This window comes from Mauremys reevesii, linkage group 16 (assembly GCF_016161935.1).
Source record: "Mauremys reevesii isolate NIE-2019 linkage group 16, ASM1616193v1, whole genome shotgun sequence".
NCBI lineage: Eukaryota > Metazoa > Chordata > Testudines > Geoemydidae > Mauremys > Mauremys reevesii.
In genome coordinates, this window is record NC_052638.1 from 7,031,778 (window position 1) to 7,246,875 (window position 215,098).

The window sequence follows — 215,098 nt, forward strand, 5'->3', positions numbered from 1 at the left end:
TATCCAGGCACCATTCCCAGTCTAGTCTACAGCACTCATTATGGTTGTATCTAAGTGCCAGGAATTCCAGCCCTAATTGTTCACTAAATGAAGCAACAGCTTTCCTGTCACCGAATGCCCATTCCCCCTGCCCACTGTATCATAGCTGTGGGCTAAAGTGGACACTTGGTGCTGCTCGCCTTCTCCTGCCTCTTTCGTCATTCGACTCCAGCTGCAGCAAAGTGACTCAGCCACTGTCATGTGACCCACTTGATAAGGGAGCTGCTTCTCTACATCCAGGAAAAAGCAATATTTTCTGATGGCCAGTGAGGTGCTGTGCACAGGCTCTCATTCTGACAGGGGACAGGTTAGCCGTATGAGGACTAGCTGGGACAGCTGAGATAGGTGAAGCTGCCTCTACACCTCTTAATACCCTGGGCACCAACAAATGGCCAGGGACAGGGGAACAAACAGCTATTGCAACAAAGAATGGGAAACGATTAGCAAAGGTCATAGAAAATTTTATTGTGGACAGAGCTGATTATGGAGCTCCACACAACAAGACTCAGAATATTGCTGCATGAGGAGAGAACATAAAGGAATACGTTGTGATTCAGTGGCTACTGTCTGAGAGAATTTTCCAGCCCTTTCCAGGCCAATGGGAGTAATCAGCCTTCTGATCATTTCAAGCACAGAGTTTGCACAAGGTGAATTTCACCTAGATGACAGATACAGACAATAACAGATGAGAGAAGTGGAAAGAACACTACAAGGGCATTACCCAGCAGTGATACACCAGTGGTATGATGGCTCTATCCCTGCTTTCAGGCTGAGTGCCCTACACGTATTGCTCACACGCGAACACATGTGCTGCTCATCATGCTCAAAGACCCATGCTACTAATGGGCAGTATAAAAGAGGGAAACTGCATTCTGGACTGAGACCATAGGAATCACCTCTTGGAGATTTAAGCATGTTAATTTCGGTGGCTAGCACATATGGGTCACTCAACCCTCTGAGGGGTCAAACCATCTCAGTCCAGGTTCTTTGCAAGATAAGCCAATGCACAGAGATGGTGAGAAAGCAATCCTCAGATATCTGGGCTCAATGCACCTCTCTTTCACACATACTCCATCTAACAACATTAACGGAGAACAACTTTCCAGAAGGCCAGGATGTTGGAGTCAGCACAAGTTTCAGTTGGAGAGGTAGTGTCCCTCTGCCTAGGGGAAGCAGATTTCCATAGTACCCCATAGTAATGTGCCAAGGTAAGCAGAATTCTCTGACCGTCACCATGGTAGCTCTTGCCCCGGTAGGGCAGCAATAAATGTCTCATTGCAGTCTGGTGGTGACCACAGTTTGGGTGTGGGCTCTCCAGTACATGGGGCAACACCTGAAGTCCCCATATTACAGTCTATGCCCCAACGACACCCACTGCTTCCCCAGGGTAATGGGAAGGAAGCTGAGTTGCTAACATCTCACCCTGCTCTGATGTACATGCTGCTGATCTTGAAGTAGGCAGCAGTCAGGAAGGTGGCATAACAGGTCTCCTTCTGCTCTGCAGCTTGGTCTGCTGGAAAGAAGAATCTTTCCATCAAAGAATCTGAACTCAGTTGACTCCATGGAATAAGATGAGTCACTGGAATCAACATCTTTGGACACCAACATATTTGTAGAGTAAGCAACCGCCTTTCCCTTCCGTTGAAGACAAAATCCTGGAAAGTAAGCTTTGGAAGGCGGATACCTAAGCTGCTCTTGTGTTTGTCCTCATGTCCCACAAGTGTGGGTCCTGCTCATCCGCATGCTGTTTGCTAGTGCACTTCCTGTGATGGGGCTTGGATACTATCTCACCAGGTCGGACTGGAGGCTCACCACTGCTCTCGCTCACAAACACAGCAGGTATCTTAGAGAGCAGTTCCAGCTCTTGTTCCCCATCACTGGCTCTCGGGCAGCTTTTCCTTTTTACCAGGTGCCCAGGATATAGATTCTTCTCCCCATCACCTCTGGCATGGGCTGTGGACAAGGAATGATGGTGAAAGTTGTTAAGGCTTTTGTTGGAAGCCCCCGTAGGGGCAGTGCTCCCCAGGCGGGTCTGAGCCACAGGGATCTCATCCATGGACTCTGCAGACTCTGAGTGGTATTCAACAGGAGGTCCAGCTGCCTGGACCTGGCCAATGCTGCTTGCAGACATGGCAGCTCTGTGAGGGAAAGCTGGCATAGGGAGATGAAGGCTGTGGGAGGATGATGAGATGGCAGCAGTGGCTGAAAATTCTGAAGGTGGAAAGAAAGGAAAATGGAAGCATCAAAGGAGACTGTGGTTTCCCTCATCCCCAGACACGTCCCCAGTCCCAGGGGCAATTAAGATAAAAAAGGGCCTGATCCACCAAAATTAAAGGAGCCCATACATGCTCAAGCAAAACCAGATGTAAAAAGGCCCACAAGTCAATTCTCAATAATGGAAGAATACATGCACAAAACATTTTACAGTATTTCCAACACCACATGACCAATTCATTTCCCCTTCTAAGGCAGGCTATGTTCTCCCCAATGCTGGGTTCATATACCCCCTTTATCTTCCTTTCCACATACAGGTCCCACAAGCCCCCTGACCCTACCGTTACATTCCCTCATGTATCCTGACATGAAATCACACGTGCAATCCATGGCACCTAATGATAAAGTGAAGTCAAAATCCCAAATTTCATGAGTGCATTTCAAAGGACTTGCCCTCACCTTCTAGTGAAGCCTCATTTTCCTGGTGGGCCAAACCCTGCCCCACTGAGCTCTGTAGTGCAGAGCTGGTTGGAACCCACTGTGGTACTACAGCTCTGCCTGACTCCATAGCTGTTAAGTGCCGTCAGAGTCCTGAAAAGGCAATGGCAGCTAAATCCTGCCTGGTTTTCTGCTCCTTCAGAAAAACCATTCCCCCAAGCAAGAAGAGCCTTAGAAGCTGAATAGATTCTACCCCCCAGGTTTGAGAGGAGGACGGGTAGTGTCTGAAACAGCAGCAGCTCCTCAGCTTAACTTCAGAAGTTCACCCATCTGTCAAGTGACAGAGTGGGGAGCAGTGGGGGTCCCATGTGTCACTGCTATTATTAGGAGTCTCCCCCTGGCTCTACAAACAGTGAAGTCATCCTTCCTGCTGCTGGACGCCCAAGGTCCACATTGCTCCAGCCAGCCCTCCATCCCAGGCTGGAGAGTAAAGCTCAATGGACACTCCCACCCTCATATTAGAGAAGGTCCGGGGGCATGGGATAGTGAATTGCTCTCAGTCTGGAAGTACCTTCTCCTCATTCTCGCCTTTTAAGGGCAGCCATGTGGGAAGGGGCACAGGCAACGCTGCTCCAAGATGTGATCACTACAACTGTCGTTCGTGTGAAAAGTGTTTGGTCCTTTCCAAAGTTCATCACACACTCTGCTTTGGCTCTTCACTGCATCTCCCTCTTCCCTTGCTCCTTTCTTTGTTATGTGGTCTCCTCCCGTCCCCTGCATGTGCTTCCCTGCCACACAGTCCTTTGCTTCCCCTACTTGCACATACTACTTGGCCACCTCATTCCCTTCCCCCTAAACATCCCTTTCTCATTGGCAGCTCCAGTCCCTTCCTCTTTTGAAGCTGTAGTTCCTAAAAGTTGGGCTGGCTCTTCCTAGTTGTTCCCAGCTCCTCCAGCCTTGTTTCCACTGACGAGCCTTGATATCTGAGGAAGGAGCTACAAGCAAGGGCGAAGTGGCATCACGTGACAAGCCAGCTCTCCCGAGAGCTCAGTGTGGAACCAGTTTACCCCCCAGGGATTTGCAGTCTTCACTTTGGCTTTCCTCTCTCTTCTGTTTTTCTAACGTTTCCCTACTAATTCCCTTACATTTCTCCTAATTGTGGGGCTCCCTGTGGCTCACTTACCTGGTTAGGGTGCTGGGAGAGGAGCTCTCTGTGGCACATTCGCCTGCCTGACTGTCATGTAAACACAGCTGGAACAGAGGGGCTTACTGAAGCACACTCACCTGGTTGGGTAGCTGGGAGAGGGCGCCTGGGCTGACTGCTTGTCCTGGACCTTTCATCCATGACTGAGGATGGAACCTTACGCACCTTTTTCTTCTTCTGCTTCTGCTGCTGCTATGAAAACAAGAAGCTCAGATGAAGGAAGATCCACTCATTAGTTCAAAGATGCTGCACTGGCAGCTTTTATAACTCCTGTCTCTGTTTAACTTCCTTCATTTTTTAAATCAGTTTTATAAATGATTTCATTTTAGAGTTTGGGAGGAAAGGAATTGAGGGGATGGGGAGAGCGATGCAAGGAGCCCCTACTGAGTGCACTCAGTTTGGCCGACACAAGCTACAAAGTGTGCAACTGCCTAGTAAGGCCTTCTGTTAAAAGCAATGAGAAACAATTGAGCATAAGCCCTGAGAAAGGAGAGAGCATCACACTACATAGCAACTTGCCACCAGATCAGGAATGAAGAGCAGTGGCATAGTGGCACGGGTGACTGAATTCTAAGCACACTGGGAAGCCACAAACACACAGTCTTTCCCTGGGCAGAGGCTCCAAGGGAAGCCACGGTTCCTGCCTTTTTCACTCTGGAAATAAAGCGTTCTGTATTGTGAGATGGTGAGAGAGTGCACATGCGGCATGCACTGCCGCCGGGATACGTCTGTGAGGTCACAGTGCGGTGTACGTGTTGGGTTACTGTGGGCAGGGTATGTTCTTTGTGAAAGAAAAGAGAAGATATGCATATGTGGGTGTTCGCATGCATGAAGTGAGGGGATAGGAGAGCCTATCCATGTGTGTGAAGTGAGGGGATAGGACTATTTGTCTCTGTGGGCTGATCTACACTAGAAAGTTAGGTCAATCTAGCTATGTTGCTCTGGGGGTGAGAACGCTCTGTTTCTGTAGTAAGTGTCTACACTACAGCTACAGCGGGGCAGACATACCCTGTGTGTGAGCACAAGATGAGAAGCCAGGAGGAGACATGTGTCTGAATGAAGTGACAGTAGGGTGCACTGTATGTGTCTGTGCCTGAGAGAGACATGACAACACTGTACAAGCACAGCAGCTCACATGCTATAGCAGGTCTCCCACTTACCTGGGGGTGGACTATGGACTGAAGAGCTGGGAGCTCAGGAGAAGAGTTGAGCTCAGGGTCTGCTCCATTGTTGTGGACACAGAACTTTGAAAGGCTAAAACACATGAAGAATACACAAGATATTGCAGCTTTCTTAAGGAACAGTTAACTCTTTGATGCCCAAGTGCCTTGAAACAGCTGGGCTGGGCTCCTTCCTTGCAGGGTGTTCCAAGAGAGTGCTGTGGGGCAATTGCTCCTCCCCTCCCCAAGGGCACTGTTCTGTGGAACTCCCCGGAGTTCCATCTTGTTTCCCCTCCTGTTCAACATGCACATGGGATTGATAACTAGGAGGGTATAGAAAAGGGCAACAAAATGATGAGGGGTATGGAACGGTTTCCATATGAGGAGAGATTAATAAGATTGGGACTTTTCAGCTTGGAAATGAGAAGACTAAGGGGGGATATGATAGAGGTCTATAAAATCATGACTGGTGTGGAGAAAGTAAATAAGGAAGTGTTATTTACTCCTTCTCATAACACAAAAACTAGGGGTCGCCCAATTAAATTAATAGGCAGCAGGTTTAAAACAAACAAAAGAAAGTATTTCTTCACACAACCTGTGGAACTCTTTGCCAGAAGATGTTATGAAGGCCAAGACTATACCAGGGTTCAAAAAGGAACTAGATAAATTCATGAAGGATAGGTCCATCAATGGCTATTAGCCAGGATGCGGTCCCTAGCCTCTGTTTGCCAGAAGCTGGGAATGGGTGACTTGGGATAGATCATTTGATGACTACCTGTTCTGTTCATTCCCTCTGAAGCACCTGGCATTGGCCACTCTTGGAAAACAGGATACCGGGCTAGAGGGACCTTTGGTCTGATCCAGTATGGCCGTTCTTATGTTCTTATGCATCCTCCCCCGAGGCCCTGCCCGCCCTCAGCTCACTCCTCTCTGCCCCCTCCCCCGAGGTCCCCACCTCTCTAAGGCCTTCCCACCTGCCACTCCCTCCTCTCTGCCCCCTTCCCGGAACGGGGGGGGGCCACCAGGAGGCCACAGGGCTGTGGCCCCATCACTTTTTCCTGTCTTAGGCAAGCGATGGGAGGGCACCACGGCCAAATATCTGGACAAGTAATGCTCTTGTGTGAGACCACAGGTCCTCGCAGCATGTCAACGTTGTGTTTAAAAGTAAGGTGAACAGAAGAATCTGGCTGGTGAAGCCTGTCTGCTACCATCCAACTCCAAGGAAGTAATGCAGATCTCCACAGCAAATGGTGGAGCAGCTCCATTTGAAGTTAAAGATGATCTCAGTACTGGCTATGCAGGTCCCTACGTTGGTGGTACCGATGTCTGCATTGATGGCAATCCTGATGAAACTGTTGAGGTAGCTGACTAGGGTGAAATGCTGATTGTACTGTCATTTGTACCAACATCACCATTATTAATGTCCTGCCAGAGGTCAGTACTGGAAGATGTAATAGAGGTAAATGCAGTATCAATAGACATAACAAGTCTTTTGCAGCCAAAAAAGCTGTTGGCATCCAGGGGACCAAAATAAGAGGCATAGCCTCAGCAGGTAGGGCAGGCAGTACTGGTCCCAGTGGTATGGGTATAAAAGTAGCTGAACGGACTTGCGTACAGAGAGTACATGAAGGTGGTACCAGAGTTGGAATGACCTTGAATGCTGAAGGCACCTGTCTTGATGGCCCTGTGCTAGAGGTGACGGTGTGTTGCCTCTGCAGGTTGGTACCAGAGAGGACTGTTACTTGTGTTCTGACTTCAGCCCAGTACCAGAGGATTTGTGTCTTTTACTTGATTCATCACTCCTGGGAGTTGTGGGTGAAGACTTTTTCAATCTGGCCTCAGCCTCCAACAGAAAACTGGACTTCTTTGGCTTTGATGAAGCCACAGAGGCAGAAGAACTCCTCTTTTCCCCAGGTTTCACCTTAAGCACCAGGCAGCTGGAAGAGCACTTTGGTAGATGAGCTTTCAGCCTTCTCATGAGCAGGGCCATTGGGGTCTGCAGAGGGATGTGTTGTCTTCCTGAAAATCTCCACTTGTCCCTCACATGTCCTCTCCCAAACAAAAGAGACTGTTAATCATTTCCTGGCATTACGGCCTTGCAAGTTGAACACAGCTTAAATCCCGGAGATCTCTGCATTGTGACTGAAACACCAGAAGGTTGCAATAGTCAAGGTGAGAGTTAACCAATTTAGCAGTTGGTCTAAAAAAGAGAGGATGGACTTTTGGGTATGGTAAAGGAATAACCCTGTATGGTTTGGTGTGTGGATCCTTTCTGATACCCAGGGACTAGTGGTGTGCGTATGTGGGAAGGAGAGAAGAAAGAGTGTGAAGTATTTAAAGAGTCTCACACTTCACAGTCGTGATGGCCTGGGAGTTTTGTGTCCAGCATGAGGGAGGAAGAAAACAAGGGGCCGGATTTTGAACACATCCCAACCAGGACCCCAACAGTGTGTTCCGAGTACTGAACTTCATAGTAGCATGTGCCATGGAATGTGACAGGGCTGTACGTGAAGGTTAGCCATGCAGTCAAACTTAGTAATTTTCCCCTTATCAGTGTGGTGAGAGCAGGGGATCTCAAAGTGAAGTCAAACTGGGCAGAAGAACCACTTCTACAGGAAGTTATTTATGTTGTAAGGCACAGGGTTCCCAATCAGAGAGAAGGGGAGTCCTGGAAGTGCAAGGAAAGTGGGAACTCTCTCTCATATCCCTACTGCAGCCCTAAGGGAGCAGATGCCAGGGGCATGTGGCCTGGTGCATATCCCTCTCACAGAGGAACAGTTGGTTCACGCTGGTGTTTCAGAGGAGGGTTATAGAATCATAGAATATCAGGGTTGGAAGGGACCTCAGGAGGTCATCTGGTCCAACCCCCTGCTCAAAGCAGGACCAATTCCCAACTAAATCATCCCAGCCAGGGCTTTGTCAAGCCTGACCTTAAAATACACTACGGGGGTGGCGAACTAAGGTACGCGACTTCAGCTACGCGAATAGTGTAGCTGAAGTCGAACTACCTTAGTTCGAATTTCCTACCTGGCCAGACGCCGCGGGATCGAACTCCGCGGCTCCCCCATCGACTCTGCCACCGCCGTTTGCGGTGGTGGAGTTCCGGAGTCGAAGGGAGCGCGTTCGGAGTTTGAACTATCGCGTCTAGATTAGACGCGATAGTTCGAACTCCGAGAAGTCGAACTCTCCGTGTCGACCCGGCGGGTAAGTATGGACCTACCCCAAGGAAGGAGATTCCACCACCTCCCTAGGTAACCCATTCCAGTGCTTCACCACTCTCTGAGTGAAAAAGTTTTTCCTAATACTCAATCTAAACCTCCCCCACTGCAACTTGAGACCATTACTCCTTGTTCTGTCATCAGGTACCACTGAGAACAGTCTAAATCCATCCTCTTTGGAACCCCCTTTCAGGTAGTTGAAAGCAGCTATCAAATTCCCCCTCATTCTTCTCTTCTGCAGACTAAACAATCCCAGTTCCCTCAGCAACTCCTCATAAGTCATGTGATCCAGCCCCCTAATCATTTTTGTTGCCCTCCGCTGGACTCTTTCAAAGTTTTCCACATCCTTCTTGTAGTGTGTGGCCCAAAACTGGACACAGTACTCCAGATGAGGCCTCACCAATGTCGAATAGAGGGGAATGATCACATCCCTCGATCTGCTGGCAATGCCCCTACCTATACAGCCCAAAATGCTGTTAGCCTTCTTGGCAACAAGGGCACACTGTTGACTCATATCCAGCTTCTCGTCCACTGTAACCCCTACGTCCTTTTCTGCAGAACTGCTGCTTAGCCATTCGGTCCCTAGTCTGTAGCAGTGCATGGGATTCTTCCGTCCTAAGTGCAGGATTCTGCACTTGTCCTTGTTGAACCTCATCAGGTTTCTTTTGGCCCAGTCCTCTAATTTGTCTAGGTCCCTCTGTATCCTATCCCTACCCTCCAGTGTATCTACCACTCCTCCCAGTTTAGTGTCATCTGCAAACTTGCTGAGAGTGCAGTCCACACCATCCTCCAGATCATTAATGAAGATATTGAACAAAACCAGCCCCAGGACCAACCCTTGAGGCACTCCACTTTATATACCTGGGATGGAGTGTATCCAGTTGTCCAAGTCTGGCTTTTCCTACTGTCCTAACTGCATAAAAGTAGTGGCATACATTCCTCTCTGTCCTTTTTCTCCTCTCCATCCCTTCCCTGGATGGCCTGGCCTGATGTTGTAGTCCTGGGTGCAGAGAGAGGTTGGAGGGGGAGCATAACGAAGCAGGTTTCCTAGACACACATACCTCCTTCCACTTACATTAACAACATGCTCTCACTGCTCCCTCACCCACACAAACCCCTTCCCTAGGTAAACACATTCAGGCTTGAATTAAAGTCTGTTTTATTAAACATTTATTGATCCTGAGATACCTGCAGGAGCTGTGGGGGAACTTGTTAGGCACACAGAATCAAAAGCACCTCAGATATAGAAATCAGGGTTCAGCCCCACCATATAGAATAAGAGTACCTAGCACTCTTCTGCCTTCAAAGCACTATACAAACACTAACTCAGTAATCATCATGGCACCCCTGTGAGCTAGGTGACTATTATCCCCAATTTACAGGTAGGGAGACTGATGTACAAAGGTTAAGTCACTTGTCCAAGGCCACAGTGAATCAGCATCAGAGCCAAGATTAGAATGCAGGAGATCCTGGCTCCCAGGCCCAAGCTCAGGCTACTAGGTCATGCCTGTCTCTTCCGGAGGTAGATGTTGGATGGCATTGCCATCATTCAGAGAGAACAGTTGGAAGGCATGGAGGGAGGTGCAACCTCTTCACGGTGCATGATAGAAGGATAAAATCCCCTACAGTTTCACTAAAAGGTACTTGGATAAGAAGAAGTCATCTCTGTCAGTTGACCCCTAGGGCAAGAATAAAGAGTATTTTCCTCATGCGTTTATATTAACCAGCCAGGCAGTAAAGTTCACTGCTTCTTACCCAGGGTAGTTTTCTGTCAACATGCTGTACTGCAGGCATTTCATGAAATGGTGCCCAAGGACAGGTAAAAATCTAATGCGAGTAGGGTGGCAAACTCTCAGAACAGCAGAGCCCTTTTCATGGTAAGGCAGTCTCAGATACCCAGTTGCTTCCTGCTTCTATCTGAAAGCTCTTCGATCCCAGTCATGTTCTCAGACACGCCTGTGGAGCTCCCATGTACTCCAAAGGCAAGCGCACACCCCTAGTGGAGGACAAAGCTTAGTGTTCTGGTTTTCAGTCATAGTGCACAGAATTTTTCAAGACCACAAGCAGAATTTTCAACAGCAAAGATCCCATAAGAAATTTTAATGTAAGTCAGTCCTGCTAGAGCAGGGGTGGGCAAACTTTTTGGGCCGAGGGCCACATCTGGGTGGGGAAATTGTATGCAGGGCCGGGGCAGGTGGTTGGGGTGCGGGAAGAAGTGTGTGGTGTGGGAGGGGGTGCGGTGTGCAGGAAGGGGCTCAGGGCAAGGGACTGGGGCAGAGGAGGGGTGCGGCAGAGGGCTCAGGGCAGGGGGTTGGGGTGCAGAGTGTGGCAGTGGGCTCAGGGCAGGGGGTTGGGGTGCAGGAGGGATGTGGGGTGCAGCAGGGAAGCTCAGGGCAGGGAACTGGGGTGCACAGAGATGCGGGGTGCGGCAGGGGGCTCAGGGCAGGGAATTGGGGTGCACAGAGGTGCAGGGTGCGGCAGGAGGCTCAGGGCAGGGAATTGGGGTGCACCGAGGTGTGGGGTGCAGCAGGGGGCTCAGGGCAGGGAGTTGGTGCAGGAGGGGTGCGAGGTGCAGACAAGGGGCTTAGGGCAGGGAGTTGGGGGGCAGGGTGCAGTAAGGGTTTGGGCTCCGGCCTGGCGCCGCTTACCTAAAGTGGCTCCGGGGTGGCAGTGGCGCGCACCGAGGCCAGGGCAGGCTCCCTGCATGCCTGCCCTGTCCCCGGCCCCACGCTGCTCCAGGAAGCGCTGCGGCCCCTGGGGGAGGGGGGACAGAGGGCTCCGCATGTGCTGCCCTTGCTGCGCCTCCAGGTACCTCCCCCAAAGCTCCCACTGGCCGCGGTTTCCCATTCCCAGCCAATGGGAGCTGCAGGGGCCGGTGCCTGGAGGCAACGCACAGAGCCCTCTGCCCCCCTCCCGGGGGCCACAGGGACGTGGTGCTGGCTGCTTCTGAGAGCGGCGTGGGGCCCACAGTGCAACAGGGGGCAATCCCATCGGCCAGATCCAAAGCCCTGAGGAGCTGGATCCGGATCACAGGCTGTAGTTTTCCCACCCCTGCACTAGAGAGTTCTAGAAAAGATGTTTTCCTGGTAGGTTAAAGAACCTCTGGAGGTGTTTACACACTCTTAGGCACCAAGGTTAAAGCATGGCATGCTCGAACACACAAATGCATTGCCTCAGGCCTGGTCTACACCAAGGTGGGGGGGTCGAACTAAGGTACGTGACTTGCGTAGCTGAAGTCGAAGTACCTTAGTTCAGGCTACTCACCAGTCCAGACGCCACGGGAACGAAGTCCGTGGCTCCAAGGTCGACTCCGCCACCGCCGTTCGCGGTGGTGGAGTTCCGGAGTCGACCGGAGCGCGTGGGGAGTTCGAACTATCGCGTCTTGATTAGACGCGATAGTTCGAACTCTGAGAAGTCGAACTCTCCGCGTCAACCCGCGTGGTAAGTATAGACCTACCCTCAGTCTCCTTAGCACTTTTATCCCCACTGGGGTCACAGGGGGTGACTTTGGTGTCAATTTCATACACAGCACACACCATGCCAGGAAACCTCTGCTAGCGTTAGTTGTACTCACTCTCTGCCTGATGTTACTGTTGACGAGTCTTCCACCTGTATTTCAGGGTTGGTGTAGCCAAGGTTTCCTGCATAAAAATCCACTTCCTGAAAAGAACAAGAATAAACATTAATAAAACTATATGGGCACCTGAATGAAGGACACAGATCAGCAGGGTTAAGCAGCGGGTTTTTCTCCTTAATCACAAGTCGAAAGGAAGGCTTTCTACTCAGCCAGCCAGCAAATGAGACATATCAGTGGGGTCTATTGTTTAATGAGACCCACTGTATGAAATACTGACCAGATCAAACAACTGAGACTAGATCTGCAGTCCAAGCAGAATGGAGAAATGAACACCAACCTCAGTTTCTTTGGACCTTAAAAAAAGTCCCTCAGAAAAATTTTCACCGACCCAAACAGCTGGATTAAAGAAAAAGTTATTAGAATATGAAATGCAAAAATTCCTGTTAATTCAACATTGAGGTTTCAAAGGGAAGCGTGCAAAGGCCAGGAACCACAAGAGTGAAGGTTAATGCTACTCCTTTGGATAAATGTTTGTGTAGACGTACATATATCAAAGATAACATACGATCTGGAATTTACATATTACATTATGATGTCAATATACAAGAGGGCTGAGTTAATAAATCTTTTAAATCACAATAACTGGATTAAGGGGAAGGCCCCCCAACATACCCCCCCACCCCAATAAAGAAATAAATAAACCTGACCATGCAATGGAGATGGCCAGAATACAAAAGCATTGATAGGCAGCCATCAGAGAAGACAGACTTGGTTCAGGAGAGCCAGGGCTGAGACACCTCTGTTCAGTTCACTTTTTCCAACTCATTTGAAACCTGAACAACCACCAAGCCAGTCTTCTCCAAAACTGATTTAGCTTGTAGGTTTCATGGAGACTTTACAGACAAGCTTAATGAAAATCACTACAGTCGATTTAAAGTTATGATGGCAAGACTGTTAAAAGTGATAGTGACTTCAGGTGCTCACTGTGACATACCAAGATGCAATTCAGACCAATCAGGGGCTATGTCACCGCTGCCCTGCAACCTTGGGTGCTTTACAATGCCTTGCTGCAGTAGGTCCAACTGGGGCCACTTACAAACTGCCTTCCAGCATACAAGTCACACCCTGAGCGTCTGTGTGAAACTGCAACTTGCCAGCCACACTACACTCCGGCTCACTCCAGCCTTGGTTACTTCTCCAGGGCAACCCCAACACGCTGCCAGACCTGGATTATCCCCCAGAAATGAATGTCTTGCACTGCCAAGCCCTCTCCAGACAGTCCAAATATATTAAGTCTATTATTGCTTTACACAAATCATATACACCAGCTTATTACTTTTAACTAGAGATACCCAGACACTTTAATTTAAATACACTGGATTAGGTAAAACAATAAAGAAAGTTTATTAACTATAAAGGGAGAGATTCTAAGTGAGTACAAGCAATGAGGCATAAGAGTCAGAAATGGTTACATGAAAAATAAAAGATAAAGCTGCTTAACTTAACAAACTACTTTAGATTTAAAGCAAAGTTCCTCACCACATGCTTCCAATAGCCATACTGACCAAACCTCTAAGTAGGATCCCTCCCCCAAAGTTCAACGGCTGCTTCTTTTATCTTCTCAGGTGCAAAGAGTGAAACGGATAGGGAGGGAGAGGAGAAGTGACATGGGCTGTTTGCCTTTCCTTTTATAAGTGTCAGTCCCCCTCTTGAAAAGCATTTTCAGCTGAGACCCAGAAGACAAAGAGTCCGTGTGGAAGGATGTTCCCTGCTGAGTTTTTTCACCAGCGTATGCTCACATGAGCGTTTCCTTTTGTTTCCTCCATTCCCCTTTCTACCTGATGATTCTGTTTACTGCTTAAATGCAAATTAAGGCAAGCCCACATTCCCTTGTTTAGGATAGACCTGTTTGCCAACTTCTGCCTGGGCAGGGATGTGGGGTTTGGAACATGTGCTAATAACATCAGACGGGGAATCTTATAACTTCACATACAATGTTGCTACATATATTTCACCATGACAATACTGACCAGCAAGTTATGGGTTTTTAAATAATACCTCACAAGGCATAAAGGTATAAAGATTATTACAATAGTGTGTAAGGTGTGAATACAGGGGTGCATTCTGTCACACCCACTTTGGGAAATCTTGAAGGGGCTTTCTCTTCAGAAAATTCTGAGCACCCAGCCTCTGAAAATCAGTCTCAAGTCGGGCACCCAAAACTGTAGGCACCAAAAATCTTGGTCTGAATGTTTGAAGTCCTGGTACCATCTTACCTCATGATTAAAGGAAAGCAAAACGGAATACTTCAGAGCTGCCAAATTTTCAAAAATGCTCTTGTCTTAAATTGTAAAATGTTCATAACTTTAGAACTACTGAACCCTTTTTTTAAATATCAAGACAAGTTTGAAAATAATTGGTTTAGTAGATTTAAAGATATGAACTTCCTCAAGTCAACAAACCACTCTGGGAGTGGGCAATTACCTAGCTGTTCACATTATATGAGCAGGGTATATATGTCAAATGAGGCAACAGGGAGGCCACAGTAAGAGACAATCTCACACCAAGGCAGACATGTGGCAGGAGAGATTTAGATCTTTTCAGAGAAAACCACCTTGTGGCTGAAAAGAGCTTCTCTTGGAGAGATCCAAGCAAGACTGTGACTATTACAGGGCACAGCTATTAGGAGTGATTAGGGCTTAGTAAGAAGGGGTTTCTCAATGCTGAGTTCAACCCTACAATCTGCTATCCAAACAGTTATTGCTCAGTAACAAAGTGTGACATCTTCTCCCTTAACAGAGTTGTGTTAGTGACAAGGCTCTCTCAGTTTTCCTCTCATGTTGATCTGTATAATCTTTCATCACTAGACAAAGTATTCTGTTGTCCTACAGACAAAGAAGCTACCCATTAAGACAAGAGGAACATTGATCATCTGTTGCATCACACATTCTTGAAAAACATTCTCTGCTATGTCCACAGAATGCAAACACGTGAGTGAACAGTAACGCAGGCCTGGCAACACCAGTAAGGTTAACAAAGGACAAATCTCAGGAATTTTCTGAGCAACACTCTCCTGGAGGAAAAAAAGCTTTCTAAAATCCACTTCATTCATTTTAGTCTTGTAAGTCACATATAACCATAATGGTCACATGACACCCGAACAGAGTAAGGCAGGGGCGGCCAACCTGTGGCTCTTCAGAAGTTAATATGCGGCTCCTTGTATAGGCATCGATTCTGAGGCTGGAGCTACAGGCGCCAACTTTCCAACGTGCCAGGGGGTTCTCATTGCTCAACCCATGGCTCTGCCACAGGCCCATCCCCCACTCCACCCCTTCCCGCCCCCTCCCCTGAGCCTGCAGTGCCCTCGCTCCTCCTTCACGCCACAAAACAGCTGATCGGGAGGTGCAGGGAGGGAGGGGGAGGCACTGATCAGTGGGGCTGCCAGTGGGTGGGAGGAGCTAGGAGCGGGGTAGGGGAGCTGATGAGGGACTGCTGACGTATTACTGTGGCTCTTTGGCAATGTATACTGTTAAATTCTGGCTCCTTCTCAGGCTCAGGGTGGCCACCCCTGGAGTAAGGCATAAGGGCTGACCAGCAAAAACAAATGGAGGCAGACCTGACGGCTAGTAAATGTGATGAACTCTCACAAGAGGAATACTGCACAACACAGCCATAATCCCCTCTTTGGCTCAGAGCATCATGTAATAGGACACAGTTCTTTAGTCTCCTCCATCTAGGAGGGCAGAAGAATCTATGCCTTAGATTATCCAAAACCACCTCCCAGCAACATAGTGGTCAGAAAACTTAGCCTCCATCTCTGCAGCAACATAAAATAAATATTACTGCCATGACTGCGTAGTGCTTCAAATTAATCAGATATCCCGAACCTACCATACATGAATAATGCCAGGGTACTCTTCACAGCTTCCACAGCCTTCGCTGCACATTTCAAGGTCAAGGCCATACCTACACTACAAACTTTTGTCATCGCAAGTTACACTGGCATAAAGCCACTGCACATAGTATAATTGCTTGTGTGCATACATACTTGACTCCTTGCACTGGTGCTGTGCGTACTCACCAGGAGTGCTTGTGTCAATGCAGTGCGGTGCACCATGGGTAGCAACGCACCACCATCCAGGAAAGTTTTGGCAATGCATTGTGGGCCCAAATGGGGTGACAGAGAGCAAGGGATCAACTTACCAGCATGCAACTGTCTCCATTCCATAGTCAGCTATATCCCATAATTTTCACACCAGTTTTCAAAATTCCATGAACCCATGCAGCCTTCCTTGCTACCCACCCACCTCTGACAGAAGCACGGGACATGTACGGCTCTGCACTACTGTCATGAGCATTGCAAGCACAGGACGCACAATCCTCTGGAATTTGAAGAACCACAACAATAACCAAATCAGCAGGGGAACATGACGATTCCTTGGAGGACAGACTGCTGTGTGACATAGCGAGACTCAGTTAAAGGTTGATGGTGGCACTCATGGAGCAGCTGCAGATGGCGGAGCACTGCTTCTGGGCCCAAGAAATGAGCACGGACTGTTGGGGTTGCACTGTAATGCAGGCTTGGGATCATGAGCAGAACTTTTGGATGTGCAAGGCCACATTCCTGGATCTGTGCGCCAAGCTCTCCCCAGCCCTCCAGCACAGACACAGCAGAATTTCAGAGCTGTCCTGACAGTAGAGAAGCAAGTGGTGATTGAACTGTGGAAACTTGCAACGTCGGATTGCTACCAGTCAGTGGGAAATCATCCTGGAATTGGAAAATCCACTGCAGAGACCGGCATCATGCAAGTGTGCAGTGTCATTAATTGCCTCCTGCTATGCAGGACTGGGACTCTCAGCAACATGCAGGACATAGTGGATGGATTTGCAGCAATGGGGTCCCTGAGCTATGGTGGAGCAATAGATTCCACGCATATCCCTATTTTGGCATCAGAACACCATGCCACAGAGTACATCAACAGAAAGGGCTACTTTTTTATGGTTGTGCAACCACTGGTGGATCACCAGGGATGCTTCACCGATATCAGTGTGAGCTGGTCAGGGAAGATGCACAAAGCTTGCATCTTTAAAAACACAGGGCTGTTCATAAAGCTGCAAGCAGGGACTTTCTTTCCCAACCAGCAGATTGCCACTGGCAACGTTGAAATGCCAATAGTGATCCTTGGTGACCAAGTTTACCCCTTGCTCCCCCAGCTCACCATCAAGGAATGCTTTAACTACCACCTCACCAGATGCAGAATGACAGCTGAATGTGCCTTTGGTCGCTTGAAGGGACTCTGTCACTGTCACAAGATTTGACCTCAGTGACAAAAATATCCCAATGGGTATAGATGCCTGCTGTGTCCTGCATAATATCTGTGAGGCAAAGGGGGGGAAGCTGCAACGGGGGTGGAGGGTGAGCAGGCATATAGCAGCTGCCTGCTGAATTTGAACAGCCAAACTCAAAGGTATCAGAAGAGCTCAACAGACCTATACGGCTCAGGAAGGTTTTGAATAAACACTTGAACAGTGAGCCACAGTGGTCTATGGTTCTCTATCTAAGCCTGCTGTTTTGGGGCCTGTTAGGGATGGTGTGGTCCTTGGTGGACATGTATGACTATAACATTGTCCATGCGGCTATTAATTTGGCAGCGCTTGTTGTACATTTATGATTATTACACTGTGTTTGTCACTGATCCTATGAGTTGTGTCACACTGCACAGTAACCAGTAGGGAGGTGCTTTCAGAACTGCTAGGCATTCTGCAGCATATGTTGTGAACTAATAAAGATGAATTATTTTCCAAATAATATAACTTTATTGAGTAACAAAATCAGTGCAAAGAAAAATCTGTGCAATTTAAAAGCAAATACATTAAAAACTTAATAAATTAATAGAACAGAAGTTAACAATGGGAAAGAACGTTCATATCCATTTTAGCTACACATACAGCTACCATGTCTTTCACAGGTCAGCCTATGTGAAGCTGTGGTTGTCCTTAATGTCCTCCTGCATGGAGAGGTAGAGATAGGGCTGAGGGCCCTGATGCCATGTGGAATGTTCACTGGTAAGGCAGAGAGATGCAGCAGTGGCGTTCTCCATGGACTGCAAAGGGAGGTGAGCCTGGGATTGTTGAACCTGTAGGTTCCACAAGAGTCTGCAGCAGCTGTGTTTCCTGGTGGAGAAGGCCCATTATGTCCTGGTGCATCTTCCTCTCCTTTTCCTGATGGGACACCTGGGCCTTTCTCCGCTCCACTCTTTCCTTCTCCAGGCTCTCTGCAGTGTTCATCCTCCAGGCCCTGTGCTCATGGTCTGAAGCAGCACTGACTTGCAGGATCTCACTGAACATGTCATCCTGAGTCTCCATCTTTCTCCTCCTTCTTTGGTTCATGTATTCTATGGGTGTGGAGGGGAACCTCTCCAGGCCGCAACAGCAGCAGCTACACATAAAACACAAAGAGGTACAATTGTCAGTATAGTCAAAACAGAAAGTGAAAGTTAATATTCAGAACTCCCTGGCTCCCCTAAAGTTTTAAGCAAGACCTGCTTATTGATACTTCTGCTTCGGAGCACTTGTCTAAAGTGCCACTCACAGCACCAGCCATGGTGACTATGGCCCTCCAGGCGTGAGGGAAATGAGAAGGGAATTGCTTGGTTGCATGAAACTATGAGTATAGGGCAATGACACTGAATACTGGCACCATTTTGCACAGGTGGTGGTGGTGATTTTAGCTGATACCTCAGGCCTGAGGGTAACAAACACACAGAGAGCACAGCTGCTGCTGGCATCCCAAAGCCACCTGGGCTCTTATGCTGCTAGTCTGTGTGCTGCAATTGTGCCTGCTGAAGTTATCACTGACTGGCCTGGGAAAGTGTCCTACCGCGGAGAAAGAAGTAAGGCTGCCGTCCCTAGAAACCTTCGGGAGAGGATTGCAGAGTACATCCATGAAAGTTTCATCGAGACATCCTTGGGATGGGATATTCTTACATATCCAGACAAACTGTTCCATAAGGCTCTCCTTGCCTAGGGGAATGAAAAGCAGAGAACACTACCTCTCTTTGTTGTACCGCTACCTCTTTTGGTATGAGTACATTAATGCCAAGTCGATAGATGTGTCCTGTTAAGTTGGGGACCCCCATCACTGTAATGGGAAATAAATGTACACACTTACCGGAGGATCATTCTCCTGCATTGGGCTGGCCTGTGCTCGTCTGCTGGGACTGACTAGACTGCAGTGGAGTCTCAAACAGGTCCTGGCTCATGGCACAGCTGGACTCCCAGGTCACAACCCCCATCCTCCTCTTCTCCTCCTCGTCCTCATCCTCAGGGGCCTGTGGCGTGGACTCCTTGGAAGTATCCACGGTGGTGTGCAGGATGGCAGTGATGTCTCTGCCAAGTATGGCATGCAGCTCCTCGTAAAAGCATCAGGTCTGCGGCTTGGCATTGGATCTTGGTCTCTTGGTCATGCCTGCCACTCTTGGTCATGCCTGCCACAATTCCTTTGCTTTCACACTGTACTGCTGCTGATCCCTGTCATACCCCTTGCAATCTGCTCCTAGATGTTGATGTTTCTATGGCTGGTCTGTAGCTGTGTCTGCACAGACCCCAGCAATCCAATACCTCCTCTCTACTCCAAGTCAGAGCCTGAATGGAGTGTGCAGCCATCATGGTCAGCTGCACACAAGAAGGGTGAGCTGTTAGGTGTGTTTGCCAAGCTGAGCAATCAGGATAAGGTGTTTCAAAAATCCGCAGGGCTTTAAAGGGGCAGGGGGCCTTCTGGTCTCTCTGTCCGCTGGACAGTGGAGCTCCCAATTATGCCTAAAGCAGTCAGTGTCTGGCATTGTGGGAAAGCTGCTGGAAAACGTTAGGGTTGACACAGGTAACACAGTGTTTACATTCGTGCTGCACCAACGTCAATACGTCAGCCATGGCTCAATGCTGCTTGGGGAGGTGGTGTTGCTTTGGCAGGTCGCACTTAAAAAGCTGCAACAGCACAGCTGCACTGCTGTAGCGCATCAGAGAAGATGCCACCTACGCCAACAGGAGGGCTTCTCTCATTGGTGTAGGTGCTCCACCTCCTCGTGAGGCGGTAGCTATGTTGACGAGAGAAGCTCTCCTGTTGACATAGCGCTGTCTGCAACCAGGGGTTAGGTCAGCATAGCTGCATGCTCAGCGTGTGGTTTTTTTAATTTCCTAGTGTCTCCTCCCCCTTCCTTTCAGTTTAGCTGATCTCCTCACAAAGCTACCCTCTTCCCCACAGATATCATGGCACTAACCTGATCCCATGCTTCACACTGTGTGCACTGCTTGTATCTAATATCCCTTTCCACTCATCCCTTGTCTTGTCTCGTCTATTTAGATTGGAAGCTCTTTGAGGCAGAATCGGTCTCTTCTTACACTGTTTATACAGTGTGTAGCACAAATGGGGCTCAGATTTCAGTTATGGCCTCGAGACACAACCAAATAATAAACAACAACAAATGCAATGTGAAGTTAAACGTTCAAACGTCTGGAAGTGTGCGCCGGATGCTACAATTGTAGCTTTACCTTGTGTTCAAATGCATTAAAATACCATCTTTATTTACATTACCGTGTACTATTTTTCATGTCTCCAGATGGATTAAGGCTGGAGAGAAGTCAAATAATTCATTTCTTACAGAACATCAAAGCAGTTCTAGTAACAGGTAATTTAGCTGTAAGGGACTAGGTAAGAGACACAAGGAATTGCCTTCCTGCAGAAGAAAAGACGAGAAACCTCCCAATTTATAACAGAACCCAAAAGGATTTGTAAAATATGGAGACGTTTTAGTAACAGAGTATAACACACCAGTGCACAGGTTTTGATAAGATCCCTGAAACTCACCTTTGACTCTGGGGTTAAATTTAAGACTATGGGGAATGGCTGGCTACTCTCCAAACATGATTTACACTCCTTTTCTTTCCTAGATGGTACAACTTGCTACTTGGTATTCCCAAAACGATGCTCTCTCTGCGCTAGAGAGTCCTGGAGCCTTGTATACCTCTGTCAATCCACCTCCATTATAAACTGCTACTCCTGTTTGGAGCCCCACACAACTCCACCAAAGTACCTCAAAAATCCTGCCTTCAGCACCTGCCTAACATCCTGAGCAGAGATTCTGGATGAATCTGGATTTCCCACTGAAATGCACCAAAACATTCCGCAGCAAACAAAAGGTTTTTTTGAAAAAAGGCTGAAAGCATAATCAATACCTGAGTGGGCCTCACCGGGGGAGGACAAGACTCCAGCTGTTTGTTGACCTCTTTCATCTCTTGTCGGGGACGCTGCTGCACAATGTACTCATAGGTGGTCAATTTGTTCCACACTGGGAGGAAACAAATAGACATTTCAGCATGTGGAACTCTGTCTGCTTTCTCATTAGGAGCTTTAGAATTACCAGGCTGCTCAGTTAAATGTGGATGCACACACAGCAAAGTCTACTTTCCCTCTGAATGGCAGCAGGAGCTGGTAAAAATACTACAATCATTGTGAAAACTGTACTTCATTTGCACAAAGAAAGACTTTTTAAATCCTCCTGACCCAGCCAAATCTAAACCAACTTTCACTGTGACACTGAAAGGTGGCAACTCTCAGATAGGGAATACTCCTTGCTATACTTCAGCTGTTGCTAGAGCTGGCCATAAACAGGTCACAAGAATAATTTTTTTAATATCTGGGAAATTGTATTTCCCCTGACCCTTAACATCATGTCCCAAAATGCTACACAGTTTTTGAAGTCTCTCTAGGTATTAATGTAAAACAATAAGGATAATAAATAAAAATCTCTTTCAAACTTATGGATCACAAATGTTTTTAAAACAAAACTCAACTTGGCTCAACATTCCTCTAAAAAAAGCAGAGTAAAATTGATTCAGCAGGTGAGAATCCTCCTTCATACAAAGGAAAGCCCATCTTTTGTACCAACAATCCGCCAAGAATGACCTTGAGCAGATCACTGCAGACTATGTGACTCTAGGAAGGATAAAAGAGTTTGGGGCGCAAGTGGTTGTCTTGTCCATCCTCCCTGTTGAAGAAAAAAGGCCCAGGCAGGGACCGTTGAATCGTGGAAGTAAATGCATGGCTATGCAGGTGGTGTTGGTGAGAGGGCTTTGGCTTCTTTGACAATGAGCTGATGTCCAGGAAAGAGGATTTCTATGCTGGAATGGGCTCCATCTATCAAATACTGGGAAGAGCATCTTTGGAAATCATCTGGCTAACCTAATAAGAAGAGCTTTAAACTAGGTCCTATGGGGGATGCTGACAAAAATCTGGGCAACAGTATTGAGGGGAAGGGGCTAATTTCTAGAGAAGAGACTTGAAATCACAATTGCATTAAAAAGGCAAGAAGAAATGCAACACAGCAGTCTTCAAAATATCTTCAATGTCTGTATACAAATGCAAGGAGTATGAGGAACAAGCAGGATGAACTGGAAATCATGGTATATGAAGAAAATTATGACCTAAGTGGCATTACAGAGACTTGGTGGGACAACTCCCATGATTGGAATACCAGCATTGAGGGATATAGCTTGTTCTGAAAAGACAGATACGGGGGTAAAAGGAGGAGGTGTTGCATTGTATGTCAAGAATGTATACACTTCCCAGAGGAAGTGAGCAACGGACCTGCTGGAAGTCTCTGGGTGAGGGAAAAAAGGGAAAAGAATAGTAGTAATGTTATGGTGGGGATCTAGTATAGACCACCAAATCAGAAAGAGGAAGTGGATGAGTCATTCTACAGCAGGTAACAATATTTTAGCTAACATACTTGAGCTAGTTTTAATGGGGGATTTTAACTTCCCTGATATCTGTTGGAAGACTATTACAGCAAAACATGATATGTCCGGCAAATTCTTAGCTTGTGTAGGGGACAACTTCCTGATTCAGCAAACTGAGGAAACAACTACTGGGGGCCATCCATTTTGAATCTGGTTTTGACCAAAAAGGAGGAATTAGTTGCGAATGTGAAGGTGGTCGGGAACTTGGGAGGAAGTGACCATGATCTGAAAGAATTCAAGATCCTATGGAAAGCAGGACATGAGAACAGCAAAACAAGGACACTGGACTTCAGAAAGGCAGATTTCAACCAACTCAGAGAAATAGCAGGCAAGGTTCCATGGAAAGACCAGTTAGGAAGAAAAGGAGTCAAAGGATGCTGGCAGTTCTGAAAAGATGTAATACTAGAGGCTCAACATCAAGCTATTCTGATGCAGAGGAAAGATAAGACGAGCCACAGGAGGCCAATGCTACCTAAAAACCAAAAAGGATACATACAGGGAATGGAAGGAGGGGCATGTCACCAAGGAAGTATACATGGGAATAGTGAGTGTGCAGGGACAAAACCAGGAAAGCCAAGGTAAAGAATGAGTTACAGCTGGCAAGGAATGTTAGCGACAACAAGAAGGAGTTCTTCAAATATGTTAGACAAAAAAGAAAGATTAAAGACAGTGTAGCTCTGCTGCTCACTGGAGAAGATCTGCTGGTAATGGAAAATGCTAGGAAAGCAGAGCTGCTCAGTGCCTACTTTGCTTCAGTCTTCTCACAAAAAACAACATGTGATTGGATGACTAGTAAAGTTACCACAGACAATACAGGGAAAGGGATGCCAATTGGGATAAGCAAAGACTATATCACAGATCTTCTGACCAATTTGAACGAATTCAGGTCAGTGGGGCCTGATGCTATTCACCCACAGAAGGCAGGACAAGAGGCAATGAGTTCAAACTACAGCACAGCAAATTTAGATTAAATCTCAGGAAAAAAATCCTAACTGGAAGAACAGTAGGACAATGGCACAGACTTCCTAGGTTGTGGAAGCTCCTTCACTGGAGATTTTCAAAAGGCAGCTGGAGTCATCTGTCTTGGATGGTTTAGAGATAACAAATCCTGCATCTTGGCAGGGGGTTAGACTAGATGACGCTTGTGGTCCCTTCTAACCCCATGAATCTCTGATTCCATGAGCCTAAACCCAATAAATCAGCACCATCTTGTGGAAACTGTGTATCAATACAGTAACCACATAGCTTGCATTAGATCTGCACTTAACTAAATAGATTCTAGCCATAGGAAACTTTTTCTGATACAGCCACATCATTTATTTTGTTTTTAGTCTTTTCTATATTACTAAAATGGCCCTTTCATTTTCCAGCTGTTATCATTATTCCAGTACTGGTACACTCAACTTCCCTTCCACTCTGCTACCACTGACAACTGCAGCTTGCAAGATAGATCTTTCTGCTTATGACTGGTGAAAACCAGTTAGGAGTTGTCAGCTTCATTGTTGCTGGAGACTGATCAAAGGGTACTCGGAGAGGTTCTCAATGCCATCTATACTTTTAAATGGGAAAGCGCCTCCTGGATGAGGCAGAAGGTGGGAGAGACTGCAAGTAGCCCCTCCACTGTGCGTCCATCTACATCCTCCTCCAAATCTCACTTTGGGCAAATGCAGGGCAATTTTCACAATGATTATCAGGGGACCGCAATCAAGAAGTTGATATTCCTAATGGAAAAGGAGTTATAAGTTCTTTTTATTTAAATAAAAAGCCTGTGTTATTATATTAACCAAGGGACTCCAATGTGTTAACAGTTTAGTTAGACAGTTTATTGTCTCCTTTCAGCCTTAAATTCAAGAAGCCGTCACTTGAATTAAGGACTTAGCGGCTACTGCCCAGTCTTAAACCTTTTTCATAGGGTGGTTCTGGAGAAGGTTATTGAAATGGTTGCAGAAGGGTAACTCTGAATTCAAGCCTGGGTAGAGCAATGAGAGAGCATCAGTATCCTTGGTCAGTGATGTCCTTGTGATAGACAAGTCAGGTGTCCATGCTGATTTTATTAGATCTATCAACAGCCTCTAATACCATTAACCGCAAGTGCTGCTCACCCACCAGGGGGGAACCTGGCAGAGGTGGCACTTTATTCATTAGTGGCTTCATTCCCTCCTTTTGGAGAGGTACAATGGGCAGCTACCCATCCACTCCAAGAAAGATGGACCAGTGATGATTCCTAGAGAGAATTTAGGCACAGCTGAGGCTTAGCATACCTCAGCCAAAGGCTCTGAGGTGTAAAGAGTTGTTCTACAACTGAAGAACTCCAAAGCTAATTTGAGTCTTAGAGACATCATGAAATATTAGTTTACAGACCTGCAGGCCGGATGGACCAATAGATACTGTGTTGTGCTGTCTCATCACAAACCAAGCATTTGCAGGGCCTTTTCTCCCTGCTAGATTCTGAACTGTACCAAAAGAATCTTACTTAAGTTAGAGAACATTTCAGGAAAAATGAGCAAGAGACAAGGATTTCTTCTATTCATCCTACAGAAGGCAGAGCAAAAGCACAAGCTCAGGAGAGAGGCAGGAATGCCAAGGTGTGGGCCAAAACCTCTGTGCTTTCATTGGTGCTCTTGCACAATTTGTGTGTGTGATACGGGTGAAAGGCCAATGAGTGTATGGCATAAAGTGAAGAGAGAATCAAGTGGACAGTGCAGTGCAACCGGACTTCAATACCTACTAAGATAGATGTGAAAGATCAGCAGGTGGCCTAACAGGATCACAGTTAACAGGCCCAGAAGAATGAGAATCCCAGCTAAGACCAAAATGGCAGGAGCTTGGGTCTCGATGGGAGCTGCAGGTAGAAACACAAACCAGATGTCCGTGTCGTTCTTGAATACTGAAAGAGAGAAACACAACAGTGGAATGAAAGCAAAGCAATAGCACACATCAGGAAGGGAGAGTGAGCAAGTTACAGTGGTGGGGACAGATGTGGGGCGGAGAAGTGGTGAGGCCAGAAAGTAAGGAGCTAAGAGGTGGAGGGAGAAGGTGACTGGGCCAGAGAACTAAGAGGGGGAGCAGAAGGTAAAGGAATGAAAACAAAGGAACTGGGGAGGAAACAGATTGACCAGACATTAAACACCTCTCACTAATAAAACTTCATAGCTGGAAATATTGTAATTTTGATAAAAAGCTAGCTATAGGCCTGATCTGCTGTCCTGAAGCCCCAGAGTGCCTCTGGATCTTGCAGGCTGTCTAAGAACCCCCTTGGAGAGCAAAGTCATTGGGCTCAGGAGGGAATTATTGGGGTCACGGAGATGGTTGCAGTCACATAATAGTTTGAGGCAGGGTAGAGAGCTGGAGGCTACTCTTGCACGTAAGGGCCCAAAGGAGTCCAAGCCCAGTGAACAGCTGAAGCCCAGGCATTTCGGCTGATGCATGGATCAGAAGCAGCTCTCACTCAGAGTGCGGCCAGATACCTTCAAAGTGCTGGTTGGTGCGCAGCATCATGGGGTTAACGAAGAACTCCACAAGGACATAGAACGCAATGAGCAATAGGAGGACGAGGCCCAGGATGGCAGATACCACGCTGTTCAAAAAGAGCCTGCCAAGGAAGCATAACAGACCTCAGCATCTTCAGAGCAAAATGCAAAACCTACTCCTTCAATAATACCACATACATACAAATAAACCACCCATCCTCTACTGACTGGAACGAAAAGACAAAGGCAGTAAAACAGCTTTGTATACATGCCATAATTTTAATTTCAGAGTTGTAGCCGTGTTAGTCTGTATCAGCAAAAACAACGAGGAGTCCTTTTGTCACCTTTAGAGACTAACAAATTTATTTGGGCATAAGCTTTTGTGGGCTAGAACCCACTTCCATCAGCCCACAAAAGGTTATGCCCAAATAAATTTGTTAGTCTCTAAGGTGACACAAGGACTCCTCGTTATTTTTTTATAATTTTAGTGGTGCTCAGATACTTCAGTGATGGCTACTAGATCGGACCCTACCAATTTCACGGCCATGAAAAACGTGCCATGGACTGTGAAATTAGCCCTTCCCCATGAAATCTGATCTCCCCCTTGCTGCTGGGAGTGCCCCAGCCAGGGGGGTCCTAGCTGCACGGTAGCTCTTGGGGGGAGATCAGATCCACCTCCCAGTGCCTCCTCCTGCTGCAAGCAGCTCCAGTGCTGGGCAGCAGCCCCAGGGGTTCCTGCAGCTGGAGGCGGCTTGTGGAGATGGGTCCGATCTCCCCCTGCTGCTGGGAGTGCCCCAGCGGGGGGGCTCCTAGCTGCAAGTCCCCATCAGGCTGGGGAGGGACAGGATTTGTCTTTCCCCTGCAGGGCTGTTAGGGAATTGGGAGGGGGGGAGATCAGACCTACCTCCAGGTACCTTTTGGGTTGGAACCCCCATGGTTACAACACCCTGAAATTTCAGATGAAAACATCTGAAAACATGAAATTGACCAATTTTAAAGCCCTCTCACCATGAAATTGATCAAAATGGACCGTGAATTTGGTAGGGCCCTATAGATAACCATCTAGACCAGTGTCCAATATGTTGTCCTGGAGTCTCAAAACTGTGGCCTTTAGAGTAGGTGTGGTAAGAAAAACAGTGTGTATTTGATGACGAGTGGAAAATGAACTCCCTGCACAAGAACTCGTGTGGCTGAGAGGAGACAGTAGGGGACAACGCTTGCCCCTACTCTCCTTGTGGTCCCAGGAGCAGCTCTGAGCATCTGCTCTCCTTTCCCTGGGCACCTACTACTCCCTAGCTACTGCTTCACAAGCGAGGAAGGAGAATAGCTCTGGCTGTTCCATTTCCTGCATGTAGCACAGGATGGCCACCCTCCTCCACACAACCACCCAGGGCAACCCAGGAGTGAAGGAAAGAAGCCGAGCAACAATCTCCAGTTACGGCTCCCTGATTCTATGCTTTGACCCTAGCACAGGAATCCCAGTGCTCTGGCTGAAAAATGTGGATACCACTTCCCTTATTGCTGGAAGGAGTAACACTCCTTTTCCTTTCCCCTCCCCAGCACACACTTACACTGGCTGCTCCTGTAGTCCCTGGCCTTCACTGACCTCACAGTAGACAAACAACACATGTTTTTTCTGCTTTCCCTGCTGCTGCCCCTTCCAGAGCATCACACATTGAAACTGGTGCCTGGAGACAAGAGTGAGAAGGCAGAATGCTTTAACCGCCTGATCAAGCTAGGTGTATCTGCCCAAGCTGACTGTGATTGTCTAACCACTCTATGCCTCAGAACTGTTAGGGATACCTGTACAACTTCCAATAAGTATTTCTGAACATTGCTTCAGAAGCAATTATGAAAATATTTATTATTTAGCTTTTGGTCTGAAAGATGCGTCACATGAAACACCCCCAGGGTAAAGCACCCTAGACGTACATTTAAAATTACAAGAGTGCAAAAGATACAAACCACAAATCATACAAAACAGGAATTCTTTTCCCCCCATCCCTATCACACATCATCTGATCACCACCCTTGTGACTCTACCACTTGAGAGGGAGATTTTTAAAGACACAAAGAGCAGATAGGTACCCACCTCCCACTGAAAGTCGATTAGAGTTGGGCACTTAACGCCCCTCTGTGCTCTGGAAAAGTCTCCCACTAAATCTCCACTGCACTTTCCCACCAGACACGTGCCAACTGCCTCAGTCCTGGAACAACGTTCACTCAATCAGATGGGCTTTGCAGCACACCTGGCTATTTTGGATCTTGGGGAAAGGGTAAGACCATGCCAGCAGCTCCTTCCCTCTAACAAAGAGGTGATCACGCTCAAGGACCTCTGCTGATCCCAGCTGTGGCACTATTGCATCGGGATCAGTTATTTACAAAAGGTTTAAGCATGGAGCAGAGGTCTTGGCAGATGTACTAATGAAGCCCTTTTACAACCCTCTAGCCCAAGTCTAGGGCATCAGCAGCAATTCTCAGCCTGAACATCACAACCCACTCCAGTTGTCTGGGTGTCACAAGCCTGATCTCATTTTTAATTTCTCTGGTTTCTGCACGAATCGAATGTATTTGGCTCCTTGCCAGCAGTAATCTATAAACCGTTGCACCAATTCTTGCGGTCCTCCAATATGCAATGAGAATCATAGATTCATAGATTGTAGGGCTGGAAGGGACCTCGAGAGGTCATCGAGTCCAGTCCCCTGCCCTCATGGCAGGACCAAATACTGTTTAGACCATCCCTGATAGACATTTATCTAACCTACTCTTAAATATCTCCAGAGATGGAGATTCCACAACCTCCCTAAACAGTTTATTCCAGTGTTTAACCACCCTGACAGTTAGGAACTTTTTCCTAATGTCCAACCTAAACCTCCCTTGCTGCAGTTTAAGCTTCTTGTTCTATCCTTAGAGGCTAAGATGAACACGTTTTCTCCCTCCTCCTTATGACACCCTTTTAGATACCTGAAAACTGCTATCATGTCCCCTCTCAGTCTTCTCTTTTCCAAACTAAACAAACCAATTCTTTCAGCCTTCCTTCATAGGTCATGTTCTCTAGACCTTTAATCATTCTTGTAGCTCTTCTCTGGACCCTCTCCAATTTCTCCACAGCTTTCTTGAAATGCAGTGCCCAGAACTGGACACAATATTCTGGTTGAGGCCTAACCAGTGCAGAGTAGAGAAGAAGAAGAATGACTTCTCGTGTCTTGCTCACAACACAACTGTTAATGCATCCCAGAATCAAGTTTGCTTTTTTTGCAACAGCATCACACTGTTGGCTCATATTTAGCTTGTGGTCCACTATAACCCCTAGATCCCTTTCTGCCGTAGTCCTTCATAGACAGTCTCTTCCCATTCTGTATGTGTGAAATTGATTGTTCCTTCCTAAGTGGAGCACTTTGCATTTGTCTTTATTAAACTTCATCCTGTTTACCTCAGACCATTTCTCCAATTTGTCCAGATCATTTTGAATTATGACCCTGTCCTCCAAAGCAGTTGCAATCCCTCCCAGTTTGGTATCATCTGCAAACTTAATAGGTGTACTTTCTATGCCAATATCTAAATCGTTGACGAAGATACTGATATCAGTTCAAAGGAACCTGCCATCGCAGCATAGGGTGGTTTTGAGGAGCTGAATATAAATTGGGCCAAGATATGAGAAAGGCTGAGAAGTCCTGTACTAGCATTTCCTGGATGGCTTTGCCCTGGAGTCAGAGGGCCAGACCCTTACCAGTAGTTCCTCTCCCCCACGCAGTTATTAAGCCATTTGCAATGATGATCAAAGCCACATACACACTTGTTGCAGGTTCCACAGTGTTTCGACTTGGAGCTTCTGCCAAAGAAAGGATCATGTTAATGCAGATAAAACCAGAACAACAACAGTAACTCATCTTCGTCTGGCTAGAGACCTTTCTTGTGAAACAAATGTTCAGAGAAGGGCTGGGCCTCAATGAAAAAACTAACTAGGATCAGAAACACTTGAACACCCTTTATTCACTTTTCTCTTACTGAATAAATGAGCTTTTCAAACAATGCACCTGTTAGAGCCTCTTAGAGTCCACTGGACATGCTCTATTCCCCTTCGCAATTCCTATTACTTGCAGTCTGCTCTGTCTGCTGGCCCTTCAGCTTTTTCACTTACTTTGCTCTACGCTGCACCTTGGGGCTCACTGCAGCTCCTTCTTTCAGTTGGACCGTTCTGGCCTCTATCCTTTGTCACCAGCCAACATATACAGCACGGAATTAGTATTGCTCTTGGCGTGAGCAAATACAATAAAGCAAAGCAAACACCCCTCTTTGATTCATTCTCCATCCCGATATGCCAATCTTTTCCTTCACCATCTGCCATCACCCGAAGTTCTCCACACAAACATAGCGACAGATACAATGAACTAATTAAGCAAAAACTTCTGGAGCCTTGATAAACTACAGCCTGGATAAACTATGCCCACTGGTCACAATATTTACAAAAGAAAAGCCTACCATATTTTTCTCCTTCAAATCCCTCCATAAAATTCAGTTTTACCACAATTCCTATCTAGTGTTGCCAGTAGATAGCACATATGCAAGTAACAAGCTACACTGTGCACACTGCTAATCTACATGAAAATGTGCTCCTACTGTTGCTACCACATCCTTCCTCTCCCCCATCCCTACCTGCTTGTTTGTTTTCTCCACCTCTTGCATCATCATGAATCAAGACTGCAAGCTGTTTAAGGCAGGTAACTCTTTATTGTGTGTTGGTAAGGTATCTAGCACAATGGGGCCCTGAACCCCGGGGGACCTCTTGGCACACTATAGTAATGATAAGAATCATAACCTCCAAGACACAGCCATCTTTACAAATATGATAGATTCAGTACCAAACTGATAATACAGTGGTCTGACAGCTCTTCTCCCATAGCCCAGTGAAGTCAAGAAGACTTCAGTTGACATCAATGCCGCATTGCATCAGACACATAATCCCAAGGGGACTAGCCTCACCCGAGCCATAATGCTAAATATTCCAAAATCTGCCTTTTCTGAGTTTCTGAGGCCTTTTCCCCAAGTTTAGAGATTTCTAATCTGGAAATGACCACTAAAATGCTTTCAATCTGTGAATCTCTTTACAAATTCTGCTACCACATGTTAAGCTTAATGTCTCCCAAGCTAAATATATCCAGCTTCAAACTGGTATCTGCCCAGAATCCAAGCACAAAGAAATTCATCGAATCATAGATTCCAAGGCCAGAAGAGACAACATCTAATTTGACCTCCTATATAACAGGCCAGGGAATTACATGTTGCTCTCTGGGATTCAAGTAACACAGAACTAAACCCAACACAATCTCTCCCCCGAAACAGGAGCTCAATTGAAAATACAGCAGAGACACAAATACACATGGTGGAGAGCTCAGAAGTCTTTATGGTCATGAGTTTGGAGATGAGCACATTATGCTCAGTTTGCTATCCCAAAGTCACATCCCTAAAGACTTTAGGGTACCCATCCCACCTTCTAACTGTGATGAAGAAGAAAGAAAAACAGAAGGGGAAGGTCCTGGGTGGTACTTACACATCCACATCACAGACATGGCAGTGACGGTTTTCAATGACATGAGCATGTTGGTCACGGCTGAAAGTGGCCAGCTGCCCTAGGTACTTGTTCTCTCGCACATTGGCATCAGCTGGATCAATGGAGACTGCAGTGAAATGAACCACTAGGTGGCAGATAAAAAACACTCCTGGACACTGAAACACATAGTTAAGGAATGGCTCAGAAGATTAACGCTCATGCTTATCATCAACAAACTAAATCCAAACAAGCAAGAAATTTATGGTCTGCAATTAGAAAGTCTTACGCAGCTGATCACAGTATCACTCAAAAATCTGCTCCCCATTAGGACAGAGAGATGCACATCTCACCCCCAATAAGTCTTTCTCCAGGCAAACTTAGCTAGGTTTGAAGGAACAATAGGTAATAGGTAATAATTGGAGATATACCAATCTCCTAGAACTGGAAGGGACCTTGAAAGGTCATCGAGTCCAGCCCCCTGCCTTCACTAGCAGGGCCAATTTTTGCCCCAGATCCCTAAGTGGCCTCCTCAAGGATTGAACTCACAACCCTGGGTTTAGCAGGCCAATGCTCAAATCACTGAGCTATCCCTCCCGCCAATGCTTCCTGTGATCTTGTGAGGGAGTACCATTACCTTTCTGTTACAAAGATTTCACAAAACTTAACTTTACTTTCCAGTAGCTGTCCTTCTTTGAGTAGATTTTTGACAGGTTCCCCCCGGGGTGCCATCTGGAACTGGGGTACCACTGAGCCCTCTGACCCACGAGCATGGGCTCCCTCTCACACAGTACTGCTGTGACAAGCTGCAAAGCCCTCCAGCCTGCACTTTCACCAGCATTCACACAGCTAGGGACATGCCCAGCTGCAGTTACACGCAGGCTCCCTAGCCACCAGCTTCCCAGCCTGGGACCTCAGAGCAGTACCATCCTGCCCTGGTCAAATCTGGCCAGGATGTGTGTTTAATACCTGGTCCACCTCTCCCTCAATGTGAAGAGAACAATGCACTCTTGTGGTAACCAAGCAGAGATTTCCCCCAAGCACTCCAGTCAAAGCTCATTGGTTTAGATTAAAACAAAAACAAGTTTATTAACTACAAAAGATGGCTTTTAAGTGATTAGAAGTGATAGCAAACAGATCAAAGCAGATTACCTAGCAAATAAACAAAACACACAACCTAAGCTTAATATATGAAATAGATTGGATCTGAATTAGCAGATTCTCACCCTGAGAAATGATAGAAGCAGGCTGCAGATTCTTAAGGGGCAAGCTGCACTTGCTTTACACCTTGGACTCCGCAGGTCTTTCATACATAGGCTAGAAATCCCTTCAGCCTGGATCCAGCCCTTCCCCCAGTTCAGTCTTTGTTCCTCAGGTGTTTGCAGAAGTCTTCTTGGGTGGGGAGTGAAGAACCCCAGATGATGTCATCCCCTGCCTTATACAGCTTTAGCATATGGCGGGAACTCTTTGTTTCAAAGTTTGGTTCCCAAACCAGTTTGTGGAAAAATACTGACATCCCAAGATGGAGTCCAGAATCATGTGGCCTGGTCACATGTCCTTGTAGAGTCATGGCAGCCATTACTGTGGCTTGTAGAGTCATGGCTGTCTGAAGTGTTCTCAGGAAGGCTCACTAGGTGGGGGATAAGCTTCTCCCAAGGCCTATTGTTTTTCCTAATGGCCCATTATCCTGAATAGGCCCTTCCCCACCCACAATCTAGACTGAAAGCATCTTGTCTAATGCTGGCCTAATGGGTGTAACTACCATTTGAAGTACAGATACATAGTCAGTATTTATAACTTCAGATACAGAAATGATACATGCATACAAATAGGATAATCGTATTCAACAAATCCTAACTTTTCCAATGACACCTCACATGATTTATACAGAAGGAGACTAGTCTGTAAAAGGAAGCTTATTGGAACACCACGGAGGGTGAGATTTTGTCTGTATTCAGTTTTCTTACTGTATTACACTCAGACTTGCGTGTTTTATTTTATTTTACTTAGTAATTCACTTTGTTCTGTCTGTTACTACTTGGAACCACTTAAATCCTACTTTCTGTATTTAATAAAATCACTTTTTACTTATTAATTAACCCAGAGTATGCATTAATACCTGGGGGGACGAGGGGGAAAAAGCTGTGCATAGCTCTCTGTCAGTGCTATAGAGGATGAACAATTTATGAGTTTACCCTGTATAAGATTTATTTGGGATTTGGACCCCATTGGGAATTGAGCATCTGAGTGTTAAAGACAGGAACACTTCTTAAGTTGCTTTCAGTTAAGTCTGCAGCTTTGGGGCACATGGTTCAGACCCTGGGTCGGTGTTGGAGCAGATGGGCGTGTCTGGCTCAACAAGACAGGGTGCTGAAGTCCCAAACTGGCAGGGAAAGCAGGGGCAGAAGTAGTCTTGGCACATCAGATGGCAGCCCCAAGGGGGTTTCTGTGATCCAACCTGCCACAAGGGCCACATATATGTTCCCTCACAGAGCCAAACTTTCAGAATGAAGTTAAATAAAAGAACTGTGACTCTGATGCCACCAGTTCCTTTTGCTTTTTCAGAATTACTACAAAAGATTGAGGAAGTCTGGATGTATACAGATAATCTACTCGAAGAGTCACAGTTCCTAGAAAGTAACTTTCCTTTCTGCAGCTATTGTCTATACAGATCTCCACTACAGTACTGGCTGTACCAATTCTCAAAGGAGATGGGTCTTATTATGGAGAGGGAGTTATTGTGAGTGCTGATTAAGTAAATACTGCTCTTCTTCATTAGCTCTAGAATGTGTGCAAATTATTTTATGCAGTATTGTTGAAGCCATGTTGGTCCCAGGATATTAGAGAGACAAGGTGGGTGAGGTAATATCTTATTTGACCAACTTCTGATGGGTCTGGGAAAGATATTCCGACATCACAACTAAATACAAGGTGGAACAGATTGTTTAGCATAAGTAGTTAGCACATATTCTAAGGGACTATTCAAGGTGGATTGGTGCATTAACACACAGACTCATCATATCTGGCCACGGTACTCTTAATGAAGGAGTATCAGGATTCAGAAACCATCCTCAAACCACTCACCACACTCACCAAGAGGCAGCTTTCTCTAGGACACAAATGACTTCCTCCACAACATTTACAGCCTCCCTTAGAACACCAATCCTTGCCACCATGGATGCTACTTCCCTAAACGCCAACATCACTATGACAGCATAGCCGCCTGCCTCAAATACTTTACAAGACAGTGGACAACCCTCAGATAGCACCCCAGATACATGTCCAAACTCATCCATTTCATCCTCACCCACAACAATTTTACAAAGCCCTGGCTGGGATGATTTAGTTGGGGATTGGTCCTGCTTTGAGCAGGGGGTTGGACTAGATGACCTCCTGAGGTCCCTTCCAACCCTGATATTCTAGGATACATTCAGTAAACACTTTGTCCAAACCATGGGAACAGACATGGTTACTAGGATGGCTCCCCAATATGCCAACTTCTTCATGGGATGCCCTGAAGAAGAATTTCTGGACAAATGCACCACAAAACCAATGATATAGCTGAGATACATCAATGATATTTTAATCCTCTGGACAGATGACTTCAACTCCCTCATTGATTTCCACCATAACCCCAACAACCACTATGAGTCCATTAAGCTCTCCCTGGAACACTCCCATACCAGCAGCAACTTCCTGGACACCACCATCAGCTTCAGACAATCATATACAAGAAACTCACAGATCACTACACCTACCTTCATAGTTCCCTACCCCAAACAGCCACCCCAAACAAACCAAGGGAATCTCTTATCTACGGCCAGGCACTCAGATACCACAGAAAATGCTCTGAGGAGAAAGTCTGAGATATATGTCTTAATACACCTTCACCAAACAAGGACACTCCACCAGAGAAGTAGATCACATCATGGACAGGCCACCCAAATACCCAAGAAAATCTACTTCAATAAAGAAATAGAATCTCTTTCGACTGCACAGCCTCAGTTATCACCTACCACCCCTCAACAGAACCCATACAAGGTATCATCAAACCACTATAACTCATACTCGATGGGGACCCAATCCTGAAATAAATCTTTCCTGATCCCCCACTTCTAGCCTTCAAACAACCCCAGACCCTTCAAGCTCATTGTCAGAAGCAAACTCCCCACAGACCAGAACATACCCACTCAAAGAGGCACCAGACCCTACCAGAACAAAAGATGCAAAATCTGAAGACATATCACCACTGCTGCAATGATCTATACGCCCCACAAGGCACCTTTCAAGATCCATGGATTCTACATGTGCCTCTATCACAACATATGGTATATCTCACCCAGTGCACTAAATGCCCCAACAACAACTACAATATGTGGGGGAAACCAATCACTATTCTCTCAAATGAACTCACACAGGAAAATGATAAAAGACAAAAACACCCTATCACCTGTGGGTGAACAGTTTTTCACAAAGTGATTACTCTATATCTGTCTTTTCACTCCTCATCCTCAAAGGATGCAAAAAAACGAGGGTGGGATTTTAAATTCATAATTCTGCTAGACACTAAAAATCATTGACTCAACAGAAATACTGGGTTTAATACAATCTATAACACACTTAACCCCCCCACTTTTATCCTATGACTGTAGAGCCACTCTACCTTGAATAGTCCTTTAGAATATGTGCTAACTACTTATGCCAAACAATCTGTTCCACCTTGTATTTAGCTGTGACGCTCAGCATGCCTTTCCCAGACCTGAAGACGAGCTCTTTGTAGCTTGAAAGGTCTCTGTACTGTATATCAAACCCCAAACCTTGTTTAAAACAGTGTGACCCATAAACCCTTTAATGCCATCTGGTAAGGGGGTTACAAGAATATCATGATTCTGGAATATACATTCTGGTTCACCAAAGAATGTCATGTGAGGTCTTACATGACAGCCAGGGTCACACTGGTACATAAGAACAGCCGTACTGGGTCAGACCAAAGGTCCATCTAGCCCAATATCCTGTCTACCGACAGTGGCCAATGCCTAACAGGTAATGATCAAGTGATCGCTCTCCTGCCATCCATCTCCATCCTCTGACAAACAGAGGCTAGGGACACCATTCCTTACCTATCCTGGCTAATAGCCATTAACGGACTTAACCTCCATGAATTTATCCAGTTTTAATTGGTAATTAATGTTCTTGTGAGATGTACATACAGACACTATGTAAGGAGTTATGTATGTACACTGAAAATATGTTTCTGAAGTCTGTATCAAGGCAGAGGTGAAGAAACAGGTTTTCCGTCACACACAAGATTCACCTGTTTCTCTGTCGGGGTGGACTTTAATAACAGCAATAACAAGAGCTCCAGCCCATCTCAGCTAACCTCTTCTCTTTTCTCCCCAAACAAAAGTCAGACAAGAGAGGGATTCCTTCTAAAAACTTTCTCTAGCTAAAGAGGAAGGGAACACGATGTTGTTAAAAGCATTGTAAGTTAGCACAATGGGTAACTATTTACATATGAAGTTATCAAAGAGATGGGAAGTCAATAGGGAAGAGCACACAGGAAAGAGAAGCCACTGGAGTTTATACTGTGTCTGAGTACAGACAATGAACTTTGGCAATATAAGAAGGCGGCAAAGAACAAATCCCCTTATCCTTCAGGAAGTAAAATGGCAGCGTGTTTACATTTGCAAAAACAGAATCTCAGCCAATCTTGGCTGAAGACGCTGAATAAAAGAATTTGAATGAGGTAAGTTTCTTTAGACAAGAGAGTTACTTGTTAGTTAAGTTTAGTCTCTAGAAAGCATGTTATGATTTTGTTTTATATATAACCATTTGTTTCCAATTTCATTAGTTACTCTCACTTGACTCTTTGATAATAAACTTGCAGTTTTCACTATAAATATACCTCAGTGCTGTGATATTAAGCAAGGTGCTGATCCTGAGTTGAATCATACAAGCTGGTGCATACACTGTCCCTTTGGGGAGAGCAGACCTGGTACTTCTGTGAATGTTCAGTCAATAAGGGGCTGAACATTACAGGGGGAACACTTCACAGGGTCTTGGGCACTGGGGTGCACTTATTGTTAACCTGCAAGGCAAAGTAAGGGCTGGCATAGCCCAGATCACAGTGCTTGGGTAGTATGATGGAATGCACCCCTGTATTCACACCCAACACACTATTGTAATAATCTTTGTTTTAAAATGACTTGTAAGGCATCATTTGAAAACTATTAACTTGCTGGTCAATATTATCATGGTGAAATGCATGTAGCAACATTATATGTAAAGTTATGAACATAAGCTGAAACCATGACTGAAGTGTGTTTATCAGGCAAGTCTGGGAAGTGAGTAAACCTGTTTCTCAAAGATAAAGGACAAGCTGACGCCCCCAGGAAGGTGTCAAAGCTAATGGGCCATCACCTATCCAGTGGCCATTCTTTGGCATGGAAGGGGGGGGAGACAAGAGACAAACAGATTTGCATTATAGCATACATAGGTGAAAAGAAACAGCATAACGCTTCTTCCGCACCAGACTCCATGTCTCCTTGCTCTCCACTGGATAGAACTTTATCTAAGGGTCACTTAGGAACATGCATTTCAAAAGGACTAAACTATAAAAGTGAGGGGCAAAAGCACCCCAATTTATGTCTCTCTGTCCATCTCTCTCTTTTCACCTATGAAGACAAAAGAAACAGCCACTGGACCTGGGGAGCAGATCCTGGACTGAGAGTTTGGTCAGCAATGTACTGAATATCTGTGGTAGGAACATCACCTGCAACCAAGTCTGGTATCTTTATTTTTCTAGTAACCATTTCTGACTTTAATGCCCTAATACTTGAACTCACTTAAAAACTAAAATCTTTGTAGTTAAATAAACTTGTTTTATTCTTTAATCAAAACTAATCTAGTGTTGTGAACTGTGTGGGTAACTCCATTTGAGATGGGAAGCTGTTGTATCTTGATCCTCAGACTGTCCAAGAGAGAGCTGGACAGTGCTAAACACATGTTTTTGGGGAAAATCCAGAACTGGGAGTGTGTTGGGGTCACTGTACATGTGGTAACAAAGGCTGATGGAAGCCAAAGTACAGCTGGCAGGCTGCAGTTACCCACAGGCACTCAGGGTGTTACTTGAATCTTGAAAGGCTGGTTTGTGAACAGCCCAGATGGGAGATACAACAGCAAAGCATTGTGAGGCACCCAAGTTTGCAGGGTGAAGAATTGTGTGCAGTTCGCTGCCTATTCCATGCTGGAAAAAAGCCAGATGAGCTAATAGGCTGGTGGTGTCAAAGCAAGACTCCCACATGCTGAAGGCAAGGAGGTAACAAGGTGACTCACAGTCCTGGGTACTCCAAGAACCATCACAGACTGTGACTGGGTTATGTTAACACCTTTGATTCTTTGGGCCCATATATTCCATCTAAATTAATACAACAGAGCCCATTGTGCTGGGAGCTGTACAAACACAAAACAAAAAGACTATCCCTGACCCAAAGAACTTGCAAGAAAAGACCTCAAGGTAGCAACCTTATATGTCTCTGCAGCATAGACATTTCTCATACGTAATGTGGAATCTGCTTTGAACCTTGTGGGTGGAATGTGTTCCAAGATTCTCAGGTAATTTTAACACATACATTTGTATGCAAAATTTTATCTGCGTAGAGAATCTCTGAGCAAAGAGTCCTGGAATCTTCTTCTAGGTTTTCTGTCGCATACAAAGATGTGAATAGGATTTTAGTCCTACAGAAGGCCATTTGTACATTAGGACTATGTAGGCTCCACTGGTAAAGTATGCTGTTTATGGAAAAATACAAGTTCAGATGAAAAACAGAAACAACTTAAGCACAAACTGAAGATGTGGGCATAAGACTACCTTCTTTAAAAAACGTTTTATAAGCAAGTTCAGGTATTATAACGTGGATCGCACTGATCCACTGGCTGATTTTATTGTTACTAGGAACGCTATTCTCAGGGACAGATGATATACAGAACATTTACCCAAATGTTCAGAGAATTGGCAAGACCTAGATTCAAGTCTCAACAAGGAGGTGATTCACAAATAGAAGAGAAAGTAGAAACTAGTTCTTATCCAAATCTTTTGACTGTAGAATGTCTGAACACAAAAGATCCTTGAATAGTGACTAGATAAGTTGATGATATGGACACCACATAAACGTCTACAGTTTAGTTTTGGCTTAAGCAGGCAGAGTTAATAAATATTTCAGGATAGCAGAGATGGGGCAGATGATGGAAGTTGAATGCAAGGACACATGCTTACCTAGAGATATTGATCTATCTGGTGCAACCTTAAATATGGGCTCACGTCTGCTCCATCATAAAACAGAAAATATTCAAATAACTTCCTTAACACTCTAATTATGGAAAACAAGAAAGGTTATTAATCTAGCAGAACCTGCCCTGTCATAGTTACTGTTACTGCATCTGTTCCATGGATAAATATTTATAGCAGGGATTCCCAAACTTTTTCCACAGTGTGGGCCAAATTTAGAGAGACTGTCTCCTAACAGATTGTTCCTCCAACACCATATGCAGTGTAGAGGTAGCTGTGTCGGTCCCAGGATATTAGAGAGACAAGGGTGAGGTAATATCTTTTATTGGACCAACTTCTCTTGGCTTGAGAGACAAGCTGTCGAACCACACAGAGCTCTTGAACAGCTGAAGAAGAGCTCTGTATGGCTCAAAAGCTTGTCTCTCTCACCAACAGATAGTGGTCCAATAAAAAATATTACCTCATCCACCTGGTCTTTCTGCTCCCCGAACATTCACATTTGAATAGACTAACTCGCCTCCCAATAATAATCATATAACATCCTTTGGGCAACTATAGCAATTATTGTATGGAAAAGTAATATTAGGAAATTAATGCATTTGTAGCAATTGGAAACAAGAAAAGCCAACACCATATAACTAGCCATCTTTCTGCAGCTCACCAATAAATGCTCCTTATGCCAGAGTTTGAAACTCTCTGATTTTATAGAATTCCACAAATTTATGTGGCACTATTCAGAATACAAGAGGGATGAGGTTTGTCTCTGATGTGCTTGCAATCCAATGCAAACAAATATCAATACAAACATGGGACAGCAGTTCATAGCATGAGAAATGTGCAGATATCCCTGGAAGAAAGATCAGCACAGGAAGGTTTTATGAAATAAATTAATTTTAAAGAGGGATTTGCAGAAGGAAACAGAAGCTATTCCAAGCACAGGAGGCAGCATGAGTGAAGTCAAGAAGACGAGATTAGGAGAAGAGACAAAAGGAAGCAGAGGAATATAGGCAGTGCAGGATGAAATGAGAGAGACATAGGCAAAGAGCCTTGGAGGTAAGGACCAATAGCTTCAATGTAAAAAGTACAGAGATAGGAAGGATAGAGCAGAATGGTAATAACACAATTAAAGTATCAGAGGAGTAGCCGTGTTAGTCTGGATCTGTAAAAGCAGCAACATGCATCCGACGAAGTGGGTATTCACCCACAAAAGCTCATGCTCCAATACGTCTGTTAGTCTATAAGGTGCCACAGGACTCTTTGCTGCTTTTACATTTAAAGTAGTGGAAGAGAAAGAATCTCAAAAGAAGTGTTTTATGTAGACTAGAGGAGAGCAAGCTGGTAGTTATCTCAAGGCAGGAGATGACATACAGATGATTTCAATCTACAGTACCTAGATAAACTTAAAAATACCATCATTGTCCCATTACAGTTGAAGTTGTGTTTGTGATATAACATTAATTGTCAGTTGAAAGGATACAATGTATCCAGCAGGCACCCAGTGGTGAGGTAAGAGAGGCACAAGGATTCCAAAACCAATCAGAGCAAAGAAGAGATATAACAGCCAGGCAATAATCTGGAAGGGATGTAGAGGCCAGCTCCAGCCATTCCTTCGGGCGTGCTGAGATTGGACTTCAGCAGTTGTTTCACCCTCCTTTTCTGGAGCTGTCTTATTAGGAGGTTTGTTGCAGATGTTCATCTACAGAGAGCAGGAAAAAACAACAAAAAGGTAATCCTTAGGAAAACCCCTTTCCGTTACACTTGGCATTCTCAGAAGGTATGTCCAGAGATTCCAAGCCAGAAGGGATCTATTGTGATCATCTAGTCTGACATCCTGAATAACACAGGCCATTGAACTTCCCCCCCAAAAATTTGTAGAGCAGACCCTTTAGAAAAATATCCAATCTTGTTTTAAGAATTGTCAGTAATAGAGAATCAACCACAATCCTTGGTGGATTGTTCCAATGGTTAACTACAAATTCCACCTTATTTCCAGTCTGAATTTGTGTAACTTCAGCTTCTAGCCATTGGATCGTGTTATACCCTTCTCTACTAGATTGAAGAGCATATTATTAAATATTTGTTCCCCATGTAGATACTAATAGATTGTAATCAAGTTATCCCTTAACCTTCTCTTTGTTCAGCTAAATAGCTTGAGCAACTTGGATCTATCACTATAAGGCATGTTTTCTAATCCTTTAATCATTCTCATGACTCTTCTCTGAACCCTTTACAAGTTACCACCACCCTTCTTGAATTGTGGACACCAGAACTGGACACAGGATTCCAGCAGTGGTCTCACCATTGCCAAATCCAAAGGTAAAATAATCTCTCTACTCCTACTCAAGATGCCCCTCTTTATGTATCCAAAAATTGCATTAGATCTTTTGGCCACAGCACTCGTAGCTCATTATCCACCACCTCTCCAAATCCTTTTCAGAGTCTCTGCTTCCCAGGATCAAGTCTCCCCACTCTGTAAACATGGCCAACATTGTATGTCTCCAGATGTATAAATTTACATTTAGCTGCATTAAAACGCAAACTGTTTGCTTGCACCCAGCTTACCAAGCAATCCACATCGCTTTGAATCAGTGACCTGTCCTCTTCATTATTTTCCACTCCCCCAATTTTTGTGTCATCTGCAAACGTTATCAGTGTATTGGAAAATGTTACTGTAATGGAGCCCTGATCTTGGGTCCATTCTCTTTGTAGCTGGAGCTCTCAAACCTAGAGATTTCTGTGAGGATGAGACCTTCTCCCCACCAATCAAAGATGGCTTTGTTAGACTTTATAGTTGTTTATTAGTTTTTACTAATATTATTTTAATAAGTTTTCAAACATCACACTTTTGTATATAAAATAATTATGTTATCAAACACCTCTCCCTTCATTCTGATTTATTTCCCTGCCCTACTGGTGAATGAACTGAATATGAATCAAACGCTGATCAGATTCTTAGCTTGTATGGGAGACAGGCCAACCAGTCAGTTTAGAGAAAACAAGAATCCGCTTTCCTCCCTCACCATTCACTCAAACCAAATAATCAAACTGTTCAAAGATTTAATTTTTTCCTCTTGGTCATTTCTGCTTCCTTTGCCCCAATCCATAGTGGTTGCCACAATTCCACAATGTGAGCAGAGATCAGCCACTCCACGTCTGAGCCTGATCAGAGTCCTCTAAATTAACACTGTGTTTCCCAAAGGGGAGCAATGGAGGGGGCATCTATCTTAGCTCCAGCTGTGGCCGGGTGGGGAGGGAGAGCTCAGACCATCACAAGGGAAAATAATAATAATACCTCCTGCAACAAAGTGAAATCTGTCTTTGTCTTCAATCAAACAGCTTGTTATAGGTTTCTAAAGCTATTACAGGAAAGTTAGGCCTGGTCTACAATACAGAGTTAGGTCGACATAAGCCGCCTTGCACTGACCTAGCTGTGCCTGTGTCTACATTTACATTTGTCTCCCACCGATGCAAATGCCCTGTTACAGCAACGCAATAACACCACCTCCCCAAGCGGCACTGAGTCACGGTTGATATACTGAGGCCGATGCAGTGTGAGTGTAGACCAGGGGTGGGCAAACTACGGCCCGTAGGCCGGATCTGGCCCCTCAAGGCTTTGGATCTGGCCCACGGGATTGCCTGCCACGGGATTGCCCACCATGGGCCCCGCGCCCCTCTCAGAAGCAGCCAGCACCACGTCCCTGTGGCCCCCGGGCAGGGGGGCAGAAGGCTCTGTGCATTGCCCTTGCCTCCAGGCACTGCCCCACGCAGCTCCCATTGGCCGGGAAGGGGGAACCGCGGCCAATGGGAGCTTCGGGGGAGGTACCTGGAGGTGTGGCAAGGGCAGCGCAGGCAGAGCCCTCCCCCCCTCCTCCCCCAGGTGTCGCAGTGCTTCCTGGAGCGGCATGGCATGCAGGGAGACTGCCCTGGCCCAGGTGCACGCTGCTGCCACCCCGGAGCTGCTTTAGGTAAGAGACGCTGGGCCAGAGCCCAAACCCCTCCTGCACCCTGCCCCCCCCAACTCCCTACCCCCTGCCTGCACCTCACACCCCTCCTGCACCCCAACTCCCTGCCCTGAGCCCTCTGCCACACCCCGCAACCGTGTACCCCAACCCCCTGCCCTGAACTCCGTCACACCCTGCACCTCTTCTGTACCCCTGCCCTGAGCCCCCTTATACACCCTACACCCCTTCTGCCCTGAGCCCCCTCATGCACCCTACACCCCTCCTCTACCCCACTTCTTACCCTGAGCCCCTTCCTGCACACCACATCCCCTCCCACACCCCAACCCCCTGCTCTGCATACAATTTCCCCACCCAAATATGGCCCTCGGCCCAAAAAGTTTGCCCACCCCTGGTGTAGACAATGCATTACCCATGTTGACCCTAACAGTCCTCCAGCAGGTGTCCCACAATGCCCAACTGACTGTTCTGGTCACAACTGTGAACTCCACTGCACAGGGGTCACAGAGACTGGAATGCCCCCCACTCCCTTTAAAGACCTGCATATTTTTTAAATGCCTTTTTCCTGATTGCCCAGCTTGGCGAGCACACCTAGCCGTTCTCCATTGTTGTATGCAACTGCCCAGCTGACCATGATGGCTACACGCTCCAGACACTCTGGCTTGAAGTAGACCAGAGATATTGGATCTCCTGGGCCTGTGGGGAGAAGAGGCTGTGCAGGCAGAGCTACTGACCAACCACAGAAACAAGGATATCTATGAGCAGATTGCATGGGGGAATGCAGATGCAGGGATATGACAGGGATCAGCAGCAGTGCTGTGAGAAAGCACAGGAACTTTGGCTGGCATATCAGAAAGTCCGTGAGGCCAACAGTCGATCCAGTGCCAATCCACAGACCTGCCCCTTTTACAAGAGCTGCATGCCATACTTGGTGGGATCTCTGCCACTACCACACACACCTCTGGGGATACCTGAGATGTTTGAGCCACAAGCCCCTGGCGTGAACTGCAAGAATGAGGAGATGGAGGAGGAGGAGGAGGAGGATCGGGGACATGCGGCTGGGGGAGTCCAGCTATGCTGTGAGCCAGGACCTGTCTGAGACTCCACTGCAGTCAAGCATGGGTGAGCCTGATGCAAGGGAAGGAACCCCAGGTAAGTGTTTAATTGTTTTCTCCATTATAACGATGTACTGATGGTGCCCCCAATTTAACAGGACACAGTAATCGAGCTTTCATTAATTTCCTCGTACTAGAAGAGGTAGTGGTACAACAAAAAGAGGTAGAGTTATCTGCTTTTCATTCCCCTGTTGAGTTAGGCAAGGAGGACCATGCAGCATAGTTTGTTTATGTACATAGTGTGACAGGGTCAGGCCAGATGGCTACAGAAGAGTGTTAGAAGGCAGATATGTTAGTCCCAGATTAAGTAGATCCCTTTTCCCTGGGTAAGGTAACAGGGGCGGTTCCAGAACAAGCAGGAACTTGCTGGAACCAACTACGGCAAGCAGGCTAATTAGGACACCTGGGGCCAATTAAGAAGAAACTGCTAGAATCCATTAGGACAGGCTGGCTAATCAGGGCACCTGAGTTAAAAAGGACCTCACTTCAGTTTGTAGTGTGCATGCAAGGAGCTGGGAGCAAGAGGCGTGCAAGAAGCTGAGAGTGAGAAGACATATTGCTGGAAGATTAAAGAGTACAAGCGTTATCAGACACCAGGAGAAAGGTCCTGTGGTGAGGACAAAGAAGGTGTTGGGAGGAGGCCATGGGGAAGTAGCCCAGGGAGTTGTAGCTGTCGCACAGCTGTTCCAGGAGGCACTCTAGACAGCTGCAGTCCACAGGGCCCTGGGCTGGAACCCGGAGTAGAGGGCAGGCCCGGGTTCCCCCCAAACCTCTCAACTCCTGATCAGACACAGGAGGAATTGACCTGGACTGTGGCTTCTACCAGAGGGGAAGGTCTCTGGGCTGTTTCCTGACCCACATGGTGAATCTCTGAGGTAAGCAAATCTGCTAATAAGCGCAGGACCCACCAAGGTAGAGGAGGAACTTTGTCACAATAGGGATGTCCCTTGAATCCTCCAGAGAGATCTCAATGAAACTTCCATTGAGATTCTCTGCAATCCTTTCCTGACAGTTTCTAGGGATGGCAGCCTTATTTCTTCCTCAACAGTAGGACACTTTCCCATATCAGTCATCAATAACTGCAGGCACCATTGCAGTACACAGGATAGCAGCCTACGGGCCCAGACTGCTTTGTGACAGCAGCAGCAGCTGTGCGCACTCTCTCTCTCTCTCTGTTACCCTCAGGCATGAGATATCAGCTAAAATCACCAACACCTGTGGAAAATAGTGCAAGTATTCAGTACCATCGCCTTATACTCATAGTTTCATGCAGCCAAGCAATTCCCTTCTCATTTCCCTCACACTTGGAGGGCCAGAGTCACCATGGCTGGTGCTGTGAGTGGTGCTGCACAGAAGCGCTCTGGAGCAGAAGTGTCAATAAGTATGTCTTGTTTAAAACTTTAGGGGAGCCAAGGAAGGGAGTTCTGAATATTAACTTTCATTTTCTGTATTGACTCTATTGACAATGATACCTCTGTGTGTTGCGGCCTTGAGGCATTCCCCCTCCACACCTGTGAAACACCTGCATCAGATAAAGAGGAGAAAGAAAATGACTCAGGATGACATGTTCAGTGAGACCCTGCAAGCCAGTGCTGCATCAGACTAAACAGAGAGCCTGGAGGATGAATACTGCAGCAGACTGTATGGAGAAAGAAAGAGCAGACAAAAGACAGACCCAGGAGCCAGAGAGGAAAATGCACCAGGACATAATAGGGTACTTCCACCAGCAAACACAGATGCTGCAGACTCTTGTGCACCTACAGGTTCATCAATCACTAGCTCGCCTCCCTTTGCAATCCATCAAGAACTCCATTGCAGCACCTTCATTTCCTCCCCCACCACGTCACATGGCATCAGGGGCTGCAGACCTACACCTACCACTCACCGCAGGACAACTACAGCTTGACATATGGTGATTTGTGAAAGCCACAGTAGTTGTATGTGTAGCTAGTATGGACAGAATGTTCTTTCCCCTTGTTAAATTCTGTTCCAGTAATCTATAAAGTTTTTAATGTCTCTGATTTTCAGTTGCATGGATTTTTCTTTGCATTGGTTTTGGTACTGAGTAACATTCCATTATTTGGAAAATAATTCATCTTTATTAGTTCACAACATATGGTGTGGAGTGCTTAGCAGTTCTGACTGCTCCTGCTTGCTTGGTACTGCACAGTGTGACCACTCATTGGCTCAGTGAGAAACACAGTGTAATAATCCTAAATGTACAGCAAGCACCACCAAATTACTAGGTGCACTGACACTGTTATAGTCACAGATGTACACCAAGCACCACACAATTTGTAACAGGCCAGTGAGAGAACACTACACAACAATGCATTACTATGACTCACTGTTAAAGTGCACTTACAAAGTCTCCCTGAGCAGTAGAGCTATCAGAAGTAAGGCCCCCAGTTGTACCTGCTCAGTACTTCTGAAGCCCTAACGAGACATCCAGATTGGTTGATGGTCCACCCTGCCAGATTGGCTGAGGAAGCCAGCAGACTGACAGCTCATTGGCTGCTCAAAGCACATGTCCACGGACTCTCTGCTTTCCTGTGCTCGTCTCTCCAAGCGTTGCTCCGGCTTCGCTCATCCACACTCCAACCCACATCCTGCCCTGCACCCAGTCTTGTTCCCATATTGTTCCAACCTTGCTCCTGCCTTCCCTGATTCCTGGTAATCCAGTTCTGACTCTCTGCTTTGACTCCAGACTCAGACTGTCTCTCAACCCTTAGCTCTGGCATTTGGGCTCTGATCAGTAGACCAGACTCCCATGCTGACCACCAGGCCTGACCTGCCTGCGTACAATCAGGTCTACGGGTTGTATTGCTGTTCAAACTCAGACACGCCACGTCTGCCCTCCACCACTGCAGCAACTTTTCTTATTTGTACTCAAATAAGTCATATCTTTAATTATCTTCAAATAAGTCAAAGGCAACCACTGAACTCCATGTACTACTTGAATGCTGCAGTGTTCTCCAATGAAAGTAACTTAAAGTGACTGCTGTTTTAAAACAGTATGTCTGAAGGACAACAATGGAAGACAAGTCACAATTTAATGACATTTCATCCAGAAGGTGAGGTAACTTACACAAATTACATTAATAGATTCACCCTTTAGCACACAGGAGGTTGTTACAGTTATTGAATAAAGTCATGGAAAAGAAGTTCAAAAGCTGAATAATCTTGAACTGCTTTAAAAAATTGTGATGGCTTTTTAAAAAGTTCCAATAAGCAACACTTGTATCAAATCAAGATGGACTGGCTTCTCTGTTAGGGGAGCTGGGGCTGTTCCAGGCTCCTTGGACCACCAATACAAAAAGGTGGTGGATTTTCATCTCCCACCAGTCCATTACAGGCTCTGATTTATTAAAATGTTCTTGGATTTATTAAAGACCGGAATGGGAGGCAAAGGCTGCAGACTGTCAGTCGTAGTGGATGGCAGTGTAAAAGATTATCCAAACAAACAATCAAAAACAGTGCAAACGATGTCATGAATCCTTCTTTCGTTAGCTTCCATGTGCCTCCATACTCCTCATAGGTATTACGCAGGATATAGCAGGCAGCTATAACCATTGGGATGTTTCTTTCACTGAAATCCAGTCTTGTAAGTAAATAATGCAAATGTCCCTTCAATCTACCAAAAGCTCATTCAACTGTCATTCTGCCCCTGCTGAGCCAGTAGTAGAATCTTTCCTTGGTGTGATCAAGATGGCCAGCATATGGCTTCAGAAGCCAGAGGAGCAAGGGGTAGGCTGGATCATCCAGGAACACTATTGGCATTTTATCATTACCAGTGGTAATGTGAAGGTTGGGAAAAACTGTCCCTGCTTGCAGCTTTCTGAACAGTACTGTGTTCTTGAACATGAGAGCATCATGCACCTTCCCTGACCAGCCCACACTGATATCGGTGAAGCATCCCTGGTGATCCACCAACATTTGCATAACCATAGAAAAGAAGCCGTTTCTGTTGATGTATTTTGTGGCAATGTGGTCTGGTGCCAAAATGGGGATATGCATGCAATCTATTGCCCCACCACAGTTTGGGAACCTCATTACTGGAAATCTGTCCACTATGTCCTGCACATTACTTAGATTCTGGTGTCCCTGTGCTGGAGGGCAGGGACAAGCTCAGAACACAGATCCAGGAACGTGACTTTGTGCAGCCAAAATTTCTGCAGCTACTGCTCATCATCCCAAGCCTGCATTATGATGCGATCCCACCAATCAATGCTCATTTTTCAGGCCCTGAAGTAGTGCTCCACCATCTGCAGCTGCTCTGTGAATGCCATCAACAGCCTTGAATTGGTTCTTGCTACGTCACACAGCAATCTACCCTCCATGTTGTCATGTTCCCTGCTGATTCAGTTCTTCTTGAGGTTCAGCAAGATTATACGTCCTCTATTTCAACATTCATGACAATGGTGCAGAGCTGGGCAGGCTCCATCCTTCTGTCAGACCCTGTACACCCACTTGGCCCTTTGTAACAAGGCCCACAGCCTGGGGTTTTCCTTGGCTAGAGCTCCCCAGCATCTTCTAGCTTTCCCCAGCAGTGCTCTATCCAAAGTACTGGTCTCCTACTCCAGAGACAGACCTTCCCCCATGAAGGTCTGGAACAGACTGCCTGCTCCTCTCCTAGGCAGCCTTTATATAGGGCCTAGCCTGGCCCTGATTGGCTGGTTCTAATCTTGGTCCTGATTGGCTCTCAGTAGGCCCTTCTCTAATTGGCTGTTCCCTGCGCAGCCACTCTGGCCTACTCTAGCCCTCTCTCTCATGGGGGTGGGGCAGCCACCCCACCATATAAGGTAACATTAATTGTTTAGAAAAAAGTTAATAACATTGATTAGGCAATTTTTTTAAAATCAACAAAACTTGCAATAGTTCTGAAAGCCACGTGAATGCACTTGTGAGGGAAATGTGAGCTGCATTTCCTGCAATGGACAAAATTTCCTGCTGGAAAGCTTCAGGACAATAACAGCTCTTATTGAGAGAGACATCAGCACCATCCTGAGCTCAGGAAATACCAAAAAAGGGCAAGACGGGGATTGCTAAAAACTGTTACTAAGGCCGGGTATACACTACAAACTTACATTGGTATAACTACGCCGCTCAGGGGGGTGAAATATCCACACCAGTGAGCAATCCCCCGGTGTAGACAGCACTATGTCAACAGGACGGCTTCTCCTGTCGACATAGCTACCGCCCCCTGCCAAGGTGGATTAACTACACCAGGGGTTCTCAAACTGTGGGTCGGGACCGCATTTTAATGGGGTCGCCAAGGCTGGTGTTGGCCCTGGGCCCCAGCAAGTCTGAAGCCCAAGCCCCACCGCCCAGGGCTAAGGTTACATGCCCTCTACCCCTTGGGCTTCAGCTTTGACCCCCCTCGTCCCCCGCCCAGGCGGTGGGGCTTGGGCAGGCTCGGTCTTCGGTCCCCCCTCCTGGGGCCACGTAGTAATTTTTGTTGTCAGAAGGGGGTGACAATGCAACGAAGTTTGAGAACCACTGAACTACACTGATGAGAGGAGCTCTCCTGTCAACATAGTAGCATCTTCACTGAAGCACTAAAGTGGCACAGCTGCGCTGGTGCAGCTTTTTAAGTGTACAGAGTCTTATTTAACCACCTGTACTTATAGAAGTAAACCCTGCCGTTTTCCTTTAACAACAGGATTTAACAGCAACATGCAGTGCCCACATGCTGTTTTTTAGTTCCCATAGATAAGCACAAGACAGGGCACCACCAGTCCAGCCCAACTTTCACAGGACACTTATATAGCCCCAAAAGCGCTCAGTGGTTGACACTGGCACCCAATTTGGTCCAGAAGGGCAGGAACTGATAAGTAGCAAATCAAATGAGCTGCATGTTTAACTTATTTATTTACTCACTGAACTTACTTGGTTTAGGATTTTCACAGGGCTGCCTGGGGGGAGGGGAGGGTGGCAAGTGGGGCAATTTGCCCCAGGCCCTGCAGGGCCACCCCCACGCGAATATAGTATTCTATAGTATTGCAACTTTTTTTATGGAAGGGGCCCCTGAAATTGCTTTGCCCCAGGCCCCCTGAATCCTCTGGGCAGCCCTGGATTTTCAAGTGATATTTCTCCCTAGCATCCCAACTAAACTGTGAGGGTGGAATGCGGTACAAGAGGTCAATGAACATTACAGAGCACAGACTAGGAATGTCTCTTAGCTGGGCAATCCCAATCCAAGCTTTATTCCTGATGAGGACAAGGTGCACTAGAAATATTTTGAGAACTGTTCTAACATCTAATACTAGCAGAACAGGGTGTGTGCAAAAGCATGTACACAAGTGGAACGGGGAATAAGCTTTACCCAGTAATTAAGGAGACCTGCAGTAATTAAGGAATTCTGCAGAACTCAAACTTCAATTAAAAAATAATTTCTAGCCCTTATGATTGTGGGGGAAAAAACCCCTACCAAATGTGAACCATGCAGCTCCAGTGCCTACGCTTCTGCTCATAATTTTACTATTGCTACAAAGGCCATGTCTACATTATACACTTACATCAACTCAAATTACGTCAGCATATAGCCACCATAGTTAATACATCACTTGTGCGCATGCATATTTGACTCATGTCAGCAGTGCATGTATTCACCAGGAGTTCTTGTACTGATGCAGAGTGCAGTGCACGATGGGTAGGTATCCCATTGTGCAGCTCACCCATGTCCAGCACACCCTCTTTTGGGAAGTTTTGGCAATGAGTGAGTCACACTTGAAAAGGGAAATTGAGCCTCCTACATCACTAGCAGCTTGGCACTGCTGCCTCGTCTGTTTCTCCTTATACCTAGAAGCAGCGTTTGACTTGGTGCCACATGACATTTTGATTAAAAAGTTAGAATGATATAAAATTAACATGGTATACATTAAATGGAATAAAAACTGGCAGGTCTCAAAATATAATTGTAAACTAGGACTTGTCATCAAGTGAATCTGTATCCAATGGGGTCCAGCAGGGATTGGTTCTTGGCCCTACGCTATTTAACATTTTAATCAATGACCTGGAAGAAAACATAGAATCATCACTGATAGAGTCTTCAGATGACACAAAAATTGGGGGAGCAGTAAATAAAGAAGAGAAGAGGTCACTGATTCAGAGGGATCTGCATCGCTTGCAAAACAGGGCGCAAGCAAACAATATGCGGTTTATACATTTTGCCATATTAAATCTAGCAACAAAAAATGTAGGCCATATTTACAAGATGGGAGACTCTATCCTTGGAAACAGTAATTTTGAAAAAGATTTGGAGCTCATGGCGGATAATCTGCTCAACATAAGTTCCCAATGTGACACAATGGCCTGAAGAGCTAATGCTATCCTGGAATGCACAGAGAGAAGAATCTCAAGGAGAAGACAGGTTATTTTACTTCTGTATTTAGCACTGGTGTAAGCACTGCTGGAGTATTGTGTCCAGTTCTAGTGTGCACAATGCAAGAACAATGTTAATAAATTGGAGAGTGTTCAGAGCCATGAGAATGATTAAAGGATTAGAAAACATGCTTTATAGTGAGACTCAAGGAGCTCAATCTATGTAGCTTAACAAAGAGAAGGTTAAGGGATAACTTGATCACAGTCTACAAGTACCTATATAGGGAACAAATATTTAACAATGGGCTCTTCAATCTAGCAGAGAAAGGTCTAATACAATCTAATGGCTGGAAGTTTAAGATAGGCAAATTCAGACTGGAAATAAGATGTAAATGTTTGATAGTAAGGGAAATTAACCATTGGAACAATTTACCAGAGGTTGTAGTGGATTCTCCATCACTGAAAATGTATACATCAAAATTGGATGTTTTCTAAAAGATACGCTCTAGGGATTTTAGGAAGAAGTTCTGTGTGTTATATGGATCAGAGCAGAGAGAAGATTATCACTATGGCCCCTTCTGGCCTTGTAATCTACAAATCTATGAAATTCTATGGTCTGTGAGACAGGTTTGACTAGATTACCTATTGGTTCCTGCTGTCCTTAAATTCCATGAATCATGAAAACCTTTCACCAATCCTTCTACACAAACACTTTTACCAAAGTTTTTCCCTCCCTGTGGATGTTTGGTGTAGGACTTGGTAACATCCGTATTACAGATCATAAAAGCTTCCTTTTGGAAAGGCAGACAGCAGCAAATTATGCAGGAATTCATGAAGAAATGTTCCTTCCATGTAAAAAAGGGTCTTAATACAAATAATTAGGAATGCTTATAGTTGCATGCATGCACGCACACACACAGGCACATACACATTCTTACCAGTGATTAGCACTAACAATAACAGCAACAATTGCTCAAACACACAGTTATAACAAAAACTGCAACTTTTTTCTTATTTTACAATTTCAGAGTCAAAGTGAACAAGTAGAATGAGTTGTGTCAATTGAGTAATTATGATTTAATTAACAGTGAACCATGCATCTCACTTACTACACTTGCAGTTGTCTGACTTCAGAAAAATTCAAAAAGCTGACCCTCGATTATTTTCATGAGAGATTTCTGTGCATGACAGCGTGTAAGTTGAAAGAAAACAAGATACACTTTGGTTGTTATATCAAAATACTGAATCGCATCTTTTCAAATGCTATTCACTGAATACTAAGACAATGAAATGCCCATATTCCAGAAAAACCCTTTATCTGTCACTCTTTCCTATGTAATTTGAATGCAGCATTATTGTTTCAAATACTGATTAGTTCAACAGAGGACAAGGTTATCTGCATAAACATTAAAGCAAAGGGGCTACCATTTTATATGTTTCCACAAACTTGGAACACAGTTGGCAAATCTGTGATGGAATTTTGGAATTAAAAACAGGAAAGAAAGTGAAGATATTCCAGCCACAGATGAAATGTTCTCCAAATTCCTTGAAAAGGCCAGTCACTCTGCTGCTGTATGAATCTCACAACAACTCTAAAGACTGGTTCAACTAATTGTATAACAGGGTCATATCCTTTAAATAGTTTGTGAGCCCTTCAGTGACATTCACACTGTTCTATATTTTAGAAACCATCAAAGACCAGTCAGAGCAGTATTAAGGTAGGTCTTGTATGTTTTATATAATTAATAAACTTGATTATTTGGGAACCAACTGTGCCCATGTGGTTTGTTCATATTTTAGATGGGAAACAAACAAGAGACATCAAAATAAATATTTTTATATTTATTACACAATTAAATGAATTTTGATAAATGTAGCCATTTTCCCTGTTCTTGATTTGTCTAACAAATGGGATTCGTATAGACTTTGTAATTTTTAACTGTTCATATAATTCCTATGAAAACATTCCAGCCAGATTTGCAACAAATTGGTTGATTATTGCTTTTTTTTTTGGGGGGGGGGGGGGAATTGTTTGTTTTTATATGCATATTGTATGTTTACTAACAAAGAAAATGGGAATACACTATTTGGCAGAAACATTTTGGCCAAGAAATGAAGCTTTGGCTCCGGGCGTGGCATATCCTCATCTATTCATAATGGTCACAAGGATGTGTCCCTTGAGGTGACCCAAAAGTATTTTGTCATATAGCGCTAGTCATAACTCAATTCCTCTACAAATCGGAAGTGGACCAGTGTGTGAAACAAAACATTAGTACTTCTTCAAACAAAGCACAGTAAACCTGTAGAACTCTTGCCAGGGGATGTTGTGAAGGCCAAAACGAACTGGGTTCAAATAAGAATTAGATAAGTTCATGGAAGATAGGTCTATCAATGGCAATTGGTCAGAAATACAACTCTGTGCTCTGGGTGTCCCTAAGCCTGCCAGATGCTGGGACTGGATGACAGGTGTGGAAGAGAAACAGGCCTTCACGCTTTGGTTGGGTGCAGCAAGTCAGAGACCAAGCAATTGCAAAGAGGAGAAAACACTCTGGCAGGGATTCACCCTGTCCAGGCAGGTCTCTGTTACGTAAACAATGAAAGCAAGCTTTTATACCTTTGTGTTACATATAATGAGCAACAGCTGCATTTTGTTATACATTTTTCTTCCTGATATCTCACTTTTCTCATTCATTTCTGCTACAGTCTACATTCCAGTCTTATCTAACAGAAGGTCAAAACAGTATCTCCTACTGTCAGTTCCCATTCACTTTCTCACTTTCTACCCACCTAGGCCTTCAGGTCTTGCGTTATTAGAGTCAGTGTTGCCTGACTTTGTTAGCCTGACTCTTGCTCAGAGACAAACTAAGATCTCTATGTTCAATTCCCTTTATCTCTTTCTCCACTTCCACACAGGAGATAAATCACTTTGATAATTGTTTCAGAGGTGTTTCCCTCTGAAACACCTGGCATTGGCCACTGTCAGAAGACAGGATACTGGGCTTGACGGACCTTTGGTCTGACCCCAGACGGCCATTCTTATGTTCTTATATGTCAGCATATTTGCTCAAGTATAAAGGGTCAGGCTGGAGGAGTGACATGTTCCAGCTACTTCACAACAGTCCAAGTCACCAGGATGTGTCCTTTGGGGGACCTGAGAAGTATTTTATACACAGCCACTGAAAGCCGCTTTCTTTATTTGAATAATAAATAATTAAACCCTACTATAAGTTGTTATACAAATCAGTCACATTTACTGTGGTAACATTTCTAATAATGCATCATACATTGATGATTTAAAAAACCCATATGGTGTAGAAAGGAGGACGTGGGCTACAGTCATAGGCGGCAGGTTATATACATTTGTGGTGCTCGAGCACCAGGAATATTCAGGGCTGGGGGCCCTGCTCCAGCAATATTTGGAGCTGGGTCTCTCCCCCGGCCCTGCCTGGATCAGGCCACAGGCCTCCCCCCGCATTCCTGCCTAGAGCAGGTCCCAGCCCCCGCCTGCCACCCTTCCCCCTGCGTTCCCACCCCCGCCCCCCCACCTGACAGAAAGCAGCGCAGCGCCTCTCCCCTGCCTGCTTGTGCTGCTGGAGTAGAAGGGCTACTGGCAGAACTGCTGTCTGCTGCCCCAGGGCCCTAGCGCCCGCCAGTCACTAATGGCAAGGCAGGCTGCCCTTACCCTGCCCTTCCGCCCTAGCCCTGATCCTCTCCAACGCCCCAAACCCCTCAGCCCCAGCCAGAGACCTCATCCCCCCGTGCCCTAATCCTCTGCCCCAGCCCTGAGCCCCCTCCTGCATCATGAATCCCTCATCCCCAGCCCCACAGCCCTCACCCCTGCACTCCCTCCTATCCCCAAACTCCCTCCCAGAGCGTGCACCCCCTCCCCCTTCCCACACACCCCTTCCCACCCCCAAACTCCCTCCCAGAGCCTGCACCCCTCACCTCTTCCTACGCCCCCACCCCCAGCCTGCACCCAAACTCCATCCCAAAGCCTGTACCCCTCACCCCTGCCTGCACACCCACCCCCTGCCCCAGCCCAGAGCCTGCACCCAAACTCCATCCCAAAGCCTGCACCCTGCACCCCTCCTGCACCCTAATCCCCAGCCCAGGACCTGCACCCCAGACCCCTCCTAGAGCCTTAGGCTGGTGGGGCCGGAGTTTGGGGGGGCGGAATTGGGGGGCGGGTTCTGGGCGCCACCAAAATTTCTACAAACTTGCCACCCATGGCTAACGTTGCCAACCCTCCAGGATTGGCCTGGAGTCGCCAGGAATTGAAGATCAATGTGTAATGAAAGATGACGTCATGTGACGAACTCTCCACGAACACATCCCACCAACACTGACAACCCTACGGGGGGCACCGCAAATACAGGGCGGCGGGAGTCAGGAATCCCCTGCAGCCTGGCGGGGGGACTCGCAGTGAGAAGCTGCTCGCCGGACAAAGGGCAGGCCAGGGCGCTGCACCCCGAGTACCGAGACCCTCAGCAGGGCTCTCGGGCCGCGGCTCCTCGCCCAGCCGGGTCCCATCGCCCAGCCCCCGCAAGCGGAGCTTCCCTCTGGGCCGGGCTGTCCCTGCCTAACGGCTCCGCCCTCCGCAGCCGGACGAACCGCTCGGGAGACCCCGCTCCCCAGGCTGCGGCCGCTCCTCACCTTCTCCCCGCAGTGAGAGGCGGCTCTGGGCACCCCGCTCCTGCCTCATCCCGCGGGGCGCGCTCAGGGCCAGGCCGGCGGCTCCAGGCGCCTCCCGTGCGCGGGCCTGGGTCTGGCCGCTAGGCCCGTCTCCATGGCGACGGCTACGGGGCGGTGCAAGAACCAAACCGCGCAGTCAACGTTCACACGGCTCGGTCCGGGCGCTCGCGGGCAGGGAGCAGCTGCTAGGCCTTGCACCAGGCGGGGCAGCGCCACTCACCCTCCCCCCGACCCAGACCCACCACCCCAACACCCTCCGAGACCCCATCCACCCTGCCCCCCGAGGCCCCACCCAGCGCCCCACCCCCCGCGAGCCCCTGAGACCCCACCCACGGCCCCAACACCCCCCGAGACCCCCCCACCCACGGCCCCAACACCCCCCGAGACCCCCCCACCCACCGCCCCAACACCCGCGAGAGCCCCCGAGACCCCACCCACGGCCCCAACACCCTCCCGAGACCCCACCCACCGCCCCAACACCTGCAAGAGCCCCTCAACCTGCTCCCTGAGACCCCACCCACTGCCCCAACATCCCCCGAGACCCCATCCACCACCCCAACACCCGCGAGAGCCCCTCAACCTGCCCCCGAGACCCCACCCACCGCCCCAACACCCTCCCGAGACCCCACCCACTGCCCCCTGAGACCCCACCCACGACCCCAACACCATCCTGAGACCCCACCCACTGCCCTACCACCCACGAGCCCCCCTCACCCTGCCCCGAGACCCCACCCACTGCCCCAACACCCGAGAGCCCCACCCTGCCCCCGACACCCCCAACCACTGCCCCAACACCCTTCCCCCTGACTCCTCACCCCATATTTAAATATTTCACTTGGTCTGAAAAATAACAAGCCCCCCTCCCCCATATGCCTCACAGATCAGCCTCTAGGCGAGGTGTTTGCCAGTAAGGAGCTACCCTAATTAGTCTCTTCCACCTCTGAAGAACCTGATCCTATGAATACAAAGCCCCAGCAAACAACTGTGTGGCAAGATCTGAAACCTGTTTTGCTGTGGGGTCTTGTTTATTGCCCTGGCTGGAGGAAGCTAGCTTGGTAAGGTGGAAAACTTTGTACAATTGTGCTGACCTGGTGGGAACCCTCGGGGCCGTGAAATGGAGAAGGGAAACCTAGATCTTGCTGAGTGTTAATGCTGGGTTAGGAAACAGGAAATTACTCATAGAGGGAGCAAGCAGGCAGCTCGGCAGCGGAGACTCAGCTGTGGCTGGGAGAGAACTACAGTTCCCAGCCTGCTGTGCGCCGGGTGACGCCAGCTGGGTTGCACGTGGTGCTTAATCAGCTGCCTAAGGAGCTCGGAGCCGGTGCTCAGGGGCAGGAGTGGGACCCTGGGAGGCTTTTTGTTCCCGTTCCGCAGGTATGAGTAAGGGGCGGGGGCTGTGCGATTCCGGAGGGGCTTTGTGGCTGGGCTTGGGGGGGCTGGTGGATTAATGAGCACAGGAGTCCCCCAACGGCCAGCAGAGAGGGGTTTGGTGCCCGTATGCACCAACTCCCCTGTATCAAAACAGGATCCCTAGCCCACCCCTTCTTCCCATCCCCTTGTAGGCATCAGTACTGGAGCCCTCAGGTAGTGGCCTCCTCCCCATCTGGGATGACTAAACAGGCTCCCTAGCAGCTATATGATCGTCAGTTCCCTTTCAGTGCTGAAATAGAGCCGTGGAAACCCACCATCACCCACACACCTACATGCTTCTGTGGATGCACCCAAGTGACCCATCTGCTGTTGCAGGGCCCATGGTGGAGCTGCCTGCTGTGGACATTGGATCTTAACCATCCTGGCACCCGCCATAAAATGAGGATTACTGTTCCCTGTGAGGTGCTTGGTGCAGGCTCTGTGCTTGCCCTTCCCCATTCTTTTGTCTCCATTTCCTATGCTAGTGGGTCTGCTCTTTTTTCAGGCAGGTGTGTGAAAGGTAGTTTGTTTTTTGCCTGGCTGGAGTTTTCCTACTGCAGGCTGCATGTGGCCTGGCTGTGCTGTGACTGAGGGTCAGCAGTGGCAGAGGGTAGGGCATGGAGCTAAGAGTCTTTCTCCTGGTTATAGTGTCCCTGCTGTCAGCAGATTTCAGGGTTAGACTCCTCACAAGGAAGCTCTGCAGTGGAAGCAAGGGTTTAAAAGTTTCTGCAGGCAGTGTAGTTCTTCCAGATGGATTCATAGGAATCATTCATTGAACTTGGCTAGTTGCAGAAGTTTGAGCCTCCTGGCTGTAAGCAGACACAGATGTCACCTGCTTCATAGGAAGGGCTGATACCCTCTACTACACCTGATGGACTGTGCCATGCTATTTGAGGGTTTAGTGTGAAATAAGCCGGGAATGGAGAACATTTATTCCTGACGTTATGAAGTTTGCTGCCAGCATGGATATTGCAGTATGCAAGCCAAGGGAATCTGTTCTGCTAGTTCAGCTCACTGGATGACTATTGCAATAACTGGAACCTGGCCCTGGGGGGAAATTTCATCCAGACCCTAGATGGCAATCTGTTTTGTACCCATAAACGTTGACTGATCACCCTTATTTCTACTTCCTAGTTACCCTACAAGTGTGGTTCTTGTCTAGGTATGTATTTAGTTTAATAAGCTTCTGAAGAAAAATATCTCAGTACTGTCCTGTACATGTGAGTTCCCCTAGTTAACTACGTAGTGGGTTAGAAGTTATGAATTTGGATATGTATGCCGTCAGCTGGCTTTCAGCCTGGAAGGGTGACTTGCTCAGTAATCATACAGATGTGTTTGAAGTCAATCTCAGGGCTGTGTGAAGAGATGCTGTTCTCAACCTGCTGCTCAAAAGTGCTCCACACTGTATGTAGTGTTTGAAGACATCCACTTTCCTTGTTAACCAAGAAAACAATGTGGGAGGTCATAAAGATCAACTCATACCTTCCCCTAGGTGTGGCTGCTCCTCATGCTCCTCCCACAAGAATGCTCAGCCCACACCCAGGATCCTCTTTCCCCACAGAGCCCTTCCCAACTCACTTTTGTGGGTCTAACAAGGCACCTGACTCAGTATTTAACTGCCTCCCCCGGGGGATCAGGAGCTGCTAACAGGTTTGAGGCAAATACTGCTGGCCTGTTAATTTTATGGTTTAGGTTTGTTTTCTCTAATCCCATACTATAATGCTGATGCTGCATGGCTGAGTTACACTTAGAGTAAGACCCTGGGTAACAAAGCTGATAGCTTATTTTACTAATGCTTGGGTCTTAGCTGATGATCCCATGATAGGGCAAACTCCAGTCTGCTCCTCATTCCTGTCTGCATGTTCCCTGCTTCCTGATCAGCACTAAAATGAGCTGAATAAATATACTGAGGAGCTCTGAATTGCACCAATTGGTGTCATTACTGTTTTGTGGTACTATTGGGTTATCCGGGAGAGGGGACGGGCGGAAGCCCGCCCCATGCTAACGGATCCCCCCCCCCAGCCTAAGGGGAGGATCCACAGGGCCACGGAAACCCACTAAGTGCGGGGGACAACTAATAAAAGAACAGGGACAGGAGTGAGGTCAAAGGGTCATAAGGAGGGAGTCTGATGGGGACACCGAGCAGAGAACCCCGGACAGCGCCCACTGCTCCTCGAAGGCGTCAAGGGAGCCAGCGGACGCCGCCCAGAGGAACTCCGCCCGGAGACGTGAGCGGACGAGGGATCGGAAACAAGCCCCACAGTCGCAGGAGTCTCCGTCGGCCAACCTCCTCTCCCTGGTCGCGTGGATGGCCTTTTTAGCCAGGGCGAGGAGGAGGTTGACCAGGAGGTCCCGCGACTTTGTGGGGCCACGGATGGGGAGTGCATGGATAAGGAGGTGAGGAGAAAAGTGCAGCCAGAAACGTAACAGAATGTCGGTGAGGAGCCGGTATAGGGGCTCCAACCTGGCGCACTCTAGGTAAACATGCGCCAGGGTCTCCCTCACGCCGCAGAAGGGGCAGGTGTCCGGGACAGGGGTGAACCGCGCCAAGTACACGCCCGTGCTCACGGCCCCGTGAAGGAGCCGCCAGCTGATAGGGAAGTATCTCTCGCCTCATACTATAAGGGTTAGTCCAGTAACTGCATAGTGGGGCCGATGAAGGACAATATAAAGGCCCTCATTGCCGGGGGAGGGAGGAAAAATGCAGTCCAACTAATAATTCAAGCTGCTCCTCTGCATCATGACCAGTTTGTAATTAGTGTAGCTCAGTTGTAAACAGAGTTTTGGGGACAAAGCAACCAGTGCAGACATGTGAGTAATACTTCTGTGATTAAAAGTAACCTGGATTTGTGCCCTTTTAGGGCGGGTGGAAAGGGAGCCTTTTCCCCTCTTTGATTTTTTTTCTGTCTTTCCTGCTTTTTAACCCTTGGAGTTTTAATTTTTGTTTTCCTTGTTTTTGCTGGAGAGATCCTTGGAGGACCTACAGCAACAGAGTGGCAGCTTTCTTAACCCATGATTCAGGGTTTCCTCCCAACTGTGTGTCGGGTATTTGACTTAGCCGTATTAGTGAAACCCAAAAGATTTTAAACAGTCTAATGAAAATCACTTCCTCTTTCAATGAATCTAGTTTTACTTCCTTGGTACTTGGAGAGGACAAGTTCATAGAATCTTCCAAGAGAAATGGAAAACAAGATCTGCATGTCTAATGGAAAAATAGACTTTTTAGGCCTCCTGTCCTCAGCACACTGAAGCAAACAAGGGCATAACCTCTATTATTATTTTATTGTGAACTGTAGCACCTAGGAGCCGTAGACGTGAACTCAGGCCCCTTTGTGCTGGGTGCTGAACAAACACAGAATGAAGAGATGCTCCCTGCCCCAGAGAGCTTACAGTCTCATCTCTTGCCACTACCTTCTGCATGTCCCCTTTAAGCACTGGCAATAGCTCTTAGTGTAAGGGGAGGATTTCATAGACTTGTGCATCTCTGAGCTCCAGAGCTGTGGATCTTACACAAAAGTTGGGATCCCCAACCTAGTAATGATTTTCTGGTGTCCTCTCGTGATGAGTGTGAAAAGCCATAGACCAGTGGTCCCCAGTGTGGTGCCCATGGGTGCCATGGCGCTCACCAGGGCATTTATGTGCACCTGCCTAGTGCCCAGCATGGGAGAGAAGCCGGGGCCCTGCACCTGCCGGGAACAGAGAACTCCAGGGCTGTGGGCGCCTGGGTTCTCTGTCCCTGGCAGGCGTGGGACTGCGACTTCTCTCCGGCTTCTCCGGGGCTGCAGGTTGCAAGCACCGGTGTTCTCTGTCCTTGGCAGGCGCCGGGCCGCAGCTTCTCTCCGGCTTCAAAGCCGGAGAGAAGCCACGGCCCTGCCCCTGCCGGGGACAGATAACTCTGGGGCTGCAGGCTTCATTCTATGTTAAAGTAAGAATAATAAATATATTTGGACCAGCAGTTCAACAATGTTTTACTTTTTTAAAATAAATAAGGTGAAAACTGTTTGATATTTATTTTGTAAAAACTCCTTAATTTTTCTTACAGGTAGATAAAAAAGAGCAAATTCACATGGTAAGGTGAAAGAGTAATTGCCGAATAATTTAATTAATACCTTTTACATGTAAAATTACCCTTTTTATCTTATGGATTCATATATTATGTCATAAAATATGATTTTTTGTATTTATTTAATGTACAAATACAAAATAAGCCTTGAAAAATTGTTGGCGCCCGCCACACTCCTCTGAAAACATGAATGTGCTACTGGCCACAAAAAGGTTGGGGACCACTGCCATAGACGATGCTTGGGGGAGGGGGGGATTGTGGAGTGAAGTGCCCCCTCCAGATTTCTGCTTGGCCTGCCAGGGGTGAGGGAGAGGGGCATCCGGGGCTAGGCACTTTTCATGCTGGCTGCTCTGGATCACGGCTCTCTGCCAGGGGCGGCTCTAGGAAAACCGCCGCCCCAAGCACGGCGGCACGCCGCGGGGGGCGCGCTGGCGGTCGCCGGTCCCGCGGGTCCAGGGGACCTCTTGCAGACATGCCTGCGGAGGGTCCGCTGGTCCCGCGGCTCCGGTGGAGCATCCGCAGTCACGCCTGCAGGAGGTCCACTGGAGCCGCCTGCCGCCCTCCCAGCAAAATGCTGCCCCAAGCACGCGCTTGGCGCGCTGGGGTCTGGAGCCGGCCCTGCTCTCTGCAGCCTGGTGGCTGCCTGAAAGGCTGGGGTGGGAGGGGAAGGGGGTGGCCTGCCCTGCCCCTTCTGCTTCCCACCCCGGCCGGACAGGGTCCGACTGAGCAGGAAATGTGCCGGGGGAAGGGGGAAACTTCAGCTCGCTCCATCCCTGTACCCAGCAGCCAGGCTCGGGCGGGCCAGGCCACTGCCCCAGCCAGGTGCTCTCTCAGGCCACTGCAGTGCATGGAGTCAGCAATCCAGAGTGGCCAGCGTCAGCCGGTGTGAAAAGTGGCTTCCTCCTGCTCCCTGCCTGGGCCTCGTTGCCAGGGAGAGCAGCCGAATATGCTGTGGGAAAAAGGCTCAGTGGGAGATGGACAGACCTCACCCCATCTGCCCCCCCCCCCCGCCCCCACAGGTAATTCTGGTGGGGCGGGGAGAGCGCAGCAGCCCTGGGAGGTTGCTGAGCAGAGGAGACACGTGGGGCGTTCTGAGGTGCTCCCGTCATTCCAACTGGCAGCTCTTCAAGTCTTGCCCTGAACTTTGTCCCAAAGGAGGACAAGGGCTTTTGCTGTGTTTGCAGAAACATGGGTTGGAAATAAGGAAGTTGGCTTTGAGATACAGGAGGGGTGTGTGTGTGTGTGTGTTTTAGTGACTAGGCACCGGTTTCACACCCATGCGGCATGAAGTTCTCTCGAGCCACAGGATGGGTGCAGCATAGACCACACGAGCAGTGCAAACAGCTCACCGCTGTGCCTCAGCTCTGACCTGGAGGGGCCAGTTGTTCGGAGACAGGAGCTCTCTTTCTGTCTGTCCAGCCCCTGGGTCTGTCAGCTAAGACAGAGATGACCAGTTGTGGTGATGGCGCGCACAAATCCTTATCCCAGGTGACAACGGAGCTGGGCCGTCTAGCTCAGGCAGCAGATGCTCAAGCTATAAGAACCAAAGGTCCCAGATTGGGTTCCCACTGCTTACGACCTGCCCAGGATGCAGTGTCATATTTAAATGGGAGATTAAGTTGTGTGACAGCTGGTAGAGTACAAGAGGAGTGTTGGTCCAGCAAGCCAGCTGTGTCTAGCCTGATTTTCATATACACTTGATGGCAGGGTGGATTTGATTTAGATCATGATTTAAATAACTAATCAGGAAGACTCGATTTAATCATGGATTTCTACATAAAAGTGCATTCTTGTTGGTTGTTATAACCTTAATACATATTCTTCACAACTCAGAGGTAGATGTAGGTTTCATTTTTAGAATGTACTTGCTATACATTTTTAAGTGATTTATTCTGAAAACTTTTCAGATTAATTTTACAGTTATATCAGAGATTGAATGATTGATTATTTCATTTACCAAAAATAATTGAAGCAGATATTTATGAAGTCACTGGGAGGTGAACTATCTCCAATTCAGGAGGTTAATCATTAATATTTGGAGGATTTTCTTGCCATGGTGTATTAGGAGGAGAACATCACCAGACAGACATTTTAACTGTTTTATTTAACTAAAACAACAACTTTATGTATTCTGGATTTTTTTCTTCAACAGCAAACATGCTTGTTTTGTTAAAATACTATATGAATTTTTGAATTTAGTTAAACATTCAAGTTTTTTTAAATCAGGTTTGTTTATGTTAAAATTGTTCTTAACTAAAATAGTTAAATGAAATATTAAAACTTTTTTTTTTTTAAGAAAACACCAGCCATTTTTTGCTGTTAACAAGCATGTTGTCTCTGGAGACACAAATCCACAGTTTGAGAACTGCAAAACTAAGCATCTCTGATGGTATCTTCTACACTGAGCACTGAGTCCCATTGGGCAGATAGAAAGATTAACCTAAATAATCTATACAGAAGCCCCGGAACCCCATAAGATTGGATCCTTAATCCATGAACTGTTGGAACTCGTATACAAAACTTTTCTTAAACATGACATGAATATATTGTCTCATACTATAGAATTAGAATTTATAATCCCTATTCCAGGATGAGATACATTATAACTCAAAGCTATCTTAATTAAAACTATCTTTAGATAGGTTTTTTCCTCAAAAAGCATTTTATCAAAAATCTGATTTATTTATTTTAATAATTGATTTTTATCCACCCTGCTTGATGGTGATGCTGCTCCTCTGCTCCTCTTCTAGGTGCAGTAAAGTAGCCTGAACTCTGTGCCTGGGGACCCCTGGACAAGGCCACTTGTGCCTGTAGCAGGAAAATGAGGCTGCCTGCTTTGTGACCCCTTGGAGGCTGGGGCCGGATGGAGTCGACGTTGTCTGGTGTTTCCTTTGCCTGAGGTCTTGGCCTGGTGATGAGGCACTAGGGAGAGGCAGAGAGCGGTTAGCGCACTGCCGGACGGGGAAATGGCCCAGCACAATGTGGGGATCAACAGGGAGTACGGAGACTGGGACTGGAGCGCCGACGCCGGGGAGCGGGCAAGGCTACTGCAGAGCCCCAGTGTGGAGACTGGGCCGAAGAGCGACGAGGGGCAGAGACCCGGAGCGGGGACCACCTCCACCCTCGGGGCCGTCTTCATTGTGGTGAACGCTGCCCTCGGGGCTGGGCTGCTCAACTTCCCTGCAGCCTTCAGCACTGCGGGCGGCGTGGCCGCAGGGATCGCGCTGCAGATGGTGAGCCGGGCAGGCCTGGGGGAGGGGCCGTGGGGGCCTGGGGTTCCCTGCAGGAGAAGACAGAGGATCATGCAGGAGACATCCTAGCAAATGATCCCACTCACTGCTCCAGGGCCAGGTGGTAGGCCCCGGGCTCGGCATATCTGTCTGGGTGGGATGGGCCATTGGCTTGAGGCGCCAGAGCTCTGACTGCCCTGCTCTGCCCACAGTCCCTGCTGGTGTTCATTATCGGAGGGCTGGTGATCCTGGCTTACTGCTCGCGGGCCAGCAACGAACGCACCTACCAGGAAGTGGTGTGGGCTGTGTGCGGCAAGGTCCCTGGCGTGCTCTGTGAGGTCGCCATTGCCATCTACACCTTTGGCACCTGCATCGCCTTCCTAATCATCATCGGGGACCAGCAGGACAAGAGTGAGTGCTCAGGGCTGCTCCGGCCCTGGGCCAGCCCCCTGAGAGGGACGGGAGGGTGTTACACCTGTGGGAGGGCGTGGAGCAGGGGGGAGCCTGCTTCTCTGCAGGTGATGGGCATTTTCCGTGCCCCATCCTGGCAGCCTGTGCTGGGCCCGGCAGCCCTCAGGAGGCAGGTTGAGGGGATGCCCTGAATGACGGCCACACAGACCTGCAGTCTGTCGGGTTCCTTTCGCCAGACCCTCCAGTGTCCCAGGGCTGAACTGCCAGGGCTGGGGCCTCTGAGCTCCCTGACTCTGATACAGAGCAGCTTCTATTCCTCTTCCTCCTTCCCATGTTCCCTGGCCCAGGTTCAAGATCTGCCCTCTAGCGAGAAGTTGGCACTGGGCTTGGTTGTGTCCTGACCATACTGTTCTACCCTTGTCTCCTCACCAGTCATCGCTGCGCTGGTGAAGGATCCCCAGGGGGCAGATGGCAGCCACTGGTACACGGACCGCAAGTTCACCATCAGCATCACGGCCTTCCTCCTAATCCTGCCCCTCTCCATCCCAAAGGAGATTGGCTTCCAGAAATACGCCAGGTGGGTGGCTGGGAACTGTGGGTGGGAGGATGCCAAAGGGACAGGCAGGCAATTGGGCCTGACCAGAGTGTTCAGTTGTGTTCTAAGATGGCAGCAGGGATCAAGGAGACCAGGGTTCTAGTCCCAGCTCTGGCCATAAACTCTGTGACGTTCAGCAAGTCCTTTCACTGCTCTTTGCCTCAGTTTCCCCACCTGTAACATGGGGTGTAAAGTGCTTTCAGGGCCTCGTATGAAAAGCATTGTATAACTACTTCTCTGAGGCAATATATCACAAGCCTCCCTTTCTCCAGCTCTACCGTACCAAGCCGGAGTAGGAGACTGGGGTGGCGGGAGTGGGTTCCCTGTGTCTCTGGTTTCTCCCTGGGGACAATGAAGATGGTCCCATAGGTAAGCCCGTGTCATATGTCTCTGCTAACACTTTCCTTTGCATGTCACACTGTCCCCAGAGCGAGCAGTGGGAGCACAGGCGTATACAGGCGTCTGCTGCTTTAACCACCAGGTCCTCTAATGGCTTGGAGCAGGGCTAGACAACAGGAGATGTTCTAGTTAGAAAATCAGTGGCCATTGGTGGCTGGCTTATCCTAAGGCTACCACTGAAGGAGCTGGATTGATGGTAGCTGTTGTGGGAGATTGGAAGGAGCCAGGGTCCTGGAGGGAGAATTGGGTGGGGTGTAGTGGGATATCACAGCTGGGTCCCCTGGGAGAACTGTGGGAATGTACCAGGGAAAGGGAGATGCGGTTGGAAGATGTCCCTGTCCAGGCTCACCAGATTCTCCCCAGGGAGGCTCTGAACAAGGAGTCAGAGGGAGGGAGCAGCACTGTCATCTGTCCAGTCTCTTCTTTCTTGCAGCTCCCTGAGCGTGATTGGCACCTGGTATGTCACCACTGTCGTCGTCATCAAATACATCTGGCCTGACAAGGAGATCACCCCAGGGCACATCCCCACGCGGTACGCGAAAGCGGCACCCATGCTTCAAAACCAGGCTGTACCGAGTCCCAAGTTAGATCAGGGAGATAAAGGGGTGGCCCTATACCGGAAATCCCCGCCCCTCCCGTCCCAGAGCATCTGTCTGATTCTGATCAGCAGTGAAAGAGCTAATGATGCTGAAATGCGAACGGTCCTACATTCCCGCTCTGAATGAGTTCAGTCTACACGTCTCCAAGAGCTGCTCTTTTGGTTTGGCTGCAGGCTCAGGCAGACAGCCCACCATTGGGGTTGCTTCTGGGGGGTTTGCTTTGCAACCAGGTGGCTAAGAACTCTTTGAATTAAAACTTTTAAATGAATATATATTTTAATTGAAGCTTCTTACTCCAATCCCCACATGGAAATTAAATCCACTTTCATAATGTGTGTAAACGCTGACTCATGCCAGCCAGGTGCCTTCTCTGTCCCGCTGTTATACAGGATGGGAGAGAGCACTGGATTACTTCCCTGTGGGTCTCCCAGTGCATTTTGTCCTGGAGAATTGTAAGATCCTTGGGGCAGGGACTGTGTCCATCTCTGATTTGTACAGCACAGAGCGTGTTATTGGTTCTTAAATGACACAGTCTGCAGAAACGTCTGGTACATCAGACAAGCACTGGCCTTGGGTGCCACCAAGCATCTATCCCCGTTATCACTGTGGCTTGCTTGTATTTCCCCACTTGAAATCCAGCACAATCTTTAACAGTCACTATTCTAGCTGGGTGATGAATATTTAAACTGGGAAGACGGGCTCTTAGCTGTTATAACTGGTTCTTGCTCTGAGAGCTTTTAAGGCAAGAGGCTAATGAGAATAATGTGGTTTTTGTTTTGTTTTTTAAAGTCTGGTATCTTATGAGCCATCAGGGCTAGAAAGAGCTGCTATATATGTTATGGGGAAGCTGGGATTTCCGAATGGTTAGAGAGGAAACCTTAAAATACTCACTCAGAACAGGCAAAAATATAGTGTGTTTTCCAGGCAGGTCAGCTTTGAATATCCTGATAATGGACAAAATACCCAACAGGTCTCTTCTGTAGTTATTAATCTTAAACAAATAACATCAAATATCAATAATAAAGGAAAACAATGGAAGTATAATCTATTTGGCTAAAATGAAACGTAATGGATTATATTGTGCTGTACGGGGAAGCAAAGGCTGTTGGCCTTTGTTAAATTTATCTGTAGATACAAAGTGGTGTATTTTATGGCACATTCCTGGGCGAACAAGAGATTTGGTTCACTGGTCTCCAGTAGTGTTTCAGATTAGGTCCTCTTCTCTGCTAATGGGTCACTAGATGGCACTCTGCTCTTTTGAGTCAACGTCCCGGCATTGTGTGTGTGTTAGAGCACTGTGCCATCTTATGGATGAGCCGTAAAACCGAGGCCTTGATCGCTTGTTGCCATTTTAAAAATTCCCTCTCTTTGCAAGTGTCCGGGCCAATTGCATCTTGGGTGATTAAATTCTGTCCACCTCACCCTTTGTACGTGAAGAAGGCCTCGCTATCATTTTTACGTTGGTCAAATAATATGATGATTTTCTTATGTAGCATTGCACCCACCCTCCATACTGTGGTCAAACAGATTTTAGATCCAGCCTGATGATCTAATCTAACCTCCCTTCTATTTGCTTAGTACCTTGTAGAGAATTTTCAGAACAAACTAAACAGGGATAAGAGGGAAACACAGGCCAAGATTTTCAACAGTGGCTGGTGACTTTCCAAGTACCTCTGTTTGGGGGTACCTGACTTGAGATGACTCTTAGAGGGGCCTGATTTTTGAGAGGGTGGATGCTCAGCACTTTGTGAAAATCCGGGCCCTTTAAGGTGCCCAGTGGGGCACCCCAAAAATCACTAGTGCCCTTTTGAAAACATTGACCACTGCATGTGTGGGAAGCCTCCAGTCACGGTGCAGAACTGCAGTGAAATGAGCATGCCCTGGTGCACCCCGCAAATGCCCTCTGGAGGGTGACTGTACATGTGCTGTTGAGATCTGCTATTTAACCTAAGTGTCTGCACTGGCAGCTAGATCTGAACTGGCTGTGATTTCCCTCTCCACAGCCCCTCCTCCTGGATGGCCGTGTTCAACGCCATGCCCACCATCTGCTTCGGATTCCAGGTACAGCTGCTCCCAGGAAGACCTGGGCCGATGGAGATCTAAGACAAGTTAGGAGCAGGAAATGTCCGTCTGTCTCATTTGCTGACCCTCTCCTTTGCTTTAATACCAAGGCTCCTACTGCCCCTGCTGGGGCCTCAGACTGATATGAGATAAAGCCCTAAAGTGAAGGGTGCCAGTAAAACAACAGTGTCTTAAAATGACCATTGAAGCTGAGGACAGAGATGACCTGTTGTGCTCCACTTGGTCCCTTTTTTGAGGCCAGAACTGGCTTGTTCCCTGCAAGACCTTGTCAAGTGTTGTGTCCAGTTTAGTTCTAACTGGCCCAAGTAACAGGATTTCCACTGGTTCCTTGGGAGATTGTTCCCGAGAGAGAGATCTGCTCGCTTGAGCTCGGGGTGTTTCCCTGGGAGTTCAGCCTAGGAGTCCCTTTAATTTCACTTCAGTACTCCAAATTATGCCCCTACCTCAGGCTGAATAACACTCCTGAGCGTTCACACCCTTCCAGTGTTTGCAGATTGTTATTCTGTTGCTTAGCCCCGCCATCTATATTAGCTGTTCTCCTTTCCTCCTCCTCCCGCCCCCTGGCCTGTTTTCCTTGCCCTTCCCTGAACTCCCTGGGGCTGGGCAGTGGCATCCATCAGGCTGAGCAGGGAGAGGGATGCTTTCGCCATCCGTGACATTTCCCATCATGTCAGTTTCACAGCCAAGTGTTTCCCTGCCAGCACACAGCCTGGCTTTGTGCTGGACGGATCCGGGGTGGGTAAATTAGACTGAACCCAAGGAACAGCTGGGAGGTGGGCTCCTCTTGTCCAGAAACAAATCCAGGTGTCTCTTAACTTCAGTTACGGTCTCTGCTTCGGTCGCCTTCCCTGGTAACGTGTTCCAGTGTGTGGAGGGGCTGCCTGCCTTTGTGTCCCCTTCCTCTCCCAGTGTAAGGCTGGTGTCGATGGATCCTCCTGGAGCACAGAACGCCTGGCCCAGCAGCCCTTTGCATGCTCTCTTTCTATCTCTGGCAGTGCCACGTGAGCAGCGTGCCCGTCTTCAACAGTATGAAGCGGCCCGAGGTGAAGCCGTGGGGAGTGGTGGTGACGGCAGCCATGGTTATCGCTCTCTTTGTCTACGCAGGGACAGGTAGGAGCAAGGCCCTTGTCTCTGGCCTGCCCACGGGGCCCAGCCACTGCTGCTGCAGCACGTTCTCTTGAAAGACTTCGGTTGGGGGAGCTGCAAGCTTCCCCTCGGGCAGAGCTGCTGAGAGAGAGACCCCGGGGCTGGAGTCGCTGTAAACTGTCCCGCAGCCACCGCGGCTGAAGAGCTGCTGTCATCGGGGTGCATTTGGCACTCTGACCCCAGATCCAGCTAAAGCCTGGGCCCCAGGGACAAACCCAGCCACCTCCTTCAGCCAAATCCCTGTGCCCCATCTTTCCCCTAGCCCCTGCTGGCATCCTCCCCTGGCTTTCTCTTCCCCTCCAGGGATCTGCGGGTTCCTGACGTTTGGTGTGAGCGTGGACCAGGATGTGCTGCTGTCCTACCCCTCCAACGATGTCCCCGTTGCCATTGCACGGGCCTTCATCATCCTCTGCGTGCTGACGTCCTATCCCATCCTGCACTTCTGCGGCAGGTGAGAGGTGTGGGAGGTGGCCAGGAGTGGCGGAAGTGCCCCCAAAAGTTTGTGTTTGGGGGGGGGGGGACACATAGGCACTCAAACCGTGGCCCCCTGCTTGCTCCCCACCGCTTGCTCGCCCTTACTATTGGGATAGTTCCAGTGCCCCTGGAGGTGGCTCGTGGGGCGCTCCAGACTAAATGGATTGTGCTGCCATGGTGTCTTCGAGGGGCAGGCCGGGCTGTGCCCAGGCTACTAGAGATCCTGCTGTTCTGAACGTACATACGTCCCTGGTAACCAATCAGTGGTGGGGGAATCCTGAAGCTGGGATCTGATACATGAGGTCTGGGATCACAGTCGGCAGCCCCCCGATTCTCCCGTCTCTCTGCCTCCTGCGCAGGGCCGTGCTCGAGGGGCTCTGGCTACGCTACAAGGGGGAAACGGTGGAGGAAGATGTGGTCCGCGAGAGGCGCCGGCGTGTGTTCCAGACAGTCTGCTGGTTTCTCCTGACTCTCCTCCTCGCCTTGTTCATCCCAGATATCGGCAAAGTCATCTCTCTCATCGGGGGCCTGGCTGCCTGCTTCATCTTCGTCTTCCCGGGTACGGCCCCAGCGTTCCGTAGCTTGGAATGACGCGGCAGCCTGTTGAACAGTCAGCACTGTGTTTCACTGGGTTGCTGAAGAAGGCCCTGGGGTCGCGCTTCACAGGCAATGCTGGAGGTTTATGTGCCAGGAGTCAGTTCCCCTCCAGTTCAGTACAGGCTGTCTGGCTCCATATCCCATCCGGCTCCATGGCGTGGGCATGTATCAGAGGCAAGGGGAGGCCAAACAGGATGCAGCGCACCTCCCTTTGGAGACCCGCTGGCCCACCGCCTTTGGGACACCGCCACCGAAAGGGCTCTTGGGACATGGCTCCGCCCCGAGGCCCTGCTCCCGCTCGTCTTTTTCCCTCGAGGCCCCGCTCTCGCTCCGCCCCCTCCAAGGCTCCCCTGCCCTGTGCCTCGCTCCTTCCGCCCCTCGGGGGAGAGGCGAGGGGCTTAGGTGGGTGGGGAGTGAGGGCAGGCCTTGGGGCAGAGCAGGGGGCAGGGCACAGTCCAGGTGCCAATGCACTTCTAGGGAGCTTCAGGCGTTCACATCCAGCCTCCCCAAATCTGAGCGCCAGACAGCCCCTTTGAGCCAAGCTTCCAGGAAAAGATCACAAAAGGACAGGACGGGAACACACCCACCAATAAAACCAACGTCTGGTGGTCCTGAGTGAAAACAAAACATCCCCCTCCCCCCCCAGGACAGGATGACATCAAGGGCTGAATTCTCAGCAAAGGAGGCCCAAAGTCCATGCCCACACTTGCACTGGCTTCCCCCTCTGTCCCCCCACCTCAAAAAAATGTGGCCCCAAATCATGAGAAGTAGCATAGAGGAAAGGACTGGTCCTGTGCCCATGTGACGTTCAGTGTACCACACACTGGTGAGTTGCTGTGGAGCCAGAGTTGTGACTGTGGGATCTAAATGGGGGGTGAGAGAGAGTTTGGCTGGCTGTGTCCTGAACTTAATACGCTTGCTGGGTGAGAGGGGTGTAGGAGGGGTACTGAGTGCCCCCCCTCCCCCAGCCTGGTTAGCAGGGCACTTATCACACATTTCTAGAGGGGGTGGAACTCTTCCCTTCCTAGGTCCCCTTTGAGAAGGCAATAAAATGCAACGTATTGGGACAGAGGGCATGGCCTGGTGGTCCTGATTGCCTGTGCTGTCTCCTGCCATGCAAGGGAATCCAGTTCTTTCTTATTCTGGACTCTTTCTTCTTGTGTCATCCATGCTCCCGGACAGGAGAGGCTGCATGCTGAAGGGGGGTGCAGAGGGAACTCCTTGATCCCTTTAATTGATTAGCAGCATTGATAAGACAGCTCTTCACAGTCAGGCTGGGAGGGTGATGGTGATGGGTGTCTTATCTTCCCTCTGTCTCACTAGAACAAGTCAAGAAAAAACAAAGAGGGCTTGTCTCTCTCTCTCTCTCTCTCTCAAATTCCTGACTCCTCTGCCTTCTGGGTGTGGCTGTTTAATTCTCCACTCAGGAATCTGACTGCTGATCACTATGATTATTCTGATGTTCAATGTTGTTTGCATTCCCTCCCTGCTAGGACTATGCCTGATTCAAGCCAAACTTTCTGAAATCCAGGAAAGCAGGTCAGCCAGGTAAAAAGCAAATTTGCCATCCATTTCTCCCTCCCTTTTCACAAGATGATTCAGACGTTGGTTCCCATTGGCGGGGTTCAGCCAGACGCTGTATCAAGGTGGGTTCCCTTGCCTGACATTGCACACTGACCTGTCTTCTCTATTCACAGCTGGTGGGCGCTGGTCAGCTACGGGACGTTTATGGTCACTCTTGGAGCCTTCATTTTTGGACAAACCACTGCCAATGCCATCTTTGTGGATCTGATGGCCTGACTCGTTCCACAGGACTGGCTGATGCTGGCCTCCTTAGAAGTAGCTTTGCCTTTGAGATGGCCCGGGATTGAAGAAAAAAATTGATTTGGCTTCCAATGTTTCCAAAAAGTTGGTTGGAGGGGAACATATTCCTCTCCTGCTGGGGATTTTGTTAGTCTGTTTCATTGGGAGAGTCCTACAGGGTTGTATGTTCATCGTCTAACGCACCATCAGGTCAGGGTTTTGTTCTAGCTTCTGGTTCCCAGGCCTTGGGAATTGCAGAGGCTCACTACAGAGAATTCAGACACTGACCCAGTGGGCGTGCACAGCGTGATGCCCTCCTGGAATGAGGTCATGACGGAAGCCTTTGTGCAGAAGGCCCCTGGAGCGCCACACTGGAATTCTACACTGAATTCTTGTTACCCTTTTTGGGGTAGAAATCTCTAAAGAACTGCATTTGGGATTCACAGTGTGTAATAGGCACTAGCCCCCGCCCCCTTCCCCCACAGGGTAGGAGACCAGCTGGGAACCAGGAGACCATACTACATTGGGCTGCATCTCCTCTCTGACAAATCCTCTCTCCCAAACAAAAGGGCCTTAAACTGCCTGTTCTAATAGTGAAATTACTGGTGAGATGTTTGTCGTATAAAGCAAACTGGTAACCTTGCTTTATGAACTTAGGAATTATTCATGTCCAGGCTTTTAGCTTCAGATGATAAAACCACAGGAAATTTTTCCTAAGAAACTTGTATTGATGATCACTCCTTATGGTGTGTGAGTGAATGAAGTACTCCATTCTTGCATGATGAGACCATTATCTCTGTCATGGTAAGAGTGCTTGAAAGGGAAGGGAATAGATATCAGATAAGCTGAAGAAAGGAATGTTTTTTAATACACTTGAGTGCAATTCCTCAATCATGCTTCATGAAGAACTCTAGTAATTACATTCCTTTCTTTGTACCAGGCTATCAAGTTAGTTTCTATAGAAAAATTTCTGCCATATCACTTTGTTCAGTTTTTTTGTTTTTGTTTTGTTTTAAATGCTGGGCTCTCTCATCTAGTCAGTCTTTTCTGTTCTCACTTACCTCAACCAGGGGATTACTTAACCTGCCTCTGATTGGTTTACATTTTTACTGGAAGGTGCTGCTGATTGGCTATTTTGTAACAAGCACTTTTTTGCTTCTTTGTAGTTGGGTGGAAACCGGGCCAGGGAAGGCTCTAACAAAGCACATCTGTCCTGACCTGCCACTGGGCACCAACAAAGCAGTGTGATGTTTACAGAACCAATGTTCCCCCTTCATGCATTTGGGGGCTTGATCGCTACTTAGTGAAGGTGCTATGACTCGGTAACAATTCTTTATTGATTCGAGGGTTCAGAGTTTTCAAAGGCTCGTGTCATTTCAAATCCTGTTCTTCCAGGACGGATGTTTGCTGGATGGGGCTGATCATCTTAGGCAGGGCCGGCTCCAGGGTTTTTGCCGCCCCAAGCAGCAAAAAAGGAGGAGGGGAAAAAAAAAAGTGATCGTGAGCTGCAGCTCTACTGCTGCTGCTTCAGTCTTCGGCGGCAATTCGGCGGCTGGTCCTTCGCTCCGAGAGGGAGTGAGAGACCCGTCGACCAAGACACCAGATGTGCCGCCCCTCACCGTTTGGGCCACCCCAGCTGGGCTGGTGCTGGCCCTGATCTTAGGTTTAAAGGGACACTGTGAGGGCAAAAATCTTAAATAACTTTAAAAGCCCTCCACGTGGATTCTACTAAACACCTACAATTATTAAAACTGAGAATTTCTAAATAGGCCAGAGTAAACTAACTATACTATTCATTGTTTGCATTTCTCTGCACTTGGAGGAGGAGAAACAAGCTGGTCAGTTTCACTTTTGTTTCTAGTCAGTTTCACTCTGCTAGCCTCAGAGGTTAGCACAGTAGCTGGGTTGCAAACTCTGTAGTGGGGTAGTTAGATCTCAGTGGAAAACTGTTCTCATTGGAATTTAAAAACAAACTTTTCTGTTGGTCTGTTTTGTAAAATAAATAAAATAACTCTGGGTTTGTGTTTTACCATAAAACCTAAATATTGAACCTAAGTTGACTTGACCATTCTTTAATATAGCCACATTCTCCAATGGTCCTGCCTCTGTCCCTGAATGTTTGTTCCTACTGCTGGAGAAGCACGTTCCCAGGAACACCAAACTTTACTGACACGGAGATTTGCAGAGTGTTACTCACAATGTGGTGGTCAGTATATGAAATGTAACATTCTGTTTTCAATCACGTGTTTCTGATTGTTTCTCTTCTCCTGTGCATAGATGATGTGGGAGGCCCAATGGGAATCTGTTTAATTCTTTATAATGTTTGCTGTCTACAAACACTCTTTCCAATAAAACACTACAGTAGCCCTGCTTCTGAGCATATCACACCCTTGCTCTGAATGCATGTTATCCTCCCCCGCCCCCCGCTCCCTCATTCTGTGATACTAAAAATGTTCAGCTCCCAATGAAGGTGTCATTAAGCCAGCGTGCTCTCTGAACCAAAGTGGATGTGGTGTCAGTTAAATACTAATTTTAGGCACCCTAATTTTACTCTGTGAAACGGTGTGTGCTTTTGTTTTGCACAGTATGGGTTTCTAGACTCCTGCATTCCAGTTTGAAAAGCCTCAACTCAGGCCAGGTCTACACCACAAAGTTCTGGTAGCAGAGCTGTGGCGGTCAGGGGTATGGAAAAAACACCTCCATAGCTGACACAGCTATGCGAGCAAAAGCCCTGCTGGAGACCCAGCTTTGCCACCAGAAGAGGGCTTCTGTCAGCACCACTAATGTTGTTTAGGGAGGTGGTGTTACTTTGGCTATGTCTACGCTTCAACCAGTGCAGCTGTTCTGCTGTAGTGCTTCACTGTAGACACTTGCTACGTTCTGTCATTTAGCTCCCGCGTCTCAAGGAGGTGGATTAGTTCTGTTCATCTTAGGTTGGTTTAAGTATGTCACATGGGTGGATTTTTCACACACGCGAGCGCCATAGCTGCATAGAATCATAGATTATTAGGGTTGGAAGGGACCTCAGGAGATCATCTAGTCCAACCCCCTGCTCAAAGCAGGACCAATCCCCAACTAAATCCCCAAATGGCTCCCCCTTCAAGGACTGAACTCACGACCCTGGGTTTAGCAGGCCAATGTTCAAACCACTGAGTAATCCCTGCCCCCCCCCTTTTTTTTTATTTGACCGACAAAACACCGGGCTAGTCCCTTAACCTTTCCATTTACTGCTCTACCTACTCGAGCTGCTGTTTTTGCTTCCTTCCTTGTTGACAGAAGACGATGAGGCTGAAGACCCTGGATTTGTCTTTTCCTCTTTGTCTTCCGGGTCTATGCCTTGCTCGCCACAGGAAGATAGTGCACTGGGCTGGGAGTCGGATTCCAGTTTGCTTTTCTGCAGACAGTTCTCAGGTGGGTTCTCTGTCCCGCAGTAGGCATTTTCGAAGAATCGATCAAAGCCCTGGGACAGGGCACTGGTTTTGTTCATGCTGGAGTAGAATCCCGTAGATGCATGAATCAACCTAATGTTTTAGTGTAGACTGGCCTATGCTAGCAGTAAAATTCCTCCTGTCAGTACAAGGTGCGTCTACAGGAGGGGACTCTGCTAGGGTAGCTATACGGTACTGCCAGAACACACTCCGGTTCAGCCCAGTTCCAGGGAACAGGTGCTCCTATTGCTCAAGGCCGCTGCAAATGAGCCCCGAGTCTCAGCAGAGTCTCCAAGGGTTAAATAGGGCCTCAAAGTTGAGCTCCCTCCAGCTGAGGTTTGAGGCAGGTAAGCAGGGCTGCAGCAGGAGGCCTGCACTGCTCCTAGCTGTGCTCTGCTGGTTTTGTGGCTGATCAGAGGCCATCAGGCTCCAGAGCCGTGCCAATCTGGTACCTTCGGTGAGTACTAAATACATACCGATCCCATGAGTCATCCGCTGCTGGGCAAATGTTTGTCCCCTGACGCACCAGCTGGGAAGTCCCTGGGAATTTTGAGAGACTTCCCCTGCCCTCCCATGGTCTCAGCTAACCGGGGATAATGCGTCCAGCTGAGCCATATAGAGCTGAGAACCGGCCTGATGATCACATGGCAGATTTCATTGGGTTGTCCATGGTAGTATGGTCACTAGCCATACTAGCCACTAGCTGCTACAGGCAATACCCTGCCTCAGCATTACAATCCAGCTGGTCCCTTTAGCAAGCCAGCTCTGTGACCGTTGGGAGAAGTGTGGTCTGAGCGCAGGCCTGAGCTCCAGGGCTCCCTGACCACCATATCTGGCATTCCCACGTACCAGCTATGTGACCGTGAGCATGTTCTTTTGGCTGATATTTTCCAGGAGCCTGAGAGCATTTGTGCCCAAATCCCACAAACTCCATTGACAGTCCCAGCCTCAATCGCTCTCTGCCTCACTTGTGAAATGGAGATAATTGATTAGAAAGCGAGAGAAGGGCTAGCTATTTCATTACAAGGGGGAAATGGTCCAACCCACTTTGTGGCTAATCTCTGGCTCTAAATCAGACTAATTCAGTCAGGACTCAGGGTGCTGCGGTGTGTCATGACCTTATCTTGACCCTCATTCGCTATGAAAGCAGGTGCTCACAGGTTATGGGTGTCCCAGTCTTTCTTAAGATCAGTGTTCTGGAAAACTGAGCTGAAGTGAGCTGATCGTGCATTGTGTGCGTGCCAGGTTATTCAAATCCCATTCATGTGTGGCCAGCACTAGCCTGCAACTCATATGAGCCACCGTCTGCTTTCTATCCCTACACATCCTGGGCTTTCTCTGACGCCTCGGGAACCCCAATGTGCGTCCAGTTCAAAGAACCCTTCCTCCCCAGCCCCATCCACCCTATCACCACACCTTGAGCTATGGAAATAATGCAGCTCGGGGAGGAAGCAGATGGATGAGGGGCTGCAGGAGCAGACAGCAGTCCATCACCCCATTAACATCTGAATCACTGGACTTGAACAGACCCACCCTCGCTGAAGAACAGTAAAGGCCAGAGTTTCAGAAGTGCTGAGCATCCTCTACCCCCACGGTCTCAGCTGTAGGTGCTCGGTACTTCTCAGAAGCAGGATCTAAAGGCTTTTGCTAACCACTGCCTGATGCTCTACTGCAGAGGTTCTCAACTTTTTCGTTCTGAGCCCCCTCCCACACACATGCTATAAAAACTCCACCGCCCACCTGTGCTGCAATAACTGGTTTTCTGCATAGAAAACCCAGGGCCGGCATTGAGGGTAGCAAGCAGGGCAATTGCCTGGGGTCCTATCCCACAGGGGCCCCCAAAAAGCTACATTGCTCAGGCTTTGGATTCAGCCCTGGGTATCAGGGCTCAGGGATCTGGGGTTCAGCCCCATACAGGAGGGCTCCAGCTTTCTGCCCTGGGCCCCAGCAAGCCTAATGCTGGCCCTGCATGGAGGCCCCCCCGAAACCTGCTTGGGGGCCCCAGACCCCTGATTGAGAACCACTGGGCTTCTGGTGGGGAGGGGCAGGGCACTTCCTTAGTACACCCCTCTATGACCCATAACCCAGGAGTTTCTTCTGGAGATGGATCGTCTCCATTGCTGAGCCTCTGGCCCCCCGACTCATGATCTCTAAAGGGGGAGAGGGCAGCTGACTGTGTTCCACATGGCTGGAGTGTGCGCTGTGGAATGGCCATTTTGCCGTGCTAACAAACAGGGCTGCTGCTAAGTCACATGATCCGTCGGTTCCCCTCCCCAGCCCGGCTCTGGGTAGGTGGGTTGGGAGTCATTTTTAGGTGTTTTTGTTCCTCTCTCTGCTCCCCTCCCCGGGGGCTTTTAATATGGAAGGGGGGGCCCCGAGCAGTAATGGTAGAAGGGAGCCAACGTCATGGGTGTTCGAGCTCTGGCTGAGTCACTGGTGTTCGAGTGTAATAACAATCTTTGGGGGAGAGGAACCCAGAGTTTGCCCAAACAAGGGCCACCTTGGCCACTAGCCGGGATGGAGGGGCACAGACAGCACCTGCCTCCCACTAAAAGGAATTGTAGCTGATACCATCTCTAATTCGGAGAGGCAGCCTGGCACTAGAGACCGCAGCTCCTTGGCTTGGCAGGCAGCTCAGCTCAAAGTAGAGCGTTGAATGCTGGGACATGTAGTCTTTGCAGGACATGTGTGAATTAAAGATGTGGGGCTGCATTGTAGAATCTCCTGGGCCATATTAGGGCTTCAAAGTTGACCTTCCCCACTCCTGGTGTAAAGGCTAAAGACTGGAGGCTGCTCTGTTTCTCTTAAAGGGACAGCTTGTTGGTAAAAGCCGACAGGAACAGTGTCATAGGCCCATGACATACTAAGCATGGTGTATCGCTTTCCCTTAGGCCTTATAATGAGGGCTGGGGTTTCTTAAAATGGATGTGCACGGATTTTCTATGTACAAAGCAATGAAGGCCTTTAACAAACCTGAGGTTGTGTTGCTAGCCTAGGCTGAGTTGTGGCTAGCGGTGGGGGAGAGGTGAGCGCATGCTGCATGCTGCCAACTGCATATGGAAACACTAACTCAGCCAAGCTCCGAGGACCCACTCGGCCCCTGACTCTGTTTCTGGAGCTCTAGGAAGCAGTGACACATGATTCCTCTCTCTGGACCTGACCCCTACCCCTTGCCTGTGGTGACAGTACAAGGCAATCCTCAGTCCCCTCCCACACGCTCCTCTACTCTAATTCCCCTCTTCCCCACACCTCATCTCGCCTCTTCTCCGTTTTCTCTGAGCAGCAGTGGTGCTGGCTGGGATACCATTTAGGAGGCATCCTGGCTGAAGCCCCAGATGCATTATACACCCAGACAGGGTGGGATTTTCCAGAGTGATTTAGGAACATATGTCCCCTTGAAAGTCAACATAATCTATGCTCCTAAATCCCTTAGCCACACTCGAAAACCCAGCTGCCTCCTGCTGCCTGCTTCCTCTCTGGTTCCTGTGGCAGTCCCAGGGAGGCAGTGTGGTTAGCAGTTCCAGGTTTACAATGGCGCCGGTGGCGCCAGGGAGCTGGGCCCATGCTCAGAAGGGGCACAGGGCTGGCCAGGATCCTGGCAGCACAGGACTGGGCAGGACACTCTGCATCTGACAACTACCGGTTAGTAAATAGTGCCCTCGCGGTGGGTGGAGCGGGACTGCCGCTGCCATACCATGGCCCTTGCCTGCCCCTCACTCCTGGGACCAATCTCCCCACATCATGCTCCATTGCCCCCAGGGGACCCACAAATATGTTTGGTGCTGAGCAGGGCGAGCTCCAGCTTTTTTGCCACCCCAAGCGGCGAAGAAAAAAGAAAAACCCGACTGAGCTGCTGCCGAAGTGCTGCCCCAGACCTGGACGTGCTGCCCCTTTCTATTGGCCGCCTCAGGCACCTGCTTCCTTCGCTGGTGCCTGGAGCCGGCCCTGGTGCTGAATCCACAAAAGGTTAATCCAGCCCTGGCGGTTAGCACAACTCCCTGCAGGCTGCCACTTCCCCTTTCGGTGCCAGTGGGCCGTGGGAGGCTTTTTCAAATGCATTGCTAGTCCTGAGGGACAGGGGCCCAGTAACTCTGGTTTTATCTGCTTCAACAATGCAGCAGCCATTCAAGCTGCAGCAGGATGGGGTGGAAAAGGGCCAAGAGCCTTTAAATGATTCTAAAGGTGGGGGGTGCAGTATCTTAAGCCAACACAGCCTTCTGGGACTAGAGCAGGGGGTCTCAAAGGGGGGGTCGGGACCCCTCAGGGAGTCACAAGGTTATTATGGGGGGGGTCGTGAGCTGTCAGCCTCCACCCCAAACCCTGCTTTGCCTCCAGCATTTATAATGGTGTTAAATATATTTAAACAGTGTTTTTAATTTATAATGGGGGTCGCACTCAGAGGCTTGCTGTGTGAAAGGGGTCACCAGTACAAAAGTCTGAGACCCACTGGACTAGAGGCTTTTTCTCATAACTTTCCCATTGCCCAGGGAGAGGGCCCGAGACTCCTGCACTTAGGGACAAAGCTTTAGGGTGAGAAAGCAAGTACTTGTCTTCCATAATGCCATTAGCCTATAGATGTGAAGCCTGGAGTAAGCAGCTGCTCTGACTGGTGCATCTAAAACCCACTGGCTCGTCACATGGCTTCACGCGAGTGCCATCCCCCTGGTTTCTTTGCCACTAACTTTCCGATGCCACGTGCCAGCAACAGAACGAAACCAAGATGCCAATGTTTGGTTGCTGCTGCTTGAACAGCAGCATTCAGCTCTGCTTCTGAACTCCCCCAAGCAGCAGGGTCATTCTGATGTCAGAGGCATTGGGCCTGGCCAAGCAGAGGGGGTCATGTGCCTTTGTGTGAAAGATGCTGAGCAAAGCCATTGTAAGAGGCTGGCGTGCCCCTTGCTGAGGCCATCTGTTTCCTTGCATTCAGAACAGGGCACCCACCCTGCATGAATAAGCAGAACCACAGTCATGTGTTGCTGCGACAGAGAATGCAGAGCAGGTTGGGGGGAGAGGTGGAGCGAACTGACAACACTGGACACTCCCAGTGGGGGCCATTGCAGAATTCCTCCCTGCAATATAGTCCCATAGTGACCAGTCTGGTTATCACTTCCCTTGGAAGCCATTCCACAGTCAAATGGAGCTCAGTTGTTAGCATATTTTTCCGTCCATCCAGGCTCAATTTACCTTTCATTTCAGGAATATGTGAGGCCTCCCATTCCCTTATGGGGCCAGGAAGCAGTACTGTCCTATGTTCTTTTTTACAGCTGGGGAGACAGAGACCCAGGCACCTCGCTGGCCTTACGCTCCGAAGTGTTAAGCTACTTTTGTGAGCGTAAGTGGTGGGTGCTCAATACGCCTGACAGCTGTCCCTAAGTGACTGCCCGAGGGCACATGGTAATTGGGTAGCAAGCCTGGGCCTCTGGCATCCTAAGCCATTCCCTGGTGTCACCGCTAGGCAATACTCCCGGACACCATCTGTGCTTACAGATTCTGATTGTAGATTGACATAAAATCCAAGCAGCTCAGACAAGCAGAGGTGGCAGGGATTTTGCTTTGAAGGGGTGGGGGGCAGAGGGACCGGAAGAGGAGCAGGGTGAGCTGCACAGGGAGTGAGGGGAACTACTGAGACCTGGTGGGGACACGGGCAGCTGGCTCCAGGCTGGGGGGGTGGGGTCCTAACAGTTCATGTCTCTCTTGCTGACAACGAGATGTAGCTGCTCCCAGATCTGGCCTGATCACCCCGGGTCCAACCTACTCCCTGGCCCACTTCCAGGCACCGCTCTAGCCCCTCTGTGTCCTGCTCTTGCCTCTGCCCCCCGACACGTGTGCACAGTTTATAGGGAACATTAGCTCCCAGAATGTGTAGCAGAACGACCTATGGGAGCAGAAGCATAGATCAGATCTCACCCCTGCCCCACCCAGTATTTCTGTTCTGGGGGCACTAGCCCCCATTCCCCACTTCCGCTGCCCCTGCAGAGAATAGGGTGTAGTTACCCAGAAAAAAATGACTGTGGGAGATAAGAAAAGCCGACAGTAATACAGGAGAGGGAAGGTGGAGTATGCCAGCCTGGGGCTGGAATAGCCAGGAACTCAGGGAGCTTTTCCTGGAAGGCCAACATATACTCCACCACTGAGTCCCCCTAGGAGCGGCCATACCTTCCCACTGCACCCTCATTAAATCCACACACACCCCATACCGGCCCCACACAGAGCACTTCAAAGGGGACAACGCTGTGGGTTCCTGGGAGCCTCCTTATGGGCCAACAGCAGGCGAGCTAAACCTTTAACCCATCCCTGGGGTGCTGCTCCACAAAAGTTTTCAATATTGTTTTAAGGTTCCATGAAATCTCTCAATCAGCCCATTAGCTTGGGGGTGGGAGGGAGCCACCCTGACATGCTGAACCCCACATTTCTCCCATAGCCCCTAGGGCAGACATAAAGTTTCCCGCCCCGATCAGCCAAAACCATGCAGGACAACCACCATGTCTGCCTCTACAGAGGACAGCGCTACTGCTTCTGGGTAGCGGGTGGCATAAGCTACTACCAACCAACCAGACTTCCCCACCCCCATCCAGGTAACTTTGCTAAGGGGCCCCACAACGTCCATAGTGACCCTCTGAAGAGGTTCCTCTGTGATGATCAGCAGGCTCAGGGCAGCCCGGACCTACCTCACCCTCCGGCACGGGTCACAGGCCTTACAGGATTTTGGCATTGCCTCACACACCCCAGGCCAGTAGAAATTCTGGAGCAAGCTCCGTTTAGTGTGCTGTATTCCCCTGGCTCCTGAGACGGGTACAACACGGGCCAGGCTGAGTAGCCGAAGTTAGTACTTTGTGGTACCACCAATGGTCTCTGTATTCCCCAGGGCTCAGCGTTCCCAGGGAATCCACTCTCTCTAGAGTAGCCCCTGATCCCAGAGAAACCCTCTGGTTTCCTAGCTGGGGGTGCCTGGGGAGTCAGCTGCAGCCAGGGGCGGCTCTACAAATTTGGCCGCCCCAAGCAATCATGCCCGGGAGGCGCCCCCGAGCCGCGGGAGCAGCGGACCTGCCGCGGGCATGACTGCGGAGGGTCCGCTGGTCGCGCGGCTCAGCTGGACCTCCCGCAGCTGCGGACGGTTCGCTGGTGCGGCGGCTCCGGTTGAGCTGCCGCAGTCATAGCTGCGGGAGGTCCAGCCGAGCCGCGGGACCAGCTAACCGTCCGCAGTCATGCCTGCGGCAGGTCCGGTCGTCCCGGGGCTCCGGTGGACCTCCCGCAGGCATGACTGCGGCAGGTCCACCGTCCCAGCCTGCCGCCCCCCTGGGAAAGGGCCGCCCCAGGCAGGTGCTTGCCCCGCTGGGCTCTGGAGCCGCCCCTGGCTGCAGCCCTAGGTTTTTCTAGGGAAGGGTCAGTCAGTTGTTCCTGTCTGAATTCCATAGCAGGAGCTGGGAGGCTGAGCTCAGCCTGGGACCTGCTCCCTGCCCCTCCCCAGGTCAGCTCATCAGCTGGACTCTGCTCAGCCCTGGCCTTGCGACAGGGCCGCCTCCCAGCCTGCCTCCCGGGGTTAGAGCTAAGGGCTGCTGCTTGCAGCCAAGTGGCTTGGGGCTAGGAGTCTGTGTCATTCCCCAGTGAGACTTCTCCTGGCAGCTGGGAGATAGCACATCCCAGCATCCTTAGGCCCCTGGGTGTCACCCCATTTTAGATGGATCTGACCACGAGGGAAAGTCCCTAAATGGTCAAGAGTTGATCAGGGATAATTCACGACCCCCAGAGTTCCTTGGGCCCTCCACCTCTGGGCCTTTTTCCATCCACAGCCACTGGGAAACAATGTTTTGTCGATTCCTCTCCTGGGTCTGAAATGGTCAGGTTTACTGATCGGGCCATCGGGGCAGGATCCGGGTCTACCATTGGTGGGGTCACTGTCACCTGGACCTGCTGTGGGCTACCACTAGCCCTCGGCCTCCCAGGCACCAGGCAGTGCATCACCTTCTGACCTTTCTCATTGCAATAAAAGCACTTCAGATCCCTGGGCTTCTTGTTTGGGCCCCGGGTAGGGTTTCCTCCCCACACCAATCTGGATCTGGCCTATTCCCTTCTGGGAAGGTCCTGGTTGGGGGTCAGTTTTATGCCACTGTCCCTTGAATTTATCAAACCCGATCCAACTATCTGCCTATTGGTCGGACCATTTCCCAGTTATGGTCATGTCTCTAGGGTCCTTGTCTGTTGTCCATGATTTTAGGTCAGGGGGCAGAGTTTGTAGACTTGTTCTAAACCCATTAATTCATAGACCTCATCAACTGTGGATACCCCATCCCATTCCCCATTTTCTTACCTACCCTCTAATTTGAGTTGATACCTCAACATGGGCCGAATCCCCTGTTTTCTGAACTCCTCAGAACCTCCTACTGTACGTGTCAGGGGTCAAGTTCCACTTTTGCAACCACGCTTGTTTGCACGGCCCATAATCTGCATAGTCTTCTCTGGCCATATGGGTGAAAATGTCTAAGGCCTTTTCCGTCAGCAGTAGAGCCAGATTCCCACGTTCTCCTGCCCCACCTTGTTCCATTCACATCCCATTTCAAAAGCATTTAGAAACACATCCATGTCATCCCCTTGCCTGAGTCTATGCCCTCCACTGGGACAGGTACCTGGGGTCTGGCTCCACCTCCCAGTCAGGTTTTTGCTGACATTGTCCCTCCATATGGAACTGATGTTGATGCTCCCTCTCTCTCCTCTCGCCTCTTGTCCTCCTCTCTCTCCTCAAGCTGGCGCTGCTTCTCCTGGTCTGCTCGCTCTTGCTCCTGGTCTGCAAGCAGCTGGGCTTCCAGAGGCAGTCTGTCCCTCTCCTGCTCTCCTGCTCGATCTGTCCATGCTCTCTCTGCAGGGGTGCATTCGGTCTGGATGGAGCATGGTTGCTGCCTCTGTCAACCTCTTCCCTCTAGGGAGGTGCATCCAGATTTCCCCCATCTGCTGGACTCTGCCAGTGGCTGGGTGTTCCCTGTGATTCTGGACCATTGTTCCTTTCCCGGTCCTCAGAGTACGGCAGGTTGGCTAGCTGGGCCTTTGTGCGCTCCTCAGTGTTGAGCTGCCTTTCTCTGCATATCTTAACTGCTGACTTTTTTGCTAGCTGTTCATAACTCACTTTCCTCTGTCTCTCTCTTCACTCTTCCTTTCCCCAAAAGACTACAAGACTTTTCTCTGTGCTTTGCCCTTCTGCAGCACTTGCTTTCACTGCTGTTGGCACTTCACTGGCCATAGATTCCACCTCTGCTACCAGCTAGGTCACAGTTTCAGGACTGACTGCATTTTTGCCCTTCCCTCCTGGACTTCCTTGAGGGCACCCACTTAAAGGTTTGAGACTTCCTAGCCGTCACCTATCTTGGGTGGAGACCCATGCCTCTCTCCCTCCAGACTGGGAGTTTACGCTTGCAGTGCCTCTGTACGTCACTGTGATTTCCCCAGCAGGGCAGATCAGGGTCCAGCACCTGTGATTTACCTTTCTCCAGGGGCTACAACAGTGTATGCCAGCCACTACCCAGCCTTCACAAAGCAAAACATATTGTATTCTTCGGGGAAAAGCATTACAGAGGAAACATTTAAAAGACACCACCAGTTCCTACACTCATGCTAAAAGCTCACCAGCGATCACCCATCAGTCTTATGGGGCCCTCATGGGCCAAAGTCTTCCCAACCCTTCCACAAGGGTTGGGGCTGCCCCTTGGACAGAGGGTCCTGTCTGTTTGCTGAATCAAACAGAAGGTCTTGTGCCATTTTAAACTCAGCCTTTTTATACCCAAAGCCCTTTGTTTGTCTGTTGATCTCTGGGAGACCCAGCATATGCCACAAACCTTCTCAGGGCGTGGTTCCTCTTTGAAGTTGTTTACTATTTCAGCAACTAGCCCTAACCACACCTTCCAGCCTCCCACCCAGCCACCCACTGCTTTTAATTCCTGGAGGAGCTGCGCTAACCCTTCCCCCATGCCGTGCCTACAACACCCGGCCCACAATGATACATAAACTAATCGCAAACCTCAGCGCTACTGCAGGCGGCTGCAATATCGATCACAAAAGCTACCGCCAGTAACAGTAGCAGTGACATCACTCACACGAGTGCCGTGTGATTGTCTGGCACACCGTGTGCACTGGGAAGGATCCTCTTATGAAGATCTAGACCTTGGCTAGACTACAGGTTACTTCGTTATAATTTGTCGCTGAGGGGTATGAATAATCCACATCCCCGAGCAACGTAAATTACACCGACCTAAGCGCTGCTGTAGACAGGAGAGCTTCTCCCACTGACATAGCTACCGCTGCCTGTGGCGCCTTCTTGTTGGCGTAGGGTGTCTCCATCACAAGCGGTGCAGTTGCAAGTGCTATAGTGTAGCTGTAGTCTGAGATTGGAATTTCCCCAAATCAGGTATGTGCAAAGGATCAACCAGGAAGGGGGACATTAAATATGCAGGTAGGCCTTTAACACATGGAAGTGGTGCGCAGAGGAGACAGGTGACTGGTTTCATATTCCAGAGAGGGGCACTCCGCTTTCAAAAGTTTGGGAAACACTGCACTACAGTAGTAGTATCATTCATTTACAAGGGTCCAACGCGCTTAGGGCTGTACAATGCGTGTAATAATAAAAAAGAGCCATAGTTTGAGCTCCCTCCTATTGATTCATTGTAATTTGTGCCTGTTTTGTGGCATTGACAGCACAAGACCCAGTGAAATGCATTGGGAACTTTATCACAGAAGGATGAGTCAGTCACAGTGCTAAGTAGTCCATTGCTACTAGATTCCTACTGAGTTACCACCAAATCCTACAATTACTTCTATGGGAGCTCCCATGGTCCTGCTTCATAGAGGTGAATTTCTCTCCCAGAACAGACTGGAAAACTCAAGGGACTCTTAGATCATCTGAATCAGTTTCAGATTCAAATTAAAAAACAGTCAGTTGAAAAAGTCAGCATAGACCACACAGTGTAAGAGTGGGGACTCCTCAGATCTATGTATCTGAGTATAGGAATAAAACAAGTTTGGGCTTACCCAGCTCTGACTGTTTGAGGACTCTATGATAAAGCCGCATCTGCTGAAAGATCCTCATTCTCTGGGCATCTTTTGACGGGGTCACCATGTGCCAAAGGATCTGTCAGGCTACTAGCCTCCTCTCCCCCTGTGTGACATACAGGGAAGAGCAATAAACATCTGCGCCCATGTGGCCAGGCCAGGCTTCTGTGAGGCCACCCAAGATTGGACAATCTGTGCAGCTATTAAATCTGTCAACAAACGTGCTGGCGCAGCAAAACCAGCCCCATACTGAAGAACACTTCAGTCTGGACAAGAACTGCTGGGGCGCTTTGTTAAGCAGTAGCAGTTTCTGAATGTGCTTTTGAAATCCTCCTTTTCCCCCCTCAATATCATATTTTCCTCTTGCCTCTCTAATGCGCAGGGTGCTGGTCACATGGTTTCACAGGACAAGCCAGGTCAGGCTCAAAGATGTTTAAGTGCTTTCTTTCCCAAACTGCCTATATGTGACCTGCCTTGATCTGACTGGCTCCTTCCTGTCCGCGAGTAAATTCAGCAGGAAGAGCTGTTGGACAGAGTTGAAGCTGGAGTATCTGCTCTGCGTTGTATTATTCTTTTCAATCATTTTGTAAAACAGTAAAATTGATTTAAGACTTGTATAGCTATGAATAAACCTATTGGTGAACAGATCGTTGTGTGTTTATGCTTAGTCTCTGCTTAAAGGGGGATCCCGTTATTTACTGGCTATCCAATAGGCACTAACCCTCTCTTCCTGTTTGGAGACATCATTCCGCAGTTAAAGGAGTTCATGTTAACGGTAAATGTACGTTGGACCTAATCAATAAGGCCTAATCAATGCTTTTCAGAAGCTTTGGGCTACTGGCTGAGGCTCAAGGGCGAGTTGAGAGCCATGGGGATTCTCAAAGCTGAACAAACACGGGCATTAGTGCTTCAAGGGGGTGGAGCAGGGGCATGGTTTGGGGATTGGGCACCTGTAACAGGGTGGTCTGACTCTCTGAGGGCCAGGGAGTGGGTGGTTCTGTTCTGGAGGAAAGCCCAGCAGGTAGGTGCAGGGGAATCAGCCCCCCTACCTAGATAGCAGCTAATGATTCGGTCTGATTCCCATCTGGAGGATATAAATGAGGGGCAGCTCCAGCTACGTGGGGGACCTGGGATTGCTGAGTACAGTCGCCTCTGGCTGCAGCAGCAACCTGTGACAGGGTGGGCAGGCCCCACAGATCTCCCTCTCTCCACAGCTAGGGAGGTCCAGCCTTTTTAGGATATGTCTATGCAGCAATAAAAGACCCATGGCACAGCCCTGGCTGGTCTGGGTCAGCTAACTTGGGCTCACAAGGTTTGAGCTGCACGGGTATAAAACGGCAGTGTAGACAGTCAGACTCGGGCTGGAGCTTGGCCTCTGCGACTCCACGGCTCTTGCCCAAACCTGAACAGCTACACTGCAATTTTATAGTCCCATGAGCCTGAGTCAGCTGACCTGGGCTCTGAGACCTACTTTTAGTTACTGGAGCCCAGCGGGCTCCACAATCTCAGACAAAACCAAGGCTATTGCTTTTGTTTTGTGTTAAAGGATAAACTGAGCCCTGAACTAAGGGCTAGGAATGGAACCGGGGAGGCTGATTGATTGTCCCAGGCTGGTGATCAAGTCCACCAGCCACAGCCCCCAAGCAGTCTTTTCAGAAGGACTGCAAGGTAGTCAAAAGTTAGTCAAATTAGAGGCAGGAAGGGGCGGGTTAAAAGTGTGCAAGCAGCAGCCCCCTCATTGGCTGGTCTGCAACAGGATGTGGAATAAGGATGCTGTCACCCATGCACTTTTGAGGGAGACGTGACTTATGGAGGGAGTACAGGGATGGAAGAGGAATGGGGGCTGGAAGAGGAGAAGGGTATAATTGTACCAGAGTGTCAGCAGAGGAGGTCACTGGGTAATTAAGGCACAGGAAAGGGGACAGCACAGGGGATAGGCTGCGGTACAGCACTTGACCAGATACCACAGTGATGGGCATAGTCTAAGACTGAGAATTGAAGAGGTTATGTGAAATACAGGCCTGGTAGGTAGCTTCCTGTAATAGCCATGCATTCAAAAGCCCCGTCAATAATAAAAGCAAGGAGCTGGTGGAGAACCCTTATGTAAATGTGACTCAAGTACTACTCATTTCTAAAGCAAAACTTGACAAGCTCAAATGAGAAATGCCATAGATCCACTCTTGCAACAGCTTGAAAGAGTGATTCTGTATTGATGGCCAAAAGAAAAATCCCAGGCACCTCCAAGCAAAAAACTTATTGAGACAACAGAGATCAATTTGCTGAATATGGAGTGGTGCTGTACAAAGACGACTGAGTCCTAATACAGAGAGAACAGGAGGACTTGTGGCACCTTAGAGACTAACAAATTTATTTGAGCATAAGCTTTCATGGGCTACGACCCACTACAGCATGAAGCTGGAAACGTGAAGCATAAGCCACAGTGCCTACTGAGACGAGTAAGAACAGGGCTCAAGACTTCCAGGGATGAGTGCTGCTCATAAAGAGAGAGATGATAAAGAGAGTGACCCTCAGCTGTGTTTAGTACAGTGGGTGGGCACAAGGGAGCAATCTGACACGTGTTTTAGATGGGTGTATTTTTATATGGATATATTTTTATGTATACAACTGTTTGCAAATATAAAACTTCACATGTGTAGAAATTAAGGCCTTTAGGCCCTGAGTAAACTAGGCACATTTTCCCAAACATTTGAACAGGTTTACAGATTCCAAGTCTTGGAAAACTTGCCCAGTGTAGACAAAGGCGTATGGTTTTCAACAAGAAAATCAGGGCAACATAGGTGTGGCAGTGGAAGGGACAACAGGCAGAAGGTGCCTGCTTAGGACGTGAAGCAAGGAATAGAGGCTGGCTGAGGGTCTTTGATCAGAGTTGGCTAGGGAAACTGGGACGCCTGTGAAACAGCTACAGCTCTTCTGTTTAAAATGTTACACCCATGGCAGGGAAGGCTTTGACTGACGCCCAAGCTTTCTCCAGCTGGTGCTCAAAGCATTTCAGGAAGCCAAGTTCCTTTTGCTTCACATAAAAACTTTGAGCCCCATGCGTTGGAAGCTGGACTGTCAGTTGAGGCTTGGTCAATGGGGCATGCAGTTGTAAATGAAGGAGATGGAATTATTCAGCTCCCCCACTCCCCAGCTAACCCCTTTCTCCAGACAGTTAACTAATCTCCAGCCCTTTTAAAAATAAAAGGTAAGAAATCCCCCACCCCCAGCAAAAAAACCTCTTCATTAAGACCAGGGGCGGCTTTCATTAAGACCAGGGTCCGCTGGTCCCGCGGCTTCGGCGGATCTCCTGCAGGCACGCCTGTGGGAGGTCCTCCGAAGCTGGGGGACCAGCGGACCCTCCGCAGGCAAACTGTCGGAGCCAGCCTGCCTGCCATGCTTGGGGCGGCAAAATCCCTAGAGCTGCCCCTGATTAAGACTCAAGACTGCTCAAACATATTTGTTCATAATGCCTGTGGTAAAGAGCAAGGAAATAATAAGGTGCCATTCACACCCAACACAATACCATTCTCCAAGTGTTAGCCAGCTACTATCATAACACTCATCTCAGCATGCTTATGCCCTTCAATTCAATGATTCTAACTTCAGTGCACTCATCAAAGGCCCGAAATTCAAACTGCAATGCACTGCATGCTCCCACCCGTTTCTATTACTTTATTGTATTGCCAATTCCAAATACATATTGTATTTGTGTTGCAGAACTCAGCATTTTTTCTCCAGGCATTTGAAAATGGGGAGTGTAAAGGTGAGCAACTGTTCAGGGGAGGTGGGTATTTAAGCTGCCCAGCTCCCTGGCTGTGGCTATCTTAACTTGTACTGCCGGACTTCAGTTGTGTAAACTATTTTATGAGCAAATTGGGGCTTGAGTTCAGAATATCAAAAAGTTCAGAAAATTGAGCATCTCAAAATTACAGCAGGATCAGTGCACAAGATGCAGGATGTTGCACTACATCAACTTCTTCATAGCCTTCAAAGCACTGCAAAGCTATTGTCAATGCACTGAAAGCATTGGAATGTGAAAGGACAGTAACTTGTTCTTCATCGACATCACTTTTGTTATGTGATTTTTTCCCCATGAAAAATGGTTCATATAATTGGTGGTTGTTTGTAAGACAGACATTCATAATATCAAGCTTCTCCTGTATTTGTAAGGCATGGCATGTCATGGGTGTCCTTGCTGGCATTTTGATTACACTATTTTTTTTACTGAGAAAAATGTTAACAGGTTTACAAATGCTGGCAGAGTAAACAGAGAAAAAACAATAATCACAACAGTGAGCTTTGTTTGTTCAGAGAAACATTAGACAGTAATATAATAATCAGATCTATTTAATAGGGTGTTACAATATGACAGAGTGAGTACCCACGACGTCTTGTTTTTAATGATTTTTTTTTAAACGGACTGAAATCTCTGATTACACATATTTAACAGAAGGGGCATGTCTCTTAAATGTTAATAGTCAAAACCCTGCTGGGTTTTTTAGATGTGAATATACTTAGTGTGAGTAGTGAATAAATAGCAACAAATTTGTCCTCTATTTTGCTTGGTATGTAATTGGTGCCTTAATTTTTCCATAACCACAACCTCCCATATTTTTGAACCATTCCTCTCATGTTGGACTATTTTTTGTTTTCCTTGTTGGCATCTCCATAACGCTAATGGAAAAATGTGACACGGCCGTGTCCAGGCGTCTGACTCTCCCCGGGATGTGGGGCTGCCCTAGGGTGACCAGATGTCCCTATTTTATAGGTTTCAGAGCAGCATCCATGTTCGTCTGTATCCACAAAAAGCACAGCAGCACTTGTGCCACCTTAGAGACTAACAAATTTATTTGAGCATAAGCTTTTGTGGGCTACAGCTCACTTCTTTGGCATTTTCTTCTCTAGGTGCCTATTACCCCCCACCACTGTCCTGATTTGTCACACTTGCTGTCTGGTGACCCTAGGCTGCCCTGTGCCCTCGTTGTGGCTCCACAGATGGCTGGGAGTAGCCCTGTTTCTGCGAGGAACCAGCTTCCAGCCCAAGCCATGCGTGTCTGTGAGTGGGGTAAGCCAGGCGGAGGCCGGTTCTGGCCTCACTGGTTCCATGGTGGCGCAGTCCCATTGCCTGCAGGAGTGACTCCTGATTTGCAGTGGTGCAGACCAGACACCGACTGCCTGAGCCAAGCGGGCACCAGCCCTGGCCCACCAGGTCCTCCAGGCCTTTGCCATGTGCAGAGCGAGTGGGCTGGGGCGTCATGTGACACGGGGGTGGGGGCTGGAGCCAGGTGGACTGTACCATTGCATAACACCTCACGGGGGTATGAAGAGGAAAAATGCAACTGAGCCCTACCACTATGGAACGGGGGGGGCGAGGAGAGCGCGCATGTGTGGGGACAGAAAAGGGGTGTGGACTGGACTGTACCATTGTGTCGCAGCTGGGGGGGGAATTCTCCCTTTACCATTGGGCACACTTACACTTACACCATGAAACAGAGCCTTAAGGAGGCGCGGGGACTGCACCATTAGGTAGCACCTGACGGGGGTATCAGGCAGGAGATGTTGTCCCTCAAGTTGGGGCTGGGCAGCCCCTTCCCTTTCCAGCCGCTCCTCTTCCCCAATAACTCCGCTCTCGCCCTTTGCGGCCTCCTTTACTTCCCCTTCCTCTTCGCGCAGCCGCGCTCCTCTTCCATTGGCCGGAGCCTGTGAGCGCAGCTGCCTTCACCGAACGCTGATTGGCCACATCTCCTAGGCGCAAGAGTCCTGACCTTTGATTTGCGGATGGGAGGGAGGAAGGCCTCCATCCCATTAACCAATCAGCGTCAAGCCCTTGCTTTGGGGCAGAAACTCAGCGCTCCCATTTCTTCCCCCCGTGAACCCCAGTCGCTGATTGGGCGGATTCCACGAGCGCAGGCGCCTGTGCTGTCTGCCTGGATTGTGATTGGCTGGAATCCACGTACGCGGGGGGGGGAGGGCCGCGGCCCCGCCCTGCGCCTGGCGTGCTGCGAGGGGACTGGGGAGGGGAAAGGCCGCGACGTGAGCGCGCGACCCCGTCCGCCATTTTGTATTGAAACCAGCGGAGCCGAGAAGCTGAGAGAGGATAAAAGCGCAAGAGGCTGAACGAGGCGCCTGCTCTGGCCCCGCGACTCCCAGCCCTGCCGTCTGAGGTGAGAGCCGCGATGAGGGCCCTGGGCTGGACACCTGGGAGCAGGCCGCGGGTACTGAGGCCTGGGGCTGGGCACAGCCCTGGGCCTAGGGTATGTGGGGCCTGGAGCCCGGGCGAGCAGGAACCGACCGGAAGGATGAGGCTTGGGGTAGCCCCAGGCTTGCGGGGGGGCTCGGGGGGTGCTGAGGCGCTCGGGGCCCAGTCTGGGACGTGACTCGGAATTTGGGGGGTCGGGAGCCCGGGCCTGTAGAGGGGGCACCCCGCACGTCGGGAGCAGGAAAGTCCGGCCCCCGTCCTGAGGGGGAAGCGGGAGCGGTGGGTGGGCTTGGGGTGGTGGGGCCCGTAAGCCCGGCCGGAAGCTCCCACCAGGGGGAGCCCGAGTGGAGGCCCCCGAGGCCCAGCCGTTTCCGGGGGTCGACAGTGTGCAGGGCTGGGCGATCTGTGCTGGGCCAGTCGCCCTGGCTTCAGGGGCGCGGACTGGGGCTCTCGGGAGGAGGGGAGCGGCTGGACTCCAGCTCCGCAGTCTTCCGTGGGGGTTGTCAGAAACTTATCCTTTCTCCTGGGGTACGGTTCTTTGAGACACCAGGGTTAAGGGGCTTTCTAGGAGGGAGCCTAGGACAACCTGCCTCTTCCCTGTTGGGTGAGGGAGGGATGGATTTAGGCTACCACATCCCCTTGGGCTCCTTTTGGATCCCCATGAGTTACTGGGTTTGAAGTGGGTTGGACCTGTCCCTCACTGATCGATTCCAGCCAGCAATTACATTTGTTCTCTTCTTGGTAGACTACTTGTGATGTTGGCTAAATACAGAAATAAAACTAGCTGGTTACTCAGTTGCAACTCAAAACATGAATTATTTTGTCGTCACTTGCCTCATATGGTAAGTGCCCTATTAAAAAGCAGCTTTATCAAGGACCTTCTCCTCACTTAAACACACTTGAAATACGCAAATGGTGCTTGTTTATAGTGGACTGGTTCTCAACCTGTGGGCTGCTTGTGGCCCAGTCAGCACACAGCTGTGGTCCATGTGCATCCTCAGGGCCATACAAGTACACCTCTACCCCGATCTAACATGACTGGCTAGAACACGGTAAAGCAGTGCTCGGGGATGGGGCTGCGTACTGTGGTGGATCAAAGCAAGTTCGGGGATGCGGTTTCACCTATAATGTAAGATTTTGTTTTGGCTCCTGAGGACAGCGTTACATAAAGCATAGAGAGCTTCATATGCCGGCCACAATAATTCATAGGTTGAGCACCACTGCCCTAATGTGAAGTAGAATGAAAGCCTTGAATATCTTAAATATGTCACAATATCTAAAGTGCAGTTCTGGCTTCAGAAAAGTTTTTCTTGGGCAAATTAAGTTAGAAGTAAAATAAACTGTTGGTCATTCTAAATTGAGGCCAGAATCTGTAGCATTTTCCCCCTTGCTTCTGCTGTGTAGACTTGCTCGGTCACAGTAAAACTTTGAAGATCTCTTGAAAGGCAAAATTGTTTGGGTTTTGCAAACAGAAAAGATGCTGTAGGCTGCTGGTTAACTTAAAGAGCCTGTTCACTGTTGGTAGGCCTGACCTGACATGGATTCTTGAAAAGCCAAGCAAAAGGAGGTTTTGAAAATCCCAACCTTTACAAGACAGGGTTATGTTACCTTGGCTGATGAAAGTAAAGGCATAAAAATGGAGTACATGGTCATACAGTAAGTACTATGAAGACATGGTCTTTAATTATGAATTATTTCAGCATACCAGAAGTGGCTGTGCTATTCATTAGCAAGGAAGAAATATTTGTAAATGCTATCATCCAGTTAACTTGAGTGATGAGCAGTTGCTTAGTCCTAACATTTTAGTTCAAAACTAGAAAACTTAGTGTAATTGTAGTAACTTAGTGTAAACTGTTTTTTTAAAATAGCTCTCTTGAAATGGGCGTTCATTGCTTGCGTAATAGCCTCCCCTTCCTAGGTCTTGAAACTAAAAGGTGACTGCCAGCCAACTTTAACAAATTTCAAAAGATTTTGTTCAGTGCATATGACTTCAAAAGGAGTGAGGTGATGTGCAAGGGCCTTAAATATAATGAACAAATAAAAGGTGATACTGTGACAGACAAATATAGACTTAGTACATGGAACATGCAACTTAAAGTTTAGAAGTCTCCAGTTTTGTCATGTGATCAGATAATGCAGATGCTTTCTGAGCTCAGCTTCAAAGACTCTGTGGTGGAAAGCATGAAAAGACAACAGCAGCTGTCAAATCATTAAGCCGATAGTGAAATACAGGTATTTCTAAAGAGAAGTGTACGATAGTTCATTCTTGATACATAGAAGTAACTTCAGGAGGCTTCCTGTTTCCAACTATACCTTGGATTGAATAAAATGAAGGCAAAATTAGCCTGGACGAGGTAATTGTCTTGTAAACAGGAAGCAGCCTTTGATGGCTGTGCAGAAATGTGCTTTCCATCCCACTCCTGCATCTTGGTTCAGTATTGTCCTCCACTCCATATCCCTATAAATATGGTTGTCTAAATTTCTGACCCTCATCCTGTTGCCAGACAAGCCCAGTCTTGAGTCTCTCCCATCCTTCTCCCTGGAGAGACTGATTTCTGTCCATTCTTCTAGTCAGTATTTACTTTAAAATTGTATTTAATATCTGGAGTTGATAGAAATGAGATGCTGGGTTGGCCACGTTTTAGCTATATGGATGGACTCTACTGAAGGGAGTAGAACGGGGATTTTATAACTACTGTTACTGAGGAAAAATAATCAAAACCTTGTACTCTAGTGAATGCCCGTCAATAAACCAAAGTGCAGGGAATTCCATAAATGAGAAGTGTAGTTTGAGTAGAGTATTCCTGTGTTCTAGCAAGATTCAGTTTGTTTTCTCTTAGTGTTACTTATTAACTAAATTGTGTATTATAATTAATCATTCCAGTTCTCCTTTAAGGCTCTGGCATGTAACACTTATCAATAGTTTTAAACACTTTTTTAGTAGAAAAAAATGAGTTCTAATCAGTCTTCACTGGTCAGTGAAGGTAGGTCCTATATATTGTAAACTTAACTACATTGACTAGGGAGAACTTCAAACTGCATTGTTAAATTGGAGGCAAATAGGATATAAATGTGTATCCTGGTTGCTCTACAGCAGTGGTCACCAACCGGTAGATTGCGATTGACTGGTTGATCCTGGCGCCTCTGACAGTCGATCGTGATCTCTGGCCGCTAAAAGTCCAGCGGGGCTAAGGCAGACTCCTTGCCTGCCCTGGCACTGCGTCGCCCCCGAAAGCCCCCAGCATGACTCGGAGGGGGAAGGGGCAGGGGTCTCCATGCTGCTCTGTGTGCAAGCACCACCCCTGCAGCTCCCATTGTCTGGGAACAGGGAATCTGTGTCTAATGGGAGCTCTGGGGGCAGTGCCACGTTCCCCCTCCCCAGGGGCTGCAGAGGCATGCTGTCTGCTTCCGGGAACGGTGTGGGGCTGTGGTAGGCAGGGAGCCTGTCTTAGCCCCGCTATGCTGCCAACCTGGAGCCGCCTGAGGTAAGTGCTGCCTGGTGAGAGCCTGCACCCCAGCCCTGAGTCAGCACCCCATACCCCTTCCTGTACCCAAATACTTTGCCCCAGCCTGGAGCCCCATCCTGCACCAAAACACCGTCCCAGAGCTTGCACCCCTGCCCCAGGCTCAGCCCAGAGCACCCTCCCACACTCTGAACCCCTTGGGCCCCAACCCAGAGCCTGTACCCCAAGCCCCTAACCTCAGCCTGCTGGAAGTGAGTGTGGGTGGGGGAGAGGGAGGGAGGATGGAGTGAGTGGGACGGGGCCTCGGAAGTGTCAGGGTAGATCCTGGGTTGCACTTAAATTCAAAAAGTGATCTTGTGCATAAACAGATTGAAGACCAGTGTTGTACAGTATATACACTACCTAAATGTTGTTCACATTCTTGATTTGTGACACTAGCAAAAGGTGGTACTTTTGTTCCCCAGTGTACTTACCAGCATTCAACACTCACAATGCAAAAGTGGCTGGAAACTGGTATTTTTAACTAGTTATAATGCCCTGTAGCACACAGTTGCAAGACAGTGTATTTAGGAAAGTTTGTGGCTGAAATGTAAGAGTGGGGCTACATGTTGACTACTGAAATCATATTGACTAAATGGAGTTGATAACCTTAAAATAAGGGAGGGATGCCAAATCTTGTTGAATATCTAATGAAACATTTAGTTGAGTACTGCTATGTCAGTTAACAAACTGCTTTCTACAAATTATTCTCTAAAGTAAATGTAAACTCTACTTGGAGAAAAGCTGTTTGGCGTTCTAGTGAGAATTACTAGACAAAATATTAAGCTTGTTCCAGGGTGTTTAAAATCGAGTCTTCCTGACTAGTGATTTAATCATAGTTTTCTACATAAGTGCATTCTTGTGAAGAATATGTATTAAGGTTATAACAACCAACAACTCAGATGTAGGTTTCATTTTTAGAAGATACACCCTATACATTTTTAAAGTGATTTATTTTGAACTCTTTTCAGATTGATTTTACAGCTATAATCAGAAAATGAATGATAGTTTGGTTATTTCATTTACCCAAGGTAATTGAAGTAGATGTTTATGAAATCATTGGGAGGTGAACTATCTCCAGTTCAACAGGTTGATCATTAATATTTGGAGATTTTCTTGCCATACTGTATTAGGGGGAGAACATCACCAGACAGACATTTAAATTGTTTTATTTAACTAAAACAACATCATTATCTATTCTGGATTTTTTCTGCAACAGCAAACATAGTATTTTAACAAAACAAGCATATGAATTTTTGAATTTAGTTAAACATTCAAGTTTTTAAAATCAGGTTTGTTTTTGTTAAAATTGTTTTTTAACTCAAATAGTTAATTTTTGTTTTTATATATTTCATTTAAATCAATGGTCAGCCAGGTCAACATGAGAAACGCAAAATATTGGCTTCTGCAGCTAACTCAGTCATCTTCACCTTCATTTTCCTGTTTGTTCATAATCTGGAAAAGAAAAACAATCTTTCCTGCTTTTTCAGGTCCCAAACAATTTCTCAATTTGGAATGAATTAGTCCAAAGGAAGAAAATATTCTTTCTACACTGGCAGAAGAAGCTACTGCTGTTAAAAGTGAGATTATCACTTCAACAGTCTCTGAATCCAGGTGCTTAAGTGACTTCCACCAGTTCACTGGTGTGACTTTCTTTAAAACATCATCAGCAAACATTTCTTGAATGGTTCTTATTCACGAACTGGGTCTCTTTTATGGACTGCTGCCATTATAGGTTTTCCCTTCTAGTGAGAGAATGGTATGGTAGATTTCACATCAATGAAGGCTACACTCAGAAAGACCTCAAGACTTCTGGAATATGCTGCTCAGTTTCACTTTTGTTTCTACTGCCTGTCCCTCCCTTCTCACATTTATCTCCAGACTTCTCCTTGTCCAGATCTTTTCCGCCCCCAACAATCTGCTATTCATTGAACTTTTTGAAACTTTGCACTTTTTAGAGAGAGATAAGGGATTGACTCTGTACACAAATTTGCAGAGGGACAGTTGGGTTGAGGGCTGTTATTTCTCACCTCTATATATTTAAAAACATTTTTCCTGTTAACAAACATGTTCTCTGGAGACACAAATCCACAGTCTGAGAACTGCAAAACTAAGCATCTCTGGTGGTATCTTCTAGACTGAGCACTGAGTCCCATTGGGTCGATAGATGGATTAACCTAAATAATCTATGCAGAAGCCCCTAGAACCCCATAAGATTGGTTCCTAATCCATGAACTGTTGGAACTCATTTACAAAACTTTTCTTAAACATTACATGAATATATTGTCTCGTACTATAGAATTAGAATTTGTAATCCTTGTTACATTATAGCTCAAAGAGATCTCATCATGGATCTTAATTAAAACTATCTTTAGTTGGGTTTTTCCTCAAAAAGCATTTTATCAAAACTTTTTTTAATCATTGATTTTTATCCACCCTACTATATTGGAAAGAATGAGTAAAATTTCCCAGTAATGTAATTCATTTGTCATCCATGTGGTTTATGCAGTGAGTTTTCTCTTGCCATAAATGTTTAAGCAGTAGTCTAAATTAGCTTTGACGCACACCTCCAGTTTCTTCCCTAACTGAGTCTTTTGAGGCACTAGCAGAATGCTTCCTAAACTCTACTTATATATGGCTTTGATGGGAGGACAAGATGAAAATATTCCACCAGAAACGAGTTCAGTAATTTTGGTCTTCACTGTTTTCTTATGTAGTATCTTATAGAACTTGTATTCCTGTAATGGCCTCACATTTTTTGGCTCTGATAAAATGATAAAATCCAAGTTGGAGGTTAGGTGTTGGTTGACTAAGGCTTTTGAAACCCAGTGGAAATGCATGTCTGACACCTTAAAATGGCTCATTTGAATTTTTTAGGAATTTTTCAAGACCTCTTTTGTAGAGTCTCTCTTGTTTTGAAGTATTTCAAAGCACTTTAGAAGCATTTTCACTTCACCCTCCTGAATGGTAGAACACACACACGAGTGAACTGCCACATGCCTTTACTGTATGCAGCTGAGGCGTCACAAAGTAACTGATAGTGCATTTCAATTTACTGGATTTATAGAATTGCAAAATCATTTCAATACTGAATACTAACTACTTTCTGTGGAGAATGAAGTTTTAGCTCTCACTGCTAAACTATTGGATTCTTGCCTAGAATTTTATTCTTGTATTTATAGCCCACCTGAATTCCACAATATTAGAGGCACTTCTGAAGTTGCATAGATTACCAACTGAAACGTTACCTGCTATAGGAGATCCTTATGATATACTCGTCATTCTCTTTAGACAGTGTAATGATTCCATGCAAGACTTATAAGCAGACTAAAGTGGGTATTCTGTACCACTTGAAATAAAATTATATACTTTGTGCGTGAGTATAGGTAAGTGCTAATACAGATTAAGGTAATCATTTAAAGGATGACTGAAGGGCTGAATCTGTTATATGAAGGTAGTGCCCCTTGTAACATAGGAACCTATATCTTTATAGAACCCTGCATGGATATGAAATTTGTATCTGCATCCCGTCTGCAGATTTGCAGGGCTCCAACTTTAAATATACTGATAAAATTGGCTTGTATCAAAATGTCTCCTGAGCCTGTTCACCTTGCTTGTGTCTACTTCAAGATGTAGTGCATCTGGGATTATTTTAGTTACTGTAGGTGAAGGATTGCAGTCTGATTGTCCTATTGGGTCACTGAGTTTTGCAATGTAACATTCAAGGAGAATGGCTTTTTTTTGCCTGTTAAATTCTAGCCAGTCTTGTTTTAAACATTACAGCTGAATAAAAACCACTTTGTCCCTCTTGATGGCTAGCTAAACCAATGCAATATTCTAGAAGTCCATTCTTCATAATGTTCTGAAACTTCCATGTTTAACAGACTTGTAAGAAGACTGTTAATGAGGAAATTCCAAAACATCATCTGCATCAACTGTGACTTCTAATGCCTTGTTGTTCAGTTGCCATAAAGCTTTCAGCGTCATAGTTTAAAAATTGTCATACACAATCTAACATGAATTTTACAATCCACAAATCTGACTTTTTTTTTTCTGCCCTGTGAAGATTCTTCACTTTGGTATATGATCACTTAAACTGTGTTAGTCTAATTTGTAGAATAGGCCAAGTAGGTCATATCTGGGCTACAGAAATTTTAAACTATTGAGACTTCTTTGGAGTGGTGGTGAGGAAAAGGCAGCTTTCCACATGCATTACTTAAGACCAGGGACTCTTACTGAATTTTTCCTTCTTTAGAAGGCACTCTTGATTAGTTAAAATGGCTTTTGGAGAACTTGTCTGTAGTTGACTAGGATCAAGCTTAATACGAGTAACTGAAACCGCCGACCAGGGAAATAACCCACCTCCTTCCCCGACGGACCAAGGGATGCACCCCACACGTGCTTATCTGCTACACCGATACTGACTTGGACTCCTTATTCATTCCATGGGTGGCGTACCCGAGCCCACTTATCCACTGACACTTTAAAAAACCATTACACCCCAATCTGGGTCTTTGCCAGTTATGCGGTATGTATCTTTTCATCCTTGCAAACGATATCTGTAACCCCCCATAACCCAAGCATGACCCCAGATGTACAGTACCTTCCCTCTCAACTTGTGTATATTTCATTTCAAACATTCACTTTAATAATTTTTTAATCTGTTGCCTGAACTGACTCTTTGAAGTCTTTCAAGTGTGAAAAATTACTGGATACATACCGTAACTGGTTGACATAATGAAAACATTCTTTCTTGCTGAGTAAAGTGATGGACTTCTCAGGGTATGGCTTCCCTGCCGAGTTAACATAGGTGACTATCATTGAAGTTGGCTGCTCACACCTAGACAAGCTAGGCCATACTTGAGTTACTGTGTCCTGGTGCTGCATTGCTCATCTGCATGACAGGACTTCTGTGGGCATGTCACAATGGCTCTTTGTGCTGTAGTAAGCTGAGAGACACTAGTGAATTGTGGAAGAGCTTGTCTGTCCTGCTGGGCACATGGGGAGTGGGTGGGATGGTGGGAAGGCATTGGAGGGCTATCAGCACTTGGGTGGCTTATCCTCTGGTCCTCATTGCAAAGTGATTGGATACCAGCCCAAGTGAAAGCCTTTTGGGTGTTTGTGTACCCAAGGACAGCCCAGGTTGAAAGCAACACTAATCTTGGATCAGGTCTTGTGTGGATTGGAGGAGAGTGTAGTGGTGATTCTTATGTAATCAACATAGTTGTTGGGGCATTTAATGCTCTGGATGAGCTATACCACATGTTGTGATAAGAATGTGTAGGAACCATGAATCTTGAAACGTGTGGGGAGGGTATCACGTGCTTATCGCAACATGTGGTATACCTCATCCAGGGCATCAAATCCCCAGTAACTGTGTGGGTGAAATCAGACCATCATTATGCTCTCAAAGGAACTTGCACAGAAATATGATGAAAGAAAAAAACAGTATCACCTGTGGGCAAATAATGCGATACCACAATGTGATAACTCCATATCTGATTTTTCAGTACTCGCCCTCAAAGGAAACCTGTACAGCGCCTTCAAAAGGCAAGCCTGGCAACTTCAGTTCATAACTCTGCTAGACACCAAAAGCTATGGACTTGACAGGGACACTAATCTTATGCGTAGCTTGTTACAACTTGTAACACATCTGCACTATCTGCTACCCTTAATCGCTCACTTCAAATCCTTTATGCATAACAATTTGACCCCCAATTGCCCATTTTATTTCAAGTGATGGCTTCCAATACGCTTTACCTCTTCTGCTTACCAATCTGTCCCAACTTGTATTTAGTTCAAACACTGCTTTCTTCCCCCAAAGAAGAGTTCTGTGCATCTCTAAAGCTTCCATCTACAGAATTTGGTCCAGTGAAAGGTATAGCTCACCTACCTTGTCTCAAGAATGTACTTGTCTAAAATATCTACTTATTTTCCCCTGGAACTCACTACTACTCAAACTCACCCAAGTGTAATCATTCAGTGAATGGTGCAAGACATGTCAACTTGTGTGTAGGCTCTTTCCTAAGCACTGCATTAATTTTCCTAATCTTATCAACTGTCATTGTCCTTTATAAAGGTATAATGATGAAGGGTTTACAAGGTATTTTCTCAGTTGACATAGTTGTCTTAAAGTTCTCTGTACTGTGGCTTGTAATGGGAATAAGCACAAAAGCTTGTAACAAAAATATAATCCACCCTTCCTTACACATGCTTTATATCTTGATATGTTTAGAGCATTGAGATGAGGCTCCTTCCTAGAACTGTGTGGGCCATTAGTACTGTATTTCATCCTTGAGCCACAGTATCACCTCAGGCATTTTCAAATCCTGCTGACTTTAAAATGAAAGCCAAATTTGAGATCCTGAGTTTGATTACTATATGGTACTGTCAGAGGCTGCTGCTCAAGACTTGCAAGCATTCCTGCTTGCACTGGTGAGTGAGATGTTGGGAAGGGGTTAAGTTATCAACTTCCTCATAAATTAAGCCCTTGTTTTCCTATTCCTTGTGTTGCTGCTAGCTTTTCTAAGCAGAGGGAAGCTAACAAAGCTGTGGTCAGTTTCACTGCTGTCCACAGGATACTGCATAGTAGGTGATGAAAGCAAGAACCATGTCACCTCATAGGTTGCTCTTTGGAAAGCTGTCAGCAACAGAACTCATTGCTGGAGCCATGTGGTTAGAGGGCCCAAAAATACAAACTGGGTTTTGGGTGGTGTAGTGGTGACCCTTGGCCTGAGGAAGAGTTCCTTCTCGCTTTCCACAGGGGGATCTTTCAGGTTTTGGTTTGGTACTAGCTACCCAAAAATAGAACGCATGAGCAAAAATCTAGGTAGAGTGCTGTTCCTAGACCTTACCATAGCAATCACTGTGGAATCCAAGTATTCTTGTAAAGGGAGGGTGATCAATTCTTACTGGCATCTTGCTGACGAGCTCGACTTCTTAACATGGCACTGTGCTGGACCTTGCTGCTGGCCATTCCCTATCTGCTATATATCTACTAGGTTAGTATGAAACTTCTCAAGCTGTACAGTTGTGGGGCCAGTAAGCTGCCTCTGTGTGCATTGAGAACTTTTGAAGAATATACATTTGACTTGTACAGGAAAACTAGTCATTGAAAGACTTTTTTTTTTTAAGTGGTATTCTAGTAATTTTTTTTTTTAAACTACCTTTTTAAAGTACATATCTGCTGATGGTCTTTGTGGTCTTAAGTCACCTTTCATTCCTTTGCTGAATGAAAGACCCCCAAATAGGGTAAATAGATTATACTCTTGTCAAATGCCCACTGTAAAATTAAAGGGACTTCTTTAATCTTTTAGTTAGACATGTTAAATGTCTGAAATTTTTCCCTCTGCAGTACAGTTAACTGGCACTTTTAGAAGTTGAAAGTCTCTTAGGATTCTGGAAGTTGAAGTCTTTTAATTCTAGGGAGTGTTTCCTCCCAACTTCTGAGCTCTTCTCCCGCCCCCCCCCCCCATAAATGGTGGCAATTGGGTCATACACATAGGCTTCAGCAATATTTTATTTTTGTAGCATAAGGCAGCAGTAAAAATGTGGGCTTTCCTAATACAGCAGAAAAGTAGTTTTAAAAATCCAACAGTGTAGGTTGATAAAGAACTTACACATTTTTTTTCCCCTCTAGTTAGCTAGTCCAATTAAGCTTTTACCAGAATACCAAAAACTGATCTGTCGAATACAAAACCTAACATTTTTTGTGAAATGTAATCAACCCCTTTAATTTTAGGCATCATTGAGAAGAAGCTGACATGCTTCTTCGGTATGGAAGACTAACTTACATTTTGATGGACAGTTGTTGTTAGCTAGCTAATTGTGCCCCAGGAGCAAATGGGCTGCTTCTATGACTAAAACTATCACCTGGTCAAGTCCTTTGGAGTGTCAGCTATCTGTGATACCAGAGAAGCACAAAATGCCTAACCATTTGTACTCCCACTCCAAGCATAAAGCCAATGTCAAATAAACATCATACACTGCTTCCCCGTGTTATATCTGGTCACGTTATATCGAATTCGGATATAACGCGGTAAAGCAGCACTCCGAGAGTGAGGGCTGTGCACTCCAGTGGATCAAAGCAAGTTCAATATAAAGCGGTTTCACCTATAATGCGGTAAGATTTTTTTTTTGGCTCCTGAGGACAGCGTTATATCAGGGTAGATGTGTAACTTGTAATCCTAATTGAAGGGGAAGAGATTCCTTTATATAAATGTGGGAACATTTTTGATTAAATTTGAGATGGCAGAGGTGAAGAGCACAGCTTTTTCAGCTTTGTTGATATTGTTGCTTATTGTCATAATTTTTGTTGAATCCAACTTTAATTCTTGTGTGGCAGAAAAACTTCCTAAATTGAGTCGCTACAAGTATGGGAGTCAGAATACTAACATTCACCCTGTGTCTGCCCTCTTGGTGCTGAAACATAGCTCATGGAAACATGTCCCAGCATGTATGATCACATTGGTCAGAGTATATTCCTCAGTACCTTGTGGCAATATGTTTACTCTGAATAAGGTGAAGTCTTCAGATTCCTGGCAAGTTGCCAACTTGACTTCTTTTTTGTGTACTTTGGACAGATGGCATTTCAATACAGTGACTCTCAAGCTAGAATGATGCTTATTGAGTAATGTCTTTTATCAATATAGCTTTCAATTTCCTATTTGTCTTAAAGAGCTAGAAGATTCTTCAGTATACATTCTTGTTTTGGGATGCAATTTTACCCCACTGTCAATCCTTAACTTGACAAGCCAGATTTCATATTAAGTTAGATTTCATACTGTCATAGTAACTTGTTAAGCTGTCAAGGTTTGCTTTTGTGGTTGGAAAGCTGGTTTATATAAAATGTTAGGGTTAGGTTATTGCAGATCCTTGTATTTACTGTTTACAATTGCTTGGTGTGATCTATATGGCAAAGTAAGATTGCACACTGCAAAAACTTTCAAATAGTGAATTGTCCTTCAAACTTGTGTCTGAAGCTTGGAATGATTGACCACTGGTTCTTGCTCTCTGTGGTATCTCGTGTTATTTATCTCATTCCCCTTGTCTCTAGCATTGCTGACAGATAGTTGTTGAAATATCTGCAGTGTCCCTTTTTGAGCTTTTTTTTTCTTCAAAGGTTGCTGGAGAGCTGCATAAACAAGGTTGGGTTGGGAGAAAATCTGTAACAGAACTTCCTTCTGTGGACACTACACTCTATTGGCACATGTACATAGGCTACTATGAGAAATTGTTTAGATCATGTTCCATATATTATGCTATGTCTTTACATTAAAGGGAAACTATCAAGAGATCATAAAATTCCTTGTTACCAGTACCTCAGACTGTAAAACCTGGTAACTGATTTTTTTTCACCATTTATTTTGCATTTCACTCCTCTTGGACAAAAACTAAATTGTCTTCTGGTTCTTGTATTGTCATAATGCCGAACTTCCATCACTGCAGGAAAATATATTTTTCCCAACTCTGGTTTTAATAGAAATACCTACAAAGTTTTCCTGCATTTTTGTTTTTAAGCTTCCTAGAGTTTTTTGAAAAACGTGTACACTTGAAGTGATTCAGAAACTCTGTGAAACTTACAAGGCTAGTTAAATACTATACCAGTTTCAATGATGGACTTAAGTGAATTTCAGAAATCTCTGGAAGATATTTGTAAACTAACACAAATTGAATCTAATGCAATGCTATTTTGTCTTTTAGGTGCCATGTTTCAGAACAGAATAAGACCACTTGGAAAGAAGAGCTGAAGAAATAGCACAGAACAGATATAGGCTAATTTGGAAAAAAAATTAACCTGTCTCTGAGGTGACTAAAGGGGAATAATGGTGATTTTGCGCCGGGCTCGGCCGCCTGCTTCCGCCCCAACCAGCAATGAATCTTGACTCGCTCTCGCTGGCCTTGTCTCAAATCAGCTACCTGGTGGACAATTTAACCAAGAAAAACTACCGAGCCAGCCAGCAGGAAATACAGCATGTAAGTAAACTAACAGAAGAGTGCTGCAAAGGAAACTTGGAATGGAAGGATGGAAGCATAAAATGGAGTCTCTCCCTTTTTTTGAGTTGTACCTCACAGCGTTCATAGTATATTTCTACATATTTACTAACCTCCATGGCCCCCCCACCCCCAAGATCCAGAATTGTAGCTTTAACCTTCTTGGAAAGAAGTCTCATTGGAACTTTCACTCAGTGATAAGGCAATGGCCTCCAGCTGTCAGCAGAGTCTGTTACTAACTTCACTTTTTTTTTTTATAGCCACTGATTAGTTGCTCTAACAGCTTCTCTTGAGAGAATCTACTACACAAATAATTCTACCTAAATTCCTTCATATCAAGACCCTTAAGTTTATGTACCATTGTTGACTTACAAGGCTACTTGCCTGACACTTCGTGTTTAAAATGTTTCCCTGAAACCTTGGATGCAATAAAAGATGGTAACTAATTCTAGAGTCACTGTTCAATTTCCTGGCAAAATCTAAACACTCCTTTACATTTAAAATTGTAAGATACAAGGAAAGTTAGAAGTATTTAAAATGTTAGTCCTTTTAATTAGCTACCTGTTGGATGCTTGTGTAACATGAAAAATAACTCAAGTTCACTTTCTGGTTCTGGGTTGCCGATAACAGTGGAGATTTTAAGCTTCCCTGTCTTAACACTTTTTGTTTAAAATGTTTTGACATTTGTTAAGATTTCAGGCTATTTCTTGAGTTCATAGTGCTCTATTATAAAGGGAGCCCTTGGGCTGAAAAGCCTTGTCCACAGTGGATTGCTGAGGAGGGAACACATGTTACTGAACCAGTTTCTGGAACTGGTTCACCTAAAGCAACTGGTCTTCCAGACTTGTATGAAACCAGTTTAGTTAGTTCAGTTCCCAGCAGGCAGATGACCACATCAGTCTGCACTAGTCAGCCAGTTGAGCAATGTCAACAGAAAATCAAAGGATTGAGTGTGGAGACAGAACTAACCTGTCACCTATAGAGGGGACATTCTAAGTCCGGGTTGAGACACAGTGGCAAAGCCTAGTGGGCACTGTTGCCTTCTGTGAAGTCCTGCTTTTGTGGAAAACTTCATTTTTTTTTTCCAGGTCTGTCAGCATAGTACCTTTTTTGAGCAGTAAACTAAAATGTTTTCACACTTTTAGTGCAAATATTTAAGGAAGCTTTTTTAGATAAGTACTTTGTTTTCATTTGAATCTGATTATGTCTCGGCCATTGGCTGAAATGGAATGGCTTTAGTAAATCTGAGCAAATGAAAACTGTGTGATTGGAACTGGCTTTCAGAAACACCTAGGATGTTACATCTTACAAATCTTACATCTTCCTTGCTACTACTGCTCTTGCCGATAGATCCTAACAAATAGGGCTGTTTCTCAGTTTGTCTAATGGCTGTTTGCATAAGGGTTAATGTAGAAAGTCTACTCCCTTTAGAAAAAACAAAACAAAAAACCTGTATCTTGCCTCTAACTTATTTAGCCCAGGATATGATTACTTACCTTTCCAGTGAAGCGCCTTAAAGATGTCAGATTCATTTAAACGTAAATCTTAGGCTGTTAAACACTTTTAAATCTAATCTTCTAATCCGCCACTTACACTTCCAAATTTCTGTGGGACAACTTTATTTAATCTCTCTCTATTTCTGATTTTTATGCAGTAGCACAGTACTGTTCTGGTTTACATCACTACAGGGGAATAGTTCTGTTGACATGCAGGATGTTATCAACTTAACTATTTTGAAATTGGCAAACTTCAGTTTCTGATAACTCCTCCAAATTTTGTCATGAATTTTTTTTAATCTTAAATTATTTCTGTTCCTTGATCAGGATTTCTCTTCAAGAGTGGCTACGTAGGGGGTTCAGTGAAACTTAATTTTAGAATACTATCATGAACAAGGTAAACTGAATATTTTGTAGCTTTTAGCTACAAAAATCTTGTAACTAGTGGATAAAACACATTCAGTCAAATGGCTTTCGTGTTGATTTCTCACTAAAGACTAAATCCTTGAACCTCAACTGAAGCAGACCTGGCAGTTGCCTATAATTTCTAGTCTACCTGGATTCCTTAAAATTAGAGACCCATTTTAATCAGATTTCAGAGTAGCAACCGTGTTAGTCTGTATCCACAAAAAGAACAGGAGTACTTGTGGCACCTTAGAGACTAACAGATTTATGCATCTGATGAAGTGGGCTGTAGCCCACAAAAGCTTATGCTCAAATAAATTATCGTCTCTAAAGTGCCACAAGTACTCCTGTTCCGTTTTAATCACTCTTCAAGAACTCTTCAGATCAATTCTTGACTTGCCAACAAACTTGTTTTATGACACTAAACCCATTAGCAGACTGTTTACTCTGGCATTCTTTATATACCTGTACCCAATATAACATGACCCGATGTGTAACAAATTCGGATATAATGCGATAAAGCAGTGCCTGAGGGGGCGGGGCTGCACATTCTGACGAATCAAAGCAAGTTCGATCTAACTGCGTTATACCTATAACGTGGTAAGCTTTTTTTTTTCTCTTGATGACAGCATTATATCGGGGTAGAGGTGTACTTAACTTCTTATAAATCTCTCATGAAAAGCATTTGTGTGTGTGTGTGTGGCCGAAGTGGGGGGGGGGGGGTGGGGGGAAGGTCTTAAATGGACAAAGCTGTTGAGGCGATGTGGATAATCTGTCTCTAAATTGACCTACAGTTCACTTTGTTTTGAATGTGTCTGATGTTTGACTGGACAGTCTAAGATTTGGATTGTGGTGGGGTAGTGAACCATTTTACAGGAGTTGTCTGGATTATGTAGATTCTACTTTATTGGTGGCTATGAACATTCTACTTGAAAATCTAGTCTTGAAATCCTAACTCCTGTGAGATCCAATATTCAACACAAACTAATTTAGTATTACGTACAGATGTGAGTGTTCAACACCTGTTTCCTTCAATATAGTAGAGGGTAGCTACAGCCACATGGTTTAGCAATTTTTTAATCTTGTAATATGCTGCTTGGTAAACTTGGTATTAAGACCTAGGAAGTTATCTAGTTATCCACTTAGCAGCTACATCTAAATGTGTAGAGGATATTTGAAAGTACATTATTGTATCTGGTTTTTTTTCTTATATTCAAAACTGGATACCTAAAGTGTTCTGTAATACAGATTTTAACCTGTTTTTTCTGTCTCTTGCAGCTGTTATATTATGCAACACAAATGTCTTCACAAACATAACTTTAGCAGTTCTTAAGCAATGGGTAGCCTTTCTACTTTTGAGCTTTAACATGTCTTTATGATGCCATTTAATAACACAAGAAACTTTCTTAAGACTTTTTGTCTTGAAAACTGGGAACTTATGTTGAGGCTTCCTGAACATGTCTCTGAAAGCTGAAATCTAGAGCACAGGGTCTGTCTGAGGTTGCAGTCAGGTATAAGGTGTTTCTGGCTGCCCGGCTAGTATTGTTAAAGGGAAGGGGGTCCTAGCTAGATGGGAGACCTTGATATGGGAAATTGAGATCCACTGAGTTAGAGGAACAAGGTGTTGTTATATTGATCTACAAAAGGAAAATTACTCTTGATATACTCGGTTTTCTCATAAGACGCACAAATATGTTATGATAAATGTTATCAGCAAACACTATCATGCTCCTGAAGAAAAGTGAGTGTGACAATATTCAAATAGGGTCAGTTGTCAAAACACTTCTGCACTGCACAATAAACTACAGTGGTGACTTTGAAAACACAAAAGCTTGCGAAGTTGCTGCTAGTCTAAAACTTTGATTTTTATCTAGGGGGCCTGTCTTTCATGTACTTATTCATCAAGTGGTTTTTAAGGTTCCACCATAGACAACACCACCTGTTTAATTGATATGATTGGTAGCACCACATTTTCATATTTCGAATGCAGATAAATTTTAATTTTTCAAGCTGCATGCCACAAAGGAAGGCCCTTGAACTATTGAATCTGTCTGTGATAATTGTCTCTGGGATAGCTGGCTCCTAGAACATACCTGTAGTGTTAAATATTTGGATTTTGCCCAAAAAAGTGATTGTAATAATATTAATGTTTCATATAACTTCCTTCAAATTCACCAACTTAAATGTTGCTGTTACTTAAACAATGCCCACCTCTTTTCCTGAAAAGCCATCTGTAGTCTGATTTATACATCTACTTAGATATGCAAATAGTTGAGCAATAAAAATAAGATGCTACAAAATAAAGCTCTACTCTAACCTATGTTGCTGAGAAGGCAGTAGTGAACTTGCCACTGGCAGCAAGGCAGATATTTGATGTATACAGTGGTTTTTTGTTTTTATAAGTTCGCTGTATGAACAAGTAGATTGACTCTACTATAAATTATCCTGTAGCAGGAATCATTGACCCAAACTGGCAATTATTCTAAATTCTTCCTTGAGGGAAAATTTAAGTGACTGTAGTCTTGGTTGAAAGGTACTAAATGCATTTAAGTCAGAGTTCTTCTCTCCATAGGCTGACACGGGGGAGAAAGGAGAATAAATTTTCCTTTACCCTGCACAGAAATGTACCTCACAGTAGGAAATACAACTTCAAAATGAGAGAACAGACTAATTCTCATGTTATGTCAGTTCATGGATGCTAGTTAGTATAGTGGTGCAGTTGTAATGGTGGCTTTAATATGGATACTCATTGGCTTTTCCTACCTTTTTAGTAACTCAGTTGAGTCCACAGACTTATTTGGTATAGCACACTGAAGAGCCAGGGGATAGTAACTGCCTTCAAAAGTCTGGGACAGAGACATGGTAGCTATGTCTGAATACCAATACTTAAGTGATTTGGATGCATTCTGAAGCCTGGATTGACCGATTCACTCTCAGCAATTCATCTGAGGCTTTTGGTGTACTGTAAACACATCTGGACTTCTAATTCTCCTGTGTGAGCATGACCTGCTGGGAGGCCCTCACGGTCATGGAGTGGGGTAATTTCTCTCGAATAGATGGGTGTACTACTTTTTCCTATTGCATAAACAAAGAAACCTATTAGAAGAGAAGCATGTGGCAATAAGTAAAATGGGAGGGTAAGGAAATAGACCATGGAAACAGGCTAGACTACTGAAATGTATTTATACACTATTTGTTTCATAATTTAAGTGCTTGACGGTGATGGTGGTGGCAGATTCTGCTCATTCTATTACTGACTAGGCTTGTAATGGGGCAGGTGACTTTAAAAAAAAATTGCATAGTTATTTAAACTTGGGGAAGGAAATGGTTATAAGTAGCAATAACTAACAAATTATGTGTAAAAGGAGCTCAAGGTAGTTAAAACAGCAAGGGCCTGGACTTGAGCTGTTTAGTAGCCAAGAACTTAGAAACACAAGACAAGAGTAAGGTGGGCTTTAAAGCCCACATACCACAACCTTACTAAGTCGCTGTGATGGCTAGGAGACCTATTGCAAAGTAGCTAATGAATTGATTATGATGAATGAACTATTGATGCTGTGCCTTTTGACAAACTAGTTTTAATTCTTCAGTTTAGGTATAAATGGATTAATACTGGAGGGAAAAATGTTGTTGCAGAGACCTCTGCCACAGCTGTCTGATATTAAAATCTATGCTGAAAAGCTTGCTGATCAGTGAGAGACTAACTCCGATTACAGAAAACCCTAGTATGTAGGGGTTTATTAAGGTAGTAGGGAGAACAATGGGGCACTGGTAACTTGTTCCAGTCTGTGTGTAGTTCAACACCATGGATATGGGTGGGTAGTGATAGTGAATCCAGAAGGGCTTGTGATCAGAAGGATGTGGTGCAGCATGCTGGCTTTATGGAGCTCAGTATATCGCTACTAGTGCTAGGTCAGAGTTGACACTAAAGAACTGTCCTTCTGTATGACTGCTGAGGGGAAGAGGCTAGAAGCTTGAACAGGTGTCAAGACAGCTGCAGTTTTATGGGATGTGAGAGCTGAATCCCCAAGATTCCTCTTTACCCTGTGCTTTTAGATATCTATATAACACAGAATAAAGCTAATTCCCAAGTTAGTTTAAACTAAGCTATTTAAAACAGGATGTGCAAAAGACCATGCTGAATGAGTATTTCCACAATTCTAAGAACTATAGCAAGAAAAATAGTGGACTAGACTGAAGGACATGTCAAAGATCTGATGCTTGTTTACTTTCAAAATGGCCTATAATCTTGGCATCCTATCTTAATGAGTCAAAAACTCACTTTAGCACTTCCTGGAGTTAAGACTCTTACTATATTTCCTTGCCCTCTTGTATACTCCCTTTACCCTGATTTTTTTCCCCCCTTTTTCCAAATAAAAATTGCGGTACTAGTGCATTGTCACAGGTTGGGGACCTCCTAGTGTTAACGGTCAAATCTGGCTCTAAGCATGCTACTAGATAAAACATTCCAATTTAAGTGGCAAGTATCAGAGGGGTAGTCGTGTTAGTCTGGATCTGTAAAAAGCAACAGTCTTGTGGCACCTTAAAGACTAACAGATGTATTGGAGCATAAGCTTCATCTGACGAAGTGGGTATTCACCCACGAAAGCTTATGCTCCAATACATCTGTTAGTCTTTAAGGTGCCACAGGACTCTTTGTTGCAATTTAAGTGGGTCACGAACTGTCAGAAGTTCAGTTAAATAATTTGTAAAACAATAATCTTTTGGGTTTTCTGTGTTGGTATCTGACAGAATAAGTGCCAGAACACTTTTCAGTTCTGCAGACTGTCTAGATAACTGTAGGGATTCTCCCATGTGTTGGAGCTGAAACACTGCTCACACCAGCTTGGCTTTCATAACTGTCACTTGGCACAGTGCAGGTTAGTGGCATCAGGATAACTAAATAGGCACATTAGGATGTTAAGGGAATTCCCAGGGTGGATTTGATTTTAAATCACTAGTCAAGAAGGCTCGATTTAATCATGGATTTCTACATAAAAGTGCATTCTTGTTGGTTGTTATAACCTTAATACATATTCTTCACAACTCAGATAGATGTAGGTTTCATATTTAGATGTAGATTTCACACTATACATTTTTTAAGTGATTTATTTTGGAAACTTTTCAGATTAGTTTTACAGCTATAATCAGAAAATGAATGATTTTGGTAAATGAAATAACCAAATGAGTAATTGAAGCAGATGTTTACAAAGTCATTGGATGGTGAACTATCTCCAATTCGACAGGTTAATCATTAATATTTGGAGGATTTTCTTGCCATGCTGTATTGGGAGGAGAACAACACCAGACAGACATTTAAATTGTTTTATTTAAAAAATTATGTATTCTGGATTTTTTCTTCAACAGCAAACATTTTAACAACAAGCATATGAATTTTTGAATTTAAACATTCAAGTTTTTAAATTAAATTTTAAATTAAACATTCAATTTTGTTAATTGTTTAACTCAAATAATTAAATGAAATAGTTAAAAAACAAAACCCTAAAAATTAATCGACTGTCAGCTAGATCAACATGAGAAACACAAAATATTGGCTTTTGCAGCTAACTCGGTCATCTTCACCTTCATTTTCCTGTTTGTTCATAATCTGGAAAAGAAAAACAAGCTTTCCTGCTTTATCAAGTCCCAAACAATTTCTCAGTTTGGAATGAATTAGTCCAAAAGAAGAAAATATTCTTTCTACACTGGCAGAAGAAGCTACTGCTGTTAAAAGTGAGATTATCACTTCAACAGTCTCTGAATCCAGGTGCTTAAGTGACTTCCACCAGTTCACTGGTGTGACTTTCTTTGAAACATCAGCATATTTCTTGAATGGCATATATTCAATATGTTCATCAGCATATTTCTTGAATGGTTCACTCTTAGCTCTGAAGTTTATTATAGTTGGCATTATAGAGGGATGATGGCTAGGACATGGACATCTAGCAAACTCCTCTTCTTCAGCAGTTAAGGTTTCACCCTGGTACCGAGTATTGGAATATTTGTAAGAAAATGAACTGGAGATGGTGCTTGTCCAATTTGTTCTTTTAATGCTTGTCATTTAATTGTCATTGCATATTTCTCTTTTTAAGATCTCACTTAGTTCCTTCCAAATGTCAACAGCATCAGCAATAAAACAGCTATTTCCCTGCATTTTGTTCAAGACTACAGAAATAGGCTTCAGGGTACTCAGCGTGTGTTCAACATTTCTCTGAAGCCCAGTGTTGAGAACTTGGGCTGTGACAGTGCCATCTATTTTTTTTTTCATGATTTTGTTCACAAACTGTCATCACATCAGGCCAGTTCTTGATATAGTGCTCAAAACAGTCCACTACTGAGTTCCATCGCACATCTTGTGGGAGAGTTAGTTTGGTTCCTCTCTCTTTTTTTCAGAGCAGCTGCTGCAGAGTGGTTGTTACAGAAGTATTTTGCAATTTCAGCAACATTAGCCTTTATTTCTGGAAGTATTCTGAAGTCTTGGGCTAGGAGGTGCATCTAATGAGCACTGCAACCATATGTTAGCTTGGGCGACTCTTCTAAATTTTTTCTCATCTTGGATACATTTGCAACATTGTCTGTTTGTGACCAAGCTGCGTACTAGACATTTGCATTCTCTTCCCCCTCCCCACAGTTTAAGGCTTTTCCTGCTGCTACTTGTAAGTATTGTGCTTTGTGCATTTCCTGATGTATCTCTTGTTTCTGTAAGGAAGACATTCCCTTCTGTAGTCACACAAGCACATACAATAGGATCATTGTGGACCTTGCTCCACCCATCAAGAGTCAGGTTAACGATTTCACCCTCTAGAGCTTTTGCACCTTGCTCAATTTCTATTTCATACACTTTATCCAGCAATTTGTCTGACATCTGCTCTGTTGGGTGGACTGTATCCTGGTCTTAATGACTGAACCATGTTAATGAAGTGTGGGTTCTCAGTCATACGGAAAGGAGAGTTTGTTGCATAAACTAGGCAATTTTTTCATCAATTGCCTCTTTTTGTAATCTGTTGGTTCTTATCACAAACTTATCTGTCGTTTCTGGATGATGGAGACTTCCTTTTTGCTACAGGTGATATACTGTGGCTGTGTGACATACATGATGTGACTGAAACACTATTATTGGCGGATAACTCTGAAACTATAGAAAATGATGACCTTGAAGGTGCATAGTCTTCAGAATCCTGTATGTTGAGGATGGATTCTCCTAAACAAAATAAGTCAATGCAGTTATTGAATTATTACTATACTACTCATTTAGTATTACTCATTGCATTCACTGACATTCAGTACTACTTTAAAGGTGAAATTGTAAAAAGATCTGCCTGTTTTTCACAACTGCATCTAAAATGATAGTATCACAGAGTAAAAAACTATACTTTTTTTGCTCAAACATGAGAATTCAAGAATAGTCCAGAAGGAAAGCAGGCAGTCCTTAAAAGTATGAAATAGTTTACCAACCTGAAGATCCTGCATGTTCAGACATGTTCCTTTCATCGTCTTTAATTCAGCTTCCTCCTGAGAAGGAACACTTCTCATGATGTTTCATTCAGGCAACCAGGCCTTGCATTTCTTGCACTGTTTGCATTTTGAACGCATGCCTGTCTTACCCACAGGTAGAGGAACTTCATTAAAATATTCCGAAACTGAGTCTCTCTTACAGCCTGCTGCCATTATAGGTTTTCCCTTCTAGTGAGAGAATGGTATGGTAGATCTCAAATCAATGAAGGCTACACTCAGACTTCAAGACTTTGGAATATGCTGCTCAAAAAGTTTCACTTTTGTTTCTACTGCCTGTCCCTCCCTTCTCACATTTATCTCCAGACTTCTCCTTGTCCAGATCTATTCCGCCCCCAACTATCTTCTATTCACTGAACTTTTTGAAACTGCACTTTTAGAGAGAGGTAAGGGATTGACTGGGTACACAAATTTGCAGAGGAACAATAGGGTTGAGGTCTATTATTTCTCACCTCTATAGTTTATTTTAAACATTTTTTGCTGTTAACAAGCATGTTGTCTCTGAAAAGACAAATCTGCAGTTTGAGAACTGCAAAACTAAGCATCTCTGATAGTGCTCAGTCTAGAAGATACTGAGTCCCATTGGGTAGATAGAAAGATTAACCTAAATCTATACAGAAGCCCCTGGAACCCCATAAATTTGGGTCCCTAATCATGAACTGTTGGAACTCATTTACAAAACTCTTCTTAACCATTACATGAATATTCTCATACTATAGAATTAGAATTTATAATCCCTATTCCATGATGAGATACATTATAGCTCAAAGATATCTTAATTAAACCTGTCTTTTGATTCCCCCCCCCCAAAGCATTTGATCAAAAAAAATCATTATCCACCCTGGGAATTCCCTTATGTACTGGTTCCTTCCTCAAAAACAAACAAGTTGCCTTAATGTGGGCAGAAGCATGATCAAAGACTACAACTTGGAGTTAAGAGATCTGTTCCTGTCATATTTTACTGCTTTGATTCTGTCTTTCCATCTCCAAATGGGGTTAACCCTTACTTCACAGGGGTATTGAGAATTAATTACTAAACTCTTGGATCCTCAGTGCCTTCTATTTGAACTTGAGTATTCTGTTGTACAAAGTAGTGAAATTAGTACAGTAACCAAAGTTCTGGTTCCCCATCAGTGTCTGACAACTTTCCATCAAAATTGTTGGATGTTTTCTAGATGGTTTGTTCTTCGTCTTTCAGATTGTGAATCGGCACGGTCCCGAGGCAGACAGGCATTTACTACGCTGTCTATTCTCGCACGTGGATTTCAGTGGCGATGGTAAAAGCAGTGGCAAAGATTTCCATCAGGTAAATTCTGCACTTTTAATTGGCTTATTGCAAAGCTCTCAGGCCATTTTAAGCACAAAGGCAGGATACAGGTTATAGTCTTCGGTTAATTGGTGGAAAATATCCATGCATGGTTTTTGAATTACAACTCCTTTTGTTGGCTCTCTAAACTAGTGAGAAGGTGGAATAACTGAGAGCTTGTCTCTCTCTTTTAAAGAACTGACTTAGAAAACCTGCTACTAAAGTGTGCTGGCCCCACTCTTTTTTTGGCCCCAGGCAATACCTTCTTAAAACATCCTTTACCATTTTAAAGCTTAGTAATACAATGAACAACTATTTTACACACTTCCAAACTACTTAGACTTTTGGGGCACACCTATTTCCTGACTTAACCTCCATTCTTTCCTAAAATCTCTTGAGAACCATTGCCTAATTTAGCATACTATGCTCCTATTTGTTGTGCATACAGACACTATCTATGCTAACATCTGTAGGAGCCGAAGACAAATGAAATAAAGTATCAGACTTCCACATAAAGTTTACTTTGCCAGGTGCCTAAAAAACATGTTTGGTTAGCTTGTGTAGTCTGGCAAATATTAAAACCTAAACTTTAATGACAAGGAAGCAGTCAAATTCTGATGGACACTGGTCTGTCCCCTTCCATGTTTCTTGGTACAAAATACTGAATTCGAAATCTGAGGCACTCTAAAATCTGACTGGGTTATTGCTACTATGGCTGTGGAGTGAAAAGTAAAGGGATAACTTAAATACAGATGCAATATGTCAAAGCAATAGCAGATTTACAGTTACCTTGTTCTTTTCAGACTCAGTTTCTGATCCAGGAGTGTGCGTCGCTGATTACAAAGCCAAACTTTATCTCGACGCTGTCCTACGCCATTGACAATCCATTGCACTATCAGAAGGTTTGTATACCCTGTTTTAAAAGGGTCAGTCATGGAAAAATAAGTCTCTATTGTGGAATTATGTAAAATGTTTTCAATGAGTTATGTTTAAAATGGCTTTTTAAACAGGAAAACTTGTCAAACAAGGCAGTAGCATTCATTCAGTGTGTAACTGCACTAGCAGACTAAAAATCCAGCACAAGAGGAGTGTGACAGAGGTTTTGCTAGAGTTGGAGGGGAAATGGATTAACCTATAGGAAGGAAATTATCTACTTTTACCTTTCAGGAGCTGCTATTTTCTAGACTTTGATGGATTAAAAGGGTGCTAGTGCAGAAGGATTGAGGACAGTTTTTTAGCTTCAAGAACAGGATCTTTAACTAGAGTAGGACATGGCATGCTTCCCTTGTTGCCTGAAATCCTCACTGGCCTTGCTTTTTTTTATAGTTGTTTATACCCTCTGAATTTGTATTTACTGAGATTTAATCTCTTAAAACAAACTCTTGTCTTTTCTAGTACCAAGAATTTAAAAAACTGAATAGTCTTACTCTCCTTATCTATTGTCACTCCCTGTACTTCACTCAGCTTCCACAATAAATTTAAATTAGTCAATTTCAGGTTCTTACGCATTCCATAATACAGCAATGTTTGGATTGCAAAGACTTGATGGGAATACTTAAAACCAAGCAAGACTCGTACCTCTACTTTCATGAAAAAATATTTACTGAGTTTAAACCTTTCTTTATAAATCCTAACGCTGAGTCTAAACTTTATTCCCTCATGTGATATTAGCTAATGCTTGTTGTTCATGTGGAAGTCTGGGATTGCACTGTCTGCTGTATCTAACTTTATTCTCATACTGCTCATCTTACTTTTACCATTTTCACAGAAGCATTGTAGTAGTGTCCAAGCCACTTTAGAAAGGGCCTTTCTCTTGATTAAAGTAAGCTGGTTTAATAGTGTTAAACTTTTGTGATTTTGAACATTTTGTGTTTAGACCTCAAAACAATCAAAATACAAAATAGGTCCCTAGTGCTTCTATATTTTGTATGTTGACATGGGGAAGGTCCTGAGAACAACAATTTAGTAACTGAACTAGTGTGTAACTTGTGAGAAGTATGTGTGGATTTAAACTTGCTACCAAGCATGGGTCACCTTGATATTAACTCCCAAAAATGGCAGGTTTTGCTTGCTTTTTTTTTTTTTTGACTGCGCTGTTCAGGCTTTGAGCTAGTCTACTGCAAAATGTATTCCCTTCCTGCAAATAAATTTTCCCTGTCCTGCAAATAAAACCTCCAGGCTGTCTTTCACACTAGAAGCTAGACCATCCATATAAATAATTCATACTTTATTCTGTTTCAGAGTCTAAAGCCTTCACCCCATTTATTTGCCCAGCTGAGTAAAGTTATCAAATTAAGCAAAGTTCAAGAGGTGGGTAAACATTTAGTTTCCCAAACTAGCTGGTTACGTTTGTACAGTACAAAGCTTGACTGAAATTAAATGCGTGATAGGTTCTTACTTTCCTCTCATTTGTTCACAGGTGATTTTTGGTCTTGCTTTACTGAACTCCTTCAGCTCAGATCTACGAGGTTTTGGTAAGTGAGGAGTTTGCAAAATACTACAGCAAAGACGTGTCTAATTTAAGAACAATCCTGACAGTGTTTTAGGGTCTGGGTTACTTGCATTTGCTTCTGCAGTTGAAGTCAGTAGGCACTAGAGCAGGAGTTGTTCCTCCCCCATTTCCCCAGTTCTGATTCACTATAGCCGTGTCTGTTCCAGACATACTGCAAAGTCTGTCTTGCCTACTAAAAGTGGGGCTGAAGGGTACCGAGCATGAAAAGGATATTGTCTGTCAATGGTAGATAACTGTTCAGGTGGTGTGCACTGTGTTAAATATGCCCAGAGCAATGGATGACCAACGGATGACCAACAGAACCAGATTAAGTCTTGGACTAAGGTACATTTTTAAAGTAACTTTCAGACTTTAACTATAGCCTCTCATCTCTTCTTACAGCTGCCCAGTTTATCAAACAGAAACTTCCAGATCTGCTGCGTTCTTACATTGACGCAGACGTCAGTGGAAATCAAGAAGGTGGCTTCCAAGATATTGCAATAGAGGTCCTGCACCTCCTCCTCTCCCATCTCCTTTTTGGGCAGAAAGGAGCCTTTGGGGTTGGACAGGAACAGATTGACGCTTTCCTCAAAACATTACGTAGAGGTACGTAGAACATCACCACTCAGAAAGCCTGTTTGAATGCCTGTCAAAATGTATCAGCAGCCTGTTATTCCAGTGGCAGCAGTGTGGTGGTGTAATAGGATGCTTCATGCATAAGGTTTCATGAGGCTAAATCCACTGAGAACAAGTACTCTGTTGCAGTGTACCACTTAATCATGCTGGTTTGAAATACCCCTGGAAAGAAGATTCCAACTATGTGGTAACATACTATTGCACTATACTAAAAAGAATCTGCAGAATTTGAGGGGTATGCAGCCTACCTCTAGGAATACCCAAATGAACAGGCTTTAGATAGTGGAGAACTTCTGTCCTGTTGCAGAAGTTCATTTTTTGTATTTTTTCTTTTTGTAGCTTTTAACATCCTTAGTACATGATCTTTCTAAAACAGGGAATTTTTCAGAATGCTAAATGAGGGGAAACTGGATTGATGGGATATAGTTAAGGCTTCATAATATTTACATTAAATCAGTGTCTGTTGCTGCAAGTCCTAGAATACAGAAGATCCAGGAACTTTCAGGGAACATAATTTTGTATAAACTTTTTACTGATGCCATGCATGTTGTGGAGATTACCTCTGTCTGTGTGACACTATGGCAGTTGAAATAATGTAGTATATGAAATAACATTTTCCTTGTTTTCAGTGGGTGAGGTGGTTTCTGGCAAAATATTCTTAATAAAGGAGCAATGTATTCCTGACTTGAACTCCTTTAATCTCCTCTTCCTGTCCTTCCTCACTCCTCCTTAGTTCTAAAGAACTAGATATACAGCGTGTATAAACAGACATACGTAGAGCAAGACAGCTGCTTTTTTGCATTATTATAGTTTATGCTCTTAAGTATTGTCTGCTCTAGAGAATTTGGTGTGCTAACCGCCATTAGTTCACTTAATCAAGCCAATAACTTGTGCCACATGCTCCCAAAAGTACACAAGCAGTCACACTAACTTGTTTTGAGGGAAGGCTAACCCCTAGGTGGTTCCCACTGGGCTAATCTGTTCTGTTGTGGATGTGTTGCTGGCATAATAGCCCAAAACATAAAATTTAGTCCTTCTCTTGTCCCATGGTGCATCTGTCCCTTGAAAACCTCTCCCTCCTGGAATGGAGAGGAGCACCCCACACGGATCCCCTATTCCCAATACTTTATGGTGGAAGGGGACAGCTGCTCTCTCCTACTGTATTCTTCAACCTGTGCTTTTTGGGTGGTTGTGCCCTCAGGAATAATTCTAGCACCTGTTTCTGCTGCAGTTAGTAGCTTTCCCAAGCAGCTGCAGTGAAACTGTAGAAGTCTTGTCAATTTTATGCTGCTCCTGCAGCTGGGGAAGCTGTAAGCAGCAATAGAGGACCTGGAGCTATGTTGGTAGGCTAGATGCAGTGATTTTTCTCAGCTTATATTTGGTAGCTTTTCTTTGCAACTGTAGTGGCTAGAAATTTAAAAGTCAATTCTTCAGGAATTGGAAGCTTTCCTGAGGGAGGCTCAAAGCCTTCATTTTACTGGGGCAATGTGTAATAGTATTTTTCAAGACAATCTTCATTTGAATATAAGCACTTAAAAACAAAGAATCCTAATGGTCATTTGTGACTTGAAGTAGTATTGTAGAATTTCCTGTTTTGTTAGGCCATTATAATGCATCTTAATACATGCTCTTCACTCTCACTTTTAGATTTTCCCCAGGAGCGTTGCCCCGTGGTGCTTGCACCACTTCTATACCCTGAAAAACGGGACATCCTAATGGATAGGATCCTGCCTGATTCTGGAGGGATAGCCAAAACAATGATGGAGAGCTCTCTAGCAGACTTCATGCAAGAAGTAGGCTACGGCTTTTGTACAAGGTTTGTAGGAAAACTCTGTGGAGAGAGAGTGCGCGCACATCAGTCCTCTTGCCTGGGAACAGTCCCTTTCTCCTTGAGGTAAAGGAAAAGGAGACCTAAAGTAACTACACTAACCTTTGTACGCCAAGTAGTAACATGAGATCGCTTGTTCTTGATTTATGGTATGTTCACTTCCACTGCTGTGTATTTTCTGATTGTAAATGTAAACTAGCTTCTGTTGAACATTCCCATCTAAGCAGTAGAGGTAAACTATTCACTTATCAATCCCAGCTGTATTTTCTTTTTACAGAAAATATCTAGATAATGCACTTTCTTCTAGTTCTTTGCTTTCAGTTCCACGCGCAGGGCCAGGTAGGCAGGCAGAGCTTCAGAGTCTCAATGCGTGGATCAGATGATAGTGTAGAGAGGAGGGGTTCAGATTTATTAGAAACTGGGGAAACTTTTGGGATGAGGGAGCCTATACAGGAAGGATCAGCTCCACCTAAACCAAAGTGGATCCAGACTGCTGGCACTTAACATTTAAAAGCTGCAGAACAGTTTTTAAACTGAGATGGAGGAAAGCTGATTATCCAATCCATGTGCTCCTCTGCAGCAGAGACTTCTCTTACAGGAGAGTCTATTGATAGAGAATCTCTAGGTTTTAGTCAGGAGGAGAGATGGAAGAGGATGAAGTATGGGCCAGATCAGATGAGAAATATTCACATAAAGTATCTGACACATCAGAAAAGGGCAGACAAATAAACAGTGACAAGTTTTTAAAATGCTTGTACACAAATGCTAGAAGTCTGTCTAATAAAATGGGTGAACTCTAGAGTGCCTCGTGTTAAAGGAGGATATTGATATAGTAGGCATCACAGAAACCTGGTGGAGTGTGGACAATCAATGAGACAGTCATTCCAGGGTACAAAATATATTAGAAGGACTGAACAGGGAGGATTGGCACTGTATGTGAAAGAAAATGTAGACTCGAAGTAAAAATCTTAATTGAATCCACATGTTCCATAGAATCTCTATGGATAGTAATTCATGCTCTAATAAGAATATAACAGTAGGGATCTATTATTGACCACCTGACCAGGACAGTGATAGTGACAATGAAATGCTAAGGGAGATTAGAGAGGCTATCAAAATAAAGAACTCTAATAGTAGGGGATTTCAGTTATCCCCATATTGACTGGGTACATGTCACCTCAGGATGAAATGCAGAGACAAAATTTCTTGTTACTTTGGCTGCTTCTTGGAGCAGCTGGTACAGGAACCCAAAAGGGGAGAGGCAGTTCTCGATTTAGTCCTGAGAGGAGCGCAGGATCTGGTCCAAGAGGTAACTATAACAGGACAGCTTGGAAATAGTGACCATAATAACATTTAAGATTCCTGTGATGGGAAGCATACCTCAACAGCCCAACACTGTGGCGTTTAATTTCAGAAAGGGGAACTATGCAAAAATGAGGCTAGTTAAACAAATTAAAAGGTACAGTGACTAGAGTGAAATCCCCACAAGCTGCATGGACACTTTTCAGAGACACCATAATAGAGGCCCAACTTAAATGTATTCCCCAAATTAAAAAAACACAGTAAAAACTAAAAAAGAGCCAGCGTGGCTTAACAAATGTGAAAACTGATTTAAAAGGCTGGGAACAAAGGGTAGGAATAAATGGTAAATTTTCAGAATGGAGAGGAGTAACTAGTGGTGTTCCCCAAGGGTCAGTCTTAGGACCAATCCTATTCAACTTACTCATAAATGATCTGGAGAAAAGGGTAAAAAGTGAGGTGGCAAAGTCTGCAGATGATACTAAACTGCTCAAGATAGTTAAGACCAAAGCAGACTGTAAAGAACTTCAAAAAGATCTCACAAACCTAAGTGATTGGGCAACAAAATGGAAAATGAAAAGTAAAGCGCATTTGGAAAAAATAACCCCAGCTATACATACAATATGATGGGGGGGCGGGGCTAATTTAGCTACAACTAATCAAGAGAGATCTTGGAGTCATCGTGGATAGTTTTCTGAAGATGTCCACGCAGTGTGCAGCGGCAGTCAAAAAAGCAAACAGGATGTTAGGAATCATTAAAAAGGGGACAGAGAATAAGACTGAGAGTATCTTATTGCCCTTATATAAATCCATGGTACGCCCACATCTTGAATACTGTGTACAGATGTGGTCTCCTCACCTCAAAAGATATTCTAGCACTAGAAAAGGTTCAGAAAAGGGCAACTAAAATGATTAGGGGTTTGGAGAGGGGTCCCATATGAGGAAAGATTAAAGAGGCTAGGTCTCTTCAGCTTGGAAAAGAGAAGACTAAGGGGGGATATGATAGAGGTATATAAAATCATGAGTGATGTTGAGAAAATGGATAAGGAAAAGTTATTTACTTATTCCCGTAATACAAGAACTAGGGGTCACCAAATAAAATTAATAGGCAGCAGGTTTAAAACAAATAAAAGGAAGTTCTTCTTCACTCAGCGCAGTCAACTTGTGGAACTCCTTACCTGAGAAGGTTGTGAAGGCTAGGACTATAACAGTGTTTAAAAGAGAACTGGATAAATTCATGGTGGTGAAGTCCATTTAATGGCTATTCACCAGGATGGGTAAGGAATGGTGTCCCTAGCCTCTGTTCGTCAGAGGATGGAGATGGATGGTAGGAGAGAGATCACTTGATCATTGCCTGTTAGGTTCACTCCCTCTGGGACACCTGGCATTGATCCCTGTCAATAGACAGAATATTGGGCTGGATGGACCTTTGGTCTGACCCAGTACGGCCATTCTTATGTTCTTAGGTTCTTAGAAGTTTCCTTTCATGCAAGTTGTCAAGCTTTAAACACAGGTGAATGTTCACATGAAGATTGGTATTAAAGATCTGTATTGAGTTCTAGAATGTTGGGCAGGAAGAGTTTCACAAACTGCGAAATCATGCAGCATTGTGAGCAGTAGTGTCAAGGAGTGGACTGTTTGACTATACTGCAGAACTTACGCAGCTTCCCTGCCAGTACCTTATAGCATGATTATCCTTATAGCTGCCCCAGAACCAAGTACTTGCCAGGCTTCTTGTTTCTTAGTAAGTGAAGAACCCGTCTGGTTAATACTTGCTCTTAACTTCAGTTAACACAATAATGTGCGATACTTCACTTATGAACAAGTTCTATATTACTCTGAGGGTACATCTGCATGGCAAGCAGAAAGTCTGAGTCCTGTTCTACAGACTTGGGCTCTCTACAGCACTTAAAAATAGCTATGTAGATGTTCAGGCTTGGGCTCTGAATCTTGGGGGTGGGATTGAGTCCAAGTTCTACCTCACACCCAAGTTTCTACACAGCAATTTTTAGCACTATAGCATGAGCCCAGGTCTGTAGACTCTGAGACTTGCTGCTATGGGTTTCTGTTTGCTGTATAGACGTACCCCAAGAGTCTTCCTGTGGTTCTTAGCCAGAAGTTACTGTGGGGGGAGAGAGCTGGGGGGAGTCCTCTTTCTCCCCCCTCCCGGAGCATCCTCCTGCACCCCAAACCCCTCTGCCCCAGCCCTGAATCCCTTGGCCCTACCCCCACCACATGAATTTTACAATGTGAACGTGATGTGTCACACCACCTCCATATTGGTGCACATAATAAAATTCATTCTGCACATGTGTGGGAAAAATTAGAGGGAACACAGTTCCATACTTAAAAAATTTCTTCTGAATAGCCTTAAATACCTCCCCGCAGTGTTTGAAACCCAGAGATGGCATCAGTATCCAAAGGTGAAAATAACTTTGGTTTAAAAATACCTTACTTTTAATAATTTAGATATAATTTATGCCGTTTAAGTATCTTCCCAGTTCAGATAAAAATCAAAGGTATTCATAGTCATAGATTAAAGGAAACTCAAAATCACTCTTTTTACTTATGCTCCTATAGATTAGGTAATGGTCTAAATTTTCAGAGTAAAAAACTTTGAGGGATATAAAGACCTGAGCTGTAGGAAACAATTTAATTTGCCTTTTGTATTTGGCTCCTGCAGTTAAGAAAACTGCTAAAACATTTCATGAGTTGAAATTCCATTGTGTAGTTATATTAAGATGACCTTGGTTTAATTGAGGAAAATTTGACAACTGTAGAGTGAATTTATACATGGTAATTTCTCACAAAGCATGTAGTCATGGTCTCAAACACCTGTTGCAGATGGGTGGTACTTAATGAAGTTTCTGTAACCATTGAGTACTCCAGCTATGTCAGAACCTAAGATGGTGTTCATGAGTAATCTACCTGTAGACTTTTGACCCCTTTCCTGTCTAATGGAGAGCTGAGAGACTAGCAAAATCCTACAGTTTAATTTGCATGAACTATATGCAGTGGTCAAATACAGGTCACATGGTTATTACTTAGTGGAGATCTATGGTTTTGAGTTGAATATATGGCAATTTCCCAAAATATGTTTATACATAAACTTGTATAGAAATCCAGTGTTTGCAATAGTCCTCTTGGCCTAACATAAATACAGACGCTCCCTGGGTTACGCAAAACCCGACTTACATAAATCCACACTTATGGGAAAAAGTCCCATAACCTAGAAATAGGAGGGTATTTTTTCATAATGGTCAGATACGTTTCTGATTTTATGCAAAACTCAAGTTACCCAAGGCAGTCTGGAACAGAATGCTTGCATAAGTTGGGGAGTGTCTGTAGTGTGAATTAGAAAGCAAGAACCCTTCTAACTGAAAACATTGCAAAGCTAAGCAGTCTCGTACTCCTTATTGTATGCAAAATCGGGTTGAAATAGCTAACTTTTTGTCTGTGTATTTACCTTTAACCAGAAAATCACACTCTAGTCCCTCTTGTGTTATGCTGGCTGTCATGGTGAAACCTGCTTTGGTACTGTGATCAGTGTCTATTTCTTCTGGTTATATTTTTAGTGTTGAAGAATGTCGCAACATAATCATGCAGTTTGGTGTTCGGGAGGTCACAGCTGCCCAGGTTGCCAGGGTTTTGGGAATGATGGCTCGAACTCATTCGGGATTGACAGAGGGTATTCCGTTACAAGTGAGTAGTCTTATTGAAGAGTGGTAGTAAACAGTGTACATTCACTCCTCTCACTAAAATGTGAACATGTCACTAAAGCTGGGGACACTGGGAGTTGGTGCTCTAGGATTCCATTTCTGGCTCTGCCACTAGTTACCTTAAGCAAGTCACTTAACTTGTATTCTTCACTTCACATTTTCATTCCTGTTCTGCAGAGGGGTATTGCATCACAGTGAGGCATGTCTGTAAAGTGCTTTGATTCTTAGGTGAAAGGTGCTATTAAAAGTGCAGAACTCTTTCTTCCTAGCTTACTTAACAGCTTGATTTTGCTCATAATGGGACGTTCTGAAGCTCTGGTTTCTGGTGCTTGTTTAACTTTAACTAGTATATGATCAGATGCATTTCATTTGCAGTCTATTTCGGCTCCTGGCAGTGGGATCTGGAGTGATGGGAAAGATAAAAGTGATGGAACACAAGCCCATACCTGGAATGTGGAGGTCTTGATTGATGTTCTTAAAGAGTTGGTAAGTTTGTTACTTCTTGCTTGTAATATATCAATATAGACTATTTGTAATTAGTATTCAGAGCAACTAGTAGTCAATTCTGGTATACTCTTCTCAGGAGTAGAGTACCAGCACTTCTGAACTGAAATGTCTTTATTGCTTCACTTGAATAAAAATGTCTCAAAATAATACCACAGGAAACTAAAGGTGCGAGAATGGCTAACTTGAGTGATAGAGGGGTAGCCGTGTTAGTCTGGATCTGTAAAAGCAGCAAAGAGTCTTGTGGTACCTTATAGACTAACAGATGTTTTGGAGCATGAGCTTTCATGGGTGAATACCCACTTCGTCGGATGCATGCTCATGCTCCAAAATGTCTGTTAGTCTATAAGGTGCCACAAGACTCTTTGCTGCTTTTAACTTGAGTGACTTTTCCATGCTGTTTACTCCTATCTTACACGCATCCTAATATGCTGTATTCCTCATCACAGAAAACCTTATAAGCACTTTTTTGCCTCAAGGACTATGCAACTTGCATGGAAGACAGGAGCACCTAGCTAGAATTCAGATGCTGTAATCTTTTCTGGTTGTGATGTCACTAGTTAAGTTTGTCTAACACTCTGTTGTAAGATCCTATTTTCAGTTAAATTACAGCTGAGCCAAACTATTTGTACTGAAATTTTTCCATTGAAATGCACTAATGATCATTGATAGCCTGGTGCACTTGCAGAAAGTATTGAGGAATGTTTATGGATGTTATCTTGATGCTGGGTAACCTGTTTTACTGGTTGCAGAATCCTAGTTTGAACTTCAAGGAAGTAACCTATGAACTGGACCACCCTGGGTTTCAACTTCGTGACAGCAAGGGTCTGCAGATTGTGGTGTACGGTATCCAAAGAGGGCTCGGCATGGAAGTCTTCCCAGTTGATCTCATATACAGACCTTGGAAACATGCCGAGGGCCAGGTAGGCTTATTTTGGAGCTGTTGCCAAATTAATTGTACTGGGCAGTTTACATGCTTAACAGTTACAATTGTACTGGCTTAATATCTTTGTGTAGTAAGGGACATCATTCAGTAGTGAAACAGTAACTTAAATAGACTAATCCCAGAACTAAGAATGAATTTGCAATTCTGTCTGGGAGTGACTACAGACCCAGAGCACATATCTTAAACAAGTTATACAGTTGACTAGACTATACTTATCTGAAGGCTTAAGGGATATTAAAGCACATTGAGTTGAACGCATCCTTGTTAAGGAAAACAGTTACCAACATTATTCCAGTTTGTAGTGTAGATGGAACTGGAACTATGTTCAATAACTGTGTAGTGGCAAGGCTTTAACCTGGTTACACAATAAGATTAAAGTCCTGGATACAGTACAAACTGAAGTGCAAAACATACGCACAAACTTTTGAGTCTCTTCTGAAAATCTCTCTTGGTGATTGAGGAAGAAAGAGGGTATGTAACTTTTTTTTCTGAAGATCTAACCTGATTTTTCTGAACATGTTCTAGCTCTCCTTCATCCAGCATTCCCTCATAAACCCAGAGATCTTCTGTTTTGCTGACTACCCCTGTCATGCTGTTGCCACAGACATCCTGAAAGCACCACCAGAGGATGACAATCGAGAAATTGCCACATGGTAAACCTGGTCACATAAATCCAACTATGTTCTCATAAGTGGATGATAAGACTAATTTGATAGTTAAATGTGGCTTTTTCAAATGACTTGAGTTTTAGCTGCACGCATATTTCAGCAGATGAGCCATTAATTATGTAATTACTGTATAATGTATAATTAGTGCTTGGTTCTTGCATTATCAGAGCACTTCCCATGTTTGCCCATAGTAACACTTGTAAAGCATGCTGCCAGTTGATCCTTCCACTGGTGTCTTTAGCTGTCTGGGACAGTTCCTACTAATGTGTTTTGCAAGTAGTTTTTCACTTCTAAATATATAGGTATTCTATTCAAGAACAGGGTTCTATGATGCAGTTGGGTATGTTCTAAAGTAGTAGAAATATCTGGGAAACACTAGACACAAATGCTGAGAGCTGACTACAGGCAATGGAGGAGATATAATTTCAGCTGTCTCTCTTCCCCCCCCCCCCGCCCCCTGACACTGGAGGAGCTTGCTCCAGGTACCTGAAATAAAACGAGTTTTTAAAGTGTGTGTGTATATAGCCACAGTTTTCAGTTGTATATTCAACCTGAAATATCTCAGTTGGAGGTGGGGTTTTTAATACCTCTTCACTAGAAGAGTAGTTGACGCTGACCTTTTGAACCTTTTATTAAATGCAGAGTTTAAATATTTAATGAAAATCAGATAGAAATATTCTCATTGCAGACTCAGTTGGGTTCAGCAAAGTTGTAACAGTTGTATGAAATTTGTTTATTTGAAATTGGCATTTTAATAATGCTTGGCATTGCCTGCAGACCAGAATCCTGTTAGTCATCTAGTATATAACTTTGTGTTTTTGTTAGGAAGAGCCTGGATTTGATTGAGTCTCTGTTGCGGTTGGCAGAAGTGGGACAGTATGAGCAAGTTAAGCAGCTCTTCAGTTTCCCTATCAAGCACTGCCCAGATATGTTGGTATTGGCCTTATTACAGATCAACACTTCCTGGCATACCTTACGCCATGAACTCATCTCTACACTTATGCCAATTTTTCTTGGCAACCACCCCAACTCTGCCATCATTTTGCACTATGCGTGGCATGGACAGGTAAGTGTTTCAATTGACTACTCAAAAGCTTTGATTACTTTTATTTTAGAAGCTTGTGTTGGATTGATTTGGCAGCTGGAACACCAAAGCATTGAAATGTCTTCATTTATGACCAGGGTAGTGTAAAAATTCAATACTTTCTACAAAATATTGCTGGTGATTGCTTACCACTTGGATCTTAAGGCAAACTGCTGTGACTTGGTCTCTTTTTTGCATTGTGTAAAAAAGTACTCTTTTTAGCAAAAGATCAGCTTAGGAAACACAAACTTGAATATAGGCTCAATCTAAGACCTTGTAAAACTAAACAAGTCTTGCTGGTTGGCACATAGAGTGTTGTCGGTGTTTTTATTGTTTTTTAAACTCGTCTTCTATTACTCTGTCTCCTGTAAGAAGTACATTATCTTGGGATATAAACTGTCGGTTCAGGCATAAGCCCAATTAACTTTTCCTAGAGGTTGGCTATTCCATAATTATACATCCTGGGCTGAAGTATCTGTACAGCAGTATACTTTTACAAATGTCACACTTGTCTGATGCAATATTGCAATTCCTGTATCTGTTAAACTGAGAGCGGTCATGAAGTGGCTGGCTGTGTATCCTTTTAGCATATGCAAATGTGAGGCGCTAAATGAGTACATAAGCAGGCTGTTTTGGGGTTACGTGTTGCTCTCTCCATGCTATAGCTTTCACTGTTGCTACCACTGATGGAGCTACCCAAATGGGAGAGGTAAGGAAAAGATGGCTGTAGTTGAGACCTGTCTTTTGGCCTATCTGCATTAGAAGAATCTTGTGCTCAAGTACATCTGAACAGTGAAGTTCTTCTTCGAGTGATTGCTGCTATGCATTCCAGTTAGGTGTGCGCGCGCCGAGTGCACGGCTCTTCGGAAGATTTTTACCCTAGCAACTCCGGCGGGTCGGCTGGGTGCCCCCTGGAGTGGCGCCGCTATAGCGCTAGATATATACCCCAGCCGACCCATCCGCTCCTCAGTTCCTTCTTAACGGCTGTTGGAACAGTGGAGTGCTCCTTTGACCTCCACATCCCTAGCTTATCTCTGGTTCTTGTTCTATTTAGTGTATATAGTTAGTTAGCTTAGTTAGTTCGTTAGTGGATTAAGGGGAATCGGCGGGGCTTAGCCCCTCTTTTCCCGAACCGGTGCGGGCTCATGCCCAAGGCACCGGGGTTTAAGCCCTGTTCGGCTTGCCAGCGGCCCATGCCGATTGGGGACCCTCAGACTCCTGCCTGCGCTGCTTAGGAGAGTCCCATCGTGTAGATAAGTGCCCTATTTGCAAGTCGTTTAAGCCGAGGACAAAGAAAGAGAGAGACTTTCGGTTAAAGCAGCTCTTGATGGAGTCGGCACTTAGCCCTACCGTGCCGGCACCAGCAGCTCAGCAGTCCTCTTCAGTGCGGAGTGCACCAGTGGTCCCAAGCCGGTCCGGTACCGAGACTTTGCCCCATCCTGGGATTTGAACCTAGTTCTAGCCAAGCTTATGGGAGCCCCCTTCGAGCCCCTGGCCACGTGTTCCCTGCTCTATCTGTCATGGAAAACGGCTTTTCTCGTCGCTATAACTTCAGCTAGACGAGTTTCCGAGCTTCGTGCCCTAACGGCTGGTCCACCGTATACCATCTTCCATGGAGACAAGGTGCAGCTTCGCCCACACCTGGCCTTCCTCCCTAAGGTGGTGTCGGCCTTCCATTTGAACCAGGACATTTTCCTCCCGGTCTCTTTCCCAAAGCCGCACGCCTCAAGTCATGAACAACAGCTTTACACCCTTGACGTCCACAGGGCCCTCGCATTTTACATAGAACGAACGAAACCCTTCCGGCGTTCGCCCCAGCTATTCGTAGCGGTTGCTGATCGCATGAAAGGCAAGCCGGTCTCCTCTCAGAGGATTTCCTCCTGGGTAACATCTTGTATCCGGGCATGTTACGAGCTTGCTCGAGTGCCAGCTAGCCGCCTCACCGCTCACTCTACGAGAGCACAAGCCTCGTCTGCCGCCTTCCTGGCCCATGTCCCCATCCAGGACATTTGTAGAGCGGCCACCTGGTCTTCTGTCCACACCTTCGCTTCCCACTACGCGTTGGTGCAACAATCTAGAGACGATGCAGCCTTCGGCTCAGCAGTCTTACACTCTGCCACGTCTCACTCCGACCCCACTGCCTAGGTAAAGCTTGGGAATCACCTAACTGGAATGCATAGGAGCAATCACTTGAAGAAGAAAAGACGGTTACTCACCGTTGTAACTGTTCTTCGAGATGTGTTGCTCCTATCCATTCCAGACCCGCCCTCCTTCCCCACTGTTGGAGTAGCCAGCAAGAAGGAACTGAGGAGCGGCTGGGTCGGCTGGGGTATATATCTAGCGCTATAGCTGCGCCACTCCAGGGGGCGCCCAGCCGACCTGCCGGAGTTGCTAGGGTAAAAATCTTCCGAAGAGCCGTGCACGCGGCGCGCGCACACCTAACTGGAATGGATAGGAGCAACACATCTCGAAGAACAACTACAACGGTGAGTAACCGTCTTTTCAGTGATACAAAAACAACCTGGTCCTGGTCCAAACTGACACCACTGAATGACCATGACTTCGCATTCATTTCAAGCTCTCCCAGTTGTGTTGTGGTGGTTTTGTTTACATTAGGAAAATCTCTTGAATTGAAGGGTAGAGTTGTCTTTGTTGCTTGACTGGAGAAAGCCTTCTGCAACAAAGCATGAGTTGAGTAAAGATCTTAACTGCAAGATCTGAAGTTTTTCCACTGGCCCAGATTGTGGCATAAATGCAGAACGTTGGTCTCTTTCATGATGCAGTTTCATCAGCTGGTAAAATTAAGTGCTCCCAAGATGTGAACAGCTAGACTTTAAGACCCTTGATACCAATGAAAAGCTGAATTCTGTTTGTTTTTGGGACCTCACTCCCATTCCATCTCCAAGAACATGTATTAAGCCATGAGATGTGGTATTCCATTACATAAGTGCAGATGGCATGCTACAATAGTTTATTCCAATCTCCATTCCTATGTGACTGGGAAAAGAATTAGACCGGTTTACTGGTGGAATAGCATGGGATGTGAACTCAACTTGTTTCACCATTCAAAAGGAAATTCAAAGATGTAGAATCATGTCTACGTGGTGATTTTAGGCTTTTACAGTAGATTATCTGAATGAAATATAACCAGTTTTAACTACAGAACTTGCATGTAAACACCATTAAAACTGTGGTGAATAGGTGAAACATCCTGCATAAGTGTGAGTGAGCTATTCTAAATGTAAACGTCTGTAACAACCTGTGGAGTGTGTTTTTAATAATAATAATAATAATATTAAATAAAAGCAGCTCTGTATAAAGTGAAATCACAATTTAACTTTCCCCAGGGCCAGTCTCCTTCAATACGCCAACTTATCATGCATGCAATGGCTGAATGGTACATGAGAGGGGAGCAGTATGACCAGGCAAAACTGTCACGCATTCTCGATGTTGCCCAAGACTTGAAGGTGAGTTTTTTGAGAGGCATTTGTCACTTATTTAGTGTGCTGTGTATGAACTTCATCTTCCTTTTATAAGAGAAACTAAACTAGCAAGTGATAGAAAGTTAGTAAGAACTGTATTGCTAGAATGTCTGGATTCAGATGTTGGCATAAGTGGGTATCAAAGACTATAAAAACGATCTAGAACTAGAAGAATAGTTTCAACCGACTTACTTTTCTTGAAGATGCTGGAAGTGGGAGCATAGGAAACTTACTCTAGAAAATTAAACTTGTTTAAAGATAGCACAGTTGTACTTAGGTGTGTTAAACAAGTGACAATAGTTCAGTAACTTTCCATACTAGTCCACTGAAATTGTATGTGCTGTACAGTTTCAGCTAACTTATATTTGAGGTATTTATCACCTTTTTGAGGTATCTGTCACCTGTTAAAGTGGATGTAACAAATTTGGGGTGTCATTTGGTATAGCTGGACAGACTGCCTTCTGAAAAAAAATTTCCATGCCTCAACTACTGTTGACCATGAGGCACATTCAGAATGGATGTGAAATACTCCTGTGTTGTGCTCAGGGAGTGATAAGATATTTTGATTTGATTTCTGTGGTGTTGCAATAGAAACTGAGTAACTTTTTTTTTTTTAAATTACTCTGCCATTTATTGGTAAGGCTTCATATTAAGACTGTAAAAGCCCAAGCACAAGGTCAAGTCTAGTTGAAGGTAGTGTCATGCTTTCAGATCTAGAACCGCTTGCTTAGTCTTATAAGCAAGACATAACTATGAAGCGACTAGTACCAAATTTTTTTGTTGACCAAGAAAGCAGTAGCAGCATGTTGTAGCAAAACTCGTCCAAAAAGTAGGTGGGGAGCAGAGATCATGAAAGAATGGGTAGGGTAACCTGATATTTTGACTAGTAGTCTTATTTTTTTTTTCTTTAGGCCTTGTCAATGCTGCTAAATGGTACTCCATTTGCCTTTGTTATTGACCTTGCTGCACTTGCCTCTCGACGGGAATACCTCAAACTTGACAAATGGCTCACAGATAAAATTCGGGAGCATGGGGTAAAGCAGGATTTTTATTTCATTTCTGCATTTTATTTTTGGTGACTTAAGTCACTATATCAGTTTTAAGTAGTATTGAAGTTGTGGAAAACTACTTCAGTCTGACAGTTCAGTGAAAATGTTGAACTATGTAATAGCTTAGTGCAATTCTTTCCACCTTGCAATTGCTAAATTTGAAATCATGGCTGGTATGCAGTCTAAATAGAGATTAAAAGAATTTCTCTTCCCCAGGAGCCCTTCATCCAGGCCTGTATGACCTTCTTAAAGAGACGATGCCCATCTATTTTGGGGGGCCTTGCCCCAGAGAAAGACCAGCCCAAAAGTGCTCAGCTTCCTCCAGAAACACTCGCAACTATGTTGGCCTGCCTACAAGCTTGTGCTGGGTAAGAAAATTGCACGCTTATGGTAACTGCATATGCTTGAAGACTCAACTGCAAGTGTCAGAGTTGCAAAACTACCTTAAAACGGAAGTTTGGATTCCCTTGGTGCATATGAAAGATGGGGCTGTACCATTTAGAGCCAGTCCTAGATTGAACACATTATTGGCTCTTACTGCTAAACTCCTCTTGACAGTACTCTCAAGTATTATGCATAAGCTATTAAAATCTTCTTTATCTCTGGATTTAGAAAGCTTTAGTCTGCATAGTGGTCACTTAAGAACAAGCAATAACTTGGCTGTGTTCTGAATCCTAATGTCCCCTGGGGTGGAGAACTAGAAGGTCCAAAACAATCTTCTCAACCCTTTACTTCCTCTTAATTTTTATCTAAGAATCTGAACCATTTGCACACTGCAAGAAAAATTACTAAAGGAGACTAGATTGAGAAGAAAAGAGTCTTGTATGCAGGCTTTCAAATCACAATCACAGGTCTAAACTCTTGGATTTCAGCCCTATTTAGAAACAAGCATTTTAGTAACTTCTAGCCAGAAAGTTTAAGTTCAGATTTACTGTAATTTATGGGGGGAAGTTGTCTCCCCGTCATTTTACCTTGAAATTGCACCGTGGTATATCATGTGTTTAGGAAGGTACACCAGCACTTTAGTTATAGGGATATCTAATTTCAACAGATGTGCCAGGAACTTCTACTGATGCCAGAAATGTCCTGGAAATCTTTGTTTTGACCAAACCACTTTGTCCTTATGCTAGTAAACACAGCAATATTGCTCTATAGCAATACGTTTTAAACAGCTGTTTACGCTGAAGAACAGTTTGCAATGAAGTCAGATGAGCATAGACACTGAAATCCTGTTTAACTGCTAAGTATCTGATAAACTCACAGACCACTAAGCTACTTGAAGGGGAAGGGAGGGGGAAATCCTTTACTCAAGGAATATGTATACAATGAGTCAAAAATTGGCGGTAGCACCTTTTTTAAAGTACTTGTACTTATAGGGGTTTCATGACCCTAAAAAGCTGCCACAAGTGTCCCTCTAGGTGCGGTCGCTGAGATGAAATAGATGTGCATGTTCTTTTTCCCCCCAGTCCTCCCAAACATACCTTGCCTGCTCTGTGTAGAAGAATAAAAATGAAAAGGTGGTTTCTTTTTCTTCTTAATTCTCCCAAGACCACATCATTTTCTCTCTCCCTTTACCCCCGGTTCCTGTTGGTGCTGACTGGCTCCTGAATCATTGTATCTGGCAGAGCCGCTGGCGGGGAGGAGGAAGAATAGATATTGCCTCACTTCCTCCTCCTGCTCTACAGCAATTTCCATTCTCTGAGCAGGGCTAGACTCATCTTGAGGTTGAAGGGGCAAAGTAAGTGGAAGAACAAGAAGTGCAAGTATGGGAATCCGAGCGAATGGCCTTCTTTGTGCAAATGTAGGGGAAGGAACTACTGTGAGAATAGGGTAGAGAACCGAGGAGGAGGAGAGGCTACTTGTGTGGGTGGGCATAAGGGGGTTGGGACATGCTTGGCACATGATACACGGACTGCCTATTTGAGCTTCTGGGAAGCTGCATGAGAGTGAATGTTTCTTGGGGGTCGGGGGGAAGAAGGAGGAGGGTTCTCAATTTCTGTACACATGCTTGGTTTTTTGAGGAGAGGATGGTAGTGTTTGGACTCCAGCCAGCCTCATACCTTTGAACTTATGTCCTAGGAAGAAGGATAGGGGACAGTTGTGGGGGGTGGGGGTGGGAGAGGAGAAAATGGAGGTTGGGGGAGAGTGGAGACTGAATAGTGAACACAGGAAAGGGAGTGATAATATGGAAAGGGGTAAACACAACATGGGAAAGGAGAAGACGAGGAAGAATATAGAAAAATGAGTGGGGGAGAGGAGAATTGAGTCAAGGAAAAGTAAATAGGTTTCACTTACAGGAAGGAATGATACAGTAACTTTTTTTTTTAAAATTAGGTCTGGCTCCATAAACATTTGACCCCACCCGTTAAAATACCTAACTGGCAATTTAGCCTCTCCTAATATTTATTTTTTATATTGATGAACAAAATTTTATGATTCTCTCTTCCCCCCCCCTCCCCCCCTTCCTGTGGTTGCAGAGTAAGTAGGTGGGGTATCTTCCTGTATTTCTCATTAGGGCTGCTACATTAAAAGCAAATGGGCTTCCATGTTTGTCTTACCAATTCTAAATGATCCTTTGCAAAGTTAACATATGCAGAGATACTTAAATTTTAAACCTAGAATTTGTTACATAATGTACTTTTGGGGGCAGTCTGCACCAAAACATTAAAAATTCTGCGAATTTTGTCAAAATAACACTGCATAATCATGCCAGTTTCAATTATTTTTGGTAATTTATTTCAAAATACCTGTCAGCAAGTGTCTATAATCTCTCCTCCTCCTCCTCCCCCCCCCCAGGAGTAGAGTTACAGAAAATCCCTATCACAACTAGTTTCTGTTTCTCTGCCCCCTTTGCCTCCCCCTCCTCCGCCAAGAGTCTAGCCGCATGTGCCCCCGTATCTCACCCCAAGCCTAGGGATCTGGAGGGAGAAACAGCCTGATGCTCAATCCTAGGCTTGCACAGAGTTTTCTGTGTGCTGCCCTCTCCTTTTTTCAGGGCAAGCTGGCAGCTGCCAGGAGTCTGCTGGGTCCAGTGAGGGCTAGCAGCACTGCAGCCCATTTCCATGGGGGAAAGAAAATTCCGCATGCACATTAATTTCCACACAATTCTGCATTGCACAGTGGAGTAGTAGTGTTTTATAAGATGAGAAAAACTGAGTCTTCAATTTTACCTGTTTTGAGGTATATCCGTTCTTTTTGCTGTCTAGATGTCAGGACATTAGTATGTGAGATTCTTGTAGAATTCATGGCATATTAGGTTAACATTGGCGTTTTCAAACGGGGTGTATTGACTTCAAATCAGATTTAAATCAGCAAGTAGGAATCACTAATTGATTTTAATCATGTTTTGCACTTGTATTTTTTAGTTATTTTCCTAAGAGGTTGATCCTCATTGGTTGGTAACCATTAAAACAGTTTTAGTTACAAATTAACATAACATTATGCTAACCAGGAGGATACATCATAACTGTACCTATTATTCAAGCAATTAAACAGCTTAATTGACATTTATTCAGATTCTTAACTTGAAGTCTTCTAGTATTTTAGAAAATGCTGGATGATGCATTTCTCTTATTTTGCATTTAAAACTGATTAATGAATGAAGGAACTATTCACTATAGTTAGTGATCAGAAATCAGTTCAATTTACTATGTTCTTCAAGATTATGGAACTAGTAGATCTCATCCTCGCATCTAGTGTGTATACATGGTTTTTCTTTTCCAGTCTAAATTTTCCTGCTGTTTTTCCAACTCTCAATTGGCTTACCTTAGGAGGAATTAGTCATTGACCTGAAGTAGTTGAATAAACTGAAATGAAGAAAATATTCTCTGCACTTGTCTACAGCTGCTTTAGCACTTCAACAAATTCTGTTTCCAGGTGGTTAACTAGTGATGTCCGCCAATTCAGTTATTTGACTTTCTTTAAGACTTGGCATCAAATATACTGCTTAATATTTTTTTTTGTATTTCATTTAAATTATTTTAAACATTTTAATTTTAATCATTTTAGGCCTTAACATAGGGTGTCAACTTCAAATTTAATCTTAAATGGATTTATTTTTTAAAAGAACCTGTGTTTAATTTCAATAAAATATGAATTATTTAGTTTTTATCCAAGCTGGCTTCAAACTTTCATAAGTGTGAGCCTTATTTAAATAGACTCCATAACGAACAATCTCATCCTCACATCCACATAGTATCCATGTAGCAACTACAGCAATAGCTTACATTAAATGCTTTCAGAGCAATCTTATGAAACTCACTCTTGATGTGAATTAACCGCTACAAATAAGAATGCATAAGGAAAGATGGTCTAGTGGTTAGGGGGTCAGCCTCAGACTCTGGAGACTTAACAGAGCAGGAACGTGAACCCAATCTGCCTCGTGACCTTGAGGAAATCACGGTCTCTCTGCCTCAGTTCATCTGTAAAATGGGGATAATAGCACTTTCCCTACCTCTTGGGTGGTGTGAGGATAAATACAGTAGGGATTGTGAGGTGCTTCTCCATCTGGTTATAGATGGAGAATAGGCAATACTTTGGGCTTGCCTACATGGGGGGCACCCAGGAAAATTAATCCAAATTAACTAAAGGTGTGAATTGGAAGTGGATTAGTTGATCTGCATTAAATCCCTGTGTGGCTGCTTCTGTTCAAAATTGAAGTGACCATAATTCAGTTTAGTTTAATTAGTGAATTAAGAAACTGCATTAAGGCCACTTTAATTCTGATCAGTCTGTGGAAGGGGAGAGAAAGCACTCATTCAAAATTCTGAGGTCTGCTTACTGGGTAGCTGCTCGCTTTTCACAAAATGTGGGTGCTATAGCTAATGTAGAACAAGGGATTCTTTTTATAAAGACTTGTCTTAAGAGGCAAATTACAAGTCTAGCCTTGGATCTATTTCTATATGAGAAGGCCAGTTGTAATATTTCGGAGGATAACAAATTAATAGTTTTATCTTCTGACTACTTGCTACTGTATAAGGTCTAAGAGCCCACTGAAAGATGCCCTCATCTTGGGCAGCATGCACTTTTGACACTTAAGGCTTTCTGTGAAGCAGTACAGCCCTTTTTGTTTTCTAGAGATCCCCATGCCCAGTCTACTCAGTGGTTTTATATCAAGAGGAATGGTGGTTTTTTATATGTATGTTGGGATGGTCTCTGTCCTCCCAGTGTCCCCTCTCCTCCCTCCCCCCCCCCCTCAAGATTAAAAACCTTAGAGTGGCCAGGAAATGCCTCTAGTCTCTGCTTCAAATTATTTCAGATTAAAAATAAACTTTAGTGAAGTAATTACATGTGACATTGCATGTTCGCCTCTCTTTTCCTTGGCTTCTGAATATGTATACCTGGAGCTCTACTCAGACTGTAAAGGTTCGTTGTCCTTTTTAGAGACATACCACAGAGAAGGGAGTCAGAGCTGGGGAGACCTAGTATTGACCTGTAGAATATGATAATGGGGAAATTTGAGGCACAGGGAGCTGACTTAGAGACAGTGCACATCTCTTGCCATGATAGTGCTGGACTTCTAAAGTCCACATGGCTGAACTATAGATAATGGTAGCCAACAGCATGGGGAGTGGTAGGTAAAGAAGTTTTCATGGTTGATGTGGGTCATGTTGCTCTAATTTGTGGAATGTGGGAATAGAAACCATGTTGGAGAGCTGTGGTGGTATGAAATATCTGAGAGGGTTGCTGCTGAGCAATGCTTAGACTTTTTAAAAAACTTCAACTTCCGGGCATAGAACTTGTTAAGGTAGAGCTGAGGTTGAGTAGACATACAAAGCTTTTTGAAAACATTGTAGTTAAGCAGTTATTTTACCTGGAATTACTTGTCTCCTCTTAAACATGGAAGTAAGTTGATCACCCAAACATCATTTGCTTTAAATGTACCTTTAATTATACATCCCTCACCCCAAAGATTTAGCACCTTTAAGCAGACTATTGCTAGTTGTCCCTGAATTAGGACATAGTCAGTCAAAATAATCTCTGGGGTTTACTACAGTAAGTATATCCACACCAAACTTAAATTGTGCAGTTCTTGGGGTAGAGAGTCTTTTGTTTGCACAGTCTTGCAAACTGACTCAACAAATATTATTGAAGCAAGAAACTGGTAGTCTGCTGTCATGAAAGTAGGCTCACTAGCAATGGGTATGTTCTTTTCTCTCTGCAAAGCACTTCCACTATTCCCATATTATGCCCATCTCTTGAAGACCTTAATTTATATATTGGATCTTGGTTTCTAGGTCTCTATAGAGAAAAGCTGTTAGCGACTTGTCTGGTCTTTTGTTTTGATCTTAATATATTGGATCATCTTGAGATCTTGTTAAAATGTCTTAGATTTTTCGCTATTGCTTAAGTCATGTAAATAAATGCCCATCCTCTTAAGTGCTTTCCTGTGACACTAGCCAGCTAGGTCAAACCAGAGCCCCTTATTGCTGCATAAAAATGCCAGAAAATGGAATGATAGCAACTCAGTGATGGTCTTGGACTTACAGTAACAGAACTCTAATCATATGGTATATAACCTTGATACTCAAAGTACAACTTGATGAAATAGGAGAACAGGGTAGTCTTATCCAAAAGGAGACTTCAGCCTTCCCCGCCTCTTAAACTGTCTCATTCTATTTTTCTACAGAGCTCATATTTCAAATATTGTCCAAGAAATAGACTAGGGCTTCCTAGGAGTCTGTTCTTGTTTAACTTTGTTATGGCAAAGATGCATATTCTGTTTTTAGGAGACCCAGTGTGTCCTGAAGTTATTCAGTAGTGTATCTAAGTCATGAGTATTGACATAGTTTTCCAGACTTTATTTTCCTAGTTTCCCTATCAAGACTGTCCTTTTTCCTATGTATCGAATGGAAATCAAATAAAATGTAGCTAAGATTCAGTATAGTACAGTTATTACTTACGATGAATGGCATTTATGAATTGATACCCTGATTCAACTTATGATGATTGGTTTTGACTTTACGATGCTCAGTCCTGCAATGGAGTGGATTGCAGTTCCGAGTTACGCTGTTTCGACTTACAACGCGATTTTCAGGAACCAGTTGTAAGTGCAAGGACTGTCTGTTCACCTGAGGGGGCAGGGTTTTATTGCTTTCTTAGAGCTATATGGTACTCCATGTTCACTGCTAATTGCTCCTTATGTTCCAATGCCTGATGAAATGTGGATCTGAAAACATGCGTCATCTTAGCATGAGGGGAATGTACCTAAGCATATTGACTTTTAAGAGTGTAACTTTTCACTAAAGCTGGTATCTGCAGTCTCTCAGCTATCTGTTTTGGGTTTAAGGTCTAGCGTAAGTCTTAGACATGCTGTGGTTTGTAGGTTCTAGAAGTCTCTAGAGTGCTTCTCAAGTCACTTGACTGCTTAGTGAGTCTAACGAAGAGATATAACAATAGGGATAGTCAAATTATTGTAAAGTAATTGCAAAATCTTAACTTTTATCTACTTCTCCAAAGCCACACTTATTACCTGTCTTGAAATACATGGTCCCACTTGCTAAAGAGAAACTGAACAGGCTGGATTGGCCAGCCTCAGGAATGCTATATAGCTTATCACCTAATTCTTCTCTGCTCAGGAGTGTTTCTCAGGAGCTGTCAGAGACCATCCTCACTATGGTAGCCAATTGCAGTAATGTCATGAACAAGGCTAGACAGCCACCACCTGGAGTCATGCCAAAGGGACGTCCACCAAGTGCTAGCAGCTTGGATGCCATCTCTCCTGTACAGGTAGATAAATGACATGCTACAGTTTCAGAACAGTGATTATTGGTATTTGTTTGCTGCATAAACTGAACTCTGGTAACGGAACTAAAGAATATGTGAGTTCGCTCCCTTAAACTACTTGTACATGCATGTCTACATAATTTGCTTGTGTTTTAACTACAAAATAGTGTGTAATGGGTTTAGTTCAGAGCTAACTTTCACTTCTGGAATGTTTGTAACAAGTAACTGAAGCTTAGCAGAATGGGAGCAGTAAAAAGTGAAATACAAATTTGGCTTAATTAAAAATATAGTGAAGATTTCTTTAAAGTGCTAAAGAATTTACGTAGACTTTTGAGGAATAAGCACTGCCTTTGAACCTGATGTGTCTTGTTTGTAGCTTCACGGGCCAAGCAACAGTGCTAGAGCATAAGGACTTGTTATAACTGGGGCTCTTCAGCTCTCAACTGAACTGCTCTTTTAAAAACAAGGTACATTTAAGTTACTCCCTGCCACTCACCACCCCTTCCTCCTCTGGGAGCAACACATTCCAGACAGATTTTTGCTTCTAGCAGCTACATTCAATGGCACGTTGAAATGTTAAGAAATGAACTTTTTCCCTATAAACTAGTGGCACTTCAGTATTTCTATAGATGTCAAAGGCATCAATATTTTGTAGGCTAAAGAAGTAAAGCAGTTTAACAGCTCTCAGAAGTGGGAAAACTACTCCTTAGATAAACCTATTAAATAATATCCTGGGAACACTACAGACTGCTACTGTGAGCAATTAGAGCAGCAGAATGTTTTAGACAACTGGACTGTAGCCTGGCCATCTTCTGGATAGATGGTGAGAGTTCTCCGAGAGTCAGGTTTCAGAGGAGTAGCTGTGTTAGTCTGTATCAGCAAAAAGAACGAGGAGTACTTGTGGCACCTTAGACTAACACATTTATTTGAGCGTAAGCTTTCATGGGCTAAAACCCACTTTATCGGATGCATGCAGTGGAAAATACAGTAGGAAGGTAGGGGTGTGTGTGTGTGTGTATGTATGTCACTTTCGGAACAAAGGCTCAAAAGGAGTAGTGTGTGTATATTCTCTCTCTCTCTCTCTCTCTCTCTCTCTCTCCCCTCCTTTTGAGCCTTTGTTCTGAAAATGACCTGACCATTACCAACACTCTGTTCCGACAAGCGGATAAATACAAAACGACATGGATAACCCTAGGTCCAAACAGTGCCATCTGATTATACCATTGTCAGAAGGCGAGACATCCGAGACGTACTGATCACCAGAGTGATGCAAGGCGCAGAGTACTGGACAGACCACAGATTAGTCAGGACGTCTCTCCAACTTTACATTGCTCCCTCTCGGCACAAACGCCCTAAGCATGTGCGACCTGCTTTCAACATAGCCAACCTGAAGGATGCTCAATGTTTCAACAACTTCCAGAAGAGTCTTGATGACAAACTGACATCCCACGGACAATTGATCGGTACTGCAACCGAAAAGTAGTCACCATCTGCTTGAACTGGTCCCGACACAGCAATAACATCTCTTGGACCAAAGAAAATAACACATCAGGATTGGTTTGAGAACTAAGAAATATGCTCAGCTCTGGAAGTAAAGAGAGAAACCTTTATCGAATTGCAGAATGATCCCTCCTCAGTCTCCAAACAGGACAATTTCAAGTACCTTCAGAGCAAAACACAGAAAGACCTCTGTCAGATACAAGACAACTGGTGGGAGAGCAAAGCCAAAGAAATTGAGCACTATGCTGAGACCCATAACTCAAAGATGTTCTTCATAGACAGTCTTAATAGCACTGGACCTTCTAAACTAAGGACCACCCCACTGCTCTCATCAGACAACACAATGCTGATTAAAGATAAAGAAGGCATCAACAAAAGATGGCGAGAACACTTTAGCAACCTTCTCAATAGACCATCAACCGTGAATAATAATGTCCTCCATGAAATTCCACAACAACCTGCACTGACAGATCTTGAGACTCCACCCACTATAGATGAGATTAAGAAGGCTGTTAGCCAGATGAGTTCAGGAAAAGCTCCTGGAAAAGATGGGATACCAGCAGAGAGATACAAAGCAGCATCACTAGCAGCATTCCACAGCGTGATCATCAGCATCTGGGAGGATGAAAACATACTACAGGACCTCCGCGATGCTACTATTGTCTCCCTTTTCAAGAAAGGCAGCAAAGCAGAATGTGGAAATTATAGAGGCATATCCCTCCTCTCCATTGGAGGGAAAATCATCGCCCGCATAATCTTGAACCGCCTAATAGCCAGTATTTCCGAGGCAAATCTACCTGAAAGTCAGTGTGGTTTTCGACCTGGCCGGAGCACAGTCGACATGGTGTTTGCTGTCAGACAAATACAAGAGGAGTGCATTGAACAGAACATGCACCTATATGCTGTCTTCATAGATCTGACAAAGGCATTTGATACCGTCAACAGGGAAGCCCTTTGGACTATTCTAACACGACCTGGCTGCCCAAGAAAATTTGTCCAGATTATATGCCTTTTTCATCACAGCATGACAGGCGAAGTATAGTCTGATGGAGCCACATCTGCCCCCTTCAGCATCGTCAATGGCGTGAAACAAGGATGTGTTCTCGCTCCTGTCTTATTTAACCTGTTCTTTGCATGCGTCCTTAACCATGCAATGAAAGATCTGGATCGAGGTATATATTTGAAATACTGGCATGATTCACTTTTTGACCTCCATCGCCTGAATGCAAAGACTAAGACAGTGCAGAAACTCCTTGAGGCACTCTTTGCTGATGACTGTGCTCTCATGGCTCACACTGAAAATGATCTTCAGCACATTGTCAACAAGTTTGCCGAGGCCTCGCAACTCTTCTGTCTTTCCGAGGCTGGCTGATAGTCCTAAGTTCTCCATCAACCTATACCTGGATCAAATGCTTCTGTCCCGAGTATCTCCATTGATGACACTCAGCTTAAAGTAGTGGAGAACTTTAAATACCTGGGTAGTGTCATATCCAGTGATGGATCACTGGATAATGAGATGAACGCACGAATATCCAAAGCAAGCCAGGCACTTGGCTATCTGTGTGTCAAAGTTTTTTAAACCACCACAACATCCGGATGTCGTCAAAACTGCTTGTGTACAGAGCTACTGTTCTTTCATCTCTTTTGTACGGGTATGAAACATGGATACTATATAGGCGTCACATCAAGCAGTTCGAAGCATTCCACATGCGCTGCCTCCAACATCATGAAGATCTGCTGGCAAGACAAAGTGCCCAATCTTGAGGTCCTCGAGAGAGCCCAGATGACAAGCATCGAAATGATGATCATGAAGTCACAGCTACATTGGACTGGTCATGTCAGCCGCATGGATGCCAACACAATCCTCTGCCAGCTTCTCTATGGTGAGCTCTCCCAGGGCATCCAGCATATAGGTCGTCCACAAAAACGTTACAAGGACACCATCAAAGCCAATGTGCAATACAGCAGTATCAAACCCAGAGACCTTGAGGATGCCACCAGCAACAGAACACAGTGGTGTGCAACAGTCAGAAATACCTGCGTCGCCTTTGAGGAAGACCACTACCAGCGTCTACAAGAGGCACGTGAACGATGTCACAGAGCATCAGCAGCGCACAACCCACTGACTGCGAACTTCCCATGCACCATCTGCAGCCAAATGTGCACCTCTAGAATTGGCTTGTACAGTCATCAGAGGGCACCCCATGTGACCAGCAATAGATGATTTGCCATCATCGGATCGATGGACTACCAAGAAGAAAACACAGAACGTGAGAATGCGTGTTGTCATACCAACTATGAGAGTGATCAATTAAGGTGGGCTATTGGCAGGAGAAGAGGAACTTTTGTAGTGATAATCAAGATGGCCCATTTCCAACAGTTGACAAGAAGTGAGTACAAAAGGTTTTTGTTTTTGCTCCTGCTGATAGCCCACCTTAATTGATCACTCTCATTATAGTTGGTATGGCAACACCCATTTTTTCATGGTGTGTGTAATACATCTTCCTACTGTATTTTCCACTGCATGCATCCGATGGAGTGGGTTTTAGCCCACAAAAGCTTATGCTCAAATGAATTTGTCAGTTTCTAAGGTGCCATAAGTACTCCTCATTCTTTCTCCTAGTCCCATCTCTAATTATAGTTGCTAATATTGTGGGATCTCTGAAGGCCTATGCAAAAGATCATGTTCCAGTTTTCTCTTAAAATTGGACACAATGGGATCCCTTATACAATAAGATCTATAAATAATGTTGATGAAATTTCACTGCAGCCAGTAACTTTTTTAATGTGACCTAAAACTGAAAGTCATAAGTTGCTGTAATATCAGATATCCAAGTATTGGTTTTTAATCCAGTTTGTTAAAAGTCAAATGTGTAATACTAAGGTCTTGAATCTCCAAAAGCTTTTAATAGACTTGGATTTTACATCTCTAGGGTTGTAGCAGTCTTAGGTTAAATCTAAAAATGTACTAAATGTCTAACATTTTGTAGATAAACAGGATCTTGTTGGGGTGACCTGTATGATGTCGTAGACTAAAGTTACAGCTATGTGTCAAATAGTCCCTAAGAAAGTATTGGAGTGGTGTCTGTCAGTTATTGCTAAGAAGAACTGATAAATGTATATGGCTGTTTATAATCTGCATTTCTTTATTCAGATTGACCCGCTTGCTGGGATGGCATCTCTTAGTTTAGGTGGTTCAGCTGTTCCACATACCCAGAGTATGCAAGGCTTCCCTCCAAACTTGGGTTCTGCTTTCAGTACACCTCAGTCACCAGCAAAAGCATTTCCTCCCCTTTCCACCCAAAATCAGACAACTGCTTTCAGTGGCATTGGAGGACTCTCTTCACAACTTCCAGGTACTACTTGTTTGCATATTGAGGTAACAGAATTGTTCAAGTACTGCTACAGTTGCCTTGGTCCAGAAGTATTGGGTAAGAACAGCAGTATGCTTATATTTGCTAGGATTTAATTAAAATTACATAACCTTTGCTCCCACTTCCACACCAAAGTGCTCAGTGCAGCATAACAAATCAATATAATGTACTTCAATAAAGAGAGGGTCCTGTGTGTGTGGTTTAAAAAAAAAATAAAAAAAAAGATGGTATGCAGTTCTGACCTCCTTGGAGTGTGTTTTGCCCTTTTAAAATTATCTGAAGTATATTAAAGTGCTGCATTTGAATAAAAGGATGAAATTTTGTTTGGGAACAATCTGAGCCTTTTGACAGACTTCAATAGGCCGCTGGTGGTAGCGTAATATGGACTAAAAAGTTGCATATGAAATTGGATAACATGGGGATAGTTATTATGTGACCTAGCTGGACACGTTTATGGCAATAATAAGCATTTTTTCTTACTGCATGCAAGTAGCTGAGTACAAATGAGATGACTGATACTTTGTTTGGCTCCAGTAGGTGGTCTTACTACGGGTAGCCTAACTGGTATAGGGACTGGGGCCCTTGGCCTCCCTGCAGTGAACAACGATCCATTCGTGCAAAGGAAACTGGGTACAACTGGACTGAACCAGCCTACATTCCAGCAGAGTAAGATGAAACCTTGTAAGTGGTAGTGTTGTCTGTGACTGAAGTGTGACTGTGGTCTGCAGTTAACGTGCATTTCCTCCAGGGCAGGCTTGCGGCCAGTAGATGGCAGATCCCAGAAACATGGCTCTGGTTTTCACTCTGCAGCATGAAACAGGCTACTTTAAAACTGCTAGCAGTAGAAGCTTGCTGAGTAGCCCTGAGGGAGTAGAAAGAAGCAGTTTTGTAGTAAAGTAAAGAACTCAATTAAACGTTATAAATCCGCATGAACAGTGTTGCTCTGCTGCTTTGTTCTGCTGTGTATGAACAAACTATGCCCAGTCTTTTTATAAGGGGTTTTATATATGTATGTGTGTGTTTAGTGTTACAAAAATGAAATTCTGTAGAGAAAACGAATTAAACCAGAGGTGTTTTGAGTGGGATATTGCCAATCAGAGGATTTAATAAAGGGAGGAGGTCGTGAATTAGGATGCTAAAACTGGGAAGAAAAACTAATTCAGGCTAGTTTGTTTCTGAGAATGGAATACTTGGTCTCCCCAGTCCAGCCAAGAGTCTGTCTGTCTAACTGGCACGGCTGTATCTCTTGACTGCATACAGTCAGATTTCACACTGTGTGCTTTGGTGACTAAGGTGTAATCGGATATTAAACCTTTCAAACATCATTATGTCAGTAAGTCCACTATCTGGCAGCTTGTCCATAAAACTGAATGTGTGAAAAGCTAAACTAATAGGTCCCCAGTGAACATACAGCTGGAGGTTGATTTGACCCTCTTTCTGCTGTTTGGGCTGAGCATTCAGTGACTTGGCTTGAAGTGCACTGGTTGATCTGAAAGTGCTTGTGTGAAAGACTGTCTGCATGTTTAGTGTTGTGTAGCATGCTCTTTTTTTATGTTCATTTGCACATGGGGTTAGGCCTCAGTATAATTTTTTTTAGAGGTGAAATATATTCTAGGAGCACTAGCTTAACATGCAGTTTGTTTCAAGTTGATCACTGTTGGTGAAACACAAATCTTACTAAGTTAACAGACCTGTGGTTTTAAATAAAATAACTTGTGCTCACTAAATGAACAAAAACTACTTAAAAGCATTTCAGCCCTGTCAAGAGTATTATGGAGGTTCTGCATATGTTTGAACAGATATCTGAAAATGAATTGAAAAGAACAAGAAAAAATATTGTCATTTGCTAATGAATTAATTCAAATGTTACTCTTTGTCCATTTTCCCAACAGCTGACTTATCTCAGGTGTGGCCAGAGGCAAATCAGCACTTTAGTAAAGAAATAGATGATGAGGCAAACAGCTACTTTCAGCGCATTTATAATCATCCACCACACCCCACCATGTCTGTAGATGAGGTGAGTTTCCTTCTGCAATGATCACATCACTTGTCCAGAGACTTGTTTTATGGTTGAAAGTAATTCTCCTTAATGTCTTTAAATATTGAGGCAATAGCAACATTGCTTTTTGTTTGGTTGCAGTTTGAGGAAGTAAATTTGAGTGCACAAATTTTAAAGAACCTGTCTGTTGTACACAGGGTAAAAACACCCAGTTGCACTTGTGCATTAAATGCAGTTTTAACGTCTAGCTGCTGAAAATGTTAAATTAGATGGACCTAGTCATGTGAAATCCAAGCACAAGTATTCAACATTGGTGCCAAAGCTTAAAGGGACACCGTCAACTTAAATCATATTTTTATCTGAAAATTAACATATGCAATTAACACCTAAATTTACTATAAATGACAAGTGAAAAATACTCATCAGTTTTAGCATATACCCTTGACAGTACTGTGTGGTTTACTTTCTTCTCCTGTCACTAGTCAGTTTCACCTTTCTTGGGTGTCTCGCACAAAAGGGAGAAGAAAACACTTATCAGTTTTTTTTTTTTGAGACAAAAATATCAGGGAGACTCAGTGGCAAGTATAATCCTGAGGCCAAGTTCAATTTGCTTGTTGAAATAGAGTATTTCAAGTTAACGATGTCCCTTTAAATATTTTTGCACACTTACGGATTATTGAAAAGCACTGTTTAATCTCTACTTCCTGTATTTCGGAATCAAATTTAGGAGCAGTACAAAGAAAAGTCTCATTTGAAGACCATTGCAAATAAATCTGACAAATATAAACATGGCCTTTAATATCTGATAAAGGAAAAAATGAAATTATGAGCAATACTCTAGCAGGTCTAATCTACAACAAATATTCTTAGGAACCTCCTCCCAAGCAATTACTTCACAGTCGAAATACTGTTTAAAAAAAAAAAATAAAAAAAAATCTGATGCTGAATTTCCAATTACTTCATGTATATTAAAGAGGGAAAAATTTAGAATGAAAGTAATTACTCTTCTAAAATGACATTCAAGGGATTGTCTTAAACTCAGAAGCAAGCATGTTGGAAGTATGGTCTGAGGATTTGAAGAAAATTGATAAACAGTCCATTTGACCTGAGTAAAATAGGATTTTGCTTATTTATTCCTTTTGCCAAGGCCATACATTTGAAGAAAAACTGCCTTTTTAAAAGCAGTTTACATGCATATGAGACTACTACTTAGGACAGTCTGACATTTTATTTGCACAGATGGGCATAATTGGAGTTATTGCTCAGATGCACAATTGGCTTGTAAAGTACTTGCACACTCGTTCCTTACTGTGTGCTTGAAACACTCCTGTTGTGAAGCCTTTAAATAGTTATGAAAGTAACATTCGAGATTCCTGGGGAAGATTTAAAACTATTATACCAATTAAAATGACTTCTTGGGATTCCATGTTTTGATCAAACTCCATTAGTTTTATAGCTAAATATCTGTATAACTGCCAGTCCTACAAACTCAACCTTAGAATGAAATTCAAAATGAGAGGGATGTGTGACTTGTGTATTATCCCAATGATGATTCTGCAATCAGAATTTACTCTGAACAAAATAAATTTTAGCTTTCTCATTTCTATTGGCTATACTGTGCTAACAAGAGGTCTGTCTTAAAATAAAATAAGGCCTAAAGCAGACATCAGCGGGGATATGTAGAGAGCAGATCTGAGTGAGAGGTAGTGGTTTTTTTAAACATGGTCCCTTTTCTGACCATAATTGCACTTTTTTCAGTGCTTTAAAAATGTAATACTTTTTGGGCTGATACTATGTACATAAACTTATTCAAATTGGGCTATGTACAGCTGAGATGAAGCCACATGACCTATAAATGTAGCAGTGCTGTCAGACTGACAGACTACTCAAAAGCTTTTGCAAAAAAGATACTGACCTGAACAATTGTAAGAAAGCTACAGTACAAGCAGATGAGGTTTCTAGCATCCACAGAATCTGCAGAATAGCTACACTAAAAGCTAGTTGTCCAGCCATCTCTTGACAAGACTTTAAATAATAAAAAAAAAAAGTTTTGGGTTTTTTGAGTTTTACATATAGATCCCCGCCCCCAGTTTTGCACTGGGAATTGGGTTTTCCCAGTGCAATTTACATTAGTGACTAGTTGCAGGTGCTCTTGAACCCGCTGGTGTGAAAGGGCTGAGATGAAATAAGTCTCTTGGTAACAGTTTCTATTTCTTTGCAGGTGTTAGAAATGCTACAGAGGTTTAAGGACTCCAACATTAAGCGGGAACGAGAAGTGTTTAACTGTATGCTGAGGAACTTGTTTGAGGAGTACCGTTTTTTCCCCCAATACCCAGACAAAGAGCTGCACATAACAGCCTGCCTCTTTGGTGGGATAATAGAGAAAGGACTGGTTACTTACATGGCATTGGGCCTGGCCCTGCGCTATGTTCTTGAAGCCTTACGAAAGCCTTTTGCATCCAAAATGTACTATTTTGGTATTGCTGCACTAGATAGGTTTAAAAATAGGTGAGTGATTTTTGTAATCTTTCAAAAAAAAAATTGCATGGGATATCTTATTAAACTTGTCTGCTCTAGTCATATGCTTAGTAGTAGCAATACTGGATTAATGGTATGTCATAATACTTACACATCTCACAACTTGAACATAATTCACCAATTCCGAGCTCACATATAAAACCCACCTAAGATAATCAGTTTTTGTGTTAAATATAGTCGACATGAGTTGAAACTACATTCAAACATCTCTATCTCTAAAATTCAACTGACCATATTTTATGATGTCTAATTCAGTCAAGTGTTAAGGCTTGTCTTAATGGTATATCAGTACTTTAGAGACTAAATGGGTGAAGCTTGATCCCCTGGTTAAGAAGTAACTAAGTTACTCTTGAATGATAAGGATGCACATAGAGAATTCTTAAGTGTGAGATTGGTCAGACACTAAGTGCTGCTATAAAACACAAATTTTGGTCCCTCACAAAAGTGTTAAATCCTCTCAGATGAGCCATGTTGTGTGGAATGTTCTACTTAACTGGCTATCTGTAGGGTTACAGGAAATACCCCTGTAGTAATACAAAGAAAATCTCCAAACTTTACTGTCTGCATACGTCTCAGCTAGTAGATGCTTAATTTTTCCTCTTTCCGCAAAATGCCTATGAAACATTGCCAGTGAGACCACTTCCTCAGACACTTGGAGACTTTCCCAGGTATTTGGGGTATGGAATATAGGCTGTTTGCAAATGGGGAAACTGTCCAGAAAGTCTGGCTCTATAAGTATACTGGAGACACAAGGGAAAAGTCTTCCTCCTTATATTTAAGAAGACTTCCTTAATTGAGGTGCCAATTTAGCACCTTTAAATGTATGCTCTGAAAACATGATTCTACCCAAGATGCTTCTGCCCTTATTCCTCAATTTCTTCTTTACCACCTTATCCAGCCTTGGAATATTTCAGGCTACATTTAAGAGACAAACAGCTGTTTATTTTATACAGCTGGATGTCTTGTTACAGCTATTAACATTCTATAGCCTAGCAGAATAAAATCTCACTGTCAAGACTGACATACCCAATACTCTAGCAGCCTCTGTTACTTCTCTCTTGGTAAAATGCACATACCATTATACATGGGATTTTAAAACTTAGTTTTCATCCATTTTAGTAGTGCTCTATCTTGCATTCTCAAATACACAGAATAAAACCACTGAACATACAGAGAGAGGCTTCATTGTCAGCTATAGGGGTAGTTCTAAACATTAAACTAGAAGTATAATCAAGCTGCCTTTGCTGCAGACACACAATTTAGCATCTAGTGAGGTTGTTGCCTTGCTAAATAGTAAACTGTCTAGGTGTTAAATATTTGGGAATAGATGGGTTAATAGGACTTAATAGCAGTGCAATGCAAGGGTAACTGCTCTCAAATTATTTTGCAACAAATCCTCCTACAAAAATCACTTGTGTAGCACAGCTGGAAAGTTTAGAAGCAACTTTGATGTGTTAAGGGAGCAACATAGCCAGTAACCAGTTTATATTGCTCTGTGGTATGTTCTTGATCAGGGCTCATGCTTTCTCTGACTAATGGATAGTTTTACTGTTGACAGATTGAAGGACTATCCCCAGTATTGTCAGCACTTGGCTTCTATTAGTCACTTTATACAGTTCCCTCATCACCTACAGGAGGTGAGTGTTTAAAAATGATAGAACTAATTCATTAATTTGATAAACGATTGAGTTGATTTCTATTTGCATTAAAAATGGCCTTAAACGTTCATAAGTTTTGTATGACAGTACAAGTCCATAAAAACAAAATACAAACAATTTTTAATGTTTTGTGTGAGCAAATTATAGACTCGAATGCATTTTCCTTGGGTTTGGGGGAATGGCAGTAGGGGGTAGGGACCAGTGCCTTCCATTTTTCTGTAAGTTTATTTGGCTTGCTGTTTTGAAATAAGTGCCTAACCTCTGTAGCCATATGGCCATCCAGGGCATATTGCCACTTAAAAAGTGCCATCATGTATTAATGTCTAAGATCTAATCCTTGCCATGGATCTTCTCTGGGTTTATATTCCTGTCTCCGTCAGAATTTTGGGCTTCCCTATTGAATAAATGCCTCTCTTCTGTGGTTAATGATCAAATTATGTATTCAGACCTGCTATAAATAATCCAAACAAGGGACAGAAGAACTAGGTTCCTGAAGGTCTGATCAAAATGATGGGAATGTACTGTAGTTCAAACAGTAAAAGCAATGTTGATTATGGGTTTGTCTCAATGATCCTTCTATTTGGGTGGGGGGAGGCATGTACAGAAGGTTATCCTAAGGCCACACTCTTGAATGTTTAGTTGCAGCTTGGTAAAAATAAAGGTCTGCCACGACATCAAGTAGTCAATACCTTTACTCCACAAATAAAGCAAAATCTCATAGCTGTCTCAACTATTAGATAATTGGTTTAAGTGATCCATCTGGCATCTGTATACTTTTTGACTCCTGCATTGTAAATATCTAGGCCCATGGTTCTCAAAACACTTGTATTGGTGACCCCTTTCACACAGCAAGCCTCTGAGTGTGACCCACTTAAATATTTTTAAAGTGTTATTAATTTATAACACTATGATAAATGCTGGAGGCAAAGTGGGATTTTGGGTGGAGGCTGACAGCTTGTGCCCCCCCCATAATAACCTTGTGACCCCTTGAGGGGTTGCGACCCCCAGTTTGAGAGCCACTGATCTAGACAAATGCACCACTGTAGAATTACTTCTGTGGGTGCAGAAATTTAAGACCGATTATTGGAACTGACTTTTTCCTTGATCACTGCATAGTTCAAGCTTCCTCTATCTTTATACTGTCATTGAAGTCTTTGGGGAAGACTTTCTTGTCCACTCTGCATAGCAGGTCTTTCAATGTTCGCACACTGCCCTTACATTTTTCTCACTCCGCAGGCCAGCAGTGTGGGGAATGCTGTCTGTCTGTGGACTTGGAAGGGAGTCAAGCCTCGTGGCACTCAGCAGTAGCCCCTCTAGCTTGGGGATAGCATTCATGCCTTTGAAGGCCATACCATCCAGTCCTTCTTTATCATTACATAAACAGGGACTGAAAAGAGGCTTCTCTGGTAGAACTTCTCTTAACAGGGAGTTCATCTCTAGGTTTTGCAAGTGAGTTTACAAATGTCATACATCATGCAGAGTGATACAATTCTGGTTCTGGAATTACCCAGAAACTTTCCTACAAAATTTCCAGACTTGAACTTTCTGTAAAGTTCAATGTGGTGAACTAGAGTTGGGAGGACTCTAGTATTAAGATGCCGTTTCGTGGCCACCTGTGTGAATTTCAGTACGTCTCTTGTCTGCCTTACTCTAGTACATTGAATATGGACAGCAATCCAGAGATCCTCCGGTGAAGATGCAGGGTTCAATCACCACCCCTGGAAGTATTGCACTTGCCCAGGCTCAGGCCCAGGCCCAGGTTCCAGCAAAAGCTCCTCTTGCTGGCCAAGTCAGCACTATAGTAACCACCTCCACCACCACTACCACTGTAGCAAAAACCATTACAATCACCCGACCAACTGGAGTCAGCTTCAAAAAGGATGTGCCGGTAAGTTACCGTATTGCTTCATGGTGCTCTTATTGGGAGATCAACAGAATTATAGTAACAGCTGGCTCTCAATGAGTACCTCGGGGTTAACCAGTCATGAGAAGTTTTATATTTTAGGTTGTCATGTTGTGATCCTGTTTGGATTCATATTTGTAGCTTAAAGCATTTAGTCTCTTACAAGCTTTTTTTGACTGGTAGTAAGTAACCTTGTTCTTCACAGGCCAGCCTTTTGCCAATGAGTCTTTAGCTATTTTTGCTTTTTTGCCTAGAAAATATTAAGGGGGTAACATGGTTTTCATGTTGCAAGGTGCCTTTTTTAAAAGGGGGAACTATAGACCTAATGAATGGGAATTGGGGTGAATATTCACACTTCATAAACACTGCTTTTTCCACTCTTTAGGTCACCTTTCTCAATAGAAGATCAAAGTGCTAAGTTTACTATTAAACTGAACAAAAGTCCTCCGTGACCTTTTGCATCAGTACTGTTCCTCTTTGCAATATGTTTTTCTTATTTGTCGTTATCTTTCTACAGCCTTCCATTAATACTACCAACATCGATACCTTGCTAGTGGCAACAGATCAAACTGAGAGAATTGTGGAGCCCCCAGAAAATGTTCAGGAAAAAATTGCTTTCATATTCAATAATCTGTCTCAATCAAATATGACACAGAAGGCAAGTGTGGCAAATTGTTACCTTGTTTCATTGTATTACTTATTTCTAGCAGGAAGTAATCTGTTCCAACGTCATGGATGATGAAGGTGAACAGAAATTCTTGCAAAAACAAACCTTATAGATCTTTAACTACAACTATATTTTGTAAGAATATTAACTCATTTCCTCTCATCTCAGAGTCTGAGTTCGTAGCCCTTCTACTGTGGGACTAGAAGATGTATATTCCTACAGCACTGCATTGAATAATTCCCTTCTCTCCTCCCCTCCCCGCTTTTTAGGGAGATCTACTTGAAATCTCATAGCTTAATTTTTTTGGTCTTTTAAAAAAATAGTTTTGGGTGCTACATCTGATGTATGGGGTAGGTGTCACAGCAACACACTTTGTTTAAGAAAAAAAATTGATGGCAAATTTAGGGACAGCTCTAGTACTCGAAATCTAGTCCATTTAAAAAGGTTAGTAATAGTTTCAAGTGTGCCCTTCTAAAAGAGATTCTTTGCATGCCATTTTCAACAATTCTCCCAAAGATAAGAGTACCAAGATGAAATAGTAATGACCATGTTAGTGTTGCTATTTCACATCAAAGAAACGTTATCCAGTAATTTTTGAATAGTTAACTGCTTTTGTTCAATGATGCTGCTTCATTCTCTTCACAAAGCAACATCCGTTTTCTAAACTAGAACTGTGTATTGTCACATTCTATTCCCCTCTGGTTTCAGGGGAACACTTCCTAGTAGGTAGCTGCTATAATAAAGAAGTTTTGTACTAGTCATATCGCTGTTTGGACAATACTTTGATGGCTGTTTTTGGTGTGATCTAGACAAGTATTCACACTGCAGAAAGTGCAACCACAACTAGTATCTGTTTGACTATACAATCCTTAGCTCTGATCATCAGAGATTAAGCTGCTGTCCTCTTCCACTAGAGTCTCTAGGTTAGAGTTTAGGTACATACTAGCAGTAGAAACCTGCTCCGGGGCTGCCACCCATGGTCTCTGTTCTGTGAACAGACACATTCAATGTCCAGGGCTGTCCTTCAATAATTATACTAAATTAAACTCTTTAATGATCTGTAATGCCGTAAATATCCAGCATTTCACAAAAGATGAGGTTACTGCACTCAAGTGCTTGAAACAGATTTAAGTTGATTCATTGGCTAAAGTAATCCTCGAATGACCAAAATAGTTCGGGAACCACTCAGTCAAAACAAACACTAAAATATTTAGTAAAATTTATCAGTACTGGCCAAGTCATTTCCCTCCAGTCTGTTTTCATCCTAATTTCTGTGACTTTGTTTTGTGGTGGAGCCAGGTTGAGGAGCTGAAGGAAACTGTGAAAGAGGAGTTCATGCCTTGGGTTTCACAGTATCTTGTGATGAAGAGAGTCAGTATTGAGCCAAACTTTCACAGCCTATATTCAAATTTCCTTGACACTCTTAAGAATCCAGAGTTTAACAAGATGGTTCTGAATGAAACCTACAGAAATATCAAGGTGAGTAGTATGTTGCTTTTCTTCTGATGCCTAATTGCAGTTTTCAATAATACAGACACTGCAACACTATCCAAATATAGTGTGAAATTTCTAAATTATCCCTAATTTACCAAGTTTTTTTCATAATTTGGGTAGGAAAAGTGCCTTGAGTACTGTAATTGGCCTTTAGATGGTCCTTTTCTAAACCTTGAGTAGGTTTGGTATCTACCTGTGCTGCTGTTTTGGCTGAGCACTGTCTCCTGCAAGGCTTGGCTGGCAGGGACAGGAGTTCATTATGAACCTCTTTTGTCATGGGGGAAGGACGTTTTCCTTGGCATACTGTATGCCTCCCTAAGACTGAGACCATACCATGGTGTATTACTCTTTCTATTGACTCTGCCTATTGGCTATTAACATTTAGAGTAATGTAAAGAGACATTGATAGGGACACAATCAACTTAAAAACTACACTCGCATCTGGAGAATTATACCTAAAAACCAGGGCTTTGGAGCGGAGCCTGGAGCTGGGAGCGGAGCAGCTCCAGAGCAGTAGAACTGCAGGGTTTTTGCCTGGAGCTGGGACAGAGCTGGGGCACAGCTCCAAAGCCCCGCTAAAAACTTGTGAAAGATTAGAGGGGAAAATGTTTGCATTTGACAGCACTTGTATAGGTAGCTTCTGTGTGTGGGGGGGTGTTTTTTATTTCAAACAGTAGCACAGGAAAGATTATCCATTTAAAAGGAAAATGGGGCTATAAAACCAACAGCTTGGGAGACTCCAGGGCAGGTGTAGTGTTCAACTGCTGTTTACTTGTTTTTCTATAGACTAGTTAACTGTTTCGATGTTAACATACACAAATCCAGCAAAACTTGAAAAATGCTTTTCTGAAACATTTGTATTAAATCTTTATATTAAACCATTCAGAATTAATATAAAATAGGAAGACTGTGTCCAGATGGTCATGATTTTAAAATCATAACTTTATAGAAAGGGGAGCAATCCCTTAATTTTATTAGTTCATTTAGAGTAAGTTTTTGATAGGACTACTAAATTCCAAAAGTATGGTTCAGCAGACCGGGGGTAACTGAGCTTATGTCAGGAAATAAGATATATCTATGAACATTTTTTTTGGCTGCTAGTTATTTATTATGTTAGTTACAAACCTGTTTAGTTTAACAACACTTTAGGTTTAGATAACTAGGTTTTGAATCTGATGACTAAGACTTCAGTGTGTAAACTGACTGGCTTGATATCAGCGTGTTGCCACTTTTTTTCTTTATCAGTGACTTATTAATTTTCAACTTTTTATAGTAACATTCTTGCAGTTGGGATAGACTTGTGCTTGCAGACTGCAGTGAATGGTCAGATGAAATACTGTATCCATTATTTGTACCAAGAATCAGAGTTGCAGATAGAGCCTGCTTGAATGCATATCCAAGAAAATGTTGACCAGTTAATAGATGTCTTACAGATGTCATTCATTGTAATAAATTGAAGAAATGAAATTGTCCTGTTAGAACTGACTCACTACGTAGGATTTGTGAAACAAAACACTCTAGTGCCAGTCCTTTTAAATAAGACATGCAGTGACATGATGAATCTTGCAAGCTTCTAATAAAATTTATGAATTTGGGGGGCTTTGGGGAATACCATGGGCGTGTACGGTGCCCTACAAAACCGTAGGGGTGTTAGTCCTTGATCCTACAGTTTACACCATTTGAAGGACTTGTTGAAATGGCAAGAGTTCTGGCTGGTTTAAAGGTGTGATTAGAAATCAACTCACTTGTACTAGTGAAAAGGTTGTGTGGATGCTCTTACTTGTTTTTAAATCAGGCTTGTTTTTTATTAAGCTTAAGTTGATTGGTATATGTTGAAGCTAACCTTAAACAAGGTAGTCTTAAACAGAAGTAAGTATCCACACAGGGGTTTGCAGTAGTTTAACTGTACCCTTATAAATTGGTGTAGACAACCCCCTGAATTAGATGGGCAAAGCCATGCAGATACACAGTATGCTGGCATACTGCTGGATAAACTTAATCTCAAGGCAATCAGGTTTTTAAAAATGTCTTCTGCAAAGTATTTCGTTGTTAATCCACAAGTCACGTGCCTTAATTTTAAGGGTTTACATGAATGATAATAGCCATTTTTCTCAGAATTCTCAAGTGGAAAAGATTGCATGAAAGGTGTGAAGACAGTAGGAAAATACTGAAGGAGCACTTAGAAAGACAGCTTGAGGAAAGCATAGTCTGTGTACTGCTTTGGCAACAGAAGTATGAGGGAGAACAAAAGAATGGCCATACTGGGTCAGACCAAAGATCCATCTAGCCCAGTATCCTTTCTTCTGACAGTGGCCAATGCCAGGTGCTTCAGAGGGAATGAACAGAACAGGTAATCAGGTGGTCCATTCCCCTGTCTCCCATTCCCAGCTCCTGGCAAACAGGCTAGGGACATGATCCCTGCCCATCCTGGCTAATAGCCATTGATGGACCTATCCTCCATGAACTTATCTAGTTCTTTTTTGAACCCTGTTAGTCTTGGCCTTCACAACATCCTCTGGCAAAGAGTTCCACAGATTGACTGTGTGGTGTCTGAAGAAATACTTCCTTTTGTTTTAAACCTGCTGTCTATTAATTTCATTTGATGACCCCTAGTTAGAATGAAAAAATATATGAATAGAATAAGAATAAAAATGAAAGTGGAAGTGCAGGCAGGGGAAGGTTAAATCCAGCCCAATTTTAACAAGGAATTTTGTAGAAATGGCAAGGGGAAAATGAAAAACAGGAGTGAATTACCAGTATTTGTCAATTAGCACTATTTTTAAACCTGTGGATGGGATTTCTCTCCACTATAGGTTACGCTGTAGTGCAAAATAATTCCTTGGCACTCTTCTGAGCACAACTGACCACCTACCATTTGGTTGATGCTACTATAAGCTAAGGAACAGAACTACATGTTTAAAAGGTCTTCAGAGACCAGAACTGACTCGAACTATTTGGGAAACTAACTACTTATGCTTCACTGCTGATGGTTTACATGGCGTTATATGGGAGGTATGCAGTGTTTTTGTAGCTATTTGGTCCCAGGATATGAGAGACACAAAGTGGGTGAAGTAATACCCTTTTTATTGGATAGACTTCTGTTGGGGAGAGAGACAAGCTTTCGAGGGCTTACACAGGGCTTCTTCACAGCTGGGAAATGTGCTCAGTGTCACAGCTAAATATGAAGTGAAACAAATTGTTAATCATAAGAAGCTAAGGCACATTTCCAGGGACCATTGAAGGTGGTGTTAACAAGCCACTTCACCTTCAATGATCCCTGGAAATGTGCATTAGTGACTTACGCTAAACAATCCTTTCCACCTTGTATTTAGTGGTGACACCTAAGGGTTGGTCTACACTAGGCAGCTTAACTCAGCCTAACTGCATTGCATTGACCTAGATGCCAAAGTGTCTTCACTTAAACTTGTCTCTTCCAACAGAAGTGCCCCTCTACACTGATTTAGTAACACCACTCCCTGAGTGGCGTAGAGTCACGGTTGATGCAATTAGGTCACCAGTGTTGCTTATGTCAACTTGTTGGCCTCCAGGAGCCATCCCACAATGCCCCACGCTGACACAACACCTAGAAATCCCTTCTATGTAGTGAGACGGGGTGTGGGTGAGGTGATGGTTTTTTTTTTTTTTATTAGGCCAACTTCTGTTGGAGACACACAAGCTTTGAGCTTACAGAAAGCTCTTCCGGCCTGGGAAGAATACTTGGGCCATGTCTACACTACAAAATTACGTTGACCTAACTTATGTCAGCGTAGAGACATTACAGTTAAACCACTTGTATGCACTTGGCTCCTTGTGAGGACACATACCACTGACACAAGGAGCCAAGTGTGCATACAAGTGGTTTAACTGTAATGTCTCTACGCTGACATAAGTTAGGTCAACGTAATTTTGTAGTGTAGACATGGCCCAAGTACTCTTCCCAGGCCGGAAGAGCTTTCTGTAAGCTCAAAGCTTGTGTGTCTCCAACAGAAGTTGACCTAATAAAAATCTCTCTCACCTCACCCACACCCCGTCTCACTAGATAGGAGAGATTTCTAGCCGTTGTGTGGAATTCTGGATTGCTGATTTTCAAGAGACATAGGTGTGGTAGTCCTGGCATGGAGTTGTACTTTTCTGGATTTTGGCAGTTTACATTTTAAGGCTCCTTGAAGAAGGAGAACTTACTGTAGTTCTCCTTACAAGCTACTTGGGGACTATTCCTAGAAACTTGACAAACCATAGTTTCAGTGTACTAAAGTCAAAGGACTGTCTCCTTCATGGTTAAAGTGCAGCTAAATACTTCAGTGTTCTAGAATTCAAGGCTTTCTAAAGTCAATGTGTATTAAATGCTTAACTTGACTTTGGGTGTTTCTCATAGTTTTTATTTTTTTTTGTCTAACTTGTTCGTTTTTAATCATCCGTTAGGTGCTACTGACATCAGATAAAGCTGCAGCCAACTTCTCTGACCGTTCCCTTCTGAAGAACCTTGGCCACTGGCTGGGAATGATCACGTTGGCTAAAAATAAACCCATCTTGCACACGGTGAGCTCACATTTAATCTGTCCCCAAAAACCTGTTAAGCTTGTGACAGTTTTGAAGTAAAAAAATTCAGCTGAACTTTAGCCTGAAACCTCTTACCTTTTTGTACAATAAGCTTGCTGAAGTACAAAAATCTGATGAACGTTTTAATACCTTATTTATCAAAGGTTCCAGACTCCATACTTTAGCAAGATTTAAGTAACTTTGTCCCCATAAATACACATTAGGTACCTTTTTGAAATGTTTACTATCTTGTGTGCAAAGTAATTACTTCCCAGAAAAAGTAGCAGCTCCATAAAATTCTAAGGCTGTCTTGATTCAGCAAATGTCAATGCTATAATGAAACTGTAACCCAACAAGAAATAGGAATGTGTATCTTGCCCCACACCCAAGTTTAAATGACATTTTTGTGTTTTAGGATTTGGATGTGAAATCGTTACTTCTGGAGGCTTATGTTAAGGGGCAACAGGAGTTGCTTTATGTAGTACCATTTGTTGCCAAAGTCTTAGAATCCAGTGTCAGGAGTGTGGTAAGTGAACTCAGATCTGCTGACTGAGACATAACTATTGAAGTGGCTCTCCAAACTAACTAGCAAATAAATATTGTAATGTAACAAATGTAAACTAACTGGATATTTTTTTAAACAAACTATTCATTCAAAACTAAATATCTTATGTCAGATGATTAGGAAGGAAATGGATGGAAACAAGGTGTGTAAAGAGATTGTGACCTGGGGAAAAGGGAAGAGAGATCTTGTAGATGTTTCACTTTTTGTTCTGGAAGAATGGCTTGGTTGGAATAAGCTTTGTTCCTCGGTTTGCCCCCAAATGGGGAAGTCCCAGAGCCCAGTTTTCTTCTAAACCTCATTAGCTTTGTGTCCCTTTCTCCTTCCTGGATCAGCTTTTCTGTCTCCCCAGTTCTACTTCTGCAATGGCACTGTTTTGATCTGGCAAATGAAAACCACAATGAACTGGCCCCTTCTAATGTTCCAGTTTGGAATTAATTTTGCATTACATTTTCTTTAATGCTAAACTGAGTTTTTTTCCCCAAACATACTGCTGGGGTAGGATATTGCTGTAGAATCATAGATTATTAGGGTTGGAAGGGACCTCAGGAGATCTAGTCCAACCCCCTGCTCAAAGCAGGACCAATCCCTAAATGGCCCCCTCAGGGATTGAACTCACAACCCTGGGTTTAGCGGGCCAATGCTCAAACCACTGAGCTATCCCTCCCCCCTATGTACTCTACATAAATACCATTATTGAAAAATGTCATCACTCTTTCGCAGCCATACAAATTGCTGTTAACGTGTTTTATGGTTTTAAAGTACGCTTGTGCTGAGTTTTAATTAACATCTTTTGGAAAGGAATTGCTTTGTCTGACACTTCTCTCCAATTCTCTGGTAGGTTTTCAGGCCTCCAAACCCCTGGACGATGGCAATCATGAACGTTTTAGCTGAGCTACATCAAGAACATGACTTAAAAGTAAGTTGCTTTTAACTTTTTTCTACATTTACTGAATATTAATGGATTTTCTTGACTGATCAGCTTAGCAAAATGTAATGCAGGAGTACTGTTGGATTTCCAAACTTCAGTCCTCAACTCCATCTTTAAAGTATTGCTGAATTTAGATGCCTCATTTAGTCCTGGTGCTAATTTCAGTGCTTCTAGACAGTCTCCTTGCAGAATATTGGTTTAATGCCTAGAGTCTTAAGATATGAGGGGAAGAATGGGAAACATAGAGGAGTTCCCTTATTAGTGTAACCTAAAGTGATCATACTGGAATTTTGTGCAGCTAAATCTGAAATTTGAGATTGAGGTGCTCTGCAAGAACCTTGCACTAGACATCAATGAGCTGAAACCTGGAAACCTCCTGAAAGACAAGGATCGGTTGAAAAATTTGGATGAACAGTTGTCTGCTCCAAAGAAGGATGTAAAACAGCCGGAGGAGCTACCGCCAATCACAACAACCAGTAAGTAATTGAAGTTTCAGCTGTATTGCAAAAATACAATCTGCTGCTTTTGAAGTTAAAGTGAGGCTTGCTAAATTACTCTTAGCAGCAGTTTTTAGTGAGTTTATATTTGGTGAGAGCCCAGAATTTGGAGAAGGAATTGATTAGAAAGCTTTTAGACATGTTTGCATGTACCAAAAATGGAATCCTTTCTGCATTGTCAGATATCACTTAGGGGACAAATAAGGCTCCCGTATTTGTCATGCTGTTTGCCAGAATGGCTATCTCAATATTTTTTTTTACAAGGATATGTTTAGCCTATTCCCCCAATCTGGAGGACCAGTGGACTGCTTTTCATCTGGTCCCTATCCTTTGACCTCTCTGACTTGGATGGCCCTACCAGGAGGTAAAACTCCCACTGGTAAAGTGCTTGGGTCATTCACATGTCAAGGTGCAGTCCCCAGCGAAGGATGTACCAAAACTGTCCACATACTCAGTGTCTGTACACACAATGGCTTTAAACTAAAAAGCAGGATAGTGAGGATTACTTATTGAGCTGCAGGATTGGTTTTAAACTCTTAAGTGTAAATAGCATAAGCTACACAGGACTACTTACTTTATCTCACAAAAGAATCCGATGTAGTGGGGCTTGACTGAAAAGTGTACCATTACAAAGTCTCAGTGCTTGAACACAGACTGGGACATCAATGAAGTGTGATGCCTAAACTATTGAAAAAGGTAAGCAATTTAGTCTAAAGAAATGAGTGGAAATGATGCCATGGACTATTCTTACATGGAAAACCTGTAAATACTGTATGCTGGGGAGGGTGGCAAGGTGCACTTGCAGAATGGCAGCCAAGGATTGCTATAATTGTGCATGACACAGTAAATAATGCTGTCTTTCTACAAATTAAGATGGAGAGATGGTGTAAGCTGTTACTGGCTTATCACCCTGCTTTAGAAGCCTTGCAATTAAATGGTAAAAACTTAATTTTTCAAATGATGTACTCCAAGTGTATGAGGCAAGCATAGAATTTTAGTTTCTCAGTGAATTAGTTTCTACTAAAGAAGCAACTCTAACGAATTCTTACAACTTCTATGTTCTACAGCTGCTTCTACAACCCCAGCTACTAACACCACTTGTACAGCATCCGTTCCTCCACAACCTCAGTACAGTTACCATGACATCAATGTCTACTCTCTGGGAGGGCTGGCTCCGCACATTACTCTAAATCCTACTGTAAGTACTAGAGCTCATTGTGGTTTTGTTACAGAAACTTTCTGTAGTCCAGAATAGAAGATGGCCTGCAGGGGCTCTCTCACTTTCACCAAAAGACACTCTTCTGAAATTGAGGAACGAGTTACGTTGACTGGAGTTAAGCACAATGTATACAGGTGGTCTGCATCTTTCACACAAGTATGTCAGTCCTCATATGTCCTGCCAGAACTGTTTCTGCACTAAGCTCCTCCTGTGAGTGGTGTCAAATTGCCTTGAAACTTTTTAGGCTAGCATCTACTAGAAACCAGAATGAGACCCACCCATCTGTACCTTGGGACTTGAACCAAATTTGAAATTGATTTTGAAGTAAGGGAAGTGCAGTTAGCACCTCTGCATTTACTGGAGTAAGTCCGATCTGTGGTAAAGAGATTCAGTCTTTTACTTCTGAATGCCTGATTGCTCTTCAGTTCCAGGTAGCAGCAGTAACTAAGAATGCTTTTCTGCTATTCGCTAGGAGTTCTGGTCTAACCTTGCTAATCTAGAAGAGGTGATGACATTATCCACCACCAGGAATGACTATTGCAATCGGCTATATTTTATCCCACCCTTAAAGATCCTTTCAGAACTTCTGCCTCAGTAGAATGCAGTTGATTAGAGTAAACACAATTTATAGAAGTACACACAGCACAGGTGTGGCTAAATTTTTTTTAGGTACAGTTTGAGTTCCTTTAATGTAGAAAGTCAGTATAGTTTAGGATTGATTGCATAAAGACCACTTTACTACTGTTACGACAATTGAGATCAGCTGAGGCTGCTTAGCTGACTCGAACTCCACCCTGCTTCTAATCAAGAGTGAACATGTTGGGGTCCATGAGCATGGAATTTACTCCATTAGGGCGCCAACTTTCAATGATGTGCAAAATCAGTCTCTTCAGCCAAACTTCTGTGGAATGGGTCAAAACTAAAATGTTCTGTGTTGAGTTGTGATATTTTTCTGTTGTCCACCAAATGCCACAGAAATGTGGTGAACTAAATGGAGTTATCTAAACAATTGTCTGCAGGAGTACCTCAATGCTGTCTTGAATAGATGCTTTCTCTGTACCTATCTGTGTGCACTAGACGACAATTTAGAATGCTAGTATTGAATACTTAATTTCATATAATTTTCATCTTTATGTGAAGCTCTGCTTGAGAGTTTTAGTATTTTAAACTAACTGGTGGTGGTGTCACGAATGAGGAGTGGACCTGAACCTTTTTCAGTTAGCCTATGGTAAATTTTGGTTGCTTCACTTCTCTCAATTCCAGTGAGGAAACTTTTTGTAACCTCTTGTTTTAAGATTCCAGTTGATTCCACCAGCAATCTGACTGAAAGAGCTGTCCAAAACAAAGCCTGTTGAAGAACTTGTAGCTCTCATTTCGCTCTTGTACGCACTGGAATGTGGGTGGACAACGGCACCAACAAAAATATTTTAAGGAGACTTAGTTTCTTTCAGTTAGTCTCGGGTTTTGCAAGTAACACTAGGAGGTTTTTGGGTTTTTTAGCGCATTTTCTATTTTTGTGCATTGGGGTAGCACTGCCTATCTTCCCTTTTTGTATGGGTTTTTCAGAACAACAGGTCAAAATCAGAGTTCGCAGGGGACTCAAAGAAGGTGTATGACCTGATACTAACTTTCATTTTTAATCCAACTTTATTTTAAATTCCTTCAAGGGATGCCCTTTTGCAAGGTAAAACTGCAGCTTTTGTAGTTTTGCTGCCCTATCGCCTATATACCTCCCAGTTTCTTTGTCTCTTTGCCTCTTACCGTTTTTAATTGGCTTTCTGTTAATTTCCAAATGGTTTTTCTCTCGTTCTTTTTGAAAGGATTACTTCTGTTCTCTTGTAGCCAAAAGCACTCTACCAATGCTGTCAAACAAGTATCTGTTGGCTGGCTGAGGAGTGTCTCGTGAGCTGAAAAGCTGTAATTCACAGTTAAAGTTGCTGATGTTTCTTGGCAATCCACATCTGATTTTTTTTTTTAAAAAAATAATCAGAACTATGATTTTACTATTTTTAGAAGTAGATGTACGAGTACTTGTTCTTTGACTTTGGTTTGACCCTTCTGTTGCCTAATCAGTTAAAGTTGTTTTAATTTTCCCCTGTAGATTCCACTGTTCCAGGCCCACCCACAGCTAAAGCAGTGTGTGCGTCAAGCTATAGAGCGTGCAGTGCAAGAGCTTGTCCATCCAGTGGTAGACCGGTCCATTAAGATTGCCATGACTACCTGTGAACAGATAGTCAGAAAGGACTTTGCGCTGGATTCAGAGGAGTCACGCATGCGTGTAGCGGCACACCACATGATGCGGAACCTGACTGCTGGTATGGCCATGATTACCTGCAGGGAACCTCTGATGATGAGCATCGCTACCAACTTGAAGAACAGTTTTGCTACCGCACTGCGGGTAAGATGGTGCAACTTCATTGAACGTCACTCATTAGCATTGACTTTCTAATTAATTGCATTGCCATAAACGGAGTACTTGTCTATTGAAGTTACCTGGAATCATGAATATGGGGGTAGAGGATCCCAGGGACCAAAAAATCTTTGTACGATTGGTGTGTCCATATGGCTAGCAGAAGCGGAACTAAATTTGCCTTAAAATAGTAGAGGAGTTGTTAACCCTCAGTCTTTACAGACCGTTGAGATGCATCTTCTGGTGTCTGTGTATCATACTTCATAGAACCAAAACTTCTTGATTGCCTTCACCTTTCCTGTACTTGGAGTGCATGGGCCTGTTACCTTTAAAATAGAATTAAAAACAATGGGAGATTAGCCCTTGGTACTGAAAATTAAATTTCCTGGCAAAATATACAAGTTTGTCTTTGTATATGTATATATGCTTCAGACCATCCATTCCATTCACTTAATTGTTCTGTTAGCAAGTATAAAACTGAGATTATTCTGTACAATTAAACTGCTTGATTTATTGGCTTTTTCTAGAGGCTTTTGTCAAGTCTAACACATTATTTTAAAGCTTCCCCTGTGGCTTTTCTCCATTGGCTAAACTAATGTAAGATAATACAATTTTGTTTTTAAACAGTTTATGAACTGCCAGCCCTTATCAAATTGTTTAGTAGATCATCCAGAAAACTTACCGTACTCACCACCAGTACTCAAGTATATGAACCATTTGGGGTAGATATGATGGTTGAAGCATCATGCAAGTTCAAGGTATAGCTGTTTTGAGGGGTAAAATTAGGGCTCCAGGACAGATCTGTTTACACCTTGGTTAAGGGCAATCCCCTCCCCTTTTTCTATGGCTGTGAGGGGTCATGTTGTAATGGACTGGCTCCATTGCATGGTAATAGGCTCAAGGCAGGATTTTGAGGATTGCAGGGAATATGAAAGGGTTAGTAAAGCTGACACCCAGCTCTCCATCACATTTGACCTCTTGGGTGCAATGATCTAGATGATTTGCTTTCTAAGATTGACGATAAGGATGAGAGTCAGTTGGCTGAGGCTCTTGCCATAGAGAGGAATGGTGGTAGCTGGAGGGGGAGCAACAAGCCTCACCAGTTCATGTTACGCCTCTGCTGAGAGAGGATTTCGCCTGTTTATAGCACAGCTTCACAATTGAAGATTCTTAATTTATCTGCAAAGATGTTCAAGCAGTAACCTGTCTGCCTGGCAAGGATGAACTGTGTAACCACTTCTCGGGTGTGAACTTCTGTAGTTACCCATATCTCTGCCATCCTGATGGACTAATTTACTGTAATGCACTTTCCTTGTGGCTATTTCTTGAGACCTGGAAACCTCAAGTAGTGCCAGATATAACTGTCTTCTTAATGATCAGAGCTTCATGTTGAGAACATTCAAAACTGGTGCTGCATGTCACTTTGTAAGTGGTGGTTATGGGGGAGGGGTGTGAATTTCTAAATGGTTGCATATAGGGACCTGGTAATCTCAGACCACTGCTCCATGCAGTAGCTCAGCACCAGAGGTGCTTGAGCCCCTGATTTAAATTGAGGGAACTGCTGGCACAGCTTCTTGACTCTGGAACTCCAATTCATCTGTGAGGGCTGAGGGGCATAGTGTTGATCAAGACCTATTACAATGGGTGACTGAGGCATTAATCAGTTACATATAACTGTCTTGATATGGTTTAAGCACTCAGAGCAATGGATGGAGGCTTCTACCTATCAGAATAATCTGTTTAAATTAGTATATTTTGACTACCACCTTGTATTTTTCCATTTTAATTCTAACATAGCTTTAGCAGCTGAGGTCTCATTAACTGATGATAAACACTCGGTGTAACTAGAAAAACTTAGTGCATATCTATCATTGCAAATTTCTATTCCTGGCAGCTCATGAAACTACGAATAGGGGTCTCATTATAGCACTGTGTTGATGATGCATCCAGGACTGGACAGCAAATTTATAGCTAGTGTACTGTTTGACCTCTTGTCTCTTCTTCACTTATAGTACTACAATGGATTTTTATTTTGTTCTCTTCAAATGAACAGTGACGCATCTTATATAATCCCAGGATCACACTGTCACCAAAATGCAGTCTGAATGTAGATCAACATTTGATCTAAGATGCCTGATCCTGTAAATCACTTGACAGATTCTTTCCATTTCAGCAATACGTGTAGAAACCCTGTTGCCAGGCCAAAGAGGACAGCGCAATCCTCTTTTGGGGTGTTAAAACTAAACCAGGAAAGCATTTCAAAAAATTTGTTGGTTTAGTTCTCTAACTAAAACGGAGTGAATACCCCTTTGGCGTGGCATTTGTAGATCAAAGGAATTTTGTCAGCCCATCTCAAACAACATTTTGCTTCATCATAAATTGGCTTGAAGTGGCTTTGTGGAGGTAGGTGGGAGGTTGTCAGATCCACAGGATCCGTGCTATGCCTCTGCTTTTAAGCAGTCCTTTCAGTGTGCCAGACCCCCAGGGGGTCCCATTCTTAAAAGGAAGCCAGCTGGCTTCAGCATCTCAAGACAGAGTCTCTGGGCTCCAGCACTTCTGTTTCACTCCATGAGCTCTGTCCAGCAAGTCCAAATAAGACTTCTGTTCCTAGACTTTTGCCTTCTTCAGGGATTCGTGCACCTCAGCAAATATTTGCAGTGACACCAGGCAGCCTTTTCAAAACAGTAGGGTTTTAGTCAACTGGAACACAGCATTGGGAACGTCCTCAAGATAGCATAGAAAAGTAAAGGTGAAGACCATTCTGAATAGCCAACATTCTGACTGACCAAGCTACCGAAGAGTCCATTTTGGCTCTCTCCCCCTCTTGGCCTCTTTGACAGTCCTGGGTGAGATCCCTGTGTCTTTCAAAAAGCTGTTGCTTGTCCTAGCCTCTGGTCAGATCTCAGTCCATTGTCTTGGTCCTCTTGCAGTTACTCAGTTTACATGTTCTTCCTGCCAGAGTTTCCTTCTGTTAGGTATCAGTTGTCCAATTCTTGGGGCTCCCCTGGTCTTTCTGGATTCTCCACTGTTATGGGGGTTTTCAGCCAGTCCTTAACCCATTTATACCACTCTAGTGTCACATGACCTAAACACCTCCTATCTCCTGCTTTACTCCAGTAGGAGCATTTTAACCCTTCTGCCCTCACTAGGTAGCAATTCCTAGTCAAGTAAATCACCTGCCATACATATCGTTCATAAAAATATTACAGAAAATTCCCACTTCATCACAGAGGGAGTGAGAGCTTCTGTGCTCTGATTTCAGGCAAGATGTGTTAGAGGTAGAGAAACTTCACACACAGGCTTGTGACGGGCTGTTGTCTTGTTCAGCACCAGGCAGTGTCAGTCAGCTTTTAAATGTATAGCAAAATCTCCCTTGACAGCAAGTGGTCCTTGCAATTCTTTAAGTGCTGGTCCATATGGGCATTTGCTGTGGGCTCACATGAGTTCTGGTCATCTGAGGCCAGAAGATTCTTCAATGCAGTGTCTGTTGGTCCATGCTAGTGCACTATACCTTCCATGCTCTGAATTGAGGGCATGAGGGGTGGCACAGATTGACTGCCTCTATTTCCTGTCTACCACTTGGAGTCTGTGACTGAACCATACTATGACTGCTGCCTTCCCAGCATTCCCACTTGAACTGGCTCTGTAAAGATACTTAGCTTAGTAAGCCTAGTTGGATAGTTCAGGGCGGACCCCCTTGTGCCCACTTTTCCGGGCAATAAGGATAGCCAAGATTCCAGGCTTCAGGCCCTGCATGGCTTTTTTTCTAGGTCTTCTCAGTTAGTGACCCACTCGAGAGTGCCTGTGCTGCATTGGGGATTGCACCTTCCTTCAAAGTGTGACTGACTGCCATTACTTCCCCCTCACACTAGGCATTCTCAGTAGTTGAGGCGCGTACACAATTAAAAGAACGCTCCATGAGGCCCCAGTGTGATCCTGGATCCTCCTCCTCCCTATCTTGTCAACCTGAGCCTCTGGGTAGTGCCAGTCTGGCACCAGCGTACTCTAGCCTAGAATCCTCTCCCTCTTGGCCCCAAGTGAGATGCTGTGCCCAGGGCTGGGTGCACCAAGAGCTCATGGGGGACAGCACCACTGCTATTGGGGAGTGCTACTGCTCCAAAAGAGTCTATAAAAGGACAGGACTGACCCCTGCACCACACATGGATTGAGGGAGTGTTCATCCTCGGAACACACCATAAGAAAATTGCTGTGCCAAAACTCGCACCAGTGGATCCACCTGTACCCAAGACACTCTCTCCAGCTCTCCTTTTAGGCCAGTGGTTCTACAACTTTTTTGTATTGGTGACTCCTTTCACACAGCAAGCCTCTGAGTGTGGACCTCCCAGTAAATTAAACACTTTTTTTAATATTTAGCATTATTATAAATGCTGGAGGTGAAGCAGGGCTTGGGGTGGAGCCTGGCAGCTCGTGATCACCCATGTAATAACCTCGCGACCTCCTGAGGGGTCCCGACCCCCAGTTTGAGAACTGTTGTATTAGGCCTTAATATGATGTTCCCGAGGACCTGGCAATTTTACACTGATCTGGAGTTGCTGATATTTTCGGACCGGATAGTATCGATGGACATCCCTAAATCATTGGCACAGCATTTGCCAGTCCCAAGCACCAGCCATGCTGTGGGCACTTGGACACTGTCAGTGCACTATTTGCTGATTACTGTGACAGTTTGGATGGTCGCAAGATGCACACAGTACTGCTGGCTCCGCCAATAGTTGGATTACTCCTATTCCTCAGATGAGCACAAAGGGATACCAGTGGTTCCCCTGGGTGCTCTGAGTCCAGACATCAGCCCAGACAGATTCCAGAGGCTCCTAGTTGCCTTCACCCTATCGTGATCTGCAATGTTGGGCTAGTGACCAGTAGTACCCTCCTTGGGAACTAACTTGTATCCTTATGATTCCACCATTTGGGCTCCGAGGTCTGTGCTTTTGAGACCCTGACTGAGGGCACTGGGAGGTGATCTTTGGCACTGGTGCCCAGAGAGGAGCCTCAGTCCTTCCCAGACTGCTTTGTTCAGCAGGAACAGCCAGTACAGCTGGACCTGTCGGCAGCAGTTTCTGCCTTTCCAGCTGAGGTGGTGGCATTGGCCTCTCCCTCGCCACTGGATGATCATAGGCAGTATCAGGACCTATTGCGGAGGATCACAGAAACTCTCCAGAACCCACTAGAAAAAGTTCAAGATCTTACTTGTAAACTCCTGGATAGTCTCCAGACTGCAGCTCCTTCCAAATTGGCACTCCCTACAAATGAGGCCTGATTGGAGCCCACTAAGATGTGTTGGCACATACCAGCTCCCTGTGCCTCAACCTCATTTTGTTCTTTCCAAGGGGGCGGAATATTTGTTTTCCTACCCTACCCAAGCTCCAGGCAGTCAGGGAGCAAAACAGGATGCACTAACATAGGTCCACCCCTTTGGACAAAGATGCAAGGAGACTGGATCTCTTTGGCAAAAGAATTCTTCATCAGACAGCTTACTGTTCTGCATAGCGAATGTTCAGGCATTAATGTCCAAATAAAATAATTACAATAAACTGTCACAATTTGTTTGCTAATAAGCTAACACAGAAATGTAGGCCCCAATTCCAGGCCATCCTGGACAAAGGGAAACTAGTTGCTACATCATCTCTCCGGGCATCACCCAGTGCCGTGGATGTGGCTTTCTGTTCAGTGGCCAACAGTGGTTCTCAGAATTCCGAAGGCGATCCAAGGAACAGTAGAGGATCTCCCCTTCAAGGGTAACAACCTATTTAGCGAGAAGACATGAGTAGCTTCACTCCTTCAAGGACTTTCATGCCACCCTCTGCTCTTCGAGGATATATACCCAGGTACTCCATAGGAAATGTTGCAGCCTGCCTTCTCATTGGTACCACCCAGCACTATCACCTGTGAGCCCCCTAGGAAGCCGTAGAGTATACAGCAGAACAGAAGCCACAACCACTGCCTTCCCCTCTTCAGTCTCACCTGCCTCCCAGGAAGGCGGTTACCACCTTAGATGGCTGCCTGACACATTTCTCCTCATGTGGCAGAATATCGCATTGAACAGTTTACTGTTAGATGTTCTCAACTGGCTACCTGACGAAATTCCTTGCTGCCCTTTCTCCAGACCTCCCTCCCTATCTCTCTTCAAGGACCCCCTTTCATGAGATCATTCCCAGACAAGAGGTGGACTCCCTAATCCAGTTAGGGGCAGGAGAGCCCGTACCACCCCCACATAGGGGGAAGAGCTTTTATTCCAAACATTTTCCTCATCTCTAAAAAGTGGGGCTGGAGAGCCATCCTGGACCTTGCAGCCTAAATGTCTTCATTCATCATTCAAAATGTAGGATGACTACACTGGCCACTGTAATCCCCTCCCTGAGCAAAGGCATTTGGTATGTGCCTCTTGATTTGAAGGATGCTTATTTTCATGTAGACCTTCACCCCGCACACAGGAACTTCCTGTGCTTTACTAGGCTTAGAGCACTTGCAACAGAGTGCCCAATTCAGCCTCTTGATAGCCCTAAGGTACTGTCCATGGCAGCAGTGGATATGTGCTGACAAGGCAGCCTAATATTTCCCTACCTAAGTGACTGGCTGCTCATGGGACAGTTGTATGAGAGAGCACGAGTGCCAGTTGCCTCCTTACTCAGCCTCTTTCCTTCCTTGGGATTTCAGGTATAGCCAGAAACGTCTCCTTTAATCCCTGCACAAGTTCTAGAATTTGTAAGAGCAAACCCGAATGTGCAAGCAGCCAAAGCTTGCTTACCTTGGGACAGAGGCCCAACTTTGGCTCAGCCCCCAGATAACAGTCCAGTTCTGCCTGGTCCTGGTATGCTATATGGCCTCATGCAAAGGGAGTCATGTAGGTGCAAGGCTTCACTTATGGTGTCATCAGGCCTGGTTGCAGACAGTCTGCACTTTGAGCAGGGTCTCCCTGGATAAGAGAGTCTTGCTTCCATAGAGCATCTGGCCGTCACTCACCTGGTAGGAAATGAAGGACCGTGTCTGTGTAGGGGTTCACTTTTTGTTCTCACATCACCTACAAACAGATCTATTACAGATGCCTCCCTGATGAGATAGGGAACACACAGATGACCATACTGATCAGGGTCTGCAAACTCTACGATAGTCCCGATTACATATCTGTCTTCTCAAGCTTCAGGCAATGCATGACGTGTGCAAGATCTTCCTACCCTTCGTATGGTCCATGTGTGTCCAGATCAGGTGGGACAACATGACTGTTTTATTATATAAAAACAAGGGGGAGTGAAGTCTGCCCCACTTTGCTGGGAGGCAATCAAGCTCTGGAACTGGTGCATTACGAGTGGGAGCTGCACTCTTCAGGAGTGTTGTATAATTTTCAGCAATAGGGATTCCCATCCTGGGACCTCTTTGCAACCCAAGGAAACACATATGCAGCCTATTGCTCTCAAGCTGCCTAGGGGCACAATTCCAGAGGGGATGCCTTCCTGGTACAGTGGTTGGTCTCAGGAAGATCAGGCAGGAAAAGGCAACAGTAATCTTGGTGATGGCCAAGGCAGTTCTAGTTCACCACTGTCTGCAGATGACCTCTTGCCCATACATACACCTAGTGCCTCAGAACGGAAACGGGACCAGCCTCTGTCCATCTGGTAGTCCGGTTTTTGTACGGACAAATAATTTTTAGAGAGCATGTTCACAAGTACAGTCCATCCTCAGTGATAGCAGGAAACTCTCAACAAGGAAGGGCTATCCTACCACATGGAATGATTTTTCCATTTGGTATCAGCAGTGTCACTTATCTCCTGTGAGGAGTCTGGGGTGCCTCTTATCCTGGAGTATCTTCTCTCCTTGAAGACATCAGCTGTATCTATTAGTTCACTACTTAGCAGCTATTAATGCCTTTCCTGCTTCAGTGGACTACTGCTTGGTTTTCATCATCCCGCAACTGTGAAATTCCTAAAAGGCATTATTAGAACATTCTCCCCGGTATTAAAACCTGGTGTTGTTGGCACATATTGAACCTTCAATTTGAACCCATGAGCCCATTCTCAGAGATTTGCAGGCAGCACCTTGGGGCTCCATTCACACTTTTAGTAAGCATTTTTGCCCTAGTGCAAGCTTCTGCCAAGGATGCTTCCTTTGTTTCAGCATTCCCACAGTTGTGGTGTGGGAAACTTCCTCACACCCTCCTCTGTGAGCCCTGTTTGGGAGTTCACCCACAGTGCCGGCCCAGCATGTGACGGAAGGAAGGTTACTGCTCTTATTGTAATTGTAGTTCTTCAAGATGTGTGGTCCCTGCAGGTATTCATGTCCCAGCCTCCTTTTTCCCTCTGCTCAGATTCTCACTTGATTCATGCTAGAGTAGGAACTGGAGAGGCAGTTGATCTGCACCACCCTTTGTACCCACGGTTCAGATCTTGAGGTGGTATAGGGCATAGATGCAGGCCAACCGAATACTCTTCCGGTCTTAGATGCATGGAGTGTATGCCTGTGTACAGAGAGTCCCATGGGGACCACACATCTTGAAGATCTCCAGTTACTATAAGGTAAGTGATCTTCCTTTTCTGACAGTCTAGCCTTCTTAGAGGTGAGATCATCAATTTCTGTAGACTTGAGTCATAGAAAATTGGATATGATGCAAACATCCACCTTGAGTTTCATGCTTAAAATAGATGCATTGGATTTTTGCCTGCAGATGCTGACAACTCCCTTTTTGGGAGACTAACTACGTCAATCATGGCTAAAGCTATGATTATCAAAATAACATGAGCTGGAAAAAAGGATTAATAATCTCAGAATTTGTGGCAGTTTCCCAAAGAGTCAGAAGCAGGTAAATCTCTGTGTTTACATGGTTTTCTGAATTAAGGGACAGCCAAGGATTATTTCAGTTTTGCAGAGGCTCACTGCTTACGTGACATTTTGTACTATCCTTGTTTGTAGAAATCTAAAAGCAGCAGGGATTTCTCTACCCTTGAAGCTAAAGGTATTAAAATGTAATTTTCCTGGATTACAAACTAGCTTTACTGTAAAGTGTTGCTGTTAAAAAGATAATGCTGCAGAGGAAAAGGTACTGCAGAAGGTGAACCTTAAATCAGTTGTTAAATCCAGCTTTTGTCCCTAGACTGGGTTAGTAGATACCAATTTTAATATCTAGAGGAGGCAATCTGGTTTTCAGAAAATAATGGTTAAAAAAAGGAGTAGACTCTCTGATTGGGGGGTGGGGGGAAGAGACTAATGGTTCTGATAGCTTTGACATCTTGTGTATACTCCTAAAATACTGTTCCAAAATGTCTGGATTCATAATGCCTTTTCCTGTCTGTCTTGTCTGTCTTGAATGTAGCATAGATTGTGCTGTTGCCTGCACACTTCCCTTTGTAAATGCTAAGGGAAAGATACTGGCATTCTAGTTAAAGCTATATTGTATACGAAAATTTGACACTACCATATTGACATGGTTTTCTGAGGTACTGGGCACCCATCTCTTATTACTGCAATGCAAGTTCTGTACCCCTGAAAATAGGTCTGTCTGTGACCTGTATTTCCCATCAGGACTCATTTCCTAAAGTAGAGCCGTGGTCGCATAGTCTTTCTGGAGATGGAAGCTGTTGACAGATTTACTTGGAAAAAGTTTTTAGGGTCCGTGTTTCACATGCCATTGGAATAAATAGAGCAACTTACTCTGCTAGCTGCAGATGACTTTTCTTAGTTTGTGTGGGCCATAGACTGTTTAACATGAAGCTTGTTTTCTCCTGCATAGGAACCGACTGCTCTGTCAGCCTAGTACTGATGGGCTTTCTTCCTTAATTCCGCACACTGGAGGTACAGGAGATCCCTCTTGATTTTATTTCTTGATCAAGTTGCTTGTTAGCTCCCCTACCTGCATGGTTTACTGAAAGTTTTGATATAAAATATAAAACATAAAGCATTTAACTTCATGCAAAGTGACTCATGTTCATGAGAACATCCCTGTTTGATACTGGCATTATGTATAGTCAGTGGCTCAGATTTCAAGATTAACTGATGCATTTTACAGTGGAAACTTACAGCCTTCATTAATATACTGTTTTTTAATAGGCAGCATCCCCACAGCAGAGGGAGATGATGGAGCAGGCAGCTGCACAGTTAGCTCAGGATAACTGTGAATTAGCATGTTGCTTCATTCAGAAGACAGCTGTGGAAAAGGCAGGCCCTGAAATGGACAAGAGGCTGGCAACTGTAAGTATAGAAGTGTCTATTTTCTAGAGGCTTCACATAAACAATACCTAGTACCAACTTCTCTGTTATTGCTTTTGCAGGAATTTGAGCTCAGAAAGCATGCTAGACAAGAGGGTCGTCGGTACTGTGATCCTGTTGTATTAACTTACCAGGCTGAGCGAATGCCAGAGCAGATCAGATTGAAGGTGAGAACGTACTTGCTGAATTTTTAAATTTTTTGTGATGTTGCTCTTCTCCCTCTCTTCCTAATCTTAAAACTGCAGGAGGAGGTGGCAACACTTAGCAGATGAGTATTTCTTTGCCTTGGTCTCATGGCTAATAATCCAGCTGCTTAGTAGCTGAAACATATACAACTTTGTGAAATAAGTTATTCAGTTCTCCTCTTCCCTTCCTCTCAGCTCTGAGGATATTGTATGTTCCTTCTAGAGCTTGTCTACAGTACTCCTTCAGTGGTGGTGGTGGAGAGTCACTAGAGTCTTCCATCTTTCTAATCTATTTTTGCTTCTCATCACCTTCTAAGATGACATCTACTTCACTAAAACTGCAGACAGTTTTCACTGGCAGAAAGAAATGGATAGGCTGCATACTTAAGTGCAGCAGCATAGACTGTGGGATTTTCCTGCTTTGCTGTTAAGTAGGGTGTGGGAAATATAGGATTCCTGCCAACCCTGTACTGAACTCTTACCTGGATTTGAACAGCTTTGTGTTTATGCTCTATAGGTCAGTGGCTCTCAACCTTCCAGACTACTGTAGCCCTTTCAGGAGTCTGATTTGTCTTGCATACCCCAAGTTTCACCTCACTTAAAAACTACTTGCTTACAAAATCAGACATAAAAATACAGTGTCACAGCACACTTGCTGAAAAATTGCTTACTTTCTCATTTTTACCATACAATTATAAATCAATTGGAATATAAATATTGTACTTATTTCAGTATAAAGAGCAGTATAAACAAGTCATTGTCGGTATGAAATTTTAGTTTGTACTGACTTCCCTAGTGCTTTTTCTGTAGCCTGTTGTAAACCTAGGCAAATACCTAGATGAGTTGATGTACCCCCAGAAGACCTCTCTGTACCCCCAGGGGTACGCATACTCTTGGTTGAGAACTATTGGTATAGGTCACTTATTAGAACTGTAATTGCACAACTTGCCCTTTACTTTTTTCTTCACTGTCAGTGCCAAATAAAGGACGTGCCACTTTTTTCATTAAAGGTTGGTGGTGTGGACCCAAAACAGCTGGCTGTTTATGAAGAGTTTGCACGCAATGTCCCCGGCTTCTTGCCTACCAATGATTTAACCCAACCCACAGGATTCTTGGCTCAGCCTATGAAGGTACAGATTTCTGTAACTGTGTGTTGGCTTGAAAATACCAAAGCCATTTTGATGAACAGTGCAGAGTTTCAGATAGAATACCAGTGGGTAATCAGGCTTTTATGGCTCTCAGAAAACTATCTTTTTTTGAGGGATGTTGGTGGCCTCTACAGCCAAATTGAAGGAAACGTAACACCATCCTCACATCGTGTATATTTTTTGTTTGAATTCTGAAGTGCTACTCATGGATCTGAGAGGACTAGATATGTAACTTTTGAGAATGAAATGGATAACCATGCTGGTATTTCTGGGAGCTTGTTAATGGACCAACTTGTAACTAAAGTGGGATATTTGGATTGCCTCTGCCAGTTACACAATCTAGTATGCTACCAGTATCTGACTGTACATTCAAGTAAAATATCACTAATCAAGGAATTAAATTGGCATTTGAGTTAAGAGTCGTCTTTACAATGCATTTTCTGGTGCCAGAGGTTCTGCTGCAGTCAAAAGATTAATTGCTATTTAATGAATTCTACATACTTGTTTTACTCTTTAACACCCCCCCCACACACACACACAATTATAATTAATCCTTGCCTAGTCATACTAAACACATGCACTTTCTTTTAAAACAGCAAGCTTGGGCTACAGATGATGTAGCACAGATCTATGATAAATGTATGACAGAACTGGAACAACACCTACAATCCATTCCACATACCCTGGCCATGAACCCACAAGCTCAAGCCTTACGCAGTCTGTTGGAGGCTGTAGTAGTGGCTCGTAACTCCCGTGATGCTATAGCCGCGCTTGGACTGCTCCAGAAGGTTAGTGTCAAGTTCTCCTGTGTCAGCTCATATGCAGTTCAGTTTGCTTTTACTACTCCTTTTGCCAGTAGAAGACCTATTAGCTGGCAGATGCATAGTTAGAATTGAACAAATATTGTGAGGAACTACTCAGTGAATTGTATTGAAGGACCAATACTGCCTTTTTCAGATCTTAAGAAATGAAAGAAGCAAAAACAGATTACACACAAGATGCAGACACTTGGCATCATGCACTCTAGGATGCCATACTTAGGCAAGTCACCAAGGGGAACAAGTTCCAACACTATAGAGGTTCCTCACTGAGACCCTGCAGCTGGGAGAATTAAGTCTGTTGAACGCAGTTAAGATCAACTGGGATGATCTTGCACGTAGAGTGCAAAAGCCAGTCTCTTAATCTGCTTCCAGATCAACTTGGATTCCTTTAAATATGCTCATCAGTACCTTTAATTGCACCTGGAAGTAGACAAAACTAATAGTGCTGAGCACAGGGGCTATATTGCAATAATTCTGCATTCTGCAGTAATTGAAACATCAAGGATAACACTAAGTAGAGCATATTACAGTACTCCTAACCTAGAGTCTGAGCATAGTATGTATGGCTTTATAGTGATGAGTGTCTAGAGATGACAAATGCAGAAGAATCTTGCAAGCTCTGTGAGGAAACTAGTATTAAGACACTCAAGTGCCACTGCTCTCTTACAATCCAGGAACAATGATAGAGGCAAAAGTGCTAAAAGCTGAAAACCAGTTGTGAAAATAGTTTTACATCTTCAGTAGACGGTGTGGACACCCTCTACTGGTTTTGTCTTGACTAGATCTTGGCAGAAGCCTAGACCGCACCTTGATCAGCTAAATTGATCTATAAGCTGATACCCTGTATTACACTAGGAGGGCAAAGTTCTTTTTTATGACTGGCTTAGCTGCCATGTGTTAAGCCGCACCTGAACTGGCCACTTCTACTAATGTAGACTGTCTGAATGCTTACTTCTATCAACGGGTATCTTCTCACCCAGTTTATTTTCATCCATGTTCTTATCTGAGCCAGACATAGAATTAGACTCTAGAACCCGGGTTTGATGAAAAGACATTGGCTTATTGATGTTGCAGCCCAAAGAGTTGCAATTTTTTTCTTGCTGTTTAGTGTTTATATAAAATCACTAAGACATGGTAGAGACCTGCAGAATACTTTGTTAAAACCTTTGTGGAGAATGAGCAGTTACCTAGATGCCCTCTCTGTGGTAAACTTATATAAGACCTTTCTGAATATTATGGCAATATGAGCAGAGATCACAGGTTTTTGGATAGTATTGCAGCTGCCACATCTTAAGGTTAAAAACTGCTTTTGGAGGAAAGTACTTAAAGTTCACTGATTTGTTTCAGGAGGCAGTAGTGCAGGACTGGATTTTCCATATGTGCTGACCAGTTGCTTCTCTTCTAGGCTGTTGAGGGCTTACTAGATGCCACCAGTGGTGCAGATGCTGACCTCCTGCTCCGCTACCGTGAGTGTCACCTACTTGTACTGAAAGCTCTGCAGGATGGCCGTGCCTATGGGTCTCCGTGGTGTAACAAGCAGATCACCAGGTCAGTAATGGGAGGAAGAGAACACTTGTTTGAATACCTCATACCTTGTCCTCTAGTCTTGTTGAGTTACCATTTGTGATTCCAGAACAGTTGTGTGTAAAATGGTATAACTGTACAAAAGACTAACTCCTACATAATTTGTCACTTCTAGTTTGTCTTGTCTATGCTGAACTAAAATTAGGTGACTAAGTATTGCTCCTTTGCCCTAGAGTTTGATAGGAAGCTACTTTTATTAAAAAGTTTAAACATGCCTTGGGCATGACCGTTTTGTCACTTTTTTTAGAGAGAATCTAGTTTGAATAAGACTCCTGCATGTTGATGTGTTGATTCTACTAGAGACTGATTCCAGGAGTGCTTGGTAGGCAGACAAGCTTTGAAAATAGAGCATCATTGGTTCAGTGTAAAAAGCCTTTAAAAAGGACTGATGACCAGAGCTAAGATTTGGCGAAGCTTTAGACTGCTCTGTGATGCAGTTGACAATTAAGATCAAACACTAACTTGGTGAACCCTGTAGAGGATATCTCCGTTAGAGCTGAACAGTAAATTAGTGTCTCAAGTCTATAGCTTTCTCGAGGCATTGCATTTTTCTAATAGGTCCAGCTAGGCTAAACAAGCATGTATAAAAAGGTGTCTAATTTTTCTAGATGCTTGATTGAATGCCGGGATGAGTATAAGTACAATGTAGAAGCTGTGGAGCTGCTAATCCGCAATCACCTTGTTACCATGCAGCAGTACGATCTTCACTTGGCACAGGTAAGAGTTTACCCTTTGAATATACTTCATGTAATCAGTTCAGTAAAGGGTTTATACTTCATATTCTTGACTACATTTTCCATCTTGGCAGTCAATGGAGAATGGCTTGAACTACATGGCAGTGGCATTTGCCATGCAGTTGGTGAGGATCTTGTTGGTGGATGAGAGGAGTGTAGCCCATGTAACAGAAGCAGATCTGTTCCACACCATTGAGACTCTGATGAGGATTAATGCTCACTCCAGAGGGAATGCTCCAGAAGGGTGAGACTGAAATACTGGTCAATGAACTTCTCTAAGGTGCTCAATAGTGATCTGATTTAAAATGGCTTAAAACTGTATTCTTTTTGCATATTCTGACTTAAACTTCCTCTCAGATACATTTCTGCACTAGATTCATCTAGTTCTGTCTTGATATCAATGATGTAGTTCTCCCCACCTGAAACTCTTCTATATTTAAAACTTTTACACACATTTGTGTGCACTTTGGAAAAACAACTGCAATAAGGCTTTCTTTCTTTGGGGCAGAAGAAGCTCTGCTGTGCACTATATTCCAACACCAGGATATCAAAAAGATTCTTAGTATCTCACTCAGCCATTTTAGGTTTGTCTAGATTGGGCAGAGACTGGTAGAGAAATAACCTGTATTAGCTAACGTGGTTTCTAACCCAACCTAACTTTTTTTTATCCTTAACCTTTCTGTTGCTGCAGCCAAGTATCTATTGACTTGCTCTGATGGTCTGAGATCTTGCATAAGGAACGCTTTCAGTGCAGTCTACTCTATCACAGATCTGGCTACTAGGCAGTGGCATCTGTCACTGGTCCCTCTCCTCCCAAGGGCCCCACTAATCCATAGGAAGTGAAGCTTTCTTCCTGTGATGAGTGTTTTGGCAAAGCCATCCTTCCCAAGTTCAGGGAGTAGGGCTGGGCTTCAAATTTGGCTTTCCCTACAAATGAGTTGGTAATTTAGATTGTACAGGGAAGCTATGGGAGTAAAGCTCCTTCCAGAGCATTGTATTACATATAGCACAATGAGACTAATATATGGTATCAGAAGGGCAGTCGCTGAGTGGCTTGCAATATGCTTTTAATTTAGTCTCAATAGCTTCACATTTACGCACTATTCCCAAAAATAAAATGTATAGGACTAATTCTTTGGGTCTGTCTGTTTTACTAGATTACCCCAGTTGATGGAAGTGGTCCGATCCAACTATGAAGCAATGATTGACCGTGCTCATGGAGGCCCTAACTTCATGATGCATTCTGGGATCTCCCAAGCCTCTGAGTATGATGATCCACCAGGCCTGAGGGAGAAGGCAGAGTATCTACTGAGGGAATGGGTGAATCTCTACCATTCAGCTGCAGCTGGCCGTGACAGTACCAAAGCTTTCTCTGCGTTTGTTGGACAGGTAGAGCTTTTGGAAAGAAAGGTGCTTTTTATTCGACATAAGTAGGGTGTGATGCCCTCAATGTTAAAGCACAGTGTTATGTATCAGTGTTCAACATCCTTTTGAAGTTTTCATGAGTATGACCCCTATCAAAGTTCTGTCTAGCTTATGTGCTATGGCATGTTTTTCTCATCAGTGATGAGAGACTTTAGTGGAAAATCTCTCCTCCCTTCAGTGAGTGCTGTTCCAATTCAATTACTACAACAACAAATTGTCAGTGCAGGTTGTGATTCTATTGGGTAAATCTAGCAGCAGGAGAGCTTCTATTGAGACAGATCTTGGTAATAGCTCTGACAGCTGTGTCAAACGAAATTTGGCTTAACATTGCTTCTCCCCTACACTTAGCAGAAACTGTGTGGCAAAGTCAGTCTAGAGAAACCAATGTCTGGTGGGTGGAAGTGTATCTGATTGCCTTGTCCTGCCTAAACAGGAAATGCCTTCAGTTTTTATCCATTTGTTTTTCATAGAATATCAGGGTTGGAAGGGACCTCAGGAGGTCATCTAGTCCAACTCCCTGCTCAAAGCAGGACCAATCCCCAGACAGATTTTTTGCCCCAGATCCCTAAATGGCCCCCTCAAGGATTGAACTCACAACCCTGGGTTTAGCAGGCCAATGCTTGGAGGAAACTATTAAACTGGATGGGTTAAAATCGTTTCTAAACTTAAATAGTGTAAACAGTGCCATTCCTCTTGCTTCTGCTTTGACATACATGACTACAGGGTTGCCTGAAGAGTTGGAACTCCACCCACTTGGGTGGGAGTAGGATGGGGATTGCAGTGAAGAGAAGTGAGATTTAAGTAGGCCAGTGTTTCTACTTACTATCACTCTTTGGATATGGACAAAAATGCCGCCATTTGACATATGTTGTAAACCAGCAGCAAGACTTATGCTAAAATAGAATTTGCAGTTACAGCTGCACTTGCTACAAAGCCAATTTAGCCATGGCTGCAAGGAGAGGAAGTTCCCAATTTACTCTGTAGACTGACTGCTGATGAGACTTCCTCCTTCAAAACTAAGCAGTGAGAACCTAGATATTCCATAGAAGACTGACCAGCCACTAAGCAACAGCTATATGAAACCTAAACTGGAGTTCAGGTGTCTCACTGAGAGGCCAGGGCAAGCGGCATGGAGCCCAGCTAAGGGGTATTGCTTTCTTTATCCATCTATTTGAGTCAGCTCTAACTAGAAGCTCCCACACCCTTTCTTGATATGAATAATCTAGTCTAGCTTGTAACCCTTTCACTTGAGAGGCTGACAAGCATTGCCAGAGTTGCCGCTCTCAAACTTCCTGTACTCTCTTCATTCTGGCTTCAGGCCAGGTCATGGCACAGATGTCCCTAGTTTAAATAGTCAATGTTTTCCTTGTGATGGATGGGAACTAAATTCCTACTCACTATCTGATCAGCTGCTTTGGCTACTGATATCTGTGGAGTATTGCTGACGTGGCTATGAACTCTGACAGGCATGAAAGGATTGCTTATGTGGCTCCTTTTTTGTATGAGGGGACCAAGAAACTAGTGTTGTGCTTTTGCTCTTTTTCCCTGAGTGCTTTTATGTGGCGTACAGAAAGGTACCTACTCTTCATGGCTTGTGTGCGGCTATTGAAAATGCAGCTCAATCACATAACTATCTTCACGTTGTCAGCTCTACGTCTTCGTTTTATTGGCTCCAGGTGATGGAGCCTCTTTGCTTCTCTGGTTTCTATAAGAGATTGGGGGCTGTACGAACACTAAGAGGTTGAAACTGTCAGGTAGCTCCTGGCAGGCCCTTGAGTGTAAGATTCTATTCTCTGTGCTGGTCTAACAAAAAAAATTCTTTTTCCTTGAGGTGGTGGTGCAGTATGGGTAAAAACAAATCTTGCACAATCTGGGCTACTCCATACACCCTCTATGGAAGGGACCTTACTACCCTACCTGCAGTGTAGAAGATCCCCCTTCCCTGTGCCAAAACATGTTTGAGTGAGGCAGATAACCCTCTGTAAAAACACACTCTAGCCAGGGGTCGGCAACTTATGGCACGTGTGCCAAACACGGCACGCGAGCTGATTTTGAGTGGCATGCAGCTGCCTGCTGCGATCCTGGCCCTCAGCCCCCCACCGGTCTCCCCCCTGGGGCCAGGAGGCAGAAGCTTGGTTCTGTGGCAGCCAAGCTTCCCCCAGTGTGGTGCTTTCCTGCCCCACCCCCTCTCCTTCCCTGCGCCAATCAGTTGATGGCCCTAGTGAGGGGGAGGGGGAAGAGCAGCAGTGTGCACACAGCTCTGTAGAGGAGACAGCGAGAGGTAGGGACGGGGCCTTGGGAAAGGGGGTGGAACAGGGCATATCCCTTCCAGCCCCCTGCCATGAGCTGCTCAGGGTTGCTCAGGTCAGGAGGCTGGGAGCACCCCTATGGGCCGAGAACCCTAGCCCTCTGCCCTGCACCCCCCCACACACACACCCAGCCCTCTGCCCTGACCCCTGAAACCACCCCCACCCTCCCGGTCTGGGGTCCCGGCTGCAGGCCCTGCCCAGCCTGCTGCCGGCCTAGGTGAACAGAACCCCAGGCTGGCAGCAAGCTGAGCAGGCTGGCGGTGTAAGATCAGCATTTTAATTTAATTTTAAATGACGCTTCAACATTTTGAAAACCTTGTTTACTTTACATACAATAGTTCAGTTTATATAATATAGACTTATAGAAAGAGACTTTCTAAAAACATGTATTACCGGCACGCGAAACCTTAAATGAGAGTGAATAAATGAAGACTCAGCACAGCACTTCTGAAAGGTTGCTGACCCCTGCTCTAGCCCATAAAAGAGCATCTACATAGTTTATACTAATGTCTCACTTTCTGGCTGGCTGTAAATGCTATATGATGATGCTCTTTATAAAGATAGATAATGTATACGTTTCAACTTGCACCCATATTAATTTTTGTTTACCTTTCTCTTGTGCTGCCTTGCCCTCACGTTCGGTCTTTACAGAGTAACTTATGTTGTGTATGTTCTTTCTGCCTCTTGGCATATAATAACCCTTCATGGGTCTTGTACATAACTCTTTGTAGCATCTTTCTCTACCTCTTGTTTATCTTTACTCTGCATGAGCTATTTCAGTCCCACTTCTGCCCCCTCAATGAACAGTAAGAAAATGGCTTTGGTGAAATTTTGGGCTACTTTACACTCTGAACAAATGTAATTAGGGCTGCTAGATTTTGGAAAGGTTTGAAATAACTGAAAACTTTTTGAAATTGCTGCAGTCTTGACTTTCTTTTCCTTGTTAAGTTACATGAGATAAAAAAGGAGCTCTGGTAACAATTGGACAAGGGGATAGGGCTCAAAACAGTCTGTGTTGGCTGCTTTAATGAAATACTATCACGTCTTCCCCAGCGCTTCCTTAAATCAAGGAGCACGTGTCTTGCAACAAAGCAGGCATGTACCTGCACTTATCAAAAGTAACTTCATACATTCCAGAACAGGGGTTCTCAAACTGGGGGTCAGGACCCCTCAGGGGGTTGCGAGCTGTCAACCTCCACCCCAACGCTCCTTGCCTCCAGCATTTATAATGGTGTTAAATATATTGAAAAGCGTGTTTAATTTCTTGTGGGGGTTGCACTCGCAGGCTTGCAATGTGAAAGGGGTCGCCAGTAAAAAATAGTTTAAGACCCACTGTTCTAGAAGCTTCCCCTGAAAGTTTGACATGGCTACTCATGCCAGTTTCACTGCAGTAGAATTTCTGCTGCTTTTAAGTGCTACAGCCACGCTGTCAGTGTAACTTCCAAAAAGGTGGTTTGTCCAAGAACTGCAAAGTTGGGGTCCATTACTACTCTGAATTAATAGCTTACTCCTGTTTAACCTTGTACTTTGTTACCAAACTCAAAAGAGTTTTATCTAGAGATACAGGCACTGGCCACTGAAACTATGCAGAGTCTAGCATTCTTTTTGGCATGTTATGTTCCTATGAAAAAATTGTTCTTAACAGGTGAAGCGCAGTATCCAACTATGAGTTAACAAGTAGATTTGTACCACTATTGTCCAACAAGGCATCAGGCAAACTTTACCAACCCTAATCACTGATGCAATCTGTGGGCTCCTAAAGGTGGGGCAACTTGAATTCTTGCCTCTACTCTTCTCCTCCTTCCAAGGCTTAAGCCACCAGTAGCAGAGGAAGGATACTGCTGCACTAATATTGAACCACACTTCATCAGCTCTGATGGTTGAAAGTAGGATCACAGGATATTTTTCTCATTTAGAAGCAGGTGCCATTGATAAAGTACTTTTGTGTAGGAGCACAGCTTTAACTCTCTAGCTGTTCCTGTTTGTTTTAGAAACATCTGTTTTGGGAGTAAATGGAGGAGGTAATCTCATAACTACCTCTCTGTAAAAAGAAACAGGCAGTAGTTCCATCCATGTTGCATGGCAGATGAATTATCATAAAAATGTTACTTGTTTGCTTCAGTATAACAGTGAAGTTTTTTTAAAAAATTACCGTATTCTGTAGTTCTGAGGGTTTTTCTTGTCCTCGTAATAGATGCACCAGCAAGGAATCCTGAAAACGGATGACCTGATAACTCGGTTCTTTCGTCTTTGCACTGAAATGTGTGTGGAAATCAGCTATCGTGCTCAGGCTGAGCAGCAGCACAATCCAGCTGCCAATCCCACCATGATCAGAGCCAAATGCTACCACAACTTGGATGCCTTTGTGCGGCTTATTGCACTGCTAGTGAAGCACTCTGGGGAGGCAACCAACACTGTCACAAAGATCAACCTACTGAACAAGGTTGGAAATCCTCCCTCTTCCAAGCAGTACTTGACATGCCTAGATTACATAACCAGATGTATTTCTGCTTGTGAGCTGAAACATAGACCTTAACTTGGGGTGGGGCAGACTGTCTGAGATGGGAACTAAACTTTCAGATGACTCTGAAATGGGGTATAGGCAAGACTGCAAGCTAAGCTAGGTAGCTTTGACCAATTTCAAACATGGTATCGAACTTCCTCCTTTGTTGCTGAAAAGGCCAATGCTGTCAGATTTTTAAAATGAACGTAAAGTGCCCCAGATACAAAAAAGTCTTAAGGCTGAAACCCACAATAAATACCATTGGCTGGGTGGAAACTTGGATCTGTTTGAGGCTGAGCTGCACACTTAATGGACAATCAATATGGTGCATTCTGGTTACCAAAAGTACTCAGAATGCAGGCTTTGATTAGTGAAATGGTTTCTACAATTGACATGTTAAAAACAGTGAAGCTTGTTCGTTCATTTCTTTAGGTTCTTGGTATAGTGGTGGGAGTTCTCCTCCAGGACCATGATGTTCGGCAGAGTGAGTTTCAGCAGCTTCCTTACCACCGCATTTTCATCATGTTGCTGTTAGAATTAAATGCTCCTGAACATGTGCTGGAGACCATCAACTTCCAGACCCTTACAGCCTTCTGGTACGTACTTCTAAATGAATGGCTGTTGCCGAGAACTTAAGCTTTCTAATAGGGTGAGGACTTGGATTTAAAAGTAACTTGACAGCTTCGTAGTGGCAGCTCTGATCATTTTTGTAACCATAGTATCGTGTATTGTCTAATTATTGGAGGTTATTAGTAAAATATAGATGCTAATGTCTTACTATTAGCACTATGTACATTCTCTCACAACATTTGTGAAAACCAGTCTTACCACTGTGCACTCTTAATCAGTTTTAACTTTTCTTTCAGTAACACATTTCACATCCTGAGGCCTACAAAAGCTCCGGGTTTTGTTTATGCCTGGCTGGAACTGATCTCCCATCGGATATTTATTGCGAGAATGCTGGCACATACACCACAGCAGAAGGTGTGGCTGCAGTTTATCTTCTATAAATTATAAAACTCTTACTGAGAAGGGTGCCTAACTGATTGGATGCTGTTTCACATCTTTTTATTTATTTATTTTGAAGTGCATTAGTAGCATGTCTTCACATGTAGTTTTCTGTATTCACAGTAACTAACAACTGCATGGAGGGGTGACCCTGTTCCAATAAACTGTCAAGATTTGGGTAACTGGGGAATTTTGTAAATAAGGGTTTCCACTGTAAACAAAATCATCAAATTTACCCATAAGCTTTCTGTCACTGTCACAGGTTGTACTGTTCATTGCTTTCCATGTCCGTTAAGCATAGCATGCTTGGTACTATACAAAACAGAGGAAGACTTTTTTTTTTAAATACACATTCCAGGTAACCCTGAGACCCTCAGAAAACGAGCTGTACTGTAGTCAGATTAGTCCTAGTGCAAATGATCCTTTCAGACTTTAGATACATCATGTTTAGATGTATCTCTATTTACTCTGCTTTTTACCAAACCCTAACAATCTAGGTTTAATTGCTTTTGTTTATACATTACTTATGTGATGGTTTTTCTCTTGGCAGGGTTGGCCTATGTATGCCCAGCTGCTAATTGATCTCTTCAAGTACTTGGCTCCTTTCCTTAGAAATGTGGAACTCACTAAACCTATGCAAATTCTCTACAAGGTAAACAGTGTTGGCTGATGCAGGTATTTTCCAGGGAAGCACTTTGAAGATGGGTTAGAGTGCGCTGGAAAGTAACTTGTTTTTGTTAGCTGAATATAAACATTTCACCTTCTTTTTTTATTTGACTCCAGTATCTTTTGTGAGTTAGAGATGAATTTAAGTACAGTTTAGGTATTGACAGTGGTCAGGAGATCAGTGCTTGCACTGTTAATTACAGGTAACTGATCAGAGTTTGATAGTAAGCTGATACTTTGCTGTAAGACACTGGAGACCAGGGAATGCATTTGACTGCTAGACACTGCCTTATTAAATTCATTACCAGGAAGAAACTTTGATTACATGATGCATCAGGAAGAAAAAGGTCTCCTCTGCCCTTTTTGCTTGCCTGGTTGTGGTACAGTTGCTGTTGGGGGAAGCTCAGAACCTGCTAATTACATGGCTCATTCCCTTTTCTTTTGTAGGGCACTCTGCGTGTGTTGCTGGTCTTATTGCATGATTTCCCAGAATTCCTTTGTGACTACCACTATGGGTTCTGTGATGTGATCCCACCAAACTGTATCCAACTAAGGAATCTGATCCTGAGTGCCTTCCCACGTAACATGAGACTTCCAGATCCTTTCACTCCCAACCTAAAAGTAGGTAGCATGCCGTCTCAAACTATCACACATGGAAACAATGGGAAACTTTATTGCATGGTTTCTTTTAAATACAATATGGAAGAGTGAAACTTCAGAAACAAAATCCTATTTTGATAAACACAACAACCTAGAAGTTTCCAAAGTATTTAACACTTTGGATATGCAATTCATCATTGGAATTAGTTAAATAAAATAGCCTGTTATAAGTTGCTATAAAAGTCTCAATGTGCTAGAGACTTTCGAAAGAGAGAGAGAGACTCAGTCCTCATCCTGTAGAACATAAAAGTCCAAGCCTCTGGCCCTGCAGTCTGATCCACATGGACAGACATTTGCATCCGTGTGGTGCTTCACTGATGGGAGTGGATCTTTACATGGCTGCAGGGGTCTCCTGTACGGATCCAATTGCTGGATCAGGTCCTTTGGCTTTCTTAGCTCAGCTGAGGAGCATCGAACAGGACACTGCATTGCTCACAGTAAAGGGGTTTGGGTATGAAAATCTGAAGCAAATGGAGGCTTTCTTGATCATGCTTGACTACTAAACACTGGAGCAAAGATGTTGAGGCCACACTTAAGACCAGTAGAGGTATGATACTGGGATTCGTGCTCCCTTCTCTAGCATTCCAGTTGTGTGTACTACACTAGTTTACCTCCTGTTCGCTTATCTGTGAAACCACTGACTACTTTGGAAGTCTTCCATGTTGATTCAGTATGCTCCAGTTTTCTTAAAGGAAGTAAGTCAGTTAAACAGAGCTCAACTGACAACTTGCACTTCATTTCTTGCTCTGGTTTCTAGAAGTTGGATGTGTACAGTACATTTCATCCACCCTGGTGTATGCTTGGCTGGAATCCAGTTGAGCAACCAGTGAAAAGAGCAATTGTCCTCTCCACTGGATCAAAAAAATGAAGTGCTCTCTGCATGGTGTACTTATGACTCTTCTCAAAATACACATTAGTTACTTCCTGTCTCCAGTTACAATTTTTTTTTAAATCAGCCATTCTGAAGTGTCAGTAAATTTTAATAGAATTACTGCTTTGGCCTATTTAAATCCTGAAGACTGTAGTCTTCTAATCCACATAATGGGTACAGCTGCAGCAGTGTGAGCTTCCCCACAAGCCCCAACGTGTCATTCCTTACTGCATGAACCACCTCTAAAAGTGGTAGGAGTGGCAGTTTTTGATGGCCCACTTCGTGCTCATCTTCCTTGCTGGGGCTGCAGAAAAGAGAACCGAATGTGGGTGGCAGTTTTTGATGAGGACTCATTCTCTGGGAGCTAGAATAAGACTTCCAAATCCACTTCACACAGATATCAGACACTATCTTTGAATGAATGCTACCAATCTGGCCTGATTTCAAACAGTTAATTTAGAGAGGTCAGGCTATGTATTCCATTACTAGTCCTAGACGTATCCTGTCTTCATCAATTTGTAAGTGACATCAGATTAAAGTCTGACAACAAAGATAAAGAGCTCCAGCAGTGCACCAGGGGACTTGAATTTCATGTTATACCTTCTGATATAAAAAGGTATAGATAGGAGTGGCTGGTATGACGAACTCAAACTTCCTTTCCTTAGGAAGTCTTGCAACCAAAATTTTGGTTTTAAATAGCAGGAGTTAAAGGATTACTAATGGACTTTTTCTTTGGCAGGTGGACATGTTAAGCGAGATTAATATTGCACCACGAATACTCACCAACTTTACTGGAGTGATGCCACCTCAGTTCAAAAAAGATTTGGATTCCTATCTCAAAACTCGCTCGCCTGTCACTTTCCTGTCTGACTTGCGCAGCAATCTACAGGTTAGTGGATCCATCCCTGAAAATGTTTAGACTCAGGCTGAAAACCATGTAGGAAGTGAGATAATGTGACACAGCAGGTATAAAATACTGTGATGTACTGCTTGGAAGATGTGACTGGGATAAGAGCCTCCAAAAATGCTCTTGCCTGCTAGATACTCAGTGTGTTTCTCAATGCACAGCAAATATAATCTTTGTTAATTTAGTATCACCAAAGAAAATGTGGTGGTTTGACAGTGGGAGTGTTAACTGCAGTGATCCTCAAGTGAGGTAGCTTTGAGAAGAGTCCATCTTAGTCCTGTAGAAAAATAGGACTTCACTTGCCATTCAGGGTACCTGAAACGACTTCAGTGCATGAATTGGCAAAAATTCCCCAAACCTGTGTGTTCTGATGGCTTCCTCCTGCAGTGAGAGCCCCTGGTACCAGCTGGCTGAGGAGGTGTCCATGTCTGCTGTCTTTTCAGCAATTCTCAAATCAGCTTAGCGCTTTTAACCTGGACATCTTTGAGACTCTCACCAGACTTTATTGAATACACCTCAACTAATCCGTTTCTAAAACTGATTAAACAAGTTCAAGTCAGAAGTTGCTTTTGAGTCACTTGTTAATGGAAATTCTTTATTTGTGTAATTATACATTCAGATTGGTACATAGTTTCATGCAATTGCAAATGTTTCATGTATACACAAACGCTTCTGAAAATCAGGCCATGGAAGCTAACGCCCACTTCAGTGTGTGTTAAATGTGAATTCAGTAACTGCAGAGCTTGACTTGCAACAGAATTGGGTACTAAAAGTTGGCTATTAAGACCTAGTTTAGGCTGTAATTTAATTTAGAGTGTCTCGGGTCTGTCATACTCTCTAGTGTAGAGAGAGGTATTGGCAAACACTAAGTAAGAAACCCAAATTTAGATTTATAATTAGACATTGCTTTCTGCATAAAGCAGATATTTGCTGAAAATCTCTCCAAATCATTCCCTTCACACAGTCCCTAAGAACTCTCAGGGACTGTAAAAAGCTAACCTTTTTCTTGTGCTGTTCCCACTAGGTATCAAACGAACCTGGCAATCGCTACAACATCCAGCTGATTAATGCACTGGTGCTCTATGTAGGCACTCAGGCTATTGCACATATTCACAACAAAGGCAGCACACCCTCTATGAGCACTATCACCCATTCGGCTCACATGGACATTTTCCAGAACTTGGCTGTGGACCTGGACACAGAAGGTAAGCAGAACTTCTCTGGATCAGTTGTTTGCTTCTAGCCTGAAATGGTTCTTGAAACCTTCTTAGTTAAGAGAGCAGATTAGCTCTGGGTACTATGGAAAAAACTGAAATACCACTTAACTGCTAGTGGTTTTGTATTAAGCAACACTGCATTAGAAGATAGTTCTGAATACACTAAAAATATTTTATTGGAACTAAACTTATCTGAAACACATTGACTATTTGCTATGTAGAAAAAGTTAATTTTGGAGTGAACTAGATTTTGACTCGTTAGAGAAATATTGATTCTTTCCTCTACTGGAAACTTATTTAATGTGCTGAGATCAGGTAGTCACCTGCCCACCCCTTTACATGGTATAACCCTTAAGTGCAATGAGCTTTGCTTCAAGATAGACACAAGGGTCATGTTCTCTAGAGTCTGGAGTAATCAACACTAAAACTGGTATCTCTGCCCTGGGAGGATTTAATAAATAGCATCCATCCAAGATAAGTAGTAGAGGGTAAGATTGCAAAAGAGCTAATTTACACCTGCTTGGCTTGTGAAATATAAAGTGTTTATAATAGGATAATACTTGGCATGTAACACTTCACTTTGAAACTTTAATCTTCCAAAGTGTATTATGAATATTAATTAATGTAATAAAAGATTCTAAATTTGGTGTAGGAATGTTGCTTTGAGAATTCTGAATCTGTACAATGAAAGGAAATCTTGTTCAGCCCTCCTGGGACAGCTGCTAACCTGTACTGCTTTGAAACAGATTTCATGAAGAGGAAGCCCAAATTCTTGGTACAAGAGCTCCAGCTGGGATCAATGTTGTGAAGCACCCTAATTGTTTTTTTGCTTTTTACTGAAGTTTCTTTAAACTATGTCGTGCAGAACCGTACATCTGAATCCTTAAGCAGTGCTAGGGTGCTTCCTTGTTCCATTATAGAGTAGCAAAGGGTTCTGTGGCACCTTATAGACTAACAGATGTATTGGAGCATGAGCTTTCATGGGTGAATACCCACTTCATCATGCATCTGACGAAGTGGGTATTCACCTACGAAAGCTCATGCTCCAATACGTCTGTTAGTCTATAAGGTGCCATAGGACTCTTAGTCTGGATCTGTAAAAGCAGCAAACACGGCTACCCCTCTGATACTTGTTCCATTATGTTGTCTAAGAGAAATGAATTACTTCCTACTAAATACCTACTTTGTCTTTCCAGGTCGGTACCTCTTCTTGAATGCAATTGCCAATCAGCTGCGGTACCCAAACAGCCATACGCACTATTTCAGTTGTACCATGCTTTACCTATTTGCAGAGGCCAATACTGAGGCTATCCAGGAACAGATCACTAGGTGAGGAGGGGCAGTTACATTCACAACCTTTATAGTTCAACTTTTCACTTCGCTTGAAATTAAATGACTTCTAGTTTTGGAGGCAGGTGTTATGTTGAGTTGTACAATGTTACTGTCTAATGCTATAGAACAAGAACACCTAGTGCAATTTGATGCTGTTTGCAAGAGCAAACCTGTGTTCTCTTCACTGTGCTGTGTTGTAAATTATCAGTGTCTTCCAGGAGATCTGTGTTGAGCCTTCCCTGTTTGTTTTTCTTCAGGGTACTGTTGGAACGACTGATTGTAAATAGACCTCACCCATGGGGTCTCCTCATTACCTTCATTGAGCTGATAAAAAATCCAGCATTTAAATTCTGGAACCATGAGTTTGTTCACTGTGCTCCGGAAATTGAGAAGTGAGTAGATTTTTTTTTTTGTATGGTTTAATAACAAACTCATGCTCACTTTGGTTTATTCAGTCACATAATGGAAATATTACTGGTGATATTCCATTTCATATTAAGCCCCATTGGATAAAATAGGTGACAATAAATATTACTACTTTGGCCTTATAAAATGCTTTACATGGATAGATAGCTAAGTGCATCCATGAAGCAGGTAAAATAACTGCATTTTACAGATTGTGGGGAGTGAAGCACAATGTCAGAATATGCTGGCAGAAGTGAGACTAGAACTTGTCCAACTCCTAGGACAGTTTACTGTCTGACTCTGGTACCTCTGTTTACATGTTTGATTGCATAACCCCATGTAATTTGATATTTCATAAATCTCTGATACATGCTGTGTTCAGTAGTGGAGGGTGGTTTTCTTTTTGAAATCTCAAATCAATGTATTCCTGTCTGAAAGCTCTATCAATCACACTGGGAAAAGGACTGTCCATTATGCTACCCTTTCCATGACTACGGCTACTTCAGACTAGCATCTCAAAATTCAGCTTGGTGCTAGGTGGATTGTGAGCTCTTGCATTCCTATGTTGATAGGAAATCCCAGTGTTGAAGGTGTCTAAAAATCTTCATTTTGAAACTGAACTATATAGCTCTGTCCCTCAACTTTTTGCTCTTCTGTCCATGTTTAGGTTGTTTCAGTCAGTTGCACAGTGCTGCATGGGGCAGAAGCAGGCACAGCAAGTGATGGAAGGCACTGGTGCCAGTTAGATGAACTGCATCTCGTATTGTAAGCGTGCCAGCCTGGAGGTCCCCTTCCCATCAAACTGACAGAAGAATCCTTAAAGCTCTTCCTGACCTTCCCAGCCCCCCGATTTGGGTACACACAAGCCTTTGGGTGAAAGTCTGTGTGGGCATGTTCCAAAGTTTAAAGCAAAATTTTGACTCTTGGCCAAAATTTAGAAGATGCTGTGAATATCATTTTGAACTAGTGTAAATACATGGAACCGAAACGTTTGTCTGGACTTCTTGGGTTTGTGCAAATTGTGTTAAAGGCAGGTGGATAACTGGTGCCTGTCCAGCTTGTAATAAAGGGGCAGCTGCTGATGCCAAGCACTTGTCTAGGGCAGACCTCCTTGTCCTGACATTCCCGGACTCCCAAAGAATATTGAAAAGCCAGTTTTAAATATTATGTAACTTATTTTTTTTCTTTGTGGATGGGGGACCTTTAAATCACTAAGTTGTTTAAAAAAAGAAAAGTGGATGTGTTGGGATATGGGAATACTATGGAATGTGGGAGGGAGGGGTTGGGATTAAGGTCTAGTGTTGCTTCTCCCTCCTGCCCCTCAATCAACTGCTGACAGTGGGGGGAGGTAGCCTTCAGAGCCTGCCTCCTTTCTGTTGGATAAGAAACTTCAGGCCCTTCGGGAGAGGGTCAGCTGTTTTTAGTAGAGACCTGGCCTATAGCTTTTTTTTTTTCTCCCTGACACTTGTAAATTTTTGGAAGGGGGGAGCTAAATCTAGAACTGTCCCCCTGCGGCCACACAGCATAAGTTTGTAAAAAGAACAAAGGACCAATACAGCCCATTTTGTAAGGATTTTGAATGTTTTGTAAATGTATTGGTCCATGTGTTGTATTTTGTAGCCTTTCTAGTTCTTGGGCTTTAGTTCTCCCACTTCTTGTATGTATGCATCCTGTAGTTACACATTAAAGTCATGACATGCAGCAAGTGCAGTTCTGCTTATTCTCTGAAGCACCATTACGCTGGTTTTTTCAAAGTTCTGCTCATTCACTTGAAATACATATTGTACAATACTGCCTGGGCCAGGCCCCTTAGACACATGGTTTGAACTTGAGAGAATGCAAATAAATGTCATGTTTGTAACTCCACTCTCAAAGGAGAGGATGGTAGTGTAACACTAGTGAGGCTCTTTAGGTTAATCACAAATTCACATGCACAAATGATGCCATTAGCAGGTTGTCAAAGCATCCAAACTTGAGCTCTGGATATTTTCCTGGCTAGATTCGCCTTTGCTGGAGAGGCTTTGTGTTAATATAGCATTATGGGAGAAAAGAGAGAGTGGATAAAGCAGTAAATTGTAGCTCAGTCGTCTTAATTCTTGGTGATCAAATGCATATAATTCCTGCATAAATCCCCTCAAAGGAATCTGATCTTAGTAATTAAAAGTCGCTACACATTGAACTTTGATGGATGAAAGCCAACCTGTCAGTTTGACAACTTCACTGCTCCAGACGCAGGGCCTGCATGCTTCAAAGGCAAATCTCGTATAAAAAAGGTGCTAAGACTTGAAAGGCTTTTTTCCCTTTTTAGCTTGCTTTATATATAAGGGAGAAAGCATGTTTGCTTGTCTCATATCAAAATGTACCTACAAAGGTAAGATGCCTGTTCAGTCTTTCATAAATTCTAAAGAATAGACATGAACAGCAGCACCAGCCCTTCAAATGAATATTGATAAAGCTCTGTGGCTATTTCCCTGTTCTTCTGAAAGGACCTACATGTAAAAATGCCCCTTATCTTTATAAAAAATAAATAAATAAATAAAACCTCCACTCAATAGTCTGCAAACACATACATGTTCACCTCAATGTTGTCTCCCTTGGCAACACACAGAAACTAGAGTCAAGGATCCAACCATGCTGAATTCTGGCACCCTAAACGGTCTCTGAACAAGTATCAGAGGGGTAGCCGTGTTAGTCTGGTTCTGTAGAAGCACAGGATTCTTTGCGGTCTCTGAACAGTGTTTTATACAGCAACTCTCTACAATACTTCAAAGGCAGTTGGACAAAACCTAAGCAGTTCTGGCAGGCCCCCACTTGCACTGAACTCCAGCTGAAGGTGAGGAGAGGCCTTACTAGTTATTAGCAGGGATCCTACTTTATGAAGAAGAAAATCCATTTTTCCATGATTAAAATGAAACCTGACAGCAGAAGCCCTCCCACATTCTGTGTTCCCCATGGTAAATGAATTTCTAGGATACTTGGTTATTGGTTGCAGATACAAAAACCCTGGGTTCTCTTTCTTTCTTAGCATGGTCTGCAGTAGGGTTTTGGATACCAGCACCTATGCTGCTGGTATCAACTAACTTAGTTACACAGTTCAGCTGTAGCAGCCCATATCAAGAACTGAACTAAACAGTCACTCAAGGGACAGGCCAGCTCCCCTTCAGCATAACTAATGCTAGCTGTTCTAGCATGGCTGGTGCCTCAGAAGGCTGAGCCTGTTCCTACAAAATTGCTTAAAGCTGGCAAAGCAGAATGAGGGAGAGGATCATAGCCAGCACCCCCAACTTCACTGCAACCAGGCAAAAGGCTTCCTTCCTTCCCTCTAGTAGGCACAAATATTAGGGTCCTGCCATGCTGTGGGTGAAGGAAGCAGGTCTGTAGCTAGAGCCAGGGCAATGCAACAATGGCTTTAAGACCAGCACCACAAGCTACCTGCTAGCCAGTAGCTGAGGTAAAAAGCTCACTGCCCCAAATCATCAGCTGCAACACTTTCAGTTGGTGGGAGAAATGCAAGCCCACCCTCCACCCCCTGCCTACTTTGAGGCTTCTACTGCAGTGGTGAATAAGGGGAAATCAAGGACTCAGCTATCAACTGGACAAGTACAAGTGATTGGCCTGGCATGCCAGAGGTTGCGGACCCTTGTTTTAGTCAGTTTGTTTACCTGCTGTGTCTGCAGGTTCAGCTGATCACAGCTCCTGGCCAATGGGGGTGGTGGGAAGCAATGCAGGCTGAGGGAGGTGCTGGCTGCCCTTCCTGCTTCCCCCATTGGCCAGGAGCAGTGAACTGGGGCCAGTGGGAGCTGCGATCAGCCAAACCTGTGGAGGAGGCAGGTAAACAAACTGGCCCACCCTGGCAAGCCACCTGCCAGAGGCTGCTGACACCTGGACTAAAAGGAAAGCAGAAATACCCATTGAAAAGACCACAGAAGCTGCATGCAAAAGCTCTGGTAAGTAAATCTTACTGCAACTGATCTCTTCCCTGTGTGACTTGTCATACCTTTATTTTAGCAAGCAGAAAACTACTCTTTCCCTCAGCCTGCAGCACCAACAGAGCAGGGGTTAATGAACAAGGAATATAGTGCAGCTCAGTGGTGGTTCAAATTCCTTTGCTTTCATAAATGGGCCTGCACAGCCTTTAGTATTAAGAGGCAAGGGGAAAAAAACCATTTCACTACGGAATCGGAACGCTTTTAAATTAAAAAAAAAATTGACAAAGATCAGCACCATTTTTAGTCATTCAGAGAAAAGGATGTGGCCTAGTTATTTGCATTCCTAGAAATGTACCTCTCTTAACATAGGGAATTCCATGCTGTCCCTTCCGAAACAGGCTCTAGAATTGTAGGATCTTAAGATTCTAGCAGTGACCATCCAGGCCTCTAGACAGTGGAGCAATTCCCAAAGACAACTTGTGTTGCCAAGCATCCCTTACCTACTACATGGCAGAGATGGCATCGCACAAATCACTGGGCTGCTCTCTGCTGACAGTCTAAGGAGAAAGGCAGATAGCACCCCCTATCCTCCCTCACTGTTGGGACTGAACTCATACCACAGAGGTATTCTTGCCATCTCAGAACTGGGTAAAAACATCCTGTCACATACTGGCCAAAAAAGTGCATAACACTAATCAGTGCTAAAAGCCCATGGTCATTTTAGTTACACCCCCAAACCCCTCAGGCTTTACCTACAGCAAAACTGAGTAACAATATGATGCTAACTGATAGCTCTGTCTCAGGGCTTGTTGCTTGACCATATGCAGGATGAAGTGCAAGGGAGAGAACTGAGCCAACTCTCTAGCAAATTCAGGGTTCTGAAATGTGCTATCTTTAGTCTGAAGCTTGGGAAAAATCTGCAGCCCTACTCAGGCTTTGAAGGAGTTAAGATCAGGGCTGGGCTGCAGGCACAGCTGCTTACAGAGTTTGAAGGCTGTTAACAGGGAGTTTTCCATTAGTAGAACATCCTGCTGACTACAGTGAGCATTTTCTTAGATGCTTTGTGACAGTGAATGAGGAGAACCGCTTCAAGATGTCATCCTTGCAAGTATAAAATCAGTGTTCTGTGACCATTAGTGTCCGAGGGGTGGGTCAGTGCCATCCCTACAACACACTCCTCAATCAATGTTACCCAGTCTAGCCATGCTATGCTTCCTCCTTAACTCTCACCCATGTTGGGTCTTGAACACAAGAGGACCCCTCCTGCATGTCACACTTATGGCTGAAATTTAATGAACAGACTTTTCCCTCCCCAGTAAGACAGGTATGTAATTTATAGAAAGTCAAGAGGTAGATGAAAAGCCACTACAGAAATATCAGGAATAACTGGGTCCAAATCAACTCTCACCCTCTGGTCTTCCTGAATACAAGTGGCCACCCCATCCATCCTGACTGGGGGTGAGAGCACAAGGTTTGCTTTATACAAAGGCTGCAAGTCCCAGTTCAGCCTCTGCTAGCTTGTCAGCTCCAGCAATTGGTGCAAGATCCTCTTCTGCCCATAGCGCACTTGCAAGGCCTGCTGCTCTCTCAGGCTTAGTTTGCCATAAGCCACCTTGTCATTTAGCAAGTCCTGCTCTGCTTTCAGGTCTGAGCTGTAAGACTCCAGCGTCAGCAGCGCACTGTCATGGAGAAGCTTCTTCCATGAGGCTTTGAGTCTGGGTATTGTCTCGTTAGACAAAGTAAAGCTCTCTTCATCCTCTGTGTCGTCTTCCCAGCCCTCGTGCTCTTTAAACTCTTTGAATTCCTCTGCAGCCATACACAGCACCTACAACCAACCACACGGACACCTAATCATTATCTCAGGCAGTGACTAAGGTTGAATAGAATCGAGGTCCCAATTTTCAGCTACTGAACACTAGTTCGGGGCGGTGGGGGGGGAATCTCTATCAAAGCTATGAAAACACAATCCTCCTGGACTCCCAGGAATGGGCACTAAGGAGGTAGTGAATAACCCAACAGCAGGAAAGCAAAACAGCTAGTTGGTTTAGTGGGGGCATTTGGCCAAGACACGAATGCTGAGCATGCTTGCTTCAGTACAGGATCTGATCTTCAGGGGCCTTAATTTCCCAGCAGTACTTAGTTTTATTGCAATACTGTCAGTCCTGAGGGGGGAAGGCTGGTGTGTTGCTTAAAATTCCCTGCTCCTGGACCCTTAACATGAAAACAGATTCACAGTACAGTTGACTAACATTTAATCTCTTATCAGATGAGAAAGCTTTAAAAAAAGCAAGCAAATAAAGCAGCTCAATGTTTAAGATCCTGATTTTCAGGGGTCTGCTTCCTAGTTTCAGTGCTGCTAGTGCACAGCTGGGGAGTGAAGGGGCCTTTTGGCAGGGTTTTAAATACTCCCCCCCCTTCCCAGCTAGCTTCATGAGGGCTGTCACAAGCACAGACCCTCCAATACAGTAACTCCTCACTTAACATCATAGTTCTGTTCCTGAAAAATGCAACTTTAAGCAAAACAATGTTAAGTGAATCCAATTTCCCCCTAAGAATTAATGTGGGGGGTGGGTTAGGTTCCAGGGAAATTTTTTTCACCAGACAAAAAACTATGTATTATATAGATATATTCACAGTATACATTTTAAACAATTTAATACTGTTCACAGCTATGATGATTGTGAAGCTTGGCGGAGGTGGTGAAGTTAGAGGGTCGGATATTTCCCAGGGAATGCCTTGCTGGCAGTGGTTCTCAAACTTTTGTACTGGTGACCCCTTCCACATCGCAAGCCTCTGAGTGCAAACCCCCCATATAAATTAAAAATACTTTTTATATATTTAATACCATTATAAATGCTGGAGGCAAAGTGGGGTTTGGGGTGGAGGTTGACAGCTCGCAACCCCCCATGGGAACCCTTGGGGTCACGAGGTTATTACAACTCCCAGTTTGAGAACCCCTGTGCTAAATGATGAACTAGCACTCGGCTGAGCCCTCAAGGGTTAACATGTTGTTAATGTAGCCTCACACTACAGGGCAGCAGCGATGGAGGAGAGGGGAGACTGCATGGCAGACAGAGATGCACACTGCCCCTTTAAGTAAGCTGACCCACTCTTAAATGCATTGTCTTTATAAGTGGATCAAGAAGTTGAGACAGCAGCTGCTGCCCCAAGCTCTCTGTGTCCCCACCCTGCTCTATATGGAGAAGAAGGGGTAAGCAGGGAGTAGGAGCAGGGGGAGGGGGACACCCTGACATTAGCCCCCTCCGCACAGCAAGCAGGAGGCTTGGGGAGCAGCTCCAAGGCAGAGGGCAGGAGCAGCATATGGCAGCGGGGGGAGGGACAGCTGCAATTGATAGCCTGCTGGGGGGCTGCCGGTCCACCCTGGCTCCAAGCCCCCACCAGCTAACTGCAACGGGCTGCTCTTCCTGCAAGCAGTGGACAAAGCCAACGTTAGAAGGGAGCACTGCACAACTTTAAACGAGCATGTGCCCTAACTGATCAGCAACTTAACATCGAAACAACTGCGGCCTCGGCTACACTGGCGCTTTACAGTGCTGCAGCTTTCTCGCTCAGGGGTGTGAAAAAACACCCCCCTGAGCGCAGCAAGTTACAGCGCTGCAAAGCGCCAGTGTAAACAGTGCCCCAGCGCTGGGAGCTAATCCCCTCGGGGAGGTGCAGTACATGCAGCACTGGGAGAGCTCTCTCCCAGCGCTGGCCCCACGACCACACTCACACTTCAAAGTGCTGCCGCGGGAGGGCTCCCGCGGCAGCGCTGTACGGCTGCAAGTGTAGCCAGACCTGTTAACTGGGACAACTTTAAGTGAGGAGTTACTGTATTGATGGCCTGTGACTGCGCTCTCAGCTTCCTGGACAGTTTCCCTACAAAATGGAGCTCTCAGCCACACTGAAGGTTACATGAACAATACCATTAAATGCCACATGGACACATCCCCTGATCTGTCACAGTGCTGCTCCCTCTTAAAGAGCATCAGAGCACGGAGACTCGGCTACCCTGGGAAGCTCACACGTCTCCTTCACGCTAGACTCTAACTTGACCTCCATATAATCCCAGAGCACCAGACTCCATCTTTGCGATTAGACCCTTGCTCCTCCCAGTTCTGAGTAAAGCTCTAATCACAGGAAGGCAGAATTTCCCGAGCCCCTTTATTCTTACAGGAAAAAAATCCCCGTAACAGGTCAACATGCAGTATTTATAAACTATTCCAGATTAGCTCCATCCTCCTCGTGAGGCAGAGATTCTACCTGTGACCCCACATTGGAGGGACAACAGAACAAGCCTCCATGGGGCAGGATCAGTGCAGCCATCAGACATTGCACCACGCACCTTCAATGTCATGGAGAGCTCTTCCTCCGTCAACACTTCCTCCCAGCCAATCACAAAGGCTCCTTCTTCCCCCACCATCTCCAGCTGGCAAAGGAAATCCCACTGCTCAGAGACCAGCTGCCGCTCCGCTTCAGTGCTGGCACCTGTTTGAGGACGACAGGAGAGACAAGTCAACCACGCCCACTACACAAGGGGGGGAGGACGGACAAAACTCTGTAGAGCAAGAGACAGGCCAAGACTTTCAAAAGCCACTAGTGAATTTGTACCCCAACGTGCAATGCCTTAGAGGCCTGACTGCCCCGAGGTGCTGAGCACCACACCCACCTAAAACCCAGAGGCAAGAAGCAGTTTCAGGGACTGTTTCTAAAGCAGAGGCAGAGGTTGTCTGTGGCTGCCTTGAAGCTCATCCCTGAGGGTGGAAGGAAAACGTTGTGGGTGCCCCGCGATGAGTGGTTATGGAAGGTTGGCTGCTACACGCTTTGTTTAAAGGGCTGCAGGTATGGCCCATAGTCTCCTTCTACCAGAGTCAGTCAGAATTAAGCTACCCTACCTCCAAATGCTACAAGCCACTCACCCTGCAGAGCAGCCCTGCGCACCGTCACCATCTGGATGTCGGCAGTGTCGTCCGTGTTGCCGGGGTACGGCTCAGCAAAGCCGTACATGTGCATGAGTTGCCAGTTGGCCATCTGGCCGTAGGTATTGAAGATCTCTTGGCCTTTGCTGATGGGCTGCGTGGTGACCATTTTCAAACACTCCTGTAGGCAGAGGGACGGAACAGGCACGAAGGTGAAGGCAGCGTCACGATACGCAGAGTAAGAGACTCCGTCCTTATGCGGCAAGTGCGGCCAAGTTCCCCCTGCCAGGACTGTAAGGGAACTAGGCCTTGCTGGCTCCCCACAATGGCCCTCGCGCAGGAGAGAGAGTGATTCTGGGACACACCAGGAAATCCCATTGCCTGGCCAACGCGGGCGGGTTTCTCTGTGTCCCACCCAATACCTTGGGCAATAGGCTGACCTGGGAGAGCCAGTGTCCCTGGCAAACACAGAGGTGAGTGTAACAGTAGCCGCTACCGCTCAGTCTCCAGTCCTGCTCCTGTCACATAAAAGTACCTTGGTGGCCCACCAAGCCCTTCCCCCCGCCCTGAGTTGCTGGGCTGGGGCAGTCTGCATTGCCATCGCCTGTGCTCGTTCTATGGCAAACAGGGACATCAGGCTTCCAACAGCAAACAGGCCAGCACCATTCCCTCCGGGGAAACCATTCCCTCCCAGGGCTCCGGCCCCCGGCATGTCCTAGAGCCAAGCCCCCTATCTCCCAACGTGGAGGCACCAACGCCCCCCTGCAATCAGATTGGCGAAAGCACACCCTGCTGCCCAGGCAGAACCCCCCTGGGCTTCACACGGGCAGATCTGGTCCTTGCATTGGGGGCCAGGAGCATGGAACCCCCCGAGGGCTACTGTAGCCGAGCGTTACCTCTGCCACGCAGCAGCAATACAGGTCGCCAGTCACGGAGCTCAGCCCCGGATTAGAGGTGAGGTGCTATGAGCTGTGGCAGGCAGGGCAGCAGACTGGATGATTGAACAGTCCCCCACCTGGCTCTGGAATCCAGGTGTCTCAATGGAGAGCCAGGGCTGGGCTTCCCTTCCCGCACCCCCCATCAAAGGCCAGAGGGGAACCACACCGCAGCTGGTTGTGATCAGATAGAACCAGCTGGACGAGTAACGAGCCATGGCCAATGCCTAGGGATACATACACTCTCCATTCACGCAGCTCCCCACCTACTCACCAGGGAATATTCCAGGTTGGCATTGTGATTGGCCACGTGATTCAAAATGTCAGCCATGGGCACCATCATGGGCGGGTTGGGCTCCTTCTCATCCTCGTCTTCCTCATCCAGGGGCTCCTGGAAGCTATTTGGGAGGAGAGGTGAGGACAAGCCGATTCCCAGTCCTGCGAAATGAATCCGTGGCCCGTAGCCCACCCTGGGCCTGTGAATGCCGGGGGCCGGCTGGCTACCTCGGAGGGCACAGAGAAGTGTATGCAGCGAGCCCAGGCGGTGGCAGCGCCAGAGCCACCTCCTGCCAGGAGAAGCCTGGTGAGCTACAATCTAGCCCTCATGTCTGACTCCCCAAGGAGATTCCTCAGGCTCACCCAAGGAGGCTTCAGTTCAGCCCCTCTGGATCCAGAGACGTCTGCTGCGGAACTGCAACTCCCCATCTCACCTGTAGGCCATGACGAACGCCACCAGCCTCCGGTACAGCTCCGGCGTATGCAGCTTGGGGTCAAAGAGGTCCAGGTGGGACTCCATGAAGGGCAGGATGATGGAGGTGTACTCCAGCTGGATGTTGGCCAGGTCTTTGTCCACCGCTTCTAGGATGCCAGTGCCTTGTAGGAGCCTCACCCTCTCTTCTTCAGGCCTGTATCAAGGGGCAGGCATGGCAGAGATTATCCCCAGCCAGGAAGGGATTGAATTAATATAATTACCCTTGAATCAAGTCTCCTGGATCCTCAATGGCCTCCCACTCTACTGCTGTCTGCATCTAGTTAGCCCAGACCCCAAGTTCAACCCACTGTAAACCCTGGCTAGCATTTAGGATGGGCAACCACCTAGGCTACCAACGTATCTAACAGAACCAAGCTACACGCTGCTGACCCTTGGGGAAACAGCCAAAGAGGGCAGGAGGCACACAGCCAGGAACAGAACCGAGGCCAGAACAGTGCTTTATCCCCAGGAGCACACCAACTCCCAAAAGCCAGCGCCCCAGTGGCAGGAAGGACCTGACACCCAGGACCGAGTCTCATCAGGCTGCTGGATTTCTGCAGCCTGACACTAGCGTGTGGTATAATCTTACCAGAACATGGGGTGATCCAGGCTGCTGAAGTCAGGCCAGAGCGAGAAGTAGGGACGCCAGTGGGAGTTGCTGGCCGTGTATTCATGCAGCAAAGACAGAAGGAGAGGCACCCAGCCAGACTGACTCTCCAGGGATGCTTGGTCTAGGGAGCCAAACACAGAGGAGACAGGAAGGAGAGGAGGGGAGGAACATGCTGAGATCCCAGGACTTGTTATTCCTTCACTGGAGAGCCAATGCCTTTGGCTGTTAAGGACCAAAATCACTGCACTGCTCCAGGCTCCCCGGCAGAAGGGGTGGGGGTGAGTTGGGGACTCCAGACTTGCTACTCCCAGGATGGCAGAGAGACAGGAGGGTGGGGGTGGCTCTTCCACCAACAATCCCTTACCCCACTTGTTCGTTAGAAGCTCTGCAAACCACTGCCCTCTCCAGGTCTAGCTTAGACAACTCCCCCTCCCCATGAGATTCCCCCAGGCTACAGGCTGCCTGAAGCAGACGGGAGCACGTTGGCCACTGACTAAGGCCCGATTTGCTGCCCCTGAAATTCTCCAGACTCCTGCATATTAATCACTGGTCTACCCCCAGCAGGCGCGACCATAATGTTTTAGCCAATCTCCCTTTTCCTGCCTCAGCTGGACGAGAAAATGGGGGCCAACATGGCGACAGAGCAGCCACGGGAGCAGGAGAAATCAGGAGAATCAAAGAACCAGGTTAGAAAAACTCCCAACTTTCAAGAACTTTGTTCCAACCTGGCAGCCAGCTGAAGTCAGCTGCAGGGCTCTTAGCTCAACACCACGTGTCCTGCTCTCGTACCTTTTTCCAAGAGGGACCGGATGGAGGTGGTGTTCTGGGACAGGAGCGCGGCTCTTGGAACGGTGAAGAGGACTTCTCCGATCTGGAGGTCCTCTCTGGCCAACAGGCCGTAGTCTGACACTGTGCCCTCTTTGCTCACGTAGACCTAGGAGAGAGGTGGCTGTCAGGGCCTGTCAGGGCCTGTTGGGACCCCAGTGAAAACCTGCCTCTGGTGGGACAGCCGTGAAGGGTTGCAAGGAAAATGAAGCCAAGAGGTCAGGAGAATAAATCCAAGCAGCATCCATGGAAGCCCAGACAGTTAGACTCATCCCTCACGCGGCCGAGGGATTTCCTGCCAATGTAAACAGGAGGTTGGTTTTTAAATAACAAACCTACAGCCAACCCGACGGCTGCACCCTTGCACTAGTGCACGTGAGAAGTAACTGGAAATCACCACCTCGTAAGCCCTCGCACTCAGCCTCGCTGCTTCCCTGCCCACCACTCCAACCCCTCCCCTGAGAACTTCCATGGATGAGTGATCACCCAGCCCTTGGAACGCCAGCCTTGCCCTATCAGCCCGACAGGTGGCAGATACCCATACGCCACACTCAGCCTGAGACCCCTGAACACTGGGACTCACACCTGGGTGAGGGTCACTCGATACCCGGCTTCCATCATCCGGATCCTCCTACCTTTGGGCTGAGCTCCAACCCGACCTTCTCACACCAATCCAGGAAGCCAGAAAGGGGGTCAGCTCTGCCGTCCTCTGCAGGGCTGCCCCCTGCAGCCACCTGCTAACAGAAAGAGGGGTCAAGCTTAGGGAACAAGGACAGCTCAGGCACTAGAGAGATCTCACGGCAGAGGACGGAGGGAAACCCTGGAGGCCTCGTTGAGTTCCAGCTTGGGTAAATTACAACACAGAGGGAAGCACTAGGCTCCAGTGGATGGAACAACAGATCAGAAGTTAGGAGACCTGGGTGCTATTTCCGGCAAAGCCAGGCTCAGTCAGGCATTGGGCAAATCATTTCATTTCCCCTGGGCCTCACTTTCTCCATCTCAAACAGGGTGAGGCGGCTGCCTACCCATCTTTGTAAACTGCTCTGAAGTCTACGGACGGACAGAGTATTATTACTAGCTATCCCTATAGCTTCAATTGGGTACCCTAGTTCCTTCACTTCCTGTCTTAAACGGCTGCTGTGCACGGGTTACACATCGGTTGTGTTTCTGGGCAGAGATGGCCGCATTCCTGCAGTGAGTGAAGTGCTTTGGGATGAAAGGGGATATTTATGTATGCGAGATCATCATTAGAAGACAGGCCAGTCATGCTTCTCTCTCCCAACACAGGCCCTTGCTGCAGCGAAGAGAGGAAGAATGACAGAAGACGGCTGTTCTCTGCTGCGACCAGAAGATTTGAACTGGGAGGTAAAAGATCTCAGAAATGTTTACAACAGGTTTAGTCACTTCTTCGGGTAGGTCTTCCGTTCTGTGGCACATGCACAGGCAGAAGATTATTTGCTATTGCTCTTAGATTCAACAGGGCCTAGCATTCTTCCAGACTGTAATAGTTACTGTTACCCTTACCTGACATGGCAGCTCTCCCCACCACTGGAGAATCTGTGCCCCAAAAGGAATAAAAACCCATCTCCCTCCCATGTACTGTTGGTTGAATTGTCTACCTGGTCAGACCAAGCCAGCCAGACCATGGAGGTTAAGTCCATTAATGGCTATTAGCCAGGATGGGTAAGGAATGGTGTCCCTAGCCTCTGTTTGTCAGAGGGTGGAGATGGATGGCAGGAGAGAGATCACTTGATCATTACCTGTTAGGTTCACTCCCTCTGGGGCACCTGGCATTGGCCACTGTCGGTAGACAGATACTGGGCTGGATGGACCTTTGGTCTGACCCAGTACGGCTGTTCTTATGTTCTAAGTTTACATTAGAGGAAAATGGCAAAAATCACCAAAGTATCATTGAAAGTTAGCATTTGAAACTGGACTGTTAATGAAAAAGTTAACCAAGTAGCAGGGAAAACACAACAATCTGGGATTTCCCCCCCTCAATCAGAGCACAGAGCTCCATTTGCAAGGATTTGTGGGGCCATTATTGTCACTCACAATCACTGGGCTAACCCAAGAAGGTGTCTAATCCTTCGCTAATCCCAAACGTTTCAAATTGCAGGGTGATCATTCTGGTCCAAGAGTTCATTCTAGAAGAGTGTTACAAAGGGCCTGTCTACATTACCGCGTAAGTCAATGTAACCCCTGAGCGACGTACGTTCCATCGCCGTAAGCGGAAGTGTAGACAAGCTCAAAGTGTCACTTACCCAATGAGGGAGCAGAAACAAGACTGCACAGCCACTCATACAACACAAAACAGCCAATGGTCAAAGGGGACAGTCTGCAAACAACCCGTAACAAGTATTAGACAAATGGATTTGCAGAAATCAGGGCTGGTTCGTGACTAAGCTGCTAATTAAAGGGAGCTACTTTCCTAGTGAAAATTATTTAAAACCGTCTGGCTAGCTCCACTGAAAAGATTCCACCTAAAACCTGTATTCTGGAGTCAAGTTGCTTTGTTCAGGTGTTTTTCTGACTCACTAGCCCTACATATTTGTTGCTAATGTGAGCAAGGTCAGTCTGATTTCATTTTCAGATTTCAATCTTCATAAGACCGGCCATACTGGGTCAGACCAAAGATCCATTTAGCCCAGTTTCCTGTCTTCCCAGCGGCAATGCCAGGTGCTTCCGAAGGAACAAACAGAACAGGGCGATTATTGAGTGATCCATCCCCGGTCGCCCATTCCAAGCTTCTGGCAAACAGAGGTTTAGGTACACCCAGAACACGGGGTTGTGTCCCTGATCATCTTGGCCAACAGCCATTGCTGGACCTGTCCTCCATAAACGTATCTAATTCTTTTTAGAACCCAGTTATACTTTTGGCCTTCACAACATCCCTTGCCAACAAGTTCCACCGGTTGACTGTGCGTTGTGTGAAGAAATATTTCCTCTTGTTTGTATTAAATCTGCTGCCTATTCATTTAATTTGGTGACCCCTAGTTCTTGTGTTATGTGAAGGGGTAAATAACACTTCCTTATTCACTTTCTCCACACCAGTCATGATTTTACAGCCATCCATCATAGTCCCCCTGAATTCTCTTTTTTCCAAGCTGAACAGTCCCAGTCTCTATAATCTCTCCTCCTAAACTGTTCCATACCCCTCGTCATTTTTGTTGCCCTTCTCTGCACCTTTTCCAGTTCCAATCTATCTTTTTGGAGATGGGGCAACCAGAACTGTGCACAGTATTCAAGATGTGGGCATACCAGGGATTTATATAAGAGGCATTATATTTTCTGTCTTATTCTCTATCCTTTTCCTAGCGGTTCCCTAACATTCTGTTTGCTTTTTTGACGGCTGCTGCACATTGAGCAGATGTTTTTAGAGAACTATACATGATTCCACGATCTCTTTCTTGAGTGGTAACAGCTAACTTAGACCCCATCATTTTATATGGATAGTTGGGATTATGTTTTCCAGTGTGCGTTACTTTGCATTTATCAACACTGAATTCCATCTGCCATTTCCTTGCCCAGTCACCCAGTTCTGCGAGATCCCTTTGTATCTCTCCCCAGTCTGCTTTGAACTTAACGATCTTGAGTAATTTAGTGGCATCTGCAAACTTTGCCACCTCGCTGCCCACCACCCAGCTCAGAGCTTAGATTCAGCCTTTAACCCACTAGAAGAATTTTTAATTGAAGTAGAATTTAAGTTAATAAAGGCAGGGCTGACTCTTCGCTCTCACCCGTAGCCCCGATAACAGTGACCAGCTGTTGGGCCAGTGAGTGTCAACATACAGATTAAGAGCCAAGGCCCCCTACCCAAGTCAGATCCCCTTTCTGATAGAGATGGATTCAGCTACCCCCAAGCTTCCCCACCCCGCCCCAGTAATTACTGGCTGCAGCCGAGGCCGCCGCTCCCTCCTCGGCCCTGCCCAGCCGAGCCTGGGAGATCCGCTTCGTCCTCACTCCGGTGTAAACGCGCCTCACTCCGCAGTGGCCCCAGCCGGAGCCGAGCCCTGGGACGAGCATGTGGGGCAGCACCTGCCCCTTTCACCGCTACCTGGGGAGCCGGGACCGCCCCGCCCCCGGCGCTTTTCCTGCAGCGGGAGTCCCCGGCACCTCTCGGGGGGGGTGTCCCGCTCCGCCCCCCAGTGCTGGAGCCGCCCGTGGCGGGGGGCGGGGTCCCGAGCCCCCAGAGGCGCGTCCCCCCGCCCGCTACCTTGGGCCGCTTCGCCGCCGTCGCCATGCCCGGCCTCGGGGGTGGGACGGAGCCGCGTCCGCAGCGCAGAAAACAGGCGGCGGCCGCCGCTTCCACGTGGTTCCCCAGCACCCGGGGCCGCCTTCCGGGCTGGGGCAGGCCACGCCCCCTTCGCTTACGGGGGCCGAGATGGGCCTAGAGCTGCAGGCCCCGCCCCTCCCCAGCCCTAGGGGCTGCCCATGGCCCCAGCAGGGGGCTGGTTGTGTGGCAAGGGCTGGAGGCGGGGGGCTGGGAGAATGGGGCCAGGCTCCCCCCACCAGTAAAGTGCAGCCTCCCCCCCGGGGGGAGGGGGGCAGCAGCCAGAGGCTCCCCCAGGCCCTGGGGAGTCAGTGGGGTCATTCTGGCGGGACAAACCCTTCCAGGGCTGGGCTGTGTGGGGTCCATGCGCAGCCCGTGGGGCTCCCCTGGGAGGCTCTCCCCAAACAAGGAGCGCACAGAGCTTTGGGAGTGCAGCAAGGGGGGGGGGGGAGTGGGGAGAAGCGATGCCCCCAAGCAGCCTGTTTTCCAGAGGGCAGGTGTTCAAGGCAGTCCAGCCCCTGGGCCCCTTGGAAACACTTGGCCTCAGTGTTCTGGTTTCAGAAGTTTCCAGTTGAATTAAAATTCAACCCCTTTGCTGCTGCTGTTTGCAGTAAGACGTGGGTGACGTGAGCTAAATCCGTTCTCAGAGTGGGTGGTTATGAGAGCAGCCCAGCCGCCTTCCTGGGGTTGTAGCCCCACGCTCTAGTCACTGCTGCACTGACTAAAGCGGCAAAACCTTGGGCCCATCTCATTTGTTTTCCCCTTTAGGAAGCGGTGTCAGACACACTGACGTGTGGCTCGGTGGATGCTACCGCTGGCTTGCTTAGCTTCAACCATTTAGCCAAAGGAAGCAGAAAGGGATGTTGGTGTCAATGGATTTAAAGGGAGCCTCTGAATGTCTACAGGGTCGGGCCTGCAGGTGAAATAGGCAGGGGAATGCCTAGTGTGTGAATCCTACCAGAGCATGTCAGGAGTTAGGTGGCTTTGCGTATGCCCGCTGGCAGAAATGTAGGGTTAGATGGGAGCTGACCAGGGGTTTTGAGGAAGCCTGTGGAGAAGAGATCTGCAAAATCCTAGTGTGGCACCCTAACCACTGGCCCATCCTTCCTCTACGTCCCACATTCCTTTGGAGGTGTCAGCAGGAACTGCGACCTAGTACAGAAGGCCAAATGTCAGACACTAACTCAGGCTTCTAGTGACAGTAGGAGAAAATAGCTCCCGGGCCATCCGTAAGGAATATACATACCTGAGACCTGTCCTACTTGTCTCTGCCCTGGCCTTTCCAGCTCCCGCATCAGAGTGACAATCCACACACCCCATCACATAAGGGTACAGTACAATAAGACTACTGAGACCAAGGTTCCCAATCCCATTTGATCCCTTATGACCCCACTCGCCTTTATAGCATCCATGTTGCTAAA

The 215,098-nt window shown here is 45.0% G+C and overlaps 5 protein-coding genes and 2 non-coding genes across 28 annotated transcripts; 4 read left to right on the forward strand and 3 right to left on the reverse strand.

Moving 5' to 3' along the window:
- Nucleotides 1-477: 477 nt before the first annotated feature.
- On the reverse strand, nucleotides 478-57,231 carry ZDHHC1 (zinc finger DHHC-type containing 1). Of its 7 annotated transcripts, none has more exons than XM_039503073.1 (12): nucleotides 57,000-57,231; nucleotides 41,427-41,645; nucleotides 31,666-31,841; nucleotides 29,845-29,946; nucleotides 27,686-27,802; nucleotides 26,112-26,236; nucleotides 25,373-25,531; nucleotides 21,082-21,194; nucleotides 11,848-11,933; nucleotides 5,056-5,149; nucleotides 3,976-4,084; nucleotides 478-1,992 (listed from the first exon to the last, which is right to left on the reverse strand). In XM_039503073.1, the coding sequence occupies exons 2-12, from the start codon at nucleotides 41,643-41,645 to the stop codon at nucleotides 1,724-1,726; spliced, it is 1,569 nt and encodes a 522-aa protein (XP_039359007.1). In that variant the 5' UTR covers nucleotides 57,000-57,231; the 3' UTR covers nucleotides 478-1,723. The 7 variants fall into 7 exon arrangements, with proteins under 7 accessions (XP_039359007.1, XP_039359006.1, XP_039359003.1 ...); XM_039503072.1 differs by having other exon boundaries at nucleotides 3,976-4,087; nucleotides 57,000-57,230; XM_039503069.1 differs by having other exon boundaries at nucleotides 478-2,250; nucleotides 57,000-57,222.
- A 580-nt stretch (nucleotides 57,232-57,811) lies between these two features.
- On the forward strand, nucleotides 57,812-76,219 carry SLC38A7 (solute carrier family 38 member 7). 6 transcript variants are annotated; one of them, XM_039503075.1, is made up of 12 exons: nucleotides 57,812-58,093; nucleotides 62,491-62,517; nucleotides 65,262-65,744; nucleotides 65,954-66,152; nucleotides 66,585-66,729; nucleotides 67,580-67,678; nucleotides 69,749-69,806; nucleotides 70,823-70,937; nucleotides 71,277-71,424; nucleotides 71,807-72,006; nucleotides 73,538-73,592; nucleotides 73,742-76,219. In XM_039503075.1, the coding sequence occupies exons 3-12, from the start codon at nucleotides 65,478-65,480 to the stop codon at nucleotides 73,842-73,844; spliced, it is 1,389 nt and encodes a 462-aa protein (XP_039359009.1). In that variant the 5' UTR covers nucleotides 57,812-58,093; nucleotides 62,491-62,517; nucleotides 65,262-65,477; the 3' UTR covers nucleotides 73,845-76,219. The 6 variants fall into 6 exon arrangements, with proteins under 6 accessions (XP_039359009.1, XP_039359013.1, XP_039359011.1 ...); XM_039503079.1 differs by having other exon boundaries at nucleotides 71,944-72,006; XM_039503078.1 differs by lacking the exon at nucleotides 57,812-58,093 and adding an exon at nucleotides 58,208-58,412.
- An 860-nt stretch (nucleotides 76,220-77,079) lies between these two features.
- On the reverse strand, nucleotides 77,080-102,904 carry LOC120384654 (homeobox protein Hox-C11a-like). Its single transcript, XM_039503635.1, has 2 exons — nucleotides 102,732-102,904; nucleotides 77,080-77,335 (listed from the first exon to the last, which is right to left on the reverse strand). Exons 1-2 carry the CDS (start codon nucleotides 102,896-102,898, stop codon nucleotides 77,080-77,082), a joined length of 423 nt encoding a protein of 140 aa, XP_039359569.1. The 5' UTR covers nucleotides 102,899-102,904.
- On the forward strand, nucleotides 94,305-199,164 carry CNOT1 (CCR4-NOT transcription complex subunit 1). Of its 10 annotated transcripts, none has more exons than XM_039503058.1 (49): nucleotides 94,305-94,473; nucleotides 107,714-107,986; nucleotides 118,616-118,723; nucleotides 119,527-119,625; nucleotides 120,965-121,033; nucleotides 121,143-121,197; nucleotides 121,617-121,820; nucleotides 123,498-123,666; nucleotides 128,553-128,679; nucleotides 129,072-129,182; nucleotides 129,953-130,123; nucleotides 130,672-130,799; nucleotides 131,640-131,880; nucleotides 135,246-135,365; nucleotides 136,292-136,414; nucleotides 136,646-136,797; nucleotides 144,007-144,157; nucleotides 148,809-149,010; nucleotides 149,563-149,709; nucleotides 150,921-151,045; nucleotides 153,249-153,535; nucleotides 155,124-155,202; nucleotides 156,878-157,111; nucleotides 157,644-157,784; nucleotides 159,093-159,272; nucleotides 163,710-163,826; nucleotides 164,242-164,352; nucleotides 165,230-165,307; nucleotides 165,618-165,795; nucleotides 166,884-167,014; nucleotides 169,137-169,433; nucleotides 179,502-179,642; nucleotides 179,723-179,827; nucleotides 180,856-180,975; nucleotides 181,590-181,781; nucleotides 183,220-183,362; nucleotides 184,007-184,115; nucleotides 184,207-184,376; nucleotides 185,290-185,542; nucleotides 190,061-190,309; nucleotides 190,802-190,965; nucleotides 191,236-191,353; nucleotides 191,928-192,029; nucleotides 192,491-192,664; nucleotides 194,314-194,463; nucleotides 195,506-195,686; nucleotides 196,895-197,027; nucleotides 197,288-197,422; nucleotides 198,103-199,164. In XM_039503058.1, the coding sequence occupies exons 2-49, from the start codon at nucleotides 107,885-107,887 to the stop codon at nucleotides 198,179-198,181; spliced, it is 7,155 nt and encodes a 2,384-aa protein (XP_039358992.1). In that variant the 5' UTR covers nucleotides 94,305-94,473; nucleotides 107,714-107,884; the 3' UTR covers nucleotides 198,182-199,164. The 10 variants fall into 10 exon arrangements, with proteins under 10 accessions (XP_039358992.1, XP_039358994.1, XP_039358998.1 ...); XM_039503060.1 differs by having other exon boundaries at nucleotides 149,563-149,694; XM_039503064.1 differs by having other exon boundaries at nucleotides 149,563-149,694; nucleotides 185,290-185,521.
- On the forward strand, nucleotides 144,494-144,629 carry LOC120384874. Its single transcript, XR_005589149.1, has one exon. It is a non-coding gene; the product is annotated as a small nucleolar RNA SNORA50 (small nucleolar RNA).
- Nucleotides 162,057-162,195, forward strand: LOC120384873. Its single transcript, XR_005589148.1, has one exon. It is a non-coding gene; the product is annotated as a small nucleolar RNA SNORA46 (small nucleolar RNA).
- Nucleotides 199,165-201,633: 2,469 nt separating the features above from the next.
- SETD6 (SET domain containing 6, protein lysine methyltransferase) lies at nucleotides 201,634-213,752 on the reverse strand. 2 transcript variants are annotated; one of them, XM_039503083.1, is made up of 9 exons: nucleotides 213,621-213,752; nucleotides 210,040-210,138; nucleotides 209,369-209,513; nucleotides 208,559-208,700; nucleotides 207,929-208,123; nucleotides 207,493-207,616; nucleotides 206,284-206,464; nucleotides 205,710-205,852; nucleotides 201,634-203,189 (listed from the first exon to the last, which is right to left on the reverse strand). In XM_039503083.1, the coding sequence occupies exons 1-9, from the start codon at nucleotides 213,645-213,647 to the stop codon at nucleotides 202,878-202,880; spliced, it is 1,368 nt and encodes a 455-aa protein (XP_039359017.1). In that variant the 5' UTR covers nucleotides 213,648-213,752; the 3' UTR covers nucleotides 201,634-202,877. The 2 variants fall into 2 exon arrangements, with proteins under 2 accessions (XP_039359017.1, XP_039359015.1); XM_039503081.1 differs by having other exon boundaries at nucleotides 210,040-210,141; nucleotides 213,621-213,743.
- Nucleotides 213,753-215,098: the final 1,346 nt, after the last annotated feature.

Coding starts and splice junctions, on each gene's coding strand:
- SETD6 (XM_039503081.1), bottom strand. CDS start 213,647: ATGGCGACGGCGGCGAAGCGGCCCAAG. Junction 209,514..210,039: donor GGTTGGAGCTCAGCCCAAAG/GTAGGAGGATCC, acceptor CCTCTCTCCTAG/GTCTACGTGAGCAAAGAGGG. Junction 208,124..208,558: donor CTGGATCACCCCATGTTCTG/GTAAGATTATAC, acceptor CCCTTGATACAG/GCCTGAAGAAGAGAGGGTGA.
- ZDHHC1 (XM_039503068.1), bottom strand. CDS start 41,645: ATGAACATCTGCAACAAACCTCCTAATAAGACAGCTCCAGAAAAGGAG. Junction 26,237..27,685: donor GGACTACAGGAGCAGCCAGT/GTAAGTGTGTGC, acceptor CTTCCTTGGCAG/GCTCTTTTTGAACAGCGTGG. Junction 21,195..25,372: donor GATCTTTCACATCTATCTTA/GTAGGTATTGAA, acceptor GTTTCCTCCCAG/TGTGGAACAAATTGACCACC.
- SLC38A7 (XM_039503075.1), top strand. CDS start 65,478: ATGGCCCAGCACAATGTGGGGATCAACAGGGAGTACGGAGACTGGGAC. Junction 65,745..65,953: donor CAGGGATCGCGCTGCAGATG/GTGAGCCGGGCA, acceptor CTCTGCCCACAG/TCCCTGCTGGTGTTCATTAT. Junction 66,153..66,584: donor CGGGGACCAGCAGGACAAGA/GTGAGTGCTCAG, acceptor TCTCCTCACCAG/TCATCGCTGCGCTGGTGAAG.
- LOC120384654 (XM_039503635.1), bottom strand. CDS start 102,898: ATGCAGCACCAGGACACAGTAACTCAAGTATGGCCTAGCTTGTCTAGG. Junction 77,336..102,731: donor CATTATGTCAACCAGTTACG/GTATGTATCCAG, acceptor ATTCTACTCCAG/CATGAACAAAACCAGTGCCC.
- CNOT1 (XM_039503058.1), top strand. CDS start 107,885: ATGAATCTTGACTCGCTCTCGCTGGCCTTGTCTCAAATCAGCTACCTG. Junction 136,798..144,006: donor TGCCTACAAGCTTGTGCTGG/GTAAGAAAATTG, acceptor TTCTCTGCTCAG/GAGTGTTTCTCAGGAGCTGT. Junction 149,011..149,562: donor ACTCTCTTCACAACTTCCAG/GTACTACTTGTT, acceptor GTTTGGCTCCAG/TAGGTGGTCTTACTACGGGT.